At 41.3% G+C, this 223954-nt stretch overlaps 1 protein-coding gene, 1 non-coding gene and 3 pseudogenes across 4 annotated transcripts; 3 read left to right on the top strand and 2 right to left on the bottom strand.

The window, feature by feature from the left end:
• Positions 1-13277: 13277 nt before the first annotated feature.
• On the bottom strand, positions 13278-212041 carry LOC105482500 (ring finger protein 144B). Of its 3 annotated transcripts, none has more exons than XM_011742644.3 (8): positions 211862-212041; positions 90368-90568; positions 61761-61865; positions 51718-51778; positions 25124-25328; positions 22717-22861; positions 18722-18811; positions 13278-17184 (listed from the first exon to the last, which is right to left on the bottom strand). In XM_011742644.3, the coding sequence occupies exons 2-8, from the start codon at positions 90530-90532 to the stop codon at positions 17044-17046; spliced, it is 912 nt and encodes a 303-aa protein (XP_011740946.1). In that variant the 5' UTR covers positions 90533-90568; positions 211862-212041; the 3' UTR covers positions 13278-17043. The 3 variants fall into 3 exon arrangements, with proteins under 3 accessions (XP_011740946.1, XP_011740942.1, XP_011740943.1); XM_011742640.3 differs by lacking the exon at positions 211862-212041 and adding an exon at positions 102465-102756; XM_011742641.3 differs by lacking the exon at positions 211862-212041 and adding an exon at positions 93240-93969.
• LOC112426827 (small nucleolar RNA U13) lies at positions 87719-87814 on the top strand (annotated as a pseudogene).
• On the top strand, positions 120646-122018 carry LOC105482501 (inosine-5'-monophosphate dehydrogenase 1 pseudogene; annotated as a pseudogene).
• Positions 122780-127784, bottom strand: LOC105482502 (ATP-dependent RNA helicase DDX18 pseudogene; annotated as a pseudogene).
• Positions 183099-183201, top strand: LOC112426799 (U6 spliceosomal RNA). Its single transcript, XR_003018208.1, has one exon. It is a non-coding gene; the product is annotated as a U6 spliceosomal RNA (small nuclear RNA).
• Positions 212042-223954: the final 11913 nt, after the last annotated feature.

Below are 223954 nucleotides of genomic sequence, written 5' to 3' on the forward strand. Positions count from 1 at the left end.
GAGAAGGGGAAGTACCTGAATATGTGATAAAATCACAAGTGCAATAAAAAAGATACGCAACACTCAGAGAAAAGCAAAAAGTTATACAAAAATTCAGGGTATCAATATAAAAGGAATTAACCAATAAGAACAGCACCTTGGCCAGGCATGGTGGCTCACTCCTGTAATCCCAGCACTTTGGGAGGACAAGGCGGATGGATTACTTAAGTCAGGAGTTTGAGACCAGCCTGGCCAACATGGCAAAACCTCGACTCTACTAAAAATACAAATGTTAGCTGGGCATGGTGGTGCACTCCTGTAATACCAGCTACTCTGGAGGCTGAGATTGCAGTGAGCTGAGATCACGCCACTACACTCCAGTTTGCGTGACAGAGAGAGACCGTGTCTCAAAAAAATAAAAAAGCACCTCAATGGATTCTGAAACAAAAAATAAATTTCAAGCAAATATAGAATAATTAGGAATTTAAAAAATTATAATGATCTAATACTGAAGATAAATGTTTCTTTTCTCAATTAGAAAAAGAAAAGGCAATCAGAAAATCCAGAATAAACAAAAAGCTTTTTAACAAAGACATGGTCCAAGATACAGCATTTTGAACAATTAATGAGCATCAGAAATAACAATGTAGTTCGACATTCTCCTTTAAATGTTTATCTAGTTAAGGAAACATAACCATAGAACACAGCTTGACTCTATAATGAGTATAGTTAAATATTCATAAAATGAAAATATTTCCTTTTAGAATCAATTGACAATGTAAGTGTAAAGGATCAAATTATATTACAAGATAGAAAATAAGGCTGGGCGCGGTGGCTCATTCCTGTAATCCCAGCACTTTAGGAGGCCAAGGTGGGCAGATCACTTGAGGTCAGGAGTTTGAGACCAGCCTGGCCAACATGGCAAAACCCTGTCTCTACAAAAAACACAAAAATTAGCCAGGCATGGTGGTGGGCGCCTGTAACCCCAGCTACTTGGGAGGCTGAGGCAGGAGAATCACTTGCACCTGGAAGGCAGAGATTGCAGTGAGCCAAGATCATGCCACTGCACTCCAGCCTGGGCAAGAGAGGGAGATTCCATCTCAAAAAAATAAATAAATAAATAAATACAATCTACTTTGATATGTATGGATAATAATAAAAGCAACAAACCCTTAATAAGCATTTACTATGTACCAGACATTGAACTTAGAAACAACCCCTATTCCCAATTTACAGATAGAAAAAAAAATAAAGCACAGTGAGATTGTATAACTTGCCCAAGGTCACACAGACAATAGAGTGAGTGGGTCAAAAATAGGAATGGTCTGGCTCTTGAGGCAGAGTTCTTAGTTACTATACTATACACCCTACTCACTTCTTTTTCACAGCTTTTTTTTCAAAGCAGCTTTAGGTTCACAGAAAAATTGAAAGGAAGGTATATTAGTTTGTTCTTATGCTGCTAGTAAAGACACACCCAGGACTGGGTAACTTATAAAGGAAAGGAGTTCAATTGATTCACAGTTCCACATGGCTGGGGAGGCCTCAAAATCATGGCAGAAAGTAAAGGGGAAGCAAGACATGTCTTACATGGCAGCAGGCAAGTGACAGCTTGGGCAGGGGAACTCCCATTTATAAAACCATCAGATCTCATGAGACTTATTCACTACCAGGAGAACAGTACCGGTGAAATGCTCCCATGATTCAATTATCTCCACCTGGCCCTGCCCTTGACACATGGGATTTATTACAATTCAAGGTGAGATTTGGGTAGGGACACACCCAAACCATATCAGAAGGTATAGAGATTTTCTGTATACTCCCTGCACCCAAACATGCATAGTCTGGCCCATTGTCAACACTCCCACCAGAGTTGTATATTTGTTACAAATGATGCACCTACAATGACACATCATGACTACCCAATGTCTATAGTTGGCATTACTGTTCACTCTTATTGTACATTCTATGAGTTTGGACAATGAGTAGATACAATAATATGTTTTGAGATAAATATTAATATATAAATACTATTATATAACAATATATATTAATGATATAACATATTATTGTATCTACCATTATAATATCATACAAAGTATTTTCATTGGCCTGTTCATAATAATAAACATAACATTAACAGCAAATATTTAATGAGCATTTTAGTATGTACTAGATACTGATTCTTCGTATTCTGTTTTTACTTTAAAAAATTTTTTTCAAGTACAACTGATAAACTTTACAAATTAAAGTGGGGAGAGGATGGAAAGAGAGGTAGAGAAAAGGATAGGGATGCGCATAACTTTATAAAGTATGGAGTCAAGAGGTGCTGTCTACAGTTGATGGAAAGAGGAATGGAGGTCTTAGGAATTCCTAAGACTGGAAAGATGGCCAAGAAAGGAATGAAAAGTAAGTAATGATGTGACAACACTGGGAGGAGCCAGGAGAGTAGGAGAGAGTGTATAAGTGAGCTAAATCCTCATAACTCATGGCAAGAAATCAATTGATATGGTGGTTATGTCAAATTTAAATTTCCCAAGCAAGAATTTGTGGTGTATACATACCATTTAGATATGCAAAGGCCATTTAGATATGCAAAGGCACCACCAAATAAACTCAAAACCAAAATAGTTAAAAGGGGTTTCCTGGGGTCTACTAAAAATACAAAGAAGAGGTCAGAGGCTCTTGTTTTATTTTATCCTATCATTTTTTAAATTTGTATTAACAAAATATCCTAATATGTTAAAATGTGAATGTTATTTTGATTGAAATTAAATAATTTTAAAACACATAAGCAAGAAACACTAGAAATACAATGAAATCAATAAAAGTGAGAGTATATGGAGAGACCAACACCTTCTTTCCATGTAGATAAAGCTAAGAGTAAACAAAGACAACATGGAATTGTATAATAGAATTAATAAGCAAGATTCAATGTTTATATGTCAAACTGTGTGCGCGTCACAGAAAATACTTACTTATGGAATATTGTCTAATTTTTTCCACAAATAAATTCTCAGTGAATTTCCAAAACTAGAGCTTGTACAGGCAACAAGATTCCAATGCAAAAATGAACAAAATTAGAAATTTGTCATCTTTTTATGGAAAAGCAAAATATACTTGAAAACCAAAGCCTGTATAACCAAAACAGTTGTTGAATGAAAGTAGAAATCAATATAATGGTTACTTATTTTGCAGAAACGACCAATAATAACATTATTTATTCAAGGCTATCAAATTATACTGGAAGGAAAATTCAGTTTTAAACAAACAAGAAAGAATGAAAATAAGTGATGCAATCAACTCAAGAAGTTTAAAAAACGGCAATTAAAAAACAAGAAAAGCAGGAAGAAAAATTAATAAAGATTAAGACCAAATTAATGAATTAGAATGCAAACATAAAATCAATAAATCTAAAAGCTCATTATCTGAAAAGGCTAAGAAATAGACAAATATCTGGCAATGAAGAAACAACTATGAGGAAACCAAGAAAAATTAATAAAGATTAAGACCAAATTAGTGAATTAGAAAGCAAACATAAAAGTAATAAATGTAATAGCTCATCTGAAAAGGCTAAGAAATAGACAAATATCTGGCAATGAAGAAACAACTATGAGGAAACCAGATAAAAACACCATTCTGAGATTCAGAGTTTGTTTTTACTTGTTAAAGACCTTTACACAACTCAATTCTTAAAATGTTCACCCTCTCAATACAACACACAGTATTAACATAATGGATAGAGGAATATTTGCATATAGAAGTGATGCACATGTTTTAACGCATACATATACATATATATAACCCATGTACATATTAACAGAATTGATAGAGGAACATTTCCAAAATTTATGGAATAATTTAGGAAAACTGTTCAAGCATTTCTCCAAGTTTCACTTATCCTCCCTGAGCTTTAACTGATCAGCACACAAGAAACCTAGGAAGGCTGAGCTTTTCTTACACTTTTTGTTGCATTGAATGCCATGCTGGTCTCTGATATGACAGGCAGCTTCTCCTTTCTTTCCCCTCCTAAAGTAATGGATATTGATTAACAGAAGGCCAATTTGGCCAGAATGCAGTGTTCCTCCTCTCTCTTCCCGGGCCTCTGGGTTCAATCACATTAAGCAGAGCTCTAACAGCTACTGTATCAGACATACAGAGAGCAAAAAGTTTCCATGGGCATAGGGCAAAAGAATATTCTAATAAGGACAAGCTAATCATCAGTTATAGCAGAAATGTTCAGCGGTTTCGTGACAAGCTTTAGTTCTTCACATACAAGATGGAAGTATATAATATCAGATTGCATCAGTTTATCTTATGAGCAGACAGAGTGGCAGCGGAGGGGAAGACACACCTCATACACTTTCAAAGAGAATTTCTTTCCAAGTTAATGAAAACAACATGGTCAATTAACTTCCTCAAAGCACTGTCAGAACTCAACTCCATTTCCCGTCTTTGTCAAGCTGGTTATGTACTTCAGTGCTCCTGGCTTTCCCCCAAAAAGGAGAAGGCATTTGGGTTGAAAGCATCTCTTAAATGAATTAATTCATCACTCTAAGAAACTCTCCTCTACCCCCTACTTTCATAAGAATTAACTAAAGTTATAAAATCAAGTAGAAATGCATCTCCCACTCAGTTTTTATGCATCCAATCTGGCTGCTCCTTCAACATACCCTATGAGTAATTGTATTTATTCCCTGCTTTGTTCCAAAAATGATTTAAGGGTGAGTCCTATGAGTAAGCTTCACATTAATGAAACCCTTTCTAAGCTGGCTCTGGGTAAAGACTGATAGCAGTTGTATGGAGGTTTTAAGATTCGATACAGTAACATGTTCGAGTACAAAATAACATTACAATGGAAAACTTTTTTAAAGCACTAGTTTGGTGGATGCTATAGTTACCAAAGTGTCATTGGGTTTGGTTTTGTTTTATGTAAGATCTTTTTCATTTGCCTTCCCCCGACCATTCCCTGCAGACACCACCCTGGATCAGGCTCTCATTAAATGATACCTGAACTATTGTAGTACTGTCCTCAAATTGGCTATACCACTTCCAGCTTCTCCCCTTGCAATTTAACCAACAGACAGTTGTCAGATTGTCAGATTAACCTGCTAAAATGTAACTTTGCACATACCACTTTTTTTTTTTTTTTTTTGAGACAGGGTCTCACTCTGTTGCCCAGGCTGGAGTGCAGTGGCACCATCACGGCTTACTGCAGCCTCAACCTCCCAAGGCTCAGGTGGTCATCCCACCTTAGCCTTCTGGGTATCTGGGACCACACGTGCATGCCACCACACCCGGCTAATTTTTGTAACTTTTGGTAGAGACGAGGTTTTGCCATGTTGCCCAGGCTGGTCTCGAACTCCTGGGCTCAAGTGATCCTCCCATGTCAGCCCCCCAAAGTGCTGGGTTTACAGGCATGAGTCATTGCACCTTCCTCCACTTTTCAAGCGCAGAACCCTGAAATGGCTCCTCACCCCAAAAAGAACCTGTCAACATAGGAGCCTGGCACTCCAGGTTCTCTGTTTCTGCATTCCACAGGTGCTTTATTTCTGTTTCATTCCGTTATTTCTCACTCCCCATGCCACACTGTTGTTGTCATGCCTCCTCTCTGTAATGCCCTTGCTGATCACAATCCTGTCTTTCAACACCCTGATCAGCACCATCTCCATGAAGTGTGAATTGAAAAGTTCCAACAATCTCACTCCTTCTCCACAGGTTCATGGCACCTGTCTACACCAATCCCCTGGCATGTACCAGGCATGATCCAATGCAGTCATTCCTCTTTCTGTAGATCAACGTGTTCTTTCTCCTAACCCTAACTAAGCTGCTTGAAACAACTAATTGAGACACATTTTGTTTGTACAAAGAAGGCACTCAATATATGCTTGGTGATTAAAATAGTAGACTTGCTCATGCTTCTCAAACAGGTGTATGTGCACCCCAAGGTATTCTGGGGTACTGGAGGATACAAGACAAAGATAAAGTATCTTTAAGAAATTAATTTTGGCCGGGTGCAGTGGCTCCCACCTGTAATCCCAGCACTTTGGGAGGCCGAGGCAGGTGGATTACCTAAGGTCAGGAGTTCGAGACCAGCCTGACCAATATGGTGAAACCCCATCTCTACTAAAATATACAAAATTAGCCAGGCATGGTGGTGTGCACCTGTAGTCCCAGCTACTTGGGTGGCTAACACAGGACAATCACTTGAACTCAGGAGGTGAAGGTTGCAGTGAGCCGAGATCTTGCCACTGTACCCCAGCCTGGGTGACACAGCAAGACTCTGTCTCCAAAAAAAAAAAGAAAGAAAAAAACAAAGAAGTTAGTCTTACTTCAGTAATTTAAAATGTAATCTTTGGGCCGGGCGCGGTGGCTCAAGCCTGTAATCCCAGCACTTTGGGAGGCCGAGACGGGCGGATCACGAGGTCAGGAGATCGAGACCATCCTGGCTAACACGGTGAAACCCCGTCTCTACTAAAAAATACAAAAACCTAGCCGGGCGAGGTGGCGGGCGTCTGTAGTCCCAGCTACTCGGGAGGCTGAGGCAGGAGAATGGCGTGAACCCGGGAGGCGGAGCTTGCAGTGAGCTGAGATCCGGCCACTGCACTCCAATCTGGGCGACAAAGCGAGACTCTGTCTCAACAACAACAACAAAAAAAGTAATCTTTAAAATGAAATCAGGCCAGGTCTGGTGGCTCACACCTGTGATTTTGGGATTTTGGGAGGCTGAGGCAGGAGGATTGCCTGAGTTTGGGAGTTCAAGACCAAGCTGGGCAACATGGTGAAACCCTGTCTTTACAAAAAAATTAAAAAATTAGCTGGGTATGGTGGCATGCACTGTAGTCCCAGCTACCTGAGAGGCTGAGGTGGGAGGATCACTTGAGCCCAGGAGGTCAAGGCTGCAGTGAGCCGAGATCATCACGCTACTGTACTCCAGCCTGGGCGACAGAACAAGACCTTGTCTCAAAAATAAAAACAAATAAAATCAGGCCAGTTGTGGTGGTTCACACCTGTAATTCCAGCACTTTGGGAGGCTGAGGTGGGAAGACTGCTTGAGCCCAGGAGTTTGAGGCTACAGTGAGTCCTGATCGTGCCCCTGTACTCCAGCCTGGGCAACAAAGCAAGATCCTGTCTCTACGAACAAAATTAATTAAAATCAAAATAGATGGAGGTTATAATTTTTAATGAATTTTAAATGAACAATAAAATTGAAAAATAAAACCGGAGACCTCAAATAAGTGTCTAACCATCAGCAGTTAACTTGGGACTATGCTTCCAGGTCATCTTCTGTTCCTTGTAGTAGTAAATTAACATTCTTATACCAGTTGAGGATATTTACTGTTTGAGAAATACCCTGCAGGTTATGAATGGGGAGTAGGGGAAAAATACAATCACTTATTTTTATCATTTTCATTTTAAGGTGCAATCAACACACATTTTTGTTTTCCTTAAGATAGATAACAGAAATTAAGCCTGAAGATTTTTTTCTTGTTTTACTTCCTTGGCTATGATACGCTTGTGATATCAGATGTAAATATGAGGACTGAGTTTTAGTATGACCACTCTTAAAACTTTTAAAGCATTCTTTGAATATTTAATTAACTTGTTTTTTAATTAACTTATTTCTTAATTTACTGTTTTCAAAGTTCACAAGTAGTTTTGTGGTCTACTTTTGAAAATCGAAGTCATTAAAGACTGAATAAAAATTTTGTACCAAAGTCGATGTGCCTATTAATCTTCTCATTCACACAAATATACATATATATACCATCCTATATGCTATCAATGTATGTACCTTAAATTTAACTCAGTTCACAGAAAATACAATGTATACTGAAAACAAAAAATTAATAACAAGCCACTTAGACTAACACACTCATAATAATCCATGGTGTGCTTCAAATGAGAAGACTGAGGTCCTGATATTTTTCGTATAGGTACTAGAAGAAACATGTCCCTGGAAATTCCCCAAGTAACTTCGATTATAGTTCGTTTTAGCCACCAAGAGCTGTAGATAAACCATGAGGTTCAACCATTACTCTTTGAATTTGCTCATCTTAAGTAAATTGGCAATACATTTCATATGCTTCTGGCATTATCCATAACAGCATCCGGAAGTGCTTCTGAGGATTACTTTGTCTAAGGAGGAGAATTTCCCTTGAGCTAACTACTCTCATGCATCTAGAGTTCACAGTGGCGGCTGGAGGTTTTTTCCATCTTAGTCAATATGTTAGGTTTGTACTGATCCTAGAAAACAATTACTTCCTAATATTCTAGATGAGGCAACTGAAGCCAAGAGAAATAGTAACTCGTCCACAAGAGACTAGGAGAGCTATCAAACTTCCCTCCAGTCTTTCATTTCTGGTCAAAAGTATGACTATGCTAGTTTAAAACATCTAGAGCATCTGCCCAGGGTCTGTATTGCTGCACTGGGGGTGGGAGAGGGGAAGAGGCAATGACCTTGACTTTTGTTGCACGTCCCTCAACAATAGGCAGTGACTGGTTAACTCAGATCTGTCTGCTTTATTGGTCTGACTTGAATGGAAACACCATCCTGTACTTCAAGCCAGCTCTTGAAAGAGTTGTCTTTCCTGAATCCAAAACAAGATTCAATCCAATCCTGAATCTTCTGAAGGTTTGTTTAGAAAGCTCAGATCAGGTTTTCTTCGGAGTCCATTTAAGAAAATCTATGCCATATATAGACCAAGTGGACCTCCCAAGGACACTAGCCAGAAGCAGAACTGCTGGTCTCCTTGGCTATACTAGACCCAGTTGCAATGGTAAGTCATCAGTTCCCAGATAGAAGTTAGATTTTGCTAACTCTTCCCCAAGTTTATATGTCTTCAAGCAGATTCTATTACCTGTGAAAACTCTTTGCCTTCATGAGACTGGGAAACAGAATAGATTTTAAAAAGCTAAATTTCCTTTTGAAAATGACAAATATACATACTCTCATAGCCACTGAAAATGTAAAATGGAAGCCAGAGATGTGTCAGAAGAAGCAGCCAACGAGATCTGAAGTATGAGAAAGACACAATGAGCTGTTGCAGGCTTGAAGATGGAGGGGGCCACGTGGAAGGTGTGAGAAGGAACTGAATTCTGACAACACCCAGACAGCCTGGAATAGGACCCTGAGCCTCCCACCAGAGGAGAACACAGCCCCATCCAACACCTCGATTTTTTTTTTTTTTGAGATGGAGTCTCACTTTGTCACCAGGCTGGAGTGCAATGGCACAATCTCAGCTCACTACAACCTCCAACTCCCAGGTTCAAGCAATTCTCCTGCCTCAGCCTCCTCAGTAGCTGGACTACAGGTGCCCACCACCATGCCTGGCTAATTTTTGTATTTTTAGTGGAGACAGGGTTTCACCATGTTGGCCAGTATGGTCTCAATCTCTTGACCTTGTGGTCCGCCAACCTTGGCCTGCCAAAGTGCTGGGATTACAGGCATGAGCCACCGCATCTGGCCAACACCTTTTTAACCCAGTGAAACTCTGAGCAGAGAACCCAGCCACATCATGTCAGACCTCTGATCTACAGAAACTGAAGTAATAAATGTGTTGTTTTTAGATGCTCTTAAAAATTAAAATAATGCTACGAGGTCCTGAGTTAGTTCATGCAAGATGTGGGTTCAAGTTCTAGCTTTGCCACTCACTTGCTGTACGACCTGCACCATGTCTTCTAACCCCTGAGTCTCATCTCCCATCTGTATATTGGGGGTGTGGGGTGTGAATAGTAGTATCTACTTTCTAGAGTAGTATGAAGAGCAAAAGGAAACACTTAGCATACTATAAGGCATTATGTAAATACTAAGTTTTTACCATAAACCTTCCCCCCAAAATCAATGTGTTGATATAAATTCTGCATTTCTCTTTACATATTCCCCTCATTTTAATGAAGCATAAACTTAGATCACTATTTTGTGAAATACTTGTTAAACAATGACATAGGATTTTTTTTTAAAACCTAAAAAGAAAATACATTTACTGAGGGGATCATCTCTCTCTCAATACAGACAAGCTTGAAATGTATTTCAGGACTACCCTCCTCCTGCCCCAACTGTGTCCCCTTTTCTCCTCTCAGAACAATGACTGGCTAAAAACTGATTGCCTCGGCAGGGCACAGTGGCTCATGCCTGTAATTTCAGCACTTTGGGAGGCCGAGGCAGATGAATCACTTGGGGCCAGCAGTTCAAGACCAGCCTGGCCAACATGGTGAAGCCCTGTCTCTACTAAAAATACAAAAATTAGCTGGGTGTGGTGGCACATGCCTGTAGTCCCAGCTACTCGGGATGCTGAGGCAGAAGAATTGCTTGAACCCAGGAGGCGGAGTTTGCAGTGAGCACAGATAGCACCACTGCACTCCAGCCTGGGCGACAGAGAGAGACCGTCTCAAAACAAACAAACAAACAAAAAACGGATCAACTACACTTAACGGCTGCAAGCACACCTAACTCAGTGGCTCGCTCTCCTCACACCCCCCTAACAACCAACACTTAGAAGCACTTTGACATTCGGGATTTTATTGGATCCACCTAAGCCTGACCTGAGATAGGGATGAAATGACACTATACAATAAAGGGCTGGCCCCAGACCATACCACCAGTCAAGAACACAGCCAGGCCTAGAGCTGAAGCCATCTTATTGCCAGCTGGGTGTCTGCCTCCAACCGCACACCACCTGGATTGGCAGAGGGCCGGGAGGACAGAGGACGCTGCGCACTTGTTCTGTGGCCACGGTGGCACCAGGTTTGCCAGCCCTCTCCCAGCACCCTGTTCACATGCCCTGGTGGTGCCAAAGTCCCAGGGCCAGGCTGGAATTCAGGACACACCACGCAGGGTGGTACGTGGATCTCTGAACTTGTTTTAAAATGAATTGGCTTGTCTTCAAAACGCAGGTCAAAGCTGATCAATAATCAGAAGTCCCATAACTTGTCTCAAAAATACCTTCACGTTCATTTTATCTGAATGTGTTCAGTGCTATTGATGTTAACCATCCCTCCACTCCCCACAAAAGAAAACAGATCTTCTTGAATCATGTCAGGTCCTTAAGGAACTACAAGATAAAACGACCAACATTCGACTTAATTTCCTTCTCATCCAAAGCCTGAATTCCATATTTAACATCTTAAAAGCAAAACTGAGGGCAAATACAGCACTGACAAAAATCGCAAATCATAAAGGCAGAAAATGGGATTGAAAGGACTTCTTTATGGATGAGAAATTAAGTTCATTATTTGGAGTCCCCTTTCTAGCTTCTGAAACTGCCAATTGATTTATTTAATGGTAGGCTACAAATATACATTTGAGTACAAATTAGTAATGTTAAGAAGAAAGGAGTTAGATCTGAGTTAACAGTCCCTTTGAGTCTTGATTGGAACTTCTGAGAATGTACTTTGTAGAGGAGAGGCAAGCACTGGGGCATTTGGGGTGAGTATATAGATTCAGCTATAATTCTGCTTCCAATATTAGCAAGTCAGATGCAGACCACTGTGTTATCTTTCTAATTACCTTCCACCTCCTGTCCTTCTCTAGCCAAACCTAAAGGAGTGAGGTGAGGGGATCTCAGGGGTACCCACCAAAACACAGCCTCTAAGTGATGATTTGAAATAATATGTTCTTACGTACATCTCCACTGATACAGATAAATGAGAGGGTACTACGTTCTCTTGGGACTCACAGATTTGGGAGTGAAAGACTCAAAATTACTAATGAAAGAGCATTATAGAACTTTCAAGTCCTAGTGCATTCTTTTCCCTGCTGTCACTCATCATTATGACTCTTAGCAAGACATGAATACAAAACATTGCTTTCTCCATAAAATGGATCTAATCTGCTCCATTTATCTCAAAGGATTGTTCTCAAAAGTTCTTTAGTTTACATAAAAATATACAAATAAAACATTATAATTGCTATGAACACATTTAAGCAGATTTGTTTCCTTTTTCTCACAGAGTTGGGCATTATCTTTAGGGTCTAAAGAAAACTAGATTTATTATCTAACAAATGAAAATAATTGAATTACAGAAAAACCTAATTATTATTCTCCTCCAAATCACCAGATTCATAATTTACATTGCAATGAGTTTCCTGGTTAGGGCACTGATTAAAATCACTGCTATATAAAATGGTTCATTCAATATTTCTTTGGGAATGCAAATTCAAGTTTAGCAAACAATAAGCACACTTTCAAAATGAAATAATGTTGACATTCTAGGAGATGATTAAGAAAATTAAGAAACCACAACCCAAAAGTGTTTTTAAATGATCTTATTGATTTCCTCAAAACTGAATGATTAGAAAATGAAATTTGAATTGTACGTCAATTGTAAAGCTTTGTATGCAGGTACCATTTTAGAAGCATCTCGCCTTCAATAAAAAGGCTTCTACACCAGTACAGGAGAGTGAGCTTTCGGTTTTGTAGAAACACAAGCTCTAGTTGTTAAGTAATCTTTGGCGCCCAACTTAAGGCCTGCCTTGAATACTAATTCAAATGGAAATGACCTTAACACTCTAAATCCTTTGTTAAAAAATCGTAACAAGGAAACACATTCCTCTACCCTTTTGGAAGGTTAGAACTGACCTTAGCATTTAGTCCAAACTTCATTTTACAGAACAAACGGCTTTGACACTTGGCAGCATTTTTTATTAGAATGATCAAAGATCTGTATTATTCGTTATTTCTCTGGATAATGATCAATTCCTGTGCACGGGCAGTGTGAACTACCACACCTACAAAGAAGAAAGTGTGTAACAAAGACATTACATTTACCCCCGCCCCACCTTTTTTTTTGTTTTTTTTGTTTTTTTTGAGACGGAGTTTCGCTCTTGCTGCCCAGGCTGGAGTGCAATGGCACAATCTTGGCTCACCGCAACCTCCACCTCCCAGGTTCAAGCAGTTCTCCTGCCTCAGCTTCCCAAGTAGCTGGGATTACAGGCATGCGCCACCACGCCCAGCTAATTTTTTTGTATTTTTAGTAGAGACAGGGTTCTAATTTTTGTGTGTTTTTAGTAGCAATGGGGTTTTACCATGTTGGCCAGGCAGGTCTCGAACTCCTGACCTCAGGTGATCTGCCCACTTTGGCCTCCCAAAGTGCTGGGATTACAGGTGTGAGCTACCACACCCACCTGGCCCCATTTCTTTTAAGAAGTAAAGTAGCAAGAGTTATTTCCATAGATGGTATTGCAAATTCTGGTACATTTTGTAAATTCAGAACCTAGGATTTAACAGTGACTTGGTTGGTTCTTAGAGGATAAAATTGAACATGCTTAGAATTGTGCAGCACAACAAAGGTTAACACAATTGATTTCCTGCTCACATTTATTGTGGCTAGAGAGCCTATTTTCTTCTCCAAAAATTGGAAAAATATAACACAATAGCAATTTTTAAAAATACATAAAACTTCCCAGATCATGACACGAGACATAATAGCCTGTATATATCAATTGTGATCGCTTTATAAAATGTCATTCATCTAATGCATTTCTGAAATTGCCCTTAAAGCTACACATACACACATGACTCTATATCACATAAAGGCATCCATCCATGAACAGAAAGAAAAGTCTTTTATAAGTACTGTGTAGGGAAGGCTAAAGTAATACATACTTAGATTCAGAATAATTTTTAAGAAAAAACGTGGGGTTCCAAGAAACGGTGATTTACATTCAAATGAACATGTACATTTGCAAACCTGGATAAGTAATATTTTCATGAAGCACGCTACTAGAAAATTCACACTGAATTATTTGTTTTTCAAAGGCCTCTTTCAAAGTACAGACTCCAAGTCCAAAGCAAATACCCACAGCATGAACAAATAGGATGCCTAAGATTCTAACATTTGCTTCTGCATGGCTTTCCTCCTCACTTCCCTACTTCATAACAAGAAAATATTTCCTAGATGGGACAATGGTAAGATGTTGTGCTAATACATTCCATAGGATTTCTGGATGCTGGACTATTACATCCAGGTTACAATTTGGGGATGGATTTTTTATATCTATTGCAAATGGACTACACTCCAAACACAAAAAGATTCCTGCCATAGCAGAGAATCCAAATATCCCTAATACAGAAAGAGAATCATTCAGAAAGGACAAAGCTGGCAGACTGAGAAAGGAGGCAAGAGTAAACTCTGTCACTGGCCAATTATCTAAAACAAGAATAGCAGCCTCTGTTATCAAAGTTGCCAGTTAAAATTGTCAGCTGTCAGGCACAGTGACACACACCTGTAATCCCAACACTTTGGGAGGCCAAGGTGGGTGGATCGCTTAAGCCCATGAGTTTGAGACAAGCCTGGGCAACACAGAGAAACTCCATCTCTACAAAAAATACAAAACTTAGCCAGGTGTGGTGGTGTGTGCCTGTAGTCCCAGCTGCTCAGGAGGCTAAGGTGGGAGGAATGCTTGAGCCCAGGAGGTAGGGGTTCTGTGAACCATGATCATGCCACTGCACTCCAGCCTGGGTGACAAAGGGAGACCCTGTCCAAAAAAACAAAAAGTTGCCAGCTGTCTTCTCTATAAACAGTCTCTAGATTGGTTTGCATCATGCCCTTTGATGCACCAGATATGTTTAACCAACCTAGTTTTGTTGATTCTGACAATCTCACACATTTAAGAATTTACCATTTTTCAGGCACTTTTCAACGTTAAAAAAAATTAAATCCAGTTATTGAAAATCAGTTTGACAAACAACCCCCACTCCGTAGCCCTGGCCAAAAAAAAAATAAGCAGCTAATTCGGTGATCCGATCTCTGTAAGGCGGCAAATTCCTTCAATTTTCCAAGGAAATAGCATATATATTTTCTTCCATCTTAACTCCAAATTTGGGACCTCTTCCTCTGGTAACACAGTATTTTATGTTACTTGAAATCAGCCCCCATTTAAAAGACTCTTTGTGGCACCAAGCTTAAAGAGTTTACTGACAGAGGACATCGCCACTATTAACATTCTTGTTACAAAAATTCAGTTTCAGTTGAGTTCCCCTGAGCAGTTATAAATGCCTTTTACCTATAATGAGGCAGTAGGCTATGTGTAAAACAAAGCAAATGAACTGTTCAAATATATGTAAATCTATAATTATACTAACATGAACTACACTGATAGAAGACAGTGTTTTTTTTCTCTGAAATATTTAGAGTTTCAAAAGAAAAAGACACAATATTAAGAAATTTCTAATAGATGATTAAAAAGGATTTTGGTTGGTTGCCATTCCCAGGTTTTCCCAGAGTTCTCATCTATGTTCTATACAATGTGTAAATTAAAATGTACATGACCAATTGATGTACTACACATACATCAGATATCAATATATACACGTGAATTAAAGTTCCTTAAATATACACATCCCCACTTAGGATATATCCTATTACATAGGCAAAGCATCATCCTTTAATAATAGGTCCAAGATAGCAGCAATTTGATATTCTATTACCCAGTTACCTCAGAAAATATAGATCCTGAATAGTTCCTGATATGGTACCTGGCTTCAAGAACTCTACAGTAACATTTAGCATAGGTCTCATGAAGCACCAGGCTACACTGTCAATAGCAATTATATAATCCTGTCATTGGAGAAAAGGTTTTATCCTTTCAAAACCTCGTTATTCAAATCTGACTAATGGTATAATGGAAAAAATAAGTCACAATGAGGTGATATATAAATTTAAACTAAAGTATATAAAGCATTTCTGTTTTATTTCTTACATGTTTTTGTTGCTGTTTTATCAGTGCCTTGTAACAAAGTATTCAGACTGTCCTAACAGATGCTGAAACAGCAATAATAAATTATGCTGAGAAAAGAGCTGCTCTGTGTTTGAAAATATGTAAATGACTCGGTTATCAATTAGTGTTTTTACAAACAGAGATGGCAGGATATTGTACTAAGTACTGTTTTAAAAGAGTTATGAGTCTATACCCTTGGGTAAGTTATGAACTTACAACCAAAATTCACATATATAATATGCAAAAAATCTTTAGGCAGATTTACAATAAACCATTTCAGTCACAGAAGGATAGAATGGCTCTTAAGTAAACATTTATTTTGTGTGTACTATTGGGTGTATCCATGCATGCTCAATGGATAGAAATTACAGGCAGGCTGCAAGTCACATGGATTCTAGATGTACATAATATACACTTTAATATTTACTCTCCATGTGTACTCTTAGGCCCGATTCCAAATCTACTGGGTATGTGAACACAGATCCTGAGAAAGGTCCCAGTTATCTATGACGGAAGTTTTGAAACTCTACCACTCTACCCGTATTTCATATGAAGCAATTTTGTAGATCACAGCTACCGGCTGTAAGAGACAAGTTGGCCAACTTAGAAAACTTATATTTGCCAAGGGAGAGACACTAAATTAGAACATATTGTTTAACAGGCTGCAACTCTTTTACTGGGAAGGGGCAACTCCCTCTGCACAGCAGTTTCTCCTGCTTGAAGCTGAGATCACACAGAGAAACCTATTGTGTTTCTGCCAAATCACAGCGGGAACACTGGGGACAGCACACCCAGTAGCCAGCAGAGGCACAACCACCATATCAACTGCTGAGATCAGCAGCCTGCTTTACAGCTCCTATGAGGATTTCTCGTCACACAGTCTTATCCTTCTCCTCATCAGGTTTCCCCTGTGTTTCTCGTGGTAGTCAAATCAACACAGAACAGGCTCTGGCTTCTTGGTTATCTTGTATGTTGCCAACCATGACAACACACTTGTTATATCAAATGTTCCCTCAAGCTCCGTGAATTTGGCTGGAAGTTGAACAGTCCAGTGAGATCCTTTGGAAGATAAAATGGTATGTGCATTCATCTCAAGCAACCCCAAAGCTCCTGACATGCTCCATAGACACAGCTGGACTGTTGAGCCCAGTTCTTGTTACACAGGAACGCTCACACCCAGGACTTGGCCTTTCCTGATGCTGAAGGCGGGCAGGCAAGTTCAAAGTCTGGACACAGAGGCACTTTCAAAGTTGGCAAGGAGAAGGAGGCAAGGTCACTAAATGGGGCTTCATCACTGTGCCATCTCACGTAACTCACACATCTGGGGCAAACGAACACAGAGATCTTTAGGTTGTGGACGGGTCATGCTTTTTCTTCTTGCCCCGACAGGACTTGCAGACACAACAGATTATACATGGGGAGGCCAGGAGTAACAAGGGTGAAGTAACCAAGGCAATGATGCCCAAGCCTACGAGAATCCCCACCACCTGGAAATTTCAAAGAAAAGCATATTTCAGCAATTAAGTCTTTCAATATGTATACTTATTCCAACTATACTATCTGCTGTGGGCCAAATGTTTGTGTCCCCCTGAAGCTCATATGTTGAAACCTTAAATTCCCGATGTGATGGTATTTGGAGACGAGGCCTTTATAAGCTAGTTGGTTTATGAAGGCAGGGCCCTCATGATGGGATTGGTGCTCTTACGAGAACACATGCCAGAGAGCTTGCTTCCTTTCTCTAGGCTCTGTGCCATGTGAAGACACAGCAAAAAAAAATGGCCATCTTCAAACCAGGAAGAGAGCCCTTGCTAGGACATGACCATGCTGTCACCTGAACCTCAGACTTCTCAGCCTCCAGAACTATGAGAAGTAAATTTCTGTTCTTTAAGCCTCCCAGTCTATGGTCATTTGTTATAGCAGCCTGAACAAGACATCATCTCAGGCACATAGAACAGTTACATTTCTGGGATCTTTCAGCTAGTGCCCAGGATTGATCTGAATTGGAGAGAAGCCAGAGAGATACAAAGGACCACATCAAGGATGGAAACCATCCAAATGCCAACTCAAGCTGTCGCAAGCTCAGGATAGTCATGAATTATCAGTGTTGGTGCTCTCTCTACCTGAATTTCCTCAACTAGCTCATGGGGATGTTAATGATTACTAGGATATTAGCACTGACTCCATCCAAAGGAACACGACCTTTAATAAATATAAAACACTATTAAAAATAAACCATGACTCCTTTTGAACCTGCCACATAAACACACAATGGCATGTACAGAGGGATCTAAGCCCCAGGAAGGGCTCACAGGGTTTCAGAGCACTGCCTGATATGGTTTGGCTGTGTCCCCACCCAAATCTCATCTTGAATTGCAATAATCCCCATGTGTCAAGGGCAGGGCCAGGTGGAGGTAATTGAATCATGGGGGTGGTTTCCCCCATACTGTTCTTGTGGTAGTGAATAAGTTTCATGAGACGTGATGGTTTTATAAATGGGAGTTCCCCTGCACAAGCTCTCTCACCTGCCGCCATTTACGATGTGACTTTGCTCCTCCTCTGCCTTCTGCCGTGACTGTGAGGCCTCCCCAGCCATGTGGAATTGTGAGTCCATTAAACCCCTTTCCTTAATAACTAGCTTAGTCTCAGGTATGTCTTTATTAGTAGTGTGAGAACAGACTAATACACTACCTTTGAAAGGTAATATGCCTTAAAGGGCTTTAGGAAAGTCATTCCACTGTTTCTCAAGAGGAAAGAATATCTGCCTGCATTCTGCATGTCACTGTTGATTGCCTGGCAGCTCTGGTGCCCCTGCTCCTCCACTTGTCCTTAAGGAGACCGTGCTCATGAATTAACTTTAGGTAGTTACCCCATTACTTTTCCCTAGTCCTGCCCTGGCACTCTCCAGAAGCTCCCAGGCTGAGATGGGACCTCCCAGGAGGGAACAGTGCAGGGAAGAGGAAGAGGGGGGCTCTTTAAGCCATCACGGTTTTGGTTTATGTCACGCTCCCTGTAAGGTCAGGGTACCTGTGTTCGGTTCCACATCACTGACGCTCTTGAGTGGCCAAGTTTATTCCTGCATGGCCCTTTGTCATAATGTCTGAGGAAAATGTCATTCTGAAAAATAAAAAGATTGGTTTCAGTAAATATGCAGTTTTAAATTGAGAAATGAATACAAACCACATCAGATCACCAAATGGAAGGCAAAGTTTTTCTCTGGTGATATCAGTGACTCCCTCTAGAATTCCAAGCCCATAATCTTTATCTTGGTAGTTATGTAAATCACCAAGTGAAAACAGATCATAATCAATAAGAATCTCAATTAATTTTAAGAAAGAAAAAAAAGAAAAAAGAGTAGTAATGACCTGACTACTTATCTTAGCAAGGCGGCTCTGGCAGAGGTCCAGTGGAATGGGAAGACCAGGAACAAGGTAGCTGAAAGGCTGGCGTGGCAAACCAGGAGAGAGAACACACCAGTGACTGAGGACGGATGGAGAAGAGGAAGTTACAGTCCTAAGATATTAAGAAAGTAACTAGAGAGAAACAAGGAGAAGCAATCACAGAGAAGGGAAAGTGGGTGGGTTGAAAGAAGGCAGTGGCTTTATTGAGAGAAGTGACAACACAGAGATGGAGTTTGTTGGGAAGGTAAGTTTGGACATGTTGAACTTGAGAGATGGTTGAGACATCCAAGCAGGGCTGTTCAAAAAGTTCATCATGGGCCGGGCGCGGTGGCTCACGCCTGTAATCCCAGCACTTTGGGAGGCCAAGGCGGGCGGATCACAAGGTCAGGAGATCGAGACCACGGTGAAACCCCGTCTCTACAAAAAATACAAAAAAATTAGCCGGGCGTGGTGGCGGGCGCCTGTAGTCCCAGCTACTTGGGAGGCTGAGGCAGGAGAATGGCAGGAACCCGGGAGGCGGAGCTTGCAGTGAGCCGAGATCGCGCCACTGCACTCCAGCCGGGGGACAGAGTGAGACTCTGTCTCAAAAAAAAAAAAAAAAAAAAAGTTCATCATATAGAACTACACTGAAAAAACAAAAACAAAAACAAAACTTGAACCTCAGCAGAGAAATTAGCTCAGGGTCCAAATTAGGTGTAGATAATCTATCTAATAGTCTGTTCATTAGACAAATGGAGAAAGGGGTCTCAATTGGGCATCAGTGTACGTGGGACAGAAGAAACCATAGAAGAGACTGAGATTAACTAGGAAGAGGGCTAAACTGAGAAGCAAAGAGGCTGCTGAACACAGGCATTTAAGACTGGGTCAAAGAAGAGGCTAGAAAGGGAACTGGGATATGACCAGAAAGGTAGAAGAGAAACCAACAGAGGTAGTATCACTGAAATGGATGTGGTCAAGATGTTAAATGCAGCAGAGAATCTAGGTACACTAAGAACAAGTATTATTGGATTCTGCCAGTAAGAAATCACTCAAAATCTGGGAAAGGGGTACAGTCGGGGTATGACTACATGGCCATCCGCGCACATTGCAGTGTTTGGAAGGTAAGTAATGTCAGTAGCAAGAGGTGATTAGGCTTTTTTTGAAGCTTGGCTTCTAAAGGAAAGATAAATAGAGGGGTAGTAAGGAAAAGATGCAGGCTTTAAGAAAAACGTTTACTTGTGTTAACGTTTAAATGTGACACAGTCGAATGCATGGATATGCTGAGAGAGTGTAGAGTGGAAATTGAAACCACAGGAGAGGAAAGAGATAACTGAACAGCTCAAGTCTCTAAGGCTATGGACAGGAATAGAATTCTAAAGCAGACAATTAAGCATAACTCATCCTCTGAAACTACAGGGGTGAGAATCAAGGCAGGAACAAGCTCAACTCCAACAACACTCAAAATTCCTGTTTCGTGTCGGTCTCAGGCCTGGATTTTAGACAGTCACCCCTGTCCTGGTCCCAGGCTCTCCCACTTTTCTATAAACAGAGATCCACAACATCATCTGATGTAGAACTCCACTTGCGTAGAGAAAAACATAATTACCAACAATCCAATGCCCCTGGCTAAAACTGAAAATGAGATCTTAGAAAACAGTCACCAGAAAAAAGATGCTTCAACATTTGAAGTATGTGTATTCAGCCATTTAACATCTGCACCATTTTATCTCCAGAACCAGAACAGCACAAGAGACAGAACAGCATGTTCTTTGTAACACCATCCCCCAAACACATTTCAGCCAAAGGATGGAGATCTGGTGCACATAATTGTTCCCTTATACTCTGGCCTCCTAAAGAGAACCTCATGGGCTCGGCCTCCTTGTGGATATGAACCCAATTAATAATCTGGTGAAACCTGAAGGAAAACAAACAAAAAAAAAACTGTTTTTCACTTGTAATGCATGTGTAATATACAGTCAATTAAATCCTCATCCAGAATATCACTCATTTAGGTGCGTGCTAGGTCTTAAATATCAAACAAAATTGTAACTCAAGGGCCTATGACAAATCAATTTCTAAATGGAAAATATATCTTCCAACCTGAGCTGCTGAACTTCTAGAGTCTAAAATGTCCATTTTCTCCCCCCCCCAGTTCATACCTCTTCTTAAATCACTAAGATGGAGGTTATTATTATTATTCATACATGTCATCTTAAACAACATATCGAGTTTTCAGTTAAAAATCAAGCAGGTGATGGCCAGCAGACATTACATGCTAACTGCACACTCACTACTCACTAAGCTTGTCTGAACTAAAGCACTACACAAATCACTTGTTGGATTAAAGCAAATCAAGCAATCAAAACAAAGAGTGAGAAAAGAATAGCAACTCAATGGTAACTGAGGGCTTACACTGATACGGACATATTTCAGAGGTCCAAATTGCCAAAACAGAGTGTTATCTACAAACAACTTATGCTACCCCAAACTTTAAAAGACCAGAAGTGAAGTAAGACCAACTCACTAACCCTTCACACTGCATTTTTAACTCTGAAGTTACCATTAGCCTTGGCACAGGGCTGAATAAAACTGCACCTGAATGTGAGAAGACTTGATTCATGAATGGTGAGAAAAAATTAAGCCACGCCCCTTGATCTGGGAAGGGAACACTGTCAAAACAGTAGTGATAATGCTGCATGCCCATGAACAAAAGAAGAGAGAGAGACAGAGAGAGAGCACGTGCATGAGGGAGAGAAGAGAGAGAGAGAGAGAGAGAGAGAGAGCATGAGGGAGAGAAGAGAGTTAAGAGACACCATTGATTTGAACCATTTTCCTTTAAATTCAAAAAGAAGAAAAAAACCTAATAGTGGTAGGCAGAATAACTACCTCCCAAAGATATCATGGCCTAATCCCCAGAATCTGTGAATGTGTTACCCTATATGACAAGAGGGATTCTGCAAGTACGATTAAATTAAGAACCCTGAGATAAAGGAGATTATCCTACATTATCCTGATGGGCCCAATCTCATCACATTGGTCCTTTAGGCAGAGAACCTTTCCCAGCTGTGGTCAGAGGGAGCAATGACTAAGAAAGAAGGGAGTGAGAGATCTGATGTTGCTGGCTTTGAAGATGGAGGAAGAGGCCACAAGCTAAGGAAAGCAGACAGCCTCTAAGGCAAGAAAACAGATTCTCCCTTAGAGCCTCCAGAAAGAAATGCAGCCCAGCTGACACCTTGATTTTAATCCAGCAAGACCTATATCAGACTTCCAAAGTGAAAAACTGTGGGATAATTTTTTTTGTGTGTGGTATTTTAAGCCACTAAGTATGTGCTAATTAGTTACAACAGCAATATAAAATGAAGACATTAATAGTCCTTTACATAATAGAGACAATGTCCAAATAGCAAGAAATGCCCCTAAAACAAAAGCTTGCCTTTAACACCAAGGTGGCATATGTAAGGTCATCAAAAAGATGTTTTTAGATATCTAAAGTAGCAGACTTAGGAAGTCTCATTAAGAAAAATAAATTCCTTTTGCAGGACAAAAATCATCTCAATATTTTAAAGGAAAATCTGTAGGATATCGGCTGTGGTGCAGATACAGTATACAAAAAACCATACAACAAACCTAGGTGGCACTTACATCCAAGTTCTGGAGGCAGTACCAGCAAAATGTATGCTTGCAGTTTTTGCACATCATCTGAGCGCAGCCTTCATTGCGTTCGATATAAACCCGGCAAACTGGGCATTGCTTAATGGGGGCTTCTGCATCTGTCCCAAAGAGGGCTCTAGAAACAAAATGGATGAGAAATGGTCATCAGTTGAATTCCCAGGGCTCCTGATGGTTAGATAATGAACTCATAGTTATCCATGCTTAATTCACTTCCAAAAGACAGGGTGTGGGCAAAAACATCATTAGATGTACAGACAACTCATACAAGAAAGAATATTTATTTTGGCTTTCTGTGAATTATATAATTACAGTTTCCACCACTGATTTAACTCACTATTTTGTCAAATTAATATTTCATTCCCTAAGCATGCATTGCCTAAATAAGAACAGCAAGGAGTTGGCTACACAGCAGAGAAACTAGGTTAGGGTCAAACTGGGCGTATATAATCTAATGGTCTGTTCATTAGACAAATGGAGAAGGGGGTCTCAAATATCGACACTTTAAAATAATGTCCAATACTTTCAAAAGACCTTCTCCAAACAGACGAATAGACCAATACAGGCTCACAGCCCCAAGGGGCACAGAAAATAAGCAATAGGAATTGGAGTGGGAGAGACGGATAGGTGAGCGATAGCACCAGGTAACACTTTAGCTACTGCCCATCAAAACTACCACCCAGCACACAGACATAGCCAATTCACAGAGTGTTGTCAAATCTATTATCAGATTTCATATGAACAATAACCTCATATTGTTACAAGACAGTTATTACAGGTTGAGCATCCCTAGTCCAAAATTTGAAATCCAAAATGCTCCAAAATTTGAAACTTTTTGAGTGCCGACATGACAAAGGAAAGGAAATGCTCATTGGAGCCTTTCTGACTTCTGATATTCAGAGTAAGGATGCTCAACCAATAAACCTATAATGAAAGTATTTCAAAATCTGAAAAAACTGAGATCTGAAACACTTCTTACCCCAAGTATTTTGGATAGGGGACGCTCAACTTGTATCTTAATTCCCTTATTTTCAGATAAGGAAACAGACTCACAGAGGCTGAGTGACTTCTATGAGACACACAGCTGCTAAGTGACAATGTCAGAATGCAAACCCTCCTATCCTCTGAGTTCTTTACATTGCCCTGTGATACCCGCGGAGCTTCCTGCTACGGCCACGAAAATGTAGGCAACACTGGTTTAAATCTGGCTGAGAGGGCACATGCGTGCCACGTGTATTAGCTCTTTTATTCCTCTCCATTTGTGTGTTCTGACATTCAAGCACAGCATCGTAGCCAGGTAGCATTACTATTCCTGAAGCCTGGTTCTACACATTCTGGGTGCACTGTGTGATTAAGCCAGTGGGGTTACAACACTGGTATTTTGTTCTTGCTGATGCAGAACAACTATAGCCTCAAGCAAAGCAGGAATGAAATACAGAGGTCTCTCACTCTGGGCACTGCTGCTGCCATAAAAACCCTCTGTATCGTCCAAGTGCAGTGGCTTATGTCTGTAATCCCAGCACTCTGGGAGGCGTAGGTGGGTGGATCACTTGAGGTCAGCATTTCAAGACCAGCCTGGCCAATATGGTGAAACCCCATCTCTACTAAAAATACAAAAATTAGCCAGGCATGGTGGCAAGTGCCTGTAACCCCAGCTAATCGGGAGGCTGAGGCAGGAGAATCGCTTGGACTCAGGAGGCGGTGGTTGCAGTGAGCCAAGATCATGCCACTGCCCTCCAGCCTAGGCAACAGAGCAAGACTCTGTCTCAAAAACAAAACAAAACAAAACAAAACAAAACAAAACAAAAACCCCACTGTACTAAAAAGGTACAGATTTAATTGCTTCCTATCACAACAAAATCTCAACCTTTACAGAGCATAAAGTATCACGAGAGAACCCTCCTTTCTATGTGCTGAAATAATTTAGGACCATTGTTTCTATTCCTGCATTCTTTCTAATATGACTGTCACACATCATGAGCTGGCAATTTAGTCAGCTAAGAAAATTTCTGTCTCATTTTGCAAGCAACAAGAATAATATATCCCAATACAGGCAGATACGGCATCTGAGCAAATGGCTGGGACAAGTCACGATTTCCTACTGAGAACCAGTAGACCACAGTGCCTTGCTACCTAAAGAGAAAGCAAAACTCATACAAACTTTAATTCCAGCAATATCTGGAAGATTCCTCTGGGGCGAACAACTAGAAATGCTTTTGTATTGGCAACTTACCAATTCTGAGACACTTCTACGGGAAGTTCTGCAAGAAAACAACCAATCTCTAAACGCCATCACAACGTAATTCCTTCTACATGTAACGTATGTTGAGTTTCTAAGAAAACTAGTGAATAATCCCAAAGACAAAGTTTCCTTTCTTACCTGTGCTCTGTTGGCAGGACAACAGGCTGATTGTCTCTACAGGAGACCTCTGCATGCCAAGCATCCTTGCAACACGAGCAGAATTTCAGGTGGCAAGAAGGGCATTCCACCAGCACAGGCTGTCCTGGGTCACTCGATGCAACAGGGCACACTGTCTGACAGTCTGCAACAGGACACCATGTTCGGTAGGGGTCCAGATGAACTTCTAAAGTGTAAAGAAAGAAAATGTGATGGTCTGCCCGATTCACGTTTGAGTCTTTCTCACCTTCATTTGCCCTTTTATTTATATAATGTATTTGGAACCACAGTCTCACTGTGTTGCCCAGGCTGGAGTGCAGTGGCACGATTTCAGCTCACTGCAACCTCCCCCGCCCGGGTTCAACGGATTCTCCTGCCTCAGCCTCCCAAATAGCTGGGACTACAGGTGCACACCACCATGCTTGGCTAATTTTTGTATTTTTAGTAAAGACGGGTTTCACCATGTTGGCCAGGCTGGTCTCGAATTCCTGACCTCAAGTGATCTGCCTACCTTGGCCTCCCAAAGTGCTGAGATTACAGGCATGAGCCACCGCACTTGCCCCATTTACCCTCTTTTTTAAACTGACGTTTATAGAAGTATAAGACTCTTAGTCTTCATAATGGATCCAAACCTATCATTTACAAGGTCGCTAAGCCCTGCCACATTTCTCCAAGTAGGTACTAATGGAATAGTTCACCATTGCCTTTATGAACAGATAAAAAGTGTTCTCTATAAACAAAATTCACAAAACTTTTAGAATATTTCCCACTTTTGAGCATGTAAAATAGGCAAAAATCCCAAATCCCTTCTACAATTATTTGGGCACTATCGTGGAAGAGAATTGAACATAAAAAGCAAATTTTTAAGAAGGCATTTTTCCAAAAAGACTTTGTCCTTTCAGGCACTGAGAAACAGGTCGTGAGATTTCTTCCACATTCCCAGGAAATTAAAGAACAAGGAAGAAAATAATCAAATAGTTGAGGGACCAAACAGTATTTCGTGTGGCTTAGCCAAGAAGTCGGATTACCTGTCAGTTTGGATATTCTGCTTCCCCACCAATACGCAAGTTAGGAACAATGTGTAAAAGACCCACGTGTTCTAGAAACAAAAGGTAGAGACTTTCACAGACCATTATAATAGCCAGTCATAACACATAGGCTAGTTCCATATGACATGCAGGAAAGAAGGTAGAGCTGGAGAATAGACAGCCATTTATTCAAGGATCTGAAAATCTTGCTTGGTACCTCTTTTTTACTCAGTAGCAGACCCCATGTTCTTTCCATATACTGTGACCTTTAAGGGAACACACCATGTAAAAAAATGTTATTTGAGGGGCAGAGTACCCCTTTTTTCTCTGGACTCATGTATTTTGCAAATTTTGAACTGACGAGGTTCTAGTTTTAAACCTCCTAGGGCTCATGATTTCATGATTCCTAGAAATGTACACACATGACGCAAACAAATCCAAAGGATGGTGCAAAAAGAAAATAAAGGTATTAAGTAGGAATTTAGTTTCGAAAGTCAATAATTTTACACATTCAATATCAGGGAGAAAGTCTGAAATGTTCTGGTAAACTACTGTCTCCACTGATGTCTCGCCTAGAAATGAAATAATTGGATCTATCTTTTATTATTATTATTATTATACTTTAAGTTCTAGGGTACATGTGCATAACGTGCAGGTTTGTTACATATGTATACTTGTGCCATGTTGGTGTGCTGCACCCATCAACTCGTCAGCACCCATCTACTCGTCATTTACATCAGGTATAACTCCCAATGCAATCCCTCCCCCCTCCCCCCTCCCCATGATAGGCCCTGGTGTGTGATGTTCCCCTTCCCGAGTCCAAGTGATCTCATTGTTCAGTTCCCACCTATGAGTGAGAACATGCGGTGTTTGGTTTTCTGTTCTTGTGATAGTTTGCTAAGAATGATGGTTTCCAGCTGCATCCATGTCCCTACAAAGGACACAAACTCATCCTTTTTTATGGCTGCATAGTATTCCATGGTGTATATGTGCCACATTTTCTTAATCCCAGTCTGTCACTGATGGACATTTGGGTTGTTATAAGTTTTCATTCAAAAATTGTATCCTTAAACATATGGTCTTATATAGGAATTCTGGAGGGTGGGGGTAAAAGAACAATGAGCCTTTCACACAAATGCAATCACAAGGAGGAAAATCCTGTAATTCACAGATGCTCAGACCCCAACAGAGATGGACCCTCCAAGATCCCTAAAACCTTAAGAAGTCAAGGAAACAGTGGCACACATAGGATCTAAGGTCTTGGTCTTTTATTTCTACACCATTTAATATTTTCTTCCAAACTATGACAACCGCTTCACAAATACTAAGCCCAAAGAAATGAAGGTTAGTATGTAACTGAGAGTGAGACTCCCATATCAAACATCTACTTAGCATCCCTTCTAAATCAGAGGTCTTTTAAAAGTTTGATGAAAAAGAAGGAAAACGGAAAGGAAAGTTAAAACACATATTACTGTTAAAATGTATAGCATCCCTAGTGATCACCTTAAAAAGATACAAGGATGCAACTTGTTCTCGTAGCTCTAATCAATTAAAACTACTTGGTACAAGTTCTGACTTGTTTCTATCAGCTTATTATTTCAGGTATCTGGGGTGACAAAATGGAAGCACAGACAATAAATAAAGGAGCAATGATAGGTTTTGATGAATTACTAAAAAGAAAGTAAGCAGTGCAGCTATGGTGCAGTGCAGCTATGGCACAGTCCAGTGAAAGCAAGGAAAGAGTTTGAGCCACAGAAAACAGTGACCTTCTGTATTTTTCACTATTATGACAGCACATAAAGGACCATGCAAAGGAGTGTAGAAAAAGAAAAATGGGGAAAACATTACAGTTTTCTACACAATTCCTTCATTAGAAGTCCTTATTCCTTAGGAATGGGTTACAGAGCTTAACTAAGAGCAATAGTGGAGTTACTAAGAGACAGATTTTGACTCTATCCAAAAAGGAAATTGACTACTCTAGCCAACTCTGTACAGTACGTGTTCTACATCTCTCCCAACCCCCCTGAACCTTCCTTATGAAGAAGACCTATCACTATAAAATCTGGATATTCTGGAGATATTCTTTCCCACAATTCCATGAAACTAACTCTTGGGCGTGTGACATGATTCTAACCAATGAGAGGGAAAGGCAGGTCCACCAAGGGGCTTCTGGGACTGGATCTCCACCTTGATATGTAGGAAAGAAAGGCCATTCTGTTTGTCTGCCTTTGGACACAACTGTATGAGGTTATGATTCTTGGACCACCAAAATAATCTTGCAACTCTGAGGGAAAGCTAAGTGATTCAGAGATGCTATTAGGTTGGTGCAAAATAATTGCTGTTCTAATTAAAAACATTAAAAACATGGCAAAAACAGCAATTACTTTTGCATGAACCTAATAAATTAACCGAAACCCATGACAGCCTACCTCTGGACTTCTTATGAGTGAGGTACTGAAATGCCCTTGCTGTTTAAGCCACTTTTAGGCAGGCGTTCTGTTCCTTGCATCTGAAAGCATCTTAGCTGATGTGGCTATTTCTGGTAATAGCAAGCAAGTACCCAGTTCAAACAAGGACTATTCCTCCTATGTGGTAGATATTTTATCAAGGAGATTAAAGCATCATGTCCAAGATGACTTTTAAAGTCTTTTTCAAACCAATGATTTTATCATTCTAAATGTGAGGCACATGGAAATGTGTATGTAAGTAGAAATTTAAAAATGCATCCACATACATTATCCTGTAGAAAACATTGTATACAATAAAAAATTTATACACCTTTGTAAAAAGTTAACATGCTATGCCAAGTCTATAAGATTTCTATGTAGGTGAGCAAATATACATTCATACAGTTGAACGCCACATAGCTTTTTTTTTTTTTTTAAAAAAAGGAAATCAATATAACAATTTGGAAAGACCTCTAGGATATATTAAATGTAAGAAAAAAAAAAAAAAAAGCAGGCTGGGTGCAGTAGCTCATGTCTGTAGTCTGAGCACTTTGGGAGGCTGAGGCAGGTGGATCACCTGACGTCAGGAGTTCAGAGACCAGCCTGGCCAACATGGTGAAACCCCGTCTCTACTAAAAATACAAAAATTAGCCAGGTGCGGTGGTGGGTGTCTGTTATCCCAGCTACTAGGGAGGCTGAGGCAGGAGAATCATTTGAACCCAGGAGGTAGAGGTTGCAGTGAACCAAGATCGTGCCACTGTACTCCAGCCTGGGCGACAGAGCAAGACTCCATCTCAAAAAAAGAAAAAAAGTGTAAAAAAAGGAGACAGAAAGAGTATAAATGAAACATGCTTATAAAAACATGTATATATAGGCCAGGCACAGCAGCTCACTCCTGTAATCCCAACACTCTGAGGGGCCAAGGCTGGCGTACCACATTAGCCCAGGAATTCAAGACCAGCCTGGCCAACAGTGGTGAAATCTCATCTCCACAACAACAACAACAACAACAAAGTTGCCAGGCATGGTGGCGCACACCTATAATCCCAGCTAAGTGGGAGGATTGCTTAAGCCCGGGAGGCGGAAGATACAGTGAGCTGAGATCATGCCACTGCACTCCAGCCTAGGTGACAGAGAGAAACCCTGTCTCAAAATAAATAAAATAAAAATATGTGTATATAGAAATATACTTTAACATTTGCAGAAGAATATTAAAAATATTAATAAGTTACTCTCGAGTAAAGGCAGCGGTTAGGGGAGGAGACAAAGATTTACTTCATCACTAAATTTGAATTTTTTTTAAAAAAGTTCAAGTATCACTTTCATAATTTTTTAAAATTGGTTTTAAAAAGCTACTTTTGATCCGGCATATGCACAGATAAAGCAATTCTGGAACTAAGCTGTCCCTGGAAAATCATTTACTTTTTTATAATACTGAAACACATTCAAATTTCCCCTTTGTTTCACATTCTTCTCCGTATATACAATTCTCATCCCATGCTTTTACTTTGCCCTAAAAATTCCCTTTCTTCTTCACCAGGTCATAACCTATCCTTTTTTTTTTGAAACACAGTCTCGCTCTGTCGCCCAAGCTGGAGTGCAGGGGCGCGATCTCAGCTCACCACAAGCTCCACCTCCCAGGTTCACGCCATTCTCCTGCCTCAGCCTCCCAAGTAGCTGGGACTACAGGTGCCCACCACCACGCCCGGCTAATTTTTCGTATTTTTAGTAGAGACGGGGTTTCACTGTGTTAGCCAGGATGGTCTCGATCTCCTGACCTCGTGATCCGCCCGCCTCGACCTCCCAAAGTGCTGGGATTACAGGCGTCAGTCACTGCGCCCGGCCAACCTATCCATTCTTAAGGGAACTACCTTCTATTGTGCATAGGCCTTAATTTGGGGGAGGGGCATAGAATCAGCATCTTGTTAATTGCTGCTCTCTATTCATTTCATGGAGATGGCCTCTCTGACTGTAGGCAAGGCTGTTTCTTAAAATATTTGTGTGCTCCTACTTACCTGACACAGTAAGGGGATGCCTACCTATTGATTCAGAGCAGTAATTTCTGGGTTTTTCAAAAGCATATAGATGTATTTCTATGCCAACAATTGACTTATAATGCATATACCAATAATACCATCTTGAATTGCCTTGTATTAGAATTTTCCAATTCACTTCTAGTACTCTCATCAACAGACGTGCACAGCATATTAAAATCATTCAATATCAATCCTATTGTTGAAAGTATTTTATGATTTCTATTAGACCATAGATCTCCACCCACCTCAATTAGGGTTCTCAAATCTGGAGAGTCGTCAATTTGGTAAGACTTGGAACTTTCCGTATAGCACTTAAACATTAAACCTCCTTTATGAAGTGTCACTTATAAGGGCAACAATGAAAAAAAATTAACATTAAAGCAAATAACTATCCCTTCTAGAATTCTACTCTTAATATATAACTTTTATTTTACTTCCTATCTCAGCTTAGTCTTGGATGAGCAATTCACATTCACTGGTTCTCATTCCTATCCACTCAAATCCTTAAGTATCTGAAATGAACTTTTGCTCTAAACACATTAACAAACTGCTGTCTAAAAAGTACAAGTGACATCCCTCTATAGTCACATTCAGCGAATGTTTCCAAATCCATCTCTGACCCTGGACTCTTCTCGTCACTCTGTCTTCTATGTGTCAGGCCCTGCCCTCTCTTCTCTTCTCATGGTCCTTTCTCCTTTATCGTCAATACTGCTTTCTTTCTCCCATCCACGGATGGTATCCAGGCCTTACTCCTAGGTTTCTTTCTTGCTTATTTACGGAACTCATATCATAACTAAGCCTCAACTTCAATTAAATTTGGATTAGTCCAAATGACTTCTCCAGGTATGACCTCTTGTGACTATAAGACTGAAAATTAGATACATGTCAATTATTCATTGTTTATTCAACAAAGGACTGGTTTCAGGTAATTGTTAGAGACCCTGGGCATATGAAGATGAAAAATAGAGGCTTTCTTCTTCAGAAGCTTCACAGTATGAAAAGGGAAATAGATGTTTAAAACAAATACAATGTCAAAAAAAAAAAGGGAAACCAAGCAATGCAAATAAATGACAGTGCATCCCATGAGATAACAAAAATGAAAGTATCAACAACTATTGATGAGCATCTCTTAGGGGAAGAGGAAAGAAATATTTAATAGTTACATACGGAAAGTTTCTTATGATTTTTTTTATCCAAATATCCAAATGAATTTTTCCCTTTAATCAACTCTAAAAACAGGGAGTAAAACTAGTCCTTCCTAATCATAAAACAAAGCAGGAAACACATACTGAGACAAATTACAATGACATTACATTACAAAGAGATAAAGCACCATATAAACAGATCTTTTTAAAAAAAATCCCTGAGGTAGCAACTTTGCAGGCAGCATTTGGAAGCTGTAGAAGACAGAACAGACTTTTTCTGGACATTAGAATTAAAATTCTGTCCTTAAAGAAAACACTGAACAAGGGCATTGGCATTCACATCCCAAAGTGGGATCTTCCCAGCTCATGAGAACCAATTGCTTCTCTTTCCAACTCCAAGTTCAGTGACATTACCTTGGTAGCTTAAAATTAGCCATAGTGGAAGTATTAATATTTCACCGTAGAAACTCAGCCGGGTGTGGTGGCTCACAACTGTAATCCCAGCACCTTTGGAGGCCAAGGTGGGTGGATCACCTGAGGTCAGGTGTTCGAGACCACGCTGGCCAACATAGTGAAACACCTTCTCTACTAAAAAATACAAAATTAGCCAGGCATGGTGGCACACACCTGTAATCCCAGCCACTCGGGAGGCTGAGGCAGGAGAATCGCTTGAACCCAGGAGGCAGAGATTGCAGTGAGCTGAAACATTGCCACTACACTCCAGCCTGCGCAACAGAGAAAGACTCCGTCTAAAACAACAACAACAACAACAACAAACAACAACAACAAAAAAAAACCCAGCAAGCACTACAATCAGAGTTGTTCCCCTCATCCCGCCAAAGACTGTTGACCAACACCTCATTAAATACAGACCATGGAAGTAATGAATTGGAAGTAAACATACCAATATATTAATATAAAACCTGCACCCGGCACAGACAAGTCTGGGAAAGTCAAGTGCAGAATTTGCCCAGCACGAAAAGAGGAGAAACCAAAACTGGAACAGCGACAGCTGACTTATCCTTTACAGTCAAACAGCTACACACAGATCATTTACAGAAATTCATAAATGGCATTTTTGGATAAGAAAAGGGAAATTGGTAACTCTGTCTGAAGGCACAAAGAATACTTATGCAATTTGTTTTTCCGTCTTTCTCTATTTTTGATTCACGGTAGGGACCTCTGAGCTCAAAGTACATGTTTTGCTCTTTCAACTGGGTAACTACTAACTTAGAATTGCTAGACAGTATTGTACAACTACAATTGCGACTATACTTAATATATTACATTCTTGAAAAATGCTAAGAAAGTAGATGTAAAATGTTTTCATCACAAAACGATGACTATATAAGATAGATAATGCACATGTTAATTTTAGTTATTTCCACAGTGTGTGTGTGTGTATATATATATATATATATATATATTTCAAAACACATTGTAGACAGTAAATACCTACAATTTTATCTGTCAATTTTTAAAAATTCGGTAAATACATGAACAAATAAGATAAGTTCTTTGTTTTTAGTAAATATACATGCAATACAAATTAATAGAGCTAAAAATACTAAGGGTAAAGCAAGCTTCAACTGGTCTTTAGACAAAGGGATTTTAATTCTCTCTTTACTTTTGTATATTTCCTAGATTTATCTCTTGTCTACATATTATTGATTTTTGTGAAATAAAAATGTTAAAACCTTTATAATTTTTAAAGATAAAAAATGCCAGAGATAAAGCCTTTGCGATGAACACGTTTGTGAGAACCAGATGACACTGAGCCAATTCTAAGTCTAGCTTTTGAGAGTTACTGACAGTTGCACATTTTTTAACATTGCATTTAAACCTATAGGTTAGAACCATGAATAAGCAACCAATCTACAGATAGTTTCGATCTGAAAGATTTCCACATTTTATCCAAATAATGCAAACGGAAATGAGATTCTCACATGTAATAAAGCAGTTGAATTTTACAAAAGCAGGAAAACCCAGAGTGGAAGTAGCCTTTCGTTTTCACTGAACCCAGCTAGGGTTATCATAGAAGAAAGTGTGGTTTTACTCGCTAGAGAAACCGTCTAACACAAGACTTCTTTCTTTCCTATAAAATAGAGATGTTCAAGATTGAATAGACACTGTAAATAAGACACTTAACACACTGCCTGACACGAAGCAGGTTCTACACAAGAACTAGTGAAATTTCCCCCAATCCTCAACCTTCGTGTGTGACTTTAAACTCTTTGAAAGGGGACACACAAATCTGTATTTTTTTATCATGATGCTTTTCAAACAATGGGGATTGAGATACTGTCCGGAGCTGTATGCCCCGGCCATAGCGAATAATAATTAAGGATTAAACGCCTGAGCTGTGTTCATTTCCACCCCACACCTTCTCCCTATCTTTGCCTTTTTTCCCCTGTACTAATACCTCATTAAAGATGGCGCTCTTCCTGCTTCTTCTTCACTCACTTTTCCCGCGCCCGGGAAAATTGTTACTTAATAGCGCAAGGGCAACATGACTTCCGACCGGAGAAACCGAAACTAACCTGACCACGCCCTCGGCAATGAGATCATTTCCGCCTTAGCCCAACCCCTTCCCTTCCAAGTGTATATAAGGCAGTGCATTACCGCCATTAAACGAGACTTGATCAGAGCACTGTCTTGTCTCCATTTCTCATGTCTCTTGTTCCCCAAATTCCCACCCCCTCCTCCAGGGCCTGCTCTGACTATCCCGTGGGCCGGGATACGTGGCGCCCGAACAGGGACCTGGAAATGAGGGACTCCGTGAGGAAGAGGACGCCAAAGGACGGTCGACCGCTAACGAGGACAAAAGGAGTCAAACTCTTCCAATCACCGTGGGAACCTGCCGCGTCAGAATCGAAGGTAAGTGACGCGTCCGAAATGGGACAAGAATTAAGCCAACATCAAATATATGTAGGACAATTAAAAGAGGCTTTAAAGATACGAGGAGTAAAGGTTAAAGGTAATGATGTGTTTAAATTTTTTGATTTTGTAAAAGACACTTGCCCTTGGTTCCCACAGGAAGGAACTATTGATATTAAAAGATGGCGTAGAGTAGGGGATTGTTTTCAGGACTATTATAATACTTTTGGGCCAGAAAAAATTCCTGTAACCGCCTTCTCTTATTGGAACCTCATTAAAGATTTAATAGATAAGAAGGAGGCCAATCCGCAAGTCATGGCTGCGGTCGCTCAGACAGAGCATATTTTAAAAGTTAGCTCCCGCTCTAATCTCACAAAGCCTCCGCAAGATACGGAGGAAGATCTCATTTCCCTCGAAAGTGATCATGAGGAAATCAAGTCTCCTTCTGTAACAGATAAAGAAATGCCACACGAAAACAAACCAAAAAAATACCCAATATTACAGATGCTTCAAAAGGAGGAGGAAATTAATAAGCCTAATCAATCGGATATAAATTGGGATGATTTAGAGGAAGAGGCGGCTAAATATCACAACCCTGATTTGCCTACCTGTTTTTCATACCCACCCCCATATAATAAGACACATAATGAGGCTTCTGCGCCCATTGTTATGGCAGCAATAGATCCCAAAGAAGAATTAAAGCAAAAAATTGCTCAACTAGAAGAACAGATTAAACTTGAAGAGTTACATCAATCATTGATAATTAGGCTCCAAAAGCTAAAAACAGGAAATGAAAAAATACCTAACTCAGACGCTATGGAGGGTTCCTTGCGCCCACTTCAGCGGCCTGGACAACATGTTCCGAGAGGGGGGTTAGTTGCTAGCCGACATAGAGAAGACTCCTCCCCCAAAGACGTTTTTCCGGTCACGGAAACCATAGATGAACAGGGACAGGCTTGGAGGCATCATACTGGATTTGATTTTACTATTATAAAAGAGTTAAAGACTGCTGCTTCTCAGTATGGGGCTACTGCTCCATATACTCTTGCTATAGTGGAATCTGTAGCTGAGAATTGGCTCACTCCTACAGACTGGAATACCTTAGTCAGGGCAGTTCTTTCTGGGGGAGACCACTTAATTTGGAAGTCAGAGTTCTTTGAAAATTGTAGAGATACAGCTAAAAGAAATCAACAGGCAGGAAACGGTCGGGATTTTGATATGTTAACTGGTTCAGGTAATTATGCAGACACTCAGGCCCAAATGCAATATGACCCTGGACTGTTCTCACAAATCCAGGCTGCTGCTACAAAGGCCTGGAGAAAACTTCCCGTTAAAGGAGATCCAGGGGCCTCGCTCACAGCGGTTAAACAAGGACCCGATGAGCCATTTTCAGACTTTGTGCATAGACTTATGACCACGGCAGGTAGAATCTTTGGAAATGCAGAAACGGGTGTAGATTATGTTAAACAGTTAGCTTATGAAAATGCTAACCCCGCCTGCCAAGCGGCAATCAGACCTTATCGAAAGAAAACAGATTTAACAGGATACATTCGCCTTTGTTCAGATATTGGGCCATCATATCAACAAGGCCTAGCAATGGCCGCCGCTTTTAGCGGCCAAACAGTAAGAGATTTCCTCATTAACAAAGGTAAAGATAAAGGGGGATGTTTTAGATGCGGTAAAAGGGGACACTTTGCAAAAGATTGCTGTGAAAACCAAAATAAGAGTCCAGAAGCAAAAATCCCAGGCCTTTGCCCAAGGTGTAAAAGAGGAAGGCACTGGGCAAACGAATGTACATCTAAAACTGACAGTCAAGGAAATCCTTTACCCCCCAGGCAGGGAAACGGGATGAGGGGCCAGCCTCAGGCCCCGAAACAAGCATATGGGGCAGTCAGCTTTGTTCCAGCCAGCAACAGCAATCCATTTCAAAACTTAGTAGAGCAACCCCAGGAAGTGCAGGATTGGACCTCAGTTCCACCTCCCACACGATACTAACACCTGAAATGGGACCGCAAACCTTAAATACCGGAATACATGGACCCTTACCACCTAACACTTTTGGGCTACTTTTAGGAAGAAGTAGTGTCACCATGAGAGGCTTACAAGTCCTCCCTGGAGTTATCAATAATGATTATGAAGGAGAAATTAAAATTATGGCCAGAGCTATTGACAGTATTATTACTGTCCCTCAAGGAGTCAGAATAGCTCAGTTACTCCTGCTACCTTTGGTTAAAACAGATAATAATATCCAATACTCTAATAGAAATATAAAAGGTTTCGGATCATCAGATATATATTGGGTGCAGCCAATTACAAATCAAAAACCCTCTCTAACCTTATGGTTAGACGGGAAGGCATTCACTGGACTAATAGACACAGGGGCTGATGTAACTATCATTAAACAGGAAGATTGGCCCTCCCATTGGTCTACCACAGAAACTTTAACTCACTTGAGAGGAATTGGACAAAGCAGTAATCCTAAACAAAGTTCTAAATACCTAACATGGACAGATAAAGAAAACAATTCAGGCCTCATTAAGCCATTTGTTATCCCTTACCTACCTGTTAACCTTTGGGGGCGAGATCTACTCTCTCAAATGAAAATTATAATGTGTAGTCCAAATGATATAGTTACTGCACAAATGTTAACTCAAGGATACACCCCTGGTAAAGGTCTTGGAAAAGGAGAGAACGGTATCCCACAGCCTATACAGGTTTCAGGACAACTTGATAAAAAGGGGTTTGGAAATTTTTAGTTCAGGCCACTGACATACCTGCACCCCAAAGGTGCGCTGACCCCATTACTTGGAAGTCAGATGAGCCCGTTTGGGTTGATCAGTGGCCTTTACTCAATGATAAACTAAGTGCTGCCCAACAGTTAGTGCAGGAACAACTAGCAGCAGGACATATTGAGGAAAGTAATTCCCCTTGGAATACACCTATTTTTGTTATTAAAAAGAAGTCTGGTAAATGGAGACTCTTACAAGATTTAAGAGCAGTAAATATCACTATGATCCTTATGGGTGCCTTACAACCAGGATTGCCTTCACCGGTTGCGATTCCTCAAAAATATTTTAAAATCATTATTGACCTTAAAGATTGCTTTTTTACAATTCCCCTTCACCCTGCTGATCAGAAAAGATTTGCCTTTAGTCTTCCATCTACAAATTTTAAACAACCAATGAAGCACTATCAATGGAAAGTCTTACCTCAGGGTATGGTCAATAGTCCTACCTTGTGTCAAAAATATGTAGCTGCCGCTATAGAGCCAGTCAGAAAAACATGGGCACAAATGTATATTATACATTATATGGATGATATTTTAATAGCAGGAGAAATTGGCGAACAAGTCTTACAGTGCTTCGCCCAACTCAAACAAGAGTTAACAGCAGCCGGACTACAAATAGCCCCAGAAAAAGTACAATTACAAGATCCATACACTTACCTTGGTTTCCAGATTAATGGACCCAAAATCATTAATCAAAAGGCCGTTATACGTCGTGATCATTTAAAAACTTTAAATGATTTCCAAAAATTACTGGGAGACATAAATTGGCTTCGACCGTACTTAAAGCTCACCACAGGAGAGTTAAAACCTCTTTTCAATATATTAAAAGGAGACTCTAATCCAAAATCCCCCAGGTCCATTACTAAAGAAGCATTAATAACACTCCAACAGGTAGAACATGCCATTGCAACACAATTTGTTACTGGTATTGATTATTCTCAGCCATTAATATTCCTTATTTTTAACACAACAATAACCCCTACTGGCCTATTTTGGCAGAACAATCCCATTATGTGGGTACACCTGCCCTCCTCCCCTAAAAAGGTTTTGTTGCCTTATTATGATGCCATAGCTGATCTAATTATCTTGGGAAGAGAAAACAGCAGAAAATACTTTGGAATAGAACCCTCTACCATTATACAGCCCTACACTCAATCACGCATCCATTGGCTGTTACAAAATACGGAAGCCTGGCCAATTGCTTGCGCTTCTTATACTGGCGCGATTGACAACCATTACCCACCTAACAAACTTATTCAATTTTGTAAACTTCATGCGTTTGTATTTCCCCATATTACCAGTAAAGAACCTCTCAATGACGCATTACTAATTTTCACTGATGGATCTTCCACAGGACTTGCCGCTTACACTTACAATAATGTAGTCGTTAAATTCCAGACCACTTATACATCAGCTCAGCTGGTCGAATTGCAAGCTATAATTGCAGCACTATCAGCTTTTCCTTGTCAGCCACTTAACATTTATACAGACAGCGCCTACCTGGCTCATTCAATACCCCTCTTAGAGACCGTGTCTCAAATTAAACATATTTCAGACACAGCTAACCTATTTTTACAATGTCAACAACTTATCCGAAAAAGGACTACTCCCTTTTTTCTTGGGCATATTAGAGCACATTCAGGATTACCGGGACCTCTAACACAAGGTAACGCAACAGCTGACACGGCAACAAAAACCATAGCCACAGTCACTATAGACAATTTGCAACAAGCGCAAAAAGCACATGCCTTACATCATTTAAACGTCCAAACCTTAAGACTTATGTTTAAACTTACCAGAGAACAAGCTCGACAAATAGTTAAACAATGCGCCAACTGCATAACATATTTACCTGTTCCCCATCTAGGAGTTAACCCCCAAGGACTCATCCCCAACGAAATTTGGCAAATGGACGTTACTCACCACTTAGAATTCGGTCAACTAAAATATATCCATGTATGCATAGACACCTATAGTGGATTCATCAGTGCAACTCTCCAAACAGGAGAGGCCACCAAACATGTCATAGCTCATCTATTACACTGCTTTTCTATTTTAGGAATACCCAAACAAATCAAAACAGATAATGGCCCCGGTTATACAGCTAAAGCCTTCTTACAATTTTGTAATACCCTACAAATTAAACATACCACAGGCATTCCCTATAATCCCCAAGGACAAGGTATAGTAGAAAGAGCTCATCTGTCATTAAAAACTATTATCACAAAATTAAAAGGGGGGAGCTGGTACCCCGTGAAGGGTACCCCCAGAAACATACTCAATCATGCCCTGTTTATCCTTAATTTTTTAAATTTGGACAGTCATGGAAAATCGGCTGCCGACCGTTTCTGGCATCCTGAATCTCAAAAACAGTTTGCAATGGTAAAATGGAAAGATCCACTTGATGGTTCATGGCATGGCCCCGATCCGGTTTTAATTTGGGGAAGAGGCTCAGTGTGCATCTTCTCACAAAAAAATGATGCAGCCAGATGGCTGCCTGAAAGATTGGTAAGACAAATAAATCATAACCATTGTCAGTCCAGGGAAGATAAATCTCCCTAAGAAGTTCTTTCCTTCTTGTTTTTCAGAAAATGAAGCCTAACATGAAATTCCTTTGGAGAATAATCGCTCTATATAACATAGTGACAGTCTATGCAGGTTTTGGTGACCCTCATAAGGCAAGAGAATTATTACGAAAACAATACGGCCAGCCTTGTGACTGCAGAGGGGGACAAATATCTGAACCTCTGTCAGATAGAATCACCCAGGTGACCTGCACGGGCAAGACAGCTTACCTAATGCCAAACCAGTTATGGAAATGTAAGTCTACCCCAAGAGATACCTCACCTAGCGGGCCGCTCCTAGAATGCCCTTGTAGCTCTTTCCAATCTTCTGTACATAGTTCCTGTTATACCTCCTATCAACAATGCAAATCAGGCAATAGAACATATTATACGGCCACGTTACTAAAAACACAAACTGGAGGCATCAATGACGTACAAGTATTAGGATCCACTAATAAACTTGTACAGTCCTCTTGTAACGGCCAAAAAGGAAAGCCTGTTTGTTGGAGCACTACCGCCCCCATTCACATTTCTGATGGAGGAGGCCCATTAGATACTGCAAGAATTAAAACCGTCCAGAAAAAATTAGAAGAAATTCATAAAGCTTCATATCCTGAACTTCAATATCACCCTTTAGCCTTGCCTGAGCTTAGAGATAATTTTAGGCTCGATGCCCAAACTTTTGATATCCTCAATGCTACTTACAATTTACTTCAAATGTCCAATACAAGCCTGGCCCACTTTGTCTTAAAATGGGCCCCCCTATTCCTCTAGCCATACCTAACCTTTCATTGCCCTATGTCAATTACTCAAATGAATCCTTAGTAAATAATTCCTGTCCTATTACCCCCCCCACTCTTAGTTCAACCGATGATGTTTTCTAATTCCCCTTGCCTCTTTTCACCATCATATAATAACACTAAAGAAATTGATTTAGGCTATGTTGTGTTTGGCAACTGTACTTCCATAATCAATGCCACCAACCCTTTGTGTGCTATAAATGGCTCGGTTTTCGTTTGTGGAAACAACATGGCATATACGTATCTACCTACAAATTGGACAGGGCTTTGTGTTCTGGCCACTCTTCTCCCCGACATTGATATCATCCCTGGAGATGAACCTATCCCCATCCCTGCTATTGAACATTTTATTTATAGACCGAAACGAGCCATACAATTTATTCCCTTGTTGGCTGGACTAGGAATCACCACTGCTTTTACTACAGGAGCCACAGGCCTAGGAGTCTCACTAACCCAATATACTAAATTATCCAATCAACTAATCTCAGATGTACAGACCTTATCCAGTACTATACAAGATTTACAAGATCAAGTAGACTCATTAGCTGAAGTAGTTCTCCAAAATAGAAGAGGTCTAGATTTGTTAACGGCAGAACACGGAGGGATATGTTTGGCTTTACAGGAAAAGTGCTGTTTTTACGCCAACAAATCCGGAATCGTCAGAGATAAGATAAAAACTTTGCAAGAAGAACTAGAAAAGTGCAGAAAAGGCCTGGCCGCCAATCCACTATGGACTGGACTTGATGGACTTCTCCCCTATCTCCTGGCATTTCTTGGTCCTTTACTCACTCTTCTACTTTTCCTCACTCTTGGGCCTATAATCCTTAATAAGCTTATGGCATTTGTCAGACAACAAATCGAGGCCTTCCAGGCCAAACCTATACAGGTCCATTATCATCACCTTGAGATGACTGAAAATGGTGAGTCTTATTTACCTTAATAAGACCACCTCCCCTGTGTGCTGAACTGGACAGTCAATGACGGGTAAGAGGACACTATCCCCATCGGAGCCTAAGACAGGAGGGCTGCCCTTGCTGCTGCCTTATCCCATGACGGGCCTAGAAGGTGGGGGTGAGTTGACCCAACCTAAGACAGGCGCAGTTCCCGAGGGGTTTTCTTATCATAAAAATATAAAAAGGGGGACCTGTCTGGAGCTGCACGCCCCGGCCATAGCGAATAATAATTAAGGATTAAACGCCTGAGCTGTGTTCATTTCCACCCCACACCTTCTCCCTATCTTTGCCTTTTTTCCCCTGTACTAATACTTCATTAAAGATGGCGCTCTTCCTGCTTCTTCTTCACTCACTTTTCCCGCGCCCGGGAAAATTGTTACTTAATAGCGCAAGGGCAACATGAGGTCGGACTGGAGAAACCGAAACTAACCTGACCACGCCCTCGGCAATGAGATCATTTCCGCCTTAGCCCAACCCCTTCCCTTCCAAGTGTATATAAGGCAGTGCATTACCGCCATTAAACAAGACTTGATCAGAGCACTGTCTTGTCTCCATTTCTCGTGTCTCTTGTTCCCCAAATTCCCACCCCCTCCTCCAGGGCCTGCTCTGACTATCCCGCGGGCCGGGATAAGATACCAGTTTAATGGGTTGTGACCAGCATAAAAATGAAATAGATTAGAAAAGAAAATAGAGTGTATCTCACACTAGTTTCATGAAACTTTTGCTGGTTCCATCTTGGGGTGTGTGTGTGTTTGTGTGTGTGTGTGAGCGCACGTGTGTGCTGGCTTTCAAAGTAAAATGCATTTATTATTCTGGGTCACAGTTCTATACTTTGAAAAACAGTAACTTACACAAAGTTGGTGCTCTATTAATATCTGCTGGATGATTTATGAACGGATGCAACCTGGGAGGTATTCTGTAAACTTCACGTTCGATATTGCTAGGTTCACTATACTTTCATATTACGTAAAACTCTTCCTTTTGCTTCAAATCTGCATTACCCCTTTCCTCTTCTCACTCTCAGCTGCTGACCCTCCTTATTTCACGTAGGAAACAAGCAATTAGAAGAGAACCCATGCACAACAAATCTACCAGCCCATCTGCATTCATGTCTGTAACCTCTCCACCTTCTTTTCTGATAGAGAAGATGACCTAAACCTACCCCCTAGTAAATCCAATCCCTCCACCTGGCACTGAAATCCATTTTCCTCACAATCTCAAGGATTTGGCTTCTGCAGTTACCTCCCCCATCCCTCTCCTGTATCATCCCTTTCTGCTGGATCATGAGTTCAAGAGAAAAACAAAATAAAACAAAACTCCTTGAATATTCACTGCACCCATTTTTCTTCTCATAGTACCCTGAACCCTCTCCAAGCTGGTACTTCTCTGTCATTCCACTAAAACCCACTTGTCAAGATCACCAAAGACCTCTGTTACCAACTCTCAGACCGTATCTCTCCTCATCTGTCAATAGCATCTGACCCAGTGGACACTCTCCTCCTTAAACACTGTCTTCACCCAGCTTCTAGATTCATATTTCTGGCCATCCTTTGTCAGTCTCCTTTGCCAGACCACCTTTTCTTCCCCACCTCTAAAACCTATAGTGTCCCAGGGCTCAGTCCTGAGACTGCTTCTTTATCTATGTTCAGTTCTTAGATGAGCTCATCCCATGTCACAGCTTTAAACCTGACCTTTATGTTGATGATTCCAAAGTTTATACTACTGATCCTGACTCATATAATCCAGATGTATCTCTACCAGGAAATCCTGACAGTTCCACCTTCAAAATAGACTCCAAATCTGGGGATTTTCAATGCTTCTGCTTTCAATATATAATCTACTGTACTGTCTTGGATTCGATCACTACCACAGCCTCCTAATAAATCTCTCTGCTGCCATGTCATTCCATTACCATCCATTCTTGTGCAGCAGCCAGAGTAATCTTCTAAAATGGAAATCATATCATGACATTCCCCTGATCCAAACCCTCCAGTAGCTTCCCATCACACTGGGACTTCGTCTTAATAATCTGTGGGATCAGGCCCTTGACTACCACTTCCAAATTACCTCCTATGGCTCTCCCCTCTGCTCTCCTAGCTCCATCACAAGGGCCTCCTTGCTGTTTCCCAAACAGAAATCAGGCTCGTTCTTGCCTCAGGGGCTTTGTACGTACCTTTACCTCTCCCGAAATGATGCTCTTCCCAGAAGTATTCGCATGACTTGCTCACATCAAATCAAGTCCTTTTTCAGATATAACCTCGTCAAAGAGGTCTTCCATGAAAATCCTATCCAAAATAGCCTCCCCCATCTATCTCTTTCCCCTTACCCTTATTTATATAAAAGGATATATCCCCATCATCTAATATTACTTATTTATTATCTAACCTCCCACATACACACATGCACATATGCAGGATCCTTTAGGGCAGGGATTTTGTCCTGATGATCACTGTATTCCCCATCAGCTAGGAAAGGATTTCTCAACAGCAGCACTATTGATATTTGGATTGGATAATTTACTGTCATGGAGATGTCCTGACATATCTGTTGAGCCAACACACACACACACACCACACACACACACACACACACACACACACACACCCTAAAATAGAACCAATACAACTTTTATGAATGATGCATTACATGTTTAGCAGCATCCCTGGCCTCTACCCACTAGATGCCAGTAGCTTCCCACCCAAGTCATAACAATCAAAAATGTCTTTGGACATCACCAAATGTCCCTGGGAGATACATTCACCCTTCTCTGACAATTACTGACCTAGCAAGATGCCTAGAATGATGCATTTGTGTAAACAAATAGAGTGGCATAACAGAAAGATAAGACATAGCATCAGTAAATCAATTTCCCATAATAAAAAAGATAATGATAGCATATGTAGCCAAGTTCTAGATTGTTCAGCCCTACATTCAGATATTTCCAGAGAACAGCAGTAACAACCCAGAGAGATATTTGCAATAGGGCACTTTTGAAGAAGTGCTTCCCCCCAAAAAACAGGGATCCAGACATAGAAGTCTGGCCAGATTCCACTGAAAAGACGTCCGAGCACAGCATGGCACCTACACTTCAGAATGCCCTTCAGTTCAGCTCCTAGAAGAGCAGATACAAGGAAAAGCCAATGTAAGGTATACAAGTGGTCTAGAGGCCAGGTTTAGTAGAAATAGAAAAAATGCAGAAGAGTCATCAGACACCAACAGCCCTGGCATCTAATGGGACTACACAGAACCCAAGCTAAAAGCAACAAACTGGTAGACACCAGTGGCAAGTCAGATTGCTATCACATGAGGAGCTGTTCTTCTTCTCCTTCTCTCCTCACACCAATGATCTGTAAGGAATTTGAGACAAAGTGGAGCCCCATAGGAGTCACAGGATATTTTTTTCAGCACTTTTTATTACTTTTATTGTAAATTCAATTCTACTTCCTGGCTTTTGGCCTAGGAAACACAGTTATAATATAGATATACAAAATGTACAATTATCCAGAAGTTGAAGGTCCGGTTGCTCCCCCTTCAAATTTCTATTCCAATGTTGGAAGAAAGTGAACTGATGCCTCGTCAACTAATTACTTCTGCATCAGCAGTGATGAAAACATCATATAGCTTTGAGATGGGAAAAAGTTCAGAAATCTAGTAAAAGAGAAACCAGGGACCTGTAAGTCAGCCCCTAAATAATAGTGCCCTCAAAATTTTATATTACTATACATGATTTAGAAGTGATTAACTCTGACATATTTACATCAGAGATAGAGACAAATTGAAAGATGTAAACTGCAATTTACTTACAAAAAGTCGAATTGATTACTGAAGCAAAGCCCGACAGCTATTTGATCTTGAGACTCTGCATGTTCATGTAAATTATGCAACGCAAAGAAAATGCTATTTAAAACTATTTTCTACTTCTGTATTCTAACTATTACTGGGAAACAGAAACATTCTGGGAAATTAAAACTGCCATGAGACCTAAAGACCATATCTGACCTTAATGATTGCTTTCAGTTTTCAAAATCTTAATCTAAAACCCTTGGTTTTCCCACCTGGCACCATCCCCATTACATATGCTGAGTTTGCTTTTGATTCTGTTGTACATTCTCTCTCCTAGCAGGAGTGGTTTTTCTGTCATTCTCCACTGTTGTGCCAAAAAAGACATCACACGAACTTTTATTATTGTGGGAAACACCATGCACTTAATTTAATTATCAGTTGTAATAAACAAAACTGTTTTAGTAGACTGAGATATGGGAGGTGTTAAAAAAAAAAATCAAACTGAGCAAAGCACTTAAGCATCACAGTCTAAAAATAGGGGGAAAAATCACTAAAAGAAACTACATAACTACATAGGGAGCTCTGATGGAATAAAACCTTTTATGATCAGATACAAAAGCTGGGGTGGAAGCATGTCACCAAGAAGAAATAAAAGAGTAAGGTGAAACTACAGTTATGTCATAAATGTGAAGACACGAAATGAAAGGAGGCTTGAGGAGAATGCTGAGAACAAAAGGGCTTTCAAAGAAAGATGGAATCACAGCTTGAAGAAGCACTGGAACGGCACCTGGCATAGGATAGACACGCAATACATCAGTAAGCACATAATGAATACAGGAGTGAAGCCAGTAATATTAACAGACAACAACAGAAAGACAACTTCCTATTTCACTTTTTTTAATGAAGGAGAACAATATGACACAACCCCTCTGTAAGAGTTCTTAAACTGCTATATGATAATATAAATAAATATTCAAGAACAGATACATCACCCTAGTGAGAAATAGTTACAGAAAGTCAAACAGGGTCACAAAAAAAGGAAAAGTGCTTAAGAACTCGAGATGGATCATCTTAACCCAATTTTCAAAAAAAAAAAACTATTTTGGAAAAGTAGACTCTGGAAACAAGAGGCAAGAAAAATTCTAGCATTGGCCGGGCGCGGTGGCTCAAGCCTGTAATCCTAGCACTTTGGGAGGCCGAGACGGGAGGATCACGAGGTCAGGAGATCGAGACCATCCTGGCTAACACGGTGAAACCCCGTATCTACTAAAAATACAAGAAAATTAGCCGGGCGAGGTGGCAGGCGCCTGTAGTCCCAGCTACTCGGGAGGCTGAGGCAGGAGAATGGCGTGAACCCGGGGGGGCGGAGCTTGCAGTGAGCCGAGATCGCGCCACTGCACTCCAGCCTGGGGCACAGAGCAAGACTCCGTCTCAAAAAAAAAAAAAGAAAAAAAAGAAAAATTCTAGCATTAATCATCAGGCATGTACTTGGAGAACCACTGGAAAGTAAAGCAGTGGTCATTAATCCATGCCAAACTTAGCATTCCCTTTTCCTTGTTAATACTGGAAAACTGATGCAGAAAGAGAAAGCCAGAAACATAGTGGTAGCCAGAGGAAAAGTCGCAGATGGGTGGAAAGTGGGTAGAATAACCAACCAATATCAGATAGTGTTTCTTCGAGTTGCATAAGCAGCAGGATGATTTTTGTGCAATCCTATTCAAAATATTTTGTCAGACTTAGCTGAAGACAAAGACATAAAGGACAAGCTAATCAAATACCTAACACAAAGCAGAGGACAATTCACACACTGAACAACAAGCTAAAGACTAAAAGAACTTGGCAGACACTAATTGGAAAAAACTAAGGATGATTTTTCATAACTAAGAAATAGTGCTGCATCTACTCTGATTCTACGTTTTTCCAGAGCAGCAGCTATCTCTACAGTTCGGTCTCACAGTCCAGCAATGAGATTTTCTTTCAGTCAATTCGTCATTTAACTCATTAACAGTATTAGTGGGTATTTAATGCACCCCCATATCCCCTTATAAACGGTTTCACATTAAATATACATTCACAACATAGATCTCAAAGTCACCTAGCTGATGAAGGTCTTGAGTTTGAGGTAGATAAGAAGTCTATTTTATATACTTTAGATAAAGTTTAGATAGGATTAGATAAAGTGTATCCCAACCATGTAAATTCCATTATGTAGCACTTTATTAACTTAAATTTACTCTTACTTGAAATGTCCATTTTCCAATAATAATTATAATGGATGGTAATGAAGAATTACATGATTACAAATTGCCTTCCAAAATCACCTAAGAGGCCGGGCGCAGTAGCTCATGCCTGTAATCCCAGCACTTTGGGAGGCCGAGGTGGGTGGATCACCTGAGGTTAGGAGTTCGAGACCAGCCTAACCCACATGGCAAAACCCCATCTCTACTAAAATATGAAATTAGCCAAGTGTGGTGGTGGGCACCTGTAATCCCATCTACTCTGGAGGCTGAGGCAGGAGAATTGCTTGAACCCAGGAGGCAGAGGTTGCAGCGAGCCAAGTTCATGCCACTGCAATCCAGCCTGTGTGACAGAATGAGGCTCCATCTCAAAAAAAATAAATAAAACAAAAACAAAATCACCTAAGAGGAAATTGTCTCCGGGCCTCAATTACGTTTTTCATAAAATGAGGGGTTTAAATCAAAAGGTCACTAAATTTAACACATTGCAATACTTTATGACAGTAAGATGTCTAATTAAATTTATATTTAAATTATAGGGTTTTACAATTTGGCAGTTCCTCAAAAAATAAATGTAAAATTACCATATGATCCCATAATCCCACTTCTATTACTTTACCCAAAAGGACTGAAAGCAGAAACTCAGATAGTTACGCCCCAGTGTTCACAGCAGCATTGTTTACAGCAGCCAAAGGTGGAAACAACTGAAATGTCCATCAACAGATGAATAAACAAAATGACGTTAAAAACATAAAATGGATGACTCAGCCTTAAAAAATGAAATTCTCATATATGCTACAACAGGAATGGAACTTTGAAAAACATTTATTAAGTAAATAAGACAAATACAAAAGGACAACTATTGTATGGTTCCACTTACATGAAATATCTAGGATAGGCAAATAAGAGAAAGTGGATTAGAGGTTATTAGGGGTTGCAGAGAAGAGGAATAAGGACTTATTGGTTAACGGCTACAGAATTTGGGACCATGAAAGAGCTTTTAGAAGCAGTGGTGATGGCTGCCTAACTGTATGAATGTGATTAATGTCACTGAATTGTACATCTAAAAATGGTTTAAATGTCAACTTTTATGTTAGGTATATGTTTAATAACAAAAAGAAAAGTAGAGAATTTTAACATTTGTATACATGAGGAAGGTTAGCCACAGTCTACGTGGTCCTAGGCAAGTCTCAATCTGCCCTGTTTTCAGTTTCTTCATCTATAAAGTAAGAACAGCAACATGAATTGTCAATGCATGGGATCCATAGTGGGGCATCTGCCTAGAACTCGTGAGAAAAAAAAAAAAAAAAATTCCATGTATGAATAAAACTATTTGATCAATTTGTAACAGAGCAAAGTAGAAATATGCCATCACCACCTAAGAAAGACAGACTGGCTCAGAGGCCTGCCCAACTTAATTGTAGCCAGACTGAACATATTATCATGTCTAATGAAGGAATAAGCCAGTCACAGGTAGGTTTGACTACTGCTTGAAAACTCAAAAAGCCAACCACTATCTGGGGAAAGAGTGAAAATCTTGGCCAATGATTTTCCACATCTACCTTGCCCCACATAAAGATGGATGGTGCCAATTAACTTCAAGTGTTCTAATCCCACTGACAACAAGACAATCAATAATATCTATTTCAGTATGATGTTTCCTGAAGAACAGTATGGTTATCTCATGGGGAAAAAAGTGTACAGGAGAAGAACATTGAGAATAATCTAATTTAAAGGTGCTACTTTTAACTTATTTTTATTGCCAACGACTGTTAAAATTTTGAACACTGAGACACAGGAAGCACTCACCGGAAGTGCTTTACAAGTATTAATTCCCATAATCCTCATCACAACCCTATGGTTTAGAGATGCTCGTTATCCCCATTTCACAGGAAGTTGAGATGCAGAAATATTAAGGACCTTGTCATGGTCACACAGCTTACCAGTGGTGGAGCCTGCAATTGCACTCAGGCTCTTAGCTACCATTCTAAAATAAACCAAAACTTTATATTCATCAGTGAGAAGCAACCCACAGAAAGCTGTAATTCCTGGTAATATTAGAATATTCTAATTACAAAAAGCCATTTGAGGTAACAGATGTGTTACCTAAAATGTAAAACAATTAGGAATAAGGCCTGTTGCTGACATATGGGGCAGTGAAGTTAGCCGGAGAAGTAACAGGCAGTCATAGGAGAGGAGAAGTGCTGATGGAGGCATGAGAATACTATAAATAGACTGAGTCCCAGTGACTGAGTAGGACTGACATGGTTGATAGGTCACATCTCACCATTTAAGCAGCAGCCTGAAAATCCAACCTAACTCTTTAGGCTTTCTCCAGGTAAAAGCCCTCAAATCATGGTACTTGCTACAGCCAGTCATCCACAGGGTGAATACTGGGAATGTCCATGTTCTAATTATAATTGATTTTTATATGGAGGATATTGGGATAAAGTGGGAAAATGGCAGGGCAGATGGTTGATGCTCTTATCTTTAGCTATCACATCTGGCGTTATAATACACAATCTAATCAGCCCATGTGGATGGATTAGAGAGGGTCAATATTAACTACCCCCCCATCATTAACTTATCACAGGACAGAAGCATCAGATTACATCATCATCCATTAAACCTAAAATCCGTCTGACTCCCTGGTTCTGATTCCATGTTCAACATTATAAACTATTATTCCTACTTCCCATCTGGATATACAGCAAAAACATACCCACCATTTGGAATTCAAACAACCTAGTCCAAGATTTTTTTTTTTCCTGTAAATTTAGCTTAATATATCAGCCTTATGAATTAAGTAATCCACCCATGAGATGAATCTGGTTTTGGCTGCTGGATTAAAAAAAAAACACACATGCAAAAACAAAGTCAGTGTTCTTCTCCTATAAGACCAAGCCAGATCTAGATCTAAGGTTGCGATTAACAACCTATGAATCCCCAACAAGCATTCCTACTCTACCCCTCTTCATGCTCTTATGTTTTTTTTCTTTTTTCCTGTAAGAATTATTTTTCAGGGTAGTTGTAAAAAGTAAATGAGATAAAAATAATTGTACTGACCAAACTTATTGGCACATGACAAATATTCATTCCCCCCCCCCCGCCACCCTCACCTCTAGACTTTACTAATCCATATTTAAAAGTTAGCAATCAGAAAACTTTATGTTCTTGCTAGGCTTCAGTTTAATATACTCAATGAGACTATACCAGTCCAATGAGTTCTGGGAGAAACAATTTTTTTCCTACTTCTGAGATACTAAGAAATAGTCCATTTACCTCAAAAATAGATTAGGGTATGACAAGAGGGAAATGGCTCCTAAAAAATACCTGTCAAAAGCCAAATGAAGTAAAAACATAATTCTTATAGCTAAATAGAAAAGTTATATAAGTTCCCCCAAGTCCAAAGTCAGAAAGAAAATCAGTCCAATACATTGTAAATTGCACAAGAATGATACATATCCACAGTCTGTTATTACATGATTACAAAAGTAGTATCAAAAAAGCAGGTGGTGAGTATTTTGAGGAGCAGTAAAGATGTTTTGGCTGGTAATGTTTCCAAGTGATCTTCAAGAATCGAAAATTAGTGGTAAAACCCATTTTGAGAGTCACTTTCTTTTGTATTATTGTGATTACAAAGCCATCTAAATTTCGCAAAACCTTTCTTACATAAGCCAAATTAAAAATACAAAACAAACAACATAAGGAAAGTTCTGTTTCCTGCTATTCTGCATTTTTTTCTGGTGGTAGCTGAGAGGCTTGAAATTTTATGTTGCAACTACAGTATCCTCCTTTCGGAGTACACGTGTGGCTTTGTTGACAGCCGACAGCTGCCTTTATCTTCCATCCCGGTTAGTGTAAAAATGACACATGTAAAACCACATTCACCATCAGGAAAAAAAGAAGAGTTCATACCTCTTTCAAATTTTAACCTCTGATAAAGCTGAAACTGGTCCACAGGTACCAAACAGGCAATCTGAAACCAGAGACATAAAAGGTTGAGACTTCAGTCATCATAGGGCCCTGAGTTACCAGCCTTTTGATTTCTCTTTCTGGCTTTGCTTATTATACTTCCTCTACACCAACTGTTTGCAAACCTCTTTTTCTCTACACTGTTCATGTAGTAAAACACATGCAACAATTTTCAAGTCATCCCCACTCCACCACCACAGTTGAGAATCACTGCTCAAGGGTTCTCATTGATCACCTTCTATCCTTCAGTCAGTAGCTACCAAGACCGGACAACAAAATGTTATTACAGGGACTTCTAACACTATTCATATTTATATATTAAAGACGCTTCCTTTCTCTATATCTTCATTTAATAATTTTTTGAAGTATAGTTCTAGCTTTGGAATCCTTAAAAACTAAAGTCAGGTAGACAGCAACTCAGGAATTATGCAAATGTCATTTGTCACCTAGGAAAGATTACCTTTTAAACAATATAAAAATCATTTATTCTGACAAGAGTCACTTCCTGGAGCCCCCGGTTATGGGACATTGACATCCCAGACCCCGGTAGAAAAGAAATGCCTAAAATATTTCTTGCAACTAGACCCCTATTCCATTTCAGATGGCAATATAAACCAAAGGTTTACTAGTAAACAACAATTCATACTTAACTGAATGACATTTCAAATTACTCATTTTTAAAGGCAGATGCAGGAAAAGCTAACTGCTCTTAAACCAGCATTCTAAACATTTTAATTCCATTGACATCAAATGTAAACATATTGACATAACTTAAAGATTTACATATGAGAAAATTAAAGGATTTGATATTAGCCTTCCAGACATCCAGTGAGTTGATACAGGACAGAGTTTTAGCCCTGACAATTCCAACTCAAAACCATCAACTTTTTTTGGCACAAAATATACCTACATTGACATTCTTGCAACTAAGGAAAGGACATCTGCTTTGAGAACACTGGAGTAAGAAAATGATGCAGCTAAAATTGTATTTAACAAATATTATACTTTTTATAATGCATTTAAAATCTAATCCTTTCCCTTATTCATTTCACAAATGAATCTAAGTTAGCTAAAATGTATAAAGGACCACAAAACAAGTTTGGTCTTCCTCATTCCACATAAAGTATGGTAAAACATAACTTTAATTATAAAAACATTTTTATCCAAATTTTCTTTCTCCAATTGGGGAGAAAATGTTGCATTTTCATGTGGTACCTTAAATTAAAGCTCCTTAGCATTTTTACAAAAAAACAAATTATGCCCAATATCATGTTATATGTATTTTACCATAGTTCTTTCAATGGTATGGTTGGACTTTCATCACATTGAAAGTCAGGTTTATTCATCTGTTATAATGCTACCCAGACATCTTTCCTGAAAGACAAAGGTGTCTCAAATAAAATTCAGAGTTGGAGACAGAAGGTACAGGCAAATGAAGTGATAGGAAGCATTTAGGAACCAGAGTTTAGTTCCGGAATTTGTCACTAATGCATCATGGGTGGAAGACAAACAAATGCTATGTCAACTGCTGGATCAACATGACTTGGGGATGATACCACCTGGGCCCAAGAGACTTCAATACTATTCTATGAATCTTTTTTTAACCAACCACCCTCCTTGATTCCAGAAGACAGTCCTGTACCCCACACACCCACATCTAAAATAGTTTTTGGATTGATGACCTCCTTTTAAATCCTTCAAAGTCAACCCCTAAAAATTCTGATTCTCTTTTCGATGATGAGCAATTTATATAAAAGTCAAATACAGCTTATGGAAGACAAGGCAAACAGAAGATGTTTTAGATACAGATGAAATGCTAATGTGAAAAATGACAGAAATTCATGCAGTAAAAAGTAAACAACTGTAGAGACGGATGTTTAATTTTAAATTAGAAAAATAAATTTCATTGGAGTACACACTATTGCCAACAGGGAAGTCATAGATTTCTAATTTTTGGCATTTTATGCTACTTTGGATTTCTCATTGAAGTCAAAGGTTGTATGGAACTAAGACTTAACTAAGGTAAATCAATTTTTTAATTGAAAGTTGTGATTACAAGAAGTTAATTACATTGCTTCTCATTCTATTTTGTCCTTTTGGAATGAAGACACCCACAGAATGCACCATTCTCTTCCCCAGTTCCCCTCATTTAGACTTACATCTTTTCTATTATTGTTTTTTTAGGAGATGAGGTCTCACTTTGTCAACCCAGGCTGGAGTACAGTGGCACAATCATAGCTCACGTTAGCCTTAAACTTCCAGGCTCAAGCAATCCTCCCTCCTCAGCCTCTCAAGTAGCTGAGACTACAGGCATGCACCATCATAATTGGATAATTTCTTAATTTTCTGAAGAGATGGGGTCTCACTATGTTGCCCAGGCTGGTCTCAAACCCCCAGCTTCCAGTGATCTTCCTGTCTTGGCTTCCCAAAGTGCTGGAATTACAGACATGAGCCAACTGCACCCAGTCACATTTTTTTCTAAATATCTGTTGACAGCTTACCATGAGTAAAGCTTTGGTCTGGAAGCCTGGCACACAGTGAGGCAGGACATACAGAAGCTACACTCCAGGGGCTGAAATTACTTAGAAAGCAATAAACATAAGATTCACAAAAGGTCTACCCCTTGATTTTGTCTGTTGGATTTTGCAGAATAGAACTAATTTTCTGAAATATTTCTATTATACTTTTGGCTTTAGATGAGAGCTGTACAAAAACAACAACAACAACAACAAATGATACAAAATGTTAAATCCCTGGTTCCACTGTCATTTGGAGCTAAGTCACTATTGCTCAAGACGTCCATTTCTACTACTGTAAAATTGAAATATTAATTCTTGCGTTAGGATGATGATTAGAAGACTAAATCAGGCTGCAGGTAAACGGGCTACAACCAATTTTTTGAGGATATTCACAAGTACTCTAAAATTGACTGCTACACCTGACAATCCTAGAGAATAAGAGAGATTATAAAGAGGTATCTTGTGGTATACATTTATCTTCTTTCTGCCAACCGAGAATTTCCAAATCATTCAAAATCACACCAGACCATTATGTAAAAAGTTGCAAAACTTGTATAGAGTTACTAAATGCCAATCCCTCAACTTCCCCTAATAACACTTTCTAAATTTAGTTCCTAAATGCCATTCCAACTTTCCCTAATGATAATCATAGTACTGAAATAATGAAATTTATATTTTGATACAATGGAATTAAAACATCTTCAGGCCTTATTCAGATTTCACTAATTGTCCCACTAAGGTCTTTTTTTCAGTCTAAGATCCAATCAAGGTTACCAACTTGTATCTAGTTGTGGTATCTCCTTGACCTTCCAATCTGGGACAGTTCTTCAATTTATCTTTGCCTTTCGTGACTTTGATGAGTTTGAAGAGCCCAGGCCAGTTATTTGTACAATGTTCCCCTAATTTGGATTTGTCTGATGTTTTCTCATGATTAGACTGAGGTTATGCATTTTTGGCAAGAATATCACAGATGTGTCCTTGGGGCTATCAGGAGTTACATGAGGACAACATGTCTCATTATTGATGATTTTAACTTTTTAATGTGGTTAAGGTGGTATCTGCCAGTTTCTCCATCATTTGGAATTAACAAGTATCTTGTAGGGAGATATTTTGAAACTATGCAAAATCCTGTTTCTAATCAAACTTTGCCCACTAATTTTTGATCTACTGACAATTCTTGCCAAAAATAGTTATTACTGTAATATTTGCTTAGTGATTTTTCTATTTCCATCATTCATTTTGTACTGGTGATTAAAATTCCACTGTAAGAGAAAGCTATCCCTTCTCTATTTATTCATTTTTTAAATTTCAGTCAGCATAGACTACAGACATTTATTTTATTCAGTGGTTTCTAATTCATTACTAACCAAATCCATGTTCGAGCAGTAAAAGCAAAGCTCTCTAGGTAATTCTCAGCTATCATGAGACCACTATCCTCAGATCAACTACTTAATAGTCTTCAAAGTTAATTTTTGCTACTTCTCCTTTGAAAGCTGTGCTAATTTAATGTTAAACAGAAATTTATCTCTCCTCCCATCCAAGCACAAAAGACAACTTTTGCTCCTCATCATCATTCTAGAAACTCTTTCCAAAGGGGGGGAAAAACCCAAACTTTAATTCAAAGATAAAATACATTCAGTTTCATGTTAATAGAGTAAGAGCAATAATATCAGAATAATAACAACAAAAGTTACTAACTTTAGCTCACAATCACTATTTTGTTTTGTTTCATTTATGATAAAAATGAACCTTATGATCCTTCTTAAATACTCAGTTCCGGCCAGGTAAGGTGGTTCATGCCTGTAATCTCAGCGCTTTGGGAGGCCGAGGCGGGCAGATCACTTCAGGTCAGGAGTTTGAGACCAGCCTGGCCAACATGATAAAACCCCATCTCTATGAAAAACACAAAAATTAGCCGGGCATGGTGGTGGGCACCTATAATCCCAGGTACTTAGGATGCTGAGGCAGGAGAATTGCTGGAACCCAGGAGGTGGAAGTTGCAGTGAGCTGAGAACATGCCACTGCACTCCAGCCTGGGCAACAGAGCAAGACTCTGCCTCAAAAATAAATAAATAAATAAAAAGAAGAAAAAAAAAATACTCAGTTCCTACTCAGCTGAATGTCTTCCCTTTTCCATTCCATCCCTAGCAGAGCATATCCAGGGAAGCCAGACCACACCTACACATGGGAGTGCTGTAACAGTTACACATAACTGTGAATTAATCTCTCTAACGTACACAACCAAGAAGAAATGAAAAGTGAGGCACACCCTGTTAATCAGTATTAACCACGATCATAATATTTAAACAAGCATCATCATCTACACTAACACTGACCTTACCCACCTCCCCCCATCCCCCTGCAAAAAAAAAAAGAGAGGCAGAAAGGGGAGCCTGCTCACCACAAAAGTATTGATGCCAAAAGTGGTATGAGTTCCCATAAGAAATGTTAATAAATACAATGTATACTGCATTTTAGTTAGGAAAAAAACACTCAAAAGTGAAACAGAAGTTGGGGATAGGCTTTAGGGAAATGTTACCCATCAGAGTCTGGAAAGCCTGGACAGAAGGAAAAGGCGCCCAGACTTCACTTAGGTTTGGTCCTTCAAATCATGCCTCTGCTACAGTTGCTTTTAAAAAATTAAACAGGGCAAACAAATAATAAAACATATCAGTGCATCTGGAGATGGAATTGACCACTAGTAACTAGATCATTACAACCTGTCAAGGTTTGGGCAATTTGGAGGATGCTATGACTTGCAAAATGCAAGGCAGGGGAAATAACACTCACCTTGCGGATCAATGTCTAATCACATTAACATAGGAACTAAAAATGTTTTCATAACCCAGAGAACGAGAGCTGGTCTTCCTAACAGAGAAGAAAAACAGCACATTCGCCCATTCACCTGGTGACTGGGTGAAGTCTCTCAACTGAATATTAGATAAAAAGTCCTGATTAGAAACCACACGTGGGCATCACTGTCTGAGAGGCAGAAGGCAAGAAATGGAATTCCAGGATCACAGATCTTCGCAGTCCACTGTAGAGGGCAGCTTTCGCTGTTCTTTGTTTCACATGTGCTACAGAAGTCTCTGTACGTGATCTAACCAAGATCATCTTTCCACATATCATCCCCTGCCTTTTCTCCCTCTACTCAGTCATAAGTAAAACGGACACATCCATACACTCACGTGACACATTCAACCCATTGTGGCTTAGTTTTCTATGTGCCATTAGTTAAAGAAGAATCTTAGAAATCTTATTACCCACTTATACAGTTTTAAGTACATTTTAAAACAAAGTTTTAAATACTTTCTAAAATGTAATTCAGCCAGGAAACTCAAAAATATCTATTAACTCTGGCTTGGCGGATTCCTCTATCCCCACCATCCCAAAGGTTTACTTTTCTCCAGCCAAGACATATTGCAGCCAAAGGTTATTACAGACACACTCACCCCTTCCCATTCAGATCCTTACACCACAGTAACAGGAATATGGCCTCTTGCCTGGGCATTCTCATCCTTCCTTTGCCCCAGCTTCCCACCATGATAATGGGAAGGAAGAATGTTAAGAGATGGCAAGTGGAGGCAGAGGATGTGGGAAAAACACTTGGATTCCCTATCACTGTAGCCAACTTTCCCAAAGCCACCCAAATAAACATGCAATCTGAGTAAAAACTATATTTATTTTGCAAACGTAACTTCAAATTCCCCAGTACTCGATCCCTCCTCCACCATACCTCTAACCCAGGTCTCCAGAGGGCCCTGCCCTAAATCCCCTCCTACAGAAATTCTGAAGCCTCCATTCTTGGGGAGAGCAGCTGCACCCACCCTTTCTCTGGTGCACACTGGGGCACTAGCAGTAAAAGGCAGGCTGGTCATTTCAGTGTTCCAGGGCTTGGAAAGAAGATTTCCAAGAAGATTTCCAAGAAGAGTGACAAGCTCTTCCCTGCCCTCCACTGACGCCTAGCAATTGGAAGAAGTTAAAATTCTCAGGCCATGTAATGGCAGCTACTATTCAAATAGGTATATGCACTCACCACTCAAAATTTACACAGGCCAGACAAATGGTTCAGGCTTTCCCAGGAAGTGATGGATGCTACTTCAATAAACTATACAGGAACTGCTTAAATTAGACATCACCTTTTTTTAACAGGGCTACTAACTTCAAGTAAGGGCTTTGCCTGAAGTAATGCTATTGGAGTAAACAATCTGTGTCCTGCTTTTCATAATTTCATGTTGGACACAACTACAAGATCAAGTACATTGGAAAAGCTCTGCAGAGCAAAAGCTAAAAGTACCAGATGATGCAATAGAGGAAAGTTTTACTTTTCCCTGGCTCCTAGTGGGTTCACCTCTAGCCACAAGTCCTCCTGAGTCACTATCTCTCAACAGCTTCCATGACACTGAAAGGGAAGCTGCCATTTTCTACCATTTCCTATACAAGGGAACAGTAGAGTCATCCCTCAGTATCTGAAGGGCACTGGTTCCAGGACCTCCCATAGATGCCAAAATCTTCAGATGCTTAAGTCTCTGAAATAAAATGGGGTAGTATTAGAATATAACTTATGCACATCCTCTCTCCTGTATAGTTCAAGTCATTTTTAGATTACTCATAATACCTAATACAATGCAAATGCTAGGTAAATCATTATACTGTATTGTTTAGGGAATAAGGACAAGGAAAAGTCTGTACATGTTCAGTAAAAATATTTTTTTCTGAGTATTTTCCATGTGCAGTTGAATCCCCAAATGCAGAACCCACGGACACTGAGGGTCAATTGTACTTGAACTGGGCATTAAGTGCGTCACTAAGGAGGCTACTCTTGATAGATAAAAGTTAGGAGGCATAATCACAGCTGAGCCAATTTGGAAAAATCAAGAAGGCAGATACATGGAGCACAGCCAATTTTGTAAGTTAGACCTGCATAAGGAAGTGCTCAGAGGAAAGAGCTTACATTCCTGCCATCCTTTGAAGATGAAGAAATGTTAGACTTAAATGCATTTGGTAAGACAATGAAGAATGAAGAATCACGTGTTGTAATATAAATAGCAGCAGGACAAAGGGAACCAGGCTTAATTGGAATTATTTTTAACAAGCAAAGTATATTTATGTGTTACCTGTGTAATTAAACATTTTTTAAAAGGTGGAAGGAAGTAGTAGTCGTGGAGATAGAACCTAGTCAAGCATCTGTGAATGAACCCCATTGTGGTATATTCAATAATACATAGATTATAAGCCACATGTTATAATTGTATGCAATAAAATCTTGATCTCAAGCAAGTTAGAAATGAAGGTGGTACAGTCCAATTCATGTGTGTGGTATTTACTTTCAAAGGGGGAGGCCTATGTAAACTGATGCAGCTACCTACATCTCCAATGTAATCTTCTATTCCATTCTCAATTCAAAATGATTATCAATCACCACTACCACATATTTTTATCACTGAAAAAGACAGTAGCAAGTTGATAGAGAACATTTGATTATTATTATTATTTTTTTTTTTGAGACAGAGTCTTGCTCTGTTGCCCAGGCTGGAGTTCAGTAGTGCAATCTCGGCTCAATGCAACCTCTGCCTCCTGGGTTGGGAGGCGTAATTCCTGCTGGGATTACAGGCACCCACCACCATGCCTGGCTAATTTTTTTGTATTTTTCATGGAAATGGGGTTTCACCATGATAGCCAGGATGGTCTCGATCTCCTGACCTCATGATCCGCCCACCTCGGCCTCCCAAAGTGCTGGGATTACAGGTGTGAGCCACTGCACCTGGCCTCCTTTTGTAATTTTTAAGACTCATTATAGGTTTATCTGGTTTTAATGTCTAAAAGTAAAATTGCTTTTAGAGTAAAACTGGATAAAGAGAACCAGAAGGACAGAGAAGGTATAGAGTGGGGAAAGGATAAGGAGAACAAAGGAGGGGGAAAATACAAAGAGAAAATGTCTATTCAAAGAAAATGAAGCCAGGTGTGGTGGTTCACACCTGTAATCCCAGAACTTTGGGAGGCTGAGGTAGTAGGATTGTTTAAGCCCAGCCTGGAAAACATAAAAAGACCCTGTCTTTTCAAAAAAAAAAAAAAAAAAAAAATTAAAAATTAGCCAGGCATAGTGGTGCACATCTGTAGTCCCAGCTACTCGGGAGGCTGAGGTGGGAGGATCGCTTGAGCCCAGGAAGTTGACGCTACAGTGAGCTATGATTGCACCACTGTACTCCAGCGGGGGCAACAGAGGAAAACCAGGTCTTAAAAAAAAAAAGAGAGAGAGAGAGAAAGCAAGAAGCAAGAAAAAAAGAAAATGAGAAGACTACTTAAGCTCTGCTCTAAAGAATTGCAAGACAGACACTACAGCCCGTCCTGATCCACTTGTCTGGGTACACTGGTCCCTTACATTAGAACCTCAAAATGTCAGTGCCTGGTGGCTACCATTTACTGAAAATTCTAAAACACTATGCATTTGAACTTTCCGCACTGACGGAAATATTTTATTCTGTGCTGTGCAGTCTGGTAACCATTAGCCACATGTGACTGAACACTCAGCAATTATTGACTAGCATGATTGAACTAAATTTTTAATTTTATTTAAATCTATCTAGGTGTAAACAGTCACATGTGGCTAGTGGCTACTGGATTAGTCAGCACAGGTCTAGAATACAGATATCCGATAAATTTCATGGGCTTTTTTGGAAACTGAGCTTCCAATTATTAAGTCGTTTATCATACATTCTATCTACCTACCTAGTTCTATGCCCCCACTCCCATTTTTCTTTAAGAGATGAAATCTCACTCTATTGCCTATTTATCTTTAGGGTATTACAATTTACAAGATGACTCACTATTCAGCCTCTGTATGAGTCCATTCTCACACTACCATGAAGAAATACCCAAGACTGGGTATTTAATTGACTCACAGTTCCACAGACCTGGGAAGGCCTCAGAAAACTCACAATCATGGTAGAAGGGGAAGCAAACACGTCCTTCTTCACATGGCCGCAGCAAGGAGTAGAGCTGAGCAAAGGGCAGAGAAGCCCCTTATAAAACCATCAGTTCTCACGAGAATTCACTATCATGAGAACAGCATGGGGGAACCGCCCCTATGATTCAATTATCTCCACCTGGTCCCACCCTTGACATGTGGGGATTATTACAATTCAAGGTGAGATTTGGGTGGGGACCCAGAGCCAAACTATATCAGCCTCCAAACTTCACATTTGGTAAATTTGATTTCTGGCACTTTTGCCTATTCTACAGCTTCTTCAATACTCAAGATGGTATATGTAAATAGAACTGAGATAAATGACAGCTTTAACAGTCTGTATAAAAAATCCAAAGGTATGTTGCAATAAAGTGCTCCTTTAAAAAGTTAACCTCTGTATTTTCTTGCTAGACTCCCTGGTAGGGAAATACATCAGGGCTCAAGATCCTAATAAATAACATAAATAGGAAAGAAGGGAAGATAATGGCAGTCATTCATACCTCAGCTTCCTGCAGGGTCCCGTGGTTTAGGCACACCATGTCAGGGCAAGTGATGGGAGATCCACATCCTTCTCGGATTGCCAGCTGCATGTACTGTTTCAGGCACTGGAAGTTAAGAAAAAAAAGACAATTACCTATCCCATTACAGTAGCAGAAAGGTTACATAACAGAACCACCACTGCCTCTTCTTCCTTAATTGGCTGTCCTGAGGCTCTTGTACTCAAGAAACTTAAGTTATCACAAGTGTGAATACTAAGAGCCATCACTTTGGAAAGAATGCAGACAGGCAATTAATTATGCATTACTTCATCTTAAGAGTTTATTCAAGTCAGATTTCCCTATGCTCACACATTTCAGCCACCATAGATTAGGAAAAGAAAAAACACTATTTTCTAACACTAAAGGCCTCCTCCTTTTTGAAAAAATCCTGTATGAGTTCCTAAGTCCATTTTTACCTAGTGGTCCTCTCCATCAAAGTTTACCCAAAACTAGAACAGAATGCTGGGACCCTTGCACTGAGCTAGCCACACAATCAAAGTAAGCTTAAGGCAGTGACATTTCTAGGACCACTCTTAAGAGCAAGTGCACCTGGAAAAGATAATGTCAAATTTGGGAAAGTCAGGTGACTTCCTGCTGACTGGGGACAGCAAAGATAATTTGCTTCCCAAAGACAATGACGCATTGTCCCAAAGACATTATCTCAAAGACAACGAGACCTTCCCAAAAATATGGGCCTCGGTGGATGCCATGTAAAGGAGGTTTGAGTAGGAAAAAAGGCACTGGTCCCCAGGGAAAAGAAGAAATTAAATAGAAAAAAAGAAACCCAGAGAAGAAATTGAATAGAAAAAAGAAACCCAGAGAAGAAACTGAATAGAAAAAAAAGAAACCCAGAGAAGAAACTGTATAGAAAAAAGAAACCCAGAGAAGAAATTGAATAGAAATAAAAAGAAACCCAGAGAAAAAAATGAATAGAAAAAAGAAACTCAGAGAAGAAATTGAATAGAAAAAAGAAACCCAGAAAAGAAATTGAATAGAAAAAAAAAGAAACCCAGAAAAGAAATTGAATAGAAAAAAAAAAAAAAACCCAGAGAAAAAAATGAATAGAAAAAAGAAACTCAGAGAAGAAATTGAATAGAAAAAAGAAACCCAAGAAGGAACTGAATAGAAAAAAAGAAACCCAGAGAAGAAATTGAATAGAAAAAAGAAACTCAGAGAAGAAATTGAATAGAAAAAAGAAACCCAGAGAAGGAACTGAATAGAAAAAAAGAAACCCAGAGAAGAAATTGAATAGAAAAAAAGAAGCCCAGAGAAGAAATCGAAAAGAAAAAAGAAACCCAGAGAGAAAAGGGAGAACACTAGGAACAAAGTTGGTCTGCTCACTGCCTGTTGTGTCTGGATGTTGGACAGTGGGTGGAGATGTGAGTCTGACTGAGAAGTTAGGAGAGGGACTGATAGCTTTATGGAAACCTCTAATGCCTCCCCCATCCCTCTCTACCCGTCCGCACAAGAAATTGAAGGCAGTAGTTCCAGGAAATAAACCTCTAAGTAATCCAAAATTGGTTCTTCAACTTCCACTAATTTGCTCATAATTGGTAAACCTTTTATACATGCATGACAAAAAAAAAGTCAAGCTCAAATGTTTGAGGAGTACCTTCCACCAAAAATACATAAGCCAGCCACTGAAGCAGTGACTCTTACAAAGTGGTGATTATTTACAACTGGGCTTACATTTTTCAAACTAATACATTTATGTATCAACTTACTGCATTAAAAATATTGCTGTTGCACCAACGTTTTAAAAAAGCACGAGCCTAAAGTAAAATTCTAGGGTCAGAATACTGATGATGTAATTATGAAATCTATCCCTGTTACTGACCATCTTTACTCATTTTTTCCATCTGAAAATAAAACTAATATCACTATTATATTACTTCAGAAAACTAATCATGTATTTATCTGATTATAAATAACTTACAGTGTACTGATGAATCAATGACTAGGGCAAACCATTTAAACCAGACTTGTATCTCTTCTAATAGTTAACAGGTTTTTTCTCCAAGGAGTTAATTTTTTCTATAATATTCACCACAGCAAAAACTAGAAAATAACCTAAAGACCCAAAATAGAACACTGAAATAAATGTTGCTAAATTTATGCGACAGAATGTGCAGAATCATGAAAAGAGTCTTCAAATGATGTTCAAAAGACATGCACAAATGCTCATGATTTAGTATAAACTGAGGAATAAAAGATATCTGGGAACAGGGATCCTTTGTGGTCACTCCTCCATTGCACTCGACCGCCATAGAGATACTGTGTTTTAACCCTGACCTTCTTGTTCAACAGAAGGGTGAAAAATCACTTGCTCTGGGATTTACTGTGCCAAACATGGTATCCACCAGCGGCAGCAGTGGGACATAGAAGAGAGCAGCAGAAAGGAAATATGAGGAAGAATGTCAATGGGCAGGCTAACACCCAGGGGAACCATCAAGGCGGCTCACCAAAAGGAGTGTCGTGCAAGGGGACAAATGAATAAACAGTGTGAAAGCCTGTCCATCCTGTTCTGCTGCTGAGGACATCTCAGCCTTCCATCAGCCACACCTGTTCCATTGTTACTGCCTTGATCTTCCCGCTGACCCCCAGCAGCCACTTAAATAAATTTAAGTAAAAAGACTGGAAGATACGGTTTCCAGGCTCAAGGGGAAGGTGTTTGAGGAAAACAAAGTGAACAGTGCAAAGAACTTCAGATCCTAATACCAGGGTAAAGGGTCCACTTTACTAGGTGACAATGGGAAAACGACTTAGCCTATTACCTAGACTTGCTTTCCTTAATTTAAAAAGTAGGGACAATAATACCTGTTATAGTGACCTCACAGGGTTTAACACACACACACACACACGTGAAATTTACATATGGAAGCTCTTCATGAGTTTGCAAATTACAGAAGAATAGGTCATGTTATTACTTCTCTTCTCCTGTTTTTAGACTTTCCATGAAAGACTTTGTGGGAAAATGTTAATCCTTTGGCCTTCTGAGATATCCCTTCTCCACTCCCTGCAAAGGACCAGTTAAACCACTTAAGGTGGAGAAGCTATGTAGACAGAACAGATATTTGTAACAGAATATCCCAGGTGCCTCTATGCAAGGCTCTTCTTAGAAACATTTGGGTCTACAGAATAAGTTTAGCATTAAATAGGAACTAAAGATACTATGTGAGTCCTTTTAGGCAAACACATTCATTTCAAATATAACTGCAAATGTGTTAAGTTGAAATACACACCTTCCCAAGAACTTATAATGGATGTGCCTCTTACTAATAATGTAATGTTCCTAGGTACACTACAAACCACGATATATCAACTAAATGAATTTTGAAACTTCCTATAAGCACTCTCCTGACCACAATATTATATGACCCATGATTTTGGGGTGAGAAGTTAGACCTCTGTACACTGACTCCAGGGTTTAAGTACATATACCCTTTATTTTTAATGCTAAGAAACAGTGGTTCAAGATAGAGATTTGTAAGGGCAGGTTGCTAAGTAGTCCTACAGCACAGGCACTTGACACTCCATCAGTGTGGGCATGCACTTCTATTCAAAGGCAAAGAGGGGAAACAACCAGCCCTAGTTATTGCTTTTTACTGAATTTTCAAGTACCCCAGGCTTGTTAAATGCCATCCATTAACTTTCACTAAAATATTTAATCTCGAGTGTCCCTCTCTTCTTCTGTATCTCTGGCTAAAAAGTGCAAAATAACTGAAAACATTCACATGCATCCGATGTGCGTGTCATACAAAACACAGGTAAATGATGAACAATTCTAGGGAGAAAACTGGCATCTAGCTTATAAAGAGAGAAACACAGAAAACAAAAACAGATTATAGCCATGCAAGAACAGCAAAATAAAATAATAAATATTTTTTTAAAAACTACCATCATTCAGTTACATTTTGAAAATTACATTTATTAAGTAGCATTCAACAGATATTTAAATATGCAATTTTCTTAACAGGTAACAAATTTTAAGGAAAATGTTTCAAATAGAACATCTCAAAACCCAAATGACCCAAGGAAAAAAAAACTTTTTCTTTTGAATAGTCAACATTTAATTAGTTTAGTAAAACACAGAATTATTTTTAGGCCATGAAGGGTCATGCAAAACAGTAAGGATTGTTCATCAAACTCACTCCACAACCCTTTAAGGACTCATATGGAATCTAACCAAAAATGTAACCAAACACCTGGTGAACCAGATGACTCATATTGTCTCTTCCAACTCTGAGAATCTATGAATTGTATGCAATAGAATCTTCTCAGAAACAGGTGTCTCCTAGACCCCTTTCAAGGGTATTAGATTCCGACGTACCAAAGTCACAGGCATCCTTCATATAAGGCGTTCTCACCTATTATGATGGATGTGGCAAAAAGGGTCACAGTGTAAAGACAAAGCTACTATGTACCCACCCAAGAACAAATCACAGGAGCGGGCAGGGAACATATGCATATTTTTTAAAACTTACTGTATAGTTCCTCATTCTCTATCACTAAATTATGCCCTTCTTAAAGTTTTTTTCTAAGAAAAAATAAAGCATTCTAATGAATAGCCAGTGGAACTGGATTCCAACCATCCAGGTTGAAGCACAAGCTCTAAAGTCTCCTCTGCATCTTGAGCAAGTCATTAACCTCTCGAACTACAGCGCTCTCATTTATAAAATGGGACAATCTCACCTGTCTAGGCTGATCTCAGGGAAAATGGAGAAAAGTGAAAAGAGGTATGCAAACGTAAAGTATACTTGGAGAATGGAATAGATGTTTCTGAGTAGGCAGGAAGCAGAAACGAAAGTCCATAGACAAATAGGAACCTTAGAAAAGCTTCCTGAGGGTGAGGTGAATAGGTAAGAGAATAGGTACTGTTGAGAGGAAGGAGGTAATGAGTGCCGTTAGTTGATTTTTTTTTTTTTTTTGAAACTGGGTCTCGCTCTGTTGCCCAGGGTGCAGTGGCACAATTATGGCTTATTGCAAACCTCAAACTCCTGGGCTCAGTGATCCTCCCACCTCAGCTCCTGAGTAGTTGAGGCTACAGATGCCTGCCACCACACTCAGCTATTAATTGATTGATTGAAATGGGGTCTATGTTGCCCAAGCAGGCTGGTCTCAAACTCCTGGGCTCAAAGAATCCTGTTGCCTCAGCTTCCCAAAGTTCTGGGATTACAGGTATGAGCCACCACAGCTGGCCCATTCGTTGAAAATTTAAGTTGACTTTCAGGATCTTAGATGCTTCTGGATACGGGCACTGGGGTCCTGTGGTCAAAGGAGGACTGTCAGCCCACCTGACTTGAAGCTGAGTTGGTGAACTATTGACCTAGGTTTTCTCATCCATAGCTCAGCCAAGTGGGAAGGAAGGTGATGAGGGGGAATGTGCCTCAAGGCCAAAACCCAGACAGGCCTTGAGTACCTGTTTTGCTTTTTATCACTCCAGGTACAATGCAAACATTGAAGTAGATATTCCATAAAATGTAGACTAACATTTCCCTGCCTCAGTGCACAATGACATCACAATGTTTCCAGTGTGTTCTAAATAACGTCTCACACTGAGGCCAATATTCTGTTTATTCCACTTCAGACTATGATCTGTATACATGATCCAAGAATAAAGCTGCCTTTGTTAGATGCTGTTGAGTTAAATTATTAGTACAACTCAAGATAGTATCTCTCCCTACTCGAAAGCCTATCCAACACACCAAAAGTAACCTGGTTTGAAAACAGTCAAACAAATTAACAACCTACAGCTAGGCACGAAGCTGTTTCCTGGCATAGTCTGATCCTAAAATTTTTCTTACAAACCCCTTTCAGATACCTTGGGTTTTTCACCAATATGAGATTACCTAGGTGACCAACCTCCCCCTTGTAGGTGTTTGCCAACCACAGAGGACATCAGAGGACTGATAGGAAAACCTGGCGCCAAATGATTAAAGGAAAAAGCACCAAATCAAACAGCAAGCCATATAAGCACGGTTTAAAAGAGACCTTGGTTTGACAGTAGTCGTCCCTCAGCCCTTTTTCTTCCAGAAGCCTTCCCTGCCTCATCCCCTAGTGAGGCAGCACACCCAGCCCGTCTGCCCTCATAGCATCCTAAGGCCCAGCTCGCACTGTATTTTTCAAACTGGGTGCAAGGGTGTATTATTGGGAACCCAAGAGTTTTTCATGGCAAGATTTCCCCCATTTTATGTTTATTCAATGATCTTACTAAAAGCATGCCTGGGACCACCTCGGGAAATTCCCTATTTCCACCCAGTGTCCGTGCTAACCCTCGGTCTGTGGTGCCATCCTGCTTTGCCAGATAGGGGTGCTATCATTGTCACAGGCAAATGAAAAAAAGAGAAGAATCTGGGCCCAGTGAATGCTGAACACATCAAAATTTTTAGTGATTCCAACAGAGAAAGGTGACAAGATAACTGAATTACCACTTAGTCATTGGAACACATCAAACTCAGAGCCTAACTGGAAAAAGCAATTTAACCAAAGTTAAACATCACTCATCACATTAATGTTAACTTAAATTTTATTGGTCTGTAATTTTATTTTATATATATATATACACACATACACACACACACACACACATATATATATGTGTGTGTGTATGTATATTTGAGATGGGGTCTCACTCTGTCACCCAGGCTGGAGTGAAGTGGTGCGATCTCAGCTCACTGCAACCTCTGCCTCCTGGAGTCAAGTGATCCTCCCACCTCAGCCTCTAGCTGGGACCACAGGTATGCACCACCATGCCAGGCTATTCTGTATTTGTGGTAGAGACAGGGTTTTGCCATGTTACTCAGGCTGGTCTCGAACTCCTGAGCTCAAGTGATCTGTCTACCTCAGCCTCCCACAGTGCTAAGATTTCAGGCATGAGCCACTACACCTGGCCTTATTGGTCTGTAATTTTAATCAATATTCAGTTTGTGTATTTATTGTGCTGTTCTTATTCTTTAAGAGATATATGCCTAAATATGCTTATTTAGTACCTTGTATCATGTTTGTATAAGTTTTGGTAAGACTCTAATAAAGGAAATTTTAAAATAGTTTGATATTAACTTCCAATTCTTTTCCCCTTCAAAAGGAAGCCACATAAAATCATCAAAAAGAGGGAGAATGGAATGATTCTCAATAGCAGTGAGGCTGGTGGTATTGCCTTCTCACTTGGGGACATACTAGAATATCAGACGATCCAGAAGGAGTTTTACAAATTATTCAACCTCCCCCCTCCCCAAATTCTCCAGAAGACTTGGTTTTTTTCTCCTCTACTTGCCAACCTTTCTATGTTGACCGTAGGTAACACCAGATGTTTATTGTACACATGAGCAATGTAGCGCCCAGCATGCTGCGTTGCAAATGACTATCAATTTGCCTGCCTCCTCTATAGCCTAGAAGCTCCTTCAGGATCTAGATTATATCTGCTCCTCTTCGTGCTCCCTACAAGCATCTAATCAATCACAGGACCTGGCACGTAGTAGACACTCAGGCTTCTCTGGGAGCTGGAAGCCTGAATTCAGCACTTACCAGTCGAGTATCCCTAATCTGAAAATCCAAAATCTGAAATGCTCCAAAATACAAAACTTTTTAAGCACCAATATGGTGCTCAAAGGAAATGCTTATTGGAGGATTTTGGACTTCAGATTTTCAGATTAGAGATGGTAGACCAGTAAGTATAATGCAAATATTCAAAAAAAAAAAAAATTCAGAAACCCGAAACACTACTGGTCCCAAGCATTTTGGATAACGGATACTCAGTCTGTGCTCAGCTTTGTGGCCAAGCTCCTTCACCTCTGATAATGAAACATATAAACCCACCCACACACACATCCATCCTCTGTTCTTCTTTTCTTGACACATAGGACCCAACTCTGCTTTTCTGGTTCCCATCTCCTCCTGCCTTTCAGGAAAATAACTTATTCATTATCTGTTTTCTTTCCTATGCCTTGAATTTTGTCCTGTCTAAACTTGAACATGTTCAAAATATCCTAATCAAAGAAAAGTCATAATAAACCAGCAAAGAACAACAGCCCTCCCTTACTCCTCTTCCTGGCTATATACTGCCTTCATTCCTCAGCTCTTCACAATCAAATGTTTGAAAGAGTTGCCTTCCCTCACTCCTTCACCAATCCCATCCCAACCTCTCCCTACCACTCAACTGAAGTGGCTCTAGGTCATTGAATCCAGTACACATTCCTTCCTTCCCAACCTCTCAACAGCAGTATCACACACAGCTAACCATTCCCAGCTTCCTGAAATCCTTTTTCCCCTTGTCTTCAGGATTCCATACTCTTCTGGTTTTCATTCTTCCTCTCTAGTCATGCTTTCTCAATCTTCTGCATTTTCCTCAACTTTTAAATGCTGGAATTTCAGGAAAGGACCTAAACTCTCTTCTTTCTACACTTTCTTCCTGGGTCACCTCATTCGCTATATAGAACCAATTGTGCTAGTCCACTGCCTATTTGCTCTCAGGAGAACATATTCCAAAAGGCCAGTGGTTCCCTGGCAGAGAGCAGTGCCCCCAAAGAAAATGATCTAAGCCTGGTATGTTTTTATAGACAAGAAACACTGGAAGATATGGGACACTACTGGGAAGAGTATCCTTAATAAAAAGCCACAGGCAGGAGGAGGAGGGGTGGATGGACAGAGGATAAGGAACTTCAAAGATAACATCCGCCTGCCTTACTATTCAACTACCTTACTGACAATGTTTCTCAGACTTGAATATTCATCCAAGTTATTTGAGGATCCCATCAAAAATGCAGATTCGGATTCAGTGGATCTTGGGTGGGGTCTGAGGTTTTTCCCTCCTTGTAAGTTCCCAGGTCACGTTGGTGCCGCTGGCACACAAACCGCACTTGTAAGTACCAAGACCCAAGTCAAAGATTCTCCACATCAGCTGTTTCATAGAACTATCTGGGGAGGTTTCCAGAAGTCCAATGCCCAGGCCATACCACAGACCAATTAATTCAGACTCTCTAAGAGAATGATCCAAGTGTCGGTTTATATTATATATATATAGTATTATTATATATAATATGTAATTATATATCTTATATATGTCATGTATGTTTTATTGAGATATAATTCAGATACCTATAATTGAGATAAAATTCACGTACCCATACAATGCACCCATCTAAAGTGTACAATTCAGTATTTTTAGTATATTCACAGTGTACACCTATCACCAAATTTGATTTTAGAACATTTCATAATCCCAAAAGAAACACTGTGCCCATTAGTACATGCTCCCAATTTCTTCCCCAGATCCTCCATGCACAGCCCTAGGCAACCACCATCCAACTTTCTGTATGTATAGATTTTCTTACTCTCTACATTTCATATAAATAGAATGATACAATGTGTGGTCCTTTATCAATGGCTTCACTTAGCATATTTTCAAGATTCATACATGTTGCAGCATGTATTGGTACTTCATTTATTTTATTGCTGAATAGTATACCATTGTGTGAATATACCACATTTTGTTTATACTTTCATCAGTTGATGGACATTTGGGTTGTTTCCAGTTGAGTGGCATTATGAATTATGCTGCTATGAGCAAGTTTTCATGTGGACATACATTTTCATTTCTCTTGGATATATACCTAGGAGTAGGTATGGTATATGGTAACTCTATCTTTGCCTTTCGAGGAACTGCTAGACGATTTTCCAAAGCAATTGTATCATTTTCCATTCCCACCAGCAGTGTATGAGAGTTTGGACTTCTTTAAACTCTCACCAAAACCTGTTATTTTCTGTCTTTTTTATTATAGCCATCTTAATGTGAAGTCGAATATCATCGTGGTTTTGATTTGCACTGCCCTGTTGGCTAGTGATTTTGAGCATCTTTTCATGTGCTTATTGGTAATTTCTACATCATCTCTGAAGAAGCCTCTACTTAGAACTATCTATACTTTCATCCATTTGTAACTGAGTTATTTGTGCTTTTATTACTGAGTTGTAAGAATTCTTTATATAGTCTAGCTGTATCCCTTATGAGATATGATTTGCAAATATTTCCTCCCATTCTGTGAGTTATCTTTTAACTTTCTTGATGATGTCCTTGAAGCATAAAGGTCTTTAATTTTGACAAAGTCCAATTTATCTTTTTCTTTTGTTGCTTAAACTTTTGGTGTCACATCTAAGAATGTCTTGCCTAACCCAAGATAATGAAATTTTTTCTTTTTCCTATGTTCTCTTCTTCTAAGAGTTTTATAGATTTAGCTGTTATATTTAGGTGTATGGTCCACTTTTGTTAATGTTTGCCTGTGGTATGAGGAAGATCACAGACATCTTAATTCTTAATTATTTTTTTGCAAACAGATATCCAGTTGTCCAGCACCATTTCTTGAAAAACATTTCTTTCCTCCTTGAATTGTCTTGGCACCCTTGTTGAAAATCAACTGACAAAAAGTAAGATTTATTTATTTATTTCGGGACTCTCAAATCTATTCCATTTATCTATCTGTCCAGCCTCATGACAGTATCACAATGTTTTGATTACTGTCACTCTGTCATCAGTTTCGAAATCAGGAAGAGAGCTCTCCAACTCTGTTCTTTTTCCAGATTGTTTCACTATTCTAGGTTGCTCAAACTTCCACAGGAATTTTAGGATAAGCCTAGAATTTAGTTGGCATTTTTATGAGAGGTGTGTTGAATCTATAAATTCATTTGGGGAGTACTGCCACCTTAATGTCTTCCAATCCATGAAGATGGGATATCTTTTATTTAGTCTTTTAAAATTTCTTTCAAGAGTATTTTGCAGTTTTCAGAGAATTTTGTACTTTCTTAAATTTATCCCTATTTTATTCCTTTTGATATTGTAAATAGAATTATTTTCTTATTAATGCAATTATATTATTTCTTACTAGTATAAGGAAATACAATTGATTTTATGCATTGATCTTATATTCTGCCACCTTGTTGAACTGTTATCAATATTTTTAAACTAGTGAAGTGATTCCCATTTGCAACCAAGTCTAAGCACCACTAGTTCAGTACCATCCATGCCCTCCATTCTAATCAGGGAAGATACTTTTATGTCCCTCATCACTATTTTCTACCCAACCTCTCCATGGAGAATACATGCATTCAGCTAGTTCCAAAAGAAACAGCAAAGGAAGCTTAAGGGGGAAATTATATATGCAAAAATTTAAAACTCTGATTGAGAGCCTTTAAATACTTTAGCCCAAAATAGTGCCGTTACTTTTTCTGGAAGAGATTACTAAGATCCACCTTGTAAGTTTGAGAACAGTCATTCAATATGGGAGATTAAATCTGGACTCCCATCAAAAGTACCTCCAGTTCCCACCAACCAAGAGTGATCAAACGCGTCTATCTTTATCTCAAGTGATCATGAAATATCTAAATTAAGAAACTCCATGACAGAAATAGCTCTGAAGAGAAACCCATTGGAAATGCTGCAGCCCGGTCCTGGCTTCACAAAAAAAGCCAAATAAATTTGCTAAAATGGAAGAACATTCCAATCAGAGCAGTGAACCGACATTAGCGTTGGAAAAATCTGCTTCCAAAGTAATTCAATCACTTGTCCGCTAACCTTTCAGAGGAGTTTTCTTTTGTCCCATTTGTGCTGCCTTTCTTAACAGAAGGAGGCACCACTTTTTATACTAGTCTCAAAGAGATCCCTCTGGCCTAGGTGCTATCTTATGACACAGTATGCTCAGAAAAGCAACTGACCATTTCAGGAGAAAGAAAACAAGAAGACTTGCCAAGTTTACATCCTTCTACTTCCTCCAAAGAAACATTAGCCTTCAGAACTGTAAGCCCTCAGCTGACACCAAAGCCTTAGCACACAGACCCAGCACAGGCAGTGAGAATAAGCATACCACGGATTCAGCATAGCCGGATTCCACTGAATTCATTTGCCACTTCATTCTTCCTCCTACTGTTAGAGTCTCTGCTTGAACTGTTAGCATTTCTGAATCTCTAAAAGGTGCACTTAAGGTCTCAGCAACACAGAAAAAAAAAAAAAAAAAAAAAAACCTCAAGTTAGTAAAGGTTCAAGAAACCCCTTCGACCATGAGGTATGGCTATGCTAGTTACTTGAATAAAATATAACCATTCAACCCAAAATAAGCAAACACATTGAGTACTCACATTCTACTAGAGAATGTCGAATGAATATTAAACTACACCACGCAAAGGACAGCAGGCTAAATAGACGGAGAGATGTGTGATAAAGCAAGCAAAAAGTTAATGTTAGAATCCGCTATGATTTCAATGATGGTGTCCCCTTCAAAATTTATGTTAAAACTGAACTCCCATGGGAGGTGATTAAGTCACAAAGACCCCACGCTCGTGAATGGAATTAGCACCCTTATAAAAGGGCTCAAGGTTAAAGGGAGTGCTCTCTTGCCCTTCCATCTCTTCTGTCATGTGAGGACACAGAATTTCTCCCCTCCAGAGAAAGCAACAGTAAGGCGCCATCTTGGAAGCAGAGAGCATCCCTCACCAGACACCAATCCTGCCAGCACCTTGATCTTGGACTTTCTAGCCTTCAGAACTAGAGAAGTGGATTTCTGTTGTTTATAAATTACCCAGTCTCACATATTTTGTTATATCAACACAAAAGGACTTAGGCAGAGCCTAAGAGATAGTTGGTATATGGTCAGCCCCCCTATCCTCAGATTTCACATCCATGGATTCAACCAACCACGGACAGAAAATATATTTTTAAAAACACAATAAGAAATACACAACAAATACAGTAGAAAAACCATTTATATGGATTTACATTGTATTAGATATTGTAAGTTACCTAGAGATGATTTAAAGTATATGGGAGGATGTACACAGGTTACATGCAACTACTACACCATTCTTTATGAGAGACTTGAGCATTCATGAATTTGGGTATCTTTGGGGTGGGCAGTAGGAAGGGGCTTGGAACCAATATCCTGAAGATACCAAGGGATAACTCTATAGGCATTTGTGGTAAAAATCTTTTATCTTGTTTTATAACAAACTGTTGTATATATTGTTTTCATATTTTTAAAAGTTTTTCTTTTTCACCTTCAAGAATAGAAACAGGATGTTGTACAATTTTTTAAAACTAAAAGCAAAAGATAAAATTTATACCATTCATCAAACCTCAGATTTTAATACTGCTTAAAAGCAGAAATCCTATATTTTAAATAAAATCTGTCTCAGTATTTAAACCAAAGTTTGAATAAATTATAATGAAATAATGTCTTAATTAAAGCTAATCGTAAATATATATATACCTACTATGTATCTATATAAATTATAACATTTTAAAATAAAACTAGTGGTAGCAATATTAATAACTATCTGAATATTTGAAATTTTAAAAGAATATTAACATTGTATAAGTGACAGAATAAAGCTAACTCATCACCAGCACTTTTTTCTACAGGATATAACCTACAAAGCTAGCATGCAAAATAGCTCATATTAATGACCCAAAAGTTGAGAAAGAGTGAGGCTTTACAGTTTCCTCAAGAAGACATTGTTTCCATACATGGAATGATAGGAACAAGGGACATCAGTTAAGAATAGACTTAACCCTTAAACTTCCTCTTTAGCTACATTACAAAAGAGAATCTCTTAGATTTAAGAAAACTGAACTCTGAAAAAGTAGAAAAGATTTTGAATAGGTTGGTTATTCGAAATCTCATTTTATTCAAAATTATTTTGAAATAATTATATGCAATGAGTCCCTAGCAAAATTAGAATCTTTCTAATTATAATTTACATTGCATCAAGACTGCGACTATTCCTTATCTCATAATATTCCCCTGAGGATTTATCCTGCAAAACCTGGAATTTTTTTAAAACATTTTCTAAAAAGCAAGTTTTTAGAAGTCAAGGGGCTTCATATTGAGTGGGCTTTTCATATTAAATGCTATAATTTGAACCAGTCTTCCTTTTCTGAAGGTTATCAATACCGTAAACCATAAGATAAAGTTTTTCAAAAGCTAGACATCATTCCATATTAAAACAATCTTTAATTAACACACTACCTAGAGAAAGCAGATGTTAAGCTATAATTTTTTTTTTTGCATTTGCAGAAAAGTTCTCTGTGCTCTGCAGTAACCCATGCATTAAACACCCTCAACACAGAGGAATCACTTGGAAACAACCGCCAGACTGAGGTCCTCTTAAAAACACCAGTAACTTCCAGACACAATGCGCCTGGAGGGTGGGAGAACATCAGTCATTGAGGCAGAAGGCCTGGCCTTGAACCTTGACTTCAGTTTCAACATCTGAAAATATGCTAAATGCACTGGGAACTTCCAGTTGTGTAAATCAGACCTCTGAATGTCTCGGCCTTGGTTTCCTCAAATAACTTACCCAAAATCACACAGTGGAAAGTTCACGGAACACTCCCGTTCATGCTCAATTTCTAATCTGAGGCCATGGCCACCACTATATTCTGATTACATACTTTCTGTTCTCCGAAAAACTCCTTGGATTTTTTAAACCAGTAGTTCCTTACATTTGTTTTGTACTGACTAAACTTTTATGTATATAAAATCAGTAGCCAGCTGTCAATTTTGCATTATATAGGACATGGTCAAGCTTTAGACATTTCAGGTTAAGATCACAAAAGCCTTATATGAGCTTTCATCCACTTTCATGCTAACAAAAAAAAATTTAGGGACCACATACTATGTGCTAGGCCGTATATTATATATTTTCACAGAGGTTGTTTTTATTTCCTCCAAATGAAGCTATGATGCAGGAATTAATATTATAGATCCTGGGCAAGTTATTTAACTCTGAATTGGTTTCTTTATCTGTAAACTGGAAGAGTAAATGGGGGAAAAAATAGTACCCTTGCATATGACATATTATATGAAAGGTACTCAAATGCCCTTGCTTTTCCTGCCTTAATTTTTTTTAAACAGATGAATAAACTGAGGTTTAAGCAGATTGAAAAAACACCCTACATTCATGTAGTACATACCTCACACATATTTTCCAGAAGAGTCAAACCAAAAAGACCTCCTTACTGTGGGTGGGAAACGATTCAAAACCACCCAGGCTTTCAGTTAACACAGAGCCATGTATTTCCTTGGAAATGAGGCACCGTGTCTCACCTGATTCCAAGGGGTACACTGCATATCTGGAATCCACATAGATTAGCCTGATATAACCAGTCTTTAATGAACTGAAATATACAGACGGGATTTTAAAAAACTGAATTTTCTAGTTAACTCACCACCCTTTTTCAACTTGCCTAAATGTTTTAAACCTCCTTTTCCTACTTAGTAACATTTTGTCACTGGACATGAATTTCTTTTTTGTGATGAGGCATCTCCCACAGTCTGAACACCAATATTTTTTCATTCATTCATGTCTTCTATGTGTAATATACTTTTCTAGATATGGCCCATTTTTTTCTAACTTGATTACTATTAATACCAACGTATAAAATCAGTTGCAACTATACTGGCACTGAACACACTGTATGTTTTTTAAAGATGGATTCATGAGATGAGCTTCTCTTACAACAATTTGCTTCCTCCTAAAAAGAGGAAGTATGGATTAAACAATGAGATATGTTCTTTTCACATACCAGATTAGAGAAGATGAAAAGTTTGAAAATACCCAGTGTCAAAAGAGAGGCCTCTGTTCCTGCTCGGTGGGTGGAGTTGCTAAGCTCGTGCAACAGTTTGGAATAGTAATTTGGTAACACATATTGATTTAAAATGTACATCTATTTTGGTTAGGCAATTCTATTTCCAAAAAGTTATCCTAAGGACAGGTATTTTCACATTTATATAAGTTAAAAAATTTATTCGTAATAGCAAAAACTGGAAACAATCCTAAAATCCATTATTTAGGAGGGGCCCGGTTAAATAAATTTTCATACAACCATATCATAGAACACTATACAATACTTAAAAAGGAAGGTTGGTCTGTATATTTTTGCACAGAAACTCGTCCACAATGTACTATGTTTGTAAAACTCAAGTTAAAGAAAAGTATCCGTAGGTAAAGATCCCATTTCTCTAATTAAGTGATGTGCATAAGTACACAGGGAAAGAGTCTAGAAGAAAGTACAGGTGGACCAGGCACAGTGGCTCATGTCTGCAATCCCAGCACTTTGGGAGGCTGAGGCGGGCAGATCACCAGAGGTCAGGAGTTCAAGACCAGCCTGGCCAACCCCCTCTCTACTAAAAATACAAAATTTAGTTGGGCGTGGTGGCACATGCTTGTAATCCCAGCTACTTGGGAGGCTGAGGCAGAAGAATCACTTGAACCCAGGAGGCAGTGGTTACAATGAGCCGAGATCACACCACTGTACTCCAGCCTGAGTGACAGAGCAAAACTCCGTCTCAAAAAAAAAAAAAAAAAAAAAGTATAGGTGAGTCATCATGCACACACTTTTTGAGGTTTTTGGTTTATTTTTAAATTAGCATGCGTTACATTTATAATTAAAAATTATCTTCAATTTAAAAAACCGAGAGAGCCCTGAAACATGATATTTTGTACTTTCGGGGTCCTATTTCTTCTGTGAGTACTAGCCATGACTTTTAAAAATGCACTTTCACTGGGCACAGTGGCTCACGTCCGTAATCCCAGCACTTTGGGAGGCCGAGGCGGGCGGATCATGAGGTTAGGAGATCAAGACCATCCTAGCTAACATGGTGAAACCCCATCTCTACTAAAAAATACAAAAATTCCCCAGGGCGTGGTGGCAGGCACCTGTAGTCCCAGCTACTCAGGAGGCTGAGGCAGGAGAATTGCTTGAACCCGGGAGGCAGAGGTTGCAGTGAACCGAGATCACGCCACTGCACTCCAGCCTGGCAACAGAATGAGACTCTGTCTCAAAAAAAAGAAAAAAAAAAAAAAAAGAAGAAAAGAAATCTGACAGTATCCCAAAAGGATAGGAAACAAGAGAAATTGGGGCATAAAAATAATTTAAATACTCCAGACATCAAAACTGCGGTCTGCCGTACACATGTATCCTAAGGTGATAAGGACGTTGTTCTCTGAGCTCTGTTTCAGCCTGCCACAGTTCCCTCCTCCTGCTCTGGTCTTATCCACTTTCAGTCCATTCTCTATCCTGTACCGACGCTATTCTCCCTATCTCACTCCCAAACAAAGCTTTCCAGTGGCTCCATAATGTTTTTTGAACACAGCATACCAGGCCCTCCATCTGGTCTCTTCTTGCCTCTCCGGCCTCCTGCCTGAGCACACCCACACTTCCAACAACGTGTCCCAGGAACATCTTCCGGGTTGGTTCCTCAGCAGATCACTCTTTTCCCTGGAGCACTGTTCTCACCCACAGCCCCATCAACAATGCCATCAAGCAATCCCTATTATCTTTCAGTCTCAGCCGTTAGGAAACCTAAGACCTCTTGGAGTCTCCTGTATGCTTTATTATAACACATTGTACTTCCCTTATCAGAGGGTCTACTGCCCACATAACAGCAGGGCTGGTTATGTCTGATGATTGCCACTTGCTCCACAATTAACACCATGCCTGGCACACACTAGTACCAAATGGATCAGTAGAGCCTGGAAAAAGGTGGAATATTGGAATAAGAGTGCAACTTCAAAAGAATAAATACATAAACTTTGGTGACTTAGTGGTGACAGCGGAAAAGTTCTCTCATCAGAAACCAACTTTTGTCTGTTCTCTGGTCATCATTTGCATGTTTGGCCAGCCCATTACATTCTGATATGTGGTTTGAAGAATTAAACTTCAGCAAAGGCACGCTTAAGGGGCAAAAAAGTCTACACAACATACAAGCACACATCACCGAACTATCTTTTCATAACTTTCTTTGTAAAAAAGAAATAAAATCCTGTTCCACATTATAACATCACTCCTTTTCCTGATACCAAGCCTAAAGTACTTGTGAAGTCTATGATCAAAGTAAAAAATGTTATGTAGGCCGGGGCACACTGGCTCACGCCTGTAATCCTATCAGTTTGGGAGGACATGGCGGGCACGTCACTTGAGGTCAGGAGATCACGACCAGCTTGGCCAACATGGTGAAACCCCATCTCTACTAAAAATACAAAAATGAGCCAGCGTGGTGGCACCTGCCTGTAATCCCAGCTCCTCAGGAGGCTGGGGCAGGAGAACTGCATGAACCCAGGAGGCAGAGGTTGCAGTGAGTCAAGATCATGCCATTGCACTCCAGCCTGGGGGACAAGAGCAAAACTCCATCTCAAAAAAAAAAAAGTTATGCAAGTGAAGCTTGTCCCAAAGGAATTCTGTCAACCCAAGAGGGTGGGGGAGGGCATAAGTTACTATTTCTTAATAGACCTATGGCAAGAAGGTAAAATATATTAAAGTATGTTCAAAGAGATCTACCCAGAAAAAGAAGAGTTTTCCAGGGTCTTTTTTTTTTTTCTTTTTTTGAGAGTCTCACTCAGGTGCCCACGCTGGAGTGCGAGTGCTGTGGCAAGATCTCAGCTCACTGCAACCTCCACTTCCCAGGTTCAAGCACTTCTCGTGCCTCAGCCTCCCAAATAGCTGGGAGCCACCGTGCCTGGCAAATTTTTGTATTTTTAGTAGAGACAGGGTCTCACCATGTTGGCCAGGCTGGTCTCGAATTCCTGGCCTCAAGTGATCCACCCGCCTCGGCTTCCCAAAGTGCATGAGCCACCACACCTGGCCAAACTTTCCAGTTTCTACATAGAATTGTGTAAATATCCTAATAAAGCAGGAATGTAACACACTTAAGGAATATATCATACTTTGTTAGTTAACTTAGAGGCAATGGGATGAAAGGCAGACCCTGTAAAAGTCATTAAATGCTCATTTTGCAGAGAAAAAAAAGGAAACACTTTTCTGGACTATATAGGTAGAGGCATTACCAGAAGAAAAATAATAATTCACAGATTTGTGTCTTCAACTGTGTTCCCTAGAAATTGATTCAGGGATGGAGAATTCCATTTAGAAGATTTATGGGGTATATTCTCACCAAAGTCATGCCTATAAGGAAGTAAGGAGAATACAAGTGGGCAGAGGGAGATCCTGACCCGCCATGCAGCTGCAGCCAGGGCCTCATCTGGTCCTACAATCCAACAGGGTACTCTGAAGGTAGGCAGGGCCCTTTGCATCTGCACCTCATTAAGCTGAAAGGGAAAGACCTTTATATCCCTGTAGCAATCAGTCATTGTTCCATAAGCTAGTCCCTGGGAAATGGGAGGACAGAAACATTGCCCTAAATAGGGATCCAAGTGAATGCCACAGTTTCCACGACAGTCATGTTTCCATCCAAAACGGACTAAGATCATGCTACTTTGGTTACAGGACCTAAATGTAGAAGATAAATGCATATTAAAATAGTAACTAGTAAGATGAATGATATATCTTCCTTAGCAAACTGAAACCTCCCATAGGAAAATAATTTGGCTGGTTAAAGTAATTGAGGATTCTCAGCTTAAAGAAGAGAAAATGATGAAGAAAAAGAAATCATGGTTTTAGAAAAATCCCAGGCTGGGTGCAGTGGCTCACACCTGTAATACCAGCACTTTGGGAGGCCAAGGCAGGAGGATCACTTGAGGTCATGAGTTTGAGACCAGGCTGGCCAACACGGTGAAACCCCATCTCTACTAAAAGTACAAAAATCAGCCAGGCATGGTGGCAGGCACCTATAATCCCAGCTACTCAGGAGGCTGAGGCAGGAGAATCACTTGAACCCAAGAGGCAAAGGTCACAGTGAGCTGAGATTGCACCACTGCACTCCAGCCTGGGCAACAAAATGAGACTCTGAAAAAAAAAAAGAGGCCGGGCATGGTGGCTCAAGCCTGTAATCCCAGCACTTTGGGAGGCCGAGACAGGAGGATCACGAGGTCAGGAGATCGAGACCATCCTGGCTAACACGGTGAAACCCCGTCTCCACTAAAAAAATACAAAAAACTGGGTGGGTGAGATGGCGGGCGCCTGTAGTCCCAGCTACTCGGAAGGCTGAGGCAGGAGAATGGCGTGAACCTGGGAGGCGGAGCTTGCAGTGAGCCGAGATCGCGCCACTGCACTCCAGCCTGGGTGACAGAGCGAGACTCCGTCTCAAAAAAAAAAAAAAAAAAAGAAAGAAATAACTAAAAAGAAAAATTCCAAACCAAGCCACCATTTTTACAAATGAGGAAATTCTAGAGAAATTATTTGATTCGAGTCATAAAGTTATTGACAGAATTGGAACTAGAGGCAGGCCTAATTATCTCACTACTAGAGATAGCTCACTATTTCCTACATTGGACTGAGCACTATAGGAGAATTTTTCATGAGTCATCTGACATTCACCCTCTAAAAAAAAGATAACCTTCATTCAAATAATATGAAGCTAGTGAGTAAAATTAGATTTCAACCAGGAATAGTAAAATTAGATTCTAACCAATTTTATTTTAGAGAGCGGAAGTAACACTAACAGAATTTACATAGAAACCAGTTTCAAATGAATGTAGAGCAAAAGATGGTTTCAATTTAGAAATTTCCAATAATTGAATAGTCAGTACTATAGTATGGCCCAATCCTGGAAATTATCAGTCAAAAGCTAGATGACCACACTAAAAAGAGTAGAGCTATACATGCTAGTTGTATTCTGGCACTGTACTAAGTAATTTATCTAGATTATCTACTGTAATCTTCTATATAATCTTATGAGATGATTTCTTTTCCCTATATTATATTAAAGAAAATGACCCAATAGACTGCCCAAAGACATTACCAGCTTCCAGGCCACTATCATCTCTGGCCTGGATTACTATGTTTGCCTTCTAAGTAGTCTTCTTGCTTTCACCCTGGCTCCTGTAGTGTATTCTCTATGCATAAAGGTTAATTTTGTGTGTTAAACTGGCCACAGGATGCCTCCCATATGCCTCATTTCTGGGCATGTGTGTGTGAGTGTTTCTGGATAAGATCAGTGAGACAGCTTGGTTCTGTGTCCCCACCCAAATCTCATCTTGAATTATAATCCCCAGGTGTTGAGGGAGGGACCTGGTGGGAGGTGACTGGATTATAGGGGCAGTATTCCCCATGCTGTTCCCATGATAGTGAATTCTCACGAGATCCGGTTGTTTGATAAGTGTGGTGCTCTCTTTCTCGCCTGCTACTGTGTAAGATGTGGCTGCTTCCCCTTCCGCCATGATTGTAAGTTTCCTGAGGCCTCCCCATGAACTGTGAGTCAATTAAACCTCCTTCCTTTATAGATCTCAGGTATTCTTTATAGCATGTGAAAACAGACTAATACAATCAGCACTTGCATCGGTAAACTGAGTAAAGCAGTTTACCCTCCCCATTGTGAGCAGGCATCATCCAATCCATTAAGAGCCTAAAAATAACAAAAAGAGGAAAGAATTCATCTCCCTGCCTGAATGCCTGAGCTGGGACATCAGTTTTCTCCTGCCCTCGGACTGGGACTTATACCATTGGCTCTCCTAGTTCTCAAGCCTTCAAACTTGGACTGGAAATACACCACTGGTTCTCCTGGGTCTCCAGCTTTCAAAGAGCAGATTGATTACAGGACTTAGCCTTCATCTCCTACTACTCCCCCTACACACACACACACACACACACACACACACACACACACACACACACTTCTCCAGCCACACCAGCCTCTTTGATACACCAAGCACACTCCCAACTTAAGACCTCCATACTGCTTCCCTCTGGCGACAACCCTCTTCTCCCAGATATTTTTATGGCTTGTTCCCCATTTCCTTCAGGTCTCTGCTCAAATAATACCTTATCACTGAGACTTCCCTGATCATCTAACAAAGTAGAAGCCCCCCTTCCCCACAGCACTCCCGACCCCCCTCACCCTATTTTTCCATAGCACATACCATTACCTGATTTCTGTATTTACTTGTTAGCATCTATGTCACATACTAAAAGTTGAGTTATTTGAAAACCAGGGCTTAATCTGATTGTTCACCACTATATTCAAACCATCAGAACTATGTAAGACACAGCAAATATTTGTTGAATAAATAAAGCCTAAGCTACCAAACTCGAGACCCATTCTCTTAAATGCCAAACCATACTGGCATCCCAGAAAGGACTTCTTTCATTAGGAGGGTGGGGGAACTAGAAGATCTAAGGTCACTTCCAATTCTAGGACTATGATGCTATGACAAAGACATTAGGGCCTTAATAGTATGGTTTTCTTCTGCTGTTCTTTCCTCTCTTGCCACATTTTACTACTTTCCTTGAATAAGTAAGTGGTAAGCATTAGGCATGGATGAGATCATAGGTCCAGGAAGCCAGCTCCTCCTTGAGTCATCTCTAATCCATTTCTCATGCTGTTACTGTTTGCTCTTTTTCCACAGATGCCATCTGACCCTGCAGTGGCTCCGTTGTCAGTGGAAAAATATAGTGCCAATAAAATTGGCATTGTATACCTATGACTTGACCGATAAATACAAAAGTCACCATAGTATTGTCATTAAATCTCTTAATAGATATAAGCAGTGAGTATATTGAAGTTATTTCACAAACAAAGATAAATTCACTGCTAACCACCCCAAGCAAAGCTAAGGGAAAGCATAAAACTAACCTTGTGCTGGGCATGGTGGCTCACGCCTATAATCCCAGCACTTTGGGAGGCCGAGGCAGGCGGATCAAGAGGTCAGGAGTTCAAGACCAGCCTGACCTACATGGTGAAACCCTGGCTCTACTAAAAATACAAAAAAAAATTAGCCAGGCGTGGTGGCACATGCCTGTAATCCCAGCTACTCCAGAGGCTGAGGCAGGAGAACCACTTGAACACGGGAGGCGGAGGTCACAGTGAGCCAAGATCGCACCACTGCACTCCAGCCTGGGCAACAGAGCGAGACTCCGTCTCAAAAATAATAAAAATAAAAAAAAGAAAGAAAAAAAGTAACCTTGCAAGCAAGCATATTTGGGTACCAGAAACTAACAGAATAATACAGTGCTTTGAACTGGCAGAATTTACTTCGGCCCATTTAATAGTAGTAGAAGACATGGGAATCTGGAGCTGGAGAATTTAAAAGCTTTGGGAAAGGTTGGCAGGTCTCATGACCAGAAGAGGGGACAGAAAATCGTTCTGTGACATTGGCCTTGAGTAAGATCCCTCATTATTTCTGGTGGTTCCAGAGAGTTCTCAATACCAGGTACTTAAAATGATACTAGACTAACATATCAAGCCAACAAGTAATTATATTATTATGTTATTGGAAGTAAGCAAGTTCTTAAATATATGGTACTTTGAAACATCCTTTCATCTGAATCTTTTATACCCACCAGAAATGTGCTCATCTATTTACTGTCAAAGCGGTATTGACGCTTTTTTTCCCTGTAAGTTCTAATTCTAGATATTTGGTTTAAATATTTCAAAGCCACACTTTGAACAAATCCAAAAGAGACATTTCTCTCTATCTTAACTGCTAATCTCTGGGTATCTCAGAATACTAGTGAGGTTGTAATTACCCATATAACCACTTTTTTATTAAAGGCTAGTGAGGAAGCCAGTTAAATTATTATAGGCTTTCCCTTCTCTGAAATCTTTTTGAAGAACATAACAGCTCAGCACACTGATGGATCTTAGGAAATAAAGGTAGGTATTCTCAACGCCTCCCTCCCTCCATCTTACAGGCAAAGAAACCAAGGTCTAGAGAAGGCAAACAACTTGCCTCAAATCATACACCATCAAATGACAAAGCCTGAACTTCAGCCTGGGTCTTCTCATCTCCATATCTGCATTCTAACACACTATGGTATACTGCAAGGGAGAAACAGAGGTGGAAACAGGAAGTGGCATTCCTTTCTCCTAGTGTAGATAACAGTTAGAACCCAGGAAAGATCCACCACGGATTCATGCTTCATTTGAGAGTTACCAAACTGTGTGTGCACATACACATTGCAAATCCTCCCAAATGGTAGATGTCTCTGCTATGGTTTGGATATGGTTTGTGTGTCCCCACCAAAATTCACATTGAAATTTGATCTCCAATGTGGTAGTGTTGGGAGGTGGGTCCTAGTTGGGGAATGGCTTGGTGCCACTCTCTGGGTAGTGACTGAGTTCGTGCTCTGCTGGGAATGAATTAGTTCTTGAGGGAATTAATTCTTAATAGTTCCTGCCAGAGTGAGTTGTTACAAAGCCAGGATGGCCTTTGGGTTTTGTCTCTTTGCACATGTCCACTTTCCCTTTGACCTTCTCTGCTGTGTTTTGACCTAGCATGAGACCCTCACCAGAAGCCAAGTAGATGCCAGCACCATGCTTCTCTAACTTCCCACCTGCAAAACTGTGAGTTAAATCAATCTCTTTTCTTTATAAATTACCTAGCCTCTGTATTCTGTTATAGTAATGCAAAATGGACCAAGACAGTCTCCCAAACCAACTCTGGGCTTTTCTTAAAGGTCACCCGACAGGCCCCAAGGGAAAGAAGGGCTTGGTCTAAAATGTTTTATATTTCCTCTCACTTTTTAAACATTGGAAAATCCATTTGGCTCCAAGAAATGAATAGTAAAAGAAGTTCTAACTACCTAGAGCCAATAGAACGTAATGGAAAAAAGGCAAGAATATGGCTGGACTTTATTTTCTTTTTGCTTAGCACATCCTGTATTTAATCTGAAAGGTAAATAGGCCATGCCCAACATACCGACTCTTTTCAGGTGAAATTATCTAGGTTATAAAAACAAGCAACAACTGTGTTTTCACTATTCCTTAATTCACGACTGACAGAAATCACTTCTAAAATAAATCAGAAGCAAATATTGTACATAAGGGAGCAAACCCACAAATTTCCATTACTTTGATAACTGACTTGTGAATTTATTTCGCTTGAATTAACATTGTGTGGCATTATCTGAAAGAATGTGTTGCAAACCCAGAAAAGGAAAGTTAGAATTGTTATATTTGGGTTATTTAAATATACAGGCAAAAGAGAAGAAGGGAGAAACAGATACTCTTTCCATGTCATTAATAGACAAACATCCCTAAGATATTTAACCTTCAAAATAGAACAAGTAATTATGCTACATCTTTTTTTCTGTAACCCCAAGACATCAACCTCTTTGGTTCTGTAATACAACTCATGTTCTATGACGTCAGTCATGCCAGTAAGAACTATGCCCCATTTTTCCTGTATATGCAGCTTCTCTTACTTTATATTACACTTTATTCTCCATATTAAAGCTGAGCAAATAGTCTAGCAGAAACCATCTTCACAGCTAGAACATCCTTTAACAAGAACCTAGATAATATTGATGGTTTATGTGAAACAACATCTACCACATTCCTTTCCCTGGATGTTATTTAAATCAAGAATCACCTACATGAAATAATTTAAAGCAGTGTTCTTCAGAGCATCGGTTGTGGGCAATAGGTGTTCCACTCAAAAGGGTGGCAGGGTCAAATGGAAATGCTTCACATCCTAGAAGCTAAGCAAGATTCCCCTGCTTTCCCTCTAACTACAAGATTTCACAGAGCCTCTAAAATGCAAATGTGCCTTACATCCCTCCAAGAAAGGAACAGAAGAACATTGTAGTTCCCAAGCTAATTTGACTATGGAACATTTCATTCAAGGATATCTCGGTTTCCCAGAGCTGGTGGTCTATGGAACACACTTGGGGTGGGGGCATCCATTTAAAGGCCAGGTCTCTCTAAAGATAAGGAAATAACTGATTAACATTCAATGGTCAAGTCAAATATTCCACATCTGTCCCTCTGCATACCCAGAGTATACTGCCCCCTCTTTGGAGCACTGTGAAGGATCCTAGCACCTTCATTTTACACATGAAAAATCAGAGGCCCAAAGAGATTTACCATGTGCCCAATTACACAGCTGAGTTGGGGTACAGCTGGAATTGGAGTGTGGCAATCCTGGGGGGAAAAAAAAAAAGCTAGGCTCGCAGCAAAATGGCCAGGGATGCCTCTTACAGAAGACAGAACAATGACAGAATGTTGTTAAAGCTTTATTAAATCCAAGAAACTATTCCAGTATAGATCCTTTTGTAGTTCATAAGAGTGATGATTGGTTTCCCACAGTCACGTAAGATATGCAAAACCTTGTTACACAGTAAGCACATTATCCATCTAACATGAAAAGAAAAAATACACACATTACATATACCAGTATATACCAGCATAACATCAAATCTAGCAGGAAGATCATTACATGTGGATACTCCCTGGGGCAGGGGGGTGGTTCTCAGTAAAGCCATTTTAAATATATGGTAGGCACAAGCAATTGGGAGATGTCATCCAATCCTATTTAAAAGTAGAAGTCAGTAGTATGTGGCATATTAAAAAGTTACAAATTTCTTTTTAGTCTCAAAAACACAAAACATTTGACACTGTAATACAGATGCAAAATAAAGTCTGGGAAGTGTAAGATACATTTTAAGTCATTTTTTAAAAAAGCAGAAATAAATCTCTAACCAAAAGAAAGTTAGAGTAGTATTTCAGGCGAGTCTGATTCAAATTACAATTTTACAGACGCTAAGGTAATCATACATTGCTTACTATTTTGGCAGCTCACAGGTAATAGGGTAACAGGATGCCAGGGAAAGTTAATGTTTCTAGGTGCAAAAAGATCCAAAATTGATGGATACCAAAAATATTAAGCCATTTGACTTTCTGCTTTTGAGCACTCCCTAACAATGAGGAAGTGTGAATCTAGATGACTGAATAAGCTAACGGTACTAACTCCTACCCTCAAATTGCTGAAAGAGAAATGAGAAGCAGCAATGCTGTTTTGAATCAGGAACTAAAATCTATTGAAACAGTAACAGGACAGGGTTAGCTCCCTGTGAAGATGAAATACAACCTTCACCGTGTATTATTTCCCCAATGTTGACGCACACACTTAAATTCTGCACTATTAAATGTCATAGCAAAAATTGAATTCTTTTAAAACAGCAGTAACCCTCAGCAAAATATGTGTATCCTGGTTTTCACCAAATGTTGTTTCTGACTCATTTGTTTCAAGGATTAGCAAGGGTTAGAAAGTCAGAGAAATAATTGTTTTGAAGGACAGCCTTCAGAAACAAAGCAAGACCAAAGGAAACTGAAGTTACTCTCAGACAACAAGGCCATTTCCTCACTTCCTATAAAGCAACACACACTAACAACAAGAGGAAGGAGAAGCCGCACAAACATTACTCCTCAGCAAAGCCTACTTCTGACCCCCCACCTAAAACAGCAACATCCTCTCAGCCCTGAACTCCTACATAATGTTCTTGGATAGAATGTAAGCTCCTAAAAGCAAGAAACTTCGCTGGGTTTTGTTTCCTTAACTGATAAATCCCGGTGCCTAGAACCAGTCCTGGGACATAGTTCCTGCTCAATAGGTATTTGTTGATTAAATCAACAATGCTAGTCTCTGTCATCACTAAATCCTACAGGAACTCAGTCTGTTTCCTACCTTTATACCTTAACCAACCAACCTTCGAGGAAAAGCGGCAGTAAAGGTCACAGGTGTCGATACCAGGTGTCACACTAAAAGAGATAAAGCCCACTTCTGCAGGTCTATAGGGCTCTCATTAAGTGGAATAAGAAGCATTCAGCATATTGTGAAAATAGAATAAAAGAAGCTATGACAAAGTACAATTTATGCCTCGTGCGTTGTAGAAGATGAACAAGTATATGAATGAAAATTCAGTACATAAATTACTACCTGACTTCTCTTATCATTTAAAATACCTGGTGAGTTTCTTATAGGTGGTAGTTAACTACAGCATGTTAATTTTTTTTTTTTTTTTTTTTTTGAGACGGAGTCTCGCTCTGTCACCCAGGCTGGAGTGCACTGGTGTGATCTTGGCTCACTGCAAGCTCCGCCTCCCAGGTTCACACCATTCTCCTGCCTCAGCCTCCTGAGTAGCTGGGACTACAGGCACCCGCCACCACGCCCGGCTAATTTTTTGTGTTTTTAGTAGAGACGGGGTTTCACCGTGTTAGCCAGGATGGTCTCGATCTTCTGACCTTGTGATCCGCCCGCCTCGGCCTCCCAAAGTGCTGGGATTACAGGTGTGAGGCACCACGCCCAGCCACCATGTTAAAATTTTTCTATTCTATTCCATAGTTTGAACCTTATCAGAAACACTATTTATTCAACCAATAATTAAATTTCTTTTTTTTTTTTTTTTTTTTTTTTGAGACAGAGTCTCGCTCTGTCACCCAGGCTGGAGTGCAGTGGCCGGATCTCAGCTCACTGCAAGCTCCGCCTCCCGGGTTCACGCCATTCTCCTGCCTCAGCCTCCCGAGTAGCTGGGACTACAGGTGCCTGCCACCTCGCCCGGCTAAGTTTTTGTATTTTTAGTAGAGACGGGGTTTCACTGTGTTAGCCAGGATGGTCTCGATCTCCTGACCTCGTGATCCGCCCGTCTCGGCCTCCCAAAGTGCTGGGATTACAGGCTTGAGCCACCGTGCCCGGCCTTTAAATTTCAAACATACATTATACTTAGCTAAAACAAGTAAACCCAGGATTTACCATTTAAGATACTATTTGGAAATAGATTCAAAGATGAAATGCTTTCCAAAGCAGGATCATATTGTAGCAAACTTTGGCTTCTCAGTAAACCACAGAAATATATCCTACTTTTATAATTTTTCCCTTTGTATTTTCTCATAGTGAAAGCATCAAGGAAAACTTACAGCTGTGCAAAAGATGCACCGGCATTCCTGGAGTGTGGTCATCTTGTCCACAGACTGCTCACACAGGCAGAGTTTGCAAGTGATGAGGGGGGCCGGAGCCAGATCTCCAGGAGCGGGATTTTCAGCAGTCATGGCGAGATAGTGGAGCCTACCAGCTGAGCCCATCAGCCTGTCTTCAGCGTTCTTCAGTCTCCTCAATCCCTATAGAAAGGTCCAAAGCAGAAAATACTATGTGGATTGATAAAGCTATTGTTTAGCCAACACATCTGGAGGTCAGTTGATCAAATTCTCACCCTCAGTTATCCCGAAACTTACCGCTAATGCACTTCTGGGAACCATGGGCTAGAGAGTGGTTCACCTACCTCAGCAAGGTGTCCCTGAAGTCCTGAAATTTAAGCTGACTTCACTGTCCTGATTCATATCATATGAGCTATGGAAATTAAAAGATCACTAAGGTGGGGTGAGAATGGGGAGATGTTGGTCAAGCTTACAAAGTTTCATTTAGATGAGATGAATAAGTTCTGGGAAGCTCTCATATAACATGGTGACCAGAGTTAGTAATAATACACTGTAATGGCCGAGAGATTTTAAATGATCTCACCACACATACACAAAACAATGTGAAGTGATGATGTTCATTAGCTTGATTTAAGCATTTCACAATGTATACATATAGCAAAACATCACACTGTATACTGCAAATGTAACTTATCAATTATACCTTAATAAAGGTGGGCGGCGGGAAATATCACTATGAGCAAACGTATTTAGGAGTTGCATCACTACAATCAATTCAACAGACTCAAAAAGTACTTAAAAATAGAATGTCATTCAAAAAGTTAAACAAAGAGGTAACATATGATCCAGCAATTCCACTTCTGGGTATATATCCAAAAGAACTGAAAGCAAGGTCTCAAAGAGATATTCGTACACCCATGTTCATAGCAACATTATTCATAATAGCCAAACAGTGGAGGTGATCCAAGTGTCTATCAACAGAAGAATGAGGCTGGGCGCAGTGGCTCACGCCTGTAATCCCAACACTGTGGGAGGCTGAGGCAGGTGGATCACTTGAGGTCAAGAGTTCAAGACCAGCCTGGCCAACATGGTGAAACCTTGTCTCTACTAAAAATACAAAATTTAAAAAAATACAAAAATACAAAATTAGCCAGACACAGTGGCACATCTGTAATCCCAGCTACTCAGGAAGTTGAGGTGGGAGAATCACTTGAACCCAGGAGGCAGAGGTTGCAGTGAGTCAAGATTGTGCCACCGCCCTCCAGCCTGGGTGACAGAACGAAACTTCATCTCAAAAAATAAAAAATTAAAAAGACAGAAGAACAAACAAAATGTGGTATATATACATACATACAATGGAATAAAAGGAAATAAAATTCTGACACATGCTACAACATGGATGAACCTTGAAGACATCGCCTAACTGAAATAAACCAGACAGAAAATCAAATATTATATGATTCCACTTAAATGAGGTACCTAGAGTAGTCAAATTCTGAGAGACAAAAAGTAGAATAGAGATTATCAGGGACCAGTAGGAGGGGGAAATGAAGAGTTACTGTTTGTGGGGTTTTCCTCCTAGAGACAGGGTCTCTCTCTGTTGCCCAGGCTCGAGTGCAGTGGAACAATCATAGCTCACTGCAGCCTCGAACTCCTGGGCTGACATGACCCTCCCGACTCCACCTCCCGAGTCAGGGTACGCTTCCTCACCTGGCATGTTCAATGGGTACAGAGTTTCTGCTTGAGGTGATGAAATAATTGTTTTCCTCATTTTATAGATTAATTGTGGTACTGAGAAGTTAGGTAATCTGCCAGAGTTCTCAGAGCTTGTACATGGCAGAGCAGAATACAATCCTCAACCTTCTGAGGCCACCAAGCCCAGTGCCAGATCCATTACACCAGAGCTGCCTTACGTGGATATCACATGAACAGATGAAGCAGGGAAAGAAAGGAGGAAGGGGGATAGAAAGAGGAAAAGAGTTGGAAGTCCATGACTACAGTTATCCTTAAGGTCAAAGCTGTACAGGAACAAGATTTGTCTCTACACATGGCATGACTATGGGAAAATATATCTTTAGATGAAAAATAAAAACTGCTGGCAAAGTTCCTCTACTAGATTGTTTTTATTCTGAATCTTTAACAGAGACTAAATAATTGTGAAAATAATTTCTCTACATATTCATATTTCATATCACATCAGGAAATTTCATGTTCTGATTAAACAAAAGCAAAATCCTATAGTTCTTACTATTTTTAAAGAGTGGCCAATTCTAATAAATTCTACCATAGAAATAATTGCAAATATACCTCCCCCTACAAGAACCAAGCTCTTTTCCTCTTAATTTTTGGACAAAAGAAATTACATGTAATCATTTGCTACCTAGTCCCACAATAGCTTAAGTCTCAATAGGTAAGTACAAAAGTACTAAAACAAGTAGAGGAAAATCAAATTTGATTAGATGGAAAGAAAAAAAAATAAATGAGATATTTGCTTGTCAATCTGTCCACATTCACTTTCTTAATGTCATACCAGAAAGTCAACAATTACTAACTCTAGCAACCTGAAGCATTTAAGGTTTTTCACCTACTCCCAGCACTCAGTACCAGAAAACCTGATTCAAAATAATTAAATAGGAAGCTAACTAATGGTTAGTTTCCATGTGGAAGGCATGGTTTTTTCTCAGCAAAGGCCTGATAAAGTTCAAGACACAGCGATATTCCATTAACTACTGAGGAGCTGTCATCCAAGAGCAAATTAAATTCAAATAGACCTGCACGTCGAATTCAGGATTTTGAGTTTTTTAAAAAAACCTCTCTTTATGATAAACGTAGGGGTAAAAATGAATGACTTTACCTTTTCCTTCCTCCCAGTTCATGCTTAACAACTATCATTAGCTTGTGTCTCCAATACTCCGTGGCTCATGGCACACAGTCCCACCAACTTCCCCAACTGCTGTCTTCTCATCTCTACATTCTCAACACTGCTTCACTGCTTATGCAACCTATTCTGAATTATCTTTCTTTCAAAAGAAATCCCAAGTAAAACAACAAGAATAAACGTGGTAGTAAATGCTTCCTGAGTAGGGGAAAAGGGGTAATAACACAGGCCAGAACCACTCCACACTCCAAATGTCAAATACGCTTAGCCATTTGTATCTGGTGTGAATAGTCAATCCTGATGTTCTGACCTAGCAAGAGATCTAGGTACTCTTCAAGAAATCCAAGTATTTCTCAGTCTTACTCTATATTTTTTTTTAGAAGGAAACATTAAACAGGCCAAAGTTTTAATGTACTCTTGAAAAACAAAGACATAATTGGATACCTCTTAGAAATTAATTGGATACTCTTGAAAGACACATTGGATTCCTCGAATAATACCTCAATTATTATCCATAATTGAATACCTATAATTAGATATTTCTTAGAAATAGTCTTCTTTTGAAGGTAGAACTAAAAATTGTGGTAATCAAGACCATGTGAAACATAATTATCTCTACTATAAACAGTACGAAAGTTTTTACTCCTTAAAACTAAGGAGTTACATGCCTATAGGCTATGAAGTCAAAGTTATAAAATATACATATAATGTAAAAATATTTTTATAATAGAAAAACCTTTACATAGCAGAGATGCATTTTGTTTTTTAAGAATTCCAAGCATTCCAAACAGGCAGGACTTGTGACTCAGTGACATATAGGAAAAAAGTCACATATTTCATCTCTTTGAGATGTGAACAATTCAAAATGCTTCTTCAAAGAGTGATTTAGAGGAATAACACCAATTCCCTAAGGCAATGGCTCTCAGACATTTTTCAAGCAATAAACTTTCAGAAAAAACAAAAATCGTAGTCAAACCACCACTGTATAAAAGAGATTCAGGTAGACAAGTGCCAGCACCCAATAGTGGGTGTCTAGAGCCAGTCCCCTTGACCTTCCCCACTCAGCAGCCCCCCAGCCACCATCACAGAAGCCTAAACCTGCACCATGCACAGATTAAAAACCAAACCTTTCGTTTTTTACTTTGGGCAAAACCAACAATGAATGTTGAAAAAATGAATGAAATGCAGTGAGGACTTCATTTAAAAAAAAAGAATATCAAACAAGAAATCCTTTCACCATTGAGTCATTGCAAAATGAGCTCTTCAAGCAGTAAACAGGAGAATCCTGAAAGCCTCTCATGAATTTCCTCACACCTGAGATGCCTGTGAATGGCTCCAAGGTCTCCTTGCTTTTCTTCCTTTGTGTCATGTTAAGATTCACCAGTCTTCACAGCATGAAACCCCCAACAGTAGAGCCTCAGGAAGCTCAGGACATTTGATAACACACTCCCAGCTCCTCCTGTCCTTCCCATCAGGCCACAGCTTCACAGGGGCACAGATAATTCACATCCATTCCCCTCCAGGTTTCAAGAAAAGTCTTCACTCCAGAGAGAGGCTAACTCACTCTTACTGCCTCATACCTCACATTTCTATCAAAAATAAGAAAGTGACTTGAATTATCCACCCTACCACTTGATTTTAAAAGCTAACAATTATAATTACTTTTACAGTGATTATAGATGTGACTGTGCCTCTCACTGAGTGTCAAGAACCCCTTGTGAAAAGGATTTTGGCAGAGAATGCAAGGGGCACCCTGGAAAGAAAAGAAATCTGACAGCTGCCTTTCAAGTTTAGGCATTCTAAGGTTGGTAGCAGGTATCACTTGTTTACATAGTCCCAATCATACAACAAGACAGATTGGTTGGGCCATGTAAGGAAGGAAAGCCATTCTAAAATGTCTGAGTTTGCACTAAATTACCAGGAAAGGAGAACCAGCAGTTAGTTCTATGTGCTCTATGTGTCTCTTGCACTATAGAGTGTTCATTATTTGAGAAGCAAGTACTATCAGATAGGAAAGAATAGAAAGTCACCTTTTCCCTCATGTGTTTTCATTAGAATTGCCAAAGAAAGGCATACTTCAGCACAGGATGCACAAGGAATTTTCATATTCTGCTGGTCGCCTGAAAAAGCAATCTGCTACAAAAATGCAAATGATGGGAGAGCCAACATTCAAAGCCTTCTTTTTTTTTTTTTTTTTTTTTTTGGCGGGAGGGTAGGGGATGGAGTCTCGCTCTGTCGTCCACGCCAGAGTGCAGTGGCACAATCTTAGCTCACTGCAACCTCCGCCTCCCGGGTTCAACCGATTCTCCTGCCTCAGCCTTCCAAGTAGATGGGATTTCAGGTGTCCGCCACTATGCCGGGCTAATTTTTGTATTTTTAGTAGAGACGAAGTTTCACCATATTTACCAAGCTGGTCTTGAACTCCTGACCTCATGATCCGCCCACCTCAACCTCCCAAAGTGCTGGGATTACAGGTGTAAGCCACCGTGCCCAGCCATTCAAAGTATTTTTAACCAATTTAGTTTATGTCTGTTTGATTATCCAAAATTAACAGTTATTCCCTTACACAAAAAGACAGTGTAATTGGAAGGGATAATGTTTTATTAAGATACTTACCCTAATTATTATTAGGACACTTATCCCTAATTATTTTGGAATTTTTACATTATTATGCAAAAGCTTTAACATTTGGAGAAACTGCTAAAGCACAACTAAGGAGACTAAGAGAAATAGAAAGCTACTAAAATGAACCAACTGGATATTACTGATGTCACAGGATATTAATGTAAATAAAAATCCAGTTGATCTGCACTGAGGTCTTAATTCCAAGCTATGCTATGAAATTCTAAGAGTTACTCAAGTACAGGGGACAAAACAGAAGAGGAAACATATGAATACTTTCAACGTGTTTATACGCCTTTGTGAGACTTGGAGTCATCGCTGTGAAGTAGCTAGAATAACAGATATGAATGCATAAATATGAAAGTGAGGTAGCAAAGGGGAAAGTTTTCAAGAAGGGTGGGTGGTGATGAAGAAAGGCTGAAGTGTTGCCTTGTAAAATGGAGACATATTCTCGGGAAGCTAATATTCTAATAAAGCAGAAAAAAAGAGCAGCAATCTAAAGGTCCCATCCTTGCCTTGTTAGGAAAGCTCTCCTCATACCAGCTAAGAACACACCAGGCAACCAGTTTCCACTCAACACAATCTGAAAATCAGCATTATGTTGATCTTGGTACTTCTGCCCAATAGAGTGGTTTAGTTAGCTAATGGTTCCTTTTCCTAACAGAAACTATTAGTGCACCCAATGGTCCTAATTGAGTCTAGTAAAGTGCTGACCATTATCAGCCATTAGCTGAAGTTCTACCCTAAATACAATCTAAATACAATGGCAGGGTGACCTGCTGGCTGGTAGCAGTAGCAAAAGCAATGAAGGAAGCGAGGGTTTATGATAGACCTCCTTTGTGGTCAGTGTTGTAGCTCTACTCTCTGCTTGTATCACCAACCACCTAACTGGTCATTCAAGGGCAAGATGAACCTGCATACATCCTTTCAATCACAAAAACAGTTCTAATGTATGCCCTGAGAGGACCTGAACAAATGAAAACATAGGCTTCCCCTCTCGTAGTCAGGGAACTGCAGTTACTCAAATATATTGTATATCTATTAATCACTTTATTTTTTTTTTGAGATGGAGTCTCACTCTGTCTCCAAGCTGGAGTGCAGTGGTGTGATCTTGGCTCACTGCAAGTTCCGCCTCCTGGTTTCACACCATTCTCCTGCCTCAGCCTCCTAAGTAGCTGGGACTACAGGCGCCCGCCACCACGCCCAGCTAATTTTTTGTATTTTTTAGTAGAGACGGGTTTTCACCGTGTTAGCCAGGATGGTCTCGATCTCCTGACCTCATGATCTGCCCTTTTTAAAAGAATAATGCTGAAACCCAATGAGTACACACATGGTATCACACATGAGATAAGTTGTCATTATTTGAAAAAATAGATTAGAAAATATCCTCGAGCATAAGCAAACCCAGGAAATATTTAGGTCTTAGACGTAAGAAAGTAAATATTCACCTATTCAGGCTCTGTGAAGTGGCAGTATTGTATTGCTGTGCCTCCTGTAGTAGGGAAGAGGACTTCTGATTTCTCTCCACTGTTTCATGGCTTAAAGTGCTCAAAAACCACTTTAGTCTACAATTCCTTACTTTTAACATCGTCATCTCAACAGTTTCTAGGATGGCAATGAGATCACAACTTTATAACTTGGAGACTATTACCTTCTAAAAATGGAACTGACATGCAAATATAGCCCTATTAACCTTTTTGTAGGTTTAAAAAAAAAGCAGGTACTTCATCAGGAAGGAGAAGCATCTTAAGGTATTAGCAAGAACTGTTTTCTGAACAGTGCCTTTGCTTCTTGAAATTAGGTTATGAATGAAGTCTGTTACAACTAATTTAGTGAGATCTAATATTTTTTCCCACAAAATATATATTGGTGCTGATATCCAAGCATGGCCAATGATGTACATGACGTCGTGATAAGCTAACTCCAGAGGACAGAACATCTGGCACATCTAGTTTTTGTTTTTGTTTTGTTTTGTTTTGAGACGTAGTCTCGCTCTGTCGCCCAGAGCTGCAGTGCAGTGGCGCTATCTCAGTTTGCTGCAAGCTCTGCCTCCCGGGTTCACGCCATTCTCCTGCTTCAGCCTCCCGAGTAGCTGAGACCACAGGTGCCTGCCACCACACCTGGCTTAATTTTTTGTATTTCTTTTTTTATTAGAGATGGGGTTTCACTGTGTCAGCCAGGATGGTCTTGATCTACTGACCTCGTGATCTGCCTGCCTCAGCCTCCCAAAGTGCTGGGATTTCAGGCGTGAGCCACTGAGCCTGGCCCTTGGCACATCTAGTTTTAACATTTGCAAAATGCTGTTCCTTTTTTTTTTTTTTTTTTTTTTTGGAGACGGAGTCTGACTGTGTCCCCCAGGCTGGAGTGCAGCCGCGAGATCTCAGCTCACTGCAAGCTCCGCCTCCTGGGTTCACGCCATTCTCCTGCCTCAGCCTCCCAAGTAGCTGAGACTACAGGTGACCTTCACAACGCCTGGCTAATTTTTTGTATTTTTAGTAGAGACGGGGTTTCACCGTGTTAGCCAGGATGGTCTTGATCTCCTGACCTTGTGATCCGCCCACCTCAGCCTCCCAAAGTGCTGGGATTACAGGTGTGAGCCACCGCACCTGGCTCCTTTTTCTTAAAAGCACATTTCTTCTTACCTTCTTTCCATGTTCTCATTACACTACAGGGTAAGGCCCAAGAGGCAGAAATCCAAATCCAGTTTTCCAAACAATATAAACTTATCAAAGAAGGTAGGAGTGAATATGAGAATAATAGCTCAATGATATTTTTGGCATGGCAACTTTGCATTCATCATGATAGCTACCTCTTCAATATCACCACTGTGCCTTGCCCACTCCTGTTTTAATCAGTGGTTCCCTGCCTCCCACAATTATTCACACAGCCCTGCTAAATAATTCTCTTCCTTCTGCCTGGCATAACAACAAAGCTCAGAAGCAGGAAGGAATGCCACTTAAAGGCAGGTCAGACAATGATGTAATTAACCGATCAAGGAGAAGTGGTATTTCAAAGAGCCTTACAGAGCAAGACCCAGGCTGATTTCTTGGGTCAGGACATTACCAGAAAACCGGAGCCGCTAAAGCACGAATATCTAAATCAAAAATTTTTTTCAAATGAATAAAAGCATGTGCCAATATTACCCCCTCCTGTGAAAGTTAAAAGTTTCATATAGAAATTTTAATTAGAAACAAATTGGAAACCAGTTTGGAAGAGGAATCTTCATCCCACCTGAGCAAAGTGCAGGTGTAGAATTTTGTATGTCCTTGCCAATTAATTTCCTATAACAGGAATTTATCATGAAGGAAACAAAGTCAACACACAAAGTTAGGTGCTAGGGATGTAAAGGACGTAAAGGTGATTACACCCAGCTCCTACTTATTAAGAGTCAACTAGTTGAGGAGGTTTTCAATAGAGGATTTCATATAATCATATGCAGGAGAATGTGTGGGTTTAAGGTTTCAGCCACAAGTCCAACAGAGAGAAATGAATTGTCTTGTTCTATCTTCCCAAGAAAAACAAAGAACAAGTTGATGAAGGGCTGGGACTCAAACTCGTGACTTCAAAAGATTTAAAAAACAATGGGACATGGCTTTCAAAGTATGCTCTTAATAAATACTATAAACCATGTGATCAGAAGTATCTCCAGCTATGAATAAGAAAAGTGTATTTCACTTAGATTGTTGTGTTTTGCATTCAAGAAAGAGATCTGATCATAGATGAGAAGCTCCTCATTCCATGTTGCAGAAGCATTGGTCATTTTTACTCATTTAATACATAGTTGTCCATTTTTTAATAACCATTACGATATGATGCATTGGGTTCCAAAGTACTCACCGACTAGGTAAATAGCAAATGCCAAAGTTAATGAAACTAAAACTTTAGTCCAAGACCTCCCACATACACCTAAAGGTAAAAAATATGAATTAAAATATTTATATAAATTAACTTAGGTGTCATATACCTCTTTGGCTGCTTAATGGTCAAATGGTCAAGGTGACACTACCAAGAAAATTAAGATGATTGAGGTGACAAACATCAGAGTACTTTTTATAATCTGGCAAAGCAACGTGAATTAAGAACTACCACTCTAGACCCAAGTCACTTCTGAGCTTGTAAGAATTTCTTCAGGACACAGACCACATCTTAGCCATCTTTATATCTCAGCATCTAACATAGCACCAAGCAAATCACAGTCACTCAGTAGTAGAGTGGATGATTTTTCTGATTGTACGTGGAGGAGATAAAATATTAAAGGCCTGGTTCTCATCTGTATTCACTTCCAGAAATTCGCAAGCTGAAAATATTGACCATTTGTTGTAGGCAAGGAGCTTCTATAAATTAAGGTAGGCACCTCTGAAAGAAATGTTTCAGTACTTAGGGGCAATGGCCACAGATACCTATTCCCCAAAGCCCAAGTGAAAAGCATGACTTGTCTGGCAGCTTGGCCCTTTTCCCACACCCAAAATAATCAGTTGCACAAAGTAGGCTTAGTCCCAAAACTGCTCGGACTTTGTTCCTTCACTAACATCTGGGTTCAGCATGATTCCTGACCTCTATCTCAAACTGGAGATTTCAAACACTAAGAATTTCACTCACCAAGAAAATAATGTCATAGTCAAGGCCAGGGGAAACAAAGAAGCCAGGATTAGCAGAAATACTTCAGAGAAAGGATTCTGACATACATATAAATGTTTCTAAATGTCTAAAATATTGAAATGACTTTTCAAGAAGGAAATTTGAAGTGCACCTCCTCAGATGAAAAATATTCATACTACTGAAGAGAAAGATGTTTTTTCAGGAAGTTAAATGGTCATACCAGGCAGATAAAATAAGCTTTTTCTTCCCAGAGAGAGCATACTTTTCTCTCTGCTGTAGAGTTTGGCTCCGAAAACCTGGTTCACAATCTGAGACCCAAAAACTGATTATTTTAAAAAGACATGTCTTAAGCTGACCTAGTTTGGAAGCCTGAATGCCTTTAAATTGCCAATGAACTGAAACCATTCATGAGAATGGGGCTTTTGAATGCTGAGAATGTTCTTTGGGGCTCAGCACAAAGATATTTGGCATAGATGACTGTAAATATTTGTAAAACTCTGGGTAAATGGGCAGGATTTGACCACACTCAAGCCCTACTTCCAGCACAGTAGTGTAGGAGAAAGTTATCTAGGGCGATTGGTTTGGGGTTTTGGGGGGTTTTTCTGGTTGAGTTTTGTTTGTTTTAAATAAAAAGCCAAGCAACCCAATTCTACTACTCAACATCTTTTTCACATTCACTATACATGTTTACCTTTTTTTGAATCATCAAGATCATTAATTAGTCAGAGACTACTTTTGAAACTGAGGTTTTACCCTTTCCCACTTCTCTAAGTTTATGCCCACTACAAAAATCAAAAATAAAATAAAAATGCTAGTCAAAGGTGTGCAAGGGCAGAGTAGGAGGTGTATGAAACCATGACCTTGGATTTCATAATACGATTATCTACAAGTGGCTTTGTGGATCTGCTATAGGTTTTTCTCCCCCTCAAGATAGTTTCAGAAGTATTTAAGGCACTGCTACCCATGAAAAGGACCCAGGTTGTGAAGGAAAGATAAACTAAGGGAAGGAGGGACTCACAGAGGCATTAGATGTGAAAGGGACCAAGAGGCTCATTTCAGTGAAAGCTGCGGCAGGCAGATACTCTAATTACCAGCAACTCAGTTAGGACTGGCTAGGTTCCTTTTGCCTCTTACTCACACCCTAAAAACTGAGTCATCCCAAAGTTCATTTATTTTGCTTCTGGGCAAAGACACCCCCTAATCTGCTTCTTCAGAAATGTTACATACATTGTCATTTAATTTATACCTCTCAATGTTCAAATAAACGTCCAGAAATGCCAAATCGGAAGAGCAGAGATAGTCCTGTTAAGAACCTCAGAGCTAATGTTTTGATAAGATACATGTGGCAGAAAGCAATACGAAACTGACAGTCTGTTATGGGAACATGAAGAAAGAACGTTTCCCCGAGAAGGGAATTAATTTCTGGGAAATCTTTATGTGAAGAGTATATATGCCTGAGGAGTAGACTTACAGCAGGATCCTTGAAACTCATGAGAAAAACAAAATATGTTGTAGAAAGAATAAGTAAAAGATACCTTTTCCCTGTAGAAACGACAATCAGTTCGATTTTAACTTAAATTTGAGAATGGCTCTTGTAGAATCAAGAGTTTCACTGTTTAATCAGCAATTACCTGATAAAATAAGCACTATAATGCATAATCCGAGATTATGCCAACTTTTGGTCTCCCCTTAAGACCTAGGGAGAGGTCTGGTCTAATCTTGGATTCTATAATACATTCTATTATAGAAACTGTTTTATTAGAAATGAAACTACTTTCCTTTAACAAAGGCATTTTTCTTTTAAGTTAACAGGTGTTTAAGGCATTCAGAATGAATTCAGTTCTGTATGGTTTGAGCACTAGAGACAGAAAATCGAAAAATCATGTTGTCACAGATAGTCTCCTGTCCTTTTCCCTTAGTCCAGCAATACCATTCCGGTCTTGCAACGCCTGTAGCCTTTAAAAATCTCGCTAAACCTACCTGGCAGGAGACCTGCGTTCCTCCGCCGCCGGGCTTCTCAGTAGCCTCCCTCCAGCTCACCGCCAGTCCGGGCTGCTGGCACACTGGACAGGAGGAGCTCTTTCATTCTCTCCGTCTTTCCTCCGCGCTCTGCGGCTGACGGCTTTACACTTTGCAAGACTGCAACAGGACTCGCACTCCCAGACCTACGGGTCGGGAGGAGGCGGAGTCCCCGACTGCCTCCAAGTCTTGACTGGCAGCTGCGATGCCCGGGAACATTGCAGCGCGAGCATGGGGCACAGCTCGCCAGCAGCAGCGGTAGCAGCGCGTTTATTTATACAGGAAGCTCAGGCGCCGCACTTCCTACTTCCCATCTGGGTCGTACTTCAGCTGCAGGTGATGGCCTTAACCCTATCCCAACCCGGCGCGCTGCACCGGCTCTACTACTTGTCAGGACCTGTCTCTTGTTCTCCGGAGACCGCTATTGCAGGAATTCAGAGCAGCGGGTGCAGGCAGCTGCCCCTAGCGCCCTTCTCCTGCCCAGACAGGGACAGCTCACCTCCTGGCCTTCAGCGCCTGCTACCTCTCTGTCTGTACATATCCTCACAGGCCACCTTTCTTTATTTTCTCCCTCCTTCCCAGCTCTTTAAATCTCTTTCTTCTACTTCTAACAGCCCAGACCTGCCTTCCCACATGGCAGACAACTGTTTTATAGAAACACTTCCTATGCACATCTCATCAAAAAACAGCTTGTATCTGACTGGTCCTTTTGCATCTAATGATGAAATTAGAATACCTGTGAATCAAATCGGGAATAATCTTAGTTTACCTCATAAAATACAGACACTTCTTGATGAAACAATGATTTCACTTGAAGTGCTTTGTAACTTAACTGGTGGTACCCTCAAACAGAAATGTAACAAAATAATCTAGAAGCTGTGAGGTATTATGAAGTGCTTCCTTGCTCCAAAACCTTGGACATTTCATTTGTGTGACCTTCATAATGAATCGCATACCTACTCACTAAGATCAAAATCACCTAAGTCTGCTGAGCATTGCCATTTAGGAATGTCGCTCTGACACAGGAATCTGTGTTCACTCTGCAACCCCTCTCTACTTTTGCAACCACTGTCAGGAATGTGCTTCCTAAAAGGAAAGGACTCACAGGCCCTTTGTGGAAAGGATCTGTGTGCGCCAACGGGCACCATTCCAAACGACACAAGCAAACACTGCTTCTCAGCCCTCCAAGTTGAAGAAAACCTCTAGGTCAAAGCGAAGGGCTGAAGAACACAGTGTATCTACATGTGCCATGCTAGGACAGGCAGGAGGACCAGCTCACCAGTCAGGGAGGAAGAGAAAAAGGACAGGGGCAATAAGATGGTAAGAGAACCCACAGTAGGGTATTTGAGCTTGAAAAGTCTTCCTAGCTATTTTAGCAAATAATCTGATTTTAAAGATAAGTAAATTGGGCTGGGCATGGTGGCTCACGTCTGTAATCCCAACACTTTGGGAGGTCAAGGCGGGCAGATCATCTGGGATCAGGAGTTCAAGACCAGCCTGGCCAACATGGTGAAACCCCGTCTCTACTAAAAATACAAAAAATTAGCCGGACGCCTATAATCTCAGCTTCTTGGGAGGCTGAGGCAGGAGAATCACTTGAACCTAGGAGGCAGAGGTTGCAGTGAGCCGAGATTGTGCCACTGCACTCCAGCCTGGACAACAAAAGTGAAACTATGTCTCAAAAAAAAAAAAAAGAAAAATAATAAGGAAACTGATGTCCAGGGAGATTTTTAAGAGATTGGCCCAAATGAGACACAGGCCAAGCTAGAATGAAACCTAAATCTGAGTTACATGAGGAAGGTGAATGTTAATGAAAACCATCCCAAACGATGTCCAACCTTCAGGCTGAGCAATGGCTTAGCTTCTGAGATAATCTATTTCAAGGCATTTTATTGGCATAGTGACCATTTTGGTGGACAGGAACTAGGAAAGATAGAGCATCCTCTAAGAGGTTAGTTTATTCGTTGGTGTTGACGCAAATCTCCTGAGCCTTCAACCAAAGTTCAATACAGAGTCCACTTTTCAAATTACCATTCATAAATGATAATCTCTTGTTAACAGGGTAAGGGAAGAAGCTGCTGCCAATATGAATGAGAACATAGGTTAAGCATGAATAGTGCTGCCTATTATCCCAAATATTTTGCACAACTGAGTAACATCACCACTGATTATTTTCAACCATGCAACTATGCAAATTTTTAAAAATTGCAGTCAAAATTTAATAAGACTAAATAAACATGATGAATGCTATAATATTATGTGAACAAACTCTCTCAGATCTTCCTAAGGAGTCTACAGTGTGAATGGATATCCATTCTCCGGAGCATTTATTGATCTCCTCCCAGACAAGCTGCTAGGTGCTATGACAATAATGATATTAGAGATGGTCTCCCTGTCCTCAAAGACCTCTCAACCCAGGGAAGGAGTCAGACAAGCAAATCAATTATCAGGGTACTGATAGTTGTACCCAATGTGTGAGTGACACATGATGTGTGATATGACAGACTTAAGCATGATGTGCTATTGGGAATACAGAGAAGAAGAATTTAAAGAATTCTTCTTTAAATTGAATTTAAAAGAATCAAGTCTTGATGAAAAGAATCAAGTCTTCTCTGAGAAGGTGATTGTATTAATCTGTTCTCACACTGCTATAAAGAAATAACTGAAATTGGGTAATTTATAAAGAAAAGAGGTTCAATTGGCTCATGGTTCTGCAGCTGGACAGGAAGCATGGCGGGGGAGCCCTCAAGGAGGTAAAAATCATGGTAGAAGGTGAAGGGGAAGCAGGCATGCATGTCTTATGTGACTGGAGCAGAAGCAAGGCACGGGGGGCAGGGTGGGGAAATGCCACACATGTTTAAACAACTAGGCCTCTCAAGAACTTACTGTCACAAAAAACAGCACCAGGAGATGGTGCTAAACCATTTATGAGAACTCTGTCCCTATGGTCCAATTACCTCCCACCAGGCCCCACCTCCAACATCAGGGATCATAATTCGACATGAGATTTGGCTGGGGACACAGATCCAAACCATATCAGTGATTTAAATCTGAGTCTTCAAGTAGCCCAATAGGGGTGGTAGAGAAGGGTAAACCAGACTGAGCAAACAGCTAAAACAAAGGCTTAGACATAAGACTCCAGGTGAAGCTTTTCATAATTCGGATAGAGCTGATACATCCAGAATAAATGAATGAGGGTCTGAGCTAATGCAGTGACAACTGCCTTGCAAAGGAAGAGAACCAATGGAGAGAGATTTCAGAAATGGAAGTGATGGAACTTGGTATCTGATAAGATGTTATATTAGTCCATTCTCACATCGCTATAAAGAAATGCCTGAAACTGGGTAACTTATAAAGAAAAAAGATTGGCCGGGCACGGTGGCTCAAGCCTGTAATCCCAGCACTTTGGGAGGCCGAGACGGGTGGATCACGAGGTCAGGAGATCGAGACCATCCTGGTGAACATGGTGAAACCCCGTCTCTACTAAAAAATACAAAAAACTAGCTGGGCGAGGTGGCGGCGCCTGTAGTCCCAGCTACTCGGGAGGCTGAGGCAGGAGAATGGCGTGAACCCGGGAGGCGGAGCTTGCAGTGAGCTGAGATCCGGCCACTGCAACTCCAGCCTGGGAGACAGAGCGAGACTCCGTCTCAAAAAAAAAAAAAAAAGAAAAAGAAAAAAGATTTAATTGGCTCACAGTACTGCAGGCTTTGTAGGAAGCATGATGGTCAAAGTAGGTGCAAGAGAGCAAGTTGCGGGGTGAGTTGGGGGGGCGGTGCTACACACCTTTAAATGACCAGATCTCACAGGAACTCACTCACTATCCCCAGGACAGTACCAAGAGGGATGGTGCTAAACCATTCATGAGAAATTTGCCCCCACGATGCAATCACCTCCTACCAGGCCCCACCTCCAACAATGAGGATTACATTTCAATATGAGATTTGGGCAGGGACACACATCCAAACTATATCAGATGCAGGGGGATAAGAGAAAAAGAATAGCCCCAATTGCTGGCACCACTAAGAGGGGGAATAAAAGAGAAGTGATAGTAAGGAAACCATGATAATTCAAATTAAGACCTGTAGAATCAGAGATGCCTCCGGGGAATACTGGAAGAACTGACAGTAGGCTACCAACAGAGAGAGATCTAGGGTGGAGAGTCATTTGGGCATTGCCATCATTTAGGTAGTGGCCATAGACGAGATTACCAAAAGCTAAGACAACCCACATGCTACAGAGGGAAGCAGAGGCTTTGGTCCTTGGAAAACTCCACTACCCATTCATTATTATGTAACCTTAATGAAGTTATTTAATACACTCGAAACTCAGTTTTCTCATCTATAAAATAGGAATGATGACATTCATCTCACAGGCTGTTGTGAGGGTAAAAGTGGTTTTTTAAGTAGCTACCATAGTGCCTGATACACGGAGATGCCTGCACAAATCAAATCTCGATGGGCCAGGGTGGTGGTTGGGGTAGAGGCAGTTACTGGCAGCTCCTGGAATTGTGTACTGCACAACCTGCTCAGCTGTACACCATGGTCCTGGCCTGATACACATTAGGAACTCAGTCAGTGTTATTTATCTAAGAAAGGGAAAGGGGAAGGAAAAGAAAGCGTTAAAAAAGAGAACCCAAAAGAACATCAGTATTTAAAGGGTAGGTTAAAAAGGAGTCCTCAAATAAGTCTAAGAAAAAATTGCTTATTTTATACTACAAAAATAAAGGTAGGCCAGGCACAGTGGCTCACACCTGTAATCCTAGCACTTTGGGAAAATCGCATGGCCTAAGCCCAGGCGTTCAAGATTAGCCTTAGCACCTGTGATAGTGACAGCCTATCTCTACAAACAATAAGAAATAAATTAACCAGATATGGCGGCACATACCTGTAGTCCCAGCTACCCAGGAGGCTGAGGCAGGAGGATCACTTGAGCCCAGGAGGTTGAGGCTGCTGTGAGCTGTGATCACACCACTGCACTCCAGCCTGCGCAAGAGAGTGAGACCTTGTCTCAAATAAATAAATAAATACATATATTTTTAAAAAAATAAATAAATGTAACATTTCATATTTCAAACCGAGATGTAAAATTCAGACACTACAATCTACAAAAATATTTTTTAACTTTCTGAGCAATGACATATTACAAATTGTTCACCAGAGACTGCAATCATGTTGACCTTCATCATAACAGGGAATTATTTCATAATCTGAATTCCAGACCTTTTTTTTAAAAAGCATACAAAATTTTAACATTAATAGTAAGCCATCCAAATTGTATTAATCAGTGGCCAGGCAAGGTGACTCATGCCTGTAATCCTAGCACTTTGGGAGGCCAGGGCAAGTGAATCATGTGAGGTCAGGAGTTCAAGACTAGCCTGGCCAATGGCTCATGCCTATAATCCTAGCACTTTGGGAGGCCAAGGCAGGTGAATCATTTGAGGTCAGGCGTTCAAGACCAGCCTGGCCAACATGGTGAAACCCCATCTCTACTAAAAATACAAAAATTAGCCGGGTATGGTGGGACATGCCTGTAATCCCAGCTACTTAGGAAGCTGAGGCAGGAGAATTGTTTGAACCAGGAGGCAAAGGATGCAGTGAGCTGCAATCACGCACCACTGCACTCCAGCCTGAGCAACAAATCAAAATAAATCTAAAACATACTTAAAGTTTTCCCTGCATGTGAGGCCAAAAAATAAATATAATTTACAGATCCTATATATGTGTAAGATACTGAAATAATATATAGCATACTACATAATATATAATATATAATAGGTATATAATATAAAGTGCATTATACCCCTACATAAGAATCAACAAGTAGAATTTCTTCTTTGGAAAATCATTCTCTTTAATTAATAAAGAAAAGTCTAGAGTTGTTCTTGATATTATCCTTCTATTCTACCTTAGTACCTACGTTAGAAACACATACCTTAGACATTACATCCTGTGGTTAAAACATAATTTTTTAAATGGTTTGTTTGGTCTCAATAAATCAGATGTAAGAATCCAAGTATTGGGAAATCAGCTTCTGCAATAGATGCAAATCTCTCCCCACAGTAACAGCTATAAGACAAAGGTCATGGTGTTCTGACAGTTTGGTCATTTCTCATTTCCAAATAAATACAATTTCATTTGCATTTTTCTATTGCATCTAACGGCATGGATCTTATTCTTTCAGCATTATTGAGTGTTTTGTATCTAGAACTAAGAGTAAGACAATACAAAATAAGACTATTATAAAATAGTATGATATAATCTATGCCAGAGATGTATTCAGGTAGCACGGCAGTCAAAGAACAGATATCAAACTACATAGAAAGTGAAACTGCGGGCCGGGCACAGTAGCTCATGTCTGTAATCCTAGCACTTTGGGAGGCCAAGGCGGGTGGATCACAAGGTCAGGAGATCGAGACTAGCCTGACAAACATGGTGAAACCCTGTGTCTACTAAAAATACAAAAATTAGCTGGGCATGGTGGCACATGCCTGTAATCCCAGCTACTCCGGAGGCTGAGGCAGGAGAATCACTTGAACCCAGGAGGCAGAGTTTGCAGTGAGCTGAGATCGTGCCACTGCACTCCAACCTGGTGATAGAGCAAGACTCTGTCTCAAAAAAAAAAAAAAAGTAAAACTGTGACCGGAGGACATCATCCAGTTACATACACACATATAGGACATACATCTAGTCACGTAGTATAACATAAGTTTCACAAAACTTGAGACATGTCATCTTGGTTCTATTTCATACTTAACAAGAAGCATCACAATGCCTTACAGAGCAAGTCAAAACCAACTAGGACCCAACAAGAAAAAACAGAATCATCTCCAACTGCCACTGCCATTATTCCACATGAGAGCCCATAATGACTGTGGACAGAGAGCTGAATGAGAGAGCAAGACTCCACAGGACTGTGTTGTCCAGGACTCTCATATCCTATATGACACCACTAGCAAGTTACAGTTAAGGACCAATGAGATCGCGGAGTTCAGCCCCTCTCTCTCTCCAGAAAAAAAAATGACTCTGCACTAGCCCTGAATTAAAATTCTCCACTAGAGAGTCATATGAAATTGTCTTGATAATCCTTATGTTTGCAAGGTTTATGGTAATCCTGCTATTACTGTCACCTCCAAATTCCTGCATAAGACAATCAATTTTGGGGGGAAAAAAATCCCCAATGTTCCCATAGTCATCACCACAGCCAATGTATTAACTAGTTTACAGGAAATGAAGCACTTGGTATGTGCATCTGCATCCAACATTGACACAGAGGACTGCCCTGAATTAAGATTCAAATTTACTTCTTGGCTTAACAGATGGGGAACTCAATTCTTGGAATTCAGACTCCACCCTACAGACACCAAATTACTCACAGATAGGAATATTATAGATGTTAACTTTCCAGCAGGACTTTATTTTGAAAGGCACCTTAAAAACTTGTTTTCTCTATGACGGAAATGTCACGTCCTTCTTTTCCCCACCTTCTCCTTTCCCCATCTCCTCCCTCTTCCCACAAAATAGTGAATCACCAAGTCCCCAGTGAAACCAGGAAACCAGACGGAGTTAACAAACACTACCATCTGCAACAGATCAAAGAAACAAAAGTGAAGACATGGAAGCCAGGGATGCATGGAGTATGGAGAGGAGCAGAGAACCACTGCGTGGGGCAATAAATGCAGGTACTTCAAGGAGGAGGGACCCTGTCCTGGATCCTACAGGAGAAACAATATCCCCTATGCTGGCAAAGTCTATTTCCCTTCTACAGTTACTACTGGGCACCTGCAGCCCTCCATACCCTCCATACCCATACCTTGAGAATATGTCTCAAGGGGGTTGGCTGTTGTTTTAATACATCTCCCCAAAGCGCATGTCACAGGACAGCCCTCGAGAAACATCTCGTGGCCTTAGCTAGTGCAGTAACAACCACAGACTCTGTGTGCCACCATGTTTACATCTCCAACAAAATGGAACCTCAGAGAGGTCCTTCTTATACATCAGCAGTCCTAAGATAGATCTTTCTCATTCTCCTGGAGAGGAGTCACATTCAGATTAAACACATGACCATGGGTTTAAATAATCAATCATCAGTCACGTGACGTGTCTTTGCAAAGCGCCTTTTTCCAAGGGTCTCAGAAATAACTTTTAAATTCTTATTACGCTTGATCAACAAAACTATGCTAATCTCAGGAAAGTCACCATGTCCCTAGATGCAAGGAATTATCTCGGAAGGCCAAAAGTGAAGAAAACACCTTCTTGCCCAGGGTCATCTCCACTCCAATGCACAGTCTTTTCCTCCCTCCTCCAACACAGCTTCCGGTATTCCTCTTCTGTGGCACTTATAAAGCACTCTCATTGTTTACATGCCCATCTCCTTCAATAGTCCTGCAAGAAGAGTGTCATCATATATATATATATATTTTTTTACTTTCTATTCACATCAGCTCCTCACTCACCTCTTTTCCTAGAGAGTCTTCTGACCATTTGCATTTTTCTCTGTGCTCCTTCATCAGACTACGTATGGTGTACACAAACACACACACACACACACCCCTATCATATTAATTCTGTGAATCATCTATTTATTCCCTTTATCCATTTTGCTTTAGTATAGCTTATATTTTTTCCTGTCAATTTATAAGAGCTCTTTGTAAATTATCGTTAATAGTACTTTTCCTGCAGTATATTTTACAAATACTTTTTCCAGACAGAGCTGATGTCTATTGATTAAACATTACTGCTGCCACACAATGGGTTCTGACTGCATATGTCTGATATTTATTCCTTTTCTTATATAGTTTCTGGGGTTTCCATCCTTAAAAAGTTTCCTAAGCTTTAGCTTGTACATGTGTGTTTTTCTGGATTTTCCTGTGAAATGGTAATTTGTTAAATTTGTTTTTCATCCATCAGGGAATTAACTTTATATCATTTATGATGAGTCCTGTTGTATTTTAACCAGATAGAGAACTACCTATGCCAGAATAATTTGTTAACTCACGATTTTTCCACTGAATTGGACTATAATATGTTTCAAATATTATCTGTATTCTGATTTATCTATTCTGAAGTATCTATATTTGAATCTATTCTGTTCTAATGTTTGTGTATTGCTAGGCCAATACTATCTTAATTACAGTGACTTTATAGCATTCTTATTTTTCATACTTTTCTTGAATAGGGCATTTGGCAATATAAAGCTATATAGTCATTTTATGTAATTTTTGAACACTAAGTTGCTATTCTATTCTGAATTGCAAGAACTTTATATATTATGTTTATTTTTAGAGTTTTATCATATCATTTAAGGGAACACATATCCCCATTTCTTAGTGCTTACTGGTAAAATAGAAGATTTCAGTTCATATATTTATCTTGCATCCAGCCATTTTCCCAAATATTTTACTAATTCTACTAGAGTGGCTTTTTAAATTTAGTCTTATGTTTGGTGGTGTGTGCACAATCATGTCAGAAACAACAAAAAAGATGCTTTTATTTTTTATTTTCCAGTAAATATATCAAAAACACAACTTCTTGTCTTGTTGCATTTGTTAGAACACAAAAGGTAATGATAAATAAAAAAATTGATCACAGGCTTTCCTATCTAGATTTTTATGTAATTAATAGTTCATCATTTATAATGAAGTTTGCTAGTTTTTTCACAAACAGTCTTTATTACGTTTAAGTAATTTCCTTCTATTCCTCCTTAAGAGTTTTATTAGGAATAGTACTTTATTAGGAATAGAACTTCATCAGATGGCTTTCAGAGACTTGATATAATCATATGTCACTCATCTTTTATAGTTTTTATATAATGGACTAAGTGGCTGGATTTTCTGATATGAAACCAAATTCATAATCCTAGAGTAATACTTTCTTGATCATATTGTATTATCCTATACTGGTATTCAAGATATGCTCGCTGCATAAAGTGAATTGGGGAAATACTTATTTTTTTCTATAATCTGGGATAGATTAAATAACATTGTAATTATCTGACTTTTAAAGACAGAATGACCATAAATTTCTCATTCAAACCAGGACACTTTAACAATGAAAGATGATGCTAATAAATAATGGAAATGATGGAACTTTTAAAATATACACGAACTGACAAAATAATTAGTTTTACTGTATTGGTGGACTAATAAAATAGTTCAAAAATGATCTTCAAAAATAAAACTTTTCTTAAACTTTTTTTTTAAGAGATGGGGTCTCATTCTGTTGCCCAGTCTGAAGTGCAGTGGTGGAATCACATCTTACTGCGGCCTTGAACAATTCTCCAGCCTTAGGACTACAGGCACATGCCACCATGCCCAGCTATTTTTTAAAATTTTTTGTAGAGATGGGGTCCCACTGTATTACTGAGGCTGGTCTCAAGAAATAGTCCCACCACAACCTCCCAAAGCACTGGGATTACAGACATGAGCCACCACACCCAACCTAAAATATTTTTATATTGATTAATGTTTATATTGAATTACAGTTGACCCTGAACAACACAGGTTTGAGCTGCACGGGTCCATTTATGTGTGGATTTTCTTCCACCTCTGCCACCCCTGAGACAGCAAGACCAATCCGTTGCTCCTCAACCTACTCAACATGAAGACCACAAGAATGAAGACCTTTATGATGATCCACTTCCACTTAATCAATAGTAAATATGTTTTTGTCTTCCTATTTGGAATGTAGCATCCTACGATTCTTCAATTCCTTAATCTTCCATCGGCACTCCAATCCCCAAATCTGGGTCATTTCATTATTCCCATTCTCTGCTCATCTTGCTCCTTTTTCTTTGAGACAGGGTCTCATTCTGTCACCCAGACTCGAATGCAGTGGTATCATCTCAGCTCAATGTAGCCTCAAATTCCCAGGCTCAAGCGCTCCTCCTGCGTCAGCCTCCCTAGTAGCTTGGACCCCAAGTGCCACCAGGTACCACTATGCCTAGCTAATTTTTTTTTAATTGTTATTTGAAGAGACAGAGGTCTCCCTATGTTGCCCAGGCTGGTCTCAAACTTCTGGCCTCAGTGATCCTCCTGCCTTGGCCTCCCAAAGTACTAGGATTACGGGCATGAGCCACTGTGCCTGCCTGAAATATTTTTAATACAGAATCCCAGGCCCCACTTCAGACCCACTGAATCAAAATCTCTGGGAGATGTTGATATCTAAAGCTTCCTAGGAAGTTTTGTGATGAAGCCAATCCATAGATTGACATTAAGCTTCCATGGGGATACCCTACTGACTGTGCTTTTTTTCAGGACACAATGAAAGGGATTTCTTCACTGAGGGAAAATCTAGGTTGGAAGGCCTGCCTTTACAGTGTGTTCCAATTGTTTCTTTGTCCTCGACTTGAACCTGAAGCCTGTCAGTGTTGCTTATGCTCCATTTTTGTCCCACTTTGGCACTCAGGGCTCAACAATTTCATGCACTTGGAGAGGAGTCCCCTCTTCAAGGGTTCCCACCAGACAGTCCAGAAATGACCACAATGGATGCACGTGTGAATCCTGCTCATGGCACCTCTGCCGACATGAAGCACACACCATTTCTTAATTTCCCCACTAATATGATCGGGCTACTGCTCTTTTTTTTTTTTTTTTTTTTTTTTTTTTTGAGACGGAGTCTCACTCTGTCGCCCAGGCTGGAGTGCAGTGGCGCGATCTCGGCTCACTGCAAGCTCCGCCTCCCGGGTTCACGCCATTCTCCTGCCTCAGCCTCCCGAGTAGCTGGGACTACAGGCGCCCACAACCGCGCCCGGCTAATTTTTTGTATTTTTAGTAGAGACGGGGTTTCACCGTGGTCTCGATCTCCTGACCTTGTGATCCGCCCGCCTCGGCCTCCCAAAGTGCTGGGATTACAGGCGTGAGCCACCGCGCCCGGCCCGGGCTACTGCTCTTTATCCTCCACAACCCTCCTGCTTCATTTATAATGGCTTTATGTTAGCCAAAATAAATGTTTCTTTACTTCTGCCCTTACAGCAAAAGTCAAAGCCAGAGGAACATGCATCTTTGCTGGACTGAATACTTCAATACATTTGTTGCTGCAGTTGGCCTCAGTGAACTCTATCACAGACAGCAGCATATGTCACTGATTTTGAAACATCTCTATGATCAGTGAAAAGATCAAGCATTACCTCTAGTGATGGCAAAATCCAAATAGCCAGTTCCAGTAACATCCCTGAGTATGAGTCATATGTCTCATCGATTGATTTACCATAAATCTCCCCCACACATATCTTGATTTAAAAAAAAAAAAAAAAACACTTTGGGAGGCCGAGGCAAGTGGATCATCAGGTCAGGAATTCAAGACCAGCCTGGCCAAGATGGTGAAACCCTGTCTCTACTAAAAATACAAAAATTAGCCAGTTGTGGTGGGGGGCACTTATAATTCCAGCTACTTCGGAGGCTGAGGCAAAGAATTGCTTAAACCTGGGAGGCAGAGGTTGCAGTGAGCCAAGATGGCGCCACTGCACTCCAGCCTGGGTGACAGAAAAAAAAAAAAATTTCCAGGCCAGGTATGGTGGCTCACACCTGTAATCCCAGCTCTTTGGTAGACCAAAGTTGGGGAACTGGTTGAGTCCAGGAGTTCAATGCCAACCTGGGCAACATAGTAAGACCTCGGCACTATAGAAAAAAAAAACCAAAAATGCCTTTTCTGCTAATGGAGCAAACCACTTTAACAGCTAATACTTCACTTTTTATATATGCATAAGAAAACTTAAAATCGAAAATGGCAAAAATCTATTTAGAAAAGTCATTTGATTTAAATGAAAAGTCATGCTTCACAGAATGAAATAAAATGGCACCTCCTGCAGCCAGCATGTGTTAAATCTTTGTCTTTGAGCAAAGTATTCTTAAAAACAATGACAAATTTTGAAGTAGATACTGAGGCAGCTTCAGAAGATTTGTGAATTACACATTCATCACGAACATCCTTGAGAAACAGAAATTTGCTACTTAATTTTATTACACTTTCCCTTTTTTAGCTCATTTCCTGACAAAAGGGATTATTCCAAAATAAATGTTAAAACAACAGTTACGGATTTACACCATACAAAAATGGCAAAACCATACCAAGAGCATTCAGACCTCACATACTTCCAACTGACCCACCAAGTCAGCCTGGCCGCTTCCAGCTTTCTGCAGGTCCCTGTGGGGACCATGGCACAACTGACTGGCACACCAAGTAGCTCACAGAGGTGGCAGCATCAGATACTTCTCCCAGCACCATCTAGACTGGAAGGAGTTGGCTGTCCTTAGCCAGCAGGGTAGGAACGTATTTCATTTTATCAGCCAGTTCTTGGCATGCTGTTCTTTAAAGGGAGGTGTAAGTTAACTTGCATTGAAAGAGAAATGGGGGGAAAGCAGGGTTATATGCATCACACCTTTCAAATTTAAACACGAGTAAAATTACTCTTCACAACACAAGCACCTTACACACCACTAGAAGAGACCACAGCAAAACCCAGTATACAAAGTGGAGGGCCACCATCCCATCTTATTTTAATGTCTTGTTAGCATAATACTTCCTTAAAAATAAGAAACTCAGAGCAAATATCAAATGGGACTTCTACGGTAATTGATGTTTTTGAGTCTTCTACTTGAATCAATTTTGGTCATTTGTATTTTGCTTATGAGTTATCCGCTTCTTCCCTATTTTCATATTAGTTTCCATAGAGTTTTGCTCCTAGTGTGCAAGTGTATATATATATATATGTTTTGTTTTGTTTTGTTTTTTGAGATGGAGCCTCACTCTGTCGCCCAGGCTGGAGTGCAGCGGCGCGATCTTGGCTCACCACAAGCTCCACCTCCTAGGTTCACACCATTCTCCCACCTCAGCCTCCCGAGTAGCTGGGACTACAGGCACCCGCCACCACGCCCGGCTAATTTTGTTTTTGTGTTTTTTTAGTAGAGAAGGGGTTTCACCATGTTAGCCAGGAGTGTCCGTGTATAATTCTTTCTATCTTTCATGCATCTGTAATGCATTTGTTTCCTTGTTCCTAATCTTGTTATACTCTTGCTCTTTTTCCAGTATTTTGTCTCATTTAGCCTTCCTACATTTTTTCCTTATTCCATTAACTCTCACTTGTAACTTTATCAGCCCCTCTTCCTACCTTGTGTGTACGTTGTTTGTTTGGTTTATGAGGGGTTGGAGGCAGGTAGGTGTTCTGCTGTCCTCTTCTTCATGAATAATAAAGATATTTACTGTTATAAATTTTTTTCTAAGTAAAGTTTTGAGTGTATGCTATGCCTTAAAGATTTGGGTATAAAGTATACTTTTTTATTCCTTTCCAAAGAACCTTTTGCTTCTCTTTTATTTTCTCTTTGATCAAAGGTTTATCTGGGAGAGTGTTTCTTAGTTTCCAAGTAGTTATTTTCTGGTCATATGTTTAGTATTGGTTTCTAATTTAACTGGGTTGTGGTGAAGAAATGTGATCTACAAAATCCCTACTTTTATATTTGTTATGGTTTTACTTTATTTTGGCCAAGTAGGTTAATAAGTCTATTTTTCTAGTTATTGGGGCTTGGAAAATTACACATATCCAAAGAAATGCTCCCTGAAAAGCCTCATGGTGATGTGGCCAGGGAACCTGCCCTGCCCCCTAAACATTAAATCACAGTAACAATTGCCCCTGTTTCATTGCCCCATTGCAAAATGCATTCTAACTTGCAAATCTGGAACCATTATACCGCTAAGTAGAAAACAAGGCAATTAATTATTTTTAATAGTCAGTTAATTATTTTTAATAGCCTGATGATTGTATCATCTTGGAATTTAATTAAAACAAACCAAAGGCATGCAATACTCCTGAGTTACGCCCAGCAATAACTTGGTTTAAGTTTTCATTTTCCAACCTGGCATCTCAATTCCTACTCAGTATTAGTAGCTCATGCAAACCTGCTGCCCACCCACAAATCCAAAACAAAACCATCTATCTCATACCTCAGAAAGGCCTCAACATGATTCACTGAACCCTTGAGATGAAAGAGATCAGAACTAATTCTTTTTTCTCAGCTCACTGCAACCTTCGCCTCCTGGGTTCAAGTGATTCTCCTGCCTCAGCCTCCCAAGGAGCTAGGATTACAGGTGTCTGCCACCATGCCTGGCTAATTTTTTGTAATTTTAGTAGAGATGGGGTTTCACCATGTTGGTCAGGCTGGTATCAAACTCCTGACCTCAGTTGATCCACCCACCTCGGCCTCCCAAAGTGCTGGGATTACAGGCATGGGCTACCGTGCCTGGCCAGAACTATTTCAAATACAAGTAATCCTGAAATATTTAGTCCCACTGAGGTTTGAAGATTCTGTACTCAGATCAGTCTTGGTGATACAGGACTCATACAATGAACACACTTAAGAGCGGAAATCTTGTTTAAAATCACCAAGGAAATTCCAAACTTCTACAAAAGAATTAGCGGATATTTTAGCAAGGGTACACTTGGAGGCAGGATGTTATTTCTTCTGAAAGTTCATAATGATAAAGTGGAAGCTTCCTCAGCTGTCTGGGAGTTTGAGGAAAAAAACATATTATATTATTGAATACCTATTGTGCCAGGCATGGTACTTGGTACTAAGCATTCTACATGCATTATTTCCTTTATGTTTACAAAAGTAGTCATTATTTAAAAAAAAAAAAAAAAAAAGGCTTATCTACTTATAAACTGCTGATAAGTATCACATTTTTAAATGGTTAGTAACTGATACAACAGGAAAGCCTCACTGAGGCATAGTATTAGCTATAAAGTTGTCCCACAAAATGGGACATTCACTACTTAACGATTTAGGGTTAAATTGAGACTCCTAAATTGCCTCTACATCAGGAAAAATTACCTTAAAATTTCTATGGTTTCAGTTTGTGATTTCAGCAAACATTTGTTTCAAACACAAACTGTTATACCCACCCATTTACTTTTTTTTTCTTTATAGAGACAGGAATATCATTATGTTGCCTAGTTTGGTCTCAGACTCCTGACCTCAAGTGATCCTCCTGCCTTGACCTCCCAAAAGTGCTAGGATTGCAGGTGTGAGCCACCATGTCCAGCCCTTTTACTCTGAGGTAATTGTTACATAGTGAACAAAATATTCAAGCTCTTCTAATCAAATGAGCTCATGAAATCTAATCCCACACCTGACTTTTATTTATACTATTGACCTGAGCACCACAGAGGCAATTCTAACTACTCACCTAAACGATTTTTTAATTGGCACAAAGTTCAAATATACAACCTGCCTTTCATTTTAGATTCATCTTCTTTTCATCCATCTTCACTTTGCATCTCAGTTTCAGCCATGCTAAATATTTCTAAGTACTCTAAATTTCACATTCACAGATTCCTTGGTTCTCCATTTACCAAGGCCATTCTTCCCTACCTTTTCCACCTGACCAATAGCTCTTCATTCCACACACACACACAGAAAAAAATGTCCCTCAAGGTCTATCTTTTCTGTAATCTCCCTCCTACTCACCTTTCCCCATCATATAGTTAGACACCCTCTTCTAGGCTTCCTCTCTTCTCTAATGCTCTTACTTTCATTGCTCTATTCAACAAACACTTCTAAAGCTTCTATTATCTACAGGTTCTTTATTAGGTGCTAGGAATACAAAGATAAATAAAACATAAGACTTCAAGTGGTGTCAAAAAAGACAATTAGGCCTGTCAGCTGGTCAGAGTAGCACCGGGTTTCAGGAAAGCACTCAGCATTTTGAGCCCAGCCCTGTAAGACCTGGAGAATTTCGTGGGTAGAAATGTGGGAAGACAATGGAGAGAAGGAGGAAGAAGGGCCTTCTGGGCAAAAGGAATTACATGAGCAAAGTCAGAGAGGTGGGTAAGAGGTAAGCTTTGTTGATGGCAGAAAACAAGTTTCTCCATCCCAGGCATTTCATTTAAAAAACAAACAAAAAAACTTGAAAACTCAGGAGGCTGAGGCAGGAGGATTGCTTGAGGCCAGGAGTTCAAGACCAGCTTGGGCAACATAGTGAGACCCCAGGTCTTAAAAAATATTTTTTTAAAAAACTTTAAAACTACTTACTTATAAACGTTTTCAAGCTATAATAAAAGCAAAAGATAATCATGGAAAGTAAACCCTAGTTTTATTCCTAATTGTTTGTTAATTTCTGGTGCTTTCTTAAACCCAAAGAAGGCTCATTAATTATCACTTATGTGTTAACAACACCTAATTTTCTAATTTTATCAAAAGACAAAAGAAGTATTTTATACTCCTCTGATAAGCACTGTGAATAAAGATAAGTAGTTCAGTCATAACTAGTTCACCCTCACCTCCCCATGTAAGAGGGAGAACAAATCAAAACAAATAAGAGAAACTTTGGTGCAAGGCTCCCAGACCACTCTAGCAGGATGAGGGGGTCCTTGCCCAGTATCTGTCTTCCTTTCGTAGGACCTAATGCATACACAGGCTGAAGCTCTCATTCTCAGTGGTTATGTTGAAAATAACCAATCCAAAATCCTCTTTTGACGGAAGTAATCCACGAACCGACCAACAGAGACAAAACTTTTGGGAGTGAACAACGTTACTACATAGGGTTACTTAATCCTTAAAAATATCTTCCAGTCTTTTCAATCTGCAATTTTTACACACACTTCTACAGGACCTTGGACAATATATATGTTGCAGCACATACCTGAGGGTATCAAAATTGGAGAGAGATAAGGAAGCAGAAATCAGATACCATCATGCCCAAAAGAATGCAGTAAACTTGGATGGCCACCTGCCCAGTTCATTATTATCTCAACAGTTCAGATGGCTTATGGTGTTCCTTTGATATTACATCAGTTTATGCCTCTTACCAGAAAGTGTGCCGGCAATAAATAACCCCAAGTGAGCAGGATGAGGCATTGTGATCCACAGCATGTCCTGAATTAGAATATATTTTATATTGTATTTTTAAAATGGCGGCATTAGCAGCAGCAGCGGCGGCGGCTGCGCGGGTGTCTACGTGGGCTCGCGGGGTCTCGCGGCAGCGTGGTGGACTATCTGATCAGCTGAGGCACCTGCTACGTGCCTGAGGACGGGCTCACCCTGCAGCAGCTCTTCACCAGCGCTGAGGGCCTCGCCTACAACGATGTCCTGATTCTCCCAGGATTCATAGACTTCACAGCTGATGAGGTAGACCTGACCTCAGTCCTGACCTGGAAGATCACACTGAAGATGCCTCTGATCTCCTCCCCCATGGACACTGTGACAGAGGCCGACATGGCCATTGCGATGGCTCTAATGGGAGAGGTTGGTCTCATTCACCACAGCTGCGCCCCAGAGTTCCCGGCCAAGCAGTGTGGAAAGTCAAGAAGTTTGAACAGGGGGACTTCATCACCGACCCCGTGGTGCTGAGCCCCTCGCACACCATGGGTGATGTGCTGGAGGCCAAGATGTGGCATGGCTTCTCTGGCATCCCGATCACTGAGACGGGCATCATGGGCAGCAAGTTGGTGGGCATCATCACCTCCTGAGACATCAACTTTCTTGCTGAGAAGGACCACAGCACCCTCCTCAGTGAGGTGATGACACCAAGGATCGAGCTGGTGGTGGCTCCAGCAGGCCTGAGGTTGAAAGAGGCAAATGAGATCTTGCAGCTTAGCAAGAAAGGGAAGCTGCTTATCTCCAATGATCGCAATGAACTGGTGGCCATCATCGCCCGCTCCGACCTGAAGAAGAACTGAGACTACCCTTTGACCTCCAAGGATTCCCACCAGCAGCTGCTGTGGGGGGCAGCTGTGGGCACCCATAAGGATGGCAAATACCACCTGGACCTGCTCACCCAGGTGGGCATTGACGTTATAATCTTGGACTCATCCCAAGGGAATTTGGTGTATCAGATTGCCATAGTGCATTACATCAAACAGAAGTACCCCAATCTCCAGGTGATTGGGGGGAACGTGGTGACAGCAGCCCAGGGCAAGAAACTGATTGATGCTGGTGTGGATAGGCTGCACGTGGGGATGGGCTGCGGCTCCATCTACATCACCCAGGAAGTGATGGCCTGCGGTCAGCCCCAGGGCACTGCTGTATACAAGGTGGTCGAGTATGCCCGGCACTTTGGTGTGCCCATCATAGCCGGATGGCGGTATCCAGACCGTGGAGCATGTGGTCAAGGCCCTGGAACTTGGAGCCTCCACAGTGATGATGGGCTCCCTGCTGGCTGCCACCATGGAGGCCCCCTGCGAGTACTTCTCAGACGGGGTGTGGCTTAAGAAGTACCGGGGCATGGGCTCACCAGATGCCATGGAGAAAAGCAGCAGCAGCCAGAAACCATACGTCAGCGAGGGGGATAAGGTGAAGATCGTGCAGGGTGTCTCATGTTCCATCCAAGACAAAGATTCCAATCAGAAGTTCATGCCCTACCTCATAGCGGGCATCCAGCACAGCTGCCAGGATATCGGGGCCACAGTCTGTCTGTCCTTTGGTCCATGATGTACTCAGGAGAGCTCGAGTTTGAGAAGCAGACCCTGTCGGCCCAGATCGAGGATGGCATCCATGGCCTGCACTCTTACGTGAAGCGGCTGTACTGAAGACGGTGGAGGCCGAGGTGATGGACAGGGCACACCCCAATGTCCCCCTTCAGGCACAGCCTCCCTCCATAACTGAGTGGTCCACAGATTTGCACTATAGGTTCCCCAGCTACTTTCCAGGGAGAGACGAGGGGAGGTCCTGAGGGTTCTGCAGCCCCTCCCTGGGCATCCTCTGCTGAGTCAGGACTGCTCCCTGGGCCAGGCTGCCCTGGGAGCCCCCCCACACCATCCCCCCAGGCTCTCAGGCCCTGTGCCTGCCTCAGGTCTTTCTTGCTGCAGCCTGCTCCAGCCCGGCCCCCACCCCAGGGGCAGGCAGCCCCTCCTGGCTTCACCTGTAGGGCACCTCCCTGCCCCCAGCCCCCCAGGAAATGGTGCTCTCCAGGCCCTGCCTCTGGTCCTTCCCGGGCTGCTGCCCCCTCAGCCATGTGGCACTTTTGAGCTCCAGACCTAGGCCAAGGGGAGGTCTCTGACCCCTTCCTCGGCCCTGGGCTACCCTTGGGTCCTGCTCCCCAGGCCACTCCCCTGTCCCTGGCCCTGGGGAGGAGGCTGCCCTGGTCATGGCCCCCTGCCCATCATTCCTGACTCACCACTGTTCGCAGGTGTACCATTCCTGCCCTCTCCTCAGCTGCAGTTGAAGGCTTTAACTCTGCACAGTTTGGGATCACAGTTGTGTCACTGTGTATTAAAAAATCGGAATAAATCAAGCAGGTCTCAAAAAAAAAAAAAAAAATGGAATCACAGGTCAACATTATTACCCCTCTCCAGCAAGGACTGAATAAAAGGCAGTGAGCAAATATACTTAGTTTAGAATAAGTAAATCTTTAAGTAGATTAATTACTTCTTGCTCATTACAAACTATTTTGTTATAGAGGAGGGATAGTTCTAATCTCTGAAAATTAAACAAAATTATTTAATTGCTGCCACATCCGTACACAATAATGTTCCTGAATCTGGGTGGCAGAACTGGAAGAATGTGGTTGTACACTTATTTTGCTTTTGCTTTCCATGAATGGCCAAGTCGGGCAAATCAATGTACTTCAGCAACTCACAGTGGCATTTCACGGACATACAAGATGAAAAGACCATAAGCTGCTTCTTTCGTTTCTTCTTAAGGAATGTAAAGAGCAGAAGGAATCTCTTTTTGGAAGGACAAACAACATATCCCTGTTCAAGACCATCCACTGTTGCATTAGCTTTATCATCATCACCACCAACATACAATGGCTCCTTTTTCAGAGAAATCCTTGCCAGGCCTTCCACTTTTCAAGTTTGGGTGGCAGAAAAGAGCATAGTCTGTTTACGTGTTGGCAAAAGTTTAATAACTTGCTTTAATTCCCCTTCAAACTCAACATCCAAGCTATGATCAGCTTCATCAATAACCAGATACTGCAGGTTTTTATACATAAACCCTGGGGTATTCTGCGTATGGTCCAGCAGACGGCCTGCTGTGGCCACAATGATGTTGATCCCATTAGCAAGTTTCTGTGCTTCAACAGATCTGTTACTGCCACCCATTATCAACCCATAAGTATGCACATGGCAAGTCATTAGCTCCTTAAGACACCAAACCAAAAGTTTGCACGGCTAGTTCTCTAGCAGGTGAGAGAATAAGGACTCCTGTTCCATCCCTGGGCATGAACTTTAACTTAACAATGAGTTCAACTGCAGGGATGAGAAAAGCCAGGCTTTTACCACTGCCTGTTTTTGCAGCTGCTAGAAGTCCCTGCCTTCCAGAAGTGGTCTGATATTTTTATGCTGAATTTCAGTCATGTTTGTAAAACCCATTTCTTTTATTGCCTTCAGAGTGTTTTCATTGACAGGATTACATAGAGAAACAAATGAAGTATCCTCAAAAGCTCCTGTCAGTCCCGGGGTAGGCTGGGCACCTCACTGTCATCTTCATCATTATCTGGCTTCTCCACATTATTTTCTGTTTCTTTAGGAGTTTCTGCACTCTCTTCTTCAGATTCCCCTTTGTTTGCAGTTTTTGCTTTTTTTGTATCAGGCCCAGCATCATTTGGCATTTTCCTCTTTTTCTTCTTCTTTGTGTTTTTTGATTCTGAATTGGGAGAGGGCATGCCCTGTTCATTTTGCGCCCAGAATAATTGGGTTTTCTTCGCTACTTGAAACAATCCAAGGTTCCATTAAGTGAACTTGACTTTTCCTGGTCTAAAATTTCTGACATTCAGTCCCAGCTTGAGAAACTGATTGAAAAGAACTACTTTCTTCATAAGTCAGCCCAGGAAGCATATAAGCCATACATATGAGCCTATGATTCCCATTCTCTGAAACAGATCTTTAATGCTAATAACTTAAATTTGCCTCCAGTTGCTCTGTCATTTGGTTTCAAGGTACCTCCCTTTGTTGATCTGAACATCAACTGCAATGAAGGCAAGCAGAAAAAGTGAGGGGGTGGTGGTAGATTTGGCTACCGGAAAACCAAGAAAATTGAGAAGTTCAAAATCTTCAAACACATTAGCAAGAAATCATCCGACAGCAGGCAGTTCTCTCACTGAAGACATGCCTTCCTTTCATCTTGAATAACTTTATCCTAAAATGAATTTTCCCCTTGATTTAACAGGATTTTTGTAGCCTTTAGGATTTGGACTTATCTAACAAGAGTATAAATTGACTTGGGTTCCAAGCACTGTTACTTCTATCAAGTCTCTTTTTTATTTTGGGGATATAAAACAGGCTTTACTTTTCTTGGATGCCCAATGGCAGAGCAAGGAATATCTGGTCTTTCTTGTGATTATATAATATTTTAATTTTAAATATCCCTCCCTCATACATACAAATGTATGTTACTGTTTTAATATAATTCTTTTTGTACCTTAAAAAAAATCTATGTTAATACAGCAATGTTATCTCATCTGAATACTTTTACAAATGTCATTTCATTTAATACTTACAACAACCCTTCAGTTGAGGTTTTATCATTCCCATTTTACAGATGGGGAAACTGAGTATTGAAAGACAACTGAGTTTCCAAGGTCACACAGTTACTGGCACAATGTGCACTAGAACCCAATGACCAAGTCAAGTGAGTTTCAGCTAGAGCAAGCTTGTACAGCCTTTAGCCCTGTGACCCAAGATGGTTTTGAATGCAGCCTAACACAAATTTGTAAACTTTCTTAAAACATTATACGATTTTTTTTTCAATTTTTTTTAGCTCATCGGCTGTCATTAATGTTAGTGTATTTTATGTGTGGTCCGAGAAAACTTTTCTTCTTCCAGTGTGGCCCAGGGAAGCCGAAAGATTGGACGCCCCTGAACTACAGCACCCCTGCTTCCCAAATAAAGTTATAGGTAAAATCAAGCTCCCCTTTTTTCTCATGTCAGGATCTTTTCTGGAAAGAGGACAAAAACAAGTTAATGTAAAACTTTTAGTTCTATTTTTAAACATCGACTTAGGGCAAAAGGCCAGGTGTTCTGCCAAAACAAATTAGATAATATTCTTATATTGGCAGACTCTCAATCTTGACCAAGAAGAAAAATATCCAACATAACATATATTGAGAAAAGAGTCCAAGAACTCTGAGTACACTGAATTCTCAGCCTTGGCCTTCTGCAAGAAGGAAGAGGCAAGTTTCCCGTATGAGAGAACAGTCAAGGAGTATGACTCAAGGACTATTTCAGTACAAGATCTTATTTCAACCCTGTTGTCCATCTGTTTGCTGAGAATGTAAAGTTGTCTGGTTCCAAGTCAGAAAAGAGGATGAAATCATCTACTAAAGCCACATAAACAGGAGCCCCATAGCCGTGCAGTGAGAGGCCAACGCACACCTTCCCATTATCTGGCTGGATTTCTGTGTGGTCATGGTGTCTTATCCCAGGGAGGCAAGTTCAGGGATCCAGCTAAGCAAATGATAAATGCTGTAAAATTTATTCTCTACTTACTGCAGGCTAATGGAGAAGAAAGATAAGCACAGCGCAGTGGCTCACACCTGTAATCCCACCACTTTGGAAGGCCAAGGTGGGAAAATTGCTTAAGCCCAGAAGTTCAAGACCAACCTGGCCAACATAGGGAGACCTCATTTCTACAAATAATCAAAATATTAGCTGGGTGTGGTGGCATGCATCTGTGGTTCCAGCTGCTTGGAAGGCTGAAGCCAGAGTATTGCTTGAGCCCGAGAGGTTGAGGCTGCAGTGAACCATGATCACGCCACTGCACTCCAGCCTGGGTGACAGAGTAAGATCCTGTCTCAAAACAAACAAACAAATAAATAAAATTAAATTTAAAAAATGGGGGGGAAGAGCAACTCAAAGAATTGCATACGAAAAACAATTAATATTTTAAATGCAGATATTGACTACAGACAATATCTATTTATCAACCATTGCAGCCAGCCATTCTTTCCTCCCTATTCCTCTTCACCAGCCTCCTCTTTTTTTGAGCATCACTAAGGTCATAAAACTCACTACTTTCTACTCAGTCCTATCCTTCTTTTTGTATCATCTAGTGCCACTGGAATACCTGGAGTCAACATTCATCATCCACTTACATACCTCTATGTTGTTCCCCTACCTCTTCTACAGTAAGAGGATAACAGAGATTCCAGGGAGTACCATACTTTAGAGAAGCTTAGGGGAATGAGTATTTAGAAAGCTAATGAATTCAGGCTGCTGACCAGAAGAGTTCAGACTCTAATTTTAAGGGTAAGGAAAATTTCAAGGTCATAATTAAAGGTCAAATCAGCTATGTTGTAGGCCAAATTATTATTTGCAGTTTGGCTAGAAACCTAAACCAGCAAGTACAGTATTGTTTCCAAAATAAAATAAGTTCCAAGTTCTAAACAACTAGAACCCTAAACATTTAGGAACCCTAAACATTCATAAGTTTGGGACCACCTACAAAAAATGTAACAATAATTCTTTTCCTTTTGAGTTTTTTTCTTTACAGCTGCAGAAGAAAACAGAAAGTATACATGTATATAACTGGGTGTTGAGATTTGAACCCCCTTCCATTGGATCAACTTCAATTGAGAAAAGAGTTGGTGACCACCATTTGTTCCTAAGAGCCCTCATAAATTTATTCCTCTCAGTGTGCCCAGTGAGAATAACTGGACCAACTTCTGGATAAGTAGTGACAATTGGGAAAAGGACTCTCAACATTATCATAGAGAATAAGCTCAACAAGTTTGGGGAGGGTTTTATATTGGCAAAGGGAGTCAGTTGGAGCTGTAGCCCAAGTGAAAAGTTGAGCTCCAAAGAAAGTGGGTGATTTCTTTTGAGCAGATACTCTAACTGTATTCCTATATGAAAGAGGTGGGGTGGGGTGGGGGAAAATCAGGCTATAAGGAATGAGATTGTGGAAACAATGAGGATGTGTTTCCAAAGAAGAAAATCACTGTCATGTCAGCATATTGGCCATGCCTGTCCTAGTCTTACTTGCTCTTCAAAGAGCTATAATCATGGGTCAAACCAGAAAGGAAACTATTAGACTTCTCCATGTAACAGAGTACACAGAATAGGCTGCAGCCATACCAGATGAGCAAGGAAAGATTAGAGTTACACATTCCTACCAGTAAAAACTGGTGCCATGAGTGGCAGCCATGTTTAGATTATGTAATTCTGCCTTCTTGACTAAAAGCTGATTGGACCCACGATGGATGTCTGTTGAAAGCAGAGCCAGCTAGGTGCAGTGGCTCATGCCTGTAACCCCAACACTTTGGGAGGCTAAGACAGGATGATTGCTTGAGGCCAGGAGTTAGAGACCAGCCTGGGCAACAGAGCAAGACATTGAAGAAAAAAAAAAAAGGAAAGAATGAATGAATTAAAGAAAGAGGAAGAGGGAGGAAGGAAGGAAGGAAGGAAGGATGGAAGGAAAGAAGGAAGGAAGGAAGGAAGGAAGGAAGGAAGGAAGGAAGGAAGGAAAAAAGAAAAGAAAAGAAAAGAATTAGCTGGGCTAAATTAGCTGGTAGCATGTGCCTATAGTCCCAGCTATAATACTTAGGAGGCTGAGGCAGGAAGATCACTTGAACCCAGGAGGTCAATGCTGTAGTGAGCCATGATGGTGCCACTGCACTCCAGCCTGGGTGACAAAGCAAGGCCCTGTCTTAAAAATAAATAAAAATACAAATGAAACAGAGCCAATCAGATTTTCCCTGCTAGGAATCTGGATTTAGGGACAGCTCATCTCTGTGCTTGGTCAAAGCTGTGCATCAGCCATATTCCATCATCTATACACGCAGCAGAGAAAGCCAGAGACAGAACATAAAGCAGATGTGCAAGACAGGAGGGAAGAGTCAGAGGAAGAGAACTCTAGCTAAACAGTTCTCAGTTCCAGTTCCTCCCAGAAGCCAGCTGGAGTCCTATCTTTAGGTTCCTCAAGACATTCCTTGCCTTTAAAACAACTTTTCCTTTTTTTTTTTTTTTTGAGACAGAGTCTCGCTTAGTCACCCAGGCTGGAGTGCAATGGCGCGATCTCGGCTCACTGCAAGCTCCGCCTCCCGGGTTCACGCCATTCTCCTGCCTCAGCCTCCCGAGTAGCTGGGACTACAGGCGCCCGCCGCCTCGCCCGGCTAATTTTTTGATTTTTAGTAGAGACGGGGTTTCACCGTGTTAGCCAGGATGGTCTCGATCTCCTGACCTCGTGATCCGCCCGCCTCGGCCTCCCAAAGTGCTGGGACAACTTTTCCTTTTTTAAAAAAGCTAGTTCAAATTTGTTGCAGTTATTTGAAACTAGAAACACCTGGAGTAAAATCACATTACCAAAAATTAAATGAAGATTCTGCAATGAAAAGAGCATAGACTTTTGAATCTACCAATGCTGGGTTCAAACCATGGCCCCCCTGAATATCAGCCGTCTAGTCGACAGTAAGGACACTACTAGTTTCCTAGCCTGTCTGAGCCTTGGTTTCCTTACTAGAAAATGCAAATAACGAAATGTCCTGTCTGACAGCTTTGAAGAGAGTAGTGGTTCTCCCAGCATGGAGTTTGAGATCTGAGAACGGACAGACTGCCTCCTCAAGAGGGTCCTTGACCCCCAAGTAGCCTAACTGGCAGATACCTCTCAGTAGGGGCTGACTGACACCTCACACGGCCAGGTGCCCCTCTGAGACGAAGCTTCCAGAGAAGGATCAGGCAGCAATATCTGCTGTTCTGAAATATTTGCTGTTCTGCAGCCTCTGCTGGTGATACCCAGGCAAACAGGGTCTGGAGTGGACCTCCAGCAGACTCCAACAGACTTGCATCTGAGGGTCCTGAGTGTTAGAAGAAAAACTAACAAACAGAAAAGATATCCACACTAAAACCCCATCTATACATCACCATCATCAAAGACCAAAGGTAGATAAAAGCACAAAGATGGGGAGAAACCAGAGCAGAAAACCTGAAAATTCTAAAAATCAGAGTGTCTCTTCTCCACCAAAGGAACACAGCTCCTCGCCAGCAACAGAACAAAGCCAGACAGAGAATGACTTTGACGAGTTGAGAGAAGAAGGCTTCAGACGATCGGTAATAGCAAACTTCTCTGAGCTAAAGGAGGATGTTCAAACCCATCACAAAGAAGCTAAAAACCTTGAAAAAAGATTAGATGAATATCTAACTAGAATAAACAGTGTAGAGAAGTCCTTAAATGACCTGATGGAGCTGAAAACCATGGCATGAGAACTACGTGACGCATGCACAAGCTTCAGTAGCTGATTTGATCAACTGGAAGAAAGGGTATCAGTGATTGAAGATCAAATGAATGAAATGAAGCCAGAAGAGAAGTTTAGAGAAAAAAGAGTAAAAAGAAACGAACAAAGCCTCCAAGAAATATGGGACTATGTGAAAAGACCAAATCTACATCTGATTGGTGTACCTGAAAGTGACAGGGAGAATGGAACCAAGTTGGAAAACACTCTTCAGGATATTATTCAGGAGAACTTCCCCAACCTAGCAAGGCAGGCCAACATTCAAATTCAGGAAATACAGAGAACGCCACAAAGATACTCCTCGAGAAGATCAACTCCAAGACACGTAATTGTCAGATTCACCAAAGTTGAAGTGAAGGAAAAAATGTTAAAGGCAGCCAGAGAGAAAGGTCAGGTTAATAGCAGATCTCTTGGCAGAAACTCTACAAGTCAGAAGAGAGTGGGGGCCAATATTCAACGTTCTCAAAAAAAAGAATTTTCAACCCAGAATTTCATATCCAGCCAAACTAAGCTTCGTAAGTTAAGAAGAAATAAAATCCTTTACAGACAAACAAAACTGAGAGATTTTGCCACCACCAGGCCTGCCTTACAAGAGCTCCTGAAGGAAGCACTAAACATGGAAAGGAACAACTGGTACCAGCCACTGCAAAAACATGCCAAATTGTAAAGATCATCAATACTAGGAAGAAACTGCATCAACTAATGAGCAAAATAACCAGCTAACATCATAATGACAGGATCAAATTCACACATAACAATATTAACCTTAAATGTAAATAGGCTAAATGCTCCAATTAAAAGATACAGACTGGCAAATCAAGACCCATCAGTGTGCTATATTCAGGAGACCCATCTCATGTGCAGAGACACACATAGGCTCAAAATAAAGGGACGGAAGAAGATCTACCAAGCAAATGGAAAACAAAAAAAAGCAGGGGTTGCAATCCTAGTCTCTGATAAAACAGACTGTAAACCAACAAAGATCAAAAGAGACAAAGAAGGCCATTACATAATGGTAAAGGGATCAATTCAAAACAAGAAGAGCTAACTATCCTAAATATATATGCATCCAATACAGGAGTACCCAAATTCATAAAGCAAGCCCTTAGAGACTTACAAAGAGACTTAGACTCCCACGCAACAATAATGGGAGACTTTAACACCCCACTGTCTACATTAGACAGATCAACAAAACAGCAAGTTAACAAGGATATCCAGGAATTGAACTCAGCTCTGCACCAAGGGGACTTAATAGACATCTACAGAACTCTATACCCCAAATCAACAGAATATACATTTTTCTCAGCCCCACATCACACTTATTCCAAAATTGACCACATAGTTGGAAGTAAAGCACTCCTCAGGAAATGTAAAAGAACAGAAATTATAACCAACTGTCTCTCAGACCACAGTGCAATCAAACTAGAACTCAGGATTAAGAAACTCACTCAAAACTCACAAAAAACTCAACTACATGGAAACTGAACAACCTGCTCCTGAATGACTACTGGGTACATAACGAAATGAAGGCAGAAATAAAGATGTTCTTTGAAACCAATGAGAACACACACACAACATACCAGAATCTCTGGGACACATTTAAAGCAGTGTGTAGAGGGAAATTGATAGCACTAAATGCCCACTAGAGAAAGCAGGAAAGATCTAAAATTGACACCCTAACATCACAATTAAAAGAACTAGAGAAGCAGGAGCAAGCACATTCAAAGGCTAGCAGAAGGCAAGAAATAACTAAGATAAGAGCAAAACTGAAGGAGATAAAGACACAAAAAACCCTTCAAAAAATCAATGAATCCAGGAGCTGATTTTTTGAAAAGATCAACAAAATTGAAGATCGCTAGAAAGACTAATGAAGAAAAGAGAGAAGAATCAAATAGACACAATAAAAAATGATAAAAGGGATATCACCACCGATCCCATAGAAATAAAAACTACCATCAGAGAATACTAAAAACACCTCTATGCAAATAAACTAGAAAATCTAGACGAAATGGATAAATTCCTGGACACATACACCCTCCCAAGACTAAACCAGGAAGAAGTTGAATCCCTGAATAGACCAATAACAGGTTCTGAAATTGAGGCAATAATTAATAGCCTACCAACCAAAAAGAAGTCCAGGACCGGACGGATTCACAGCCGAATTCTACCAGAGGTACCAAGAGGAGCTGGTACCATTACTTCTGAAACTGTTCCAATCAATAGAAAAAGAGGGAATCCTCCCTAATTCATTTTATGAGGCCAACATCATCCTGATACCAAAGCCTGACAGAGATACAACAAAAAAAGAGAATTTTAGACCAATATCCCTGATGAACATCGATGCAGAAATCCTCAATAAAATACTGGCAAACCGAATCCAGCAGCACATCAAAAAGCTTATCCACCATGATCAAGTTGGCTTCATCCCTGGGATGCAAGGCTGGTTCAACATATGCAAATCAATAAATGTAACCATCATATAAACAGAACCAAAAACAAAAACCACATGATTATCTCAATAGATGCAGAAAAGGCCTTCAACAAAATTCAACAGCCCTTCATGCTAAAAACTCTCAATAAATTCGGTATTGATGGGATGTGTCTCAAAATAGTAAGAGCTATTTATGACAAACCCACAGCCAATATCATACTGAATGGGCAAAAGCTGGGAGCATTCCCTTTGAAAACTGGCACAAGACAGTATTCTCACCACTCCTATTCAACATAGTGTTGGAAATTCTGGCCAGGGCAATCAGGCAAGAGAAAGAAATAAAATGTATTCAATTAGGAAAAGAGGAAGTCAAATTGTCCCTGTTTGCAGATGACATGATTGTATATTTAGAAAACCCCATAGTCTCAGCCCAAAATCTCCTTAAACTGATAAGCAACTTCAGCAGTCTCAGGATACAAAATCAATGTGCAAAAATCACAAGCACTTCTATACACCAATAAGAGAAAGAGAGCCAAATCACGAGTTAACTCCCATTCACAACTGCTTCAAAGAGAATAAAATACCTAGGAATCCAACTTACAAGGGATGTGAAGGACCTCTTCAAGGAGAACTACAAACCACTGCTCAACAAAATAGAAGAGGACATGAACAAATGGAAAAACACTCCATGCTCATGGATAGGAAGAATCAACATTATTAAAATGGCCATACTGCCCAAGGTAATTTATAGATTCAATGCCATCCCCATCAAGCTACCAATGACTTTCTTCACAGAATTGGAAAAACACTACTTTGAAGTTCATATGGAACCAAAAAAGAGTCCGCATTGCCAAGACAATCCTAAGCAAAAAGAACAAAGCTGAAGGCATCACACTACCTGACTTCAAACTATACTACAAGGCTACAGTAACCAAAACAGCATGGTACTGGTACCAAAACAGAGATATAGTCCAATGGAACAGAATAGAGCCCTTGGAAATAATACCACACATATACAACCATCTGATCTTTGATAAACCTGACAAAAACAAGAAACGGGGAAAGGATTCCCTATTTAATAAATGGTGCTGGGAAAACTGGCTAGCCATATATAGAAAGCTGAAACTGGATCCCTTCCTTATACCTTATACACAAATTAATTCAAGATGGATTAAAGACATAAATGTTAGACCTAAAACCATAAAAATCCTAGAAGAAAATCTAGGCAATACCATTCAGGACATAGCCATGGGCAAGAACTTCATGACTAAAACACCAAAAGCAATGGCAACAAAAGCCAAAGTTGACAAATGGGATCTAATTAAACTAAAGAGCTTCTGCACAGCAAAAGAAACTACCATCAGAGTAAACAGGCAACCTACAGAATGGGAGAAAATTTTTACAATCCACCCATGTGACAAAGGGCTAATAGCCAGAATCTACAAAGAACTTAAACAAATTTACAAGAAAAAAATCAAACAACCCCATCAAAAAGTGGGCAAAGGATATGAACAGACACTTCGCAAAAGAAGACATTTATGCAGCCAAGAGACACAAGAAAAAATGCTCATCATCACTGGCCATCAGAGAAATGCAAATCAAAACCACAATCAGATACCATCTCACACCAGTTAGAATGGTAATCATTAAAAAGTCAGGAAACAACAGGTGCTGAAGAGGATGTGGAGAAATAGGAACACTTTTACACTGTTGGTGGGACTGTAAACTATTACAACCATTGTGGAAGACAGTGTGACGATTCCTCAGGGATCTAGAACTAGAAATACCATTTGACCCAGTTGTCCCATTACTGGGCATATACCCAAAGGATTATAAATCATGCTGCTATAAAGACACATGCACACATATGTTTATTGTGGTACTATTCACAATAGCAAAGACTTGGAATCAGCCCAAATGTCCATCAATGATAGACTGGATTAAGAAAATGTGGCATATGTACACCATGGAATACTATGCAGCCATAAAAAAGGATGAGTTCATGTCCTTTGTAGGGACATGGATGAAGCTAGAAACCATCATTCTGAGCAAACTATCACAAGGACAGAAAACCAAACACCGCATGTTCTCACTCATAGGTGGGAACCGAACAATGAGAACACTTGGATACAGGGTGGGGAACATCACACAATGGGGCCTGTCGTGGGGTGGGGGGAATGGGAAGGGATAGCATTAGGAGAAATACCTAATGTAAATGACAAGTTAACAGGTGCAGCACACCAACATGGCACATGTATACATATGTAACTAACCTGCACATTGTGCATATGTACCCTGGAACTTAAAGTATAATTAAAAACACAAAAGAAAGAAAATGTAGGTAACAACTGTCATAAATAGTTGCTGTGAATCAGAATAACATAGGTACAGCATTTGGCACATAATAAACATGAAGTATAGCTTCTAGAACAATTCACTGGAGTAGTAATCATGGTGGCAGTAGTGGTATTGCGATGGCCATCTTAATAGGAGGGCTACATTTAAAAAAAAACAGAACTTATGAATACTCAAAGATGTTTTTCTTAAATTCCTTACTTCACAAAATAAGTCAACCCGTTTCCTTAGTGAGTTAACCTAGCACATTACAAATTTTTTTAATTTATCATCTGCAACAGATGACTTCTGTATTTTGGGAGAAAGTCCTAGGGAAATCCTGGTACAGGATCACTTCACCAATTCATCTCCCTCCTCCATCAATGTATACATTAGAACAACGGTTCTAATTCTTATGGCAATCCTAGGCCCCTTTGAGAACATGGTCAAACCATGAGCTTTCATTTCAAAAGATTCAAGTACATACACATGAAGTTTTGCACATTTTCTGGTGTGCATGGTCCTGCCGAACCACATCTCTGAATCCCCAAGGACTGAACAGTCTGATCTATTTCTTTTCTTGGCATTTCTTCACATTTTCTAAATCTCGGAATGTGCCCCTGGGTGTGGCCTACAGACAAGAAATAACCTGCCTTAACACCCCCACTGCCACTCAGACTAACATCCTGTGTTGCTAAAACACAACACGGCAGGTCCCTGCTTGTCTGGGAGTAGGACCTGGGTATTCTCAAGGTAGTCTTTACATATTTACTCTGCTTACTCCAGCACTTACACTGCTGTATTGTAATCATTGGCTTACTCGCACGTCTCTCATACAAAACTGAAGGAGGGCAGAAAATGTGTGTCTTTTCTAAGATTATGCTTCATATAGAAAGTATTCAATAAATATAATTATAAATAAGCACATAATAGTTTGTAAATACAAGCTATGATTTATAATGGTCTTTCACTCAATAAATAACACATTCAAGATAGCATGCAGGCAATTAAAGGGTTTGGGTCTACCTTAGAACATCCCTCAAAAATGTAACTCAGCTGGTCTTGGTCACTTATAATCCTGGCACTTTGAGAGCCTGAGGTGGGAGAACGGCTTGAGGGCAGGGGTTCAAGACCAGCCTAGGCAACATAATGAGACCTCCATATCTACAAAACACAAAAGGTTAGCCAGGCATGGTTGTGAACAACTGTGATCCCAGCTACTAAAGAGGCTGAGGCAGGATCACTTGAGCCCAGGAGGTTGAGGCTGCAGTGAGCTATTTTCACACCACTGCACCCCAGCCTGGGTAACACAGCAAGACCCTGTCTCAAAAATAAAAAATAAAAATTAAAAAAGCAATTCAATTCACAACAACCCTATCGAGGCTGAAGGAAGTTTCTGGATGGTCAATTCTAAAGAATTAAATTGTCTAGAAATGGAGTACTATACAATTACAACTTCTGTTCTTCTGTGATTCTGCTTAAGACATTTCTAAAATATACACAACCATACACACAAACATGTAACCACACACATTTACATACCACAAATAAGTTCCAGATGTTCATGGGATTGTCTTGCATCATAACCAACCAAAATATATTCTTTTACTGCCCTTCACATACGTGGAGCATAGTGGTGGAGATGAGAGTGAGAATTAGGGTGTAGAGGCATCTCAAGACATGTGTACTGCCCTCAATCAGATTTTGAATGAATAAACCAAAATCAAACAAACTTGAAACTAGATAAAAATAGATACCAAACCCTAGTCTCACCTCTATTTAATTACTGCTTTATTCTCTAGCAAGCAGACTCAGAAAAAAATATATATATATACTGTCTCAATTGATTGATGGATAATCTAGACACCACTTTCTTACCCAAACTTAGCCTTTTATTCATTCATTCAACAAATATTAAGTAAATTCTTATTATGTGCCATAGTGCTAGACCCTAAGGGATACCAAGGTAAACAAGAAAGCTGGGGTGCCTGGCCAAACAAAGAAGAATTGCCATTCTTTTCAGCAGGAAAGACAAATTTTTTAAAACCAATAATAAAGTATGACAGGTGGTGTGCTAAAGGCTGCACATGTGCTGTGGAAGCACTTTGCCTGAGCTCAAACTTAGTCTAATCTAGAGCACTGGTTTCAGAGTGTGGTCCCCAGATAGCAGCATTATTATTACCTGGTGACAGGGATTAACAGCCCTCTAGGTGATTCTGATTCACACCCCATCGGAGAGCAGTTAAATTGGATCATTGATTTAAAAAAACAAACAAACAAAAGAACTTTTCCAGCTAATTCTAATTTGGAGCCAAGCGTTGACAACTACTGGCCCGCAAACTGACATTTAAGCTGACACCTGGATGAGTAGGAATCAAAAAGTTTCAACACAGAGATAACTGCATATTTAAAGGGCATTGGCCAGGTGCATTTGAAGAGTTTAAAAAATTCAATAGGGCTGGATTGTAGAAAGGTTGAGGAAGAGTGTTTTGAGACTAGGGTGAAGGGGTTGGCCAGATAATAAAGAAGGAATTTGTCAATTTGAGAGTTGAACTAAGGGACCATGAGCAGCTTTTTTAGGCAATCCTGACATTACCAGACCTGTATTTTTTTTAAATCATCATCCTGGCTGCAGTGAAGAAATTGGTTGAACGGAAGCAAAATTTAATGCAATTGCTTCCAGGTGAGAGCCTGTTACCGTACAGGTGAGAGATGAGCAGATGGTAGCAATGAGTTTGGAGAGAAGTGAACAGCTTCACACATTACTTATGAGAAAACTGCTCTCTTAAGCAATATGCAGGATGCTTTCCTTTTCAATGCTTCATGGGGAATCTGCAGAATGCTGGAGATGTTGGGGAACTCAAGAGTTACTTCCTTGTTTCTGACCAAAGCAATTGGGTGGTTTGGGAGGAAAAAATCCAAATCCAGACTTAAGCATGTTGGATTTTAGATAAAATATATAGTGTAAATATCTAGTAGGCTTTTTGACACCAAGTCTGTAAAAATACTGATTTAGAAGTAGTCTGCTTATTTATGGTTATTGAAGCCGTAAATGTGATTTAACCTACAGAGTAATGCAAGTTTGAGGTAAAGAAAGCTTAGAACCTATCCTCTTAAGAACAAAAATGAATAAAAGAGAAAGAAATAGAAAATAATTTCTGGGTTTTTTTTTTTTTTTTTTTTTTTTTTTTTTTTTTTTTTTTTGAGATGGGGTTTTGCTCTGTCACCCAGGCTGGAATGCAATGGCACAAAAATGGCTCACTACGAGCCTCCACTTCCCAGGCTTAAGCAATCCTCCCACCTCAGTCCTTAGAGTAGGTGGGACTAGAGGCACATGCCACCACATCTGGCTAATTTTTTTTGTAGAGACAGGGTCTCCCTATGCTGCCCAGGCTGGTCTCAAGCAATCCACCCGCCTTGGCTTCCCAAAGTGCTGGGATTACAGCCATGAGCCACCATGCCCAGCCCCAAAAAAGCATTTTTTAAAGGAATGGCCAGAGCAGTAAGGGGAAAAGCAAGCGATCAAGTGAGTGTCATACATGAAAGCCAAGTGAAGAGAAAGCTCTAAGAGGAAAAAAGAGGATCACAGAGTGTGAAAGTTCAAGCAAGAACAGACCAAAAGTGTCCGTTGGATTAAGGATGTTAGAGGTAAACACTGACAAGAGAAGTTTCACAAAGTGGAAGAGATGAACACCAGCTTGGAAAGTGCTGAAAAGTGACCTGGAGATAAGAAAATGAGGATGACTAGTAGGCAACATGGTCAAGAAATTTGATTCTAAAGATGAGGAAATCAATGGGAACCTAGAGAGGGATGTGGAAATAAGTGAATACTCTTTAATGAATATTTAAGAGCAAAATGAAAAGGCAGAGAGAGAAAAGATACTTGAGAGAGTTGGGATAAATTACAGTACGAGGCCATTGAAAAAGAGGGAACAGATGGGACCACGAGTCCAAGAGTACAATTCGCACGACTTAACCTAAGGAACAATATTCCTTAGATAAAAGACTCATGGGTAAGACTTTGTAGTGGGGCACACACTCCTGTGTTCACTTTCTCTGAGTATTTTCATTAGGTCAGTGATGAAAAACCCTGGGATATTCGTAAATACTGTTGTCATACTTATTATGGGAGCTGCTGAGAATGAGTCTAATCTGGAGCTGTGGTGTAATGAGCAATATATTTGGTCTATGTCCCCGGGTCCTGGCACAGAACTCCAAACGCTTTTGGAATTTCTTGAGTGATAATGGTTACAGGAGGATACAAGTTTCTAGGTAGCTTGGGGGCTGGTGACCAGAAAGACCAAGCCTTATGTCTCAAAAAACCACTGCCCCCAACCCCCAATCCCAGGCAAACTGGAACAACTGGTCACACTAAATCTGGCTCAAAATGTAGCTTCTTTGAAATGAAGAGAGGCTGTGTCCACCTTAAGTTCTAACTCTTAGAGTTTTCCCCTTACTGAGTAAAGCAGTAGTCCTTTTTATTCCTTTCATGGCACCAGAAAGAGGCAGTGCTAATGACACAATTCATTTGTTCTATTTCCAATCTCATTTTCTAAGAACCTGGAATGTCATGCAGTACATGTCCAGCTTACTGATGTGTTGAAATTTTTTGCCTTTTTAGGAAACTTGTTATCCAATGCAAAGTACAAAACATAACTGAACTTGCAATAGAAAGAAAATATTTTATTCAGCCCTTAATCATTCAAAATTTTGTCCATTTTGCAAACTGGATAGACTCCAAAGGAATAAATTATATGAGATGCATGAATACTCAAACATGAAAACAAGTGTGTATTTTAATTAGAGTAGACAACATAATCTAGATATATACCTGTGGTTAGGCTACTAATAAACCTAATGATTGTTCAAGGACAGGGAGGAACCAGAGCAATTTAAATAAAAGAACAGAATTAAACTGATACAGTGCGATTAAAAGGAGGCCGAAACAAGATGCTCTTATAGCAAACTGCACCACAAATTAGCGATCTCAAAAGGAGAAAATGTAATGTACGAAAGTTGGTGCTTTTCATAGTTACATTTAAAACCTTTCAGAAGTAGTTGTTAATGTAAAATATTAATGAAGCGAATCCCCCCCTTCTTTCTCCATAGCCATAGACACATACAGTTCTGTAAAGTCTCACACACATCAACAGTCATTTGAAATGATTTAGGTCTTCTTAATAGGAAATCATGCCAACATATCAAAGACACTGAAGTGAAGGCTGAACGTCCATACTGCTGGAGCACATGGTAAGACCTCAGTGCCTGGGCCGCTTCCCGAGTTCTGTCCCTCATAGTGTGCCCCACCACAGCCTACCCTCCGGCTCCCTGCCATTTCATCTGCCTTTCCCCATTAATACCATGCACTAGTGCTATTAATGAATATGAGACCTTTTTTTTTTTTTTTTTTTCGAGACGAAGTCTCGCTTTGTCACCCAGGCTGGAGAGCAGTGGCGCAATCTCAGCTCACTGCAAGCTCTGCCTCCCAGGTTCACGCCATTCTCCCGCCTCAGCCTCCCAAGTAGCTGGGACTATAGGCGCCCGCCACCACACCCAGCTAACTTGTTGTATTTTTAGTAGAGATGGGGTTTCACCATGTTAGCCAGGATCCACCTGCCTCGGCCTCCCAAAGTGCTGGGATTACAGGCGTGAGCCACCATGCCTGGCCAAATATGAGACATTGATCCATAGTATGCATTCTAAAATAAAATTAAAAGTTAGTATTCTAAGACTTTGAAAAAAGGGTTGGAACTAACAGAACACTATAGAACACTATAGCGAAGGGAGAAATCACTGTCAAGTAGACGTAATTGATAGCCTGGGAAATCAGGTTGGGTTTTTATCCCCCATTGATTCTCCCCAGCTACTCATGCATTAAATGTGCTCAGGGAAAATAAAAATCTAAAAGCCACCCTTGTTCTGCCTCAATCCAGCTCACCTATAGGTCAAATTTAAAGGCACATTTATTTAGCCCCCAGCTCTCTGCTGCTAAGCTCATTGTAATCTCCGCTGATTACTCTGAGAAGTACCGTTCAATTTGGTGGAGGGAGGGAAGTGTGGAAGGCTGGAGTTCCATTTATTTCCTCAGAAGTAAAGCCAGAGAGTGCAGCCTTCAGGGACAGTGTCATTATCTGGTTGCTTTCTGAGTCTCAGAATCTGCTAATATCCACATTATCATTCCAATCTCAAAAATTACTTCAGGCCAGGCGCTGTGGTTCACTCACGCCTGTAATCCCAGTACTTTGGGAGGCCGAGGTGGGTGGATCACGAGGTTGGCGGATCACGAGGTCAAGAGATCGAGACCATCCTGGTCAACATGGTGAAACCCTGTCTCCACTAAAAATACAAAAATTACTGGGCGTGGTGGTGCCTGCCTGTAGTCCCAGCTGCTCAGGAGGCTGAGGCAGGAGAATCACCTGAACCCGGGAGGCGGAGGTTGCAGGGAGCCGAGATCACGCCACTGCACTCCAGCCTGGGCAACAGAGCGAGACTCCATCTCAAAAAAAAAAAAAAAAAATTACTTCAATAGCTAAAACACAGATTGTTTCCATTAGTTTTCTTTTGGGTTATCCTGAGGACTGTTCCCTTTCCTAACAGAGCTACAGAAGTAGAACAAGTGTCATAGTGGTATCGGAAACCACAGTTCTTCCGAGTAGTTACTTGGAGGAGACAGTATCAGTTAGAAGAGGGGTTCTCAAACTTGGTCACACATGAGAATCACTTAGGGTGCTTTTTAGGAAGGACATGTGCCTAGTTCCTATGCCAAACCAATGAAATCAGAATCTCTGGAGGTGAGAGTCCAAGCAGTAGAATTTTAAAATATATTCCCCAGATGCTTTTAATGTAAACCCAAGGTTTATTAAGAATTAGGTTTGGCTGGGCTCAGTTGCCTATAATCCCAGCACTTTGGGAGGTCAAGGCGGTAGGATTGCTTGAGCTCAAGAGTTCAAGACCAGCCTGAGCAACATAATGAGACCTCGTTTCTACTAAAACTAAAATTTTTTAAAAAATTAGCCAGGCATGGTGGCACACACCTGTAGTCTCAGCTACTTAGGAGGCTGAGGTGGGAGGATCGCTTGGGCCAAGGAGATAGAGGTTGCAGTGAGCTTGATCATGCCACTGTACTTCAGCATGGGTGATAAAGCGAGACCCTGCCTCAAAAAAAAAAAAAAAAAAAGCTTTGGTTGCATATAAAAGAAAAAAAGGGCCAGGCGCGGTGGCTCACACCTGTAATCCCAGCACTTTGGGAGCCCGAGGCAGGTGGATCACGAGGTCAGCAGATCGAGACCATCCTGGATAACAATGGTGAAACCCCGTCTCTACTAAAAACACAAAAAATTAGCCAGGCGTGGTGGCAGGCGCCTGTCGTCCCAGCTCTTTGGGAGGCTGAGGCAGGAGAATGGCATGAACCCAGGAGGTGGAGCTTGCAGTGAGTGGAGATCGTGCCACTGCACTCCAGCCTGGGCGACAGAGCGAGACTCCATCTCAAAAAAAAAGAAGAAAGAAAGAAAAAAAAGAACAATGTCTTAAGATAGGAGGGATTTCTCTTTCATATTAAAAAAATTTTGGCAAGGCCCAGTGACACATGCTTTTAATCCCAACCCTTTAACAAGCCCAGGCAGGAGGGTCACTTGAGCTCAGGAATTTGAGACCATCCTGAGCCACACAGTAACACCCCATCCCTACATTAAAAAACTACAAAAATTAGCTGGGCATGGTGGTGTGTGCCTGTAATACTAGCTACTAGGGAGGCTGAGGCAGGAGGATCGCTTGAGCCCAGGAGTTCAAGGCTGCAGTGAGCTATCATTGCACTACTACACTCCAGCAGCCCAGGCAAGAGAGCAGACCTTGTATCAAAAAATAAATAAATAAAGCTTTTAAATAAACAAACTTTTCAAGTCCGCACACAATCATGCACGCATTGCAGTTCCTTGAGTCATTCAGGATTTGAGCTTATTCTGTCTTCCCGCTCTGTGATCTCACATCAGGCTTCTATTTTCAATATCACTTCATGGTCCAAGATGCCTGCTACAACCACAGCCATTACGTCTGGGACCAGCAGAAAGAGGAAAGGAGAAAGAAACAAAACGTCTGCCCTTTCTTAAAGGGCCAAGTTCAATAGCCTTTCTGGAGCTTCCCACACACTTTGACTTACATCAGCTTGACTGCAAAGGAGGCTGAGTATAGCCTTTAACTGAGCTAACGTTCTATTGCTAAAGGAAAAGTTGAAAATGGAATTTGGGAAGGCAACTAGTAGTCCTTGCCACAGACTGAGAAATCAGCAGCTGGGCACGGTGGCTCATGCCTGTAATCCAGCACTTTGGGAGGCCGAGGCAGGCAAATCACCTGAGATCAGGAGTTCAAGACCAGCCTGGCCAACACAGCAAAACACCATCTCTAGTAAAAATACAAAAATTAGCTGGGTGTGGTGGCAGGCATCTGTAATCCCAGCTACTCAGGAGGCTGAGGTAAGAGAATCACTTGAACCCAGGAGGCAGAGCTTGCAGTGAGCCAAGATCGTGCCCTGCACTCCAGCCTGGGAGACAGAGCGAGACTCCATCAGAAAGAAAGAAAAGAAAGAAAGAAGAAAGAAAGCAAAGAAAAGAAATGAAAAGAAATCAGCAACATAGTTCAGGCTCCCTCCATTCAAACTTTCTCTCTGTGACTTGAATCAACCTCATTTTTGTATGTTGTCCCAAGCTGTTACCGGCCTTAGAAGACGAGTGTATGACATCAAACACAAAACAACTCGACACCATTCTGCCATGGCTGAATAAGCTAAAGACATTTAACCACATTTACTGGCGGGATCTGTTGTCCAAGAGGTCATAACAAACGTCGCTTCAGAAACTGGACTGATGATCCAGGGATATGCATTCAGTGCACACTAGTCATTCCCTTTCTGGCGAGGCATGCATCAAGCCAGGAGGTCTCTTTTAAATAATCTGAAGCTAAAAACAGGGACAGAGATTCTTCTCTCTCATACTGAGGGGCAGGTATGCAAAGAAGTAGTCACTGTTGCAATATAAATCACCCAATTTTCTTACATATATTTGACCCTGAGGTCATTCTTATAGATTCTCAGTGGTCAAGCAGCTAAAGTAAGATGCTTTTCAATAATAGGCAGAGCCATGTTGCATAGAATGTAGGTTACTACAAACCTCCTATTTAATGTCACATAACCTCTTTTATACAGCTTGCCCTGAAACTCTTCTCACTTCCCTCATACCCACTGGGTACCCAGTGTTCTTATGCTGCCCATAGCCGAGAGTCCTCAGTCACAGCTTTCCCATTGCAAAGCAGCTGCTTTCCAAGTTCCCATCCCCAAATGCCCGTGTCTTAGACTGTCCTAGAGGGGTCAGACTTCTGCCTCATGGCAATAATGGTAGTGTCAGTAAGGCAAACCAAAGAACATAACCAGGCCAGGCTCAGTGGCTCACACCTGTAGTCCTAGTGCTTTGGGAGGCTGAGGCAGGATTATCACTTGGGCCCAAGGGTTCAATACCAGCCTGGGCAACATAGTGAGACCCCATGTCCACACAAAAACAAAAACCAAAATTAGCCAGGCATGATGATGTACTCCCATAGTCCTAGCTACTCGGGAGGCTAGCAGGGAAAGGATCACTCGAGCCCAGAAGTTTGAGGCTACACCCCAGCCTGAGTGACGAAGCAAGACCCTCTCTCAAAAAAATAAATAACTAATGATTGCCCTTTCTAGTTAATATTTTGCAAAAATGTGTATCTATCCGAGACTCCTTCGAGGAGTGTTATGGGCCTAATGGTGTTCCACCAAAATACACACGTTTAAGTCCTAACCCCCAGCACCACAAAATGTGACTGTACTTGAAGATATGGTCTCTATAGAGGTAGTCTGTACCCCTGATATGATGTGAGGAGGAAGGCACTCTATTGCAGTATTCCTTCTAAAATCCTAGAACCCCAATCTAATCATGAGAAAAACATCTAACAAATTCCAAATCCCAATGGAAGGGCAGTCTAAAAATAGTCTGAAAGTACTCCTCAATATTAAAACATCATCAAAGACAAGGGAAGTCTAAAAGAATTTAGCCAAGATCAGCCTAAGGAAGGATGACAACTAAATAGAATGTGGTACCCTGGATGGGATTCTAGAAAGAAAAAGGATATTAGGTAAAAACTAAGGAAGTGTGAATAAATCATGTACTTCAATTGAAAACCATTAAGTGTACCAGAGGTGGTGGGTAATACTGAGAACAGGGGAAGCCATGAATGTGTGGGGACAGGGAGTATATGGAATATCCCACATGCTTTCCTCTCAATTTTGTTGTGAACCTAAAACTGCTCAGAATAAATAGTCGTTAAAATGAAAGAAAAAAAAAATCCTTATTTTGTTTGTTTGTTTTTTGTTTGTTTTTAGCTCTGTCACTCAGGGTGGAGTGCGGTGGTGCAGTCAAAGTTCACTGTAGCCTCGACCTCCTGGGCTCAAATGATCCTCCTGCCTCAGCCTCCCAAGTAACTGGGACCACAGCTGCCATGCCCGGCTTTTTTTTTTTTCTTGATTTTAGAGGTGGGGTTTTGCATGTTGCTCAGGCCAGTCTCAAAATTCTGGACTGAAGCGATCCTCCACCTTCAGCCTCCCGTAGTACTGGGATTATAGGTGTGAACCACGGTACCCAGCCTGAAAAAAAAATTATAATAATTCACAGACAGATGTACCTCACAGGATTTCAACAAGACTCTTTCTCCACCATCTGCAAAGACTCTCACCAACTGCTGAAGTCCAGGCTGGCTGAAAAGCAGCTGGAGGAAGCATGCTCATGCATCTGGGAACAAGGGGAGTTCACTGGCGAGCACGTGCCAGAATGGAAATGAGCTCCCTGCTGTTATCTGAGGCAACTTGTAGTGGGTCTCGATGCTAAAATTAAAGTACACCCCACAAGAAGGGAGGTCACCTGAAGGCAGCCAACTGGCCACCCCTTTAGGGATATTCTCTTGATAAATTTACCTCTGCCCAGGGTCAGCTCTCAGCTCAGCAATGACTTCATCCGTGTCTTGATGTTAATCAAACTCATAGATGCTGATTCAGAATAATAGAAATGAGTATGATATAGAAAAACAGGATGCCACATCATCAGGAAAACCCAACATGCTAGGCTTGCTGGAGTGGGGTCTGAGAGTCTCCATTTCTAACAAGTTTCCAGGTGATGCCAGTGCTGCCGGCCCATGGACCACACTTGAAACAGCAACGGTCTAGACAAGCTGTATGGGAAGTCCAAGTATCAGAGCTCATTGGTGAGCAGAATACGAATTAGATCTCAAGAGAGGTTGACTATGGAACTATTTCATGCCATCAGGTTTTGGCTGCTCTATATATCCATTTCCATAATAGATATCAACTAGCACTCAGTGGTGTCAGACCCTTGCTTTAACAGCCTTGAGAACACAGCTACTCTGTGCCAAGCTACACAACCTGTTCATCCAGTCAACTGCGTTCTGCAGTATGTTGATCAGGTTTCATCATCTGAACTGATACATTGCCAGGAACGTAAATAAAAAACTCCCATATATTTCCGCCAGGGTAAATCCGAATATATTAAAAATGAAGCAACTACTAGAAACTCTATACCAATCAAAAGAGAGCGAGTAATGAAAGTAACAAATTTATCTACAGTACATGAACACTTTTTTTTTTTTTTTGAAACAAAAGTCTTGCTCTGTTGCCCAGGCTAGAGTGCAGTGGCTGATCTCGGCTCACTGCAACCTCCACCTCCCAGTTTCAAGCAATTCTCCTGCCACAGCCTCCTGAATAGCTGAGATTACAGGCACCTGCCACCACGCCTAACTAATTTTTGTATTTGTAGTAGAGACAGGGTTTCACCATGTTGGCCACGCTGGTCTCGAATTCCTGACCTCAAGTGATCTGCCTGCCTCGGCCTTCAAGTGCTGGGATTGCAGGCGTGAGCCACCGCACCTGACTTGAATAAAGAAATTTCTAACAGATTGGTTGAGAAGGAAAGGAAATACTGCAATGATTAGGTATCATTCATTCAGCTATTTTCACACAGGCCTACTAAGGGAAACCACTATTCAGCAGGTAGCTCTCAAAGTCCTGCATGCAGAAGAATCATATGGAAAGTGTTTTGAATGCAAATTCGAAGGCCTCACTCCTTCTATTCCCACCCTCATTCTACCCCAACTACCTGGAGTCCAATTCAGCAGGCTGGGGCTTATAAATCTACATTTTTAACACGCACCCCCAACAGATTCTGAAAAATACTGACTTATATATGATTTTAGTGGTTTTCAACCTGGCTCACATTAGATACAGCTGAGAAGCTCTAAAACAACAACAACAACAACAACAACAACAAAAAACTTCCCATGCCTGTATGCGAAAACCCCAAAACAATCAAATCAGAACATCCAGCGCATAAGACCCAGGCAACAGGCATTTTCCTAAGCTTCCCAGGTGACGTAGTGTTTCCAGGTGTTACTATTTGTGTAGGTTGTTAGACATCAGATTCCAAGGCCCCTCCCTGAAGTCTGATTCAGTAGGTCTGGGGCAAGGCCCTAGTCGGTGTGTCTGACAAGTGCCCCAGGTGATTCTTATGATGGGGTTTGAGAAATGTGTCTGTCTAACTCAACTGAGTCAGAAATACTGATCCCAGCAAAGCTGCTTTAAAGGCTTTTTTTTTTTTTTTTTTTTGAGACAACTCAAGGGATTTTTGACTCCAGTTTTGAAGCCCCATTCCATGAATTTAGCTTCAATCTGACCTGGGTCTTCCCCAAGAGAGGGAACTCACCTCCCTTGATGCTGCATAGGATTGAAAGCCCACTGCTTTATACAGCATGGTCGCTGTGGCCCCACTTTTATTGCTAATATAACAGGACATTTCTCCCAGATTTAACACTTGGCGCTACATATCAGGGACATGGTATCATAAGCACTTCATCTATTAACTAATTTAATGTTCATAACAGTGCTATGATTAGGAACTATTCTTAGTGCTAATCCTACAGACTTTTTTAAAAATGGAGGCATACAGGCTAAGTAAATTGGCTAAGTTTCCTTAGTCAAAGCTAAAGTTACCTAGAGAATGAATCTGAACCCAAACAGTGGAGGACCAAGGTCTGCTCTCTTAACCGTAACACTATCATGCTGCTCACCAAGCAAAAGTTGAAGAGCCTGTCCACACATCACTTGTTGCCAGAAACACACACCCACACCCACACACACACACACACACACACAGAGAGAGAGAGAGAGAGAGAGAGAGAGAGAGGGAGAGAGAGAAAGGATGAAGCAAGTTAGTGTCTATTACATCCCTACCATATATACCAAGTGTTGGGCTTGGGGCTTTACGGATATTACTTCACTTAATCTGTAAGTCAGATATAATCCCTATTGTCATGAACACACTATATCGCCTCACTCAGTGATGGAGAGAACCAAACTGTTTTGCATGGCATAGAGCACCATGCAAAAAACAAAAACAAATAAAGCAGCCGAAGAAACCTTCTAAGTTGATTTGGCAGGCTGGAGACCGAAGAAAGAGCCAGTTGTGGGGGTACGTGCTGGGGCGAGAGGAGGCCGGGCAGAGGGTGACTGTGGCTGACTGTAAAAGGATTTTTGGAGGTGGTGGAGCTGTGAAGATCTTTGGCTCAGAGAAAAGACAGGGCTTCCTGAGGTCTCAGTAGGGGACAGGAGTTTCATTCAGACATACTGCTTCTCAGGGCAAATCTCAACAAGTCAGGACAAATAGCTGAGGTCCACCCACTTTAAGGAATGACAAGACATGATGCTGCCTTTAAAAAGAATCTGATGTCTCTAACTCATACAGGGAAACACAACACAATTTCCTTGTCCTGCCTTAGGTTTCTTCCTGAGTAGTGGCACAGGGGGAGAAAGGAGTTACAAACCCAGTGCCTTACTCCAAGGACTTTAAGCATTTGGCCAGTGGCCTGAAGAGACTGTCTTTAGGGAAAACAATGGTAAGTGGCTGTTAAACACCAGCTTTTTCCTATCTACCTGCTTAGGGACATCACATGATACCAATCCCAAACAACCCATCTGTCTAAGAAGAGCCACACTATAGTTCAGCCTCAAGGAAGTTTGCCTAAGCTCCAGGGTTCTGGAGGTCCGGGGCACAGGGCACACACTGAGTGAGGCCTTAGCAATACTGGACTCTATGCCCAATGGCTAAACAGAAAGGGTCTAAAAAACCCAGGACTACATGCATGAAGACAAATCCCAGAGAAGTGGAGAAGGAGAGAATCTTAGTCCATTCAGGCTGCTATTACAGAATACCACAGACTGCGTAGCTTATAAACAACATGTTTATTTCTCACAGTTCTGGAGGCTGGGAAGTCCAAGATCAAGGCAGACTCAGTGTCTGGTAAGGGCCCAATCTCTGGCTCATAGGTACTGACTTCTTGTGTTTGCACAAGGCAGAAGACAGAAGCAGCAAGTTCTCTGGCGTTTCTTTTATAGTGATATGAATCCCATTCGTGAGGACTCTGCTCCTATACTCTAATCAACTCCCAAAGGCCTCACCCTCAAATACCATCACCTTAGGGGTTAGGGTTTCAACAATAAGATTTTGGGTGTTTTGTTGCTTTGTTTGTTTGTTTGTGTTTTGTTTTGTTTTTACACAGAGTCTTGCTCTGTTACCCAGGCTGCAGTGCAGTGACATGGTCACAGCTCACTGCAACCTCCACCTCCCAGGTTCAAGCGATTCTCATGCCTCAGCCTCCTGAGTAACTGGGATTACAGGCACACACCATCATACCTGGCTAATTTTTGTATTTTTAGTAGAAACGGGGTTTTGCCATGTTGACCAGGCTGGTCTCCAACTCCTGGCCTCAAGTGATCCACCAGCCTTGGCCTCTCAAATGCTGGGATTACAGGCATGAGCCACTGCACCCAGCCAACAATAAGATTTTTGGAAGAACACAAAACTTCAGACGGTAGCAGGGATGTCTAGATGGGCTGGCAGAGAACTTGCAGCATCATGAGCCTTCTGGATTTTATAGCTCTGATCCTAGAATATAAGCTACTGGGTGGTGTTGTGTGGGTTTCGGACAGCTTTGGGCCCAACGGCATTGGAACTGGAAGGTAGACAGTTCTGGAGATGAATTCCACCCTTAACCAAAGCAAAGATAGAGATGCTAGGATTTCTACCAGACATGCATTCCCTTACAACGCCAAGAGCAAGTAAGTTAGGTCAAGTGTGAGTGACAGCATCACAGGAGTGAGGAGAGTGGATAAGGAGGTGAAATGCAGTCATGCCTAAAAGAGGGTCCAATGAACAAAAGGAAACACAGGCAGTGACTTTCACTGATGGCAATAAATAATAATATTTAAAATTGTCCTGCACTTCATTCTTTCTTATTGATTCCTACCATGATTTATCTGCAAATTTGTAAAGCATTGCCAAAAAAAGCCTGATTGAAGCTGATGGATGAGTTTATTATTTTTCAAACCTTCCTTTATATGTTTTATTTTCCCTGGACATGTAGGGCTAAGTAGACCATGTATACCAGAAAAATCAGAACCAATGTTTCAAGTTTTTTTTTAAACTTCCTTCATCCAAGAAATAATAGTAGACAGCATTTGTAATTTAACATTGCTTCAAGGGGAATTGTACTCACATTTCCCACCTTTAGTGTAATCTACTTAAAATCCATACCTATTGTTTTCCCTTCATATATTATAAAGTCATAATCTCCTTTATGTGCTCTGCTGAGGATGACTTCTCTGCTGGCAAAAAACGCAATACCTGCTTGCAACTCACTGAATGTTCAAAGCAAGAAACACCACCAAATGTTTAGTACATTCCCAGGCATATCTAATGAAAAACACATTTATTGTTTCTAAGAACTATTTGATGTACGTCCATGAGCAATAAATCTGGTGAATTCTCAAAAAAAAAAAAAAATGCTGTGGAAAACACTTGTTGGCTTAAGGAAGTTAACCTTTCTCCCAAATGGGACAAATCCTCATGACAGCAAATAGTACATGGTATTTAAAGACCTATTTGTCTATGACTCTAGACAAATATGTCACCGGAGGGGAGACTGTGTCTACAGTTGTTCACTACTGTGCCTAATATGCTGCATGGAACATAAATACTCAATAAACATTTGTGAAAAGAATGGAAGTTGCCTAAGGTGAAAACCAAACTTACATGCATTTGTGAAACATCCTTGTCTAAAGCCATACAAATAAAGGGAATTTAATTAGACACTCAAGCAAACACCCAAGTGTCTTTTCACATTCACATTCATCTGGTACTTATATACATTGCTTAGTTGAAAAGACATAAGAGAGGCATCTCACTTAAAGACACTCATCTAAGAAACTCAGGAGTCGGCCAGGTGCGGTGACTCATGCATGTAACCCCAGCACTTTGGGAGGCTAAGGCGGGTGGGTCACCTGAAGTCAGGAGTTCAAGACCAGCCTGGCCAACATGGTGAAACCCCACCTCCACTAAAAATAAAAAAGTTAGCCGGGCATGGTGGCAGACGCCTGTAATCCCAGCTACTCAGGAAGCTGAGACAGGAGAATCACTGGAACCTGGGAGGTGGAGGTTGCAGTGAGCTGAGATCGTGCCACTGCACTCCTGCCTAGGCGACAGAGCAAGACTCCATCTCAAAAAAAAAAAAAAGAAAAAGAAACCCAGGAGAGTGGTGTCACAGTTCCTACTGAGCATCACTGTGCCATCACATACTAGCCATGGTTTCCTAGGAAACGGCTTGGCCTTTCTAAGACTCATTTTCTCATCTGTATACTTTTATAAAAAAATGACTGAGTCTCAGCCAACCACAACCACCATGCTTCAGTCAATCACAGGGAACCAACTAACCAGACCATCTTCAACTAAGGCAAACGCCGAGCTGCAACCAATCCAGTGGTCTCAGTACTTCACTCCTGTTTTCTGTCCATAAATGCCACCTGACCATATTGCAGGCCAGAGTGCTCTGACCCTGTTCGGGTTTTGGGGGCTGCCCTAGTCTCGAATCATCCATTGCTCAATTAAGCTCTGCTAAATTTAATTTGTCTAAAGTTTCCCTTTTAACATAACCTTCCTACATCTCCATTTCCTAATCCATAAAAAGTTGATCAATATAACAATGTTTAACCTTATAAACGTGTTGTGAGGCTTTAAATCAATTTAAGTGAAGGTTAAATGAGTTAAAGTATGAGTAAAGCATTTCCTTAACTGTTAAAATGTGATATACGTATTCTTTGTACACTCTTGGGAGAGGTAATATGTTCTCCTCAAAGGGTTTCTCTCAAAGTTACCACCAAAATATATAGTAAAAACCAGTGACATTTTAAAAATAGAAGAGGAAGTCAAATTTGATAGAAAGTCTGAACTTACATGTCACTTACAAATTAATTCCAGACTACTTGATCTTTGCATTTTTAAGCTTTATGAAGCAAATTTGTAACAAAACCTACAGAAAATAGTGTAGTAGGCTGCCAGTGGGCAGAGTTTTAAGAATCTCCATAGAACAGTCTGGGCAACAAAGCGAGACCCTGTTTCTACAGAAAATTTTAAAAATCAGTCAGTCATGGTGGCATGAACCTGTAGTTCCAGCTGCTCAGGAGGCTGAGGCAGGCGGATCCCTTTGGCCCAGGAGTTCAGCGTTGCAGTGAGCTATGATCGCACCACGGTACTCTGGCCTGGGTGACAGAGACCCCATCTCAAAAACAAAAACTCCATGGAACAGGAAAAAGTTTTTAACACAGCATGTTCTCTCTTGCTCACTTTTTTTTTTTTTCCTTTTTTTTTTTTGAGACGGCATCGCTAAACCTCCATCTCCTGGGTTCAAGCAGTTCTCCTGCCTCAGTCTCCTGAGTGGCTGGGATTACAGGCGCCCACCACCACGCCCAGCTAATTTTTGTATTTTCAGTAGAGAGAGGTTTTCACCATGTTGGCCAGGCTGGTCTTGAACTCCTGACTTTAAGTGATCCGCCTGCCTTGGCCTCCCAAAGTGCTAGGATAACAGGTGTGAGCCACCGCACCCAGCCAACATAGCACATTCTCTATCACAGAAAAGCACAACGTTCCTGAGAAGGCATCCAGAACAACTCAACAGAAACATTTTCTAAACTTTATGAAGAAGCAATGACTTGCTGGTGGAGAAGAAAAAAAAAAAAGTGAAAACTCAAAATTCTCTTACTGCTTTTTCACCCTATGTATGACAGTTTAAACAACTTCTTCCCTTTGAATATTAGAAGTTTACAGTTTCCCAGAGGCCAGACGTCTGAGGCGTGTGGAGTGACTGACAGATGTTGCAGAGTCGTTCAATCCTTCCGATTTGCATTATAATTCAGAGAATGGTGGCGCAGAAGACTGCCTGGTCCAGCTCCCTCATTTTATAAAGAAACTGACAGGCAAATTAAATGGCTTTTGCAGCTGTCATATTCATTCATGAAAAACAGATACCAGAGTCTAAGTGTTTCATTTAGTGTGGAAATTAAGGGGAAAAAAATTCCCCCTTAGCCAAAAGGAATTAAGTACACTGGATTAATGGGTTAACAAACAGTCCAGATCATCTTCTCAGAGCCTTTAGCAGGGGCTTCTAAAGCTCCTTAACATTTTAATTGGGGTTTTCATGTAAGGAGAAATAATAGTTCCCCCCTCTACCCACAAGCCCTGCAAGTAGAAAAACCTAAGGCTTATCATCTTAACATATATTCAAGTTATAATTGTGTGCCTCTTTTAGGGTAGTTTCTTGGCCCTGTACATGTAAATGTAAGGGTCTAGAAATATACTTTCACATATACTTTGAATATATACTTTCAATATACAAATATATACTTTCAATATACATCCAAAATAATACTTTCTTGCCTTTATTATGAACATATGTAAAACCACCCCTTTATTTAAGAATAAACATTGACCTCCTTTCAGGGAAAAGCTATTGCCTCCAAGTGAATGCCTCATCCCTTGAACCATCAAGTAACTCTGTGGTCAGCATCACATACACTGGAGGAGACGCCAATAAATCCAAAGGAGATAATTTTAGAATAATAAAACAACCTACATGAAGCAAATAATAAAACCAACATCCAGACTAATGATCCTTAAGTGTCTGGATACCAATTCCGACTGAAAGAGTTTTCCTATTAACTCCAAGGGAAACCAGTTATTGGCATCAGCTATCCAGGCAGAAACTCATGTACAGAATATAACTTCAGAGAAGCTTAAAATGGCTCTATACACCACAATTATACCTGCCAATCAACAGAGCCTATAATATGCTAGGCATGCTAACATCTGTTATTCCACCTAAACTAAACAACACTGCCTGGCTGGGCACAGTGGCTCACGCCTGTAATCCCAACACTTTAGGAGGCCAAGGCAGGTGGATCACCTGATGTTGGGAGTTTGAGACTAGCCTGGTGAACATGGTGAAACCCTGTCTCTACTAAAAATACAAAAATTAGCCAGGTGTGGTGGCACATGCCTGTAATCCCAGCTACTCGGGAGTTTGAGGCAGGAGAATCGCTTTAACCCAGGAGGCAGAGGTTGCAGTGAGCCGAGATCGTGCCACTGCACTCCAGCCTGGGTTACAGAGAGACAGAGAGACTCTGTCTCAAAAAAATAAAAATAATACATAAATAAACAATTAATCCTGCCAATTAGAATCATCATTCCCATTTTTAAGATGAGGAAACTGACTCTCAGAGGGCTTGGGCTCAAGATCAGCTAGCAAATAAACTTCAGGAGCCAGATTTATATCCTGATCTTTCTAATGCCAAAGCCAAAATTTCCTCTGAAAATGCCACACAGTTTTCCCCCATTAGCCTGAAATTCACACAATTAATTGCTCTCCTTAAACATCTTCAGGAAACATCTTGGTTTTATGTGAGACAGTGGCACACACTTCGGCTGATGCTTGTGCTCAGAAGAGCATATCTCTTACTGCCATCCAGCAGAAAGTTGGCTCTGCAGGAAGAGGCAGGGATGCTTCACCTGAACTAAGCAAAGCAAGCAAAACGAAAGGATCTGGGGGAAGGCTGGCTTATAACAGTGTGGCACTGATATCCAGATTGCAAGGCATCCCATTATAGGTACTACTTTCATACTTTGAACAACTAGAATGAATTACAGAGAAGTTCTGTCTAAACCACTCTTAAAAGAGCTCTTGTGAAAATACATTTGGGAAAATTTACAACTGAATGCAGTGACTATATCTAAGCATGTGGCTATGAAGGGAATCTAAGAATTTGATGATATGACTCCTTAAGAACAGTCTAAGGGACATTCAGAAATTCCTAGTTGATTTTACCAGTAACAGTGAGGCACTCATTCATTTAGCCGACACATATTATTCAAGCACATATTATATGCCTGTTTCTAATTTATTTTTTATATTTTTAGAGATAGAGTCTTGCTCTGTCACCCAGACTGGAGTGTAGCAGCATGATTATAGCTCACTGTAACCTTGAATCCCTAGGCTCAACTGATCCTCTTGCCTCAGCTTCTTGAGTAGCTAGCACTACAGGCATGTACCACCATACCCAGCTTTTTATTTATTTATTTTTGTAAAGATGGGGTCTTGCTATATTGCCCAGGCTGGTCTTGAGCTCCTGGCCTCAAGTAATCCTCTGCCTCGACCTCCCAAAGTGTTAGGATTACAGACGTGAGTCACCATGCCCAAAGCCTGTTTCTTGATATGATTTGCATCTACCCTGTCCTCAGGTTGCATCAGAGAAACCACGTCTTTATCTTTGGCCTAAGTGGTTCCTGGATGGCCTTTGGCAGGTAACCTTTTGCTATGTTGGTTCCAGCTGGGTAGAAGCTGGCCTGTGACTTCAAAGTTATGGCAAGCAGAAGTCTGACATGTGGTGTTAACTGACAGCATCTAAAACTGTCTTTAGGACCAAGGAGGACCCATGAGGTTGGAACCAAGTTATTCTGGGGATGAAAGGAGCTAAGCTACGCCTCCCTTAACCAAAACAAGGTATCTGATGGGTGGGAGAAGCATCTGACATCCTTTGCCCAGAACACCAAATATCCCTTTATGGGAGCTTCTCGCTTCTTTCTGTTTTAAGAATAAAAAAGGGCCAGGCGCGGTGACTCAAGCCTGTAATCCCAGCACTTTGGGAGGCCGAGACAGGCGGATCACGAGGTCAGGAGATTGAGACCATCCTGGCTAACATGGTGAAACCCCATCTCTACTAAATAAATACAAAAAACTAGGCGGGCAAGGTGGTGAGCGCCTATAATCCCAGCTACTCGGGAGGCTGAGGCAGGAGAATGGCATAAACCCGGGAAGCGGAGCTTGCAGTGAGCTGAGATCCAGCCACTGCACTCCAGCCTAGGCGACAGAGCGAGACTCCGTCTCAAAAAAATAAAAATAAAAATAAAGAATAAAAAAGAAGAGAAGGTAACTGGGGTGTAAGCCTGTTGAAAAGAAAATGGATAGCTCACATGTTCAAAATAATGTATTTTAAATGTTTTCCAAAGATTCTGATTACATACGAGTATTCCAGAAACATGTCTTTATATAAAAGCAGGATTTGCTTACTTGAGTATAGGAGTACAAGGGAAGTTATTAGAGATGGCAAAGTTTATGCAGAAAATTATCCCAGAAGCAGTAGCCTATCTAGAAAATTTGACCTCATGTAAATTAATTTGTAACACCATCCTTCTCTATATGACAAAATTATTTTTGTTATAATTATAAAAGGAAATAATAGCAATGGGCACCATAAGGGGAATAACTTATTTTCATTAAAAAGGATACTAAAGGATACAAAGGTAATCCTGTGCATCGATAGAGGCTGTGAATAAAGAAATACTCCTATTGGCAGTTAAAGGTTTTTTTTTTTTTTCTTTTTGAGACAGGGTCTCACTCTTTCCCAGAATGGAGCACAGTGGCATGATCATAACTCACTGCAGCCTCAAAATCCTAAGCTCAAGCGATCCTCCCCCCTCAGCCTCCCAAGTAGCTAGGACTACAGATATGAACCACCACACCCAGCTAATTTTTTTATTTTTTATTTTTTGTAGATACAGGATCGCACTTTGTTGCCCAAGCTGGTCTTGAACTCCTGGGCTCAAGCAATCCTCCCACCTCAACCTCCCAAAGTGCTGGAATTGCACCTGGTCAAGATAAAGTATTAAATCCATTTGGACATTCTCACCAGGCAATCCATGACATCTGAGCATGATTCCTGACTGACACCTGAGCTCTTATTCCCTATTGTTACATTGGCTGTCTTAATTCCAGAAGCCTGAACCATACAGCTGTTCATATCCCAGAGAACAGCAAATCCAACTGTAAAGCCTCAAGAAATCTGACATCTGCTGGCAGCTGAATGCCACCACGTTGTTTGTCTGCAATGACATTTAAGAGTCTTGAATAATATCAAATGTGAGGTATAATCTGGTGCTTGGCTAAGATTGGGACCTGGAATCAAAAACAAGGCTGTAAAATGGGGCACCTCACAGACTCTGCCAACACCTTTGTGAGCCCCAAATATTTGGTATGACCCTGTTTTTTACACAGGATTTGATTCCATTAAATTGAATCCATTTCAATCCAACTAATGGATATGCCGGGTCCTGTGCTAGACAGTGGGTGGGAGGAGGGAGAATATGGATAAAATAATCCCGGTCTCAAATGTTCACAGTCCAGAAGGAAGAACACAGGAACTCCATGATAAAGGTAACAACAGACTAGTGGCCTGGGTACAAAGGCAACACAGAGGAGAGGAAAGAGCTATCTGGAGGGTCAGGGATACTGACCAATAGTGGGGTTTAAAGGAAAACCAGGGGTTCACCAGGCAGGAGGTGGGAGAATTGCCTAAAGCATATCAACACCACTGAATATCACATCAATTTACCGTATCCATGGGTACATTTAATGCTGAAGACAATATCCATCATTCTTATTTCAACTAGACAGCCACAAAGAAATTTGCAATGTCTATTTCTCACTTTGCACACACATGACAAAATATTGATGAAAAATAACCCATTACTGAGGACTTACTTTGTGTTAGACATCACAATAGGTATGTTATTCCCACAATAACCCCTTTAAACATTATATATTATCTTTATAGATGAAAAACTCTTAGGTCAAGGTCACCTGGCTAGTCAATGACTCAGCCAGATCTTGTGGGGTGTTGTTTTGTGTTTCTTTTTACATTTCTCACTTTATTTTTTTTTATTTCAACAGCTTTTGGGGTACAAGTGGTTTTGGCTACATGGATGAATTGTATAGTGGTGAAGTCTGAGATTTTAGTGTACCTGTCACCTGAGTAGTGTACATTGTACCCAATATCTAGTTTTTTATCCCTCACCCCACACCCATTCTCCCTATTCCGGGTCTCCAAAGTGCATTATACCACTCTGTATGCCTTTGTGTGAACATGCCTTACTTCCCACTTATAAACGAGAACATACAGTATTTGGTTTTCCATTCTTGAGTTACTTCACTTAGAATAATGGCCTCCAGCTCCATTCAAGTTGCTGCAAAAGACATTATTTCATTCTTTTTTATGGCTGAGTAGTATCCCATGGTGTATATATATCTCATTTTCTTTATCCACTCATTGGTCAATGGGCACTTAGGTTGGTTCCACATCTTTGCGATTGTGAATCGTGCTGCTGTAAATACATGGTACATGTGTCTTTTTCATATAATGACTTACTTTTCCTTAGGTAGATACCCAGTAGTGGGATTGCTGGATCAGATGATATATCTACTTTTAGTTCTTTAAAAAATCTGCGGCCGGGCACAGTAGCTCATGCCTGTAATCCCAGCACTTTGGGAGGCCGAGGCAGGTGGATCACGAGGTCAGGCGATCGAGACCATCTTGGCTAACACAGTGAAACCCCATCACTACTAAAAATACAAAAAATTAGCTGAGTGTGGTGGCAGGTGCCTGTAGTCTGAGCCACTCGGGAGGCTGAGGCAGGAGAATGGCGTGAACCCACGAGGTGGAGCTTGCAGTGAGCGGAGATCAGACCACTGCACTCCAGCCTGGACGACAGAGAGAGACTCCATCTCAAAAAAAAAAAAAAAAAAAAAAATCTGCATACTGTTTTCCATACACATTTACATTCCCACCAGCAGTGTCTAAGTCTTCCCTTTTCACCACATCCACACCAACATCTACTGTTTTTCTGACTGTTAATAATACTCATCCAGATTTTGAATCAGGTTTATCTAAAGCCAATGATCTGGCCTTAATCACCACCCCAAACTTCCTTTATGCAAGTCACCTATATATCTAAACCAGTCCCTTGCTTCTCTATTTAATATAAATCTTCATGTTGACATAGTTCTCTTTCTGCTACGCTGTGGAGCTAGTGCTAAGTTTCCTTCTGACAATTGCTGACGCCAAAGCTCCTCCTTTCAGCATTTACCAAACCATAAACCAAATGCTGGACTTACATGGGGAAGTGGAAACTGGTTTGGTTTGCAGGACTTGGAGCTATGGTGGAGCTTTTTGTGGCTTGGGGACTCTGATTCCAAAGCCCAATTTTCTTTTTTTTGAGACAGAGTTTCGCTCTTGTCGCCCAGGCTGGAGCGCAATGGCGCAATCTCAGTTCACTGCAACCTCCGCCTCCCGGGTTCAAGTGATTCTCCAGCCAAAGGCCCCAATTTTCTAAGCAGCAAAAGGAAGAGAAACTCCACAGCTGAAGTGACTCAAGAAGGAACTTGAGATAATTTAATACTTCGCGTGCTTTATTACACTTAGGGTTTTTCTGATGTAGATACAGCAGAACTAAATGTACCCAAGGGACAGAAACAAACAAACAAAAATACCTTTCCAAAGCTCAGAGGGCATCTAAATATTACCAATTTTTTGTAAAGGTTTATATAAAAAAGCGGGAAGAAAATGAAGTAGAGGGAAAAGTCCGTATGAAAACAAAGACCCACTGAAACGCTAAAAGGTCAAAGATGCAGAATCCTAGTTCTGCCAGCTCTTCCTGCTGAGCTGTTGAAGACGAACCCCTCATCTCCCTCCCCTGGCTCTCTCCACCACTCACACAAGAAAACACTACATGGTGGTCCACTGAATTTCTCCTGATCATCAGAAACAGCCCCTGGACAACTACATCTAGGATCTTCAAATGCGGCACAATTTTCTTGCTTTTTAAGGAAATTATATCAAATTACGGTTGGAGAAAAAAAACTGGCTAAGCATTCTTTTAAAAGTTCAGAACAGTCTAAATTATGGGGTTGCACACACAAGGAGAAGGAAGTTTTGTTTTAATCTGATTTTAAACTGAATCAGTTGAGGCTGCTGCAAAGATGAACTATGTAATCAGAGCAAACTACTCAGTTAATACAGCTACAGCAAAGAAATACAGTCAGAGGAAAGGGCAGAGACCAGAAAGACCTTTCTTCTGCTTTCTTCACTAGAGTTATTTTTCTCTTTAGTAACAGGAAAGAGAAATACAAATACTATATTTGCATATTTGATGTGCCAAAAAATCACACTAAATAATTTTAAAATTATACTTCTTACAAAATATTCACTTTATCACTTCTTGTAAAATAAATTTGTCCTGGGAAAAGGAAGTAATTGTTCCTTAAAGAGTTACTAAATGTACTTATTTACATTTAGCATGGTTTTCTCACACATAAACCAATCACACCCACAAGGCCTGCAACAAGAAGGGCTTAATACTTTCATATGAACCATTATTTTTGGAATGTCCTGATTTTTAGAAAATAATTTTCAAGCAATGATGTCCTGTTCGATTTATTTATTTATTTATTTATTTATTTATTTATTTTTAGATGAAGTCTCACTCTGTCTCCCAAGCTGGAGTGCAATGGCACAATCTCAGCTCACTGCAACCTCTGCCTCCCAGGTTCAAGCAATTCTCCTGTCTTAGCCTCCCGAGTGACTTTTTGTATTTTTAGTAGCGATGGGGTTTCACCATGTTGGCCAGGCTGGTCTTGAACTCCTGACCTCAGATGATCCACCTGCCTCCTGCTCATAATTTTTAAAAGCTAGCTGAGCATGGTGGTTCACACCCATAATCCCAGGACTTTGGGAGGCAGAGGTAGGAGGATCGCTTGAGGCCAGGAGTTCAAGACCAGCCTGGGCAACACAGTAGGACCTCATGTCTACAAAGAAAAAAAAAAAAATTAGCTGGGCTGGTGCTTTGCACCTGTGGTCTCAGCTACTCAGGAGGCTGAGGCAGGAGGATCACTTCAGCCTGGGAGGTCAAGGCTATGGTCTCTCAAAAACAAAAAAACAAACACCAAAAAAAAAAAAAAAGCCATGCTTAATCCAGTTACCATTCCCACTTATTTTTGGAATTGAAAAGAATTTCAAAGTTTACTAAAAAGCAGGGAAGTGATACAAATATCCAATTTGCACAAAAGAGTTATTATGTCTTACCAGTGGAAATCAGACATAATTGGACAAGTTTTAGAAACAAAGAAGCTAACATGCCTCAGAGATTGAATTTAGAATGTTCCTCAAATGCCAGTGCTAATCACAAGCTGAGTATCACAATTTCAAAATGTAAAGAGAACATTTTTTTAAGTAATTTTTTCACATTGAAACCAAAACCCAAAAAACAATGCCAGTCATCACAGTATGTGGTAAATGTAACTTTCAGAAACAAGTAACTGACTTGTTTAACAAGAAACCTGTTTTCAGGGTTGGTGAAAGCAAACCAGGTCTGATGATGCATATCTAATTACCCAAGGAAAGCAATCAAAGTAAAAAGATTCCATTGGTTCATTAACTATTAAAATGCAACACCAAAGACACAGCCCCTTTAAAGGCTTGACAACAAATATTAACTTATTACACATACAAATTATGCTCAAGACCAGCAAGTTCATAATACCAGCAGCAACGCTGCTATTCAAATAATAAGCAGGTAATATTATTCCTACTGGGTTGAAAGAATGAAAAACAGCTTAAGGAGTGAATTTTCAAGTGCATGTAAAATGTGGCAAGTTGGGACATGGAAAAACTGAAAGTAGTAAAGGTAATTCAGTTACCAGAAAGGGATATAAAAATAATCAGCTCATTCAATGAAAACATAATGCAGAATTAGGTCAGCAAAGCTGAAAACATAATACAGAATTAGGTCAGCAATACAGACCTAGAAACCTCCTTCCTGTCTCCCAACTCCACACACAATTCAGTCAATGCTGGCTGCTTTTTCACCAACCAATCCAAGGATAAAATGCTAGGAAAGAACAACATTCGGGTGAAAGGAGGCCCCTCCTTCTATGAGTGTCAAATTATATAAACCTATGAGACAGCCTCTCAGAGTCATGGCCATCATGACTTATAGCTGAATGGAACATAAACTGTCTCCACAAATAAATTATGTTTTGCATTGCTTTACCCCAGCCTTCGAAACTTCTTCTATGTCTCTATCACCAGAGACTCTGCCAAGGAGAGAGGAAGGCTGCAAAATCTAGCTCTTCCCCATTCTCTTCAAAACTCCAGGTGAGCTAGAGCCCTTAAATGCGTTCAAGGACAGCAGCTGGGTGCGTAAGGGGGCATATCCCATCTGGTCCTAGCGCTCCTCTGTCCTTGCTTTTTTCTCTTTTCTGCATCACACCCAAATGGCTGGAGCTGGTGGCCAGAGATAAGAACTTAGAGACATTTCCACCGCTAACCCACTGGGCTCCCCACTTTCCCATTGCTTCCTGTAAAAGGACCATTCATGCATTTACCCTCGAACCACACTGTATTATGCAAAATATACTGCTAGTTGCTCCCTCGTGCTCTCTCTCTCTCTCTCTCTCTCTCTCTCCACCTGATCCTTCATTCCTGCCTCACATGACCAAGAGTCCAAAGACTCATGGTGCTTTCCCGGCCCAGGAACAGTTTAAGTGAAAATCTTTGGATTTGTTTCCTATTAGGGTGCTGTACTGAATTTGCACCTTCCATCTGAAGAACTAGAGGCTGCCCCAGGCCTGATTTTCTCCAGGACACCAAGGAGAACACAAAGTCAGGCTCCCAGCACCAGAGTGACAGTCAGACAGGCATAAACTGGACCCAATCAGACAAGAGCCACGTGGGTATCTGCCAGTATAAACAAGGTTCCCGTGAGAGAACCCTCCTGGTCACAGATTGGACAAGTAGGCTTTAGGCCACCCGCCAAGTAGACGTATCCTGTGAAAGGCACACAGTGAACACTCACACCCAGCTCCCCTTCACTTCCCATCAGGGCAGCATTGTTAGCTGCTCTGGTACTAGAACCCCAAGTTAGCTGGGGGCTGTCAAAAACAACTGCTTCTCCTTCTTTCTCCCATTCTCCCCGGATTCCTGGGGCTCACATGGTGTGGTATGAGCCTGCCATATACACGCCCAAAATGGCATCCCTTCTCTACTCTCCACTCCAACTCTATAATTCCTGCTTCATTAGTTCAGCTGGGGTGGACAGAGCTGGAAAATGATCTGATATTCTAATCCACATTACAGTAATACTTAATAAAGTAAATAATTGACAGCATCTTCTCCCCACCTCAATTCCCCATGCACTCTCATTGCTAAATGAAACCAGTCTCCAAGTCTGTGTATTTTAGGCAGTATGGAGAAGGAATGGGGGATAGGTTTCGGGAATGGGAGGCTGGTTTTCTATTGCCTGATCAGTCACACCACTTGCTGGCCTTGGAAGGAAGCACGATATTTCTTGAAGGGCAGGAGAAAGGTATCCCACACCTACTGTCTTTCTCCCACTGCCACCCAAGGAGTGCAAGCCCGACCATGTCCTCCCATCTCCTCTCCAGTCTTCTAACATTGACCAAAAAATTAAGTTCTGACACATGCTTCAACATGGATGAACCTGGAGGACATCAGGCTACATGAAATAAGCCAGTCACAAAAGGACAAATACTGTATGATTCCACTTACACAAGGTACCTAGAGTAGTCAAATTCATCAGAGACAGAAAGTAGAATGGTGATTGCCAGAGGTTGGGGAGAGAAGGAAATGGAGAGTTGCTATTTGTGATTATGAAAAAGTCATTCACTGGCTGGGCACAGAGGCTCATGCCTGTAATCCCAGCATCTCTGGGAGGCTGAGGCGGGAGAGTTGCTTGAGCCCAGGAGTTCAAGACCAGCCTGGGCAACACAGTGGGACTCTGTCTCCACAAAAAATACAGAAATTAGCCAGGGATGGTGGTGCACACCTGTGATCCCAGCTACTCAGGAGGCTGAAGTGACAGGATCGCTTGAATCTAGGAGGTCGAGGCTGCAGTGAACCAAGATAGTGCCACTGCACGCCAGCCTAGGAAACAGAGCGAGACCTTGTCTAAAAAAACAAAAAAGAAAAGAAAATTGCACTGAATTGCACACGTGAAACTGGTGAAATGGTCAATTTTATATTATGTATATTTTACCATAATTAAAAAAAAAATACAACAAAAGAAAATGTTTACACAGGGGGATAATCTCACCCATTCCTCCCCAACCCCTACCTTCCCCATTCCTCACTGAAACCGGTTTTAGTCCTAGGACTTCAGTATCTATTCATACTCTCTGGTTCTACTGGGGTGGACATATTTATCACCCCAAAGGAGCCTGGCTCCTGGAGCAGCCCCTGGAGGGACACAGAGAGAGCCTCCGCCACCTCCTGAGTTGGTCTTAGAGAACGAGTCCACCAGGGAGCTGAAGCAACTTTTCCTCCTTGCATTTTTCTTGTTTTCTCCAAAAGTGGACCCCATTCCTCCCACTCTTGTTCCTCATGCTCCTCTATTCCATCCCCACGCCAAACTCTCAAGAGCTGGATGACTGAGTGACCGTGAACCCCCATTCACTATTTTCAGGTAAACCATAGTGTAACATAGACGAATCCATTTCCAACCCTGAGCAGATTCTACAGGACTCTTGAGAGCTGAAATGGGATTCATTAAATAATTGGGCCAGCCTCTAGGAAAAATAAAAAAAATGAAGTGCAATTTTCCCTACTCCTTTCCCATATGCTTAGTATCTATGTAACATAATTCTTTTTTTTTTTTTTTTTTTTAGACAGAGTCTTGCTCTGTGGCCCAGGCTGAAGTGCCGTGGCGCGATCTCGGCTCACTGCAAGCTCCGCCTCCCTGGTTCACACCATTCTACTGCCTCAGCCTCCCGAGTAGCTGGGACTACAGGCTCCTGCCACCATGCCCCGCTAATTGTTTGTATTTTTAGTGGAGACGGGGTTTCAACATGTTAGCCAGGATGGTCTTGATCTCCTGACCTCGTGATCTGCCCACCTTGGCCTCCCAAAGTGCTGGAATTACAGGTGTGAGCCACCACACCTGGCCTGTAACATAATATTTATTCATTCATTCATAGAGATATTATTCACTAATTATTATCCACGCAACTGTGTTGCATAGTTGCACAATACAATGGTTAACAGTACATTATCTATGCACAGCACGTGTGACCCTGGGCAGTCTCTTCAACACCAACTGCCTCAGTTTCCTCATCTACAAAGTGTAAATAACAGTCATACCTATCTCATAGAATTGTAATAAAAAATTAAGTGTGTCCTGTGTAAAAGGTTTAGGAAACATACCTAGCACATCAAGAGCACTCAAAATAAGTTGTTATCTGAATCCGTTAATCATACTAAATTTTCATTGCTCACTAACAATGTGTGACTTTTTTATCCCAAATGTTTGACACTTTTGACAACTAAAGGGCACTTCTGAAGATTTTAATCTAAAGTAAAACAAACAGTATTATCGTAGCCACTCCAGCATGGGAAGGAGGAACACGAAGACATTTGTATTGCATTTTTCCATGTTCTAGGAATACCAATGTATAAACCATCCACTGCTGAAACTTATAACGTCAATCTGATATAGTAAGTTTCCTTCTGTAAATCAAAGCAGGATTCTTAATTATAGTCTAAAGCGCCCTCTAGTGTTCTTATGCAAAAACTCCCAGGATAATATGCCATCCTTACAACTAGAGTCTTTTTCTGCCCTGGACATTACTGGTTTAGGGGTATTGTCCTGCTGTTTTGTCTGCTTTAACATTTCCCTGGATTGTTTCACTTTGATGGAGAGTCACCATTAATATCTGCACTAAAATAAGCTAGGATTGGTTTAGTAGCCCTTTATATTTTCAGCTTCTACCATGGTCTTGTCTAGTATTGTATGAGACACAAGCCAAGATGCCACATGTGGTTAAATCTGTAAGGCGGCTAGTATTGACCCATTTCTATTTTCCCCAGTCCTTTCCACATGCAATGGAACTAACACGTTTCCCTTTCAAAAACAGCAAGGCACTGTTTACAAAAAAAAAAAAAAAAAAAAAGACCCTCAGACAAGAGCCTCCAAGTTCAACTCTGTGTCCAAGGACAGCACTTACGGTGGCAAGAGAGCTCTCCAACAGCTGCTGCCCTGAAGCCTTGGGACTCACCGACTAGGTCTGCCATGGCCCATGCTCAGGTTTATAAAATGCATACAACTGCCAAGGCACAGCTGCTGGGGTCCCTGAGATATGTGAGAAATCATAGGTTAGGGGTGTGAGGAATATGTGCAGGGAAACAAGGCTGAAAGTACTGCCTTAGGACATAGAGAAACCAATCTGGCCAATATGATTTGGTCATTTCTTCTATGAGGTGCATCTAAAAGTATTGTGTTATTATTTGGTGGTGATTTTTTATTTTGCAAGAAATCTTTCAATAACAATATACTCAAAAGTGAAAGTTTAAGCCAGGTTCAATCACTCACACCTGTGATCCCAGCACTTGGGAGGCCAAGGCAGGAAGATTCTTTGACCCAAGGGGTTTGAGACCAGCCTGGGCAACATAGCAGAATCCCGTCTCTATTTTTTAAAGTAAATAAATAAAAGTGAAAGTTTACACTTCATAAAATATTAAGTGAGGAATTTTTCTATCCTCAAGTAAGTTGATGAATGTGAAATTGCATAAAATGTCATCATTTGCTACTCTCCACACCCATGGAGGACATATGGTGATATCCTCCAAATGAATATCCAGAACAAAATGAAATCACCAAAGTGATATCCAGAACCAAATGAAAACCCCAAAACACAAATCTGAAGAAGTTTTTTGTTTTCTTGGGTTGTTTTTTGTTTGTTTTGTTGTTATTGTTGTTGTTTGAGACAGAGTCTTGCTGTGTCGCTCAGGCTGGAGTGCAGTGGTGTGAACTGGGCTCAGTTCACTGCAATCTCTGCCTCCCAGGTTCAACCGATTCTCCTGCCTCAGCCTCCCAAGTAGCTGGGATTACAGGCGCACACCACCACGCCCAGCTAATTTTTCTATTTTTAGTAGAGGTGGTGTTTCACCATATTGGCCAGGCTGGTCTTGAACTCCTGACCTCAGGTGACCCGCCTGCCTCGGCCTCCCCATGTGCTGGGATTACAGGCGTGGGCCTGAAGTGTTATAATCTACATCAAAAATTAGTAGTGGCCAGGTGCAGTGGGTCACACCTGCAATCCCAGCATTTTAAGAGTCTGAGGTGGGAGGATCACTTGAGGCCAGGAGTTCAGGACCAGCCTGGGAAACATAGCAAGACCTTATCTCTACAGAAAAAAAAAAAAATGCTAGGCAGGTGTAGTGATACACACCTGTAGTCCTAGCTACTTGGGAGGTTGACATGGGAGAATCTCTTGAGTTCAGGAGTTGGAGGCTGCAGTGAGCTATAATTGTGCCACTGAACTCCAGCCTAGGCAACAAAGCAAGACCCTGTTTCTATTTTTAAAAGAAAAATAAAATTAGTAGCTATTTTGGAAACCCTGTACTTAAAGTTTACAAGTTATTACATGCAGCTATGGAAGGTGATCATACGACATTTCAATCCAGTAATTATTGTCCTACACTGACTTTGCCAATTTTTATTTCATGCTTTTGTGTTCATGTACCAAAAGTGAAGCAAAACCTATAATGTGTTAAGATTGATAGCAGAATTCTATACAGTGTTACTAAGGCTTCACCTAGAAAGAAAGATCAATTAATTCCAATAATGGTTTAACTTTTTTATCTACTTCATGGAATCAATGTAAAGCTTCTGGAATTGTTGTCTGTTTAAGATGAAACATATCGGCCGGGCGCGGTGGCTCAAGCCTGTAATCCCAGCATTTTGGGAGGCCGAGACGGGCGGATCACGAGGTCAGGAGATCGAAACCATCCTGGCTAACATGGTGAAACCCCGTCTCTATTAAGAAATACAAAAAACTAGCCGGGCGAGGTGGCGGGCGCCTGTAGTCCCAGCTACTCGGGAGGCTGAGGCAGGAGAATGGCGTGAACCCGGGAGGCGGAGCTTGCAGTGAGCTGAGATCCGGCCACTGCACTCCAGCCTGGGCGACAGAGCGAGACTCCGTCTCAAAAAAAAAAAAAAAAAAAAAAAAGATGAAACATATCTGACATAATTGTGAATCTTGCTATAAATTTAGTTTAAATTTTCAATATTTAAGATAAAAGCATTTATTTCTGCAGTGATAATCTATATAAACATTTTGGTGGAACATGATATCATGGTAAAAATAATATCTTGGCCAGGCGCAGTGGTTCACACCTGCAATCCCAGCACTTTGAGAGACCAAGGCAGGCAGATCATGAGGTCAGGAGTTCAAGACTGGCCTGGCGAACATGGTGAAACCCTGTCTCTACTAAAAGTACAGAAAAAAATTAGCTGGGTGTGGTGGTGCGTGCCTGTAATCCCAGTTACTTGGGAGGCTGAGGCAGGAGAATTGCTTGAACCCAGGAGGCAGAAGTTGCAGTGAGCCGAGATCATGCATTGCACTCCAGCCTGGGCAACAGAGCAAGACTCCGTCTCTGGGGGAAAAAAAAAATCTTCTTAAATTAAGGCATCTAGGTGGGGCACAGTGGCTCACACCTGTAATCCCAGCACTTTGGGAGGCCAAACCGGGCGGATCACAAGGTCAGGAGATCGAGACCATCCTGGCTAACATGGTGAAACCCCCGTCTCTACTAAAAATACAAAAAATTAGCCAGGCATGTTGGCAGGTGCCTGTAGTCCCAGCTACTCGGCATGCTGAGGCAGGAGAATGGTGTGAACCCAGGAGGTGGAGCTTGCAGTGAGCTGAGATCGTGCCATTGTACTCCAGCCTGGGCAACGGAGCTGAAACTCCGATTCAAAAAAAAAAAAAAAAAAATTAAGGCATCTAATTTTAAAGATGCAGAACTATAATTGAAGTTGGTTACAGTGTAAACAGAGTCATAATTTCTCCAAAGAAGTTGCATTATTGTATCAATTGCAATGAAACCATATTTGTAAAAATTTACAAATTTTGAAGATGCCAACTAAACTACAAAATTTTCGTATAAAGTTGATAAGTTGATGTTGATTGCAAAAAAAAAAAAAAAAAAACCAAAACATTTCAGCATGGCAGTACTGAGCTTTATTTCCTTTCTGCTACCCATCGTCCATTGGAACTATTTAGTAAATCAGCTGTTGTCTGACCAATGATACTGAATTTTATCATAAATTAGTCCTCTAGATTTAGGGTGCGTTTTGTTCAATATCAGTTAGAAATTTTAATCAAAGAATTCAAGGAGCATCAAAAAACTCCTTGAATAAGGAGAAGTTAAAAATAAGTCTATTTTAGAAAAAAAGCAGTATTGGCTGGGCGTGGTGGCTCACACCTGTAATCCCAGCACTTTGGGAGGCCAAGGTGGGTGAATTACTTGGGGGCCAGGAATTCGAGACCAGTCTGGCCAATATGGCAAAACCCCATCTCTACTAAAAATACAAAAGTTAGCTGAGTGTGGTGGCACACGCCTGTAATCCCAGCTACTCGGGAGGTTGAGGCAGGAGAATCCTTTGGACCTGGGAGGTGGAGTTTGCAGTGAGCCGAGATTGCACCACTGTACTCCAGCCTGAGTAACACAGCAAGACTGTGTCTTGGAAAAAAAAAAAAAGAAAAAGAAAAGAAAAAAAATGCATTCTTCCAAAAAATGCCAGCGTCAGAAAAATGACATGATATTTGAGACAGATAAGACTAAAGTCCGGGTGCGGTGGCTCAAGCCTGTAATCCCAGCACTCTGGGAGGCCGAGGAGGGCAGATCACCTAAGGTTGGGAGTTCGAGACCAGCTGGAGGAACATGGAGGAACCCCATCTCTACTAAAAATACGAAATTAGCCAGGCATGGTGGCGCATGCCTGTAATCCCAGCTACTCAGGAGAATGAGGCAGGAGAATCACTTGAACCCAGGAGGCAGAGGTTGCGGTGAGCCAAGATTGTGCCATTGTACTCCAGTCTGGGCAACAAGAGCAAAACTCCGTCTCAAAAAAAAAAAAAAAAAAGACTAAGAAACTGATTAAGCATGTACTATGTAACAAAAACAAAGACTAAGAAGCTGATTAAGCATCTGCTATGTAACAAAAATAATCATACCACTTATGTTATTTTCCTCATTCTGATAAGACTAAAGATTTTTTTATTTTGCTTTAATATACATAGATAGTTGTTACTTTTTAGAAAGAATTTCATTTTCAAAAGTTTTTAAATAGAACTATATTTTATTGGCCTATGCATATAATAAAACTAATTTATCGGTCAATATATAAATAATTTAGAAATTATATTCAAACATATGTAAATTATATTGTATGTATTATTTTAGTACTTTTTCTAAGTGTACTGGTTTGGAAAATAAATTACCCTAAAAAGAGCTACCAGGCTGAGCATGGTGGCTCACACCTGTAACCTCAGCATTTTGGGAGGCCAAGATGGGTTGATCACTTGAGGTACAGAGTTTGAGACCAGCCTGGCCAACATGTTGAAACCCTGTCTCTACTAAAAATACAAAAGTTAACCAGTCATGGTGGCGGGTGCCTGTAATCCCAGCTACTCAGGAGGCTGAGGCAGGAAAAGAACCAGGGAGGCGGAAGTTGCAGGGAGCCAAGATCACGCCACTGCACTCCAGCCTGTGCAACAGAGTGAAACTGTCTCAAAAAAAAAAAAAAGAGAGAGAGAGCTACCATTTCTTAAGAGCTTACTATTTATGAGGCACTGTGCTTGAATCAATTTACTGTCTACAACCGTTCTGAAAGGTCGTTATGAGCATCTTCGTTTCACAGAAAACTCCACCTGATGATAGTAAGTGCAGTACAAGAATGTGTCTCCAGTCTCAGCCCACACTCCCCATTCACCATCTTCTACTACATCTTTCCCTACATCAACAGGACACACTACTGGCCCACCAAAGGTGGAATGCCCTTCCAGTTAAGAACCACGAATTCAGGTCCATCTTGGCCTCTGACCCCATCACCCATGTGCCAAGGCTGTGCATTTTCAGGGCAGCTAGCACATTTTGGAAGGCAGACTATAGCTATGTGAAAATAAATAAAATTTAAAAGCTGCCAGAACCCAGAAAACACCTTGAGAGAGACGTGACTGTGATCTGAGTCACGTAGCATGTAGCTGTAACTTCTGCTTCTTAAATTACATCATGTCTCTTCCTCATTGTTCTTGTTCTGTAAATGACCGGGAAGGACCAGAGACAAGACCTCTTCCCCTTCCAATCACTGATCTTTGTTCCAGATTAACTGCCTCCTTTATTGTCCTTCACCTAATTCAACCCAGATGATGCAAAAATCTTCAGCATGGAATGTTAAATATACCTTTCTTGAAAGAAAAAGACAACCTCAGTTCATCAGATCATTGTAACTATGTATTAATCGTTATATAGAAAGATCACGAAATTCTATTACGTTTCCTTAAACTATGTCTATATAAAGGGTACCAAGATTCTACACTTCGGAACACTGGCTTCCATTCTTTGGAATATGTGCATCTTGGGTGGTTGAGTGGTCATCTCAAAGTTTGCACTTGAATAAACTCTCTTTGAATTCTGACCCTTTTGGTTATTTTAGGTTGACAGCTCTAAACCCAAGCAATTAATGACCCTTATACCTAAGAGAGTCACGCTTACCCCATGTCTTTCAAACTACACATGTCTTTTGTATGTGTAACCTCCAGTTCTGGAAAATCTTTCTTTATTGTTACTTTAAATAGTATCCTAGACACTCGAGGGGCAGACCATAATGTATAGCTCTTGCATTAATGTGAATTAAATGGTATTTGACCTCAGATCTTAGCATCGCTAAAATTATAAATTCTTCATCTCTGGCTATCCTATAATATAGACTATGCTATGAAATGTAACAATAAAAGTATAAGTTTTGTACTATATTTAGCACTTGGTACATATTCCTCTTCCTCTGTCTTTAAGTGTCATTCTTGAGACTATGAACTCTTTTTCTTTTTTTTTTTTTTTTTTGAGATGGAGTCTTGCTCTTTTGTCCAGGCTGGAGTGCAGTGGCATGATCTTGGCTCACTGCAAGCTCTGCCTCCTAGGTTCAAGCAATTCTCCTACCTCGGACTCCCGAGTAGCTGGGACTACAGGTGCGTGCCACCATGCCCAGCTAATTTTTGTATTTTTAGTAGAGACGGGGTTTCACCATGTTAGCCAGGATGGTCTCAATCTCCTGACCATGTGATCCACCCACCTCAGCCTCCCAAAGTGCTGGGATTACAGGCATAAGTCACTGCACCTGGCCTTTTTTTTTTTTTTTTTTTTGACAGGGTCTCACTCTGTCACTCAGGGTGGAGTGCAGTGGCATGATCATAGCTCACTGCAGCCTCGAACTCCTGGGCTCAAGTGATCCTCCCACTCAGCCTCCTAAGTAGCTGGAACTGCAGTTACGCACCACTATGCCCAGCTAATTTTTTTTTTTTTTTTGTAGAATGGGGTTTCACCATGTTGCCCAGGCTGGTCTCAGATTTCTGGGCTCAAGCACTCTACCCGCCTTGGCCTTCCACAGTGCTGGGATTACAGGTGTGAACCACTGTACAGGTAAACTCTTAAAATACCATTGTGTTTAACCTAGGTACTTATTTTTCCAATGCTTTCACCGTATTTTAATTGTTTCAGTTATGTCTTATATGTACAAAAGGTTTCCCCTCAAAAAGAAAGACATTATTTAGTAGACAATTAGCAATATATGCTAGCAGATAGTGAAAATACATAAAGTACCTGTTAAGTAGATTACTCCAAGGATGTAACTACCTAGGATAATAGATTAAAATGTTACCTAGACTGGGTGTGGTGGCCCACGCCTGTAATCCCAGCACTTTGGGAGGCTGAGGCAGGCAGATCACCTGAGGTCAGGAGTTTGAGACCAGCCTGACCAAAATGACGAAACCCTGCCTCTACTGAAAACATAAAAATTAGCTGGGCATGGTGGTACGTGCCTGCAGTCCCAGCTACTTGGGAGGCTGAGGCAGGAGAATCACTTGAACCCAGGAGGCAAAGGTTGCAGTGAGCCGAGATCGTGCCATTGCACTACAGCCTGGGCAACAAAGCGAGACTCTGTCTCAAAAACAAATAAATAAAATGTCACCTAATAAAAATGATATAATAAATGTTGGGGACTCGGGGTGGGGAAGAAGAGACAGAGGGAGGTGAGAGATAAAAGACTACACATTGGGTACAGTATACACTGTCCAGATGATGGGGGCACCGAAATCTCAGAAATTACCACTAAAAAACGTACCCGTGTAACCAAAAACCACCTGTTCCCCAAAAACTTTTGAAATTAAAAATAAATAAATAAAATGTTGCCTAAAAGTAAGACGTTTGTGTTGGATTTAGATATCTCCCAAATCCTAATATGGTTTGACTTGAGACAAAGATATGATTGCAAATAGTCCATTAGGGAGGTAAGGGATGGCTGGTAGGGGAGCAGGAAAGGGAAGATTGCTAATTAAGCATGTGTTGTTAAACCAAAGCTAGAATTTAACCTCAGCAGGAAACGCTGAAGGCAAACATAGCCCTTACACTCATTCCTTCCAGGGATGGGGGATCTGGAGTAATTATACCCCAACTCCCATCAGCTCCTGATTGAGGACTTCTGGGGGTTGGTGCGAACTCCCCAGCATTTCCAGATACTACCAGTTGGAACTCTAAAACACAATGGAATAACAAGGTCTTAAAGGAAGTGGGCAGGACACTGAGAGCATCTGCTACATCCCTCCAAGCCTAAAGTACTTTCTCATATCCAGTAATTAAGTAAATACCATCATGCTGCCTGCCCACCCTACATCTCACAAAAAAAACAGACAAATAATGGTCAAAGTCTAACAGTGATGGGCTTTAAAGTAATTACAGCCAAGGAAGAGAATTCTAAATTAAACATTCCCAAACAAACAAACAAAAATTTAGGCCGGGCACGGTGGCTCATGCCTGTAATCCCAGCACTTTGGGAGGCCGAGGCGGGTGGATCATGAGGTCAGGAGTTCAAGACCAGCCTGGCCAAGATGGTGAAACCCCGTCTCTACTAAAAAATACAAAACTTAGCTGGGCGCGCTGGTCGGCGCCTGTAATCCCAGCCACTAGGGAGGCTGAGGCAGGAAAATTGCTTGAACCCGGGAGGCGGAGTTTGCAGTGAGCCGAGATCGCGCCACTGCACTCTAGCCTGGGTGAGACAGCAAGACTCTGCCTCAAAAAAAAAAAAAAAAAAAAAAATTTAAAACATAAAATAATTTAATATTATTACATGAAAAGGACAGAAATCTAGATTTTATATTCCAGCTGGGAGCAGTGGCTCACGCCTGTAATCCCAGCACTTTGGGAGGCTGAGGCGGGTGGATCACATGAGATCAGGAGTTCAAAATCAGCCTGGCCAAAATGGTGAAACCCTGTCTCTACTAAAACTCCAAAAATTAGCTGGGTGTGGTGGCCCACACCTGTAATCCCAGCTACTTAGGAGGCTGAGGCATGAGAATCACTTGAACCCAGGAGGCAGAGGTTGCAGTGAGCCGAGATGGCGCCACCGCACTCCAGCCTGGAGACTCTGTCTCAAAAAAAAAAAAAAAAAAAAAAGAAAAGAATACGTAAACATTTTATATTTTATATTCTGTTAGACTTTGGGCTGCAAGTTATTTGAGAAAAAGCCATGAAATTGGCCCTATTAAAATATAACAAGGATTTCTCAGCCTAATCCAAACAGTGTCGATGAATCATTTCTTGATTGAGCTTGAGGTGCATATAAACAACTAGAAGCAATTCAGCTGTGTATTTCAATGCTTCAATGAAGGGAAGGCTTTGCCCACTGCTCCCTAGTTGATCCAAATGGTTTTTTTTCGGCGGGGGGGGGACGGAGTCTCGCTCTGTCGCCCAGGCTGGAGTGCAGTGGCCGGATCTCAGCTCACTGCAAGCTCCGCCTCCCGGGTTCACGCCATTCTCCTGCCTCAGCCTCCCAAGTAGCTGGGACTACAGGTGCCCGCCACCACGCCCGGCTGATTTTTTTGTATTTTTTAGTAGAGACGGGGTTTCACCGTGTTAGCCAGGATGGTCTTGATCTCCTGACCTCGTGATCCGCCCGCCTCGGCCTCCCAAAGTGCTGGGATTACAAGCATGAGCCACATCGCCCAGCCTTTTTTTTCTTTTTCTTTTTAAAGAGAAAAATCAAGGTTTTTCTTTTGTTTTCGTGTGTTTGTTCGGTTGGTTAGTAATTTACAGACTATGCAACAGTGCTGTTCCCCAATATATGCATAAGGCAGGACAGAGTGGGATTTGTTTGCTTGCTTGTTTTGGAAACATACTGATGTTACTTACTGAGCCTCCAAAGCACTCCCTATCTGTGGCTGCCCCCAAGTTCAGGCAGATGAGCATTCTGAGAGCTGCTCAAAGGAATACAGTTTTTTCTAGGTATCAGATGGCAAGCCTACAATCTGTTGAAGAATTTCTCACCTAATTTTCACCTCTGTATATTACTCACCAATTTTACATCGATTCTGTCCTCCAAAAAAATGATAAGCATTCCCATGGTCACATCCTGGGTGGATCTTAAAGAGTATTGGAAATAGCACATGCAGCTGTTAGCTTCTCCAAACACACAATCCAAAGCATTTAAATGCCCAGTCTGCAATGCTGGCAGTGAAAGACAAGAATAACAGTTACTTTTTATACCAAAGATAAATACCGGATGATGCCTGAAAAAGGCAGGGTCAGCCTAACTCATAGGCAGAGAAGAATACCACCAATGTCAAGGGCAGGAAAAGCTCCCTGGGAAGGACGCACAGGCTTGACTAATTAACAGTCTTTTAAAGGAAAGAGCAACATGGTTTTGTTAAATGTTGAAAATACTGCCCTCAACTGCTTTTTGGCGTGGTGGCTCACGCCTGCAATCCCAGCATTTTGGGAGGCTGAGGCAGGTGGATCACTGGAGATCAGGAGTTTGAGACCAGCTTGGCCAAAATGGTGAAACCCCATCTCTACTAAAAATACAAAAAATTAGCCAGGCGTGGTGGCGGGCCTTGTAATCCCAGCTACTTGGGAGGCTGAGGCAGGAGAATTGCTTGATCCCGGGAGGCGGAGGGTTCAGTGAGCCCAGATCACGCCACTGTCGTCACTCCAGCCTGGGCAACAAGAGCAGAACTCCGTCTCAAAAAGAAAAATAGAGCCGGGCACAGTGGCTCACGCCTGTAATCACAGCACTTTGGGAGGCCAAGGCGGGCAAGATCATGAGGTCAGGAGTTTGAGACTAGCCTCGCCAACATGGTGAAACCCTGTCTCTACCAAAAATACAAAAATTAGCTGGGCGTGGTGGCGCACACCTGTAATCCTAGCTGCGTGGGAGGCTGAGGCAGGAGAATTGCTTGAACCCAGGAGGCGGAGATTGCAGTGAGCTGAGATTGCACCATTGCACTCCAGCCTGGGTGACAGAGTGAGACTAAGGGAAAGGAAGGGGAGGGGAGGGGAGGGGAGGGCAGGGCAGGGCAGGGCAGGGCAGGGCAGGGAAGGGAAGGGAGATGAACAGGATTTAAAACTCTTCAATAAATACAGTGAATAATAAAACACATGTTTCAAATTTGAGCTGTATGGAAGGGGGATGAGTGTGATGAAGAGGGAAAAAACATTGATACATGTGTTAAGTGAAGCTAAAGCTACAAAAGATCAAGTATATCGTCCGGGTATGGTGGCTCACGCCTGTAATCCCAGCAATTTGGGAGGCCGAGGCAGGCAGATCACGAGGTCAGGAGTTCGAGACCAGCCTGGCCAATACGATGAAACTCCGTCTCTACTAAAAATACAAACATTCTCCTTGCATGGTGGGGCGCGCCTGTAATCCCAGCTACTCAGGAGGCTGAGGCAGGAGAATCACTTGAACCCGGGAGGCGGAGGTTGCAGCGAGTCGACGTCTTGCCACTGCACTCCAGCCTGGGTGACAGAGTGAGACTCCGTCTCAAAAAAAAAAAAAAAAAAAAAAAAAAGTACCGTAATTACAGACGGTGGCGGTAGCTGTTTAGGAAACAAAGGGCTTAGACAAGGGGAAGAGAGTAGCGTGGTCAGAGAAAGCCTGTCTAAAGAAATAGTTAAGGCCGGGAGTGATGGCTCACGCCTGTAATCCCAGCATTTTGGGAGTCTGAGGCAGGTGGATCACGAGGTCAGGAGATCGAGACCATCCTGGCTAACACGGTAAAACCCCGTCTCTACTAAAAAATACAAAAAAATTAGAGGGGGGCGGTGGCGGGCGCCTGTAGTCCCAGCTACTCTGGAGGCTGAGGCAGGAAAATGGCGTGAACCCGGGAGGCGGAGCTTGCAGTGAGCCGAGATCGCACCACTGCACTCCAGCCTGGGAGACACAGCGAGACTCCCTCTCAAAAAAAAAGAAAAAAAAAAAAAAAAGAAATAGTTAAGCTAAACTCCCCAAGAATCACAGTGAATCCTATGAAGAAGCATGGAGAAACAGCCCTACTGCAGGTATACCTTGGTGACCTCAAGCTGCTCAGTGTTGCTGGAACTGAGGAAGAGGTGGAATGGAAACAGAGGGTTGGAGGTGGTTGGAGAGATAAGCAAGTGCCAAATCCCTTGGGGACTTGAAAACCAATGATAAGGATTTGCATAATCTCAATACAAGGAAATTTGCATAATCTCAATACAAGGAAAGCCGTGAAAAGATTTTAAGCAGTATGGGAGAGAAAGAAGTATGGGATTTACACTTTAACTTGATCACTCTTACTGCCCAGTGGATTCAAGAGTGAGAAAAGGTTAGAAGGTAGTCTCTGTCTTCACTGTCATCATCATTCACTCCCTCCTCCTGCCACTTTCACCTCTGCATTGCTGACCCCCAAAATCCCCACAGCATTATATGCTACCCACAGGACAACACTGCACCTCCGCAAAGGCCTAATAATCCCTGTTCATTCAGCTTCCAAATTCCTGCAACCTTTTGCCCCAAAGCCATGAACCCATCCAGACCCTCTTACTAGGCATCCTGCCACACAGATCTCTTGTTCTATAGCTCGCATCAGCCTCCTCTGGGAGGAAAACCCCAGATCCTCCACTATGACCATCTCTTTTATCCCTCTACTCACCTCCTAGTTCAAACTCATGCCACCTTCTGTGTTCCTGGAACTAGATGTCATAGTGTTTTCTTTGCAAACAATTTGAATTCATGACACCATAAAATGCCTCACGTTGAAAGGAACTTTAGAGATATTCTGGTTTAACCTGCAGGTTTTTATGACAAAGAAACAGGCCTGGCATGGTTAGAAGATTTTTCTGAGGTCTCTGAAGTTAGGGAGTGGCAAAGCAGGACTAAACCCTGGGCCTCTGACTTCCTAGTTGGAGTTCCTTGCATGATTTTAAAGCAATTTCTAAAAACACGGCAGAGTGAGGGTGCCTCATGTTTTATAAAACACTTCAACACCTGCTATCTCGTAGAATCACGGCAGCCCCCAAGTAATAGATATAAATTGAAGCTGACAAAGACGGAGTGCTGAGAGTGTTGCTAAGCAGGACTTACACTCAGGTGTTGTGGATCCAAGTCCTGCCAAAACTACAAAAACTTTCCAATTGTCAGAAGTTAGTCCTGGGCATCAAAATTAGAGGTTTCCTATTTCTGCTCGTTATTATTGGTTAATGACGCCTTTGTGTGTATTAGTTTTACATTCCTCTGAAGACCACATTTTTTACAGCCCTATCAAGCTCTATTTGCCCATGTAATTATCGCTATTTTTCCTTTTTATTTATTTTTTAATTGACACATAATTGTACATATTGTGACAACGCTGGAAGGTTGTCAGTCTACCGGAATGAGGGCAAGGAACACCTGGACCACTCAGGGTGGAAAACCGCTTAAAGGCATTCTTAAACCACAGTGGTATTTTGATATATGTATATAATTTATAATGATCAATTCAGGGTAATTAGTATATTCATCACCTCGTACATTTATTATTTCTTTGTGTTGGAAATATTCAAAATCCTCTCTTCTAGCTGTTTTATTTTTATTTATTTCATTTATTTATTTATTTATTTATTTTCCTTTTTTTGAGATGGAGTCTCACTCTGTCACCCAGGCTGGAGTGCAGTAGTGCGATCTTGGCTCACCGCAACCTCTGCCTCCTAGGTTCAAGCAATTCTCGTGCCTCAGCCTCCCGAGTAGCTGGGATTACAAGCGCCCACCACCACACTTGGCTAATTTTTTTGTATTTTTAGTAGAGACAGGGTTTTACCATGTTGACCAGGCTGGTCTCGAACTCCTGACCTCAGGTGATCCACTCGCCTCGGCATCCCAAAGTGTTGAGATTACAGGCATGAGCCACTGCACGCAGCCCCTTCTAGCCATTTTAAAATATACAGTAAGTTAATGTTAACTGTAGTCATCCTACAGTGCTGATAGAACACTAGAATTCATTCCTCCTATCAGTTGTTTTCTTTTTCTTTTTACTTACTTGTTGGGAACAGGCTCCCAAAACTGGCCATAAACAAAATCTCTACAGCACTGTGACATGCTTTTTTGTTGTTGTTAATATTATAAAATATTCTTTTATTATTATTATACTTTAAGTTCTAGGGTACATGTGCATAACGTGCAGGTTTGTTACATATGTATACTTGTGCCATGTTGGTGTGCTGCACCCATTAACTCGTCAGCACCCATCAACTCGTCATTTACATCAGGTGTAACTCCCAATGCAATCCCTCCCTCCTCCCTGCTCCCCATGATAGGCCCCGGTGTGTGATGTTCCCCTTCCCGAGTCCAAGTGATCTCATTGTTCAGTTCCCACCTATGAGTGAGAACATGCGGTGTTTGGTTTTCTGTTCTTGCGACAGTTTGCTGAGAATGATGGTTTCCAGCCGCATCCATGTCCCTACAAAGGACACAAACTCATCCTTTTTTATGGCTGCATAGTATTCCATGGTGTATATGTGCCACATTTTCTTAATCCAGTCTGTCACTGATGGACATTTGGGTTGATTCCAAGTCTTTGCTATTGTGAATAGTGCCGCTGGCCATGACACCCATGCTGGAAGGTTGTCAGTTTACCGGAATGAGGGCAAGGAACACCTGGCCCACTCGGGGCGGGAAAACCCCTTAAAGGCATTCTTAAACCACAAACAATAGCATGAGGGATCTGTGCCTTAAGGACATGTTCCTGCCTCAGATAACTAGCCAGACCCATCCCTTTATTTCAGTCCATCCCTTTGATTCCCATAAGGAATACTTTTAGTTAATCTACAATCTATAGAAATAATGCTTTTCACTGGCTTACTGTCAAGAAATATGTGGGTAAATCTCTGTTCGAGGCTTTCAGCTCTGATTTCCCACTCCACACTCTATATTTCTGTGTGTGTGTCTTTAATTCCTCTAACGCCACTAGGTTAGGGTCTCCACGACCGAGCTGGTCTCGGCATTTACTTATTTATTTACTTTTTAATAGAGACAGGGTTTTGCCATCTTTCCCAAGCTGATCTCAAACTCCTGGGCTTCAGTGATCCTCCTGCCTCAGCCTCCCAAGGTGCTGGGATTACAGGCATGCGCCACTGCATCTGGCCTGATGATTTTATAATTGTTAACCACTCTCCCTCTCCCCCCTTCCCCACTCCCCTACCCAGCCTCTATAAATGACTATTCTACCCTCTACTTCTATGAGATCAACTTTTTAACCTTCCACATATAAGTGAAAACATGCAATGTTTGTCTTTCTGTGCCTGGCTTATTTCACTTATAATGTCCTCCAGGCTCATCCATGTTGCCGTGAATTATAGGATTTTGTTCTTTTTTATGGCTGAATAGTACTCCATTGTGTGTATATACACCACATTTTCTTTCTCCATTCATCTGGTGATGGACACTTAGGTTGATTCCATATCTTGGCTACTGTGAATAGTGCTGCCATAAACATGGGGGTACAGTTATCTTGAGATCAGATTTTTTAATGTGGTTAAGGAAGAACTTTGTCCAATATGGAAGTTGATTGGAATGAGGGTAAGGGTTTCTGAGCAGGAGAGAAACTTAAAGAACAAACATAATGAAGAAAAGAGATGCCCTACAGGTTTACACCTGTAATCCCAGAACTTTGGGAGGCTAAGTTGGAAGGATTGCATAAGCCCAGGAATTCAAGACCAGTCTGGACAACATAGTGAGACAGCATCTCTACAAAACAAAAACAAATTAGCCAAGCAGGGTGGCATGTAACTGTAGTCTCAACTACTTGGGAGGCTGAGGCAGGAGGATTGCTTCAGCCCAAGAGGTCAAGGCTTCAGTAAGCCGTGATTGCAACACCACTGCATTGCAGCCTGGGTAACAGAGCAAGACTATATTAGAAAGAAAGAGAAAGAAAAGAGGGGAGGGGAGGAAAGGGAAGAAGGAAGGGAAGAAGGAAGGAAGGAAGGAAGGAAGGAAGGAAGGAAGGAAGGAAGGAAGGAAGGAAAAGACAGGAAGGAAGGAAGGAAAAGACAGGAAGGAAGGAAGGAAGGAGGGAAGGAAGGAAGGGAGGGAGGGAGGGAGGGAAAGACAGAGAGGAAGGAAGGAAGGGAGGAAGGAAGGAAGGAAAAGACAGGAAGGAAGGAAGGAAGGAAGGAAGGAAGGAAGGGAGGAAGGGAGGAAGGGAGGGAAAGACAGAGAAAGGAAGGAAGGAAGGAAAGAAGGAAGGAAGGAAGACAAAGGAAGGAAGGGAGAGAAAGAAGGAAGGAAGGAGGAAGGAAGGAAGGAAGAAAGGAAAGAAAGAAAGAGAGAGAGAGAAAGAAAGGAAGGAAGGAAGGAAGGAAGGAAGGGAAGGAAGAGAGAAAGAAAGATGCAAACTTTACCAAGTTTGTGATTTGGGCTAGAGTCAGATGTGGATGCAGATCCAACACCAGTATGGCAACTACTGTTAGGAGGAAATACGCTCTAAAACTGGTTTTCTTGTTTTAAGCGCAAGTTACCACAGCACAATTTCACCATAGCAAAAGAATGGAGATGGTCTCATGGATTCATTATTAAAATACTTGAAGTATATACAAATTGGATTCTTTGAATTATTTTTTCCAGCTCATTTGAGGTTTAGAGTTTCAAATCCAATGTCAAAAATATTCTCAGTGACAAAAAAAAAAAAAAAAAATGTCCTTCTCAGTTGCTTTGCAGGATGTGGAAGAGATTACTGCTTCAGAGGAAATATATTTTGGAATGCATTGCATCCTGATGCTACAATTAGTTCTATTCTTGTTCTGAAAATGGAAAGGGTCAGGGGCTCTGCGTAACTGACATTTAGCAGCAGCGGCAGATGCAAGCTGGCAGCTAGCACTCAGCCAGGAGAAGTGGCTTGCTTTTGCCATCCGAGCCCAACATAGACAAGTTAACGGAACACTTATGCAAGAATTATTGTTTCCTTGTTCTTTTATTTGCTTTTATTTTGATGAGCTCAAACATTTTTCCCAAACATCAGACCTATTATTGTCAACATTCCCTTAGGGTGTGCTAGGTACAGTTACTTACATGTTGTAAAACCTCCCAGGCCAGGCGTGGGGACTCATGCCTGTAATCCCAACACTTTAGGAGGCCAAGGCGGGCAGATCACGAGGTCAGGAGATCGAGACCATCCTGGCCAACATGGTGAAACTCCGTCTCTACTAAAATACAAAAACTTAGCCAGACATGGTGATGCATGCCTGTAATCCCAGCTACTCAGGAGGCTGAGGCAGAGGAATCACTTGAACCCGGGAGGCAGAGGTTGCAGTGAGCCGAGATTGCGCCACTGTACTCCAGTATGGCGACAGAACAAGACTCCATCTCAAAAAAACAAAAAAAAAAACAAAACAAACTCCCAAATGTGAACGAAAAATACCTGCACTTACCTCAGATGTTAAGTACTATAAGAATATAGTTGATTCCCTTTGTGAGTAGTTGCTAAGAGAAATCTTGTGGGTCTATTAATTAAAAGCCCAGAATAATGTAATTATTAGGATTTTCTTAATATTATTCACTGAACCTGAATAATAGTCTGAGAAATGAATATGATAACAAATCAAGCAAACAACATTACTTGCTTTTAGAAGGCTAAAATTAAATGTCTAAAGTAGCAAGTGTTCTGCTGAAAATAATCATGCAAAATGCACATATCTTGCATACCATCAAATCGGACCATTTTTCAGGGCATCCTCCATTATTGCATTCCACCCCATTCACACTCCTTGGCAAGTAAGACACCCAAGTTGTGACATGCAGATTCTGGTTTAGCTCAGCTGAGTGCTGTGTGAGTGTGGTGGCATAGATGAGTCAGCCAGATACCTCACCCCACATGCCTCTCATACCTATCCAGTGACCCCAAGATCTGTATATTGGCTAGCAAATATACAGAAAGCTTACAGCACATTACCTTGGCCTTGGGGATTTGTTCATTCTTCAAAGTCAACTGAAATCTGGAGACACTGAATCATCTTCTCCAACACTGCACTACACTACACTAGCATGCTTGCTTCAGCAGCACACATACTAAAATTGGAACAATACAGAGGAGATTAGCATGGCCCTTGCGCAAGGATGACACGCAAATTCGTGAAGGATTCCATATTTTCAAAGATCGAGTGTTCTCATGCATAAGTAGGAGCTAAGCTATGAGAATGCAAAGGCGTAAGAATGATACAATGGACTCTGGGGACTCAGGGAAAGGGTGGGAGTGGAGTGAGGGAAAAACGACTACAAATCGGGTTCATTGTATACTGCTCAGGTGATGGGTGCACCAAGATCTCACAAATCACAACTAAAGAACTTACTCATGTAGCCAAATACCACCTGTTCTCTAAAAACCTATGGAAATAAATAATTTGTATATACAAGCCAATATTTAAAAGCAAGGAGGATTACTGGTCTAAGACGGTAAGATTATATCTCTAAGATAACCATTTCCAGTCTTTTAAGGCACTGAATGGTGTACATAGGATTTTTAATAAGAATTCCTATGACTGAGTACTGTTTGTGTTCATGTTAGGTTATTTTTATTTCTTTGGGTAAGAACACTAAAACTGCCTTTGCATTTAAGATTCTGACTGGGTGTGGTAGCTCACACCTGTTATCTCTGAGCTTTGGGATGCCAGGGCAGGAGGCTCGCTTGAGGCCAGGAGTTTGATAGCAGCCTGGGCAGCATAGCAAAACCTCATCTCTACAAAAAATGAAAAAAAAAAAAAATGTCCAGGTGTGGTGACATGCACCTGCAGTCCCAACTACCCGGAAGGCTGAGGCAGGAGGATCCCTTGAGCCCAGGAATTCAAGGCTACAGTGAGCTATGATGGCACCACTGACCTCCAGCCTGGGTGACAGAGCAAGAATCTGTCTCTTAAAAAAAGCGGGGGGGTGGCAGGGTGGGGGAAGATTCAGATGAAGCAGAAAATGAAAATAATGTTTTAGGAATGCAAAATAGGCTGGACGCAGTGGCTCACGTCTGTAATCCCAACATTTTGGGAGGCCAAGGTGGGTGGATCACCTGAGGTCAGGAGTTCAAGAACAGCCTGGCCAACATGGTGAAACCCTATGTCTACTAAAATTTACAAAGAATTAGCTGGGCATGGTAGCAGGCACCTGTAATCCCAGCTAAGGCAGGAGAATCGGTTGAACCCTGGAGGCAGAGGTTGCAGTGAGCTGAGATTGAGCCATTGCACTCCAGCCTGGGCAATAAGAGCAAGACTCTGTCCATCTCAAAAAAACACAATAATTTAAAAAAAAGGAATGCAAAATAAGTAACACCAGTCAAAATGTCACCGCTCTGCTTTCTTAAAAATTGAATTTTATATAAACAGCATTTTATTTGCCATTGAATTAAAACAAGGCTCAGTATAATTGAATAGGTTTATATTTTCAGGCAGTTTCTGATTCTGTGAAAAGTATACTTTATAATCAAGAGTACTGACAACATTATGAGCAACTTTCCTTATCATCTAATATCTCTGATAAAGAGTATGATGCTACAACACTAACTCTAGTAGTGAACTGCAGTATAAAACATTAATAAGCAAAAACTTAACAATCCAGAAGAGTGTCTACAAAAAAGCAAACAACTGGACTGGCTTCCATAGATCATCTAGTCCCTTTACAATTTGTTAACAATGAAATTAATATAATTAAGATGGCACCTCTCGGCCAGAGGCTATGGCTTTGTGGCTCTGTGCCCGGCTTACTTTTTGTTCTAAGAAGACAGAAGTCAAAAAGCCAGAGTAAGAAACCAGTGATACCACTTTACCATCAGGACACATGACAATTGATCCTAATGGTTTTTTCACTTGAGCCTTCTAGCCAAAATTGACTTGCAAACAAAACATTCCGAAATATTTAACAGCTGAACCTTTAAATGCAGCCATTTTTGCACTTCCATCCGAAAAAAAAAAGAGGCTGGCCAGGCACAGTGGCTCATGCCTGTAATCCCAACACTTTGGGAGGTCAAGGCTGGTGGATCGCTTGAGTCCAGGAGTTTGAGACCAGCCTGGGCAACGTGGCAAAAACTCATCTCTACAAAAAATACAAAAATTAGCTGGGTGTCGCGGCATGGACCTGTAGTCCCAGCTACTCAGGAGGCTGAGGTGGAAGGATTACTTGAGCTTGGGAGGTCAGGGCTTCAGTAAGCCATGATGGTGCCACTGCACTCCAGCCTGGGTGACAGTGAGACGCTGTCTCAAAAGAAAAAAAGAGAGAGAGGCTAATGTTGAACCTGTCAATATTTTTCCAAAGTCTTAGAACTCAGTAAGACTAAGGTACATTTAGATAAAGCTGAAAAACCTCATCCACATCTCTACAAGAAAATGTTGGTAAGACTAAAAAAGCAAGTTAAACAAAACAGGCACAGTTCCACGACATCCTTGGGAAACATTTTCTGAATACTAAAAAGAAACAATTATTAAATACAATAAAAATACATTTAAATATCAGAAAAACCTGGAAAGTACTTTTTTTTTTTTTTTTTTTTGAGACAGAGTCTCACTCTGTCGCCCAGGCTGGAGTGCAGTGGCGCTATCTCGGCTCACTGCAAGCTCTGCCTGCCTCAGCCTTCTGAGTAGCTGGGACTACAGGCACGTGCCACCACGCCTGGGGAATTTTTGTATTTTTAGTGGAGACAGGGTTTCACCGTGTTAGCCAGGATGGTCTCGATCTCCCGATCTCATGATCCGCCCGCCTCAATCTCCCAAAATGCTGGGATTACAGGCATGAGCCACCGCGCCCAGTGAAAGTACATTTTAAAATTCATGGCTAGTACTCACAGAAGACATAGGACCCTGAAGGTACAAAACATCATGTTTCAGGGCAGTTCAAGTTTCAGATGAATCCAAGTATTCAGTACTCTTTAAATTGTTATACCAAGATACCTTTAGACTTAGTTCTTATATTTTAAAATTGTGTTTAAGATCCCTAACCCAAAATAGCTAGCAGCATGTTACTTGATTTCCTGGAACTACAGATTAACAGAGCTAGAAAGATATTCAAGATGATTTGTTTCAACACCTATTTATAGATAAGTGAGTGTCCTGAGATCCAGATAGATGGAAGGTCATGCAGTGGCAAGATGAAAACCAGGACCCAGATTCCTTGACTCTTAATTTACTGAATCCTGGTTGTAATTTTAATTTTGAGATTGATTTTGACAGTAATTCCATGCTTAGTTTACTACCACAGGAGATTAAAAAAAAAAAAAAAAACTGCAGTGGAGAATAAAGATAACAGCTACAGATACTTTCCCTCCTCAAAAAAAAAAAAAAAAAAAAAAACACCCCCAATAAGCAAAAAAATTTTCGTATTACTTTTTTTGCCCTACATTGCCAAATGTGTGGCCTAAATTCATTTCCCTTTAATGCCAAAGCCTAAATTAGAAGCATTGTCTTCCTTTTAAGAAAACACCCTTAATCTGAGGTTACAAATAACCCCAAAATCCCAGTGGCTTAAAACAAAAAGGGCTTTCTCAGTCATGCCAAATGTCCGTGCTGGTTCAACAGGGGATGCTGCGGCAAGTAAACACTCAGAAACAGATCCCCAGAAAGCTTCATGGATTAAGAACCCCTACTCAGTGTATGTTAATTACCTTGATTTAGCCATTCCACAATATATACATATATCAAAACATCATGTTGTACACCATAACTACATACCATTTTTATTTGTCAATTTAAAAAATAAAAAAATAACTTAGAGGTGACGTACACTTCTGCTTGCAAATCACTGGTCAAACTGATCACAACGTGCCATCCAACCACATGGGGTCAGTAAATGCAATAGTAGAAAGCAGTGGCTGGGGGTAGGGGCTCACGCCTGTAATCCCAGCACTTTGGGAGGCCAAGGAGGGAAGATCACTTGAGGCCAGGAGTTTGAGATTAGCCCAGGCAACACAACAAGATCCCTGTCTCTACAAAATTTAAAAATTAGCCAGGCGTGGCTTCAGCCCCAGAGTTCAAGGCTGCAGTGAGCTATGACTGCTCCACCGCACTTCAGCCTGGGCAACAGAGTGAGACCCCAACCCTCTAAAAATCAAAAAACAGAAACAAGAAGACAGAAAGCCGGAACATATTTGGAGAACAGCATAACTATCATACTCTATATTTCTGAAACATAAAAAACTGAATATTGACCCCCTCTGATTGAATACACAACAGTTTATGAAATACTTAATTTTTAAATCATAAGCCAAAAGAAGCTAAAGAGAATGTCACGAAGAATCAAGAGCCTCCTGCAATACCCTTTGTTCCACCACCAGCTAACTGATGACCCTGGCAGGTCACATCAGTTTCCTCATTTGTAAAATATGTAATGGGTGAGACTAGATGATTTCTGAGGTCCTATCTGGCCTTATAAGACCTACAGTCCTCAGTGGCTCACGCCTGTAATCCCAGCACTTTGGGAGGCCGAGGAGGGCGGATCATGAGGTCAGGAGATTGAGACCATCCTGGCTATGGTGAAACTCCGTCTCTACTAAAAATACAAAAAATTAGCCGGGTGTGGTGGAGGGCACCTGTAGTCCTAGCTACTTAGGAGGCTGAGGCAGGAGAATGACATGAACCCAGGAGGCGGAGCTTGTAGTGAGCCGAGATCGCACCACTGCACTCCAGCCTGGGCAACAAAGCGAGACTCTGTTTAAAAAAAAAAAAGACCTACAATCCTAATTTACATGAATTTATGAGAGTATTCAGAAGGACTCTTTACTGAATTAGCAATACTAAATATTTTCTCTTAAAAATGCAACAACTAGGCTGGGTGCAGTGGCTCACACCCGTAATCCCAGCAATTTGATAGGCCAAGGTGGGCAGATCACTTGAGGTCAGGAGTTTGAGACCAGCCTGGTCAACATGGTGAAACCCTGTCTCTACTAAAAATACAAAAAATTAGCCAGGTGTGGTGGCGGGTGCATGTAATCCCAGCTACTCAGGAGGCTGAGGCAGGAGAATCTATTGAACCCGGGAGGCAGAGGACGCAGTGAGCTGAGATCTTGTCATTGCACTCCAGCCTGGACAAGAGCAAGACTCCATTTCAAAAACAAAAACAAAAAAAGGCCGGGCTCGTGGTGGCTCACGCCTGTAATCGCAGCACTTTGGGAGGCCAAGGCAGGTGGATCACAAGGTCAGGAGTTCAAGACCAGCCTGGCCAACACAGTGAAACCCCATCTCTACTAAAAATACAAAAATTAGCCAGGCAGGGTGACACATGCCTGTAGTCTTAGCTACTCAGAAGGCTGAGGCAGGAGAATCACTTGAACCTGGGAGGCGGAGGTTGTGGTGAGCCACAATTACACCACTGCACTCCAGCCTGAGCAACAGAGCGAGACTCCGTCTCCAAAAAAAAAAAAAAAAAGTCTTAATTTCTAAAAACCATGCAAAAATAATTATTTCTTGGTTGGCATTTGTTTTGTTTTGTTGCTTTGTTTTATTGTACTTTCTTAATAGTCACAGAAGCAGAAAATCTCACTTTGTTCAAGGAATTATAGTATGTTGTTTGGCTTGCACCAAAGACTCTTACACCAATATCTAGGAGGAGCTTTTCTAGCCAAAGCAAAAGTTCTCTGTTCATTCTAGACCTGACTGTGCTTTACTATGTTTTGATACACAATTTTTTCATTATTTATTTATCTATAATTGTATTTGTCCCTTTTCTTATAGGGTTGAGGGAATTCTAAATTCTACAAAGCAATAATGTAGCATTATACTTTTCCCTTATAGGAATCAGCCCATACTCTTAATGTGAATTAAAGTCGTTCGGTCCAACCAGTTTATGAGATACGGGCACTCTTATTTATTCGTGATCATTAGGCAGATCTTGAAAGAAAAAAAAAAAAACAAACTTGGTTTTATATAATATGGAAAGAGAATAGTATAAGCTCCTGTCTGATAAAGGAAAATATGAAATTAGATATATGACTCCCTAATCCATTCTAACAAAAAGTAGATTGTGAAGCAAGTCACTTGAAGCCAAGACACTCTATTTAGATCCTATGTTAGTAAACGTCTTGATCTGGGCCAGGCATCGTTGGTCATTCCTGTAATTCTAGCAGTTTGGGAGGCTGATGTGGGAGGATCGTTTAAGTCCAGGAGTTTGAGACCGGCTGGCCAATATATCAAGACCCAATCTCTACACAAAATAAAACAACAGCTAGGCATGGGTGGTGCGTACCTGTAGTGACAGCTACTCAGGAGGCTGAGGCGAAATCACTTAACCCCAGGAGTTCAAAGCTGCAATGAGCTATGAGTGATCCATTGCACTTCAGCCTGGGTGACCCCGTCTCAACGAGTGTAGTTAAGGAAGCTGAATGTGGGGCCCAATGTGAAAAAGAGCCTGGTTAGCTACTAATAAACTGAGGTGAATGGTCCAAACCAGGATTAAAGTTTACTCTTTTCTCTTCCATGAATGTTAAGATTCTCTGTGGGGTTTCTTCCTAATATTCAACGTGAGGAAAGGACAGACATTCTTGCTTTCCAATTGTCTACAGAAGCCTGCTTTACCCATCTGAAAAAGTAAACTTATATTTGCATAAACCCCAAGTCTGGTTAACCATATTTCCAAAATCTGACTTGAAAAGTCATTAAACGTGTCCAGGGCGGGAGATGATGCCAGCTCATAAATTGTACATGTCATTCATTACTTCAGATATACATTAATGTAAAATAAACTTCATCGGTCTTGAAAAATTATTTCCCGGCCAGGTGCGGTGGCTCATGCCTGTAATCCCAGCACTTTGGGAAGCTGAGGCAGGCGGATCACCTGAGGTCGGGAGTTTAAGACCAGTCTGACAAACATGGAGAAATCCCGTCTCTACTAAAAATACAAAATTAGCTGGGCGTGGTGGCACATGACTCTAATCCCAGCTACTCGGGAGGCTGAGGTAGGAGAATTGCTTGAACCCGGGAGGCAGAGGTTGCAGTGAGCCGAGATCGCGCCATTGCACTCCAGCTTGGGAAATAAGAGCGAAACTCTGTCTCATGTATATATATACACACACACACAAACACACGCGCACGCACACACACACACACACACACTCCAGCTAGAGCTAAGTCTTTGTCCCATAGACACTGTAAAAACTTCAGAATGGTTTCCAGCGTTGGGCCCAGTGGGTCTGTCTGCCGTCTCCCTGCTGCACCTGTTTACAACTAACTTGAATTATTATAATTAAAGAGCTTCTCACAATTTCTAAACCCAAAACAGTATAGAGCATTGTTCATTCATCACGTTATAGAAATAAAGAGATTTGTTTTGAGAATAAAGATCTACCTAAACTCCAAGTTCTTAAGTCAGAAACAAAATTACAGCTTGATGGTGGTGAAATAGGAGCTCAGAAAGAACTGGAGAAATTGAATCATTAAGGCCTAAATTTTCTAACTACCTATGTTAACGAAGGCAATCTTAAATTAGAAACATTTTTCTTCCAAGTAAACTCTCTATACAATTAAGGGGTTAGACTAGAGAAATAATTCCCAACCAGAACACTTTGTCAGATTACCTAGGAAACTCTTCCAAACATACATACCCACCCGTACTCCAGACCTACTAACTCAGAAGGTGTCGTGTGTATTTTGAAAATGTTCCACAAAAAGATTCTGATACACACCTTTAGTTTGTAAATTCTAAATTTCTGAAGTTCCCTCCAGCTCTCAGTGTCTATATTAATAAATGGAGCCAACGAGAAAAGAGCACTATAGAGTTAAATCAATAAGGCTCTGTCAGCAATAATAGTGTATTGATTACATAGCGGCATTGCAGTGAAAGAAGAAACACAATGGTTGCCATCTTCTGAACAACTGTTGAGAAGGCTTTACTATTGGATCCGTATGGTATTTCACACATTTCATGTTTAGAAAAGGGGATGGTCTTTGGCAGAGAGTTTTCACTGACACCTCTACAAGGCCTCTTTGAAAGTTAAAATTTCTGTCGTGTCTTCGACTCTTAACCACACCCTAACAATGAAGATCACCCAGCTCACTTAATGTCTGTTGCCTAAAACTCAACACCTCTGTCTACCAATAGTCCTAAGTCTGCTCAAAGTTCCACAATTTTCTTCTTTTTTTGTGTGTAACAGAGTGAAACTCGAGTATAGTGGTGCGATCTCAGCTCACTGCAACCTCCACCTCCCAGGTTCAAGTGATTCTCCTGCCTCAGCCTCCCAAGTAGCTGGGATTACAGGCGTGTGCCACCATACCCAGCTAATTTTTGTATTTTTAGTAGAGGCGGGGTTTCACCATGTTGGCCAGGCTGGTCTTGAACTCCTGACCTCAGGTGATCCACCCGCCTCGGCTTCCCAAAGTGCTGGGATTACAGGCGTAAGCCACCATGCTTGGCCAACAAAATACTTTTAAATGCATAGCTGGGCAGAAAGCTAGAAAGGGCAATCCCTCAGAAACAGAAAAGAAACTCAAAACCCACAATGTTGAGTAGGAATGAAGACCTAGTAGAAATATGACAATAGGATACTCACTTTCCAGTGTGGCATTTATCTACCACATGGAGCTGAAATCAAACACCTTATATAAATAATAGACTGGACATGGTGGCTCACATCTGTAATCTCAGCACTTTGGGAGGATGAGACAGGAGGATCTCTTGAGGCCAGGAATTTGAAACCAGCCTCGGCAACACAGCAAGACCCCCATGTCTAAAAAAATGTAAACTATAAAGAAAACATATATATATGTGTGTGTGTGTGTGTCTATGTTTATATGTGTGTCTATGCATATGTGTGTGTGTGTCTATGTATATGTGTGTGTATATATATGTACATATACATATTTTTTTTTCTTACTTTGATATATAAAGTCAGAAAGGAGGAAGGAATAAAAAAAAAGAAAACCACCTTCCTCTCAAGAGGGAAGCAGTACAAAAGCTTGCCACTTGCACTGGACTACACATGGAAAAAGAATCACTCATGATTAATTAGACATTTAAGCCTGTTCAAGGTAGATGAAAGGATCTCAAGTGCACCTTAATTACACAGGATTGGAAACCAGGTCCAAAACTAAGAAAACACGCAGGCCTTGACAAACGAAATATAAAACTGCCTCACAGGAACACCACTCCACCCCAGAACATGTGGAACTTGTTGATGAACTTACAGTCAAAAATGATAAGGCTCATGAGCCAATAAATCACCCTGAGAAAGAGGGAATTAGTGGTAAGACAGAAGTTGGGTGCAGTGGCTCACGCCTGTAATTCCAGTATTTTGGGAGGCTGAGGCAAAAAGATTGCTTAGGGCCAGGAGTTCAAGACAAGCATAGGCAATATAATGAGACTTCATCTCTACAAAAAAAAAAAAATTAAAAATCAGCCCAGCCTGGTGGCATACACCTGTAGCTGAGAGCTGGGTGAGAGGATTGAGGTGGGAGGATTGCTTGAGACTGGGAGGTTGAGGCTGCAATGAGCCATGATCACCTCACTACACTCCAGCCTGGGTGACATAGGAAGAACTTGTCTCAAAAAAAAAAAAAAAAAAAAAAAAAAAAAGGAAGGCCAGGTGTGGTGGCTCACATCTGTAATCCCAACATTTTGGGAGACCAAGGCGGGTGGATCACCTGAGGTCAGGAGTTTGAGAGCAGCCTGATCAACATGGTGAAACCCCATCTCTATTAAAAATACATTAGCCAGGCATGGTGGTACATACTTGTAATCCTAGCTACTTGGAAGGCTGAGGCAGGAGATTTGCTTGAACCGGGAGGCAGATGCTGCAGTGAGCCGAGATTGTGCCTCTGCACTCCAGCCTGGACAATAAGAGCGAAACTCCATCTCCAAAAAAAAAAAAAAAAAAAAAAAAAAGAGAGATGAAACAAAAAAGATAATTGACTCCATTGAAAGTACAAATGATAGAGCACTAAGATGTTAATGCTAATGGCTTTAAAATGGTTGAAAAGATAAAGGATGGATAGAACACATAAGTCAAGAAAAGGACATTATGAAATAAAAGGAGATTCAAAAAGAACCAATAGAGATCTATTAAAAACATCATTAATGGAAAAAAAAAAAAAAAAAACCTAAAGTAGGCCATTATAACAGATTGTATTGTTACTCAAAAATACTCCTTTCTTCTTCCCCTGGGGAGGAATCTAGTTCTGCATCTCATTGATGTTGGGCTGGACCACTAACTCGTTTGGACCAATGGCCTAAATGACAATGCACCCAGTCGTAAGCAGGGGATTTAGGAAGCATTTCAAGCCCCAGTCAGCCCTACTGCCCACCATGAGAACCTCCGTCCCAGAGAGGAGCCGCGCTCTTCCTTCAGCCTGGGTCTCAGAGTGAGAAGGTACGCGAGGTCAACTGAACATGACCTTGGAGCGGAGACACTGCTCTCCACCTGCAGCCACTGATGAGCAAAGTGAGCAAGAAATCAGGATCGGCTGTAAGTCACTGCGGGGGTTTGTTACACTGAATTATCAAAGCAGAGACTGATCAGTAGAGCCAGCTGAAGATTAAAGATAAAGCTGAAGGCCGGGCGCGGTGGCTCAAGCCTGTAATCCCAGCACTTTGGGAGGCCGAGATGGGCGGCTCACGAGGTCAGGAGATCGAGACCATCCTGGCTCACATGGCGAAACCCCGTCTCTACTAAAAATACAAAAAAACTAGCCGGGCGAGGTGGCGGGCGCCTGTAGTCCCAGCTACTCGGGAGGCTGAGGCAGGAGAATGGCGTGAACCCGGGAGGCGGAGCTTGCAGTGAGCTGAGATCGCGCCACTCACTCCAGCCTGGGCGACAGAGTGAGACTCCGTCTCAAAAAAAAAAAAAAAAAAAAGATAAAGCTGAAGAAAGCCCAGGGCACAATACAGAGGAAGAAACATTTAATGGGAAATATATGAAGTTAAGGAGCACAAGAACAGAATTAGAATTTCTGGTAACACAATAAATCAGAGAGTGTAAACTAGAGAAAATAGGGGGCGTATTCATTCTCTGTAACCATGAAACGACTTAGGACAAGTTGTTTCATGGCTACAGAATTCTAGAGCAGGACTTAGGGGCTGCTCTAGAGTCCTGGTCTCATGGCTCTCAAGTCATTTGTTCATTACAGAACAAAATGACTTGCTTCTGTAAAGCCAGTGGGAGAACTTCTTTCCAGTGAGCTTTGGCTGAGTTTTACACGATGGAATATAGTCATGGGAGTCACACTATCCCATGTCTTTACACCCATCATCTTCACAAGTCACACCCACACTCAAGGGGACCGTTCCTTTACAGGGCATATATACCAGCAGATGGGAATCCTGGGCCACACCTTGGCATTTTGCCTACCACAGGGAAAAAGCAGTAATAGAAAATGGACTATGCGGCCGGGCGCGGTGGCTCAAGCCTGTAATCCCAGCACTTTGGGAGGCCGAGGCGGGTGGATCACGAGGTCAGGAGATCGAGACTATCCTGGCTAACATGGTGAAACCCCGTCTCTACTAAAAATACAAAAAACTAGCCGGGCGTGGTGGCGGGCGCCTGTAGTCTCAGCTACTTGGGAGGCTGAGGCGGGAGAATGGCGTGAACCCGGGAGGCGGAGCTTGCAGTGAGCCGAGATCACGCCACTGCACTCCAGCCTGGGAGACACAGCGAGACTCCGTCTCAAAAAAAAAAAAAAGAAAATGGACTATGCTTTGCTGTGCGCGGTGGCTCATGCCTGTAATCCCAGCACTTTGAGAGGCCAAGGTGGGCGGATCACAAGGTCAGGAGATCGAGACCATCCTGGCTAACACTGTGAAACCCCATCTCTACTAAATATAATAATAATAATAATACTAAAATTAGCCAGGCATGGTGGCGGGTGCCTGTAGTCGCAGCTACTGGGAGGCTGAGGCAGGAGAAGGGCGTGAACCCGAGGGGCTGAGCTTGCAGTGAGCCGAGATCGCGCCACTGCACTCCAGGCTGTGGGACACAGCCAGACTCCACCAGGAAAGGGCAGGGCAGGGCAGGGCAGGGACTATGCCTAAGGCATATTCTAGCACTCATGCTCTTACCACTATACTAAAGGATAGCAGGCATTCAGCAGCGCACCAGGGCAACACTGGCATTGCCCTTAGAATTGTACAGCCACAGGAAGGTTTTATACTAGAACCACAGAAGGCTGAGTCATGTCTTCATGCCCAGTCATCACCTTTCTTCCATCCTTCCAGGCCAATCTAATAGCCTACCTCTGAGTCCAAAGTTCCACTTCTATGAAATAAATTGCAAGTGTTTCCCACCATTGTAGGTATTTTATGTGCAACTCACACATGTTTTTCAAGCTGTATTTTCAACTTTTAGGAACACATTAATAGAAATGTTATTTAGATTGTCCCCTTGTCACTCCTTTGCCATTAAAAGACTTTGATTGAGTAATAACGCTGCAAATTCTGGAAAGATAATCTAAAAGCTAATTTAAAGCCCTTTTAAAATTCCTAAAAGCTGAAAAGAGAAATGCATTAGCATTCTTGTTTATTCTACATTTTATTGGCTAATGGGCATCATCTTTATTGTTTTACAGGAAGGCACACATTTGTTTTGTTTTGTTTTAATTGACCAGTGGCAGAATACAAATGGCGAACAATAAATCTTAGCTGTTTATTGCTTCTGTGATTCTCTGGAACAGAAGGAGAAGAATGTCTTATGTGCTTATCACACACAGGCAATATCTCAGATCATTTCCCCAGCTGTGGAACAGATTGTAAACCTCATTTAAAAATTACCTAATGTAGGCCAGGCATGGTGGCTCACACCTGTAATCCCAGCACATTGGGAGGCCGAGGCAGGCAGATCCTTCGAGCCCAGGAGTTCAAGACCAGCTAGGCAACATAGGGAGACCTCTTCTCTACTAAAAATTTAAAAATTAGCTGGGCATGGTTGCGTGCATCTGTAGTCCCAACTACTTGGGAGGCTGAAGTGGGAGGATTGCTTGAGCCCAGAAGACAGAGGTTGCAGTGAGCCAATATCATGCAACTGCACTCCAGTCTGGGTGACAGAGTGAGACCCTGTCTCACAAATAATTTATTAAATAATTTTTTAAAATAAAATTACCTAATGTAGGCCAGGCATGTTGGCTCATGCTTATAATCCCAGCATTAAAGGCAGGAGGATTGCTTAACCCTAGGAGTTCAAGACCATCTAGGCAACATAGGGAGACCCCTATCTCAAAAAAAAATTAAAAAATTAGGCATGGTGGCACGTGCCTGTAGTCCCAGCTACACAGCAGGCTGAGACAGGAAGATCGCTTGAGCCCAGGAATTCAAGGCTGCAGTGAACCATGATAGCACCACTTCAGTCCATCCTGATTAATATGGTGAAGCTAGAAGGAGCCCCGTCTCAAAAAAATTAAATAAATAAGTAAATAGGCCAGGCACGGTGACTCACGCCTATAATCCCAGCACTTTGGGAGGGGCCGAGGCGGGTGGATCACGAGGTCAGGAGTTCCAGACCATCCTGACCAATATGGTGAAACCCCATCTCTACTAAAAATACAAAAATTAGCCAGGCATGGTGGCACGCACCTGTAATCTCAGCTACTTGGGAGGCTAAGGCAGGATAATCACTTACACCCACAAGGCGGAGGTTGCAGTGAGCCAAGATCACGCCATTGCACTCCAGCCTGGGCAACAAGAGTGAAACTCCATCTCAAAAAAAAAAAAAAAAAAAAAAAACAGTAAATAAAATTACCTAATGCATATGTAAATTGATTTCAATAGTCCTAGCATCATTTTAAGAAGTGAAAATAGTTATTCTGACATTTCTGTGAATACGTTTAATTCACAAAATAGCCATCTCTGCCCTTCTCTTCTATCCTTTTGCTAATCATGTATCACTGAAAATCTATAGATGGTTTTACATAAATGACTATTATACTGAAGGGATCTGTTTTCTCCATTGTCTCTTTGTGATGATTAATCTTATGTGTCAACTTGACTATGGGATACCCAGATAGTTGGTCAAACATCATTTCTGGGTATATCTGTGAGGGCGTTTGTGGAAGAGATTATCATGTGAGGCTGGCTGCGATGGCTCACGCCTGTAATCCCAGCACTTTGGGAGGCCACAGTGGGCGGATCATTTGAGGTCAGGAGTTTGAGAGCAGCCTAGCCAAAATGATGAAACTCCATCTTTACTAAAAATACAAAAATTAGCGAGGTGTGGTGGCAGGTGTCTAATCCCAGCTACTTGGGAAGCTAAGGCAGAAGAATCGCTTGAACCCAGGAGGCAGAGGTTGCAGTAAGCCAAGATCATGCTACTACACTCCAGCCTAGATGACAGCAAGACTGTCTCAAAAAAAAAAAAAAAAAAAAAAGAGAGAGAGAGAGATTAACGATTAACATCTGAAGTTTGAGTAAATCTGAGTAAAGAAGATCTGGGCAGTGTGCAGTGGCTCACGCCTGTAATCCCAACACTCTGGGAGGCTGAGGTGGGCAGATTCCTTGAACCCAGGAGTTAAAGGCTAAAGCGGTCCACCTGCCTTGGCCTACTGAAGTGCTGGGATTAGAGGCGCGAGCCACTGCAGCCAGGCTGCCATGACTTTTCTAATTATTCTTAAATAATGAAGATACTTCAAGTCACCCAAGTCTGGAGAATCAATCCCAGTTTTGTAATCGATGTGTCCAATCTAATACAGCACTCCAACTCTTCCAACTTGATGTGAAGTTAAACCTCTCTCCTTCAGCTGTGGCCTGCTGAATGAACACTAGCCACTTGTACTGGGAAAGGTAGACATGGAAAGATTCTATTCTCCTTAGCTAGATTGCTAATTTAGGCAACCTCAGTTTCTGATACTAATCCCTCATTCTGGGGAAGCGGTGGGGGGAGGAAGAGGCAGAAGGAACGTTCTTCCTTGATTAAGACAATTCAGTGACCTAAGGCTGGTGATCTACAGGCTTGGTGGGCATTTAAAGCTTACTTCTCTTGAGCCCCAGGTGGGATGGTAGTGGTGGGGATGTGAAGTTGGGAAGTAGAGACGCTCCCAGCCCACCCTCATCACTAGAGATATTTCACCTGCAGATTGCTTTCTGCAGATGGTTACTTATGGCTCTTTCTTGCTGGGGTCCAGGAGGCATGCTTACACATGATTTGAGATGACCCCAGGCCCCCTCAGTGACCTGTGTGGTCTACCTTTGGTCTCTGGAAAACCATCTCTGCACTCTGTGCTCTATCAAACTATGAGACGATGTGCTACATCTCTTTGGCTCCACCATCAGAGGAGCTGGCCAGCAGGTCTCTTGTTCTTTAGATTTCTCAGGCATGCAAACTGGTCCACTATGCCTTTCATTCCTTGTGGGGTGGGATGCACATTAAATACTCCAAAAGGTCTGTATAAAACCGCTATCTCTAGATGTGGGTTGAAGGGGCAAGGACCTTACACCCCTCTCCCATGGTGGCCAGGAGGGAGGGACTCAAACCCATCATCAACTCTCTAAAAATCATCTTCTAGTCTTTATCTTCTTGGCCTCTCCTACTTGTTTCATTGGCCGGATGTGGTCAGTGAGCTAACCTGGTTGGAGGACAATGCTGACCTGTTCTCCTGTGCTTCCTTTTCCACCTGCTTTGTGTTCTTACCTGACTTTGGAATGTGGCCTCTATTGTCTTAGGCCACAGCTAACACGGAAACTAAAACGGTTCCATTTTAACATCCTGTGTTTACATGAGTACTCATATTTCTATCAACTAGTTCATTTTTATTTGTTTTTAGTTAAAAAAAAAATGCATTCTGTTGGCACACAAACCCTAGGAAGCAGGGTTTGAACTCCCAATAGTTAAATAACCCCAGAAATGAGGGCTTAAGGGCCAGCTATAAAAAGGAGTCATGACAATGGGTGTTGAGGTGGAATGGGAGCTTAGAGGATACAGAAGCAGGACTCAAAGGCAGAGTCAGAGTTCCTGACCTACACACCCTATGGCACACTGGACTGAAGTTACAGGTTTTCATTCTCCCAGCCCTGCTTATCCTTTTCTACTGCACCGTGTACCATAATCACCCAAACCAGGTCTCTAGGATTTATTTTAGATTCCTCCCTCTGTCTCTCACCTGCTGTATTCAATCAGTCATCAAGTCCCATTCACACTATTTATATACCATCTGTCCCATCTAGCCCCTCCTTCCATCCCCTCTGCCACTACTTTCATTTAGGTTCTCACTAACTTTGACCTGTGCTTTTTTTTTCTTTTGAGACTGAGTCTCGCTTTGTCACCCAGGCTGGTGTGCAGTAGTGCGATCTCAGCTCGCTGCAACCTCCACCTCCCGGGTTTAGGCCATTTTCCTGTCTCAGCCTCCCGAGTCGTTGGGACTACAGGTGCACACCACCACGCCCGGCTAATTTTTGTATTTTCAGTAGAGACGGGGTTTCATCATATTGGTCAAGCTGGTCTCGAACTCCTGACCTCAGGTAATCCACTCTCCTCAGCCTCCCAAAGTGCTAGGATTACAGGCATGAGCCACTGCGCCCAGCTGACCTGTGCTTTTTTTTTTTAAGATAGGTGAGTAGACTATGCTTCTTTGCTAATAGAAAAGAGTCAATAGAGAAGAAGAGTTTAAAAGTATCTGAGAGAAGACAATTGATGAAGCCAAATTCCTATAAAAGGAGAGATGGAACCTTCAACCAGGGGGAAAAAGACACTCTTAAGCAGGAAAAGAAAATCTTCACTGAGATACTAACTTTCTCACAAAGTTAGGTTATTCAATTTTTAAATGTTAGTATTTTCCTTCTTTTCTGAAATAATATTAGGTAGTAATTTTATTTATTTATTTATTCATTTATTTTGAGACAGGGTCTCATTCTGTTGCCCAGGCAGCAGTGTAGTACCATGATCATGGCTCATTGCAGCCTCAACCTCCTGGGCTCAAGCAATCCTCCTCCCTCAGCCTCCCAAGAAGCTGGGACTACAGGTGCATGCCACCACACCTGGTTAATTTTTATATCTTTTGTAGAGACAGGTTTTCACTATGTTGCCCAGCCTGGTCTCAAACTCCTGGGCTCAAGCTATCAGCCTGCCTCAGCCTCCAAAAGTGCTATGATTACAGGCATGAGCCACTGTGCCCAGCCTAGATAGTAGTATTTTTAATATCCTCACTTGAAAAAATTTAAATATGGCAAACTTTCAGTCCTTACATTTTTTTTTTTTTTTTTTTTTTGAGACGGAGTCATGCTCTGTCGCCCAGGCTGGAGTGCAGTGGCCGGATCTCAGCTCACTGCAAGCTCCGCCTCCCGGGTTCACGCCATTCTCCTGCCTCAGCCTCCCAAGTAGCTGGGACTACAGGCGCCCGCCACTTCGCCCGGCTAGTTTTTTGTATTTTTTAGTAGAGACGGGGTTTCACCGTGTTAGCCAGGATGGTCTCGATCTCCTGACCTCGTGATCCGCCCGTCTCGGCCTCCCAAAGTGCTGGGATTACAGGCTTGAGCCACCGCACCCGGCCACATTTTTTTTTTTTAATTTTGCTATTCCTTCAAATCTAAATCCAGTTTCCCAATCTTAAGTATCTGTCTAGCTACTGACCCATCTCTCTCCTTTCTCTATCTTTTCCCTTTCTTCTAAGGGAGAAACATATTTTTTTTATTGGCTGTTTACACTTTCCTTGCTTCCTTAACCTCATTAATCAGTCCAACTACAGTCTTCCTTCTACCTGCATATCTCCACTGAAACTGCCTGTGGCTGAGCTCACACTAAGCTCCTAATTGCCAAAGCTACTGGAAATTTCTTTGTCATAACACATGACACTAATGACTATTCTTTTCATCTTAAATGTCTATATTCCATTTAATTCCCCAACTTCACTCTCTTATGGTCTTCCTTCTACCCTCTGGCTACTCCTTCTTACCCTCCTGTTGACTTCTCCTCTATGTCCTCAGGGTTCCATTGTTGAAGGTCTCTCTGCTTCACACGCCTTCTGGGCTATCTGGGCATGGCTATTATCATCAGTCTGAGTTCTGACAATTCCTATATAATTATCTCCCACAATATTTACAGCTCTATGAGGTAAATGTTACCTTTTCCCAGAGTTCAAACGCTGCTTTCCAGGTGAAGGAAATGAGGCTAAGAAAACTCAAGTAACCTGCAAGAAGTTCCATCATTAAGGAAGTATTCAGTCCACAACCTTCTGAATCCAGAGGTTATGATTATTTGACTCTAAAGCAATTGTTTTAAGGATAAAATAATGTATAAACATTTGCAGACTGAAACAAACAAAAGGCTTATATTTTAATGAAATTCAGATATTTTATAGTAAAGAAAATTTTGTAAAGTCCAAATTCCCTTCTCTAATATCGTGTCTTGCTCTCTCCCTTCTCCCTGAAGTGGTAAAGCAAATCAGAATGCATTTCTTTTCTTTTCTTTTTTTTTTTTTGAAACAGAGTCTTACTCTGTCACCCAGATTGGAGTGCACTGGCACGATCTGGGCTCACCAGAACAAAATTACAGCTAAGAAAGAGGACTAAGTTCTAGTGTTCTATACCACTGTAGGATGACTCTAGTTAATAATAGTACATAGTTTCAAATAGCTAGAAGGAAGATATTGAACTTATATAGTTTCAAATAGCTAGAAGGAAGATACTGAATGTTCCCGACACAAAGAAATGATAAATGTTTGAGATGACGGATATGCTAACTACTGTGATCTGATCACTATAAATTATATGTATCACAACGGCACTATGTACCGCACGAATATCTACAATTATTCGTAAATTTTGCAAAGTTTTAAAATAATAATAAAGCCAGAAGCAAGAAATAACCTAATACAAAAAGAAAATATGACTTTAGCATTCATTAATAATGATAATAATTGATTTAAATAATTCTAGATTGTATCAACAAAAAACTAGGAAACGTGGGAGCTGGAGAAAGAGAGGTAGTAAATGTGCCGACTTTCCCATCTTGCAGAAATAAAGTTAATAAATACCATTTTCTCCTGGCATTGATTAGGGAAAACATGCATATACATGTGCATATATATATACACACACACGCACGCACACAAACAAAAACATTAACATGTATATACACAAACACGAACAAAAACCCAAAAGGCAGCAGTAGTGGATATTTAAAATATGAGAACTACCTTCCAAACTATCACAGGGAAAGTGAGCAAATATAATAGTATTATCCAGATAACAAAAGAAACAGTCTCAATAGCACAGGCAATTTTTAGGATATATTGTTAAATTCTTTCCAAGTAGGTCAAAAAGCAGAATGCATAGCAAAAAGTGTCAATTCTGTAACAACAAAATTAGTACACATATATACTCACACACATTACTGTAGTAAATAACTGTGAAAGTAAAACCAAATTGTTAAATGTGGTTATCTCTGGATGGTAGGTTTGGAGGTAGTTTTGATATTCATCTTTAAAGTCCTCTATTTTCCCAACCAAAAATGTAAAATAAGGTAATTGCCTGAAATGCTCCTTAACCTTTTTCATAAGCCTATTTATTTATTTAGAGACAGGGTCTTCCTCTATCGCCCAGGCTGGAGTATAGTGGCACGATCACAGCTTACTGCAGCCTCAACTTCCCTGGCTCAAGCAATCTCCCTGCCTCAGCCTCCCGAGTAGCTGGGACTACAGGCGTGCACCACCACACCTAATTATTTATTTATTTCTTATTTATTTATTTATTTTTTTCAGACAGGGTCTCACTCTGTTGCCCAAGATGGAGTGCAGTGGTGTGATCTCGGCTCACTGCAACTATCGCCTCCCAGGTTCAAGCGACTCTCGTGCCTCAGACTCCTGAGTAGCTGGGATTACAGGCATGTGCCATCATACCCAGCTTATTTATTTATTTATTTATTTATTTATTTATTTATTTATTTGTATTTTTAGTAGAGACAGGGTTTCACCATGTTGGCCAGGCTGTTCTCAAACTCCTGGCCTCAAGTGATCTGCCCACGTCCGCCTCCCAACGTGCCAGAATTACAGGCATAAGCCACCAGGCCCACATCAATTTTTTTTTAATTTTGTAGATACAAGGTCTCACTATGTTGCCCAAGTCAGTCTCGAACTCCTGAGCTCAAGCGATCCTCCCACCTCGGCCTCCCATAGTACTGAAATTACAGGTGTGAGACACTGTGTCTGGCCCATAAGCCTATTTATAAATTTAAATTTATATAAAAACAATTTTAAGTGTAATACTCTCCAAATACTCTTACCTCTTTCTACTCACATGGTTTCCCAGAAAATATTTAAATAATGATAAAGTATGCTAATGAAGAATATGACTTTTTTTTTTTTTTTTCCTGAGACAGAGTTGCCCTCTCTGTTGCCCAGGCTGGAGTGTAGTGGCCTTATCCCGGCTCACTGCAACCTCCACCTCCCAGGTTAAAGTGATTCTCCTGCCTCAGCCTCCCAAGTAGCTGAGATTACAGGTGTGTGCCACCATGCCTGGCTAATTTTTGTATTTTTAGTAGAGGCGGGGTTCCACTATGTTGGCCAGCCTGGTCTTGAACTCCTGACCTCATGATCCACCCACCTCGGCCTCCCAAAGTGCTGGGATTACAGGTATGAGACACTGCGTCTGGCTGAGAGTATGACTTTTAAAAGAAAAAAATGTCATGACTAATTAAATATTATATGGGAAAGTATTGTTACAAGCAGTTGCTTGACTTTTTTCTGGTGTGGGGGTGTGTGTGTGTGTGTGTGTGTGTGTGTGTGTGTGTGTGTGAGAAAAGCAAGGTCTTGCTATGTTGCCCAGGCTAGTCTCAAACTCCTCGGCTCAAGTGATCCTCCCGCCTCTGCCTCTCTAAGTGGCGGGATTATAGGCACGAGCCACCATACCCGGCTACCTTGAAAATTTAAAGCAAGATTTCATGAGACACTAATTACACATTCTCCAAAAAAGGGGGCAAAGGTGGGAAAGGGCAAACATTCTGTCAACCTTCCCAAGCTGCAGACCAGGAAGCTGAGCCCTGCCAAGAGAATGGCTGAGGGCCAATTGCTTTATGTACTAGGCCCAAAGTAGGGCCTTTCAAAGTGTTTACAAAGGTTTTCCATGAACCTCCTAATCAGAGAATAGCCTTTGCCTTTGGGGATATGGAAACAAATGCATTGGAAGAACGTAGTGAAAGAGAAAGAGAGCCTTCTCCAGGTGCAAGACTTTCTCCTAGGGTAGAAGCGGTAAGATTCCATTGTAATGAGGCAACTGTTCACCTCTTCATGTAAAAGTTTAATATTAACCAAGCCCAATAAATAACAAAGGCCAAAAGAAGCAGATTAAAATGTATAAATTCTGGCGGAGCCTGTAATCCCAGCACTTCGGGAGGCCGAGGTGGGCTGATTACCTGAGGTGAGGAGTTCAAGACCAGCCTGGACAACATGGTAAAACCCTGACTCTACTAAAAACACAACAAAATTAGCCAAGCATGGCACCTGTAATCCTGGCTACTTGGGAGTCTGAGGCAGGACAATCGCTTGAACCTGGGAGGCAGAGGTTGCAGTGAGCCGAGACTGCACCGTTGCACTCTAGCCTGGGCAACAAGAACTAAACTCCATCTCAAAAAAAAAAAAAAGTGTAAATTCATGGAACTGAAGGTAAAGTTTGTACTACTACTAAATTGTTAGATTTGTCTCAGATTAAGAAATATTTCGTATAGAACAATGATTCTCGAACCTACCAGACTAACGTTCATTTTTAAAACAAATATTTTGTGAGCTACCCCTTTTTTATCTTGAAGTGAAATTCATAGAAAATATAGCCAAATACATACATACTTTAAAAACAAAACAATGCAACATCCTAATTATAACATAAAGGAGACATAAAGTAAATTCTAATAAAGTAGTACACATTTTAATTTAGAACTGCTCTGACAGGATGACGACACTAAAAGACAGAACTCCTAAAAAGCCTCGAATAAAAAGTTATTGTGCAGTAAAGAATCACTTGCAAAGTGCAATGGAGGCTGGGTGCAGTGGCTCATGTCTATAATTCCAGGACTTTGGGAGGCCAAGGTGGGCAGATCACTTGAGATCAGGAGTTTGAGACCAGCCAAGCCAATAAGGCGAAACCCCACCTCTACAAAAAATTCAAAAATTAGCCGGGTGTGGTGGTATGCGCCTGCAGTCCCAACTACTCCAGAGGCTGAGGCAGGAGAATGGCTTAAACCCAGGAGGTAGAGGTTGCAGTGAGCTGAGATCGCGCCACTGCACTACAACCTGGGTGACAGAGCAAGACTCTGTCTCAAAAAAAAAATGCAATTGAGAGTGTGCAAATTTGTCATATTATAGATGTCTTGTAAATCACCAAAAGTGTATGAAATTACTTTTTAAAATGGGTGTTTAAAGACATCTTGATTATTACGGATGCATTTTGCTTTGGAACACATTTTTAATTTTTTAACCATTCAACATTTATTATGTCCTACTATGAGCCATCCCTGGGGATGCAGAAATGAAAAAAAAAAAAAACCATGCTTCCTACTCTCAAGGAGCTCACAGTCTAATGAGGGAGATGGACAAGTAATTAGACAATGACAATACAGTGAGCTAAGTGCTGTGATTAAGGGAAATTTTGAGAACAGGTTGGTAGGAGGTAACACCTGAATTGTCTTGAAGTTCATGTATGAGATATAAAAACACACCCTTTTGCTATTATTATTTTTCTAGGATTGTGTATATGTATGGAAATTCATGGAGAAACATCTGGAAGGATCAAACCAAACTATTCCACAAGTATTCCCTAAATGTGTCAAGTGCTTTTCTAGGCCTTTGGGATATATCACCAAACATAACAGACCAAGATCTCTGCCCTAGTTGGGACTTGTATTTTAGCAGTGGGAGTCACACAATAAAAAATAAATAAGTAGAAAATATGTTGTATGTCAGCTGGGCATGGCGGCTCATGCCTATAATCCCAGCACTTTGGGAGGCTCAGCTGGGAAGATCACTTGCAGCAGGGAGTTCAAGACCAGCCTGGCCAACATGGCAAAACCCCATCTCTACTAAAAATACAAAAATTAGCTGGGCATGGTGGTGCATGCCTGTAAATCCCAGCTACCCGGGAGGCTGAGCCAGGAGAATCACCTGCACCAAACCCACTGCAGAGGTTGCAGTGAGCCAAGATTGTACCACTGTACTCCACTGTATGCCGTTATACTCCAGCCTGAGCAACAGAGAGACTGTATCTCAAAAAAAATATATTATATATAATATATACATTTTCTTCCATAGCACCTATCTCACCTTACAACATACAACATATACATTATTACATAACATATATGTTATAAATAACTTGTTATATATAACATTATATATAACTATATATCACATATGTTGTGTGTCATATAACTATATATCATATATGTTATATATGTTATACATCATGTTATATATAACATTATATGCTATGTTATATATTATATATAACAATATATCATATATTACATATATGTTGTATGTTGTAAGGTGATATATACATATATGTTGTATATGTGTGTATATATGTTGTACATATGCTGTAAGGTGATAGGTGCTATGGAAGAAAAAATAAAGAGTCTAGTAGAGATGACGTCAGGAGTCTCTGACCTCGGTAGGAACAGTAGTGGGGTTGGGTTGCAGTATGAAATAGGGTGATGATGTTGACCTCATTGAGAAGGTGCGAAGTGAGTGAAGACAAGAAAGTGAGGAAACTTGTCAAGTGCATATCTGGGGAAACAATGTTCCAGGCAGGGGGGAAAATTAGAGAAAGGCCCTAAAGCGGACATGTGGTTGGCACATCGAAGAGGTCATTCCTGCTGGAACTGAGTGAATGAGGGATAGAACAGGAGGAAATGAGGTTAGACAGCTAAGAAGAAAAAGGTCTGATTAGGTGGTATCTTCTACAATATTATAATAATTATGGAACACATATTTTAAATGTAGTAGTTGTCTTTAATCATTAAATCGATACAAGACTACTGAGTTCCACATGTTAAATACACCTAAACGGAAATTTTAAAACATATGAAGACTTTGCAAAGTCTTTTCAGAATCAAGAAATAGCTCAGATATCTTAAAATGAGCATATCATCATCTATAGACTCACTCTACAGCTTGCACCTATTAGGGGAGCAATGTGGCATGTTAGAAGGGTATGCATCCTTGATCAAGCTGTTCCCTTCTCTGAATCACAGATCTGTATAAAGGGAATAATAATCGCTACTTCTTAGGTCTCTGAAGATACTTTCTTAATGTAGGTAAAGTACCTCAATAAATGGTAGCAGATTGTGGTACTAGCAAGAATACCTCTCTAAATGGTCTCTCAAGATTGAATTCAATCCTTTCAATGTCTGTATATAAGTACAAATTATTTTATAACTAGTGAGAGTAGATCTTCAAGACGGATGATCTTGAAAGATAAAAGCATCAAGAAGTAGGACTTCCAGACCAGGTGTGGTGGGTTGTGCCTGTAATCCCAGCACTTTGGGAGGCCAAGGTGGGAGGATTGCCTGAGCCCAGGAGTTCGAGGCTGCAGTGAACTGTGATTGTACCACTGCACTCCAGTCTGGGTAACAGAGCAAGACCCTGTCTCTTACATAAAAAGAAGAAGAAAGAAGAAGAAGAAAGGAGGAAGGAGAAAGAGGAAGAAGAGGAGGAGGAGGAAGAAGAGGAAGAGAAGGGAGAGGAGGAAGACAAGGAAGACGAGGAAGAAGAAGAATGAAGAACAATGAGAAGAAGGAGAAAGAAGAAGAAAAGAACAACAACAACAACAAAAACTACTACTACTACTTCCGGGGCAAGCTTTAATTAACTAAGGTTTTGAGGCTGGGCACAGTGGCTCACGCCTATAATCCCAGTACTTTGGGAGGCCAAGGCAGGTGGATTGCTTGAACTCAGGGGTTTGAGACCAGCCTGGGAGCCTGAACCAGCCTGGACTTGGTTGGCTGAATCATGTTTGCTCCCAGCCAAAACGGCAAAACCCAGTCTCTACAAAAAATAAAAAAAAAAATTAAAAAAAATAGCCAGCCATGGTGACACACGCTTGTGGTACCAGCTATTCAGGAGGCTAAAGTGGGAGGATTGCTTGAGCCCAGGAGGTCAAGGCTGCAGTGAACCTAAATTGCATCACTGCACTCTAGTCTGGGTGACAGAGCAAGACCCTGTCTCAAAAAAAAAAAAAAGAAGAAGAAGGAAAGGAAATAGAATTTTGAGAGCTAGAACCTCCAGTGATAGTTTCCATTAGTTCAGATGAAAATCTCTGGGCTAGGGTGTGAAGGCTAACCATTCCTGAATGATTTGCTGATTTACTAAGTCATGCTCTTCACACACCCATGACCTTACTCCTTCCTCCTCTACACTCACCTCTCTTCGTGTACTACTCTTTTCTTGTGTCAGTCAGTTGAAGAAGTCCCATTCAAGATAATGAAAAACCTAGGATGCTGGTATAGAGTAGTTCACTGCCTTTGTAAATGACTTACAGTGCCTTTAATGCCACATTTTTTGTAATTTTTTGTTTAATTAATTGTAGACACAGGTCTTGCCATCTTTCCCAGGCTAGTCTCTAACTCCCAGGCTCAAGCGATTCTCCTGCCTCAGCCTCCCAAAGTGCTGGGATTACAGTCGTGAGCCACTGCTCCCAGCCTAATGCCACACTCTGAGTTTTGTTGAAAATCTAGCTTAGATTTGTAACCACTTTGCTGTCACTGCTACATTATTAAACTCATATATAAATTCATTTCAAATGAACAAAATTCTCATTACTACAAGAATTGGAAAGAATATAAAATGTAATGTCTATTCTCAGTTTGGATTATACTTATAAGCACTTCGGTATTCTCTATATAAAGAAATGATTAAAATCTAGATGACTTTTAAAGTGACTTCTAATTTTAATACTCTATAACGCTATTATTTCTACATAGCTGAATCATTAGTACATTATCATAGCTCAATGAAATAAGGCAATTTGTGGTGTAGGCTGCACTAAGGCTACGCTCGTCATGGTCAAAGTTATTTCTTAGAATACTGAGCTAAAAATGTAACTGCATTCTGCAACCTATGCAAACATGTTCTAATTGATGGGAGGGGAAAAAATTCAATTCAGAGTGCCAACAATTCCTCTGAGATAGTGCAGGCTCAGTGAAGCATCAAGTTACAGACCAAATTAAAGGTCTGGAGAAGAGTCGCAGGGTCTAATCATCCATCATCTGAGGTTGCCAGAACTGGATCTACTACCCTTACTCACTCACAAAAGACCGTTCTATGGAAGCTAAGCACACAGACTTCGGGCTTCAAACATCTTTTTTTCAAAAAGGACTTCTTGTTCCAAACAGATCTTTATGAAATTATTTCCTTGAAGCTCTCAGTTCTGTCATTTTAAAATTGCCATCAAAAAGTAATCAAAACCTAATGCTTACAGTGTTCTGCCACAGATAAAAAATATTGTGGGTTTTTGTTCCTATTAAAAACATATGCGACATATATATTTATGGAAGTCCCAGAACCAGTGTACACACATACACAAAAACCTTAGGAAAATAATGTTAATAGTTTTGCCTAAACCAATAAATTGTATACTGTGCTCTGTCCATAACTACCCTTATTACGCTAACACTTTGCAAAGGTCAGCAAGCAAGGAATATTTCTGCATATTTTGTGGCATAGGTTGCAAACCTTAGATCTATAGGGATGAATTAAGGTCACTTTTAAAATTCAGACAGTATTTTCTGGACTTGGTTGACTGAATCATGCGCATCTGCACTATTTTTCCTGGGGGAAAGTTAATTTTAGAAAGGAGAAAAAGTTTGCCAGGAAAACAATCACATTGGCTCAATCTCTAGACAGTGATTCTTTTCTTAAAAGTTCAAAATGCTTTACAGACAGCCTCCTGCTTGCCCTTAATATCCTTGAAAGTGGGTATGGAATATCATCCCTATTTCATAACAGGCATCTGGTTTCATAAAAAGAAATGTAAGTTTTAATGTTATAACTACTTTAGGGTACTTTTAAAAATTGGTACTTCACCTCAATTTTTCAAAAGACAGAAAATAAAAATCTTTATTTTCCCTGGTAGTTATCTTCTGGTAGTTGGATAAGTACTTACAATGGTTCAGGTACATATACGAATATATGAAAAGTAGCAGACATGCATCTATGACAAAGTTCAAGATGGAGAAACATTTCGTATTTCTGTAAATATGATATAATTTACAGACTCTCTTACTCAATTCAGGATAGAATAACTTCGTTCAAATAATTAGGAGTGAAAACAGGATCTAAATTAATATGATCACTCTTCCTTCTAGTTCCTAGAGATAATAGTCCATTTGGGTCTTTAGCCTTAAAGTAAGAAAAATGTAAAAATGTCAACGGGCTGCACTCCATCATTGACAAAAAGTCAAGGGAGCAGTGAAGGAAGATTTTCTGATTCTCTGGAGAATGGGCCTCAACCCTTTCTAAATGCCAGAGTACTTGTGAAAGAATTCTTACATTTTAAAAATTGATATTTAAAAGCTGTTTAACCAGGTCTCCTAGAAGTCTGCATTTCCCCCAATGTTGTATCAGAGTTTCAAATGAATGTTAACTCTCCCTTTCCAAAATTGCTGTCTTGGGCAAGGCACGGTGGCTCACTCCTGTAATCCCAGCACTTCGGGAGGCCGAGGCGGGCGGATCACTTGAGGTCAGGAGTTGGAGACCAGCCTGGCCAACATGGTGAAACCCCCGTCTCTACTGAAAATACAAAAATTAGCCGGGAATGGTGGTGTATACCTGCAATCCCAGCTACTTGGGAGGCTGAGGCAGGAGAATCGCTTGAACCCTGGAGGCGGAGGTCGCAGTGAGCCGAGATCGGGCCACAGCACTCCAGCCTGAGCGACAGAGCAAGACTCTGTCTCAAAAAATAAAAACAAAATTTTAAAAATTACCTTGTCAGATCCAATGATACTGCACCAATCCCATTAATCAACTTGAGGGGAACTGGTTTTCACCCCTTTCACTCTGTTTTTATTCTCAATTCACACTAATAGACCCAAGTGATGCTTAGCCACAGTGGGTGGCCCCTCTCTCTTCTTTGCGGACCTTACAGATACTTTGAGGGTATGTTGCAGGGGCGGGCATCATAATCACCTGAGGTGCTTTTCAAATATACTCAAGCCTTAACACACACACACGCATGCATGCACGCACACGCACACACACACCAGATTTCTGAATCGGGATTTCAGGGTGGGGTCCAGCTTTTTTCCCTGGCGCCTAAGCGCTTTTGCTTTAAGTTGTTATAAAGTTCTAGCACCGCAGTCACCCTGAAAATCTTGTACACTTATCATAATACTTAAGGGAGAAAAAAAAACCAACCACTTCAGCCTGTACCAATACGAAAGGTACGACAGTGCATTTACTTTGATCAAGAGTCAATATTCCTCCCAAAGTTAGGATAGTAAAGGAAGGGGGGGGGTGCGGGGGGAAGGTATGTTCTGGAAGGAGAAGGAGTTCTGACCTTTCAGCCTGGAAATTGTTACAGACCCTAGGGGAAATCTTTGCGTCCGTGTTTGCGCCACACACCTGGAGAGGGTGGATTACTCCTGCCAGCCCTGACCTCAGAGCCGGGGGTGCGGGTTTCGGGAGCTTCCCGGGGGCGGGGAAGAAAGTGGGGAGTAGAGCGTGGAGAGGAAGCGGGGGTCCGGCGGACGGTGGAGTGGAAACGCAGATGGCCGGAGGGTCTGAGCCCCAGTGGGCCGCCGGCCGGGGCTTCAGCTCTGCGCGGAGGGGACCTGGAGACGAGGAAAGGGAGGGAGAAGGCGGCGAGGCGGTGACAGCCTGGGGGAGGCCGAACTGGCCCCTCGCAGAGGCTCCAAGCAGCTCGAGGGCGAGCGCTGCACCCTGCGCCCCTCCTTACCTTGCGCCCGAGGTCCGAGTAAGGAGAGGGAGACCCCGGAAGGCGCAGGGCTCCCGCTAGGGCGCGCGCACGCTCGGGGTCCGCTATCAGCTTCTGCAGGTTGCGGCTTCAGGTATCAAAGGCATTCAGGTCGCCTAACTACCAACCCTTTGGCGCGTCTCGGACCCCTCCTCCGACCCTCGCCCCGGCGGCCCTCCGCCCCGCGGGCGCCCGCAGAGCCTCTCCCTGGCTGCTGATTCCAGAGAGCCTTGGCCCCTCTCCGCGGCCGGCCCTCCCCCGGCGCGCGCGCACTCACCTCCCCCAGAAACGCACCCTCTTTAGGAAGGAGGCAGCGAATGCGGTCCTTGAAATTCCAGGCGCTGGGCAACTTCAGAAAACCCTTTTAAAATCTTTGATCTGCCCAATGAGGTTCAAAGTAGGGCACCATGTATATTCATTCCCTGGCTGCGTCCTCTTTTTTGTCTTAACCACAGCATTATTTAACACTTGATATTCGTGTTTAGGTTGAACTCTGAGAATCTCCTGCCAGGCATTTTAATTTTCCCAAAATAACTCCTTCCGCTTTATTGTTTTGAGAATGCAGACATCCCCACTTTATAAACTTGGGTTGCCAGGACGTTAGATTGGCCTCAGAAAGCAGATGTTCAGCTGCACAAGACAGAGCAAGTCTCTTCCCAGCAGCGCTGCTACCTGCCACCTGTAAGGGCCCTGCGTCAGGGCAAGAGCGGTTAATTACACCCTGGCTTTGGTTACCGAGCATGCCCGGAGCCTCTGTTCTCACTTAGGACTCAGTTCTGAGGCTTAGGTTCTGGAAAGAAGCAGGTGGATGTGTTCAAAGAAGAGAGTTCTAATGCAGAAAACCAGCAAAGGGCAGAATTTACTGAATAATACAGAGAAAAAGAACGATGGGAAGGGATCCTGGAAACATGACAGTATCTTGGATAGGACGATGTTTGAGGGCATAATATAAATAAATTATAAAAGAATAAATAGAAAAAAATTAAAAGTTAATAAAAACTATGAAATAAATAAAAATAACATAAAAAATAAAAAGTAATTTAAAAATAACAAACATGACAGTATCACTAACTCCCAGGAATCTGAAAGTGACATAACCCCTGCTGGGAATGTGGAAGTTGAATTGTTAAATGGCACTCCAATCACTCATTCATTCACCTATCAATATATTAATAGTATGTATTTATGGAATATGTTAAAGGCAATAAAGCATTATTTATAGTCATTATAAACGCTGCTAGGAATCAACTTCTCAACCAGTTTATAACAGGGCCCTGGAAAATGCAAATATCTATTAAGAGACATCATATTAATCCATTGTCTTTTTCTAAATTTATCAAATAAGTTTCTCATCTGAAGGCTGAAAAATGGGCACTTACTAAAAACTGTCAGGTTTGTCTATTAGATAGAAGGCAGACATCAGAAGATAAACTCACCAGTCAAGTTACTACAATTGAAAGAACCAGCTTAGCTGATGTAAGAAGAGGTGAAGGGGGAGGAGGAGGGAGGTCAGCCAAAGACTAAGCTGGCATTCTTTTTTTTTCTTTGAGACAAGGCCTCGCTCTGACACCCAGGCTAGAGTACAGTGGTGCTATCATGGCTCACTGCAGCCTCGACCTTGAGCTCAAGCAATCCTCCTGCCTCAGCCTCAGAGTAGCTGGGACTATAGGCACGCATCACCATGTCCAGCTGATTTGTGCATTTTTTTGTAAAAAGAGGGTTTCGTCATGTCGGCCTTGCTGATCTTAAACTCCTGGGCTCAAATGATCCTCCCACCTTGCCCTCCTGAAGTGCTGGGATTACAGGCATGAGCTACTGCGCCTGGCCTGGCATTCTTTTTCCTTCTGTCAGAATAAATGTTTGCCAGTCTCACACTAGCAAGCATTCAATAAATACTGGGTGCTGAGGATGGAACAGCTATCAGAAAGACAACATTCCTGCTCCCATCAAGCCAATTGGGAGGGAGGGTGTAGACAAGAAAACAGGCTGTTAAAAGTATATGCTCTCGTGGAGGATGACACATCTGGGGCAGTATAAATGAGACCTGAAGAGTGAGGGTAATTTGGCCCAGAACAGGAAAATAGGAGAAGGGTTTTCCAGTAGGATCACCAACATGGAGAGAAAGCCAAAGGTAAGAAGGAACATGGCCATTCACTATGTCTGGAGGATCTTTTCTTTGGGGTGGGAGTCAGGGAGACTGGGAGGAACAATGTAGAGACAAGGCTAGAGAGATGAACAGAAGTCAGATCATGTAGAGTCGTCTAGGCCATGTTTTAAAAATTGTACTTCAGGATAAAGAAAATGTGGTACATATACACCAAGGACCACTACTCAGTCATTAAAAACAGAAGGAAATAATGTCTTCTGCAGGAACTTGGATGGAGCTGGAGGCCATTACTGTAAGTGAAGTAACTCAGAAATGGAAAATCAAATACTATGGGTTTTCACTTACAAATGGGAGCTAAGCTATGGATATACAAATGCATATAGAGGGGTACTCATGGATATTGGAAACCCAGAACAGGGGAGGATGGGAGGAGGGTCAGGAATGAAAAATTGCATATTGGTAACAATGTACACTACTCAGGTGACAGGTGCACTGCAATCTCAGACTTCACCACTATACAATTCACCCATGTAACAATAATCCCTTGTAGCCCAAAAGCTACTGAAAATTTTTAAATATTTTTCTTAAATCAAAAAATAAAAATAAAAATTATACTTTAGGCCAGGCACAGTGTTTCACACCATGAACTTTGGAGGCTGCTTTAGGAGGCAGAGGTGGGAGGATTGCTTGAGGCCAGTTCAAAACAGCCTGAACAACATAGAGAGACCCTATCTCTACAAAAAAAAAATTGAAAACTTAGCCAGGTGTGGTGCCATGAGCCTGTAGTCCTAGCTACTCAGGAGGCTGAGGCAGGAGGATCTCTTGAGCCCAGGAGGTCGAGGCTGCAGTGAGCTATGATCGCACCCTATGCTCCAGCCTGGGTGACAGAGAAAGACCCTGTCTCTAAAAAAAAAAAACTGAAAAATTACACTTGATCCTACAGACGATGGGGAGGCATTTAAGTGTTATAGACAACATAATAATGAGATCTTTTTTTTTTTTTTTAAAGACTTCTGGCTGCAGGCAGTGAACTAATGAGGATGGGAGGTAGGGATGAGAGGAAAGAGGATAAATCAGGAAGAGTATCTCTGTAAAGGACACTTAATCAATGAGTACCAGGCCAGGTGCAGTGACCCCTGCCTATAATCCCAGCACTTTGATAGGGTGAGGTGGGAAGATCACTTGAGCCCAGGAATTCAAGACCGATCAGCCTGGGCAAATAGGGATACCTCATCTCTACAAAAGATAAAACGTTAGCTGGGCATGGTGGCATGTGTTTGTGGCCCCAGGTACTCAGGAGGCTGAGGCAGGAGGATCCTTTGAGCCAGAGAGGTCAAAGCTGCAGTGAGCCATGATCATGCCACTGTACTCCAGCCTGAGTGACAGATTGAGACCCAGTCTCAAAAATCAATCAATCAATACCAATGTAGAGATCCTCATACCTTTGTGGAATCTAAATTCAGTCCCATGACAAGTTCCTAAGAGACAAGCTTTCCTGGAAGGGAAGAGAAGTGTGGAGGGAGGAGGGTCACTGGTGGTAAACAACTGAGAAACATATTGGTAAATAGAATTTAGAGAGAAAATGGCTTTTTAAAATTAAATATTTATACAGTGACGCTATCTCACACAGTTCAAAGATAAAAGAATGTTGATTTGTAACTGAGTAGTGGAATAAATTAAAGGGAAATTGACACACAGGAGGTATATTGATATATATCCCCAATTTCCTACCATGTAAAAGCAAACCAGCACGCTCCTGCCTCTTCTCCCTCTCCTTTTGAGAGAGTTATTTTCTTTTTTTATTTGAGATGGAGTCTCACTCTGTTGCCCAGGCTGGAGTGCAGTGGCACTATCTCATCTCACTGCAACCTCTGCCTCCTGGGTTCAAGCGATTCTCCTGCCTCAGCCTCCTAAGTAGCTGGAATTACAGGTACCCACCACCACACCCAGCTAATTTTTGTATTTTTAGTAGAGATGAGATTTCACCATGTTGGCCAGGGTGGTCTCGAACTCCTGACCTCCAGTGATCCGCCCGCCTTGGCCTTCCAAAGTAAATGAGTGAGCCACTGTGCCCAGCTATTTCTATTATCCCTCACTCTAATCATTTTATAGTCTTCCTCAATTTGCACCCATCTGTCTGAAGTCAAAGTCCACGCTAGGTTAGTCCAAGTGCATTGTTGTTTATAACTAATTAATCACAACCAGTTGCAGATCTCTTTGTTCCTTCTCCATTGTCATTGCTTCACTTGACTAGCTTTTAAAAAAATAATGTAAACGTTTTTACAAACCAATGTTCATGCTACTTCCTTCCACTAGGCCATGCTCTCTCGATTCACTAAGGTCTAGGCAGCTATGGCTGTCCCTGGGAGCTGAGCTACCTCGCTGTAACCACGGTGGGCTGTACTCAGAAGACTTAATGGAAGGCTAGAGTGCTCGGGCTAGGGTGCTAGGAGGTAGCAGGGCTCTCCTGATGGATCCTCCCACCGGAGTCAGAGCAAATAGGCCAAGAAGAAAGGAAGAGGGAAAGGCTGGCTGGCCTTAGGAGGGCAGAGCAAGAGCAAGACAGCCAAACATCTCACCCCTCGATCACTCAATTCATAGTATTCTTTCAGATGATTTGCTACCTTCTGTCTATCATTTCAATTTGGTTTTTCTCAATTTCCTTTGTATTTTTTTTTTCATTTCTATTTATTCTCTCCTCTTTTTATTTTAGCTGAAGACCCAGGAAAGCTGGGTGTAGTTCAAAGGCCTGAGAGCCAGAGAGCCAATGGTATAGATTCCAGCCTTGGTCTGAAGACCTGAGAACCAGGAGCACCAAGGGCAGGAGAGGACTGATGTTCCAGCTCAAGCAGTCAGCCAGAGTGAATTCAATCTTTCTTCACTGTTTTGTTCTATTTGGGCCCTCAATGAATTAGAATGAGTTATAACAAGAAATGTTTTACTTATTAAAGTCCAGATTAAAAAATAAGATTTCGCCAGGCACGGTGGCTCACGCCTGTAATCCCAGCACTTTGGAAGGCCGAGGCAGGCAGACCACTTGAGGTCAGGAGAGATGGAGACTAGCCTGACTAACATGGTAAAACCCCATCTCTAACTAAAACTACAAAAATTAGCTGGGCGTGGTGGCACATGTCTGTCATCTCAGCTACCTGGGAGGCCAAAGCAGGCGAAACACTTGAACCCAGGAGGCAGAGGTTGCAGTGAGCCAAGATCGCACTGCTATACTCCAGCCTGGGCAACAGAGTGAGACTCCCTCTAAAAACAAAATGAAACAAACCAAAAAAAAATGAAGACAGAAAGAAAATTTAAAAATATAAAAAATAAGATTTATAGAAATATTTTAGAGTTACACATATCTATTTTCGAAAATGACACCCCATTTTGACAGTCTTGGGACAATGTTGATACCTAGCCAACTTGTAGTAGAAATCATTTTTCTGACTCTGATGTTATGATTTGGCCAAGGGCATTAAATATAACCTGAGTATTGAATCTTAGCAGAAAATCCCCCTCCTATAGAGATGACTTCCCTGTTTTGTTTTGTTTTTTAACAGCAAATAAGGGCAATAATACCAAGGATCTATGCTTCTCTATTCCTTTATTCTCATTCCATGGAACAGTTGATAAGATATACTAAAGAAATGTGTTACAAATAATACTCTTAAAGTTAGAGCAAAATTAGTTACTAGGAGCAAAAGTTTGCTAGCCATTCATCCTTTGTTCTCCAAGTTTTCTAAGCCTCACCACCATTTCCCTTACCTCCTCCAACTGCTTACCTTGAGGGTCCTCCCTGACCACAGTCGAGCCACAATATCTACTTTATTATCAACTGACTGGATATTATTGCATTCAGATATTTTTCAAACCCAATCTTAAATAGCTACACTGTACGCTTTGGCTAACTCACTCCACCAAAATAGAGTATGATATCTTGTTTTTAGAAGAACCAAATGTGTCAGTATATTTATATTTATAACCAGGTTTAAAAAAGAATCTGGTCATCAGCTTATTCAAGCCATGTTAGTTTACTGACTTGGTATCACTGGACCTTTTTTTTTCTTTTGAGATGGAGTTTCGCTCTTGTCTCCCAGGCTAAAGTGCAATGGTGCAATCTCGGCTCACTGCAAACTCTGCCTCCCGGATTCAAGCAATTCTCCTGCCTAAGCCTCCCAAGTAGCTTGGATTACAGGCATGCACCACCACGCCCGGCTAATTTTGTATTTTTAATAGAAATGAGGTTTCTCCATGTTGGTCAGCCTGGTCTCGAACTTCCAACCTTAGGTGATCCGCCCGCCTCGGCGTCCCAAAGTGCTGGGATTACAGGCGTGAGCCAATGCACCCAGCCTGGATGGTCTTTAAATAGCATCCAGACAACAAACTCATGCCACTGTCTAAGAACCAAAAGGGAGTGCACTTTAATTAAACAAATATTTTTAAAGTATTTACTATGTGTCAGGCACCATGCCAAGTACCAGGAGGGAATAATAAAAGGAAGCACAGGGCCTCTGCCCTTGAAACTTACATTTTTTTTTTTTTTTTTTTTTGAGACGGACTCTCGCTGTGTCACCCAGGCTGGAGTGCAGGGGCGTGATCTCGGCTCACTGCAAGCTCCGCCTCCCGGGTTTACGCCATTCTCCTGCCTCAGCCTCCGAGTAGCTGGGACTACAGGCGCCCGCCACCTCGCCCGGCTAGTTTTTTGTATTTTTAGTAGAGACGGGGTTTCACCAGGTTAGCCAGGATGGTCTCGATCTCCTGACCTCGTGATCCACCCGCCTCGGCCTCCCAAAGTGCTGGGATTACAGGCTTGAGCCACCGCACCCAGCCGAAACTTACATTTTGGGAAAAATTGATCTGTGTATGTAAGAGATAGATTATGTGCATGAGAAAGATCGGTATGTGTGTGCAGTTTATATAAAAACTTCTCACAGGCAAAAGGAGGGAAGTGTTTTAAGAACCAGGGTTTTCATAATTGCCAAAATAAAACCAACATATTCTCAGGCACATCCTCTGTTCATCCCAATTGTCCCAGATATGGTTGCAATTAGCCCTTCTGTGTCAGAGACAGCAATACTCATCAGCTACTTCCTGTGTGCCCTATATTGTCTAAGTTCTTTGTGGTTAGGTGGGATCATATGACTGAGCTGACCAATGAGCAGAACCACAGAACAGCAGGTATGGGTTCTCCTCCTGCTCTCTTCCCCTACCACCATGAACACGATGGACTTGTGTTAAGATAGTAGATCTACAAGATCAAAGTAGCCTAGAGCAATGAGTAAACCACATGAACGGAAGCCCTGGAGAATTGCCTGAACTGACAGAGATTTATAGAGCAAGAAAAAAACTTGGCAGTTAGGCCATTGAAATAGCCCGTTTTATCCTAATATACTTTCTCATCACATTAACCAAAAAATATTCTGGATCTTCACAGTAAGGGTTTATTTTGGCTGGCATTCATTCATTCAGCAAAATACTTACTATGTGGTAGGTACTGCTTTGGGTGCTGAGAATACAGTGAAGAACAAGACAGAGTCTCTGCAGCCTCGGGGAGTTTACATTTGTGTAATCAGGTTTAAAAAGAATCTGGTCATCGGCTTATTCAAGCCACGTTAGTTTACTGACTTGATATTACCAGACTTTTTTTTTTTTTTTTTTTTTTGAGATGGAGTTTCGCTCTTGTCTCCTAGGCTGGAGTGCAATGGTGCAATCTCGGCTCACTGCAACCTCTGTCTCCCGGGTTCTAGCGCTTCTCCTGCCTCAGCCTCCAGAGTAGCTGGGATTACAGGCATGTACCACCATGCCCGGCTAATTTTGTATTTTTAGTAGAAACGAGGTTTCTCCATATATATGTCTGGTAGTAAATAAATAAACAAAAATAAATAAATAAAATTTTCTGGTAGTGATAAATGTAATAAACAGAAATAAAGTTATTACTGATTGGTTCTATACCCTTCTCACTAAGCTTCACCCTTCTCATGTCTTTACTTCCCTCCTTATTCAGCTCAGATTCTGTAGTCCATCACTATCTTCCTTGTCCTGTGTGTATCCTCAACTCACTCACCCTTTTCTCCTTCCTTCTTACTTGCCTAGCAAAATCCCCATCTGGTTAAATGCATTTTTTGGATGTTGTTGTTGCCATCTTCGTACTTACTCCCAGGTAGCTGAATATGGCTGGAGAAAAACAATAATGCTGACTGGTCTCACTCTCACTTTACAGTCACTGATCCCAGAGAGTCCTTGCAGCTACATGGCAAGCCTACAACATTCCCTAATGCATCCATCTCCCATTCTTCTACATGATCACTTCACATTTCCTCTGTCCAAAAACCTTCAACAGGCTCTCTCATACTCACTCACTGTCAATAATGTTGCCCTGGATTTTACTGAGAAACTTAAAGGAATAAAAACTTCAAAAACTCCCACTTACATCTGCCAACTCCTGCCCTGCATGGGTACTCAAGTCCACTGTCTTTCCTCTTGTTACAATGGAACAGCTTTCTGTTGTCCTTTTTAAGGACAACTCTTCTACTTGTGCACTAGATCCCATGTCCTCTCATCTCCTGTGGCAGACATGGAGATATGTCACCCAGATGCCTCTTCAAGGAAGAATCTGCTGCCCAGCTGCAGACCCCAGAGTTAGCAGGCAGCCTCCATCTGTCAACTCCTTCAGGATCTGCCACAGCCACTAAAGTGGAATCACTTCAGTTGAGGTCACACCTTCCTGGGGCTGCCTGCATGCAGTGACTGAGCAGTATGGGGATATAAAAGTTCAGCCACTCAGGATACCCTGAAGAGTAGCACTCCCTCCAGAGCTCCCCTCGTAGCTGTCTGAAGCTCTGTCAAGCCAGCTTTGCAGTTTGACCTCTTCCTCTGCCAAATCTTGCTTCTTCCCCCTTCCCTTCACAGTTCTTCACCTCTAATAAACACCTGGTGTCCCAAATTCTGTTTCAGCTTCTGCTTACAGAGAACCCAACCTGACCTACCTACTATAGATTGGCTTCAGCTACTGTCTCCTCCTTCTCTTGTACCATCAGTGTTCCCTTCTCCACTAATTCATTCCCATCATCAGACAAACATGTGTCTCCTTTCTTCAAAACCAAACTCCCTTTGAACTACTGCTCCTTCTTTGTTCTCCTGTACAGCAACATTCCTGGAAAGAGTGTCTGAATCCATTCTTTGCCTACCTGTCTCTCTGTATTCCCACTCCTGGCACCTTTCTACTCACCACCCCGCAGAATAGTCCATGTCACTGATAAAACAACATTGGAACATCCAATGGTCAGTTATCAGTTCTCATCTTACCCGACCTTTTATGAGCATGTGACTCAGTGGATCATTCTCCTTCAAAAACACCCCTTTGTCACTTGGCTTCCGGGACACAATTTTCATGTAATTCTCTTCCCACTTCACTGGCTACAGTTGCTCTTCTCTTCTCCTTTGCTGGTTCCCCTCTTACTCTTGAACCTCTGAACACCAGAGAGCGCCAAGGTACGATTTTGAACATCTCATCCCTACCTATGTTCACTATTAGTGATTTCATTCAGTTTCAGGGCTTTAAATACCATCTACATGTTGACAACTGCTACATTTATTTCTTGAGCTAGAGTTTCTTCTGCTGAATGCCAGACTCTCAAATCCAACAGCCACTCCTGAATCTGCATTTTAAATTCTAACATGTCTAAAACAAAACAACTCATTCAAAACTAACATGTCTAAAACAAAACAACTCATTCCCACCTCCTCCACTTTCCCCTCTAAAACCATCCTGCCCACCCCCACCCCCGAGGTCTTTCTCCTTTTAACGAATAGCTACTTTTGTCCTTACAGTTGTTGAACCAAAAACCCCAAGGTCATCATTGACTTCTAGCTGACTCTCGTGCCCCACATCCAAAACTTTAGAGAATTCTTTGGAATAACCTAGTCGGTCTTCAGAGCTCTCATTTTCTTAGGATCTTTTCAAATGTCATCTTATTAATAAGACGTTGCTTAATTGTTGAATATGTAAAACAAAATCCCATCCACCCTACTGGTACTTCCTATCTTCTTTAACTTGCTTTACTGCTATCACTAATCGTCATAGAATATATATTCACTTGCTCATTGTCTTGATGGCAGTGGCAGCCTATCTGGAGCAGCCACTGAGGGGATGCCAACTGCAGCGTGGAAGGCGTAGCCAGAGCTGAACACTCCTCAGAGCCAGCAGGGCCCAGGAACACACAAGAGCCCCGTCCCCTATCAAGTTGGCAAGGCAGGAGACCCATGTTCCTGGGCACAGCTGCGGTTGTCCAGCCACAGCTCTGGACCCAGGCATCCCTGCAATCTTGGGGGCCCAGGAAGCCTCTGCCCCTGCAGGCTTAAAAGTACCTGCTCCTGAGGTTGCAGTGAGCCAAGATCATGCCACTGCATTCCAGCCTGGGTGACAGAGTGAGATCCTGTCTCAAAAAAAAAAAAAAAAAAAGAATGTGCCTGATGCCAGGTATCTACCCTCCACCCACTCCCAGGGCCCACTCCATGGCAGAGCAAAGTTGTGGCCCAGCATGGGCACTGCTGCAACCCAGCTGGGTGTGCATGTGTTCAGGGCAGCACTGACACACCAGCCCCCTGCCGCCTCGGCCCCCTCTGGACTTTGGGCACCGACGGGTGCAAGAAAGAGGCTGGTGGGGCTGAGGGTGGCTCGGCGTGGGCCTGCAGGTACCCCTCGGCACAAACAGCCTGGGCGCCACGGGTGACATGTTGATGCTGGCAGGCAGCCACCTTCCTGGGAGGAAAGGGATAGGTCCCTGCCCATCTTCAAGCCAGGGATGGCCTGAAGCCTGGGGGGCCCGGTGGCTAATTCCAGGCAGAGTCTGCAAGCAGCCCAGAGCGAGAACTTATGGTGCCTTTTCTGGGCCCACCCATGGACCAATCAGCACACGCTCTGGGTCCCTTCTGGGTCCATAAAAACCCCAGACTCGCCGGGTGCGGTGGTTCAAGCCTGTAATCCCAGCACTTTGGGAGGCCAAGACGGGCGGATCACGAGGTCAGGAGATCGACACCATCCTGGCTAACACGGTGAAACCCCGTCTCTACTAAAAAATACGAAAAAACTACCCGGGCGAGGTGGCAGGTGCCTGTAGTCCCAGCTACTCGGGAGGCTGAGGCAGGAGAATGGCATAAACCCCGGAGGCAGAGCTTGCAGTGAGCTGAGATCCGGCCACTGCACTCCAGCCTGGGCGACAGAGAGAGACTCCGTCTCAAAAAAAAAAAAACAAAAAAACAAACAAACAAAAAAAACCCAGACTCAGCCAGAGGTCAGGACTACCAGCTGCAGAAAGGAGTTACCCGGTTTGGTCTCCTCAACTTGTCAGGACGACCTGCCTACAGAAAGCAGCTGTCCACTTCGGGTCTCCTCTCCACTGAGGGCAGGACACTAGTCGGGACAACCCCCCTGCAGAAAGGCGCAACCCACTTCAGGTCTCCTGAGAACTGTTCTGTCACTCGGTGAAGCTCCCGTCCACCTTGCTCACCCTCCAGTTGTTTGCGTGCCTCATTCTTCCTGGACACAGGACCAGAACTCAGGGACTGCCAAATGGTAGGACTGAAAGAGTTGTAACACAAATAGGGCTGAAACACAACCCCCCACTCCCAACCACATTTCAGGCAACAAGGAGAGACGAGCTGTAGAGTTTGGATAGGATTTGAGTGGAATCAATAGTGGGAAAAATGGTATACAATTTGAGGGTAGAAATGACACTATTTGTGTATGTTTTGGAAGGGGAACAAAGGGAAAAGGGAAGATTCAAAGGAAATGTCAAATTTTTGTCCTGCAACCGGGAGTCCTAGCAAATTTCACTGATCACATTTCCATTAAGTCCACTGAGTACAAGGATCCTTTGGGTGAGCTAGTGGTTGAAGATTTGGGAGAAAATGAAATCACATACAAAAGAAGGCAGCACTGAGCAGGGAAGATACTTCTTTGAGTGTCTGCAGTG

Source organism: Macaca nemestrina, chromosome 5 (assembly GCF_043159975.1).
Source record: "Macaca nemestrina isolate mMacNem1 chromosome 5, mMacNem.hap1, whole genome shotgun sequence".
Lineage (NCBI taxonomy): Eukaryota > Metazoa > Chordata > Mammalia > Primates > Cercopithecidae > Macaca > Macaca nemestrina.

Coding starts and splice junctions, on each gene's coding strand:
- LOC105482500 (XM_011742644.3), bottom strand. CDS start 90,532: ATGGGCTCAGCTGGTAGGCTCCACTATCTCGCCATGACTGCTGAAAAT. Junction 22,862..25,123: donor GTCCTGCCAACAGAGCACAG/GTAAGAAAGGAA, acceptor TTTTGTTTCTAG/AGCCCTCTTTGGGACAGATG. Junction 18,812..22,716: donor ACTGCCTCCAGAACTTGGAT/GTAAGTGCCACC, acceptor TTTATTTTTCAG/AATGACATTTTCCTCAGACA.